At 39.8% G+C, this 288,358-nt stretch overlaps 2 protein-coding genes and 2 pseudogenes across 10 annotated transcripts; all 4 read right to left on the bottom strand.

Moving 5' to 3' along the window:
- Nucleotides 1-124,502: 124,502 nt before the first annotated feature.
- Nucleotides 124,503-235,791, bottom strand: Atp6v1h (ATPase H+ transporting V1 subunit H). 9 transcript variants are annotated; one of them, XR_013049014.1, is made up of 15 exons: nt 235,617-235,775; nt 234,515-234,658; nt 230,292-230,394; nt 229,476-229,565; nt 225,298-225,411; nt 222,902-223,006; nt 219,518-219,571; nt 209,299-209,396; nt 191,745-191,937; nt 184,416-184,594; nt 181,513-181,638; nt 159,086-159,187; nt 151,704-151,817; nt 147,452-147,539; nt 124,503-124,844 (listed from the first exon to the last, which is right to left on the bottom strand). XR_013049014.1 is itself a non-coding variant. In XM_076563985.1 (14 exons), the coding sequence occupies exons 2-14, from the start codon at nt 234,625-234,627 to the stop codon at nt 124,784-124,786; spliced, it is 1,452 nt and encodes a 483-aa protein (XP_076420100.1). In that variant the 5' UTR covers nt 234,628-234,658; nt 235,617-235,791; the 3' UTR covers nt 124,503-124,783. The 9 variants fall into 9 exon arrangements, 5 of the variants coding, with proteins under 5 accessions (XP_076420100.1, XP_076420101.1, XP_076420102.1 ...); XR_013049016.1 differs by lacking the exon at nt 235,617-235,775 and adding an exon at nt 235,183-235,465; XR_013049015.1 differs by lacking the exon at nt 235,617-235,775 and adding an exon at nt 235,285-235,459.
- On the bottom strand, nt 235,330-251,354 carry LOC143271732 (uncharacterized; the record flags this gene model as incomplete). The annotated part of the gene is made up of 2 exons (XM_076563595.1): nt 235,330-235,906; nt 250,630-251,354. Coding segments are annotated over 2 exons (1,302 nt in total), but the record flags the coding sequence as incomplete, so codon positions are not given.
- A 3-nt stretch (nt 251,355-251,357) lies between these two features.
- Nucleotides 251,358-252,239, bottom strand: LOC143266835 (heterogeneous nuclear ribonucleoprotein Q pseudogene; annotated as a pseudogene).
- Nucleotides 252,240-272,069: 19,830 nt separating this feature from the next.
- Nucleotides 272,070-272,881, bottom strand: LOC143271731 (60 kDa heat shock protein, mitochondrial pseudogene; annotated as a pseudogene).
- Nucleotides 272,882-288,358: the final 15,477 nt, after the last annotated feature.

Below are 288,358 nucleotides of genomic sequence, written 5' to 3'. Positions count from 1 at the left end.
TGAGGTCCAGCAAAAGTTCCAGGCTCTTAGAATATAAGACATATTTTCATAATATTGCATTGCCACAAGTTCTCAGTTTGGAAGAAAACCATATGAAACATCACATACACATGTATAATGAAAATAAATAGAGTAAAATATTTGTGACATTTTGCTTGGCCAACACAGGACATGGGGTTACTTTTTTTGTTCATGTTGCTCTTTTTGTAGCTGTTTTGTATTTTCTTTGCATCTGTGTAGAGTGGGATACCTTGAAAGAGAAAGCTGTCTAGTTACCTGCACAGAGTGACAGTTGTGCATTGTGTACGCTGTGGGGGAGGTGGGAAGACCCAGGGGCCACAGGCAGTGCTGTGCCAGCAGGGGAATTTGTGCTGTCTGCCTTGTGAGTCTTTTATTCTAGCTCTTTTCACTCAAGGGTGGAACTACATTGAAAGAACTTGAGAACTTATGAGAAGGCAAGGGTGCTTTTCTTGTGACACACATCGTCTACTTCAAGACTTCTGCTTTCACAAGCTGTTGTTTCAGGAAGGCTTTTCTCAGCTTCTGGATACAGGTGACTTTTCTTGCTGTGTGGGGACATCTTTCCATCACAATGCAGCTTCTTGGTCCCTGGCCTTGGCCACCATGCCTTCTATCCTCAAGTCTGCTTTAGAAAACTAAAGCTCTAGTTGGAAGGGCTTTTCAGGGGAAATTTTTCATATAATAGGTGTCTTGTGAAAATGCCAACAATTGATTTAGAAAAAAAATTAAACCTTGCCATCACAGGCACATCATTGCTCTCTGATGTGGGATGCTGGGAAAAAGTGGGTCTGTGGAGAAGGATTTTTCTCTCCCCATCTCCTCCAAGCCATTTGTTGATTAAACTAGCACCCAACTGAGGCTGCCACTAGGAGGACCTCAACCCCCATGGAGTCCTCAGAGAGCCACAGAACATGGGTGCTGCAGAAACAAGAACGAACAGATAATCTGAGCATTTTACGATGGGGAGGGATACAAACAGCATCCATTCAGATGTTACCTTCTGTTGGTAGGGAAGCAGTCTAGATGGGCAGAGATGTGTCCAAGATCACAGAGTCATTAGAAAATATCACCAGAACTCAACTCTACACACACACACACACACACTGACGAGGCAGTTCATTTAGTTTTAATTCAGCTCCAGTCCCCAGCAGCTTGCTAAAATCTGGGATAAAGAGTGAACTTGACAGAGATTCTGGCCACTCAATACCTGCCAAGGTCAGCCACACCCTCAGAAAGCCGGATCAGAACAGATCCCAGAAGACAGAAGACAGGGTCTGGTTTGTCTTTTTCATTCCTGAAAACACTGTCTTTTACACTACTGCCCTCTCAGCCCTTCACCACTGGGTAGGTGAGGGCATCAAGTACGTCATGGCATCTTTCCCTGAATACTCAGCATGCTTGGGGAACACAGCCAACAGTGGTTTTCTACTCCTACTCACCCAAGGTTAGTAATGCGCCCTGGCTGAGGAAATCAAAATTGGGCAAAATGAGAAGACTTAGAAAGTAGCCCCCAAGGAGGGACAAGTGTCTTGGAAAGAAGCAAGCAGAAGACTGGCTGCAGGCAACCCAGATGATTGGGGTACTCTACCCCATTAAAAGGCTGCAGCTGATGGAGACTGATGATATCCTTTTGTGGTCATAGGTGTTTCCCACCCAAGGAGAAGAGCGAGCTGGGCAGGATGACTCACACCTGCGATCCCGTCACTTGTGAGGACAGTAAGTTCAAGGCCAGACTGACAACATCACACACACACACACACACACACACACACACACACACACACACACACACACACAAATACACATAATAAAAATAGCAGAAAAAAATCTATTTTCCTTGGTTGTATCTTTAAAGTGTAGAAAAAAAGGTAATACACCAAATAAGTTATTTTATAAGAATCAAAATAAAAGTGAAGTCACTGGAAGAAAAAAAATCTGATTACATCAATGAATTATCAAAAGAAATCCTAATTATCAAGATGCTACCCTCGAATTCCAGGAGCCAAAATAATTGGTTTGGTAGCTCATTTGGGACATTCAGTTTCCAGGGTTGTATGATAGTGCACAGGGTCAAAGACTCCACCTCTTCCCTCCCAAGCTGGATAGTTTTTGGGAAGCTCATGGTGAAAAGGAAAGGGTAGAAAAATCTCAGCTTTAGAAACATAGGGTTGAGGGGCAGATGGCATTGCACACTGATGAATAACATGAGACAAACATCACAAATAGGATGGGCTGGTGGTATGCCTTTCCTTAGAGTTTATGTTTTCTTCACTTGCTACTCAATGGTTTATCAGAAAGTAGTAGTTAATTAATAAATATATGCCCTTTTGATTAAGGTCCCTTTTTTGATAAGACATCACTATTTAGCTTAGACTAGCCTTAAACTCACAACTTCAGTCTCCCAGGCTGCAGGTGTATACCATCACACCTGGCTACATGCATATCTTTCATGAAAATAATAAGTTACTGGGCCACAAGCTGAACCCCAGTGGGTCTTGGTTCCTTCCATAAGCCAAGCCCCATTTGAGCTTGTACACTACGCAAGAACCTGGGACCCTGCCCAGCAACTGGACCATTCTCCATACCTTGTTATGGGAAGTCCACCAAACTGTTATTTTTCTGGAACATTCTTCTTTCTTTTCTTGGCCAAATTATGCTCACCCTTCCAGTTCCAAAGAAAGTGCCACCTGACTTCCTGGCCTCTTCCAGGTGTATGTTCACTTCTTGTGGTGATATTTCCTTTACGCACCCCAATAAAGCTTATCTGAGGATCAGAGGAAAAAGCCAGTCACTATACTAAATATAAAAGTCAGGCAATGGTAGCATATGCCTTTAATTCTAGCATTCAGGAGGCAGAGGTCCATCTGAATCTCTGTGAATTCAAGGGCACACTGGGAACAGAGCCAGGTGTGGTGGCACCTGCCTTAAATTTCAACACCAGTAAACCATAGAGGTCTGTAGAGACAGACAGGAAGTGATGTAGCTGGGCAGAGAGAGAAAGTGAGATGCAGAACAGAAAGGCATATAGGTGTGGGAATACAGGAAGTATTCAAAGTAGGTCTCTTTGGAGACTGAGGACTGATAAGATGAGGTTGGCTGTGTCTTTTCCTATTCCTCTGATCTCTCAGGTTTTTACCCCAATATCTGGCTCTGTGTTTTTTTATTAATAAGACCATTTAGCAATTTGTCTAACAACTTCTACTCCCATTAAATCTCCTCTTCCTAAATCCCTGCAAACACACAGAACTCAGAAAGTCTGGTCACGTGTCACTGTTTAATAGCTTATCATTCCCTAAAAAGACAAGCTCTCTTAGGAGAGTATATCCAGCATGTGTTGGACCCACTCAATAAATACCAACTTGTTGTCAAGAAGGCAAAGGCAACCCAAAGAGGAAAGCTTAATGAGTGAGATGCAGAGGGCAAAGAAGCTGCTGTGACCAGGAACAGAACCCAGGATATATGGAGAAGAAGGAGGAGTGGAGACGTAAAAAGGGTTATGAAAGGAAAGCATGAGCCAGAAAGCACATGACCACACACAAGGGTCCAGATGTGGAACAACCAGCCTGTGCCCAGCTTACGCACAAAGCCTTCATTTGTTATTGCTCATTTAATCCCTACAAAAACTCAGTAAAGTACATGTGATGAGAATGCCCATTTTGTAGAGGAGTATATTGAGACCCAGAGAGTACTCAGACTGTAAGAGAAGGAATAGTAAAAAAATCTTGGAGCCACAATTCAACCCTAAGGATTCCAAGCCCTGGGTCTCTGTTCCTTACTAAAAAGAAAGAGAGAGTTAAGAAAGTTGTGAGAGGCCAGTTTTTGTGGCAAGCTCTGATTGTTGGTAGAATTTAAAACACATTTAAAATTTTTTCAGACTCAGCATATTTACAAGTACAGGGGATAAATATAGCTTGCTTTTACTTTTTGCCTCACAAGTAGAGAAGTTAGGGGAAACATGCATGTCTATGTTAAACATACCACACATAGCATATTACATACATGGAACACTGATATATTCAGATTCAATACATACCATATATATATATATCTCCAATGTATACACATACAATATTCCCTACACACAACAAACATATATATACACACTGCATAACATACTACAGAGTACACTATCAGGGTGGAGATGAGCTGTGAAACAAGCAGAAGGGGCAGGCAACTCAAGCCCTGCTTCTTGTATATGCAGTCTGAAACCCTGGCCTAGCCCTCAGTGTAAAACCTCGATTTACTTTTATCTTTCCTTTTATTATTTTTTTTATATTTTTTGGTGTTTTTCCTGCATGCACATCTGTGCACTGTGTGCCTGCCTGCTGCCCATTGAGTCCAGAAGAAAGCATCAGATTCCCCTGAAAAAGGAGTAACAGAAGATTTAGAACTCAAACCTGGCTTCTCTGGAAGAGCAGACAGTACTTCTTCATGGTGAAACATGCTGTGGCTACAGGCAGGTTGTTTCTCTCTATCAAAAACTAATACACTGGGGCCTTTCCCCATAGTTGTTCATAATGTTCTATATCCTCAACTTCATTATCAAATCATGAACATGGTGGCTTTCTTTACACCCCTGTGCTCTTTTTAAAAGACCATGGGAAGAATTACACTAAAGGGAGGTCTGGCCCACCATTATTTAAGAAAGGAAAAGAGTCACTTAATACAATGAATGTGCCACCTGCCTCATAAATTCTCTAAAAACTGTTTTAAAATCTACTACCCAGCACCCCCTGTGCCACTATCCCCTGATGAGACAGCCCACTCCAATTTCTCTTTGAAGTTCTTGCTTTGCTAAATAACCTTTGTTTAAACTGTGTCTCTCAACTGAATTCTTTCCTTGGAGAAGACAAGAAAAAAGATTGTATTTAACACACCCAAACTCAACACACACAGCATATACACAATGCACAGTATACTGCAAACACAGAACACTACATATTAAATATCACATATATACATGTACACCACACACACACACACACACACAATTATTTGCACACATGCACAGCAATTCATAATCCACAGTGGCCTCCATCCTCGGAAAACAGCATAAACAGAGCTTGCTGCCCAATACACAGGCAGATACACTCAGCACAGCTACCGAGAAACTACAGCTTCCCGGTATGGTGTGAGCTCCAGGCCTTGTATGAGGCCCCCGTCTATGCCACTGTACATTGAAACTCACTCTGAGATGTAGTTCTAGAACAAGGCCTCAAAGAGCCCACTCAAGTCAGGCAGATGCCTTAGCCCTGATCTCTGCTCCTACAACCTGGCTATTATTCAGATCCTACTTTATCCCTTAAGGCCTTGGGGTACAAATCTAAGCCCTCCAGTGCTCCAGACAGCCTTGTCCTAGGGTGACGAGTAGATATCCACCCCTCTGTGAACCTCAGAGCTGGATCAAAGGGCCCCCATCAGACACATTTATTCCTTCACTATCCTGCCCCAAGTTTGGTGGGATGGCCAGTTCCATCTCCCCTCAAAGTTCAGGTAGCCCACAGCAGAGAAGCTGGGGCAGTTAGCCCACAGCAGAGAAGCTGGGGCAGCCCCAATTTCCGGGGTTCTATTCATCTCTGCAGTGGCACCAGGCAAACAAGTAAACACATTGTTGTCTTTTCTTTTTATTCTTCTCTCATAGGCTACATCCTGTTCAAAGCTTTTCCTCCTCCTACCCCCTCACCAGTCTCTCCCCTCCACCTTCCCTTCCCACCCCCAACACCCCACCCTCCCCGACCCTCCATCTCTGCCTCCCTACCCTCACCTCCATTGCCCCTCAGAAAATAGCAGGCATCTTGGGGATGCCAACAAATCATAAACACAGCCTAACAAGCTACAATAAAACCAGGCACATACCATCACATCAAAGCTGGATGAGGCAATCCAGTAAGAGGAAAAGGCTCCCACAAGCAGGCAAAAGAGTCAGCAACAGCTCTTGCACTGTTAGGAATCCCACAGGAACACTAAACTACTTGACCATAACATATATGCAGAGAACCTAGGTCAGACCTAGGCTCCTCTGATCTCTGCGAGGCCCCGGGAATTCAGAGAATGTTGTGGGCCATGTTCTTGTGATGTCCCTGTTTTCCCTGGTTCCTCAGATCCTTCCTCCCCTTCCTCTGCAGGACTCCTCAAGCTCTTCCTAATGTTTGTCTGTGAGACTTTGCTTCTGCTCCCATCAGTTGCTGTATGAAGTCTCTCTGGTCTCTTTGATGACAAGTCTGCTAGGCTCTGGTCCCAGAACACTCTGCAGGCAGGACAAGCTGTAGGTTGAAAGTTTTGTGGCTGGATTGGTGTCCCATTCCCTCCATTTGAGGCCTTGTCTGGTCACAGAAGATGGCTGGTTCAGGTGTTATGTCCTCCATTAATTGGAGTCTTTGCTAGGGTTACTCTTGTAGATTCCATGGAGTTTCCATTGCACTAGGTTTCCACCTAGACCCCAAAATGCCCCCCAATTACAGTCTCTCCCAGTATTTTCTCACTCCCCGCAACATGATCTCTTGTGGTGGTATTCTAATTGTACTGAAATGTGATTTTGATTGTATGTTAATAAATAAAGTTGCCCTGGGGTCAGAGCTATTAGAGCCATAGCAAGAGTGTGGCGGTGGTGGCACACGCCTTTAATCCCATAGATCTCTGTGTGTTCAGGGATACAGCCAGCATTGGAGACATATGCCTTTAAGACCTAGGGGGCTGTACATTCAGACAGTGATGAGGCAATCACGTGTTTGGGTTTACAACCAATGAGAAGGCAGAATGACTGGAAAAGCGACTTACAGACAGGAAATAGCTCTCTTTCAGGAAGCTGGGACACCGCAGGCGGAAGGGTGAGATTTTAGCTCTGAGCTCTGACCTCTTGGCTTTCTCTTTTACATTGTTTCTGTGTTTCTTATTTAATAAGACTGTTGGATACATCTACAATCTCTCCTGTTCCTAAACTAACCCCACCTGTCTTTAGTCCACCCACAAAATCTATTCTATTTCCCCTACCCAGGGAGATCCTTGCATCCCCCCTTAAGCCCTCCATGTTAGTTAGCCTCTCTGGGTCTGTGGATTGTAGCATAATTTTCTTTTACTCTACAGCTAACATCCACTTATAAGTGAGTATATACCAAGTAAACACATTTTTTAATTGGGTATCTAATCAGTATTCTCTTTCCAACAAGGTGTTTAGCTACCATGGAGATATCTTAGCATGGACTGTTGCTATAAAACAGACCCAGGGTAGAACCAGGCAAAACTAGCTTCAGCTGTATAGGGGGGCATGTGGACCTACTATTTGACCCTAGACTCAAAGGCCACCAGCTTGCATCATTCTGAACATGATGGAGAGAACAGGAGCAAATCTTAGGAAGAAAGTCCAAATGCAGGCCTTGTTCAGCCTGGGGAAGGAAGGGCCTACCATATGTTCTATTCCCTGGGACTACTGATGCTTCCCTAAAGGGTGGTGCAGGAGCCAGAGGGGAAGGAATGCTCCTCGGAGTCAGTTGTTCCCAGCACATTCATCTCAGAATGCTGCCCAAGCTTTCTGCGTGCTCTCTGCATCAAGCCAAGGCTGCCAGCCCTGAGAATCCTAAACGGAACTCTCCTACAGTCCACTGGTCCTGAAGATCTTTTCTCTGGCTTGACCTATACTTGGCCCATCCTCAGTAGCTCTCAGAAAACCCCAAATAACAAGCTTCATGGTCTCTGGAACATACCACTTCCTTTTCCCATGAGCCACATGATTGCAGCAGTTCTTGCTATACAAAAACTGTGAGAGAAGATCTGTTAGGTTTGCAGTCAGACATTATAATCCCAGGAGAAATTAACAGTCAGTGCACTCAGACACTAGCAGATCCAAGACATTATTTAAAGAGGCTTTGCACCTGTTTCTGCAGTGGCTCAGACTAAAAGTCTGGCTCGAGGAAATGCAAGGGGAAGCAACACTGTCTGCAGGCCTCCAAGTTTAAAATTGGACTCCACTTCTTTAATGTGACATTTTCAGTCCTAATATGGTGTCTTAGTCTGCATTGTGTTGCTATTCAGTGAATTCTACAGTCTGAAAATTTCTTAGAGCCTGAGAGGTTAAACTGCCACATCTAGTAAAATCTTTCTTGCTAGTAGAGACTCTTTAGGGTCCAAGTGTTACAAGAGATTTTCTATGGTAGGAAGGGCACATCCAAGATGGAGCCGAACTAGTGTTCTTAACAGCTTACCCCTGAGAGAACATAGTGGCCTTTTAACCCATTAACCCGTGAGTCTGTGAACAGATTCATCCATGCACAAGAACAGGGCTTAATCCTACCTTTTAAAGGCCCATCTGGTCCCAATCTTTAATACCTCACAAGGGAAGGGGCTCAAATTTCAGCCTCAGCAGACTGGGAAATGTTTCTGGGTTCTGTGAAACTGAAGACCTAGATGCCTCCAGATGAGCTAAGGCTGCCCTTCCCCCTTGCTGAAGAGCCCAGAAACAGTCTGTTCTAGATCACACAAAGCAGCTGTAAAAGGTCTCTGATTCCCTAACTGCCTCCTAAATAATGAGTGGCAAGTCTCCGCACAGAAAATAGAAACTTCCCCAGAATGTGCTCAGTCTCATTAGACAAACTTGGGTGTGGTAGGGAGGAGATGAGACTGAATACATGGGTACATGCCCTGTGGGTTTAGAATTTCATATTACAGCACGGATGACTGTAGCTGCTCCCAGGGGGCTGACAGGATAACTCCTCCTTTCCTGGGCCTCACAATGGCCTAGAGTGATTAGGATGAAGAATCTAGGTCAGCAGAGCATTGAGGAAGGAATCACAAAACCAGAGAGCCTGCCTCTCCTCAGAGGGCTTAGAAGACACACCCTCCTTCACTTAGGAATACCTTATGACAGACTGATTGACCAGAGAGACTGTAAAGGGAGGACTGACCAGGGAGGCTGTAAGGGGAGGACTGACCAGGGAGGATCTAAGGGAGGACTGACCAGGGAGGCTGTAAGGGGAGGACTGACCAGGGAGGATCTAAGGGAAGACTGACCAGGGAGGCTGTAAGGGGAGGACTGACCAGGGAGGCTGTAAGGGGAGGACTGACCAGGGAGGATCTAAGGGAGGACTGACCAGGGAGGCTGTAAGGGGAGGACTGACCAGGGAGGATCAAAGGGAAGACTGACCAGGGAGGCTGTAAGGGGAGGACTGACCAGGGAGGCTGTAAGGGGAGGACTGACCCAAGTCAACAAGGCAGGGGAGAAATGGGTTGATCCTGGCCCAGCTCAGGCTAAAAAGTCAGTAAACATTTCCCCTGGTTGCTGTATCAGATTGTGAAAGTATGCAGTCAGATCCTAAGGAGTGCAGGATTTCAGTGCTTTAAATGCAAGTTCAAAGATATTCTGAAAACAGGCATGCAGGCCATTTGGGCTTGGGTCATGGAACTAACATATTGTTTCCTGCTGGTCAGCATGTCTAGGGATATAGCAATATTATATTGAATATTTAGATGTGCCTGTGTTTCAGCTTGTTCTTCATAAGCTGTATGCTAATTAAGAAAAATGGTGGGGTCCAATACTACTTTCATTAAATAGGGCCAATCATAATAGGTTTGTAAATGCATTGTCCACTGTCGCAGTACCTGTTCAAAATATGGTGAGTCAAAATGGCTAAGATGAAAAGCACTGCAGACAGTTGGAGCTTATGTTGGAGAGGATATGGAGCAAGGGAAACACTCCTCCACTATTGGTAGGAGTGCAAACTTATACAACCACTTTGGAAATCAGTATGTCAATTTCTGTGAAAATTGGGAATCAATCTTCCTCAAGACCCAGCTGTATCACTCTTGGGCATATCCCCAAGGCATGCTCAATCATACCACAGGGACACATGCTCAACTATATTTGTAGCAGCATTATTCACATTAGCCAGAACCTGGAAACAACCTAGATGCCCCTCAGCTGAAGAATGTATAAAGAAAATGTGGTACATATTCACAATGGAGTACTACTCAGCAGAGAAAAACAATATCACGAAATTTGCAGGCAAATGGATGGAACTAGAAAATATCATCCTGAGTGAGGTAACCCAGACTCAGAAAGACAAACATGTTATGTGCCCACTCATAAGTGGATACTAGACGTAAAACCAGGATAACCAGACAACAACCCACAACTCCAGAAAAGCTAGCTAACAAGGAAGACACTAAGAAGGATGCATGAACTGCCCTGGGATGGGGAAATAGATGAGATCTCCATGAGTAAACTGGGGATGAGGGGTGGGCAATGGAGGGTAGAGGATGAGGAATGAGAATATAAGGGAGTGGGATAGTTGAGCTGAAACAGGGATGGAGGGGGAAAGCAATGAAAGAGATACCATGATAGAGGGAGCTATCATGGGGATAGAGAGAAACCCGGTGCTAGGGAAGTTGCCAGGAATCCCCAAGAATGACCCCAGCCTGGGCTACTAGCAATAGTGGAGAGGGTGCCTGATTTGAACTGGCTTGCCCCAGAGATCAGACTGGTGAATACCCTAACTGTCATTACAGAGCTTTTCTCCAGTGAGTGATGGAAGCAGATGCAGAGATCCACAGCCAAACACCAGGCGGAGCTCCAGAGGTCCAGTCAAAGAAGGAGAAGAGGGATTCTATGAGCAAGTGCATCAGGACCATGATGGGAAAACCTGCAGAGGCACCAGACCAAACTAGTGGGAACTCATGAAAGTTAAATCAATGGCTGTGGAGCCTGCGTGGGACTGGACTAGGCCCTCTGCATAGCGAGACAACTGTATAGTTTGATCTGCTTGGGGGGTGCCCTGGCGGTAGAATCAGAATCTATCCCCGGTGCATGAGGGGGCTTTTTGCAGCTCACTACCTATGATGGGACACCTCGTGCAGCCTGGAGGCAGGGGGAAGGCCTTTGACTTGCCTCTACTGAATGTGCCCCCTCATAGGAGGCCTTGCCTTCTTGTGGTGGGGGAGTGAAGGGTGGGAGGGGAAGCTGGGGGTGGGAGGAGGGAATAGGGGGATCTTTGATTGGTATGTAAAATGAATGAAAAATTTTCTTAATAAAAAAAAAAAAACATGGCAAATCAGGACCTGATTCATTAGCGGCTTTATGAATCAAAGACAGATCCATTAAGAGGTGTGGGTACCCAGGGCTGGGTGGCCGCATTAGATCCTACATTAACTGGAAGGGCAAAAGGATTAATAGAGTGATACTTTATTGTTGGAGCTTGCATACGGGCTCTCAGGTACTGGGGTGGGCAGGCTTTAGTTACTGAGGTTGGTTTTGCCTTAAGGGAATCACAGTGATGCTCTTCAGGGCATGAGGGTGAGGGAAGTTCTGCCCAAGAATGGAGTTCCCTCTTTGGGAGGTGAGGTGTGAGGGGATTATATAGGAGGTTTCTTTGATGGGTTGACCTCATCCTCCAAATCTGGCTCTACATATGGAGGTGGGAAGTCAAGCCAGAGGGTATTCATTTTTTGTAATTTACAGTGTGCCTGATTTTATACAAGCTATAATGTCTAATAAAATAGGTATGAATGATGCATGTAGAGATTTCCCTTCCTGAACCTCTCTTTTTCTGACTAGGAATAAAATACGCATCCAACGGGAAGGATCCCTGATATTGTCAGGAGATGTCCAGTGGCTTCAGCCCAAAAACTAGCCAGGTTTGTATGCTTGACGTGGTCTGTAAAGGAGCTTTAAGTGCTAATATTGGAGGTTCTTTCGCAGTAGCAGAGAAATTACCCATTGTTAGTTAAAGGAAGGAGACAAGACACACTCTCCTGGGAGTACTTGAGGTAGCTGTCAGCGGGAGTTAAAAGCTGCAGCCCTCTCCTGATCACAACCGCAGCTGCTGAACGCTGAACGGCCCTTTGCTCTGAAGCACAGGAGCGAAAGGCTGCAGAAGTCCCGGTCCGAGAGCCCTGCCCTTTCCTGCAGCCACCGGGTGGGAGGGACCCACCTTCCCTCGTGCTCCGAGACCAGGCAGCATGAGAGAGTGCTCAGATTTCAGGCAGCCCACCTTCTCCTTTCCACACCTGTGACTGGACAGGCGGGAGAAAGTGCACAGGGTTTAGGCGACCCACTTTCTCTGGTACTGCCAGTGTAGCGGGGGCGGGAGGGGGGGTAGGTGGGCTTATGGGGGGGGAGGGCAGGACAGCATGCATTTGGTGCTGCCTGAGAGGCAGGCTTATCTCAAAATGGGCAAGAGCAGGACAGCACTCCTTAACTGCCACCTAATGGGTGGGGATAAGACACCACATCGACTGCCTTTGTTAGTTGGGGAGGTGCAGACTGAATGCTTGGCCCCTGGCACCCCCTGTACTACAGGCTGGGCTTAGGAGAGGTGGAAGGGAGCTGGATAGCATGCCTCAGCTATCATTCCTGTAGCTGGGAAATGACCTATGTTCAGGTGGATCAGGGTCAGTCCAAATGGGATAAGCAGGATGCCAAGACAAAGTATAACAATCCTTCAAAAATTCCTGCTTCACAAAAAAAGTCTGTCAGATATTCTAGACTTGTTGGCTGAAGATTAATGCCCTAACTTTACAAAGGAACTCTGTCCTTTCTTAGTTTTGGAAATTGATTGCTCTGCACTTCCTGTACTCTCAGGCAGTATTATATCTTTCTTGGGTCTTTGATGGGGTTGAAGACTAGATAGTTAGGTTTACAGTTTCCCTTAGTCATGATACAAAGTAAATTAGGTACAAAACTTGACTCATCAAGAGAGCATAGATCATGGAATATTTTCTCTGAACTTGCCAAATACAAATGGGCTGGACATTGTGAATGTAATTCTTACCTGATAATTGTTCTTTTTGTTTGTAGTTTTAAAATTATGATAGAGTTAAGAAATCTTTCCTTTTTATTTAAACATAAAGGGGAAAATGTTACAGCATATTCCTTTACACTCTGTGAAGATGTGTCACTGTGATTGGTTAAATAAAGAGATGAATAGCCAATAGCTAGGCAGGAAGAAATTAGGTGGGACTTCCTGAACAGAGAGATCTCATGGAAGAAGAAAGGCAGAGATACCAGCCAGATATGGAGGAAGCAGGATAGGCAATACAGAGAAAGGTAACCGAGCCATGTAAAAGAACATAGATTTTAAAATATGGGTTAATTTAAATTGTAAGAACTAGTTAGGAACAAGCTTAAGCTAAGGCCAAGCTTTCATAATTAATAAGTCTCTGCATCATTCTTTGTGAGTTGGCAGCCTAAAGAAAAAGCCTGATATACTGTAACACTTACACATGCTATCCTGCTAGATGTCTCCCAATTCTTCTGCTGTATCTATGCCGCAAGTCTCCATACTCTGTAATACTGTGATCAATAGTCCTTTTCCCATTTATTCTCTAACTCTTTAATATAAGATATAGAAAAACAATAAGTCTTCACCAGTTGCTCCATTTGCCCAAACCTTGAATATACTTAGTTTACTGATTACTGTCAGATAAATTTTTCTTTCATAAAAAAAGTGACTGTATATGTGGGATGTGCTAACTTTAGCTAATAAATGCTCTGATAATTTGATGATATGTCTGAGCTAGGTGCCACAATGGTAACTATTTTTTACAAACTTGTCCAATTACACACGCATATATAGATTAGAAAATGCAACTTTTATTTATAATGAATGTAGTCTATTAGTGAACGTGTGTGTGTGTGTGTGTGTGTGTGTGTGTGTGTGTGTGTGTGTGTATGTGTATTTTGAGTTAAGGTTTCTCTGTGCAGCAATGGCTGTCTTGGAACTTGCTCTGTAGACCAGGGTGGCCTTAAACACTAAGATTCATCTGTCTCTGCCTCCTGAGTACTGGAATGAAAGAAGTAGACCATCATGCCCAGATACTAATTAACTTTTCATAGTTTCATACTGTGTTTACATACATAGTTTACAATGTTCAAACGTGCCACTGGCCCTGTCATTCTAAGAAATGACGGAATGAGCATCAACTCAAGGCCTTCTATGGCTCTTGTGTCAAATGTTCCTTTTATTTAACTTTTCCATCACCTATATGAGGAAGAAAAATACACAATTACAGGTAAAGAAACTGAAGCAACACAACTAGAAGCTGAGCTCAGATTTCTATTCCTAACTGTTCTAACTGACCTCCAACCACAAGTCTCACAGAAAGGTTCTCCCATCTGCTCTCCAAAGCAGGGCCTAAAGCACCCATCTCCAGCTTGGCTCTGCACACACTTTGTCTTAAATGGTTCTCTAAGGGTGTGCTAGCTTTGAACTTCATCAATTTTGCTTTAGTTTTAAGTATATTAATGCATATAATATATATTAAGTTTATAAAGGTAGGTGTTGTTATTGTTCAGGTATAGTGAGACCAAAGGATCAGCAGACAGTTGCTATGGAAGAGCTAAATTGTTACTTAAAGATCAAGAGGAGAAACATGAGTGGCATAGCGGGGGAGGGGGGGGCTGGCTGCAGATCCCTCTGCTTGTACTGCAGAAAGATGGATTGATAACTTCTCTTGAGAAGGTTCATGACCTCAGTCATCTCAAGGAAGTGCTCTTATGGTCAGTGGACTCCCCTTATCGCTAAGAACCACAGTGCAGATCTGATGGCCAGATAGTAACACCTAGCCAAGCCATGACAATACATAAGAATCTGCTCAACAGCCTTTACTAATCAGAGCAGGCCTGACTTTCAAGACTGAAACAGCCGCTGTGGATGTCCATGCATATCGGTGCTTCCCTACATGATCCTGAGTCCAGCACTGAAAAAATGATGGGCAGCAGCATGGGAAAGGGTGGTTGCTGACCTGCATATTGACAGCCACACACTAGTGACCTAGAGTTTAAGAACTCAACAATTAAGTGATTAGGGTATGGGTGTGAGACTGATTGGCTGTATCTGAAAGGTGAACTTAGAGAAGAGTCCTTTCCTGTCTCTAGAAATTAGATAATCATAGAGAGACAGTTCCCTGAGGATCAGCAAGGCCCTAGATACCAAAGCTTCAGAAACATAATAATAATGATGCAGGCAGCCTGTGTGCTAGAAAGATTTAACAGCAAGAATCACTACTGACCAGGTCTTGATATAGGTTTGGCCTCGTTTAGTGCCTGACATTTGGATATCAGACCGTTCCAACCTTCTTAAATGCAAAGAGAGGAGAACTGCAGAGCGCCATTCAGGAAACCTGACTCACATGGAAGAACAGCTGCCCTGGAAGTCTGGGGTTATACTTCCACAACCAGTAAAACCCAGGCACTGAGCTGCTAAGGAATTTTGACAGCAGATAGTGCCACATGGTGCTGGGGCACAGTGTGTCCTGTGTGTTCCACAGGAAGAAGATTCTGAAGTTTGTCTCAGTTTGCCCCATGCATGTTTCTCCTTTGTTGAGTTTATTTGGTGTCTTTACCATAATAAATCACAACCATGAGCACCATGTATACTCCATGAAGCCTAAACCCTGGACTGACTGCTTCTTAGTCCCTACAGTTGGTGATCTGTATTACAGTTAGCCTTCTAAATGCCATCCTTTGCTATTTGAGCTTCTTTGAAGATTAGGAAGCATTCTGCTACCTGCAATGGTGAAACTCATATTCCCCTAGAAATGGTGTCATCCTGGAGATGCACAGAAATGAATGCCCAGTCTAACTCCTGCTCAGAAACCTGGACACTGCTACCTAGTGTGGGTACCTAAATCCTTTCTGAGAATTCATTCACAGGCAGAGATGCTGTTAATGCCTCCTAAAATGTACTGTGTCCATTCACCCAGCACCAATTCCAGAAGGTCCCAGACTCCTTGGAAGGTAAGATGCCACAAATTACTTGAAAAAATATCTAGAACATAACAAATGTTTTTACTACCATCATTAATTATTCAAAACAATGACTTTTATTGTGATGACAATGTGATATCCCAGAACTTTATGGTGGTCTGGTTGTGGGTTTAGACAGAGAGCATTTTCCTTGGTTTACTCCACAAGTGGAAACATAAAGTTGGCCACAGAAGTTGGCAATAAGAACAAGCAAAATGTGCTGCTGAGTTACATGCAAATATAAAAGTCACCAAGCTACCCAGAGCACAGAGGTCATTCTGTTGCTGTCCCCCTTGTCTTCTCGGTGACATCTGAAGAAAGGATTGACCTTAAGAATGCTGATAAACCCACAAAAGATGAGTAGGCTCATGGTTGGCAATCAAAGCTACATAGTTTGATAATAAGTAACTGAAATTACCAGAGTAATAAAAAGAACAAATATATCTACAGGAAGATGGCTTTATTTTGTGTACTTTATAGGCACTGGAAACATCAGTTATTATCTTTTAAGAGAGTTCTCTTTCTCTCTAGATATTTAGCCAGGGATTCCATCTCTTTGCCCAAGATCCAGAGTTGCATGCAGATCCTACACACTGATGATATGGATACAGATTCTGCACATAGGTGGTAGGTACCTCTGGAACCAAGCAGAGTGAAGGCATGTAGTTCTCACCAGTTTACAACTGGTCTCCTGTCTACATATTCCAATATTAAACTGTTTCCAGTGACCTGGTCTGTCTGCCCTGTGACATCATACACTCCAGTATGACTCATGGAGCACTTCCATTGACTCACAGTGCTGTTTCTGTAGAGATGAGTCATTCTCCACATGGAAAAACTTCCTTTGTGCAACATACCAGACACTCCTGGAAGCAAGTTTGGTATCTCATGCACATTTTCTCATTTACTCTCTTATGACCTCCTGAATTGCACTATAAGCTGCCCTATGGAGACCTCCCCAGGGCCACCGGCTTTCAGCTTCTGTCTCCATCCCTGGGCTCAGAATCCATTACTAGAAACTGTACCTATGAAAAGACTGTTCCTACTGCTGGTCTCATACTGTAAAGAAGAGGTTGAAGCCCCTGCAGACTCTTCTCAGGGACACCAACTGCAAAGGCTGCTCTGGGTGCTTCTGATAGAAGAAATTTAGGCAACTGTTATGGTTGATGTTATACATCAACATGATTAAGTTCTCAAGTCTCTGAGGCACTCAGATGTGATTAAGTCAGAAAATCCATAATGCGGTTAGGCCTCCAGTCAACTGAATAAACAAACTGTATAAACAAAAGATCTCCTGAATGAGTAGGAATTTTACCTACACAACACAATTCAGAAAATCTGCCTGACTCCCTTCTTTCACACTCAAGGTTGCAAACTCACCTCTTACCTGAATTTTCCACACCTGTTAACTCCCGATGACATCTAACCAGTTCCTCCACTTCTCTCCCTCCCCTCCCCTTCTCTCCCCTCCTCTTCTCACCTCTCCCTGTATATATAAGCAAGAACTAAGAAAAACACCAACCAGGATCATCAGATTATGTTTGGGATGGAGATCTGCTTGCCACAATCAAATGGTGCAAATACTCAATGGTATTTTAGAAACTGAAGGGAAGGTGATTCAGAAGGGTGTCAAAATTCAAGAGTCAACACTCAGGAATATATGAAGGACAAATTTCTAGAAGAAGAGCCAATGATGGCAATTATTAAAAGTTAATAACTGACTCTTGAAAGTAAAGTGATAAACCTAAGCATACTTCTAGATTTATGAGAGAGGAATGAGACTTCCAGAACTAAATTTCTCTAAAGCAATAATACCGTGCCCCAATCACTGCAGTAACAGAATTCCCCTAAGTTATTGCTTCATTAAGATACAATATAGATCCCTAGGGACCTCTGCAATGGGATTACAGCTAAAATCCCTATTTAGTCCTCATTTTCACTTAACATTAATGACAAAATCTATGAAATATATACTCTATAACTTAAAAGAATTATGTCACTCTCCATTGTTTTATTACCATGTCAAGACAGTGTGTGCAAATGAGAAAGTTACTGACATTTTATCTTAACTCAGAACACCCAAGACACAGGGCCTTTGACTTGAAGAGGAAGATTTAAATAATGGGTACTTCACCCAATGTCCTTTGAAAGCAAGAAGCAAAGCAGTTTCTAAAGCATGAAAGAAAATGGTAAACGATCAGGAGAAACTGCATTTTCAGAGGCAATATAGACACTAGAGTAAGTGGGCAAAAATCCACCACACTGTTGCTATGCAGTCAGCCATCTGGAAAGTTTATGTGGCTTTTTGAAATGGAGTGATCTTTGCTTTGTTGTGATACTTTGTTTGTGTTCTGACAAATAAACCTTGCCTGAAGGTCAGAGGGTGGAGTTAGCCTCCAGTTAACCACAGAGGTCTAGAAATCTGTACAGACAGGAGACAGGAAGTGATATGGCTGGGCGGAGAGAGGAAGTGATAAGGCAGGGCAGTGGTAAGAGCTTGGCCCTTTTTGGTCTGAGGAGTTGGAGAGGCAAGAAGTGACTGTGGCTGCTCCTTTGCTGCTCTGACTTGACTCCAGATTTTTATTATTAAAACTAATTAGGATTGGACTTCAAAGAATCTTTCAAATGAAGACATACAAAGCTATTAATTAGAAAGCTACCATTTTCTCTGTTCATTCCCTGCTGAAGCCTTCATCTCTCTGTCACTTGAGTTCCTGGTCCTTTTTAAGGTAACCATGGTCCTTTGTTCAATTCCTGGGTCAAACATGCCTCTGATTCAAATCTCTAAGGTCACCAAATCCTCTTCCCTAATATCCCACTTCCCCAGTATGGCAGTTAAAAATAGGGACAGGAGCAAGAGGTGACACCAGATAAAACCACTCCTCGGAGTGTCTAGTGGTTTTATAAGCCGCCGGTCACTGTTGCTGTATACAAACTGCTTCCATAGTAGAGTCAACATAGTTTTGGCATCATTCTTTTAACTCTTAGAAAAACCAAAAACCACAGAAGCTTGCCCTTTCTAACCAGGGCATCCTTGAGGATATGCTGCAACATTTTTAAACCTATGATCTCTTTAATGAACATAATAAGTATACTTCCTCTCACCTCCACTGATTAGAAATTATTGTATATTATTTAATAATGGCATCTGAAAAACAAAAGATAGACTGGAAACATCTAAAGAGCTGGCCTGCCACGGTCTGTGTCTTGGCTCCCTGCAATCCACCACCCACCCCTCCGAATGTAACCAGAGTCCAGAATCTGACATCTGTACATATGCTGCCACAAAAAGAAAACCCGGGGACAGGGGGTGTGAAGGAAAATAGCTTCATTTACAGTTTGACTCAGAACTTGGGAGGAAAAGTTCTTTCCTCCTTTCCTACATCAATGTTGCATCTTTATAGAACAAAAAAATGAAATAAATTCTGGAAACTATACATCTGTATTGTTGGCTATGTCATACTTTTTCAGAGCTCTGAATCTCTTTCTTGGAGAGAAGTCCTTTCCTACCCTATGGTTATAAGTTATTGTTCCCATCAGGGGATGTCCTGGGGAAATTTTAATTCTCTTGAGACAATTCTTTAACAACTCTTGTTAACACTCTTTGCAATGGTTTGAATAAAACATGTCCCTCCATAGGCTTGAATATTTGAACTCTAGGTTCCTTGTTGGCTGTACTTGGGCACATTGAGGAGAGGTTTAGAAGGTAAGGCTTTGCTGGAAGAAGTATGTCACCAGGAGAGGACTTTGAGATTAAAATCCTCATGCTACATCCAGTGCACTCTCTCTGCTTCATCCTAGAGGCTGGGGGTGTGAACTCTCAGCTTCCTGCTCAAGTCACGATTCCTACTGCCTGCTGCCATGCCTCCTCACCATGATGGACTCTTCTCCCTCTGGAACCATAATGCCAAATGAATTCTTCCTTATATATGTTCCCCTGGTCATGGTGTTTTAGCATAGCAACTGAAGTAAAACTAATACGGTTACCATCTCCCTTCCTGTGCATCCTCTGTCTGAAGAGATCTGTAGTTTTGTGTCACTGGTATCAGGTAACTATGGATAAGAAATAATTTTTTCTTCCTGGCTTCCTGGCTTTAATTACTTACCAAAGTGCAGGCATAAGTGGCTCCATTTTCTGTTCTTCTCTCTACGTAGTCCTATAACAGGGCCCCAAGACCTGAGCACAGCTGACCATGATGGAAAATCCATTCAGGCTGTAAAACTCAGCACTTAGCACCACCTGTCCAAACTAAAACAAAGGCCTGATCCATCAAAGTCTATAGTTCTGGGAAAGTATCTAAATGTACTAACCTTGCTTTTTAGCTTCTGTAGTTCCTCTTCTGGCTAATTGTTCTTATTGACTGAAGTATGTCAATCTAGGACATGGTTTTTGTGCTTAAAAGCTCAACGTGAAAAAAGACTCGGGGCTGCACTGTGATCCTAAACACCCAATGTAGTCCCCAGCTTGCGAATAAAGACTTTCCATTGGCTTAAACCCATGTCCAAACAGTCTGCTCTGGTGAATACTCCACAACAGTCCAGGTTGACCTTGAACTCATGATCCTCTGGAAATATGGATCCTGTGCCACCCTGTCCTTTGTGTCTTAGTTCTTACAGTCCCCTGCTTTGTCTCTGTATGACTCTTTGAAGACAACACTGACTAACTGCCCTATGGTTGGTTTCACTTCTCTTGATTTGTTAGGATAGTATTGTTTTCTTGGTTTGTCCAATCTAACAATCAGAAAGTCAAAGTTCCTCCTCCCCTCACCAAAAAAAAAAAACAAAACAAAACACCTTTTTGGCCAAATTTAAGCAATGGGAAGTTTTAAGAGGGGCATTTAGCGTGTATTGACCTAGAGCTCATTTTTAATTTCTTAGAATAGCATTAGAGTTATACTCTATACAATGTCAACCGACAAGTTACAAAGTTTTTAAAGGAAATTATAAAATAAAACCAAATAATGCTTTGTAATTTATAAAATCATAGCAGAATTCACTGTGACCATTTTAAAACCTCTTAACTATTACAGTAGCACTTCTTAGAATGCAAAATGTTTGGGAATGTTTAATTGTACTCAAAAATTATGATCATAAAATAATTAGGTACATACATAAAAGTGCAGATGCTCGCAACGTCCAGAAGAGGGCATCAGATCTCCTAGAGCTGAAGTTTCAGGGGGACACAAGCCACCCTGTGTGGATGCTGGGAACAGAACTCAGTTCCTCAGCAAGAGCAGTATGCACTCTTAAGTGCTGAGTCATCTCTCCAGCACCCATGATCAAGCGTTTTTTAAGCTTTGTTTTAAAAGACTTGTGCCCTGGGGGGTCATAAACATAAAGAGAAGTCAGAAATAACTAACATCACAGTTGTGCTTTGATGCTATCTTAGATTTTATTTTTGGAGTAAATTTGGAATCTTTAAAGCTTCTGTGCCTCTCACAAGGTTAGAAGACAGCGTCAGTAACCAGAAACAGACCTGCTGCCAGAGGCAAGTGAGTCTCACTTATCTAACAGCCCCTTTACCCAGAGATAGTGTGGTCATGGAAGACTCCAACTCAAGCAGATATGCAAACGAATACCAGTCCTGTAAAAAGTCCTACAATATTGAGAGAAAACACATGCAATTATTTTAATAAAACAAAATTTTAGTTCTTTAAAGTTAGTTATTTTTAAATTTTATTGAAAGTCAGCATTTTAAGAACTAAATGTTCCTGTCATAATTTTAGTTAATCTTGTATAAAGGTGAGAGTGTAAAAAGCATCATATTTAAAATATCAATCTCATTCATGCTGTGTTCTTCATCGGGTTTGGAACAGGCTTATACATTTTGCTGGCAATGTTCATTATGAATGTCCAAGAAAAGCAAAACCCTGATACCCAAGTTATGTTGACATATACCTTAGGAGCACGGTTGGAGCCCATCTGGGTTTCCTAGTGGCTTTACCCAGCAGCTCTGCATAAAGAGGATGACTGGACCATGGGCCTGAGTACCAGGTACTTGGAAGTGTCTACACTTGGCTGTATCTTGCAAGGGGGAGGTCTTTGCTCCTTCCCTTGGCATTGTCATAAAAAGCCCTTTGGAACAAAATTCTGGGCTGATGGATTAGAATCCAGGCCCTCCCACGGCTATCCTGTGTTTCTGTTTTTCCTCTTGTCATCTAGGTATCTTTTTTCTAGCTAATATTTCCCACTTCTCCCTACTTAAGAGTACCCTGGTCATAAAAGTGGCATCTGGTCTGCCACAGATGGTGCCACAGAACAGGGATGCAAGGGAACTGGCAGGGTAGAGGGCCCCAAGGGAAATTACAGCTTGTCTGATTATGTTGTGGAGACGGGGTTAATCTATTCTCTTCTCAGGAATGAAAGGGGCTGAAAGTATGCTCAAGTGCTACAGCAAATGTTTGTTTTTTGCCTGGTTCTCTATCCATGTTTCTCTCTTTTTTTAGTAAAGTAAGTCATAAGTTTGGTTTGAGATAGTAAGGTAGAATAAGCTTTAGGTCTAGGGATATGGTGAAGATTTAATGGAGGGAATATATGGTGAAGGTTTAATTTAAAAAAGTGGTAGATTGGGTTTCCCCAAACTGGGACACAGAAGGTAGTGTCCCTAGCAGACTACAAGTCTGAGCGGCTTCAGAAGCCAATAACAACAGACTCCAGAACCAACACAAGCTTTCAGCAGCAGCCAGGTGGTGGGCAGCCAAGACCTGTGGAGCATCATGGGTTCTCAAGCTTTCTGACAAAAGGAAGCCATGGTGAGGAGCGGAGTGGAGATGCCAAGAGCCAGTGAAAGCAGAGCCAGCACTAGCAGCGAGGATCTGCGTGCTAGAGCCATGGCAGAACGCAGTCAGCCAGTCAGAGATGACGGGCAGCGGCTTGGAGCGAAGCGAAGACTTCGGACCCCAGCTGCCAGTGCAGGGCTGTCTCTTGGAGCCCGCAGTCCCTGGCAGACGGAGCCGAGACACCACAGAAAATGGGGAGAGCAGAGCAGGTGATTTGGCAGAGGCTCCATGGGAGAGGCCAAGAGCAGAGCGGACAGCTGGAGAGCTGGAGCCCAAATAGCTGTGAAGGTGAGAACCAAGCTGCAGGCTGAACAGCCAGATAGAGCTCTGCAGGAACTGCTGAGTTGCAGCCACAGCTCCCATCAGTAAGGTGTGGCTGGAACCGTGGAGTTGGCCCTGGGGCTACAGCCATTCAACAGCAAAGCATCCAGAGGTTTCCAGAACCCAGAGTGCTGGAAGCAGGTAATGGAACCCAAGGAAGCCATAGTAGCAACTGAATTTCCTCTCAGAGCTAGGGATGCTGTAAGAAATCAATGGCTCATAGCCGCTGAAGGAGCCTTGAGCCTGTGTGGCTTTGAGGTGATTGAAAGTGTTGTGCCCAGATCGTGACCCCCAGAGAGACCACCAAAGACGAGCATGCCGGAATGCAAAAGCAAGGTTTAATCGTGGATATCCAAATGCAATACAAGCCTAGGCAGGGACTTCGTCCAATACATCCAACACAGTGGAGGCTGGAGGAAGCACCCACCTGTCTGCAAGCTCAGTTTTTAAAGGGAAAAGTCACAAGGTTACATCATTTAGGGGTGCTAGTACAGGTACAATTCTGATTGGCTCACTTCTAGGGACTTCTAGAAATTACTTCTAAGGGAGTGGTTGCCCGCCACCATTTCTCATTGGCTGCCCTCAGGTGGAGGCATTTCTGTGATCAGTTACCCTGGAAACCAGGGAGAGGACATTCCATAGTCTGGCAGGCATTACCTCGTGACTATCTTGTGGCTCTGTACTTTTACACTTCCTGGTTTCTGGAATCTGAACTGACTGGTCTCAGTAACTTCTGGCCTGTTCCAGTAACTTATGGCCTGTAGCTAAAAGGAGCCGTCTTAGGCCTTTAGTTTTGGGGTGAGAGCATTTTGGTCTTATTTTGGTTCCACAAAAGCTTTCTAGCCTCATGACACAAAGGTCCTGAGAACGGCCCAGTTAGAGGAGGCACAGACAAATCAGGACTGTAAAAGCTGTAGAACTGAGCTAGAAACCCCACCCACCCTCCGAGACTGCAACTGCTTCTTGAGATAGAACCTGCCAGCGCCGATTGGAATAAGAGGTGACTCTTTGCCCTCATAGCCGAACACCCCAGCCTCTAGTTGAGTCCAGGGCCTCAACCCTGTGCCCCTACACCAACACCCATTGGAGTCCCAGTTTCAGGTCAGTAGACAGGTCTCCTGCAAACAGGTTGGACTATCACCATCCCCCACCAGATCCTGTAACCTATAAGCCCCACCCCTCTCAAACTCATCCACCCTCTCAAACTCATCCACCCTCCCAGACTGCAGCTGCTCCCTGAGACACAGGAGTCCATCAGCACCTTTTGGACCAAGAGCCCCATTAGACCAAGAGCTCCCACTGGACCAGGAGTATCCATCAGATCAAGAGAGACTCCCTCAGACATAGGCACCATTTGCACTGAGTGGAGAAAGAGATGGGTAGACGCCAGTGCAAAAATATAGTCAACAACATAAAGACCAATATGGCTCCATCAGAACCTAGTGGTTCTACACTAGTAAGGCCTGAACATCCCATTGCAGAAGAAACAGAAGAAATCGACCTTAAAAAAACGCTTTAAGAAGATGATAGAAAACTTTAAGGAGGAAATGAAAAATTCCCTTAAAGAAATCAAGGAAAATACAAAAAATTGAAAGAAATCAATAAATCCCTTAAAGAAAGCCAAGAAAAATCAATTAAACAGGTGAAGGAAACAGTTCAAGATTTGAAAACTGAAATTGAGACAATAAAGAAGACACAAACTGAGGAAAGGCTGGAAATGGAAAATCTGAATAAATGAACAGGAACTACAGATGTAAGCATAAACAACAGAATGCAAGAGATGGAAGAGAATATCTCTGGCATTGAAGATATGATAGAGGAAATAGATTCGTCAGTCAAAGAAATCACTAAAGCCAATAAACTCATAACACAAAACATCCAGGAAATTTGGGACACCATGAAAGACCAAACCTAAGAATAATAGGGATAGAAGGAGAAGAATACCAACTCAAAGGCACAGAAAATATATTCAACAAAATCATAGAAGAAAATTTTCCCAATTTAAAGAAGGAAATGCCTATAAAGATACAAGAAGCTTACAGAACACCAAATAGACTGGATCAAAAAAAAAAAAAAAGTCCTCTTGCCACATAGTAATCAAACAACTAAACATACAGAATAAAGAAAAAATATTAAGAACAGCAAAGGAAAAAGGTCAAGTAACATATAAAGGCAAACCCATAAGAACAACACCTGACTTTTCAATGGAAACTCAAAAAGGCAGAAGGTCCTGGACAGATGTTAGGCAGACACTAAGAGACCATGGATGCCAACCCAAACTATTATACCCAGAAAAATTCTCAATTGCTATAGATGGAGTAAACAAATTTTTCCATGATAAAAACAAATTTAAACAATATCTATCCACAAATCTAGACCTATAGAAAGCACTAGAAGGAAAAATCCAACCCAAGGAGGTTAGATACAACCATGAAAACACAGGCAATAGATAATCCCACACCAGCAAATACCAAAGAATGGAAATACACAACATTACCACCAAAAAATAGCAGGAATTAACAATCACTGGTAATTAATATCCATTAATATATTTTAATGGTCTCAATTCGCCTATAAAAATACACAGGCTAAAAGAATGGATACAAAAACAGGATCCAACCTTCTGCTGCATACAAGAAACACACCTCAACTTCGAAGACAGACACTACCTCAGAGTAAAAGTCTGGGGAAAGACTTTCTAATCAAATGGACTTATAAGCAAGCTGGTGTAACTATCCTTGCTGTGGGATGTTCTGTATGGTGTGAATGTGTTGCTCTGGTTAGTTGATAAATAAAGTGCTGATTGGCCAGTAGCCAGGCAGGAAGTATAGTATAGGTGGGATAAGCAGAGAGGAGAATTCTGGGAACAGGAAGGCTGAGTCAGGAGTCTCCAGTCAGACACAGAAGAAGCAAGATGTGAAGGCAAAATTGAGAAAAGGTACCAAGCCACATGACTAAACATAAATAAGAATTATGTGTTAGTTTAAATGTAAGAGCTAGTCAGTAGTAGGCCTGTGCTAATGGCTGAGCAGTTTTAATTAATATAAGCTTCTGTGTGATTATTTTATAAGCAGGCCATGGGACTGCAGTGCTCAGGCAGGACTAGAAAAACTTTTAGCTACATATCCTAATATCTAATAGAATAGACTTCAAACTAAAATTAATCAAAAAAATCAGGAAGGACATTATGTATTTATCACATGGAAAATCCACCAAGATGAAGTCTCAATTCTGAACATTTATGCCTGAAATACAAGGGCACCCACATTTGTAAAAGAATCATTACTAAAGATTAAGTCACACATCAAACCCCTTACTCTAGTAGTAGAAGACTTCAACACCCCACTCTCACCAATGGACATGTCTGCCAAAAAGAAATTTAACAGAGAAATAAGGGAAATAACAGACATTATGACTCAAATGGACTTAATATCTACAGAATACTCCACCCTAAGACAAAAGAACCCTTTCAGCACCCCATGGAACCTTCTCTAAAATCAACCACATGCTTGGTCACAAATCAAATCTCAACAGATACAAAAAAAATTGAAATAACCTCCTGTATCTTATTAGGCCACTATAGCTTAAAGTTAGATTTCAACAACAACAAAACTTACAGAAAGCCTGAAATCTCATGGAAACTGAATTATGCCCAATTTAACATCAATGGGTCAAGGAAGAAATAAAGGAGGAAATTAAATATTTCCTAGAATTCAATGAAAACAAATGTACAACATACCCAAATTTATGGAACAATATGAAAGCAGTGCTAAGAGGAAAATTCATAGCAATAAATGCCCACATAAGAAAGTTGGAGAAATCTCACACTAGTGACTTAACAGCCAGCACAACTGAAAGCTCTAGAACAAGAAGAAGCAAACTCACCCAGGAGAAACAAATGCCATGAAATAATCAAATTGAGGGCTGAAATCAATAAAATAGAAACAAAGAGAACAATGCAAAGAATCAATGAAACGAAGAGTTGGTTCTTTGAGAACATCAATAAGACAGACAAGCCCTTATCCAAATTAACCAAAAGGTAGAGAAAGGGCATCCAAATTAACAAAATCAGAAATGAAAAGGGAAACATAACAATAGACAATGAGAAAATCATCAGGTCATACTTCAAAATCCTGTACTCTACAAAATTGGAAAATCTGAAAGAAAGGGACAATTTTCTAGATAGGTACCACATGCCTAAGTTAAATCAAGACCAGATAAACTATTTAATTAGACCAATAACCACTAAGGAAATAGAAACAGTCATTAAAAGTCTCCCAACTAAAAAAAAAGCCCAGGACCAGATGGTTTCAGCACAGAATTCTACCAGATTTTCAAAGAAGAGATATTACCAATACTCTTCAAATTTGTCCCACATGATAGAAGCAGAAGGAAAATTACCAAACTCTTTTTATGAGGCTACCATTACCCCATTACCCAAACCACACAAAGATGAGACATGAAAAAGAGAATTACAGACCAATCTCCTTCGTGAACACTGATGCAAAAATACTCAATAAAATATTGGCAAACTGAATCCAAGAACACATCAAAAAAATGATCCATGATGACCAACTAGGCTTCATCCTAGGGATATAATTCAACATATGAAAATCTGTGAATATAATACACTATATAAACAAACTGAAGGAAAAAAATACATGATCATTTCACTAGATGCTGAAAAAGCCTTTGACAAAATCCAACACCCCTTCATGATAAAGGTCTTAGAGAGATCAGTAATACAAGGAACATACCTAAACATAATAAAGAAAATTGACAGCAAGCCAATAGCCAAGATCAAATTAAATGAAGAGAAACTCAATGCAATTCCACTAAAATCAGGAACAAGACAAGGCTATCCACTCTCCCCATATTTATTCAATATAGAACTTGAAGTTCTAGCTAGAGCAATAAGACAACAAAAGGAGGTCAAGGGGATACAAATTGGAAAGTAAGAAGTCAACTTCCACTATTTGCAAACGATATGTTAGTGTACATAAGTGACCCAAACATTCTAACAGGGAACTCCTACAGCTGATAAACTCCTTCAGTAATGTGGCAGGATACAAGATCAACTCAAAAAAATCAGTAGCCCTCCTATATACAAATGATAAATGGGCTGAGAAAGAAATCACAGAAACATCACCCTTCACAATAGGCACAAATAACATACCTTCAGGTAACTTTAACTAAACAAGTGAAAGACCTGAATGTTAAGAAATTTAAGTCTCTGAAGAAAGAAATCAAAGAAGATATCAGAATATGGAAAGATCTCCCATGCTCATAGATAGGTGGGATTAACATAGTAAAAATGGCAATTTTACCAAAAGCAATCTACAGATTCAATGCAATCCCCATCAATATTCCAACACAACTTCATATAGAAAAACAAAAAAACCCAGGATAGCTAAAAGAATCCTGTATAATAAACAGCCTTCTGGAGGCATCATGATCCCTGACCTCAAGCTATACTATAGAGCTATAGTAATACAAACAGCCTGGTACTGGCATAAAAACCGACATGTGGACCAATGGAAATTAATTGAAGATCCTGACATTAATTCACACACCCATGAACATATGGTTTTTGACAAAGAAGCCAAAACTATACCATGGAAAAAAGAAAGCATCTTCAACAGATGGTGCTGGCATAGCTGGTTGTCAGCAGGTAGAACAATGCAAATAGATCCATATCTGTCACCATGCACAAACTCAGATCTAAGTGGATCAAAGACCTCAACATAAAGCCAGTTACACTGAACTTGGTAGAAGAGAAAGTAGGAAGTAGTCTGGAATGCACTGGCTCATGAGACCACTTCCTAAATATAACACCAGTAGCACAGACACTGAGAACAATTAATAAATGGGACCTCCTGAAACTGAGAAGCTTTTGTAAAACAAAGGACATGGTCAATAAGACAAAATGACAGCCCATAAAATGGGAAAATATCTTTACCAACCCCACATCTGACAGAGGGCTGATCTCCAGAATATATAGAACTCAAGAAACTAGACATCAAAATTACTAACTACAAACATCAAACTAAAAAATGGTCTACAGAGCTAAACAGAATTTTCAACAGAAGAATCTCAAATGGATGAAAGACATTTAAGGAATTGTTCACCATCTTTAGTCATCAGGGAAATGCAAATTAAAATGACTCTGAGATATCATCAGAATGGCCTTGATCAAAAACACTGAAGACAGCTTATGTTGGAGAGGATATGGATCAAGAGCAACACCCCTCCACTCGTGGTGGGAATGCAAACTTGTACAGCAGCTTTGGAAATCAGTATGCCAGTTTCTTAGAAAGTTGGAAATCAATCTACCTCAAGACCCAGTTATACCACTCTTGGGCATATACCCAAGGAATGCTCAATCACACCACAAGGACATATGCTCAACTGTGTTTATAGCAGCATTATTCATAATAGCCAGAACCTGGAAACAACCTAGATGTTCCTCAACCAAATAATGGATAAAGAAAATGTGGCACATATACACAATGGACTATTACTCAGCAGTAAAAAACAATGATATCATGAAATTTGCAGGCAAATGGATAGAACTAGAAAATATCCTGAGTGAGGTAACCCATACTCAGAAGGACAAACATGGTATATAGTCACTCATACATGGATACTAGATATAAAGCAAAGGATAACCACACTACAACCCAGAGCTCCAGAGAAAATAGCTAACAAGGAGGACCCTAAGAGAGACACATAGATAGCCCAGTGAAGGAGAAATAGATGAGATCTCCATGAGCAAACTGGCAGTGAGGGGTGATAATGGAGGGCTAGGAATGGGAGATTAGAACATAAGAAAATAGGAGGTTTGAGCTGGAACAGGGACAGAGTGGGACAGCAAGGAAAGAGATACCATGATACATAAAGACATCATGGGAATAGGGAGAAACAGGGTGCTAGGGAAATTCCCAGGAATCCACAAGGATGACCTCACCTTAGACTGCTAGCAATAGTTGAGAGGGTGCCTGAACTGGTCTACTCTAGTAACCAGATTAGTGAATGCCCCAACTGTCATCATAAAGCCTTCATCCAGTTACTGATGGAAGCAGATGCAGAGATCCATAGCCGGTGCCAGGGTGAGCTCCAGGAGTCCAATAGATGAGAGAGAGGAGGGGTTCTATAAGCAAGGGACATCAAGATCATGACGTGAAAATGTACAGAGACAGCCAAACTAGTGGAAACCCATGAACTGTGTATAAATAGCTGTGGAGCCCCCATAGAACTGGACTAGGCTCTTTGGGTATGTGAGACAGTTGTTTAGCTTGAACTGTTTGGGGGCCCCCCAGGCAGAGCGACCAGGATCCATCCCTGGTGCATGAGCAGGCTTTTTGGAGCCCAGTGCCTAAGGTGTGACCCCTTGTGCAGCCTTGGTGCAGGAGGAGGGGCTTAGAGCTGCCTCAACTCTACTAGGCTCTGCTGACTCTGCATGGAAGACCTTGACTTGGAGGAAGTGGGAATGGGGGGTGGATTGGTGGGGAAGGCTTGTGGGGCATGAAGAAAGAGGAGGCGGGGAATCTGTGGTTGATGTGTAAAATGAATAGAAAATTTCTTAATAATATAAAAAAAAAAAGAACTGAGCTAGTAGCAAAATTTTGCAGTTTCTGTTTTCTGTCTAAAAGAAAGTTTCTTTCAAGAGGACTTTGCACCAACCAGCTCTTGTGGAGCTAATAGCTTTCTTCCTGATGAAAAGACTACCATAAAATGCTGATTGTAGTTGAAAGTACCTCTCTCTGTCCGTGAAAATGAAAGTTGCAAAGATACTTGTTTGAACTAAAATTGTTAACTACAAAAAGGTTTTGGTTATGAAAAACATTTCTTCATATTTGGAAGTGGAAGTCTGGTACCAGAATTTATTTAAACTGTTTGGACTTAAAAAAAAAAATGAGATAAAACTACAAAAAGATTTCGGTTACAGATTTCTGCATATTTGGAAGGCTGGTATCAGAATTTATTGTATGAATTTTTGGACTTAAGAAATAAGTTGGACAGGAATGATTTCATTGCAATGGGATAATTTTGAATTTATTTATGCATATAGACTCTATCAACAGTGATGACTTAAGAACTGTTTTGCAGAATTGTTTTTGTTAAATATGGAACTATTTAAATGGAGAGGTTTGGGTTTTCTTCTAACTAGGCTTGAGATTTAGTTTAAAAAATTATAAAGAAAAAGGAGAGTTAATATTCCTCAGTTTATTTAATTAAAAAATATTGTCTTGTTATTTGAGTGAATTAATGTTATGTTTTGTTAGTAAGAAATGCAAATGGTTATATTAAGAGATTATTTTAAAGCGTAAAGAGTTTTATTAAGAAATTGCTTTTGGATGTTTTGCTAAAATTTTTTAAGTGTTAATGGTTATATTGAGAATATTGCTTTTAAATTTAGTTTTGTATGAATTAGAATTGTGTATAATAATATTTACATTAGTTATTATGTTATCCTAAATGGAGAAGTTTGGGTTTTCTTCTAACTAGACTTGAGATTTAGTTTAAAAAATTCTAAAGAAAGGGGAGAATTAGTATTCTTCAGTCTATTAAATTTTAAAAAAATTTTCATTTTTGAGTAGATTAATGTTATGTTTATATAGTTCTATTAAGAAATTGCTTTTTAATGAATGAATTGTAATTGTGTATGGTAATATTTATGATAGAGTTATTATGTTAACCTATTGATATTGATATACCATGATTTGGTGAAGTTAATGGAGTATTTAAGTTTGATGTGGATGCATCAGAAGTTTATCCTATGTTGTGTTAGTAAGAAATGCAAATGGTTATATTAATTGCTATAGAATGTAAAGAGCTTTGTTAAGTTGTTTTTGGATTTTTGCTAAAGTTTTTAAAATGTTATTGGTTATATTGAGAATATTGCTTTTAAATTTAGGTTTGTATGAATTATAATTATAATTAGTAAAACTCTTGACACTTTAAAATAATCTCTTAGTATAACCATTTGCATTTCTTACTAACAAAACATAACATTAATTCAATCAAATAACAATATATTGTTTTTGGATGTAAGTTTGAGAGAATTGTAATTATGAATAGCAATATTTATGTTAGAATTATGTTAATCTGTTAATATTAATGATGAAGCTAAGGGAGCCTTTAAATTTGATGCAGTTTCATCAGGAGTTTATTGATTTGTTTGATGTGGTTGCATCAGGACTTTTTTTTATTTAAGAAGGGCTTGATGCAGCTAAGACTGCTGTAGTCATCTTAGACCAATTCCAAAAGGGACATTCCATCCATATCATCTTCTACTCATTCATTGGGACAGCTATGGAGATTGCTGTGAACTCTTAATGAGGAGTTTTTTGTTTTTTTCTTTTTTTAATATTAAGAATGGGGGACCTGTTGGAGCCCATTTGAGTTTCTTAGTAGCTTTACCCAGTAGGTCTACATAAAGAGGATGATTGGACCATGGACTTGAGTACCTGTCCTTAGAGGGGTCTACACTTGGCTGTATCTTGCAGGAGGGGGAGGTCTTTGCTCCTCCCATTGGCATTGGCATAAAAAGCCCTTTGGAATAAAGTTCTGGGCTGGTGGATTAGGATCCAGGCCCTCCTAAAGCTATTCTGTATTTCTGGCTTGACTCTTGATGTCTGGGTATTTCTTTCTGGCTAATATTTCTCAGTTTTTCCTACTTAAGAGTAACCTGGATTGTAGGGTGGTGGGTGGTCCATTACAGTGCACCCTCTTGCTTTGGTTACAAATTTCCAAATTTACTCATCACTTGTTAGATTTTATTTTTCTCTTTGTCCTTCTCAATATAATTCCTATGAAGAACAAAAGGCAACTTCACACAATAGAAAAGAAGCTCTAGATTAGGCTAGAAATATAGATCAACAGTAAACCCTTGGCTAGTGTTTGCAAGATCCTGGATTTCACCCCCCCCCCAAAAAAATAAAACCAGCAGAAAAGCCTGATGTCCAAATATAAACATAGTTTGTATTTCTTCTCACTGTGATTAGAAACCTGACATGGAGAAACTTAAAAGAGAAGAAATTTATTTTCATCATTGTTCAGTTGAAATAGTCATGATTGAATAGGAGACATACTCATTTTATGTGATAGCTTGCAGGATGGCATGCCCCTCAAGAAGCAAAGAACTCTAGCCAGAACTGGATCAACTATAACCTTCTAGTCCCACACTTATAACTCTCCTTTTGCTCGGTAAACTTCATGTCTTCACAGTTTCCCAAACAACTCCACCAATTAGGAACCAACTCTTCTTCTAATACATGAACCTGCAGGCAACAGTTCACATTCAAGCTATAACTTTTTCTTTTCTAATTTTCTTTGTAAACATATGGAAGATAATCTAAGGGGGGGTGGGGATTAGTTCAGTCATATACGTAATTAACCACCACTAAAGGAGACTCTTACATATTACCTATACAGAATAAGTCTGCTTTGGCACAAATTAAACAGAAGAAGAACAACAAAAATGTGTGGATTTAGAACACATGAGGACATAGAGATTTCAACCTTACAAAGAGAACTCACTATCTGTGGTAACTTGAATGAGAAATGTCACCCAGAGGCTCAGCCGTTTGAACACTTGGTCCCCAGCTGGTGATTTTTGGAGAGAATGTGGAGAGGTGCAACCTTGATGGAGCAAGTACATCACTGCAGGCTTATTTGAATCTTTAAAACTTTGTCCCACTTCCAGTTCACTCTTTCTGTTTTGTGTTTGCATATGAAGATGTGATCTCTGGGCTTCCTTCTCAGGCCATCATGCTGCCTGCTGTCACACCTTTTAACCATGATGAACTATCCGTCCTTTAGCATGAGATCAAATAAGTTCTTCCTCCTATATGCTGCCTTAGTCTACAGAGAGGGTTCCGGGACAGCCATGGCTACATAAAGGAACTCTGTCTCAAAAAAACAAATGAAAAAAATATTTAGGGTAATTTTGTGGATTCTATAAATATTCAACTCTTAGCTGACCTAATGAGTATCTGGATTACAATGGTAAACTGCTTTTCAATAAAATAAACAGAAATAATGTTTTTTTTAAGTTGCCATTTTCCAAACTATAGAATACATTTGCTTAAGAAGTATTCAATTCAATCAGGTAAATAGTTTTTTAGTTTAAAATGTCCTGACAGGACATTTTGAAGCATTTTAAATAGATAAGGCAAAACTGTTATTGAAAATAAACAGAATTCATAACAACCAATAGAAGAACCTTTAAAATATATGAGTATTCATGAGGTACTTGTGTTCTAAACATTCAAACTATAAATATACAAGAGAGGGATTGGGAAGATTGTTCTGTGGTTAGGAGCACTTAATGACCTTGCAGAGTTCTAGTGCCCACATAGCAGCTCACAACTATCCATAATTCCAATTACAGAAAATCTGGCACCCTTTTCTGGCCTCTGCAGGTACCAGGCATGTATATGGTGCCTTTACATATACAAAAGCAAAACACTCATACAACACAAAATATAATAAATAAATAAATAAATAAATAAATAAATAAATAAATAAATAAATAAATAAATAAGAGATACCAAAGACATGGGATTTACAAATCATAAAGAAGTACTTGATATTCTTGAGGACTTCATTTAGTCACCCATTGGTGATGCCCATTTGGTCTCAGGTGGTGTGAACATGGAGTACCTAAGGATTGATAAATGGCTCTTCCATCCCATTCATCCTACCTATGTTGGTTTGCCTTTCTCTTCTCTGTTGATTCTCATTGTGATTTTAATTGACTAAATAAGCCACTTGCCTAGATTGTTTTAAATGGGTCTGTGATCTTCTAAACCACCCTGCCTAGTGATCACAACATGCTACCAATAATACCCAACAGCCAACACAAAACAGAACAAGTCCAATTCTAAGTTATACTACTATGTTACTAAGAACACAGTTAGAATCAATTTGAAATTGCCACTTATTTGAGAAGAAAAATCAGTCTTCATGAAGTATATCTAGGGAGAAAATACTGTTGGCCTTAACTATGTCAGAAGAATTATAATAATTTAAAAGCCTAGATACATATATACCAGCCCAGATTCCTTCAAAAACTGGTAATGAGTCTTTTGGGAAAAACAAATATGTCTTCTGATCCTCCTATCCCTTCTTCCTGAACCTCCATGGGGCAGATTGACTAAGTATAACTCATGGGGTGGTATGGAATGTTGCTTACTGTCACTACTGACCATATGACTCACTAACCTTCAAGGGTTAATTACCTCATGGAATTGCCAGAGATTAAACATGAAGTTCTACATATGAAGTTCTGATGTTTTGTGAGATCATTCCTATCTAACTGCAAAATTGGGCAATTAACATTATTTTTCCATTTATTGAGGACTTTTACCATAGATTTCAATAAAGTTTTAAATTTTTATCAATGAAATAGTGAATCTATTATGCAGAATATTCTTATGAACGTCAGAGATTTAAGAGATATGTGTACCTATTCCAAGCTTAAGGTAGATTTACAGAAACATAGTTGAATAGAAACATTAAATTAAGGTAAATGTGTGGTGATATTTTATTTGTGCTGTAATAAATAAAGCTTACATGGAGATCAGAGAAAAAAAGCCATCCACTATATTAAACATAGAAGTCAGGCATTGGTAGCACACACCTTTAATCCTAGCATTCGGGAGGCAGAGATTCATCCAGATCTCTGTGAGTTCAAGGCCACATGGGAACAGAGCCAGACATGGTGGCACACACCTTAAATCCCAGTGCTAGTTCACCATAGAGGTCTAGAGGTCTGTATAGACAGACAGGAAGTGGCAGAGCTGGGCAGAAAGAGGAAGTGATGTAGCTGGGAGGAGAGAGGAAGTAAGATGGCAGGGCACAGAAAGGATATAGGTGTGAGTGCTGTGGGATGTTAATGTATGTCCTGTGGGAGCCCTTCTTGGGTTCCTTGTGGCGTTACCCAGCAGGTTTGCATAGAGGATGATTAGGACCATGGGCCTGAGTGCAGGTGTCTGAGATGGTCTGCACTTGGCTGTACTGGGGGATGGTCTGTATGTCAAGTTCCTCTGATTGGTCAATAAATAAAACCTGATTGGTCGTGGCTAGGCAGGAAGTATAGGTGGGACTAACAGAGGAGAAATAAAAGAACAGGAAGGCAGAAGGAGACACTGCCAGCCACTGCCAGGACAAGCAGCATGTGAAGATGCTGGTAAGCCACGAGCCACGTGGCAAGGTATAGATTTGTAGAAATGCGTTACTTTAAGATATAAGAACAGTTAACAAGAAGCCTGCCACGGCCATACAGTTTGTAAGCAATATAAGTCTCTGTGTTTACTTGGTTGGGTCTGAGCGGCTGTGGGACTGGCGGGTGACAGAGATTTGTCCTGACTGTGGGCAAGGCAGGAAAACTCTAGCTACATGTGAGTATACAGGAAGTGCCTCTCTCTTGGGCTGAGGATTTCCTAAAGTAAGAACTTGTGGCTGTGGCTTGTTCTGCTCCTCTGATCTCATAGTTTTCACCCCAATATCTGGCTCTGGGTTTTTTATTAATAAGACCATTTAGTAATTTGCCTTACATAAAAGAGCTAATTGGATAAGTCTAAGCTAAGGCCGAGCATTCATAATTAATAATAAGTCTATGTGTTTTTATTTGGGAGCTGGTTGGTGGCCCCAAGAAAATCCCAACTAGAAATGGCACCCAACATGGGGCTCTAATTTCCACATAGGACCTGAAAAAGCTGTGGGGGAGGGGGGAATGGATAAGTCTCCTTGGCTCCTTTAAGAGGCATTGTTGTGGACCAGAGCATCGGAACAGTGTGCATGCAAAGAAGAAACAGCAAGCTCAGTAAAAGTGCCTTCCACAGGGCGTGCACCAACTTCCTATAGCTGGGACAGTTAAATGCAGCTCTCAGTAAATGCAGCTCTTGGCCAGGCCTGTGGGCTTAAGGCTCAGCTATTACAGACCTGAGGAGGGTGGATCCGACAGCCAGTGCTGTATCATGGAAGGCCTAGCTGTTGCTTAGTAGTTTAAGGCTTGGCTCACACAGTCAGAGAACACTATAGGTACACAGTAAAGCAGGTAAAGACTCACACAAAAAAAACTTTAAATAGGTTACTGTTTGTGTGGGTGCTTAAGAAATAAAAAAAAAATGTGTATAGACAATCATAGCAAAAAAATAGTTTAAAAATAATAAAGTCTTTAAAGAAAAAATAGCATAACATAAAAAAACGTCACATAAAGATGGGAATTATGCAGGGAGTCTGGGTCCTGTATGGTGTTTTGTTGACTGAATTTTTTGAATGCTGATAAGGGAATGAAAGCTGCTAAGAGACATGAGATTGTAAAAGAAACTGCTGAGTTAAACCACCCTAGATACTTTAGGAATGCCTTAACTTTAAAATGGAATTCATAAAATGTATTGTGTTGGGGGAGAGGTTATACTTTTTTCCCCCCACAGGAAATTAAAGGCTATGGATTTCTTCAAAACTGATAGAAACCAGATTTGATTGGTGGAGAACCCATGAAAATCTTGGCTATAGACATAAAGAAACCAAGAAAAACTACAAGTGGCTTACATGCTGATTCCTTGACATGGGAACAGCTCTAAAACTGGATGAGACAAGAAAAATCTTGTGGATCACAGTTTTCATGACTTATTATTACATGCCATCCTTTCATATGGCATGAGGTTTCGCTATGCACTCCAAACAAATTTATAACACTGTCAGATGTCTATTACTCACAAAAATCACCTTTGACTGGCCTGTGTATAATACATAGTCCATACTTGTGTTAATACAGATATGTGTGTTATTTTTGAAATTTTGTGTGTTTTCAGAGCAAGGGAACCAGACACCAATGAAAATGGGTGGTCCAGGTGATCCAGCCTCTCAGATGCCTCTGTTGCAGTTTCCTCAGAGTTCTGCATCCAGAACAGCTTCAAGGTTGTTGTGGCTGAGATGGTCCAACCTCACAGACTATTCTAGCCAGGACTTCAGATAAGCCTGGTACTTTCCCATTACAGGGAAAACAAAAGAGACTGGACAACAAATGTTATAGCCAGTTTTCTTAGAACTTGACCATTATTTCAATTTTCTCAGGATCCCCTGGGATGTGTGTGCCATCACCCACAGACAATAGGAAGTAGTCTAGAGAACACAATGCCCACATTCCCAAAGGGCAGGGTGGGTGGTTTTTAGTCATTTGTTGGACTATGGATGTTTGTCATCATTTAGTGGGGATATAGGAATATAGGATAAAAAGACAACTATTTACCACAAATATTTTACAATGGTATGGGTCTTTTTATATTGATACAAATTTAAGGTTATTTTTGTTATTATATATATATATATATATATATATATATATATATATATATATATATATATACTATTATTTAAAGTATTGTACCTATGCAGCTCATTTAAAAAAATGTAATGTATAATTAAGAAATACAGGTTGGTAGTTAGTCATCAATAATAATCAAACTTGTGGTCATGTTAGATATGTTTTCAAGGTTAAATGCATATATTTTAGATAGATAATCTTCAAATGCTCCAGAGACCTACAGAATATGGCAATTAAGATTTTTAATAACCTAAGACTTTTCATGACAGTGAGACACATCTACTCCTAGAACTACCAATCTACTTCATAAAAAGATGATGGGCATTGAAGAATCTCCGTATGGAGTTTACTTTTACTGTGTCAAAGCCAGCCATTTGGGAAAGAAACTGCCCTGACCTCCACTGCTGACAGCATACTGTACAAACTGGACAAGTAGAACACAAAGCAGAAAGACTGCTGGACTTTCAGAATTTCTGCTTTACAGAAAAGTCTGTCAGTTATTCTGGGCCTCTTGGCCAAAGATGGATGCCCCAACATTGCAGAGCAATCCTGGGTGACTATCCAGGCAGCCAGCTGCTTCTGTTATTACTATAATTTTGGAAGTTACTTGCTCTGCACTCACTTGCTGTTTACTCAGGTAATATTATATCTTTCTCAGATCTCTGATGGAGTTGAGGATGAGATAATTATAGTTATAGTTTTCCTTGTTATCAAATTCAGAAAAGAAATTTACATAAGAGATGTAAAGTCTATAAGACTGAGAAACATAAAAGCTTAAACTATTTATCTAAGAAAATGTTTTGAGGTCAAAAAAGATCATCTTGGGTCAGTAATATAACTTAGGATAGAAAGTAAATTAGGTACACAACTTTGTGCTCACCTTGATAGGATAGATAATGAAGTGTTTTCTCTGAATTTACCAAATGCAAAAGAACTGGATATTGTAAATGTAATTTTTATCTGATAATTGTTCTTATTGTATATAGTCTCACTATGTTAAAGCTAAAACCATTCTTTTTATTCAGACAAAAAGGAGGAAATGTTACAGAATATTCATTTAATTATGTAAAGATGTGTTGTACTTGTTGATGTTGCAGAATATTCATTTAACCATGTAAACATGCATTGCATTTGCTTAATTATGTAAAGAGGTGTTGCTGTTTTACCCTGCCTACCTAAGGCACCTAACTGGTATAATAAAAAGATGAATGGCCAATAGCAAGGGAGGAGGTATAGGTGAAATTTCCAGGCAGGGAGAATGAGTAAAAGAAGGAATTTAGGTTCAAAAAAGGAGAAAGAAAAGGAGACAACAGGAGATGCCAGGGGCCAGACAGGCAAACGTGGAGGAAGCAGGAAGGTAGGACATACAGAATAAAATAAAGGTAAAAAGCCCCGATGCAAAATGTAGATGAATAGAAACAGGTTAAATTAAGTTAAAAGAGCTAATGAAACAACTCCAAGCTAAGGCCAATCATTCATAATTAATAATAAGTCTCCATATCTTTATTTGGGAGATGGTTGCCCAAAGAAAATGCCAACTACACATGTAACTTAAAAAGAACTATCAATGTTTGCCATAAATTATAAAATTGTAGCTTTCAAATAAAAGTAGAGATGTAGAATTTTTTTCGTCTATTTCATAGCTCCTCAAAACTAATGAAATTCAAAGTAATATTATGTAATGTGATTTCTTGGTATTGTTAATGATAACACTAATACTTGAAAATGTATATTGCTTAGTGAGCTAATATTTTCAAAATGATCAATGCATGAAAATAATGCTTGAGAATATGCTCTATTCAAAATTATAATGGGTTTAATGTAACAATACAAAAAGTTCATTGAAATATTTGAGTTGTTAGATTGAGAATATAGCTCAAAGTGTCTGCCTAGTATACAAGAAGCCCTGGGTTCATCCCCAGCAATGAGAAAAACTAGGTATGGTAACAATATTCAAGTGCCAGCGCTTGGTAAGTGGAGGCAAGAAGGCCATTGGTTCAAGGTCTTCCTCAGCTACACAGCAAGTCTGAGGCCAACCTGGGATATGAGACCTTGTCTAAAAAAAGTCTGAGTTCTTGTTTTAACTTTTAAAATATTTATTTAGTATTCACATATTCAAATGATGTTTTTGAGCCAATACTTTATTTGGATTCAATCCAGTCCCCAATTTCCTCACTCCTTCCCCATTGATTCCTCCCCTGTCTCTTTACCACTCTTCTCCCAACATTATGTCTGTCCTCTGTGTCTCTGTGCCTCTTTGTCTCTCTCTCTCTCTTTCCCCCTCTCTCTCACTCTCTCTCATACGTACTGAGTCCATTTACAGCTGCCTGTGTGTGCATGGATGTAGGAACATCTACTGAACATTGGTAACATCTCAGGGCCAGAGCCCCTGAAAAAAAAACTGATGCAAACTCCCCCAACAACCATCAATTCAATTGCCATTAATCCTCAGATAAGGGTGAGAATTCATGAGTCCCTTTGCCATCCACACAGTTTTTATCTGGTTTAATCTTATGCAGATCTCATGCATGTAAATGTACCTACTATGAGTTCATGTGTACAACTTCTCTGTCATGTCTGGAAAATACTCATTTACTACCGATATATACTTTCTCTGGCTCTTGTAATCTTTTTGCCGATCCTTTGAGTGAAGGGATATGCTAGAGATTGTGAAGTTGAGAACTCCACAGTTGCTTTTTCTTTGCTTGTTGACTATGTGTCTCTATTAATCACCATCAAATGCAGAAGGAAGTTTCTCTGATGAGAGAGGTGAGAGACACATGAATATGTGTGAATAAAGATAAGAACTTAGGAATCAGTCTATTAATATGTCCATTTGGCAAAGTGGTAGTAGTAGGCTTTCCCCTACGGCTTCCAGATTGGTACCAGCTTAATTCGTTCATGTCCTATAATGTGATGTCTTCAGCAATAGAGTCTTACCATCAAGTTCTTGAGGGATAAACAAGAGCAATAACATAGACTATGATCTAAAGGACCTCATTACCAACAACACCTGGCACAGGGATTTTCAACTGATAGACTGTGGTGTCTATGGAAGGTATAATCCCTCCATTATAGGATAACCCCATTTAAGCCCCTTTTATATGTGTATATATTTTAGAAGGCTTCCACAGTACTAGTTTTCCATGTGATATTTTAAAAAGTCTTTAGTGTTGGTTTTTTTTCCTCATAGTCTGTCTTCTACCCTGCCTTCCCATGTTCCACCCAGTTTAACCATCTAGTTTTAATACAGTGTCACAGGAAATCCGGCTCTCTTAAAAAAAAAAAAAAAAAAAAAAAAAAAAAAAAAAAAAAAAAAAAAAAAAAAAAAACCTAAGATATTTCCCTTTTTCCAACTGTTTATTTATATGAAGCTAGATTTTCTTCATATCCCTCAGGCAAAATAACAAATGCAACAAATCACTGATGAGATTGGTGAGAGTACAGCTGCCTTCTATTAAGACAGACATGCAAAAGATTCATTAAAACATTAAACAATTCTTCTGATTATTTTTGTTTTAAAAAATTATTTTTGCCTACCTAGTATTCATGTTAATATATAAAAAATGTATTATTGTTTTTAAATAAATTAAGAAATACTTCAAAGTAATTTGAAGTACTTTTACAAAAGCCCTTAGCAATTATTTTAAGAACATCAAAGGAAAACTAGTTTGAGATTACGCCTTATACCTGTTAGAATGGCGAAGACCAATAATACAAGTGACAGCTCAGGCTAGTAAGGATATGGAGTTAGGGTAACACTCCTCTATCACTGATGGGAGTGCAAATTTGTACAGCCACTATGGAAATCAATATGGCAATTCCTCAGAAAATGTCGAAGACCCTCAAGACCCAGCTATACCACTCTTGAGCATATACCACAAGGACTCTTGTTCAACTATGGTCATTGTGGCTTTATTCACAATAGTCAGAACTGAACACAACCTAGATGTCCCTCAACAAAATAAAGGGTAAACAAAATGTGACATCATGAAATTTGCAGACAAATTTGCACGGTGGAACTAGAAAAAAAACATCCTGAGTGAAATAACGCAGACCCAGAAAGACAAACATGACATGTACTCACTTATAAATGGATATATTAGTAAAAGATAGTCAAGCTACAATCCCCAGATACAGAGAGGTTAGGTAAAGAGGAGGGCTCTAGGAGGAAAGCATGGATCTCCCTGGGAAGGAGAAATAGAGGAATTTTTTTGGGTGGATCATGTTACTTTTCCATGCTCCAGTAAACAGCTTCACATCCATGCCTATGTAAGTGGCCCCAGCTGAACTCAATGGATTACAAAATGAAAACAAAACCTAAACAAAACATGGTGTGGTAAGAAAAGAAGATATTGGTAGGAAGGGGGGATGGGAAGAGATTAGTGAGGATAGAGTGGTATGACCATGATATATTATATGCAGTATAAAATTGTCAAAGAGTGAAATTTTCAAAGAAGGCTCCTAAGATCAAAAGCTAAGAAAGCTGTGGCCATGTTAGCAGAAATCTCACCAGTCTTCTCGTGGCCATGCTGGCTGTAGGAGCACAACCCCAAACCACCAGCAGCAGAATAGACAAATTCTGGGATACAAAAATAATTCTGAGACACTCATCTTGTGGATTATAGACCAAGGTTGAAAAGGGCCGCAGGACAGATTTAGGGGAATGATAATTTGAAAAGCAAATTGCACATAATATTGTATGATACTACTTATATAAAAATCCAAGGTATGCTGAAATAATACATTGATTAGAGACATACTCAGTGTATAAAGAAAGATAAGGCATGTAAAATAAGAAGTCAGGATAGTGATCACCTGAAAGATAGGGTTACCTAGGAACAGACAGACCAGAAAGCCTCTAATGACTTAGTAATAATTTCCATAAACAAATAAGGGTGACAGATCAGTGTCTGGGTGTTCATTTGATGATGATTATATTTTTATATCCTTAAAAAAAAAAAAACTTGTTTGCTTCCATACATTGTTGGGAGGCCTTGCTGGCTGGTGAGATATTGCAATCTATCATGCAAGCTATTTCCAAAGCTCAGCAATGTGGGACCTTTCCCTCTACCCCTCCACAGCAAAAATTTCCTGCTCTCTGCCTGCCCTTATCTGGAGAGTATCCCTGGGCCCAGAGGAGTGACATTATCTGAAAGCTGCCCTATGTCAGATGCCTGATTGATCTTTAGCATGACCCTTGGCACAGATCACCACTAGAAGCCTCTCCTGCTGCACATATGGTAACTAAGATTTATGTTAGGAGCTCTGCTATAGGACCCTGCTGCCACATATGAAGCCTTGTGGTAGGAGCATACCACTTAATGCAAATTAGAGTTTGTCTCCAGGCTCCACAATCTTATATATTTCCTATACTCTGGAATAAAGTTTAATTGATTCACCAAAGTCTGTCTGCCAGAGGGCTGTCTCTGTCATGTTCACAGGCCATACAAGGATCTTTGTCATTCCTTCTGCCCCTTTGTCCTCATGGACTGATGGCCAACTGACTGTGAAGACAAAGGGGAATCCCTGTAGCTGGAAAGTTTTTCTCTGGGTCCGGCCAAGCACCTGCAGTCCCTCAGCCCACTTATAAAATAATCACTCAGAAGCTTATTAATTAAAATTGCTTGGCCATTAGCTCAGGCCTACCACTGACTAGCTCTTATATTTAAACTAACTCATAATTCTTATTTATGTTTAGCCACGTGGCTTGGTACCTTTACTCAGTTCTGCCTTCACATCTTGCTTCCTCCGGGTCTGGCTGGTGACTCCTGACTCAGCCTTCCTTTTCCCAGAATTCTCCTTGTCTGCTTATCCTACCTATACTTCCTGCCTGGCTACTGGCCAATCAGCACTTTATTTATTAACCAATCAGAGCAACACATTCACAGCATACTGAGGGATATCCACAGCAAACCCCCACAATATCTGGATGTTTCACACCCAGATTCAACTAGTCACAGATGGAAAACATTGAGGGAATATATTGACATTGAATATGTAGTTTATATCTATAACTGAACAAGTACTTTTTCTTGTCATTTCCCTAAGTAATACCCCATAATAATTATTTAGATGCTTTTTTACTGTTTGGGTATTACAAGTAATCCATATATTATTTAAAGTGCCTGGGAGGATACATGTGGGTTATGTGACTTGAGCATCTTGCATGAGGAATTAGGAATTCCTAGAACCAATCATCTATGAATATCAGGGAGGGCCATGTCTGAAAATATATGTTGTAAACATCCAATATTTGACCAAGCGTTTAAGGTATAAAATGAGGTAGGAGAGCCCTGGAAAATGGGTGTGTTAGTTCCCTGTGAGGTCCAGCAAGTTCACTATGTAACTCAAAGGCAAGAAAAGCTCTAGCCATCTGTCAGGACCCATTTCTTTGCTCCCTGGAAGCAAAAATTCTGGCTTCTTGTTTACAGTACAGCAAAATGGGCCATCTTAAGCCCTATCTGTAAGTTCAGCCTAGGAAGGGAGGGATAAGTACACCTTTGCACACTTACCATGTCAGCCTCTTCATGCTTTCGAGAAGGCAATTCGAACAATTGTGAACCCCATTGACCCAGTTCAACAGAGAAGAGAGCTCTGTGAGTGTCTCAGAAGGAGGCAGCATGAGGAACTGGCCTACAGACCTGGTACTGTGTGAGGTTGCACTGAGTCCACTACAGTCGAAAGTATTTGGCTCAGCTGGAAGAAAGTCTGCTCACAATAAGAGGGTTGCTTAGTGCTGTCAGTGCCAGAATATGCTATGCAAGTTGATAGAAGAGAAGAGAAAATATATCAACACTCATGCCCAGCTATAAGTAATGCATGCTGCAATAACAACTTACCAGGCAAGATCTGCCCACCAGTACAACAGAAGTGTGATTCTTCCAGGGATAACCAACTACTTCCTTATAGATTTGAATCCTGCTCTACAGGAAGTAAACATAGTTGGTACTATAAACCTCATCAAAAGCCTATGGATAAGGAATTTGTGTCTATACCCATAGACTAGTGTAGCTCTCAGCCTTGGTCAGAGAAGACTCTTTCAGCAATGGATCACAGTTAAAGTATGAAACTTATCAAAGTACTGAGAGTATGTGACCTTTGAATGATCAGCCCTAAATGAGATGTTTATATTACCCCCTCTGAAGCCAAAGGAGGATTACATAAGAGGAGAAGGAAAGAATTTAAGAGCCAAAAGATGGAGAGGAGTGCTATGAAACCCTGTCATCTGGTCCTGACATGGCTGTTGCAAGTATGCCCACATGACAGTTTTAACTACCTGCACACATCATGCAATGTGTGTGTGCATGTACACACATGGACACACACACACACAAGCATGCATGAATGCAGGTTGGACTGCACACATGCAAAAGACATGAAATAGCAGGGAACTAGTCAAGAAGAAACAGTTTTCAGAGGTGAGAGGGATATAAGAAAGTATAATGAAGGAGTGAGTGTGAACATAATGTATTATGTACACATTTGAAATTGTCAAAAAAAATATTTTAAAGAAATGGTTGCTTGGTGTGATCTATTGAATTGAAGCCACATGCTTCATGGACCAAAAATCCTTTTCAGAAACTCATCTAATAGTCATTAACCTCACATTTCACCAAGAAAATTCTTGGACCTCAAGGCCCAGAGGCACTAAAATCACCTACATCCATTTCCCTTATGTCCACCAAGGCATGGGAAAAGCAAGTACATACACAGAAAAGATAGAATAATAGGCTGCTATCACTGTTGGTCTCCAAAGTGACATCTCAGTCTACTGGGGGCTGAGAAACTAAACTGCCTCATCGTCCTCATCAGAGGCTGCTGGCAACCCTGACTCCTGGGGGCTCCCCAGTCTGGGAGCCTTCTGACTCCCTTCAACTCCTTTGTCATTTGCCTTTGTTGGCTGCTGTGCCTGCCTCAAAGGGAGCTTCTTTTGAGCTGTGTAGAGCAAAGGAAAAGGAACAAAAAAGGAAAACAGAAGTCAGTGTTGCTTAGCAGCATGATTCAAAACAAGCCAATGCAATTAGAATAAATTATCATGGGAGGAAGCAAAGATCACTCCCTCAAGACCAGCCAGACAAATTACTGATTTGAAATGGCTACAGGCAGATGGGATTGAAAATGGGGACAGAATAAGATGAAAAGCAATACTGAATTCTGGGGATGCACAAAAAAAAAAAGAACAGCCCTGATCACTAAGGGTTCCTCTATGCCACAACTGGTAGCCATGATTGATAATGATGGTGTGGCTCTACTTAGAGCAATTCAAACACTGGCAGGGCCATCAGGCACTAATGGATGGCATTTATTTAATACCTCTGTGGGTTATTATCATTATTCTAAGGGCATATTATTTCATATATTATGAACAATGACATAATGAGTTAAATGCTCTTGATACTACCATTGTATAGAAGTCCAAACCATGGCACAGAGAAGTTATTTGCCCATGGACACAGAGTAAATGACAGAGTTAGGGCTTGTGCCCAGCCTCTCGTTGTATAACTCCAGCAGAAGACACATAGTTGATGACAGACAAGAGCATGGCTTTCCCAGGCAACATTTATGGGGGATGCGCTAATAAAGAGATAGAGGCTGGCCACCTGCAAGGCCAGGAGTCACTGAGCAGTAAGATGTTTGAGAAATATGCTTGATCCCACAGCTCAACGAGAATGCATCAAGTGCTTACAAAGCAGAACATAGGACAAACATATTGAGCCCAACCTTAATGGACTGCTTTGATCATTTCCTGCAGTTGCTATAAGCTGAGAAGGGCCTCACCCCCATCCTAGCCTTTTGACCACAGCTACCCATTGTCTACCTCCCCACTTGGAGCCTATGGTAGCTACCTCAGCCAGTGCCCTGCTTCATGTATCCTGTATGCTTTTAATTTTATTATAAAGATCCATTTGGCTCTATTTCTTAGTTTTTGTGATCTCAAGTAAGCCTCTTCCTGCTCTTGAATCTGCCTCTCCACATACCTTTACCTAGTCTGTTTATTTCAGTGGGATAACTGGATGGGACACACCTTGTCCTGCCCTGCCTCTACTTATTCCTTTGGTTGGCTGGAACTATCTAGACCCACTAAAGAACAAATAAGAGAAGAGGACCCTACCAGAGATTTTCTACAGGTACCCACACAGTTCCACAGATGGTGGTGATAGGCTTAATTTTATTTTAACATTATAAATCTTTTAACAAAGTATAATGTAAGCTTAAACATTGCCTTCCTGACTAGTTTTCTTGCTTGTAAAATTGATGTCCCAGGAGTTATGAGAGCATTAGGAAAGAATTCCAGGCCAGAATGAACAATTCACTGGAGAGCCTTGTGCCTTTGTCCCCAACCCCTCCACTTCCACCTGAGGATCTGAACCGGAGCAAGGACATGAATCAGCCACACAGGCTTCTTTCATCTGTCCCAGTTTTGTGCTCATGTTTTTTTCTTCTTTTGCAGTGAAGACTCTTGAAATCTCAGATGATATTTCTCTTCAGTGCACCTTCAGAAACTGAGAAGTGTGGCCATCCACTTTGCTCTTCAGTTTGTGCAGATGTGCATCAGAAGCAAACAAGTGTCCATGTTTTCACTGTTACCTTCACAGAAAGAAGGGAAGACTCTATTTGTGGGTCAAGGTTCTACATGAGAAAACAAACCTGCTATTTTGAATGATATTTCACAATGTCCACGCACAAACTAGTGGCCAAAGCAAGGCCATGCTACTCAACTCAGAAACTCATTAACATTCATAAAAAATTTTAAAGGAATCCTTGTTTTGTTCACTTAAATTAATTCAGCAATGATAATTATCAAGTGGCATTCTCAAAGCACATATTGGCAGGTAACTAGGAAAGTAAACATTCTGTTTAGAAATTTAAATCATAAGAAAGTATAGACAGTTACAGACAAAGGAGTGCTTTGTGATTATGGCACCTAAACATGATTCTAATCTGAATCCAGAATACTTATACAGCCCCATCCAAACTTGGAAAGCCCCTCCTTGATAAGGAGATGATCCCATGCTTGCTCCTGGTCATTGGAGTAAGCAAGTACCAATGATAAATCAGAACCTATAATAAGCCCCAAAGTAAAGTACATGATCTCATTTCATCTTTATAATATACCAAATAGGCATTATTCCTGGAAAAACCTCCAAAGAGTATTCTGTCTCATAAGCCCCAGCCACACTGTAAAGTGCTACCATTTAGAAAGACACTCCATCCAAACCCATCTCATGGCCTCCCAGACCTTCTTACGTGCACTGCTGAAAACAAAACCAAACAAAAAAATAAAAATAAAACTCCTTCCTTAACTCTGTATTTTTTCAGAAAAGAGGCAGATTTAATTCCTTCTTTACTGTCTTACCATAGCTGAACATTGTTAATTTTCCAAGAGCCCAGGCCATTTCAGATTCCAAAGTGCCTCAGCATTCCTTCAAGGACCCACATCCATGCATGCCTTTCCCACATTCTGCAAGGTGTCCTCCTGGGTGGAAAGTCTTTTCTTCATAGGCCACACTTTTAAAGGATTTTCTCTGTATTCAAAATTAATTCATCCTCACTACAGAAGATGTGGGCATTGCAGAAATGTCTAAGTAGGAAATCTGAATCCGTTATGATGCTTCTCATCAGAGATAAACATGGCTGCTGTCTGGTTTTTGCTCTGCTATTCATCACTGTGTTCCTTATGTTAGCTATGTACAGTGTAAAGATTGGTTATAAGGTAGTGTAAGCAATTCCACTGCTTCCAAGGAATTCACCTCCCTAGGGTGGTAACCTGGCAGGCAAAAGGCCCTACATTAGTCGGGGGTCTCTAGAGTCACGTAACTTATAAAATGACTCTCTCCCCACCCCACCCCCTCTATCTCTCTCTCTCTCTCTCTCTCTCTCACACACACACACACACACACACACACACACACACACACACACACACACGGATATATTGGGATGACTTACATGTTGCAGTCCAGCTAATCCAACAATGGCTAACCTTGAATGGGAGGTCCAAGACTCTAGTAGTTGCTCAGTCCACAAGGCTGGATGTCTCAGCTAGTCTTCTGTATATGCTGGAATCACAAGGAGGCTCCAATGCCAGTGAAGGAATGAGTGTGATAGCAAGGTGAAAGCAAACAGGCAAAGAACAAAAACTCACTTCTTCTACATCCTTATATAGACTTCCAGCATAAGTTATGGCCCATATTAAAGGTATGTCTTCCTCCCTCAAGTTCCAAATTAAAGACCTGTGTCTTCTAGCCTCAAAGGTCTGCATTAAAGGTGTGTGTCTTCCTACTTCAAAGGTCCAGACTAGAAGTGGATTCACTCACTTCAAACCAAACAGAAAAATCTCCCACAGGTGTGCCTTCCATTTCTGAATTGTAGTTCATTCTAGATATAGTCAAGTTGACAACCAAGAATAGCCATTACAGGCCCATAATAAAAAACATCATAAATTGGTATCAAATTAGCAAAGGGAATGCAGAGGTTGCTTGGTGGTAAACAAGGAGAGAATACCATGGAAGGTAAGGCAAGCCTCTGGGAAGAAGGATGCAGGCTTTGAGGAGTCTAGTTATGAGTGTGGCATTGAAAGGTTCCAACTTCTCCCAAGAAGCTGTCTTTTCCTTGAAGATTTCAGATATTCCTACACAAATCCCTGGGGTTGATTCCCCCATATATTCTCCATGGTAGATGCAGAAAGTGTCATCAATTTTTGCAAATATATGCTTATCCCTTGGATTGTGGCTGATCCTGCAGCCTAGAGGGAGCCGTTCCTCCCTCTCATACCCAGTTGCCCCCAAATGGACAGTAAATACACCCTTAGCTGAGAAGGGTCTGGGTCTCCCAGAGATGAGGGTCAGGTCACATAACTAGATGGAGCCAGAAACTCAGAACGTCTCTGTTCCTCCAAACTGTTATGTAAAATGTTTTTCAGGATGCAGGTCTAAAATGACCTGGAGCGCCTGGCAAAACCAAAAACTATGAATAGAACCTAAAGAATGAGAATAAGGCCTCATGGAACCAGATTACAAGAAGTAGTGCCATCAAGCAGTAAGGGTAGATCTGAATTTTCCACGGGGTCTATCTGAACCAGTGTCCTGGTAGAACTAGTCACCAGAACGCCTTCTCATCAACTTCAAATAGGTCCTCAGATGGAAGCAGACGGAGGAAGCAGAGAGTGAGGCTACAAGACCAACAGCAGCAGCACAGCTGTCACATCCCTTCAGTTCCCTTTAGCAAGGCAGGCCCTTGAGAATCATAGATCCCACACATGTGAGAAAGTAGGTTTGAGTGGCATAGTTTAACTGCCCACAATGGATAGTGCAACCATGACAGCATAATCAACAGACTGCCTGTAGCCCACTCTCCTCGGGGCCTGGCAGAGTCATGAGTAATAACATGACCCTTCTCCAGGCAGACTAGGCAGGAGGAAATGTAAAATCCCAGCCATACTGGCAGCATTTGTCCCAGACTCCCTAGAGGCTCTTTGGGCCTTCTCCTTCTCCCTTACCCTAACTCTTGATCCACAATAAGAAGCTTTTGTTTCAGTGACTAGTTGCAGACAATCCAAGAGGCAACACTAGCAGAATATATCAAGACAGTGCCCAATACACTCTAACCACAGGCAAGGGAAAGAAGGAGAGTTCACTTACTCAACAAACAAATTTGAGCCATGTTTTGTGCCAAGCAATGAAGAGAAACATACGGCTCCCTCCCAAGAGGTAGACTGAGGTAGCCTTACTATGAGGGCTCAGAATGCCTCTGGGATGCTGAGTGAAGACAGAAAGGCTGATGGTTTCTCTTGGCAGATGCCAACACAGATAGAAAGGGATGAGCATGGGCCAACACCAACCCTATGATCTGAGCACAAGTCTGAGGAGAAAGAAAGAGTCTGAACTTACAAAGAAAGGTATAATATAATGATTGCCCTGAATTCAATGTTCTGTCACCAATAGATGGGGATATCAGAACAGGACTGAGTCAGGTTCTTTTAAAAGCATGGGCTTTGCATCCTGAATTTGTACCACAAGGATGGAACAGTTGCCAGTCCATGCCAAAATCAAAGTTTCCCACTTATTCAAGACAAAAATCAATACTGCAATGTCAGATGGTTTCCCGGTGTACATTTTCAAACTGTTTATTACATTTATTTACTTATTTATTGAGGGGGTCACACAGCACAGCATACCCAGAGAGGTCAGAAAACAACTCTGGAGTCAGTTCTCTCCTTCCAACAGGGGAGCCCTGGGGATCAAGCTCAGGTTGTCAGACTTTCCTGCTAAGCCATCTTGCCCACCTCAGGGTACATTAAATGATGCAGCTAAACTTGTACTAAACAGAATTATCTCCCCATTTATACTAACTACAGGACCTCACATGCACCACACCAGGTTGGTAGAAGGAGCATCAGGCTGGCTGTGGTTGTTAGTTAGCATTAATCAAAGTAAGAGATCTGCCCTCTCCACGTCTCACCCACACACACGCTCCTCCCCGTGGAGTCCAGGAAACACACATCTCAAAGAAATGCTGGGTCCTGAGACAAGCCCCAAGGCTGGAGGAGAGTCCTATTTACAATTGTAAGCCCTTTGAATAAAAGCCTGGCAGGAGGTTGTGGCTATTTAGCAATGACTGAGGTCAGGCTAAATGTAGAGAAAAAGGAACAGCTACAGACAAATAATTATCAAGTGAATGACTTAAAAAGAATTTACAACAAGGAATGTGGCAGAATGACAGTAGCATCCCAGGACTTTGTATCAGAGATTACAGTGTTACTATGCAGTCAGTGTACTTAAAGGTCAGGGACTGTGCCTGCATTGACTATGAGGAGTCTCTGTCTCTACTCAATCAGAAGGAGGTTCTCTGCTTTAACACAATTTAAACTTGTCTATGGAAGTCCACAACAAAAAGAGAAACTTCTGTTGTTGCTAGTAGGTACAGTACATACAAAACATTTGTTACTAATTTTTCCTTTGGGTTAGAATTAAGCTTTGTGTAAACATAAAAAAGAGTATGTTCTCTACTATGTGACTTCTTCAAAATGAGAATTGTTACCTCCAGAATGAGACAATGAAAACTAGATCAATAAGAGGGCTTTATCTCCTTCTTGGAGGTAAGAAATTCAGAGGACATGCTTTAGAGCAGAACAATGCTTGCCAAGATGTTTTGCACCAGTCTTTACTTTGGAGTTCCATGGATACTTCAAAAAAGCTTTAGCCACTATTGTGCCAGGTTGCGTGTCCCCCAAGCAAGACCACCACAGATGCAAGCACACAGAGGTTTTTTGGTTTCTTTTTTAATAATTTATTTTTATTTTATGTGCATTGGTGTTTTGCCTGTGTGTGTCTGTGCAAGGGTCCCTTGGAACTGGAGTTACAAACAGTTGTGAGCTGCCATGTGGGTACTGGGAATTGAACCTGGGTCCTCTGGAAGAGCAGTCAGTGCTCTTAACCCCTGAGCCATCTCTCCAGCCCACACACAGAGGTTTTTAACAACAAAACAAACAAGTTTGGTCCGCCATCGCCTTCCAACATGCTGAGACAGCGGGTGGAGGAGAAGGGCCCCAAGCACTCACTTCAAGGGGTTTATATAGGAAAGGTTTACATGCAGCTTGGAATTGGACCAGGGGGTGAGGGGTGAGGTAGTTCTTTGAAGTTCCTGGCTGAACTATGAGCATGAGGTTACTGATGGCTAACAGGATTCAGGGTATCTACAGAGACATAAATTTTTACTTCCTATTGTGAGACCAAAATGAGCCATCTTAGAAATAAGACCAAAATGCTTTCACCCAAAAACTAAGGCCTAAGATTTCTCCTTTTAGGAATAGGCCATTAGTTACTGAAACCAGTCAGTTCAGATTCCAGAAACCAGGAAGTGTAAAAGTATAGAGTCACAAGATAGTCACGAGGTAATGCCTACCAGACTATGGAATGTCCTCTCCCTGGTTTCCAGGGTAACTGATCACAGAAATGCCCCCACCTGAGGGCAGCCAATGAGAAATGGTGGCGGGCAACCACTCCCTTAGAAGTAATTTCTAGAAGTCCCTAGAAGCGAGCCAATCAGAATTGTACCTGTACTAGCACCCCTAAATGATGTAACCTTGTGACTTTTCCCTTTAAAAACTGAGCTTGCAGACAGGTGGGCGCTTCCTCCAGCCTCTACTGCGTTGGATGTATTGGACGAAGTCCCTGCATAGGCTTGTATTGCTTTTGGATATCCAGAATTAAACCTTGCTTTTGCATTCCGGCATGCTCGTCTTTGGTGGTCTCTCTGGGGGTCACGATCTGGGCACAACACTATGTCCTGCTTTTGTTGAAACCAGGATATAGACATTCAGATTTATTGTTCCAGTCCTACTCTCCTCTGAGGTCAGTTAAGTCCATTACTCCCCATATCTTGTTTTGCCAAGTCCAGGATACATAGATTTATTGTCCCAGCCTTATAAGTTCAATTTTTGGTCACTTCTAAAACTGCTGGTCAGCAAATACCTTTGGAGGAGGGAAGGGGGAAGCAACTTTCAAGATGGCTACTGATTTTTCCCTTTCAGCCACCAAGGGCAGACACGTGTATTAATGTGCTGTCATCATACCCTTTATTCTGAGATAAAACTTTGTTGTGCAAGCTGAGTGTGCCCAGATAAATATATATTTCTATCCATCACTTTAATCACCATGGCCTTAAACTAAAGAGGTCTAAGAACAGGCCAACCCCTGTATGAATATATACAAATGCCACAAATAAAGTCACTCAAGAAGGGCATTGTGAAGAAATGACTCCCACACTCTGTTTTATACCTTGGCTGTGCTTGTTTTGCATTCATCAAGATGCAACCTATTGTGTTGGTTCCAGAAGATGTGGAGTTCTGCCCTTCCCTGGGTGTCTATGTGGGTTGGTAAGTGCCTTCAATACTGCTGTTGTTACTCTCTGAGTACTTTGTGAGATACTTTTCCTAGGGATACAACACACACACACACACACACACACACACACACACACACACACACGTCTATTGACTCACAATAGGGAATTAACAACAGAACAAAGTAACAATTATACCAAGGCCCAACTTAGTGAGCCAGCAAGCTTTTATTGGGGTTGTTAACAAGAGTATAAGTGAGGTTACTTAAAGGAGCAGCTGCTTCAAGCTGTAGAGATGGCTCAGCGATTAAGGATGCTTGCTTCTCTTGCAGAGTACTCAGGTTGAGTTCCCATATCCATATTAGATGGCCCACAACCATGCACAATTCAAGCTCCAGGGGATCTGGCCTCTTCAGGCACGTATATGCAAGTGATGATATACATATATTCCAGCACAAACATAAACACATTGAATAAATAAATCTTTAAAATAACAGCTGCATTGTGATACCTCAGTAAAACCCCCCACTCTATCCCCTACAGACAAAGAGAAGCTTAAACCAGGATTTCTAAGTATAGATAAAAACTTAGACCCCTTTTCCCCAGGTGGCTGTATCTGCTACAGGGACTTTGGAAAACAGTCCAAAAGACTAAAAAGGGAGGCGGGTTAAAATAAATTATATGGTCTGTGCCTTTAAGAACTAGCCTCACAAAGAAAGGGGAGGCTCCTTCCAACCTCCCTGCTGTGAGTGAGAGGTTTGGAAGAGCCTCCCTGGAGACTTGTAAACTTAGAAAACACCTCACTTTTGCATTCTGTACCTAAAAGTCTCCAGTGGCGGCTTTGGGGACTGTGATCTAGGCCAGGCCAGTTTCAAGTCCCCAGAAATGATGGCGCCAGCCCCAGGAACAAAAGAACAGAGTCAGGATGTCTGATGGTAACCAATTAACCACGAGATGCCCCCCTTCAGAGATAACAAGACCTGACCCCAGGAGAGAAGTTGTAAAACTCCTGACAGGGCAAACAGATAAGATAAAGTCCAGGCCGGGGGGGGGGGGGGGGGGGGGGGGGGGGGGGGGGGGGGGGGAACTTGACCAATCAAGGATGGACCCGTACTAACCCCCTCCCCTCTAAGAAATTTTATGGGTTTTGCCTATAAAAACTAACTTCCCCAAGAAAGATGCACTCCTCCCTGCCTCACTGTATTGGGTGTAGGAATGAGTCCCTGTCTAGACTTGTATCTGCAGAATAAACCTTGCTGTTGCATTCTGGACATCCAAAGGTCTAAGGTGGACTCTTTGGGGGGTCACAATCTGGGCATAACAGCATCACCAGAAAGCCCACCTAATGCAAATGACAAACAGGAAAGCTGCAACACTGAAGGCCTCTGCACAACTTGCAGGCAGATGAGCAGGTCTCCTGATCAGCAGTTGCTGCGGTTTCCACAGCATTGGAAAGGAGACCTTGCTAATGCTGTTTCAGTGTTCCTACACATATGCAGTTTCTTAATCTCCTGGGTCTCTTAAGCTCCCTACCCACAACTGAAAGAAAGGTTTCAATTCGGAGGAAACTGCTATAGAACCCTAAGCCTACTACTCCTTAAAAGGATGCACTGCCTCACATGAACAGGACCTAAAAGAGGAGACCAGGTGACAATATCATCCTGCCTCACTCTGCAATGTCTCCAAATTCAGAACAGGCAGTGCTGACCACAATACTTACAACTGTCTTCTCCACTCTTGGTACAAACAGGTAAGACAATAAGAAATGGTAGTGTGAGTTTCTGCAGTCTAGATAATATGAGCTTTGCTGATTCTAGCACCTCAGACTCCTCCCTTGTATCAGAAAATGGGAAGAAAGCCATAAAAGGGGGAAAGAAAAGCAGCCATGACCTCCTGTAAAGTATGTCCCCATGTGCAGGGCAGTGTGATATGTGACACAGTTAGATGCTGGATTCTGGCTTCCATTTCTGCCTCCTCTCACCATTGGTCCTGGAACCCTTTCACTGGTTGTCCTATAGGCTAGCTCTGATGATTTCTGCAGAGTCTTGACACCACATAGTCTGTTCTCATCTAGGGAATGCACCTTTTTCTTTGAGTGTTTTCCAAGATGCCATTTTGAATACCTGCATATTTGTTTATGGATCCCAAGAACGACTGGATGAGGCTCCAACAGAGTAACTTTCACTGAGTAGCAATTTCTTTTCTGTCTGAGTGGGGGAAAGCTTCATTCTGAGGAAACCAGAGCCAAAACTGAAAAATGGATCACTCTCCAGAGAAAACAGTTTATAATGACAAAGGCTGGGAAGCCTAACAGGACAAGGCTGTTGAACTAAGCAATAAGACATCCTAGCACAGACAACAACTACAACCCAGGGACGGAGAAGACACCATTGCTGTCACACCAATCAGCTGTCAGCCCCATATATTCTGACTAGACACAGTCTGCTACAAAAAGTTCAGCATCTCCTAGTTTGTGTCAACTTAATGCAAACTAGAGTCACTTGGGAAGAGAAACCCTCAATTGAAAAACTGTTATCAGATTGGCCTGTGGGCATTTTCTTGATTGTTGACTGATATGGAATGGCCAAGCCCGCTGTGGGCAATGCCACACCGGGTCATGGTGCTTATCACAGCAACAGAAAGAAAACCAAGACAACTAACACTGGGGGATGGGGGCATGAGATTGGGTGCCTCACCTCTATCTTCCAGGTCTCATCTGAGGGCCAATGCTCATTCTCATGCAACATTTAGGCAGCAGGTGATTGAAGACATATCATATTAATAGAAAGATTGAGGTAGAGTTTGGCCAACAGATCAGAAAATGCTTGCCATTGAAAGAACAGTTTATTGACACAGTTGTGCCATGTAAGGGGCAGAAAACACTGAACACAGTCAGACATGGGATGAGTCCTCAGATAAGGCTTCTGTAAAGACAGAATAGGGCTTCTGCAAGACAGGTAAAGCTTAAAAGACTGATGCTTTAGGATAGTTTCAGCTGACAATGGAGGTGTAGAGGTTGTTCCTCATTGTCTGGGGCAACAAGGTCAAAAAACAGTTGCCCAGAGTACAAGGTCTTAATAAAGGAAGAAGTTGTCTGGTGGGCTATGGATTAACTAGCTGGAAAGTTTGCACATAGGCAAGCTGTTCACTCCTTCAGGGAATTGGCTAGCACCAGAAACAGCAGTGAAACCAGTCATAGATGCTACAGGCATTTTCTTTTTTTTATTATTAAGAAATTTTCCATACCAACCACAGATCCTCCTCTCCTCCTGCCCCCAGCCTTCCTCCCCAACCCACCCCCATTCCCACTTCCCCCGAGGCAAGGCCTCCCAAGGGAAGTCAGCAGAGCCTGGTACATTCAGCTGAGGCAGGTCCAAGCTTCTCCCCCTGCACCAAGGCTGTGTAAGGTGTCCCACCATAGGCACTGGGCTCCAAAATGCCTGCTTATACACCAGGGACAGATCCTGATCTCACTGCCAAGGGGCCCCTCAAACAGTTCAAGCTAAACAACTGTCTTGATTATGCAGAAGGCCTAGTCCAGTCCCATTCCGACTCCACAGCTATTGGACCACAGTTCATGAGCTCCCACTCGTTTGGTTTGGTTGTCTCTGTACATTTCCCCATCATGATCTTGATGCCCCTTGCTCATAGAATCCCTCTTCACTCTCATCAACTAGACACCACTCTAGGAATTTTTTTTAAATCAAAAAACAGAAAATAAAAAAAGCCTAGTCAGTATAGCAGGGAACCTGAAAAAGAGAATTTTAGCTTTCCAACCTCTGCCAAATGAAGAAGGCACACTGGCAGGCGGTCTTGGAGGATAAGAAAGGCTGGTGCACCTGCTCAATGCAAGCCTTCCTGCCGGGCTTCAGGAGCTCCAGGAAAACTCAGAATACTTGTGCTTGGGTCCTTAGGGCCAAAACTGGTTGGGAAAAAAGACCACAAATGCTGGCCCACAACAATGTGAAGTAAGAGACACAGACTCTTGAAGATTTTAAAGAAAGAGAGAAGGCCTGGTTGAGGAAGACGGCACATTATACTGAAGGAGGGTGAGACTCAAAAGAGCAACTGAAACTGAATAAAAAGATAAGTGTGGCCAGGTGGTGGTGGCGGCAGCAGCAGCAGCGGCGCACGCCTTTAACCCCAGCACTTTCGAGGCAGAGCCAGGGGGACCTCTGTGATTTTGAGGCCAGCCTGATCTACAGAGTGAGATCCAGGACAAGCACCAAAACTACAGAGAGAAACCCTGTCTTGAAAAACCAAAAAAAAAAAAAAAAAAAAAAAAAAAAAGACAAGTTGTGGTGGTTTTTTTTGTTTGTTTGTTTGTTTAAATAATAGATCTTGGTGGCTAGCCAATAAATCCTACAGAGGTATTTAGTCAGGGTTCTCTAGAGTAAAGGAACTTATAGAATGAACGTGTGTGTGTGTGTGTGTGTGTGTGTGTGTGTGTGTGTGTGTGTGTGTGTTGGATTTATTGGAATGATTTACAGGCAGCAGTCCAGATAACCCAACAATATCTGCTGTAAACAGAAAGTCCAAAAATCCAGTAGTTGCTCAGTCCACAAGGCTGGTTGTCTCAGCTTGTCTTCAGTATATGCTGGAATCCCAAAAAAGTAGGTTCTCATGCCAATGAAGAAATGAATGTTCTAGCAAGGCGAAGGCAAGCAGGCGAATAACAAAAGCTTCCTTCCTGTGTAGCTTTATATAGGCTTCCAGGAGAAAATATGGCCCAGATTAAAGCTGTGTCTTCCTACATCAAAGGTCTGGACTAGAAGCAGATTCACAAACTTCAAACCAAGCAAAAAAAATCTCTCAGAAGTGTAGTACCTTCTGGATGTAGTCAAGTTGACAACTGAGAATAGCCATCACAGGTACAGATTAAGTTTTATTTATCTTGGTAATTTCCATGATTTGTACAATGCCTGGAAGATGTGTTTCCTTTTTTAAATATGATCTATTTACCTAGGCAAATTGAAAAAAAATTGGCAGTATATTAATCTACCCTTATTATAATAAAATATCCAAAGCTGAAAATTTTATATAGAAAAGAAGTTTATTCATTCATAGTTTTGGAAGTTCAAATTGGGTTGCCACATCTCCTGACCTCTGGTGAGCCTCACCTCCCAGACTTAGGCAATCACTGGAATGCTTACTAGAAGAAACCACATGGTGATGCAGGAAGCAAAACAATTCTGAGGGAGCACCCTCAGTATCTAACAAGCTCCCACTAGACCACACTCCTTAAAGGTACCACCACTGCAAACCAGAGCCAGGTTTTCAACATATGAATCTTTGGAAGACATACATAAGTCATCCAAACCATAGTAGGGAACTACTCCAAAAACTTGGACCTTAATGACTGAGAAAGCCATGTGGCTAGCTATCCAGAGAAGCCAAAACTATGTTTGATAATCTGTATTGGGTCTGACCTGTCAGGATGATGTGACTGGTCAAGGTTTTGCAGTCCACAAGAGAAAGAAGCAACAGCAAAGGGAAGAACATGGGTATAGTCATGAGGAAATGGGGAGAAAGTTCTACATTAAATAGCATTCTAAAGGAAGAATTCCAGCGCCAAATGTGAACACTCTAAGCTGTACTGCAGCAGTCTGCAGAAAGCTATGGGATATGTAGTTGGTATTATGGTAGGAGGTCACTAGTGACAAGACAAGAACACTTGCATCGACCTCAAAGTGCACTCTATGATCTTGGGGGAGTTTGAGAATCTTAAATGGCTTAGGGCCACCCTAAATAGCCTGGTCTAACTGCCTGGTCGGGAGTCCTGAACACCAGGCTTTTTTAAAGCTTCTCATGAAATTCAAATAAACTGCCCACTAAGGCTGAGAATCATAGCCATAATATGGTGAGGGAAGGAACCAAACGATTAGGGTTAAAGACTTTGTTGACACCCATTGGAGTCTTGCCCCTTTCCACAGAGACAGAGGAGGAGTGAATGAGGGGTTGGAAGGGAGGGGGAATGAGAGGGGAGGAGGGAAGGGAAACTGTGGTTGGAATGGACAGTAAATGAAAACATTGAATTAATAAAATAAATAAATAAAAATAAAAAACAAAACAAAAACAGTGTGACATGGGGAGATGGATATACCATGTGAGCAAGTTTGAGGTGATCCTTATATGTGAAGGTGCATCAGGGTTGCCTGGGCAACTTACCCACTATGAACTGATGAAACCCATTACTACCCAAAGTAGGAAGCTTTGAATCAACTCTCTTAAACATGTTCAGAGAGTTGAGAGAACTATGGGTTAGTAACTAAAGGAGACCAGAATGATGTGTAAAGAAACAGATAGTAATAGAGGCAGGAGAGACGGCTCAGTGATTAAGCGGCCTTGCTGTTCTTGCAATGGTATGGAGTTCAGTTCCCAGAATCAATATGGCAGCTCACGGCCATCGGTAACTCCAGTTCTGAGGGATTCAATGCTGTCTTCTGACCTCCACAGGCACCAAGTATGCACATGGTGCATACACATACATGCAGACAAAACTTCCATACGTATAAAATAAATCTTAATTTTTAAAGAAACAAATATCAATAAAGAAACAAGAATAACAAAAAGGAACCAAATAAAAGCTGAAGTGACAGAAAGTAAAGTAACTAAAATGGGAAGTTCACAGAGGTGTGAAAGGTAGATTTGGGCAGGAAGGAGAAAGAGTTAGTGAACTTAAAGATACAGCAATTAAAATTTTCCAGGCTGAGAAGAAGGAAGAAAAGGGAATTATAAATTAGCAGAGCACATAAGACCTATGGGAAGCTGTAAAACAGACATGCATGCAGGTGCTAGTAGCCTGACAAAAGCAGAGAGCAGAGGATGAGAGGGGATGGAAAGGAGAGAATATATGAGTAAATACTGGGCGAAAAATAGTTTGAAAGTGGTGTGTGTGTGTTTATAAACACTACAAAATTGGAGGTTCATGTGAAACCTATATTATAACCAGAGACAGAAAGAGGGCCAGTGAGATAGCCCAGGCAGAGGCACCACGTCTCATAACATGCACTAGGTCCTTGAGACACTGTCTTAGTTACTTTTCTGTTGCTGTGGAGAGACACCGTGACCAAGCATTTAATTGGGGGCTTTCTTACAGTTTCAGAGGATAAGTCCATGAACATCATGGTAGGTCGCATGGCAGCAGCAGGCAAGCAGAGCACTGGAGCAGTAGCTAGGAGCTTATATATGACCCACAAACAGAAAGCAGAAAAAGAGAGAGCTAATTAGTAACACTGCGGTGTTTTGAAACCTCAAACCCCACCCCCAGTCACACACACACACACACACACACTTAAATGTATTTTTTTAATTTTAATAATAACAAAAAATATAACAAAAGCCTTAAAACCTGCGAGACAGAAGTGGCTCCTCTCATTCAAGGATGTGAAATGAGATTTTGGGCAATTTCTCTTCAGAAACCAGGAATACAGAGTCTATATGTTGATGTATTTAGAACGCTGGGGGGAAAACTGTCAACTAACAATTCTGAATCAGGTAAAGTTTGTGTTTAAAGCTGAAGGACAAGTTGGGTGTGGTGGAAAATTATGCAATATCTACATTGAAGAGGCTAAGGCAGAAGAATTGTGAGTTCAAGGCCAGCCAAGCTACATAGCAAATATAAAATAAGTTATCAAAAATAATGAACAATAAACTTAAATTCCCAATAAACAAATTTTGAGGGAGTTCTTTACTAAAAGTACCTACAAACAACACCCAAGTGTCTCTGTGGTGGTTTGAAGGGGAAATGCCCCTGAGAGGCTCATGCATTTGAACACCTGGTCCCATGTTGGTGATGCTGTTTCAGGAGGTATCGGGAACGTTAAGAGATGGAGCAGCCTTAAGAGGGTCACAAACCTTGACCCTCTCCCACTTTGCTTCTCTTTCTACTTCATGCATGTGTGCAGTTAAAGATGTGATCTCTCATTTTCCTACTTCGGCTGCTCACTGCCATGCCTCCCTCACCAGCACAGACTCCCCTCTGGAATCATAAGTCAAAAGAAACCCTTTATTCGATAAGACACTTTTGTTGGTGGTAGTTTATCACAGCAACAAAAAGAAATTAACACAGTCCCTTCAGAATGAAATGATATAACAATATACAGTTACCTGAATCCATAGGAAAAAATAAAAAATAGCAGTAAAGGCATTCCTACATAGGCAAAGATAAAACCACCAATACTGGCCAGGCATGGTAGTGAATGTCTTTAATCCCAGAACTAGGGGGACAGAGGCAGCTCAATCTTTGTGAGTGAAAGGTTAGCCTAATCTACATAGGAAGTTCCTGACCACCCAGGTATATTTAGTGAGACTCTGTCAAAAAAGAGAAAAAAAGAAAGCAAAGCAAAGACAATTTTGTTACATTTTTTATTTGAACATCTTTCATTTCCTATATTGTTAAAAACACAGATATATAAACAATAATTGTAAATATATGTTAGTTTGGTACAGTGCTTGCCTACAATGCCTAAGGCCCTATGTTCTATTCCCAGAACTGAAAACACATATGCATATATATGCATATGTAGCTTCAACACACAACATAAATAGTATAATTGTGGCAACAAAAACATAAAGAAGGGATGTGTGGAGCTATATAAGAGCAAAAAAATTAATATTACTGAAAATGAGTTAGTTTCAATTCAAACTAGAGGGCTATAAATTTCAGTTATTAACTGCTATTCCTAGGATAACTACTCAAAATAAAAGATAATGAGGAAAGAATGGAAATAGCATACTAGAAAGAAATCAAACACAAATAGAAGCCATAGGGAGAAACTGAGGAACAGAAAAGATATAAGGCAGAAGAAAAGGACAAACAGCAGAAGGGCCCCCAGTCATTCTAAGTATCCATGGTTTAGACTCTTCCATTTAAATACATATGCTGCCAGAATAGCCAAACACCTTATCCAACTCTATGAGGTCACATTCTCTCCATAAGTAAATTGAAAGACAAAGGAGAGAACAGTATTTCCTCAAGCAAATAGTATAATGGATAAGGTGGGTATGGCTTGCTAACATCAGACATGAGACTAAAAGTCACAAGTTGTTACAAGATATGAAGATGCATGGATAATTGCAAATACATGCACATCGAACAGCAGAGTCACAAGTACATGAAGTAAACATTAACAGCACTGAAGGAAGGTACCTTAGTTAAGGTTTTTAATTGCTGTGAAAAGACATCATGATCATGGCAACTTTTATAAAGGAAGCATTTAAGTGGGGCTGGTTTACAGTTCAGAGGTTTAGTCCATTGTCGTCATGATGGGGAGCATGGTGGCACACAGACAGACATGATGCTGGAAAAAGAGCTTAGAGTTCTACATCTGGATCCTCTGACACTCTGAGTATTTGAAACCTTAAAGCCCACCCTGAGTAACAAACGTCCTCCAATAAGGCCTACACCTACACAAACAAGGTCATCTCTCTTAATAGAGCCACTTTCTATAAGCCTATGGAGGTCATTTTTCTTCAAACCACCACAGGAATAAATTATTCTAACATAATAATTTCCGACTTAAGTGTTTCACTTTCAATAACTGGACAGAACATTTACACAGAAAGCGACTTATGAACAAGAGGATTTGAACAATGTAACAAACCAGCCAGGCATATCAGACCTCTCTCTATGCAGCACTCCACCTACCAAAAGCAGAATAAACATTCCTCTAAAACACACAGAGAGTGTGTCCAAGGAGAAGCCATTTCAAAAGGCCAAAATCATGCAAGCATTTTCTCTGGCCACAATTCATTAACGTAGAAAATAACAGAAGGAAACTAAAAATTTCACAGATATGTGGAAATTAAACAACACATTCATAAATCAATAGTCAAGGAAGATATCACACAGGGATTCAGAAAATATTTAGAGGCTGGTGAGGTGACTTAGGAGATAAGGGTGCTTGCCACTAAGCTTGTCGCCTAAGTTCAACCCTCAGAACCCACATAGTGGAAGGAAAATCCCTCAGATTGTCCTCTGACCTAAATATGAGCACACACACACACACACACACACACACACACACACACACACACACACACAGAGGGAGGGAGAGAGAGAGGGAGGGAGGACTCAAATAAATAATAAATAAATACACAAATAAATGTAAAAATATAAAAGATCTGGAGAAGACTAAAAATAACCATACAACCACTGGAGTAAATTCATGGCATGCCTGCCATGGACAGTGTTCACGGAGAAACTTCCAGCTGTAAAGACAGATACTAAAGAGCCTAGCTGACTAGATTAGCAAGATAACTTCCCACCATGGATGACTAGGCAGGGATGGAATAAAAAACAAACGAGATGTAGAGCCAACAGGCTGAAAAGCATAAAGATCAGAGCATTGATAAACCAACTTAGAGTATCCAAAAACAATACAGATCCACACAACCTAAGTTGGTTCATGGGGAAGAGAAGCAGGATCACCAGCTCCATACTGAGGCTCAGCATTCATGAGTTGCTTTGGAAACATTGTTAAAGGACAAGAGGAAATCACTAATAAAAGGACTTTGGGCCAAGACTATCAAAAGCCTTACACATGGCAGGCTTTTAGGCTGTCTTACCTTCCAATGTCTAAGATTTGGGAGGTCTAGGGTCTTTTTCTCCTATCTACTCACCACTTTCAAAGTCTCTAGAGGGAAAGTTAGTAGTTGATTTAGCAGCATGTCCTTTGGGGTAAACTGAGGCACTAAGAAGAAAGAAAGCACACATGGGTACAAGGAACCCTTGGTTCCTGCTAGCAGATAAACACCAGTTCCTGGGCCTCAGCACCAGAGATATTAATTCTGACTTTCAGAGAATGGTACCCAGAATGCCATATTTTAAAAAGTACAGAAAATCATTTAGAAACAAACATGATATGTACCAAGCCATAAAGATTTGAACTTACTGTTTTTCCCTCACATATTGTTTTAGGTAAGGTTTCTATTGCTGAGAAGAGACACCATGACCACAGCAACTCTTATAAAGGAAAACATTTAATTGAGGTTGGCTTACAGTTTCAGAGGTTTAGTCCATTATCATCATGGCAGTAAGCATGGTAACATGCAGGCAGACATGGTGCTGGAAAAGGAGCTAAGGATTCTACATCTTGAGCTGCAGGCAACAGGAAGTGAACTGTGTCCCACATTGAGCATATCTTGAGCATATAAGACCTCAGAGCCTGCCCCCATGGTGACACACTTCCTCCAACAAGGCCACACCTACTCCAACAAGACCATACCTCCTAATAGTTCATTCAAACACATGAATCTATGGTGGCCATACCTATTCAAATGACCACATGGCTCATGCCTATTATCCCAACACTCACAAAGCTGAGACAGGAGGATCATCAGTTCAAGGTCAGTCTGGGCTATATAGCAAATTCTAAGCTTGTGTGGCCCCTGTGCCACACAATACGACCAAGTCTCAAAAAAGATTTTTAAGCAAATTCATGTGTAAATTTTCATACTATTTTTATTTTTCCAAGATTTTATAAACTTGTAGTCATTTCAAAACAGAAATTAAGGAAAAACATTAATTACCTGTTGACTAAAGCAGCCTTTCTCTTAGTTAAGCCTTTCACACTAAGCACACTCACACTACTGTGACATTTTCTGCATTCTAAAGAGATTGACTGAATAGAACCACCACCAGCACCGGCAAATACCTCCAAAAACAGAACCATGGCAAGGTTACTAAGCAACGACAGCACCTTGCCCTGACCATATCAAAAACAAAGTCAGGTTTTCCTTTTTGAAAACTATTCAAATAGAACTACTTTCTGCATTTCTTTTTCTCATATTTTTTAATATTCAAATCCTCCAAAATCCTTCTCAAGGGTCAGTTTACATTTCATCCAAACCATTGTTTACTCAGAGACTACTGCAGATAGGAGCCTATATTAGGTACAGGGAACAGGAGGACTCTCCATCTGGGATGTACTTCCTGTGTGTGATCTGCTCAGACTGCCTGCTTCCTGACTGAAACATCAGACCTGCAGGAGTTGGGTGGGCATTTACCTGTAAGAACAAACACATACGTCCACACACAGACACAAAGACGCTATCAGAGAATAAGCTTTTGTAAGGATTGAAGGACAACCACTGTCCTTCATTAAGAATCTAGGAGGGACCTGAGCAGATCAGAAAGCAGTCTTGGGCCTCTTCGGGATGCTGCTGGAGCCATCGACTGGTAGGAAACCAGCAATCCCTGCACATGTACATGACTCAAGTGTTATGGCATATTTGATCACACTGGTGAAGAGGCATTTCTCTCCTTCCTTGCATGCCTAAGGCACCTTCTGATTGGTTTACTAAAGAGCTGAATGGCAAATAACTAGGCAGGAGAGGATAGGCAGGACTTCCTGGCAGAGATAGAAACATGGGGAAAGCATCCTGTGACGGGATTTCAGCAACCAGATGGGGAGGAAGTCAATACCAAGGAGAGGTAACAAGCCACAAAGCAGAATGTAGATTAATATAAACAGGTTAATTTAAGTTTTAAGAACTAGTTGGGAACAAGCCTAAGCTAAGGCCAAGCTTTCATAATTAATAATAAGTCTCTATGTCATTAATTGAGAGCTGGTGGTCTAAAGAAAGTCTGACAATACCCGGTCTCTGGGTCAACTCTATCTCTCTGCAGGTCTCATCCAGTCCTGCCAATAGCCTATGAAGTAGGAATCAGTGTGACAAAGGGATAAATGAAGTCATGGTCGACATAAGCAACCATCAGTGATTTCCCACAGAATGTTGCTCACTTCAATGGGAACTTGCATGTCATAGTTAACTATGGCTCCTCAAGGAGACTGAGGCAGCAGATGTTTTTAGGAACAGAAAATTTTTTTTTCTTTAATCTATTAGGGTACAAATTCACTGGTTTTAGGATCTTGAAATAGGAATTGTCATCACCTCATGGAAAACGGTGACCCTACTCATGCAAGAGTTTTGTCAGAGCATCCCCCCTGAAATGTGACTAAAGGATGTGAAAAATAAACTATAGAACCCTTGCATAGATGGGAGGCATAGAGTCTAGTTTTCACACGAAACAAGGAGAAATGTCCTTGAGCCTTTGAGAAGTCCTTGAGAAAGTATTTATCTCAGACAAGCAAACTTGAACCTGCCCCTTTTATTTCCCAGCTCCAGTTGTGTCTAATTTTGACAAGAACAATTTTGTTTTGCTAGTCATAAGCCTCCTGGAAACAAAGCTGGAAAGCACGGGTTTCAGCTTCTCTCACTTCCACAGCCATGGCTTAGATTTTTAATTTTCATTTTGAGAAGTATCTAAATATCTCGCCATGCACATTTAACTATGAAACTCGAACACTGGCCAGGAGTGATGAAGGTACACTCCCAAAACTGCAGCACTTGGGCAGCTGAAACAAGAGCATTGACAAAAATTTGAAGCCAATGTAAGCTACACAAGCACCAACCAGGCCTGCATAACAAGCCCCATCTCAAAAACAAACAAACAAACAAACAAAAACAATCAAAACAACAAAAACCCTCTAAAGTTAAGTGATACATTTTCCCTCCTTCTAAGAAAAGGAGGACCTAAGAATATCAACTCAAATTGTAGCCTCAGAAAATATACTCAAATTGCTGTCAGCTATTCTTGTTCTTTCTTGGTTTTATTTTATCCTCCAAATTAAGTGATGTCACCTGCTTCAGGAAGTTCAAATGAATACTTCTGGTAGAACAACCCGAGGTGTCCTGCTCAGGGCCATGCAGAGTTTTGTTCAGGGTCAGTCAATTCCGGACACTGGCTATAGGGGAAAAAAAAGGGATCAGAGTGGGTTGAAGTCTGCCTGTGTGCCGACTAAGCAGCAAGATAGGATGCTGTCAAGAGTCAAGCACAAGTCTTAAAAGAATGATACACCCAAGTGAGTGAATCTGATGCTACTTAATATGCAGTAGGCTCAAATATTAAGGAAAGTATGAGCTAGTTACTTAATTTTTTATTTTTTATCTAGACAGTTTTGTTCCCAAAGAGGAAGTTTTTAGGTATTTTTTAGCTTATAGATAGGGAAGAAAGTGATAATGGAAATGAAAACATTGATCAAAGGGTCCTCACCTATCAATACATCACAGTGAGGCTAGACTTGAGCAACACTCCTTAGCCATTTGAGCAGTCTTATTTGGGAAGCTGCAGGGAGTGTAGTCAGTTGTTGAAATTCCTGTCTGTCAAAGAGAAATATGAATCATAACTGGGAGAATGAGGTGCTTCCCTCCTTCCTTCTGTCCACTTGGTTCCTAGCCAGCTCTCCATCCTCAGTGGCATTCTCTAGGCTTACTCCATAAAGCTCAACTTCTGGCATCCTTTCTGAGTGCTGGCTTATGTGTGGACACCTAAGCCCTGCCTGTTCTGGCTTCTCTGCCTCAATCCAGGCTCTACTAGTCGTCCAACATAGTTCGCTCTTTCAATACTGCTTTGGTTCTTCTAGGTTTTGACATGTCCATTTTTAAACTGGCTTGTCAATTTCTTCCAAAAATCCAAATGGCCTTTCTGAAGGGATTGCAGTGAATCTATCATCTGATGGGAAGTCACAACCACACGTCCTCTGACCCATGGGCATGATGTAACTACCTCATTTCCTTCTTTGATGTGTTCTCCTAGGGCTTTGAGGTTTCACTGCACACCATGTATTTTATTCAACTTTGTCAAATACTTTATATTTTATAGTAAATTTTAATTTCTAGTTAGTGGTTGCTGCAGAAGAATGAATTTGCTTCTCTCTGTTGACTCATTTACTAGTCCTTAAAGTGTTTATGTATTTCAGATTTCTTACATCTGTGAGTAAATGAACTTTCACATTTTTCTTTCTGTTCTACAAGCTTCCTTTCTGAGTATCATGTGTAACCCAGGACTCATCCATGCTGCAATATTGAATATAATAAATACCACTGACTAATTTCCAGGACAAACAACTTTCCACCATTTAGTCAAATGTAATCTCTTAGTAGGTACTCCTTGTGACATTAAAAGATTACCTTGTGTCCATAGTTTGTAAGGAGTTTTTATGGTGAAAAGAAATTGAATTTTGAGCCCCCAATTCAAGCACAGACTAACTGATCTATCAGAGGCCACAATGACCACCAGAAGTCAAGGTAGGCCACCTGTCCTCGGAGCTCCCTCACTCTCTCAGTCCTGCTCCCGTAACTTATCCCCAATCCTCACCCCCTCTGAATCACCGTGTCCCAGCCCCTAACTCCAGCACAGCAACAAGAGGCCATGCAGGCCTCCAGAAACTCAAGTAGGCTGCCTGCTTACTGACATCCCCCTTCCTCAGTGCTCCCACACTTTTCCCAGTTCCCCCTTATAGCGGTGTCCAAGCCCCCAACTTGGGTGGAGACGTCATGTCCTACCAGAGGCCACACTGGCTTCCTGAAATTCAGGAAGGCTGTCTGCTTGCAGATCACCCCTACTCTCCACCCCATTCAGATACTATGTCTTAGCTCCAAGACTTCCTGCTCAAGCACAGGCCACACTTGTCTGAAAACTAGAGAGGAAAAGAAACCAAGGAAAAAACACCCATCCAACAAAAACAAACTCAGACATCAGCAACTAGAGCTATAAACACCACAAATACAGACAACTAGACACCAGCATAAAAAACATAATCAACAACAGCCAGGGCAATTAGTCCCCAGTGGAACCCAGCTATCCAAATGCAGTAAGCCCTTAATATACCAAAACAGCTAAAGCATAAAAAAAAGACTTTTAAAAAAAGCTTTATGAAGATGACTGAAGTCCTTAAAGAAGGAATAAAAAAAAAATTCTTAAAGAACTCAAGGAAAAGACAAACAAAAAATTGGAGGAAATGAATAAATCCCTTCACGAAAGCAAAGAAAAAACAAACAGTTAAAGAAACAAATAAAAGCGTGCAAGACCTGAAAATGTAAATATAATCAGTAAAGAAAGCACAAACTGAGGGAAACCTGGAAATGGAAAATCTAGGTAAGTGAATAGGAAGTATAGATGCAAAAATCAACAGCAGGATAAGAAAGAGAACAGAGAATCTCAGGCACTGAAAACACAAATGAAGAAATAGATACATTGGTCAAGGAAAGTATTATCTAAAAAAAAATTCCTGACACAAAACATCCAGGAAATATGGTTTATGGTTTTGAAAAAAATAAAAATCATAATAGAAGAGGAATTGTAGCTAAAAGATGCAGAAAATATTTTCAACAAGATCAAAGAAGAAATTTTTTCTAGCCTAAAGGACATACCTATAAAAGTACAAGAAGCTTACAGAGCTCCAAATAGATTGAATGAGAAAAGAAAGTCCCCTCTCCACATAATAATTAAAATACTAAACATGCAGAACTAAGAAAGCATATTAAAGCTGCAAGGGGAAAAGACCAAGTAACGTATAAAGGCAAAATTGTTAGAATTAGACCTGACTTCTCAATGGAGATTCTAAAATTCAGAAGGGCCTGGGCATGTGTCCTGCAGACTCTAAGATACCACAGATGCCAGCCCAGACTACTATACCCAGCAAAACTGTTAATCACCATCGATGGAGAAAACAAGGTGTTCCATGAAAAAGTCAAATATAAATGATATATATCTGCAAATCCAGTCCTACAAGATACTAGAAAGAAAACTCCAACCTAGGCATGTTAACTATATCCATGAAAATACAGAAAATAAATAATCTCAAAGCCAAAAGAAGGGAAATACACACACACACACACACACACACACACACACACACACACACACACACACCCCAACACCACCAGGAACAACAACAATATAACAGGAATTAACAGTCATTGGTCATTGCTGTCTCTCAATATCAATGGACTCAATTCCCCAATAAAAGACACAGATTAACATAATGGACCCAAAACAGGATCCATCCTTCTGCTGCATACCCCCCCTAAAAAAAAGACCTATACCTCAAGGTCAAAGATAGATATAACTTCAGAATAAAGGGTTGGAAAAAGGTTTTTTCCAAGCAAATGGACCTAAGAAGCAGGCTGGTATAGCCATTCTAATATCTGACAAAATAGACTTCAAATCAAAATTAATCAAAAGGGACAGGGAAGGACACTCCATGTTCATCAGCAGGAAAATCTGCCAAAATTACATTTCAATTATGAACATTGATGCCCCCAAAACAAGGGCACCCACATTTATAAAAGGAACATTACAAAAGCTTAAATCACACATCAACCTTCAGACATTAATAGTAGGAGATTTCAATACACGCTCACCAAAGCACAGGTCATCAGACAAACACTAAACAGAGAGATAATGGCACTAACAGGCATTATGACTCAAATGGACCTAACAGATATCTATAGAACATTTCACCCAAACAAAAAGAATACACCTTCTTCTCATAACCTAATGGAATTTTTTCCAAAATTGACCATATAGTCAGTCACAAAGCAAGTCTCAACAGATACAAGAAAGTTGAAATAACCCCCTATCGTCCAATCAAGCCACCACAGATCAATGCTGGATTTAAGAAACAACAGAAATTCATGGAAACCAAACACTTTACTGAATTATCACTGGGTCAAGGTAGAAATAAAGAAAGAAATTAAAGACTTCCTAGAATTCAATGAAAAGGAATGCACAACATACCCAAATTTATGGGACAAAATGAAAGTGGTGCTAAGAGAAAAGTTCATAGCACTAACTGCCTACATAAAGAGATTGCAGAGATCTCATATTAACAACCTAAATGCACATCTGAAAGCTCTAGAACAAAAAGAGGAGTAGACAGCAGGAAATAATCAAACTGAGAGCTGAAATCAATAAAATAGAAACAAAGAGAACAGTAAAACAATGAGATACACAAAACTTTATCCAAACTAACTAAAAGGCAAAGAAAGAATATCCAAAATAATAAAATCAGAAATCAAAGGTAGATATAACAGCAGACACCAATACCAAGGAAATCTAAGGAATCATTAGGTTATACTTTAAAAACATGCACTCCACAAAATTGGAATATCTGAAAGAAATAGACAGTTTTCTCAATAGATTCCCCTTACAAAAACTGAATCAAGATCAGGTGCTGTGGATACCACTCTGTATAAATAAAATGCTGATTGGCCAGTAGCCAGGCAGGAAGTATAGGTGGGACAAGCAGAGAAGAGAATTGTGGGAACAGGAAGGCTGAGGAGGAGACACTGGAAGTCATCACCACCATGAGAAGTAAGATGTAAAGTAAGCCACAAGCCACATGGCAACTTACAGATTAATAGAAATGGGTTAATTTAAGATATAAGAACTAGATAGCAAGAAGCCTGAGCCATTAGGCCAAACAGTTTAAATAATATAAGCGTCTGTGTGTTTATTTGGGTCTGAATGGCTTCTGGCCCTGGGCAGGACTGGAGATATCTCCAGCTACAATCAGACAAACAATTTAAATAGACCTATAACCCCTAAAAATATAGAAGCAGTCATTAAAATCTCCCAACCAAAAAGAGACCAGGGCCAGACAGTTTTAGCACAGAATTCTACCAGACTTTCAAAGAAGAGCTATCACCAATACTCCTCAAATTATTCCACAAAATAGAAAAAGAACATTGCCAAATTCATTTTCTGAGTTCAGATACCCAAACCACACAAAGATTGAATGGAGAAAGAAAATTTTAGACCAATTTCCTTCATAAACATTGATGAAAAAAATTTCAATAAAATACTTGCAAACTAAATTCAAGAACACATCAAAAAAAATCTACTATGATCAAGTAGATTGCATCCCTGAGAAGCAGGGATGGTTCAACATATGAAAATCTGTCAATGTAATACACCATATAAACAAACTGAAAGAAAAAGATCACATGATCACCCCATTAGATGCCAAAAAGCCCTTTGACAAAATCCAGCACCCCTTCATGACAAAAGTCTTGGAGCCAGGCAGTGGTGACATGCTCCATTAGTCCTGGGAGTTGGGAGGCAGAAGCTTGAGACCAGCCTAGTCTAAGAGTGAATTCCAGGATAGCTGAAGCTACACAGAGAAAGCCTGTCTTGAAACACTTCCACTCCCTGACAAAAAGGCCTAGAGAGAGTAAGGATACAAGGGACACACATAAACATAATAAAGGCAGTTTAGATCAAGCCAACAGCCAACATCAACTTAAGGGAGAAAAACTGAAAACAATAGCACTGAAGTCAGAACAAGATAAGGTTCCACTCTCTCCATACCTATTCAATATAGTACTTGACATTCTAGCTAAAGCTGTAAGACAACTGAAGAAGATCAAAGGGATGCATATTGGAAAGGAAATAATCTAGATGTCCCTCAACCAAATAATGGATGAATAAAACATGGTACATTTACACAATAAAGTATTACTCAGCAGTTAAAAAATGACTCAGAAAATTTATCAGCAAATAGAACTAGAAAACAAAAATCAGGAATCCTCAGTGAGGTAACTCAGACCCAGAAAGACAAACATGGTATGTACTCACTTAAAAGTGAACATTAGCTGTTAAATAAAAGATAATCATGCTACAATCCACAGACCCAGAGAGGCTAAGTAACAAGGATGGCTCAAGAGGGAGCACATGATCAAGAGGGTTAGGAACAAGAGGTATCATGCAGGGCGAGTCTAGGAAGAGAGTACTGAGAGAGACAACTGGAATTGGAGGACATTTAGGGGTGATATGGAAAACTAGCAAAGGAAACTTCCTGGAATTTACGAGGGACACCCTAGCAAAGACTCCCAGTATTGGGGGGTATGGAGCCTGAACTGGCCATTTTCTGCTGCCAGGCAAGTCTTCAGTGGTGGAACTGGAACATCAACCCAACCATAAAACTTTCGACCTACAATCTGTCCTGCCTGCAGTCTGTCCTGGGGTAGAGGTGGTGCAGAAGTTGTAGGAGTGGCTGTGTTGGTTTGAAAGAAAATGACTCCCAAAGGGAGTGACACTTGTTGGCACCAAATGAAAGGTGTGGCTTTGTTGGAGTAGGTGTGCTCTTGTTGGAGGGTGTACATCACTGTGGAGGCTGGCTTTGAGGTCTCATATATTCTCAAGTGCCTCAACCCACTTCAGTTGTCTTATGATCAAGCTGTAGCCAGCACCATGTCTGCCTGCATGCCAGCCACCACCCTGCCATGATGATAATGAACTGAACCTCTGAACTATAAGCTGCCACCTCAATTAAATGTTTTTCTTTATATGAGTTGCTGTGGTCATGGTGTCTCTTCACAGCAATAGAAACCCTAACTAAGACAGAATTTGGTACTAGGAACTAGGGTATTGGTGTGATAGGCCTGACCATGTTTTTGTTTGGAGGAATTTGGACTTTGGTGCTTTGGGTTAGGAAAGCAGTGGAATGCTTTAAGTACTGATTAATGGGCTATACTAGTAGAAGCATGGAAGACAGTGGTGCTAACAGTAATTTCAACTTTTGGGGGCTCACTCAAGAGGTTTCAGAGGAAAAGAATCTTGTGATATTTTGGTGAAGAAAATGGCTGCATTTTTTACCTTCTCTGAAGAGTCTGCCTGAAGCTAAAGTTAAGAGTGTTGGAGTAATTCCATTGGAAAGGAAATTTCAAAATAGCCTAGTATAGACTCTGTTGTATGGTTACTAGTGATAAGGCTAATGAAGATTTATAATGAAAAGGAGCAAGCTGAGCAAATAAAAATACAAAATGTACAGACTGAAAAAAGAGGTGCCAGGAAGTGGAATAGAGGTAAATCCTGTGTTCAAGGATTTAAACAGATTAAGAATGGAATGAAAGGAGTCATGACCTCAGGGCAAGACCGCACACAGCTGTTTCCAACTTGTAAAAAGGAATTAAAGAAAAACTTGGAGCTGGGTGTGGTGATACACAACTTTAATCTCAGCACTGGTAAGGCAGAGGCTGTCAGATCCCTGATTTTGAGGCCAGCCAGGTCTACAGAGCAAGTTCAAGGACAGTCAAGCATAGACAGTGAAGATAACAATCAAAACCACAAAGCTACTGAAGATGTCATTGAGTAAGGAGACCATGTCCCAGCCCTAGTGTGGTGGTTTAAAAGAAAATGCCCCCCAAAGGGAGTGGCACTATTAGGAGGTGTGGCCTTGTTGGAGGAAGTGTGTCACTGTGGGGATGGGCTTTGGGGTCTTTTGCTCAAGCTTCCCTCAGTGTGACTTTCAGACAACTTCTTGTTGTCTGCAAGATGTAGCACTCTCAGCTCCTGCACCATGTCTGCCTGCATGCTGCCATGCTCCCCATCATGATGATAATAGACTGAACCTCTGAAACTATAACCAAGCCACCCAAATTCAATGTTTTTTTTTTATGAGTTGCCATAATCACAGTGTCTCTTCACAGCAATATAAAAACCCTAACTAAGACATCCAGCAAGCAACAGAACTTGGGAGCTTCAGTCATATGGTTCTGGCTTTAGAGTCAAGGATAGAAAAAAAAAAAAGGGACTATGGAACCTTCCTCCACAACTAAGGAAAGCTACTGAGTCCAGGGCTGTGTCAGGAGTGTCCCTGAATGGAGGCTCAGAGAGGCCGTTGCATGAAGCTGTGAAGTTGTAGCCAGCACCATGTCTGCCTGTACATCACCATGCATACTCCCTGCCGTGATGATAATGCACTGAACCTCTGAACTCTAAGCTGCCACCTCAATTAAAAGTTTTTCTATGTAAGAGTTGCCATGGTCATGGTGTCTCTTCACAGCAATAGAAACCCTAACTAAGACAGTGGCCAACCAACGACTGGTCCAACTTGAGACCCACACTACAAGAGAGAACTCATGCCTGACACTGCCTTGATGGCCAGGAACCAGAGGCTGGATAGCCCAGAGACCTAGGATAGAACCAAACATGACAGGCCAACAACAACAACAAGTCAATGAAATAATTCCTAATGATATTCTGCTGTACTCATAGACCAGAGCCTAGCCCAATTGTCATCAGAGAGGCTTCATCCTGCAACTGATTGAGGCAAATACAGAGACCCACAGCCAAGCATCAGGTGGAGTTCAGGGAACCACATGGAACAGGGCAAAGAAGGATTATAGGAGCCAGAGATGTGAAGGACACCACAAGAATACAGGTCATAGACTCAACTAACCAGGGCTCATAAGGGCTCACAGAGACTGAACTGACAATTAGGGAGCCTATATAGGTCTGACCTATGTCTTTTGTAATGACTGAGTAGCTTGGTGTTCTTGTGGGGCCCCTAGTAGTGAGAGCAGGTGTGTCTCTGACTCTTGCCTGCTCTTGGGACACCATTCCTCCTACTGGATTGCTTTGTTCAGTCTTTACAAGAAGGGATGTGCCTACTCTTACTGTAATTTGTTACGGCGGGTTTGGTTGATATTCCTGGAAGGCCTGCTCTTTTCCGAAGAGAAACAGAGCAGTGGATCTGGGGAAGATGAGTGGTGAGGAGGGGAGTAGAGACTGGGAAAAGTGGAGGAAGGAGAAACTTCAGTTGGGATGTAATATATAAGAGAACAAATTTAAAAAAGAAAAGATTTATAGGCAAGATGATCCTGGTAGTACTGTATAGGACTGGAATGTTTTGCTATAATTGAGACTACATTACTCAGTACATAAAGTAGTGACTTCAAGCCTGCTGGGTTTTTCAGTATGTGCAAGAAAAGGACTATACCACTGCATGGGATCACACATTTTCTCTAGTGAATGTGGCAGAACCTAACTCCGGGGTCCTCTCAGCCCCACTTTAAGGGTTGGTTTCTCAGTCTGCTTTGTCCTTTCATGTTGATTTTTTTCTTTTGGGATTTTGTATTTTCCTATGTTCTTTTTTTCTATTTGTTCCTTGAAGTCATTGAATCTATAATTTTATAATTTTCATCAAATATAGAAAACTGGTAACCACTGTTCTGTGGTGGTATTTTATTTGTACTGAAATGTGATTTTGATTGTATGTTAATAAATAAAGTTGCCTGGGGGTCAGAGCTATTAGAGCCATAGCAAGAGTGTGGTGGTAGTGGCACATGCCTTTAATCCCAGCACTTGGTAGAAGAGCTAGGTAGATCTCTGTGTGTTCAGGGATACAGACAGCATTGGAGACATATGCCTTTAAGACCTGGGAGGGGGGGGGTTGTACATACAGACAGTGACGAGGCAGTCACATGTTTGGGTTTACAACCAATGAGAAGGCAGAACAAAAGACTCTGAAAAGATGGACAGACAGGAAATAGGTCTCTTTTGGGAAGCTAGGAGCTCGCAGGAGGAAGGGTAAGATTTTAGCTCTGAGCTCTGACCTCTCGGCTTTCTCTTTTACATTGATTCTGTGTTTCTTATTTAATAAGGTGGTTGGTTACATCTACACTGTTCCTTTGTTTTCCCAGCCCTCCCTGCTCTCTGCCTTTCTCATCCTTCACTGCCATGTGCCCACCTGGTGCTGTGTCCATCCTCTTCAGTCCTCCTTCTCTCACTGTGAACAGTTTCTACTGCGGTCTTCAATACTGTTCTCTTGGGCAATGTCTAATCTGCTCTTAAACCAGCCAGCCAAGTGCTCTGTTTCTGAGAACATCTCTTAAATGTCTGAAAGCCAGAGTTAGATATTTCTTTGTAAGACTAATTGCTAAATGTTCTTATTAATAAAAACCTCGGAGCCAGACATTGGGGTGAAAACTGGGAGATCAGAAATGCAGAAAGAATCCAGCTACATTCTTTCTGCTAGGAAATCCTCAGCCAAAGAGAGAGCTACTTCCTGTGTACTCATGCCTATAAACCTTTCTGTGCCCTACCATCTTACTTCCTCTCTCCACCCAGCTCTATCACTTCCTGAATGTCTGTATAGACCTCCAGACCTCTATGATTAACTAGTGCTAAGAATTAATGGTTTGTGCCACCATGCCTGGCTCTGTTCCCAGTGTGGCCTTGAACTCACAGAGATCTGGATCTCTGCCTCCTGAATGCTAGGATTAAAGGCATGTGCTACCATTGCCTGACTTCTATGTTTAATATAATTGCTGGGTTTTTCCTCTGATCTCCATGTAAGCTTCGTTTATTAGAGAACAAATAAAATATCACCACATTTCTTGATAATTTTGTTTCTTACTATCATACTCAACTTTTCTCTGCATTCTTAAGCATATGGAGCATATTTTAAGTTTTAAATCATGTTGTTTATAAATGCTATCATTCTGTTATTTCTAGGTTTGTTTATCTTGAGTCATTCTTCTCCCAAGAGTGGAAATTTTGGGAATTTTTTTATTCTGTATATGATTTGTGATGTTTTAAAATTGGATGCTGAGGGCCAGTGAGATGGATCAGGGGATAAAGGTGCTAGTTGCCAAACTTGATGAGCTGAGTGAAATCCCTGGGACGACATGGTGGTAGGAGAGAACCAACTATCACAACTATCTGACCTCTACATGCATATTATGGCATACACATGACCCTCTCACCACACACACACATACACACACACATGTGCGCACACGTGCGCAGTAAATAAAATAATTTTAAAATTCTAAACCAGATGTTAAGCATTGTGACTTTTATTCAAAATACAAACCAGTATAGAATGCAATTGAAATTTGTGGAGATTTATATATGCATAAACTAGTATCCAAGATGTGAAAAAAAATCTGAAGATCCCTATTTAGATGTCTAAGTTTGCTCTGTGCAGTTCCCTCCTCTCCAGTATTCTGCCCTGGAAATTCTAGCTGTTTTGGTCTCTACACATGCCCTAGCTTTGTGTCCCACTAAGTGGAATCACTACTGTTCTTTGTACTGTGGCCTGAACACCACTACCTTCTCTCAAAAGTTGTACTCCTACACTGCTTGGTAGTCAGTGTTGGAAAGTTTTAGAGTTTTGTTTTTCTTGACTTTCTAGTTAATTTTGGCGGGGGAGTATGACAGACAGATTTTGGGATAGCCCCACCCTTATTACCATGCCAATGTACATTTTGTCTCCTTGAATGTAGACCAGATCTTCCTTCTAAACAATATGTTAGTGTTTGTCAACAGAATGTAGAGTCACCTGAGAGATGGGCCTCTGGGCATGTCTGTGGAGGATTATTTGACTGCATTAATTGAACTGGGAAGAAAGAGCTGCTCACTATGAGTGGCACCATTCTCCACCAGGACCCTGGGCTAATAATATAAGTAGAAAAAAAGGAACTGATTAGCAGTGTGCATCCGTCCCTCTATGCTTTCTGACTGTGGATGTGATGTGATCAGCTGCTTCAAGCTCCTGCTCCCTTTACCTCCCATCTGCGATGAACTACACCTTGGAACACTGCATTTCTGATCAAAATCTGCAAGAAATAGAATCAGTCACTCAAGCCAGCAGCTGGCAATAGAGCAGACTCTTCTAATTATGTGAGAGTGAAACTGGATTCCACACCAAACCTCAGATGAGACTACTTCCTTGGGTAATATATTGATTGTGGCTCTCCTAATTCATGGACAATTTTAAATCAAACAAAGGCAGGCTGAGGTGTTCCAAGACACAAGGATATGAGAGACACAGCTTAAGTCACTTTTATCTCTGGCATGCTTTTGACCTGAGCAATCCACATTTTTTTCTCTATTCATTTGCTCCATTAGGTTCTAAGTTTCTCCTGTGTACATGTCCTTAACAAAGTTACTATCTAGTTTTCTACTTTTTTTTAATTATTTTTTTATTTAATTTTATTTTACAATTCCATTCAGTTCTACATATCAGCCACGGGTTCCCCTATTCTCCCCCCTTCCACCCCCTCCCCTTACCCCCAGCCCACCCCCCATTCCCACCTCCTCCAGGGCAAATCCTCCCCCGAGGACTGCGATCAACCTGGTAGACTCAGTCCAGGCAGGTCCAGTCCCTTCCTCCCAGACTGAGCCAGGTGTCCCTGCATAAGCTCCAGGTTTCAAACAGCCAACTCATGCAATGGGCATAGTACTTGGTCCCACTGCCTAGTTGCCTCCCAAACTGACCAAGCCAATCAACTGTCACACCTATTCAGAGAGACTGATCCAGCTGGGGGCCCCTCAGCCTTTGGTTCATAGTTCATGTGTTTCCATTCATTTGGCTATTTTTTTCAATAATTGAGTAAAACCGAAATTTATAATAAGCCACAGTCATCCTAGGGACCTCCATGCTATATATATAGCCTCCATGGTTCTATGGGTTGTGGTCTGATTGTTCTTTATTTTATATCTAGAATTCACTTATGAGTGAGTACATACCATGACTGTCTTTTTGGGTTTGGGTTACTTCACTCAGGATGATTTTTTCTAGTTCCATCCATTTGCCTGCAAATCTCATGCTTTCATTGTTTTTCCTCTGCTGAGTAGTACTCCATTGTGTATATGTACCACATTTTTTTCATCCATTCTTCCGTTGATGGGCATCTAGGTTGTTTCCAGGTTCTGGCTATTGCAAATAGTGCTGCTATGAACATAGCTGAGCATGTATCTTTATAGTATGAATCAGCATTCCTTGGGTATATGCCCAAGAGTGGGATGGCTGGGTCTTGAGGTAGTTCAATTCCTAATTTTCTGAGAAACCGCCATACTGATTTCCACAGTGGTTGTACAAGTTTACATTCCCACCAACAGTGGAGGAGTGTTCCCTTTGCTCCACATCCTCTCCAACATTGACTGTCATTGGTGTTTTTGATCATAGCCATTCTAACAAGTGTAAGGTGGTATCTCAGAGTCGTTTTGATTTGCATTTCTCTGATGATTAAGGATGTTGAGCATTTCTTTAAATGTCTTTCAGCCATTTGTGTTTCTTGTTTTGTGAATTCTCTGTTTAGCTCTTTAGCCCATTTTTTAATTGGACTGTTCAGTGCTTTGATGTCTAGTTTCTTGAGTTCTTTATATATTGTGGAGATCAATCCTCTGTCAGATGTGGGGTTGGTGAAGATCTTTTCCCAATCTGTTGGCTGTCTTTTTGTCTTATTGACTGTGTCTTTTGCCCTGCAAAAGCTTCTCAGTTTTGAGAGGTCCCATTTATTAATGGTTGTGCTCAGGGTCTGTGCTGTCGGTGTTTTATTTAGGAAATGGTCTCCAGTGCCAATGCGTTCAAGAGTGCTTCCTATCTTCTTTTCTATTAAGTTTAGTGTAACTGGATTTATGTTTAGGTCTTTGATCCACTTGGACTTGAGTTTTGTGCATGGTGACAGATATGGATCTATTTGTAATCTTTTACATACTGACATCCAGTTATGCCAGCACCATTTGTTGAAGATACTTTCTTTGTTCCATTGTATAGTTTTGGCTCCTTTGTCAAAAACCAGGTGTTCATATGTGCATGGATTATTGTCAGGGTCTTCAACTCGATTCCATTGGTCCGTATGTCGGATTGTTTTGATGTATTCTTGGATTCGGTTTGCCAATATTTTGTTGAGTATTTTTGCAACAATGTTCATGAGGGAGATTGGTCTGTAGTTCTCTTTCTTTGTTGCATCTTTGTGTGGTTTGGATATCAGGGTAATTGTAGCCTCATAAAAAGAGTTTGGTAGTGTTCCTTCTGTTTCTATTGTGTGGAACACTTTGAAGAGTATTGGTATTAGTTCTTCTTTGAAGGTCTGGTAGAATTCTGCACTGAAACCATCTGGTCCTGGGCTTTTTTTTGGCTGGGAGACTTTTGATGACTGTTTCTATTTCTTTAGGGGTTATTGGTCTATTTAAATAGTTTATCTGGTCTTGATTTAATTTTGGTGTGTGGTATTTATCCAGAAAATTGTCCACTTCTTCCTGGTTTTCCATTTTTGTGGAGTACAGGTTTTTGAAGTATGATCTGATGATTCTCTGGATTTCCTCATTGTCTGTTGTTATGTCTCCCTTTTCATTTCTGATTTTGTGAATTTGGGTGCTCTCTCTTTGCCTTTTGGTTAATTTGGCTAGGGGTTTGTCTATCTTGTTGATTTTTTCAAAGAACCAACTCTTTGTTTCATTGACTTTTTTGTATTGTTCTGTTTTCTATTTTGTTGATTTCAGCCCTCAATTTGATTATTTCCTGGCGTCTATTTCTCCTGGGTGAGTTTGTTTCTTTTTGTTCTAGAGCTTTCAGTTGTGCTGTTAATTCATTAGTATGGGATTGCTCCATCTTCTTTATGTGTGCATTTAGGGCTATGAATTTTCCTCTTAGCACTGCTTTCATAGTGTCCCATAAGTTTGGGTATTTTGTACTTTTATTTTCATTGAATTCTAGGAACTCTTTAATTTCTTTCTTTATTTCTTCCTTGACCCATTGATGTTTCAGGTGGGCATTATTCAGTTTCCATGAGTTTGTGGGTTTTCTATAATTTTTGTTGTTGTTGAGGTCTAACTTTAAGGCATGGTGGTCTGATAAGATACAGGAGGTTATTCCAATTTTTTTGTATCTGTTGAAATTTGTTTTGTGTCCAAGCATGTGGTCAATTTTTGAGAAGGTTCCATGGGGTGCTGAGAAGAAGGTATATTCTTTTGTGTTAGGATGGAATGTTCTGTAGATATCTATTAAGTCCATTTGAGTCATAACATCTGTTAGGTTCTTTATTTCTTTGTTAAGTTTCAGTCTGGTAGATCTGTCTTTTGGTGAGAGTGGTGTGTTAAAATCTCCCACTACTAATGTGTGGGTTTTGATGTCCATTTTAAACTTTAGTAGTGTTTCTTTCATGAATGTGGGTGCTTTTGTATTTGGAGCATAAATGTTTAGAATCGAGACTTCATCTTGGTGGATTTTTCCCGTGATAAATATGTAATGTCCATCCTGATCTCTTTTGATTGATTTTAGTTTGAAGTCTATTTTATTAGATATTAGGATAGCTACACCAGCTTGTTTCTTAGGTCCATTTGCTTGGAAAGTCTTTTCCCAGCCCTTTACTCGGAGGTAGTGTCTGTCTTTGAAGTTAAGGTGTGTTTCTTGTAGGCAGCAGATGGATGGGTCCTGTTTTCTTATCCATTCTGCTAGCCTGTGTCTTTTTATAGGTGAGTTGAGACCATTGATATTGATGGATATTAATGACCAGTGATTGTCAATTCCTGTTATTTTTTGTGGTTGTGTTGTGTTGTCCTTCTGTGGTGTATGTTGGTGTGGGATTATCTATTGCTTGATTTTTCATGGATGTGTTTAGCTTCTTTGGGTTGAATTTTCCCTTCTAGTGCTTTCTGTAGGGCTGGGTTTGTAGACAGTATTGATTAAATCTGGTTTTATCCTGGAATATTTTGTTTACTCCACCTATGGTGATTAAGAGTTTTGCTGGGTATAATAGTCTGGCTTGGCATCCATGGTCTCTTAGTGTCTGCATGAGATTTGTCCATGATCTTCTAGCTTTCATAGTCTCTGTTGAGAAGTCTGGTGTTATTCTGATGGGTTTGCCTTTATATGTTACTTGGTCTTTTCCTTTGCGGCTCTTAATATTTTTTCTTTTTTCTGTGTGTTTAGTGTTTTGATTATTATGTGGCGAGGAGATTTTTTTTTTTTTTTTTTTTTTTTTTTGGAACCAGCTTCACTGTTCTGTAAGCTTCTTGTATCTTCATAGGTATTTCTTTCTTTAGGTTAGGAAAGTTTTCTTCTATGATTTTGTTGAATATATTTTCTGTGCCTTTGAGTTGGTATTCTTCTCCTTCTTCTATCCCTATTATTCTTAGGTTTGGTCTTTTCATGGTGTCCCAAATTTCCTGGACGTTTTGTGTTGGGACTTTTTTGTCTTTAGTGTTTTCTTTGACTGACGAATCTATTTCCTCTATCGTGTCTTCAGTGTCAGAGATTCTCTGTTCCATCTCTTGCAATCAGTTGGTTATGCTTGTTTCTGTAGTTCCTGTTCGTTTAGTCAGGATTTCTATTTCCAGCATTCCCTCAGCATGTGTTTTCTTTATTGTCTCAAATTCATTTTTCAGATCTTGGAATGTTTCTTTCATCTGTTTAATTGCTTTTTCTTGGCTTTCTTTGATTTCTTCCCATTTTTTGTTCGTTTTTTCTTCCATTTCTTTAAGGGAGTTTTTTATTTCCTCTTTAATGGAGTTTCTCATTACCTCTTTAAGGGAATTTTTTATTTTGTCTTTGAGGGAATGTTTTATTTCTTCTTTAAGGGCCTCTATCATCTTCTTAAAGTCGTTTTTAGGGTTGATTTCTTCTGTTTCTTCTGTCTTGGTATGTTCAGGTCTTGCAGGTGTAGAATCACTAGGTTCTGATGTTGCCATATAGGTCTTTATGTTGTTGCCTGTATTTTTGCACTGGTGTCTACTCATCTCTTCCTCTGCTCAGTGTAGGTGGTGTCTGTGTCTGAGAGTGCCTCCCTTGTTGTAATTTTTAGTCTTGGTTCAGTAGGAGTTCTTGGTTAAATTGGTGCTATTGGGCTGTTTCTTCAGGGGCAGCTGATCTCAGCCGGTGAAGTATATACTTATGATTCTGGTGATCTGGTTTGGTGGCTGGGCAGTGCCTTCTTCTGTGTTCCCAGGTCACGTTTTGTTCATTCGTCAACTCCTCAGCTGATCTTGTTTCTTCAGACTTCAAACTGTAGGGATCTGAATCCTCTCCCGGATGGATTTCGGCTGAGCCGGGTAGTCTCACCAACACCTCCAAATTGTTGGGTTTTGCAGGATCAGCAGCTGGGCCCTGGGTTGTCCTCAGATGGAGTGTTCAGATTCATTCTGGTTCCATCCCACGGAGATAGCTTCTTCCTCGGGTGTTGGGGTTAGAGGCATCCCTGCCTCTGCTTGTCACTGCTGCTAGGCTCGTCTACCTCTGCAGGCCACCGCTGGGCCTGTATGTCCCTGTTGGCCACCGCTGCTGGGCCCATCAACCTCTGTGGGCCGATGCCGGGCCTGTATGTCCCTGTCGGCTGCCGTTGCCGGCCCCTCTACCCGAAACATAAATTCTTAATACACTTGAGAAAATCTGGTTCTGGTCCCTTAGCCTCGAAGTCCGCCACCGTTGCAGCTGGGTCTCCTTTCTAACAAATCCTACAGGGCAGCCATCTTGCTTCCTTCTCTACTTATGGTTTTTATTGCCTTTCTGTCAAGGGATCTCTCATGTCTCCACTTGTATCAGTCACATTGCCTACTGTTTTCAGCTAAGTCTCACATGCCAATGTCTTGGAAAAGAGGGCTAGTTAAGCTGTGACTGTTCAACTGCAAGGGCTCCTGACACAACGGCAGTTCTGTTTGTTGTCTGTGGGTCAGTCTCCAACTAGGGCCCATCAAGAGGTGCCAGTGCAGAAGGTCACATGACAGTAAGGGCAATGTTTCAACACAGAGTCTTGACAAGGCTACTCCTAGACAGAGCAGGGCTGGTCTTCACATCTCTTGTAGTTTTGTGGAACCCTACTTAAAACTGCACTTGTGAAATAATTTCAGGAAAGAGCTCTGAAAGAGGGTCACTACATGGTCTGCCTGACAGCATGTGACAAATAGTTTTGTCTCACCTTTGTATGTCCAAAAATGACCTAAATTTTTTGGTTCAGAAGTAGAAACATTTCAAATGAAAAAACATACTTCAGAATAAACATTCAAAAGGAAAGCAGGAGCTTTAGATAGAAACTTTTTCTGTTTTATTCCAAAGACAGACTTCAGTTTCCAAATTGAAAATCATAAGAAACTGATAAAAGCTCCAAGCAAAGAGCTTTCTAACCAGAATTGTTTATAATAGAATATGGTGCCTGCCACTGGTGTATGTCAACTAAATGTGTGCTCCACTGCCACACTGCAGGACAAATCACTGTATCCACATCTTGTATGGATTAAATCTACTTTCAGCCTTTTAACACATGCTAACTTTAATTCTCCCAACTCTAGAAGCTAAGCATTGCTTGAATGTGTAGACTTAACATGTTTCCATCTCGGCATCCATATACTCTGATACATCTGTCTCCTTGTTCCCAAATTTAAGCTAGGCTTATCCTCATCTAGATCTCACATGACAGCATTGATTAAAAACTCCACCTTTGATACATGAACTGAACACACATGCTTGTTTCTGCTCCTTGAAAACTTAACTTGAATAACTAAAAAGGGTTAAAAGAGTGCACACAAAATAATAAGCACAAGAACAAACACAACAGAAATGATAACACATGCTGAAAGCCTGAGAGCCCATAAACAAAAGTGACAGACAGTTTCCTGCTCTTCCACTCTGTTAGTAACATGCAAGGAACTAGGTGAGGGTTTAGTAACTCAGCACCCCAGAACAGCTACAATCCAGTTCTTGGGATCTGGAAGGGATGAGTTTGCTGCAGGTGGCCCCACTGTAGTCCTAGGTGTGGAAGGGAGGCCTGGACCCCATGTGCTGCTGCTGCCTTTGTTATTGTGGGAGTTAGGTCTACTTTGGGTTTTGGATTTTCTTTGTGTCACCTCTTTTCTGGTCTTTGCCTTAAGTAACTTTAGTATTCCTCTCTAAAGTGCAGCTCCACTCCCAGATCCAAACTCATTGTGCTAATGATGGATTCAGCAATTAAATATGCATCCTAAATTCACTGCACTCTACTTTATAGTAATGTTGTACCATTTCGGGTAGAACACAGGCCTGTCCCTTTAAGACAATGGTCACTTTTAAAAAGTTATACCCTATAGCCTGAAGAATCGGGATACACCTCCTGTAGCTCCCTTTATAGGACAAAGTTAAGAAGCTGTGCTGTAGCTAACAGCTCCTAAATACTGCCCATGCTCTTTGTTATATATACTATGCTGAATCAAGTCACAAGGAGTAAGATTTCTCTGCCTGATAAAGGGTCAGATGCTTCCATTGTTCGGGAGACTTATGGCAGCACTCCTTTGTGCTCCCCATCCCTCACTTCCTGCTCTTCCCTTAATCTTATTCTTACTCTTTTGATTTTTTATTTTATTTTATAATTTAATTTAATTTTACATATCAGCCACGGATTCCCTTGTTCTCGCCACTCCCGCCCCCACACCACCTTCCCCACAGCCCACCCCCCATTCCCATCTCCTCCAGGGCAAAGACTCCCCTGAGGATTGAGTTTAACCTGGTAGATTCAGTCCAGGAAGGTCCAGTCCCCTCCTCCCAGGCTGAGCCAAGTGTCCCTGCATAAGCCCCAGGTTCCAAACAGCCAGTTCATGCACTGAGGACAGGTCCTGGTCCCACTGCCTAGATGCCTCCCAAACAGATCAAGCCAATCAACTGTCTCACTGATCCAGAGGGCCTGAACCAGTTGAGGGCTCCTCAGCTATTGGTTCATAGTTCATGTGTTTCCACTTGTTTGGCTATTTGTCCCTGTGCTTTATCCAACCTTGGTCTCAACAATTCTTGCTCATACAAACCCCCCTCTTTCTCACCAATTGGACTCCTGGAGCTCCACCCGAGGCCTAGCCGTGGATCTCTGCATCCGGTTCCCTCAGTCATTGGATGGGGTTTCTAGCATGACAATTAGGGTGTTTGGCCATCCTATCACCAGAGTAGATCAGTTTGGGCTGTCTCTCGACCATTGCCAGTAGTCTATTGAGGGGGTATCTGTGGATTTCTGTGGACCTCTCTAGCATTTTGCTTCTTCCTATTCTCATGCGGTCTTCATTTATCATGGTCTCTTATTCCTTGTTCTCCCTCTCTGTTCTTGATCCAGCTGGGATCTCCCGCTCCCCTAAGCTTTCTTTCCCTCGACCCTTGCCCTTCATTACCCCCACTCACTTTCCATGTTGTTCATGTAGATCTCATCCATTTCTTTGTCATTGGGCAATCCCTGTGTCTTTCTTGTGGTCCTGTTTTTTAGGTAGCCTCCCTGGAGTTGTGAGTAGCAGTCTAGTCATCTTTGTTTTACATCTAGTATCCTCCTATGAATGAGTACATACCATGTTTGTCTTTCTGAGTCTGGGTTACCTCACTCAGGATGATTTTTTTCTAGATCCATCCATTTGCCTGCAAACCTCATGATGTCATTGTTTTTCTCTGCTGAGTAGTATTCCATTGTGTATATGTACCACATTTTATTTATCCATTCTTCAGTTGAAGGGCATCTAGGTTGTTTCCAAGTTCTTTTTACATACTTTTACATTCATATTACAAACCATGATATGAACATAGCTGAGCAAAAGCCCTTGTGGTATGATTGAGCATTCCTTGGGTATATGCCCAAGAGTGGTATAGCTGGATCTTGGGAGAGATTGATTCCCAATTTTCTAAGAAAGCGCCATATTGATTTCCAAAGTGGTTGTACAAGCTTGCATTCCCACCAGCAGTGGAGGAGAGTTCTATTGGAGAAATTATTTTGGCCACTCCACGTAGTTAAAAGGATATTTATTAAATGGCGTAACTCACAAATTAAGTAATGGGTAGGTCGCAGGGTCTGGGGAAGGTGTAATGCAGTCCAGCGGTGTTCTCCGGAGCTCTGCACAGTCAATCTGCACCGGTCAGCGTTCCAGCACCGAGAGAGCGCCCAGAGCGAGCGCTGGCCCATCCAGCTCTCGGGTCCCCAGGCGCCTCCCCTCGCCCCGCCTCGTAGGCGTGACAGTTGCCAGAGTCTCAATGGGGGTTGGAACTTCCAGAACCAAGCTGGAATGGCTACCCACTACAGAGTTCCCCTAGCTCCACATCATCTCCAGCATAAGCTGTCTTCAGTGTTTTTAATCTTAGCCATTCTGACAGGTGTCAAGTGGTATCTCAGAGTTGTTTTGATTTGCATTTCCCTGATGATTAGGGATGTTGAGCAATTCCTTAAATGTCTTTCAGCCATTTGAGTTTCCTTTGTTGAGAATCCTCTGTTTAGTTCTATAGCCCATTTCTTAATTAGACTGTTGGGCATTTTGATGTCTAATTTCTTGAGTTCTTTCTATATTCTGGATATCAGTCCTCTGTCAGATGTGGGATTGGTGAAGACGTTTTCCCATTCTGTAGGCTGTTGCTTTGCCTTGTTGACCGTATCCTTTGCTCTACAAAAGCTTCTCAGTTTCAAGAGTTCCCATTGATTGTTTCTCTCAGTGTCTGTGCTACTGGTGTTTTATTTAGGAAGTGATCTTTTATGCCAATGCGTTCAAGACTACTTCTTACTTTCTCTTCTAGCAGGTTCAGAGTAGTTGGATTTATGTTGAGGTGTTTGATCCACTTGGACCTAAATTTTGTGCACAGTGACAGATATGGATCTATTTGCAGCCTTCTACATGTTGATATCTAGTTATGCCAGCACCATTTGTTGAAGATGCTTTCTTTTTTCCATTGTACAGTTTTGGCTTCTTTGTCAAAAATTATATGTTCATAGGTGTTTGGATTAATGACAGGGTCTTCAATTCGATTCCATTGGTCCATATGTCGGTTTTTATGCCAGTACCAAGCTATTTTTATTACTATAGCTCTATAGTAGAGCTTGAGGTCAGGGATCATGATGCCTCCAGAGGTTGTTTTATTGTACAGGATTCTTTTGGTTATCCTGGGTTTTTTGTTTTTCCATATGAGGTTGAGTATTATTCTTTCCAGGTCTGTGAAGAATTGTTCTGGTATTTTGATGGGGATTGCATTGAATCTGTAGATTGCTTTTGGTAAGATTGCCATTTCTACTATGTTAATCCTGCCTATCCATGAGCATGGGAGATCTTTCCATTTTCTGACATCTTCTTCAATTTCTTTTTTTAGGGACTTAAAGTTCTTGTCATATAGGTCCTTCACTTGCTTGGTTAGTGTTATCCAAAGATAGTTTATATCATTTGTGGCTATTGTAAAGGGTGATGTATTCCTGATTTCCTTCTCAGCCTGTTTGTCAATTGTATATAGGAGGGCTACTGATTTTTTTTTAGTTGATCTTGTGTCCTTCTATGTTGCTGAAGGTTTTTGAAGTATGACCTGATGATTCTCTGGATTTCCTCAATGTCTTTTGTTATGTCCCCCTTTTCATTTCTGATTTTGTTAATTTGGATGTTCTCTCTCTCTGTCTTTTGGTTAGTTTAGATATGGGCTTGTCTATCTTGTTGATTTTCTCAAAGGACCAACTCTTTGTTTCATTAATTGTTCTCTTTGTTTCTATTTTATTGATTTCAGCTCTCACTTTGATAATTTCCTGGCATCTATTCTTCCTGGGAGACTTAGCTTCTTCTTGTTCTAGAGCTATCAGGTATGCTGTTAAGTCACTAGTATGAGATTTCTCCAACTTCTTATGTGGGCATCTAGTGCTATGAATTTCCCTCTTAACACTGCTTTCATAGTGTCCCATAAGTTTGGGTATGTGGTGTCATCATTTTCATTGATCTCTAGGAAGTCTTTCATTTCTTTCTTTATTTCTTCCTTAAACCATTGGTGATTCAGTTGAGCATTATTCAGTTTCCATGAGATTGTAGGTTTTCTGTAGTTTTTGTTGTTGTTAAAATCTAACTTTAAACCATGGTGGTCTGATAGAATGCAGGAGGTTATTCCAATTGTTTTGTATCTGTTGAGATTTGCTTTGTGGCCAAGTATGTGGTCAATTTTAGAGAAGGTTCCATGGGGTGCTGAGAAGTAAGTATATTCTTTTTATTAGGATGGAATGTTCTGTAGATATCAATTAAGTCCATTTGAGACATAACATCAGTTAAGTCCTTTATTTCTCTGTTAAGTTTCGATTTGGGAGATCTGTTCAGTGGTGAAAGTGGGGTGTTGAAGTCTCCCACTACTAATGTGTGGGATTTTATATGTGGTTTAAGCTTTACTAATGTTTCTTTTACATATGTGGGTGCCCTTGTGTTTGGGGCATAAATGTTCAGAATTGAAACTTCATCTTGGTGGATCTTTCCTGTGATGAGTATGTAATGCCCTTCTTGATCTCTTTTGATTGATTTTAGTTTGAAATCTATTTTGCTGGATATTAGGATGGCTACACCCACTTGTTTCTTAAGACCGTTTGATTGGAAAGTCCTTTCCCAGCCTTTTATTCTTAGGTAGTGTCTGTCTTTGAATTTGAGGTGTGTTTCTTGTATGCAGCAGAAAGATGGGTCCTGCTTTCATATCTATTCTGTAAGCCTGTGTCTTTTTATAGGTTAATTAAGTCCATTGATATTAAGGGATATTAATGACCAGTGATTGTTCATTCCTGTTATTTTTTGGTGGTAGTGTGTATGTACTTCTCTTCTTTGGGGTTTACTGCTGTGGCTTTATCTATTGCCTGTGTTTTTGAGGGTGTATCTGACTTCCTTAGGTTGGAATTTTCCTTCTAGTGCTTTCACAATACTTGTGAATAAGTATTGTTTAAATCTGGCTTTGTCTTGGAATGTCTTGTTCACTCTGTCTGTGATGATTGAAAGTTTTGCTGGATATATTAGTCTAGGGTGGCATCCGTGGTCTCTTAGTGTCTGCATTACATCTGTCCAGGTCCTTCTGCCTTTCAAAGTCTCCATTGAGAAATTGGGTGTTATTCTAATGGGTTTGCCTTTATAAGTCACTTGGCCTTTTTCCTTTGCTGCTCTTAATATTCTTTCTTTATTCTGTATGTTTAGTTGTTTAATTATTATGTGGTGAGGGGATTTTTTGGGGGGTCTAGTCTGTTTGGTGTTCTATAGGCTTCTTGTATCTTCGTAGTCACTTCCTTCTTTCAGTTGGAAAAATTTTCTTCTATGATCTTGTTGAATATATTTTCTGTGCCTTTGAGTTGGTATTCTTTTCCTTCCTCTATCCCTATTATTCATAGGTTTGGTCTTTTCATGGTGTCCCAAATTTCTTGGACATTTTTGGTCATGACTTTGTTGGCTTTAGTGTTTTCTTTGACTGATGAATCTATTTCTTCTACCGTATCTTCAACGCCAGAGATCCATGTCGTCCATCTCTTGCATTCTTTTAGTTATACTTGCATCTGAAGTTCCCGTTTGTTTACTCAGATTTTCTATTTCCAGCATTCCCTCTGTTTATGTCTTCTTCATTTTTTCTGTTTCCCTTTTCAGGTCTTGGACTGTTTCCTTCATCTGTTTCATTGCTTTTTCATGATTTTCTTTCAGGGCTTTATTGTTTTCTTCCAGGGCTTTATTGTTTGTAGATGTAACCAACCGTCTTATTAAATAAGAAACACAGAAACAATGTAAAAGAGAAAGCTGAGAGGTCAGAGCTCAGAGCTAAAATCTCACCCTTCCTCCTGCTGTCCCAGCTTCCCGAAAAGAGAGCTATTTCCTGTGTGTAAGTCGATTTTCCAGTCATTCTGCCTTCTCATTGGTTGTAAACCCAAACACGTGACTGCCTCATCACTGTCTGAATGTACAGCCCCCTAGGTCTTAAAGGTATATGTCTCCAATGCTGGCTGTATCCCTGAACACACAGAGATCTATGGGATTAAAGGCATGTGCCACCACCGCCACACTCTGTCTATGGCTCTAATAGCTCTGACCCCCGGGCAACTTTATTTATTAACATACAATCAAAATCACATTTTAGTACAATTAGAATACCACCACATTTCCCCTTTTCTATTTTAATAAAAAGAAAAAAAAGCAAAAGGTTATAACTAACAAAAGAAAAACTATATACAAAAGTACAATAACTATATACAATATATACAAGTAATAAATACCTAAACAGGTATTTGATAAATCAGAGAAAATAATTCCATTTTCTATCCTATTTTGGTAAATCCAAGATGTATCTAATGCACTTTCTATCCTAATTAATTTTCAACTATAACTAACTAATCTTCAACCATAACTAACTAATCTTCAACTCCCTCAGAGACCCAAGAAGGGAATAATATTAGCTAACAAAAATAAAAAACAGGAAGTACATGCAAGCAACTTCCAAAAAATTTGTGAGTTGACAGAAACAACCAGCTGCCTGGGCAGTCACCTGAGGTTTCTCCGCAGTGTTAGGGCATCATCTTCAGCCTATAGGCTTAGTGTATCTGACAGACTCATTTGTGAAGTAGGATGTACACAAGGTCAACAGTTCAACCTCACATTGGGTGAGAGCAGTCCATGTACCAGAAACACCTGAATTCCACTAGTGTCCTGTCATGATTCAGGATTTTAAATTCTGGAAATTGTTGACAGTTTTTTAATTCAGCTGTTCATTCTTCTTGGCTGTGTTTATATGGCTTCATCTCAGCATCCCCTTCTTCTCCACATCCCTCTATTAAATGCCAGTCTACTTTTGAGAGGCATGAGCTTTCAGCTGCTGTTCCATTGCACAACAGAAGCCATCGGCTCTCTGCCTGTTAAGCTGCCTTTGAAGAAAAGGGCACCGTACCTTTTCTGGATGCGAAGGCCACTTCAGGGATGGGGCCATATTGTCCTGGCCTCAGAAGATGCCTTTTGATAAAGCTATAACCACACTTGTTTTGGGGCCTCCAGTCTGAGGAGACAAGACCAGCTGAGGATCCGGTGAGGTGAGATAGCTGTGGCTTGTTCTGTCTCTCTGATCTACCAGCATGGACCCCAATAACTCGCCTCAGGTTTGATCTTATTAATAAGAACTTTTAAGAATCCTGCTACAATTGTTTTCTTCTGTTTTATTTGTCCTTTCCTCTAGTGTTTTATAGTGTTCTTCACATTTTTTTGTTTGTCTTTTCCTCAATTTCATTTGTGATTCCTTTTATATAAGCCTTGACCTTCTTTATGATGTTATTCATAAGGCTGTTTTCTTCTGCTTCTTCCATTTTTTTGATGTTCAGGTTTAGGTGTTGGAGGAGGGCTAGGTTCTAGTGATGCTGTATTGCTCTTCATTTTGTTGTATGTACTTCTGCCTTGATGTCTGCCTATCTCCTTGTGGTTTTGTTCTTGGTCTTATCAGCTCACTTGGTCCAAACAGAGCTGGTAGATTCAGGAAGTCTCTCTCTCTTGTCCAGATGGGAGTTCCAGGGTGGGATGGGAGCTCTTGTCCAGATGGGATGTCTGGGGCAGGATGGGAGCTGGGGGCCAGTTTCTACGCCTCAGGAAGTGACTGGGATCTCGGGGCGATGATGGGCATGGTGGAAGGGCATGGAGATTGCAGGGTCTGCTGGGGATCTTGGATAAGGGGAGCCTTCCGGGTGGGGATGGAAGGGATCCTGCCTGATGGCCAGAACCTGGGGCCAAGTTGGCAGGTCTTTCCTGGAATGGCTGGTGCCCAGGGATGGGATCTAGGCTGACCCCAGGCAATCATCTCTTGTCCAGATGGTAAGTCCGGGTCAGGATCCTTATTCTTACTCTTAATGAATCTCCTCTCCAAGTTTTTAAGAGAAGTCTCTCCACTTTAGGTACTATTACCTCAAGGCCCTTCTAATAAACATCATTCCTTGATGGGTCAAATTCCTTTCACAGAACAACCAACCCATGGCTCTTTTTCTCTTTTTTCTATATTTAATTACATCATATCTCTTTTAAGAACCTTGTGAGAAAATAAGGCCATGGAGTGGCCTCCTTTCCATCCTCCATGTTCTTAGCATGCTGTGAATATATTAATTCTACAAGTTATTTTGTACACTGTACACTGATTTACACAACCAAGCTATGTGATATTCCTTCTTCCTTGGAGGGACAAGAAATGATTGTAAAGTCAGCAGTTGGGCCAGTTATTGCTTCCATCTAAGAATGGACTTTCCCACTACTGTATGTGAGAGGGTACAGTAAAGAAACTGCCAGCACCACCACTCCATATTTAAAGAGTGGGGGGGGGGTTATTGTAAATAGGAGAGAAAAAACATCCATAGACATCTGGAAGAGTCATAATACAGAGAGAGAAAAGTATACTGGACATGGCCAGGGCTAGGAAAATAGGAGAGCTGGAGGAAATAATGGAGATAGCAAGAAAAAGAGAACAGCAAGAATAGCTGGGTAATAAGGAAGATGAGTAGGTGGGAGTTGGGTAGGCATGGACTTTGGACTTTGAAATGTACAAGTATTTGTAAATAGGGACTGAGGGAGCCTGGAGGCCATCACGGGCTTTGATATGCCAATAGGTACCACAGGTAGCCATATGTCCCTTCTGCCAGAGGAAAGGGAAATGATTTTTTGGCAGATGGGAATCATTTTTCACAAGTTCTTGAATAATGATAGCTTTTATCTAAAATGTGAAGGCAATACAGACTCTATCTTATGGAAGGGCTGCTGCAGGCCATAGGAATATATTAAGAACTCAGCTGGTTATGGCAAAGTCACTACCTGGAGGAATCAGGGAATTCCTCCAGAGGAAGCCAAATCCCAAGGAGTTTTTGGTGTTACTTGGCTTGTTATATATCAGCTGTATTCTGCTATGAAAATCATGTGTGCCTTCATACCTTTCCCAATTGACTTTTCCCTAAGAAGGGCTAACAGTGTGGACTGATCACTCTCTGAACATACACATTCCAGGTATTTTGAGAACAGCCTTAGGAAAGGCTTTCTCTGGAATCAGATATCTCCCTTGGCTACTTTCAAGGACTAGCAGTAATAACAGTCCACATGCAAGTCTCCTGATTTAAGATAAATTCCACAAGGAGACACCACCTAGGTCAGGTGGACATTAGTAATAGCTTTACACAATTCAGCTCGGACCCTCCTTTTGTTATAGCATTACCAACTTTATGGACCCCTAACTCCTTTATGGACTGATAACCTTCATCACTGACAGCTATGCTCAGCCAGAACTCCAGTTCAAGCCTCCCTATAATTATCATTAGCAGCATCCGGCCAGGTCCATCCCCAGACGGAGGAAAGTACTTTATCAGAGATACCTCTGTACTCTCTAAGAACAGACTTAAGCATCCAGGTTACCTGTTTGAGAAGGTCTGGCAGATGTGCCAGTTAAGCCTTATTTCCTCCTTGCCCAAACCTTACCTCCAGTTCCAGATCTCCCTTTAACTATCACCAGAGGCATCTAGCTGTACACAGGTTGCCTAACGACTGAGCACACCTTCCCCCACCCTGCAGAAAAACAGCAGATAGCTTGGACAGATAGGAGCCACAGGAAAAAGAGAAGACAGTTTTATTTTCCCCCATTGACCTAGCAACTTATAGATTCTTAACACTTTCTACCAATCACATTTAAGATTATAGTTGAGCACATAAGAGCCCTCTTCTTAGATATTACCTGAATTTAGCCTTTAGTTAATTCATTTCCCCATTGGTCACTTCCCTTTGGGGTTGCAAATGATAATTAAAGGTTATTGCCTCCCTATGTGATTCTTAATCACCCCTCCATTTGACTCTGGAAGCCTGGTTTTGCACTGCTAAGGGAATACTGCTTGTAAGTGTATATATACCCAGACTCCCAGGGCACGAGGAGACAGAGAAGAGAAAAGAGAATGGAAGAACTAGATGGGTAAGAATTTGAGAGGAACAAATGAAGATGGGGAAGAACTAGATTGAAGGGCTAAAAGAGAGGACTAGAGGAATGAAATGGAAGATGAGGAAGAGCCAGATGGGGAAGAACAAGATGAGGAAGAGCCAGATGAGAGAGAAGGAGACGGGAGAGGAGCTGATAGGGGAAGAACTAGATAGATAAGAACATAGAAGGGACAGAGCTAGATGAAGGAATTAAGATAGAACCTAGAAGGGACAGTAGACAAATATAGAGAAATCAGGCAAGGAAGGAGCTAGACTTGAGAACAGAACTGAAGCTGTGTATAAAGGATGTTATGCCAGATGAATTAAAGCAAATGGACTATAGAACTCAGTGTGCTGAGATTCTATTTCCTGAAAATAGTCCTCACCATTAGCAGTTCTCTCTCCTGAGCCCCTGGGATGTATACTATTAAGGCTGGTCCCTCTAATATTATACAAAAAAGGGCCACTATCTTAGATCATCTGCTGTACTCAGTTCCAGGACAGCCTTTGGGTCCCAGATAGGTGGGTGCAGCCAAGGCAGCCCAGAGGCTACTGTGGGAATCTGGTTGCTGCCAAGTGACCAGGAGATAGGGCAGGCTGTGAGCCCCTCAACCCAAGTTCAAGATAGGGCAGGTTCAAGGCTGGCCCCCACATGAGGAGCTGTGGGATAGAGGCTTTGCAGCAAGGTGTGGCTGGCAGCCAGGTGGGCCCAGAGGTTGCTGTGGGGACTAAGCATGGCCAAGACCTAGGGTGGGCCATGAGCACCGTGGGGCCTGAGTTACAGGAGCCTGGCTGAAACAGTGAGTCCCTTCCAGTCTGCCGCTCTTGTGCACTTGAGAATCTGGGGTTAGCACCAATCTTCTGTCCCCATGCTGCATGCCTTCTCTGTACCCTTCATTTCCCATGCTAATGGGTGTGGCTCCCAAGACCTGCCCTGGGGCTAAACCTGTTTAGCTCCAAGAACAGAATAGAATGTCACTGCCTGTAGTTGCTAAGCTACAGCAGCTAAGCTGTAGCCAGGGCTGCCTTGATCGTTCAGATCCAATAGAGTCTTCCTATTTGTACAGTGCTGATGCAAATTGAGTGTTATTCTTGTTATCATATATGCACGCATTTCTGTTCTTGTTTAAAATATTGTAGCTTTACAATATGTTCTAGACTACTGAGGGAATCACAGGAAGACTTTGATAAGAGTTTCTATTTTTAAATTTTTTTTTAAGGAAAGGAAAGGAAAAGCCAAATTTATCTGAAGTAAATGTCTGAGAAATCAAAAGTATGCACTGAGAGTACATAGAAGGTTATAGAAAGTCAGAGGGGATGTGGGGAGATATGAACTATGTTTGTTGTGGTTTCTTATACCTGTAAATACTAAAGTTTAAAGTTAATTCTGGTTGATTTTGATTTTAAAATTAGCTGATGATTCTACACTGCGAACTGTTTATGTTAAAAATGGAGATACATATATTATGTATGCATGTATGTATGTATGTATGTATGTAGACATGTATGTGACTTGGACTTAACTCTAAATGTAAGCTAGCTTTAACTGCATGTATGTGTATGTAACTTGGATCCAACTGTGTGTATATGTGCAAGTAATTATTATTTAGAAAAACATGTTTTAAACAGCAACCATGTCACTTTCCTCCATCTTGGCTGGTGACCTCATAGGCAGCCACATGGCTGGCAGCCATCTTTTACTAAAGGTTATAAAGATCCATTCAGGTTAATTAAAGCTAACTTAGAGATTTACACCTAGGTAATTATGTCTTTACCAAGTGTTCAAAAGCAAGCTTCTAGACAATTTAAATAGATGGTTACATGTGTTTGATAAATATTGATAAATAAATAAGGTATTTGATAAATATTAAAGCTGCATCTCAATGCTTTTATATACAAGAATATACCTTGCTCAAGTAGCTAAACTTTATAAGAGCCATCCAAGTGTTAGTCACCAGAAGCACCAGCCACAATGTATATGCTGCCAAGGGTAAGGCCAAAAAAATGATCCAAGCCTCTAAGTAAAAGAACCAAAAGGATTGTGAATGAATCTGAGATACTGAACTTTGAGATTGTTTGCACTTCTGAGCTTGGTTTTGCTTTATACAGATTATAATTATGCTATGTTTTCTCCCAGTTAAAGTAAAGAAATGTACTTTATTGTTGATATTGCAGAAAAACATTTGAGAGATCTTAACCTTTTTAAGAATAGTTTTTTTAAATATTTAAATTTATAAGGCTATGGGATATTTTAAGTTTATAAAATGCTCTATATTGTTAATATTTAGACTTAAAAGGCTAAAAATTATGGTCAGAGCCATAAGCACCAAATACTAACCAGAAAATGGGATGTTCATTTCTTGTGGTGCAGCAAGATAATGACCTAGGTAAAGGGCTTGGAACAGCTTCTGACTCCATGAGTCAGAGATAGCCTAGGATGACCTCTATGTCAGATGTTTGCATTGATATTCAACAATGGCAAAACAGTAGTTATGAAATAGCATTGAGAAAGCTGAGAACCAGTGAGGCTTAAGAATGTTTGCTTAGCCTCCTTGCCTTTCCTAAGTTTGTTAAACTTAAGATAAACTATTTAGATAAACTGGATCATATGTATGTTTTATATTGATGTTTTATTTTGGTTTCTTTACTCAACTTGTATTTGATACTAAAAGAGCTTCAATTTAAAATCATTGTTCTTAAGGCTAGACTCTTAGAGAACATAAGTAAATAGTCATATATAATCAAGTTTTTTTAATTGTAGTCATGCTAAGTGCTGATGTAACTAATTACAGGGATAAGCTTTACTCAGTCCCTTACATATGATTTCAGGGTTGAGCTTAAAACAAGAAACTAGAAACAAAGTTTGTCTATTCAGATATACCTGGACAGCCCTCATACTTCAGAGATCTGCAGAATATGGCATTTAAAATGTTGATCTAAAAGCTTTTTATATCAGATGGACTCCCAGATCCTAACAGTGATCCAAGGTCTCCAAAGAAGATTACACATGGGGCACCACAATGTCTCTGCCCGGACTATGGCAAAGCTGACCACAGGGAAAGATGACCCCAATGCAACACCTGCTGCCAGGACCTGGCCCAGACTGTGAACAAGCAGCAAGACATCAGGGAATTGATTGCACCCCTTTTTGCCTAGACAAAGTAAGATCAGTCTTCCCGTGTGTTTCCCTCTTCTACAGGAAAAACTCTGCCTTATGGGCCTGATGGCCAAAGAAGATGATGCTGTTCCAATACTTGTGCCTCTGATGCTATGGAGGCCTGGGTATGGACTGGTCCCTATCATTTATAGAATTGGAAGCTGCTTGGTCGTATAATTTATATAATTTATCCTTCTCAGTTCTCTGATAGTACTGATGGTTAGGCTAGCTATTACTTTGTCAGCTTGGCAGCATCAGACAAACAGATCCTTCCACAAGGCTATAGCCAGCTTGTTAGCCCATTTTTAAGAAAATGTTCTAAGATATAAAAGTTTAAATAAGTCAGAAAGGTTTAAATATGGGTCTAAAAAGGGGACTGGGGATATGAAAGCTTAAAAGCTTTAAGGATCTCAGAAAATGATTTAGATTATGAGAAACGTTTCAGATTGCTTTCCCATTCTATGATGTAACAGTTCTCAACTTAGCATTTAATAGAGTTCTGATAAGCTGGTAGAGCAACGACTACTTACTGTTCAGTTACAAGCTCAACATTTTAGATTTATTTTAGTTGTAATCTAAATATATCTAAATAAAAAACCTAGTCGTGCTTCTCATCAGATCAAAAAAAAATCTCTGTCCAATTTACACTTGGCTCCCTGGACAGAAGGAAAATGCATATGCTTTTAACCCAAATCTGTAGTTTTTGTTGGGACTCAAAGGTATGAGTCCATTTCTGCTGTTTTACAGATATCCATCACCTGCTTTTCTATGATATGGATTTCAGTACAGATTGGTAATACTAAGGTATCTAAAACTTTTATGTCATTTTGTAAGATAATTCATATAGGCTTCAGAGGGTTAAGAGTCATAAAACCTGGATTCACTTCACAGAAGTCAGAAGAACCCCAGATAAGTACATCTTATTCCTAAGGATGGTATTTTCTCTTCCCTGGTCTTGGGACTCCTGTTCTTCCCAATTACTAAGGATATGGGCCTAAGGGTTCCAAACAAGTTCATAAATTTTAACTTCTGTTCCTAGTTTAAATTTGTCTCACCAGATTTCCATTTGAGCTTCAGTTGCTGACTATACTGCTCTGGATAACTATGAGCTCTGGAATTGCTAAAAGCTGACATGGACCAGCCCAGCCAATGTGATTGTCCCCTGTCTTTGCAGCTGGGTCAAATAGCCACATAATTCTGATGAATGCCCCATTGCCCAACCTTTGACCAGCCTTTCAGCCTTTTTGGAGCCCTGACAACAACACCCCAAAGCCAGCTTGAAGCAGTTTCAGAAGAAAATACACCATTCCATGTTCCTGTCCAGAATAAGGATGAAATGCTAGGTCAAAAGGAAACTCCTTGGCATAGAGGCAAGATGGCCAACTATAATGCTTATTGACATACTAGGAAAATAGGTTCAAAATTGTCAATTGATAAATTTATTAACTGAAATGGTTCTGCAATTAGATAAGACACTTATCCTTCTTTGTGAAGAACCAAAGAGGTATTACTCAAATATCTGAACTACAGGGCCTTAAGAATGATGATAGATACAGATGTCACTGCCATAGAAAAATCTGTTAGCTAATGAATCTTAGGTCCCAATACTCTTGAACCTCTGGACAGGTAGCACTCATAATTGAGTCCTGACATTGGTACTTGTGAAGGGGGGAATGTGAAGGCAATACAGACAACATCTTAGGGAAAGGCCACCATCTTAGATCATCTGCTGTACTCAGTTCCAGGAAGGACCTCAGGAATGTGCCATTACAATTCAAACAGATACACGGCAGTATGCACCTATAGACATTCTGTCTATGGTTTATGGCCCTTGAAGATATCTAGATAATCCTGTTGAGCAGCCAAGATAATCCTGCTCAGCAAGTTGTGGTTCCCCACCAAAAAGTCCAATCCAATAGTTTCAAATACGGTTTCATGCTGAAAGTCTAGACCAATAGTTTCCAAAAATCACCTTGCCCCATATCCCTTCTACCCAATCCCAAATTGCCAAAGCATGTAATTTCCAGTTTATGGTGTTTCCCTATTTAGAAAAAAAACTCTCTACCCCTGAGCCCACTACCTCCATATTTCCCTCCATCTGCCATGTGGTGGCCCAGGTTCAAACCTGACAATAAAAGGACCCTTATGTGCTTGTATCAGAAACCAGCTCCTTGGTGGTCTCTGGGGGTTTTGTGAAATGGGTACAACAATCTCATTGCCAGAAATCCACCTATAGTCCATCTTGAGCTTATTTCTGGATGCAAACTGCCTGAGACCTAACACCCACTTTTATCCTGTTTTTGAAAGAATAATAAACACTCTTTGAAGAGCTAGAAGACAATGTGAACCTGTTGTCATGTTTTCATACAATGTTAAGGAACACAAAAGTATTCAGAGTTCTTTCATCTTTCCAACTGACTTTGCCACTGCTAGCTGGGTAGGAAAGTTAAAGAAGATCTCTTAATCAGAACAGAACATCTTATGCAGCAAAATGAGTGAAATTTCAAACTAAAAAGATTTCATCACACAGTTCAAGCAACTTTGCCACCTACTAACAGTGATTTCAAATTTTAAATTCAAACATTCTCTATTATGAAAGGCAAATGATGAGAACAGAGAATGTTTTAAGTAATTTTCACACAGATCAAACGCATTAATAATTGGCACTGTGCTTTCCAAGATGTGACAGCTGGAGGTTACAAAATTATTGAAATTTTAATTATATGATAGTTCACACCAATAACTCAGAAGTAGATAAATAGGAAGGAAAAGAGATGATTTTAAGTGGAGACCTTCTGAGATCTGATATTCATGACTGGTCAGTTACAATGTGTGGTGGAAAGGCCACTTCATGCATCTTTTAAAATAGGAAGGTCAACAAGCTCCAGCAGTGTCAAGGAAGCAAGACATGATTTTACTTTCCCTTCTATGTAAATGCCTCTCAAATTCTTAAATTCTAAAGTTTTCTTCCTAGAAAATGATCCCTGCTCAGTAAAATTTCATTATAAATGATGGATGACATTTTAGAAACTGTTTTGACTTGGATTTCTTGTCATATTTTAGAGAACCACCTTGGTGTCTGCTTTAGCTAGCCCCTTAATGATCTTGCTTCTTTTTACAGGGGTAGCCTAGGACTACCTGAATGTCAGGTGCTTATATTGAGATTCATAACAATGATAAAACTACAAAAATGTCTCTCCTCATCTAAGGTCTATTCAGGCTAACAAAGACCAATTTGTGCCTAACTGTCTCACTTTTACTTACATATTGGTAAGCTTTGAAGGAGATGAGGAGGGTCCCAAATTCCCATACAGGAATTGGTGAAAATGACTTTTTTTAACACCTGAAAACAGACAGCTGAGCCTTCCCAATGGGCCCAGCTGCAACAGAAGGCTATGCTCCAAGCCCACACCTTAACAGCTACCCTGAGGCCACCACCCCACACACATGGAGGACAAGGGAAGTCAACTGTGAGGCTCAATCCCACCAGAGCCAAGCCCAAGTCAATTCTTCCAGGAGCCTGCATCAAATGCAGCCTGGGGCTACTGGTCACAGCATTACCCTGACTCTCAGCTGCCCATGAGGCTATGCCCTGTCTGTTGACAGCCTGGACACTGGAGATCGGGATGCCCTGTGCAGGCTTGTCTTCTATGCCATAGAGATCCAGTCCAGCCTCACCAACACTGGCATCTGACTCTCTTGGCCTTTGAACTCCTAAGCCTGGTAGAGGACTGACAGCACCTAGACTTGGTGACTCCCATTCCCTCTCCAAGCCTGGAGTGGTGCTCCGGGTAGGAGGTAAGTCCATTGATCTTTTACTTGACTCAGGAGCTACCTACTCTGTTTCAACCTCTTCCTCAGGTCCCACAGTTTCCTCACCAATTCCTGTCACAGGGGTGGATGGAACACCCCCCCCCTTTTAAGAGAAACCTGGGACTACCTATGTAGCTGGAAAGCTGTCTCAGTCCTGTTCACTTACTCATCCTTCTCAGATCTGATGGTGTTTGATGATCAGGATTTGCCAATTTTATAGCTCTCTCCACCCCCACGGCTACAAGCACCTTGATAACTCATTAATAAGTTTCCTGTTAAAAGTACAGACAGGTGTGCCTCATTTGCAGACTTCATGGCACAGGATAAACCAGTTTCATATGTAAATTCAGAGGGTCAAAGTTTTAGTATTGATGAATGCAGTTTTGGTAAACTGATGGAGCACTGACTACAGACAGTCTTGGGTGTCTTTAAACTTCTGTGGGCTTTACTGGTCCCAGCTTTTAGAGACAGGTTAGCATTTGAGAGGGTAGGGAAGCCTCCCTTCTCTTCCTTAACTCACCCAACCCCTTCCATTCAGTAAATGTTCTCTGGTTATAGATTTAAGGATGTGTTTCATTGGGCTGAAACCAGGCCTAGAAAATGTTCATGCCTTTTAGCACAAAGCCATAGCTTTTACTATAACACCAAGGTGTAAATCTGTTCAAGTTGTTTTACAGACACAAGTTCCTGTACAGATCCACCCCTCCTGCCAGATGCATACCAAGGCCAGACCCTCAAAGGTCCAGATATACCACCAGCTGTTGCACCAACCAAGGACACCAACCAGGCGAATACCAGCAGCTTGGTTTCACCCACATATGCACTCATAAAAACACCATTATCTCCTAATTAATTTTGCAGGATGGATGGGGGCATTTCCCACCTCCAGAGAAACAGCAGATGTTATGGCTCCTGTACTCCTGATTTGGTGTGCTATTCCCCAAAGTTCCTGGAATATCACTGCTGGTACCACTCCAGACTCAAAGGCATATCTGCTCTTTTGTCTGGTGCATCCACCCTTGCCTCTTCTGTACAAGCAGGGCATTTCTCCATCCCATTCTTTCTGGCAGTTATCACTCTTCCCATGGCTAGCCCCATTCATGAGGCCAATAATAACAATCTATTTTTCCTAGCAACCTGCCTTCTCAAGTTCCTCAAGGAGTCTCCAGGATGACAGCTAACTGAATGCTTCTTCACTCACACCTCCTGCTGTGCATGACTCCCAACTTTCCCCTCCTCACTTTGCCCCAAAATCAACAGGAAGCAATCTCAAGAATTGGGCACCCTCATCTCCCCCACTTGCTATCCATTACTTATCTTTTTATAATAACCAAAAAGGGAGGAATGTTAGGACCCACCCAGCATCCTGACATCATCTTATTTAAAACCTCCCTTAAGAGAAAACCCCTCCCCATTCCTTTCTTTTTCCTCTCTTCCTCTCTCTCTTCATGAGGTTGCACACACTTCTGCTTTCCTTTTCTCTCTCTCTTTCCCTCTCTTTCTCTCTCTATCCCTTTTTTGCTCTCTTCCCTCTCCCCTCTCCTTTCATAATGAAACTTTCCACATGGATGCCATGTCTGCATTGTGTAACTTCCCACCATGCCACACTGCTACCCACTGAATCTACATGGTACCTTGGCTCAAACCCACCAAGGCCTCTTATGTGCCATTTCACAGGACCCTTGGTCTCCTTTTGTTGTCTTATTGCTCTAGCTAGAACTTCAAGTACTATATTGAATAGATATGGGGAGAGTGCACAGCCTTGTCTTGTTCCTGCTTTTAGTGAAATCGCTATGAGTTTCTGTCATTTAGTTTGATGTTGGCTGTCAGCTTGCTGTAAATTGCCTTTATTATGTTTACATATGTTCCTTGTATCCTTGTTCTCACCTTTATCATGAAAGGGTGTTGGATTTTGACAAAGGCGTTTTTAGCATCTAATGAGATGATCATGTGGTTTTTTTCTTTCAGTTTGTTTATATGGTGGATTTTATTCACAGATATTTATATGTTGAACTATCCCTACATCTCTGAGATGAAGCTCACTTGATCATGGTAGAGGATTTTTTTATGTGTTCTTGGATTCAGTTTGCCAGTGTTATACTGAGTATTTTTGCATCAATGTTCATGAGGGAGATTGGTTTGTAATTCTCTTTCTTTGTTGCATCTTTGTGTGGTTTGGGTATCAGTGTGACTGTAGCCTTATAAAAAGAGTTTGGCAATGTTCCTTCTGTTTCTGTTGTGTGGAACAATTTGAGGAGTATAGGTATTAGTTCTCTGAAATTCTGGTAGAATTCTGCACTGAAACCATCTGGCCCTGGGCTTTTTTTGGTTGGGAATATCTAATGACTGCTTATATTTCTTTGGGGGTTATGGGTCTATTTAAATTGTTTATTTGGTCTTGATTTAATTTTGATTAGTGCTACCTATCCAGATAATTGTCCATTTCTTTCAGATATTTCCATTTTGTGGAGTACAGGTTTTTGAAGTGTGACCTAATAATTTTCTGGATTTTCTCAGTGTCTGTTGTTATGTCCCCCATTTCTTTGTTTGCTTGCTTGCTTGTTTTTTGAAACAGGGTTTCTCTGTGTAGTTTTGGTGCCTGTCCTGGATCTCACTCTGTAGAGCAGGCTGGCCTCAAACACACAAAGATCTGCCTGTCTCTGCCTCCTGAGTGCTGGGATTAAAGGTGTGCACCACCACCACCCAGCTCCCCTTTTCATTTTGTATTTTGTTAATTAAAATATTTTCTCTCTGATTTTTGGTTAGTTTGGATGAGGGTTTGTCTATCTTGTTGATTTTCTCAAAAGAACCAACTCTTCGTTTCATTGATTTTTGTATTGTTCTCTTTGTTTCTATTTTATTGATTTTAGTCCTCAGATTATTTCCTGTCCTCTACTCCTGTTGGGTGAGTTTGCTTCTTTTTGTTCTAGAGCTTTCAGGTGTGCTGTTATGTTGCTAGTGGATCCTGTTTTTGTATCCATTCTGTTAGCCTGACTTTTTATTGGCAAATTGAGTCCATTGATATTAAGAAATATTAATGACCAGTAATTGTTAACCCCTGTTATTTTTTGCATTTGGTGGTGGTGCTGATAGTGTGTGTGTGTGTGTGTGTGTGTGTGTGTGTGTTTCCCTTCTTTGGGATTGGCTAGTGTGAGATTATCTATTGCCTGTGTTTTTGTGGGAATAGCTAACTTCCTTGGGTTGGAGTTTTCCTTCTAGTACTTTCTGTGGGGCTGGATTTATTGTTAGGTATTATTTAAATCTGGATTGTCATGAAATAGCTTGTTTTCTCTGTCTATGGTGATTGAAAGTTTTGCTGGGTATAGTAGCATTGGCTGGAATCCATGGTCTCTTAGTGTCTGCAAAATGTCTGTCTAGGACCTTCTGCATTTTAGAGTCTCCATTGAGAAGTTTGGTATTCTGACAGGTTTGCCTTATATGTTACTTGCCTTTTCCTTTTGCAGCTCTTAATATTCTTTTTCTATATGTTTAGTGTTTTGATTATGTGGTAAGGGAATTTTTTCGGTCCAGTCTATTTGATGTTCTGTAAGCTTCTTGTACCTTCATAGACATGTCCTTCTATAGGTTGGAAAAGTTTTCTTCTATGATTTTGTTGAATATATTTTCTGTGCCTTTGAGCTGAAATTCTTCTCCTTCTATCCCTAGTATTCTTAGGTTTGGTCTTTTCATGTGTCCCAGATTTCCTGGATGTTTTGTTAAGAATGTGTTGGATTTGACATTTTGTTTGTCCAATGAATCTATTTCTTCTATCGTATCTTCAGTGCTTGAGATTCTCTCATCTATCTCTTGTATTCTGTTGATTATGCTTGTATCTGTAGTTCCTGTTCATTTACTCAGATTTTTCCATTTCTAGAATTCCCTCAGTTTGTGTTTTCTTTATTGCCTCTATTTCAATTTTCAAGTCTTGTACTGTTTCCTTCACCTGTTTGATTGCTTTCTCTTGGCTTTCTTGAAGGGATTTACTGATTTCTTCCAATTTTTTGTTTGTCTTTTCCTCAATTTCTTTAAGGGAATTTTCCCTTTCCTCTTTAAGGGCCTCTATCATCTTCATAAAGTTATTTTTAAGGTTGTTTTCTTCTGCTTCATCTGCATTGGGATGTTCAGGTCTTGCTGTTGTAGAATCACTAGTTTCTGATGGTGCCATATTTTTCTTTATGTTGTTGAATGTATTCTTACACTGCCATCTACCCATCTGGGTTTGGGGTAATTGTAGGTACAGGTGTTGATTCTTCCTCCAATCTGTGCATCTTGTGGTTGTGCCTCCATGGCTGCTCTTCCTCCAATCAGTGCTGGTAGAGCCTGTGCCTCCAGGGGGCCTCTGATACTTTTGTGGATGGTGGTAGAGCAGCCTGGCCACAGGAATCTTCCCTACTGATCAGCTTCTGGGACTGCAATGCCTGGGGAAGGAGCATGGGTGCAGGTAGGGCTGTGACTCTTATGCCACTGGGGATGGTGGTGGAGCAGCCTGGCCACAGGAGACTTGCCTGCTGACTGGACGCTGGGTTTCCATGGGTGGGGAGGGACTGCTGATGCTGGGATGGGTGGTGAAATTTTTTCATTGAGCATGATAAGGAAATCTTTTGGATGTAAAATGCTAAAAACTTGTACTCCAAATTGGAAAATATAAAAGCAATGCATAATTGCATTATGCATCTCAATACATACCACTTATTATACTTAAATCAAGATCAGAAAGCAATTTAGACAAACGTAATGCCTAATGAAGCAGCAGTCATTAAGTCTCCCAACCAAAATCCAGGTTCAGGTGGATTTTCAAAGAACTCTGCCTGATTTTCAAAGAAGAGTTAATGCCAATACTCCTCAAATTATTCCATTAAAAAAATGCAGACAAAAAAAAAAAACATTGCCCAATTAGTTTTATTCATTTCCAGTTATCCTGGTACCTAAATGACATAAAGACCTGAAAAAAGAAAGAGAATTACAGACCAATTTCCCATATGGTATAGATGCAAAAATACTCAATAAACACATGCAAAACAAATCCAAGAACATATCAAAAAAGATCATCCACCATGATCAAGTAGCTTCATTCAAGAAATGCAGGAATGGTTCAAAGTATGAAAAGACAAAACCCACACAATCATCTCATTAGATGCAGAAAAGACCTTTGACAAATTAAACACTCCTTCATGATAAAAGTCAAGGACATACCTAAACATAATAAAGGCAGTTTATAGCAACCCCCATAGCCAACATCAACTTAAATGGAGGTAAACCAAAGCAATTCCACTAAAATCAGGAACAAGAAAAGGTTGTCCACTCTTTCCATACCTATTCAATATAATACTTAAAATCTTAGCTAAAGCTATAAGACAAGTGAGGAATACCAAGGAGATACAAATTAAAAAGGAAAAAGTCAAAGTATCTTTACTTGTAGATGGTATGTGGAATACATAAATGATCCTGAAAATTCCACCAGGGAACTCCTACAGCTGATGAACACCTTCAGCAAAGTGGCTAGTTACAAAATTAACTCCCAAAAATCAGTAGCCCTCCTACATGCAAAGGACAAATGGACTGAGGAAGAAATCATGAAAATAACACATTTCTCAATATCCTTAAATAATATAAAATATTATAGAGTAATTATAACCTAGAAAGTGAAAGACTTTAGTGATAAAAACTTCAAGTCCTTAAAGAAATAAATTGAAGAAAATATCAGATGAAAAATCTCCCACACTCATGGATAAGTAGGATTTATATAGTAAAATGCCCATCTTACCAAAAGAAATCTACAGATTCAACACAATCCCCATCAAATTTCCAACACAATTAGTTACAGACCTTGAAAGAACAACCAATACTCAATTTCCTATGGAAAACAACAACAACAAAAACAGAATGGCTAAAACAATCCTCTACAATAAAAGAACTTCCAGAGGTATCCCCATCCCTGGTTTCACATTGTTCTACAGAGCTATATTAATTTTTTAAAAACTGTATGGAATTGGCATTACAAACAAGGCTGTTTAATCAATGGAACCACCTCCAACACCCAGATGTAAATCTACACACCTATTGACACTAAATTTTTGATAAACAAATCAGAAATACACAATGGGGAAAAATCATCTTCAATAAATGGTGATGGTCTAACTGGATGTTGGCACATAGAAGCAAAAATAGATCCACACTTACCACCCTGCACAAAACTCAATTCCAAATGGATCAAAGACCTCAACACAAAATGAGTACACTAAACCTGATAGAAAAGAAAGTAGGGAATAGCCTTGAACTCATTGGCATGCACACATACATACATACACACACACACACACACACACACACACACACACACACACAAGACTTTCTGAACAGAGTATCATTAGCACAGACACTAAGAAGAACAGTTAATAAATAAGATCTCATGAAACTGAAAAGAAAGAACTGAAAGGCAAAGGACACTATCATTTGGACAGCAGCAGCCTACAGAATGGAAAATGATTTTTACCAACTCCACCTTGAATAGAGGACTAATATCCAAAATACATAAAGAATTAAAAAAAAAATCCAATTTAAAAATGGGGTATATATCTAAACAGAGACTTCTCTATAGAGGAAACTCAAATGGTTGGGAAACATTTAAAGAAATGTTCAACATCCTTAGCCATCAGGGAAATACTAATCAAAACTATTTTGAGATTTCATCTTACACCTTTCAGAATGGCTAAAATCAGTAACAAGTGACAGCTCATGCTAGTAAGACATAGAGTAAGGGAAATACTCATCCATTGCTGGTGGGAATGCAAACTTATATAGCCACTATAGAAATCAGTGTCATGGTTCCTCAGAAAGATGGTAATCAATCTACCTCAAGGTCCAGCTATACTAGTCTTGGGCATACACCCAAAGGATGCTTCCCCCTACCACAAGGACACTTGCTCAATCATGTTCATTGCTCTTTTATTCATAATAGCCAGAAATTGGAAACAACCATATGTCGCTCAACAGAAGAATAGATAAAGAAATTGTGGTACCTGCAAGTCTGACCATACTCCATGAGTATCTGGGCAAAGAAATTGTATTTGTTTTTTTTTTTTTCTTTTCTTTTTTTGGGGTGCATGGGTGGATTGGGTCACAGGGGTGGTATAATTGACCTGGGAAGACTAGGAAAGGAATGTAATCAGGGCATATTATGTGAAATTCCCAAATAATTGGTAAAAATACTATGTTAATGGAAAAAAGAAAAGAAAATGTGGTATATTTACACAATAAAATGTTATTCAGCTGTTAGAAAAAAATGACATCAAGAAATTTGCAGGCAAATAGGCGGAACTGGAAAAAAAAATATCCTGATTGAGTTAACCCAGACCCAGAAATACATGGTACATATTCACTTATATGTAGATATTATCCATTAAGCAAATGACAAATAAGCTATAACCTATAGACTCAAAGAGGTTAGGTACAGAGGAAGGGAGATTAGGAGGAAATTATAGATCTCCCTGGGAGGGATAAATAGAGCTTATGGGTAGACTGGGGGAAGGAAACATGAAAAATGGGAGGATCCCATGTGGAGGAGAAGGAAATATGGGGAGGCAGCTAGAATTGAGGAGCATTTGAGGGATGATATGAAAACCTAGGGCAGTACAAACTTCCTAAAATATATGAAGGCAATCCAAATGAACTCTTCAAATAATGGAGAGAGAGAATCCCAACTGGCCATCTATTTTTTCCAAAGAAAGCTCCCAGTAACAGGACTGGGTTACATTCCATTGAGTTGTTGGCCAAAAGGGTGACACAGAAATCCCCCAAACAACATAAGCTATTGCCAAGATAATAGGGTGCTCTCCACATACTGGCAAGGTCCCATTGCTGAAGACTACATCCACATAATTCACTGACCATGGAGCTGTCAAACTGGTGCCTTCACCCCTATGTTCTAGTGTCTTTGGTATGGGGAGGTACTCAGTAGGCTACCAAAAGAAAAACAAGCCAGCCAAAAATCCTTTGATCTACAATGCTGTTGTGACTGCAGAATATGCCAGCTTAATGGTGGCATAAAGCTTGTAGATAATCAATCAACATCTGATTTGGCTTAAGGCACACTCCATGAGATGGAACGCATAACTGACACTGCTTGGGTGACCAAGAACCAGTGAGTAGATAGCCCAGAGACCTAGGATAAAACCAAATACTACTGGTCTTAAAAAAAAAAAATAAAAAGTAACAGTAAAATGACTCCTAATGATATTCTATTCTGCAGTGGTAAGTTTCTCCAGTCTCACATGGCCCCATGGTCCCACAGCTGCTTATAAAATAATCACTCAGAGGCTTAATATTATTTATAAACTGTATGGCATATGGCAGGTTTCTTACTAGATAGCTCTTTCATCTTAAATTAACCCATTTCTATTAATCTATGTTTTGCAACATGACTATGGTGTTACCAGTCTGCTGGCATCTTGCTGCTCCTTGGGTGGCAGCTAGGCATCTCTCTCTACTCTCCTTTCTTTCCATATTTCTGCTTGGATTTCCTGCCTGCCTCTAAGCTGCCTTGCAATAGGCCAAAAGAGCTTTATTTATTAGCCAATGGGAATAACATATATTCACAGCATACAGAAAGACTTCCCACAACACTTCTTTTCTATCTAATCAAAATGGGAGGTTTTAACTTTATCATAGTAAAATTGCATATAATAGAACAGTTATCAAGCAGGAATTATAGTTATAATATCTAGTCTATTTGTATTTTGCAAAATTAAAGAAAATATTCTATCTATCCTATATTTGTGAGTCTAAGGTTTTATATCTAATTTATATTTTATCATAATCAAGAAAAATTATAACTATTTAGTCTCCAACTACATCAAAGACCCCAGAAGGATATAATATTACTTAAGTAAACAGGAAATGCATTGTAAGCAACTTCCAAAAATCTAGAATGACAGAGACAGCTGCCTGCCTGGACAGTCACCAAAAGTTCCTCTGCAGCATTGGGGCATCCATCTTCAGCCTACAAGCCTAGTTTTGTAGTTGCTTCTCCCTGTGTCCTGTAGAATGTCTGGTAGTCTCCTCTGTGAAGCAGGAACCTGAAGGACCATCTTGCCTTGTTTTGGCAAAATTTAGCAGTCATTTTTCCATGGGTCCTGAATGTCCAGTCTATATAACATACTGTCAAGCAATCCAGGCAAGAGCAGTTCTTTGCCTAGCAGGCCATTTCATGCCAAGAAGAAGATAACTCCATATGGAGTGTCTTAGATGCCTATCCTCTTTGAAGTAAATCCATGCTGCGAGGAGATGTGTCTCACTAGAAAGTATAAATTTTTAAAACATTTTAAATGCCATATTCTGTAAGTCTTTGAAGTGTTTGAAGATTACCTACCTAATTGAAATATATCTATGTATACTTAAAAAACTTAACTAACATGACTATAAATTTGATTATCCTAGATGACTATTAATCTGTATTTAATTATATATTACAATTTTAAATGATCTGCATAAACCTAGTACCTTAAACAAAAGTAGAAATATGCATACAGTATAAAAAATTAACTTTAAATTTGTAATAAACTAAAATCTATAGCAATGTAAAACATTTTAAAGTTGTTGCTCATTAAAAGTAGATTCAATAATCTATCCTTTCAGCCTATCATATCTATAATATTCCCTTTTCTTCTTTAGAAAGACATTGTATTTATAATCAATCCCCTTTAAGTAAAAATAAACATTTATAAACAACATTTTTGGAATTTAGGCATAGCTTCTCATACTACTTCCTGATGATTGGGAGTGATGGTAATCTTATGGGGATCCTGAGAAATGTAAGAATTATAATTATATCTTGTCTGTAGTAGTCTGTGAGGATGGATAGTCTCAGTTGCTTTAAAGTGGATTTTGGAAGTGGAATCATCTGGGTCATGGTGTCATTGGAGACATTTCAGGGGATCTTGAATGATCAAATCATATTAGCCTAGAAGCAATCCATTGGTTCTCATTTTTTGTGGAAACAAAAGCAGATCCTCTTTTCCAAAGCAACGTATCCTTAGACCCAAATTTTTAATTCAAGATACCTTTTAAAAAAATATATATATATATATTGGTTTAACTCAGCAGCCTTCACAATCAAATGTCTTTCTGCAGTTAAAAATCCCAAAGACAATATAATCCAGAGTCTGTGTGATTTCCATCTTTACATGGCTTATTATATTACTTTTACTGTCTGTTTAAGGACTTTATTTTTTTTAATATCTGTTTCCTTATATAATTGTCTATCCTCCTTTTCCTCTCTCTTTCAAGCCTACATACATTTTTATATACAGTGTAAACCATTTATAGGTTTACTCCATCTGAATCTATTTTTTGTGGATCTATAACCCTTTTCTGACCACTGCAAACAGCAGTATGGCTGAGATTGAAGCAGCAGCACTGGTTGCTGACTCTACCTACTTCAGTTTCCCAATGTGTCAGAGGTACCCAGGAGAGTCATGCTTACCCCACCAACTCTGGGGTCCACACTGCCACCATTTAGCATGCATCTGGTCCATAAACCCTTGTTGTCTGTATGAGTAAAAGCTAAATCCATTTAAAAGCATGCTGCACAGCTTAGAAATAGCTCTGTGTATTGATATGGGAATCCTCCATGCTATGCTCAAGCCCAAATGCTACAGCATCTCTGTACCATGGCCTACATGAGAGACATAAGTAGGAAGCTGTTTTTGACTCCATTATTGTATGTTTCGAAGCATTTTTAAAACTCTTTTATGCCTTATGGAAATTCAAGAGCCCCAAGCTAGGGCACAAATTTACAAAAAAGCTGTTTGCCTGTGGCTTTGCAGTCCCCAGCTCAAGACTAAGCTACACATGGCCAGAATCTCCACCCTGCCTGGGCCAGACTCCCTAACTTGCTGCCTAAGTTTTTGTTGCAGCCTCTCTGCAGCAAACTCTATAGGCTTTTGGACCCCAAAAACCACAGGAGTCATCAATTTTTACACACTTCCCCAGGGCAGATGGCTGTATCTTATGTTTCTTTCCTCTCCTGGTGGGTTTTGGCTTTATTTGAGTCCCCTCCTTGGGATGCTGCCACATGTCATCTGAATTGTCACTGTCAGCAGATTTAGTGAGTCAACTGGGATTTCTTAAAGGGGAGAATTAGTTAAAAGAAAGTTTATTCCCACATTAAAAAAAGGGAAACATTTTTACAATGGTGGGAGTTTGGTATCTGATAAATGATAATATTTGATTGTTTAAAAATAGTACAATTAAAAGAGGATAATTAATGTTTATGGGATAGATGTAATGTCAATTATAAATATTATTTGTTTGATCATTTCTGTTTTATCATTTAAAAAGTTGGTTAATACGAGTGCCAAAATAAAAGTTTTTTAAAAAACTTGTTAAAACAGATCATAGAGATATTCAGACCCAGAGAGAAGAATTTAAAGGAGAACAAATCTCAACATTGCAGTATAAGGTTACAGAGAAATAGCCTAAGGCCTTGAAACAGCCAACCTTAATTTATCCAGTAACCTTACAGGAATTACCCAGTGATAGATATCCTCAAGGCTGTGTAAGAGCTAACTGGATTTCTGTGCAAATGTTATATTTGAGGAGCTTCAAAGCAATAGACTTATATGGCATCCACTCATCTTTTGTGAAGCAGTTGTTAAACCCATGGTTAACTTGTAATAGAATTACCCCACAAGACTGGAGAGAATGAGTTACAGCTGTCTTAGAGGCTGGTCCCTAATTACAATGGCCGAGCCTGGTGTAAGGATGAGGCTAAGTCCATTGAACAATGAAGTAGTGATCAAAGTATTGCAATTTGCCAAGATCAACTTCTTGGAGAAGGTGATAATGCTGATACATAATGACAATATTTATATGATGACCAAACCCAGGCTTTATGCTGCATGGCAGCCTTGAATGCTTGGGATAGAATTGAAGAAGTAGGGAAGAAAATAGAATCATTTACAAAAGTTATACAGGACCCAAAAGAAACCTTCACTGATTTCTTACAAAGGTTAACTACAGCAGTAAATAGAATGAAAACAAATTCAGAAGCTAGACAGATAAGAATTGAATCTCTGGCTTTTGAAAATGCTAATGCTCAATGCAAAAGGGTAATTAAACCATTAAAGGCAAAATCAGTACTCTTGAAGGAATGGATCCAAGTTACAATTAATATTGAATCTCATGATCATGATGATGCTTGGATAGGAGAGGTGATTTTCAGAGATTTGAAGAAAAATCGTAATGTCAAATGTTTCAATTGTGGTAAACAAAGTCACCTAAAAAGGGACTGTAAACAGGATGTTCCTAGAAATAATGTGTAGTTGGAAGTTTTCCTGTGTCCCAGTCAGCTGTGGTCAGGACAAATCTCTCCCACTCATATCCCTCAAGGAAACACACAGAGGCTTATATTAATTATAACTGCTTGGGCATTAGCTCAGGCTTATTACTGACTAGCTCTTACACTTAAATTAACCTATAATTCTTATCTATGTTTAGCCACTTGGGTTGGTACATTTTCTCAGTTCTGCCTTGTCATCTTGCCTCCTCTGTGTCTGGCTGGTGACTCCTGACTCTGGCTGTTCTTCCCAGAGTTCCTTTAGTCACTCACCTCACCTATACTTTTTGCCTGGCTATTGGCCAATCAGCATTTTATTAAACCAGTGTGCAAAAGCATTATCTCACAGTGTCAATGTTTTTTCAAGGAAAAATCCCAATGGAATGCCCCTCTGTAGCGAGAGTTTTCCTGCCTTGCCCACAGTCAGGACAAATCTTTGTCACCTGCCAGTCCCACAGCCACTCAGACCCAACCAAGTAAACACAGAGACTTATATTGCTTACAAACTGTGTGGCTGTGGCAGGTTTCTTGTTTATAGCTTAAATTAATCCATTTCCATAAATCTATACCTTTCCACGTGGCTCGTGACTTACTGGCATCTTCACATGCTGCTTGTCCTGGCGGCAGCTGGCAGTGACTCCTTCTGCCTTCCTGTTCTTTCTTTTCTCCTCTCTGTTAGTCCCGCCTATACTTCCTGCCTAGCCACTGGCCAATCAGTATTTTATTTATTGACCAATCAGAACAACACATTTGCCATACAGAACATCCCACAGCACCCCTCCCTTCTGGATTATGCAGAAGATGCTGCAAAGGTAGACATTAGACTAATGAATGTACATCAACAAAGAACAGACAAGGTAATCCCTTGCCTTTGCTGTAGGAATATGCCCTGAGGGGCCTCTCATAGGCCCCAATGTCAAATTCTGTTCAGTCCTTTTCTGTCATCATAAAAGAAACTCCTTCCCAGAGCAATTAAAGATACTAAAGCCTAGTGTGTGTGTGTGTGTATATATATATATATATATATATATATATATATATATATATATATACTGCTCAGGGTGATAGAACAGCTACAAAAGAGAAAACAAAAAATTCAGGAGAAACCATAAAGTAAATTTTCTGGCAAACTACTATAAATGAACAAAGATCAAAATTAAAAATATGAATAAATGATATAGTCATCGACGGTCTTGAAGACACAGGTACAGATGTAACAATAATTGCACCAGAAGCTTGGCATCTAATTTGGTCTCTTTAGAAGGTAATATTCAGCTTTTAGGGATTGGAATATTATCCCAAGTGAAACAGTGCATGAGCTGGGACAAATGTATGGGTCCAGAAGGACAGAGAGGAAAATTAAAGCCATATGTGACTAATACAGCTATGAATTTATGGAGACATTATTTATTACAACAATGAAATATCCCAGTTAACATCCTCCAATCTCAGAAACAAACCATAAATTAGCACATGTTTCTGAGAAAAATATTAGAAGGTATTATAAAGAACAGTCACCAGCCATCCAGATTGTACAAGAACAGGGCACAACAGCTGCTGATCTTTTGAAGACACCAACAGCCCTACCTTTAAAATGGTAAACAGACAAGCCTGTAGGGGTTCAGCAATGGTCTTTAACAACAGAGAAACTACAGGCCTTGGAAGAGCTGGTACAAGAGCAGACAAATGCTCAGCATATTGAAGAATCAGCCAGCCCTTGGAATTCTCCTGTATTTGTTATTAAAAAATAAATCTGGTAAGTAGAGAACAGTAACAGATCTAAGAGCTGTTAACAAGGTAATTCAGCCAAAGGGCTCTCTATAATCTGGAATTCCTTTGCCTTCTCTCTTACCTAAAGGAGGGCATCTTATATTTATCAATTTAAAAGACTATTTATTTTCAATACCCTTAGAAGAAAAAGCGAAAAATTTGCCTTCATGGTGCCTACTTATAATAATTCTCAGCCAGTCAAGAGATATCAGAGATATCAATGGAAGCTTCTCCCACAGACAGTGTTAAGTAGACCAACCCTGTGCCGATATTTTGTATGACAGCCATTGGAAAAAATACATAAACAATTTCCTAAATCTATAATTTGTCATTACATGGACAATACTGGCTGATTCAAATGCAGATACATTAGAAAGGATGTTTGAGGAAGTAAAGAAAATTTTGCCTTGTTGGGGATTACAAATTGCTCCTGAAAAGCTAGAGAGGAGATTCTATTAATTATTTAGGATATAAAATAAGTCTACAAAAAATAGACCCCAAAAGGTGCAAATTAGGAGAAATCGATTACGGACTCTTAATGGCTTTCAAAGATTATTAGGAGATGTTTCCAATCTACTGACCACTATTGGGGTAAAAAATGATGAACTAAGTAATTTGTTCAAAACCTTAGAGGGTTACAAGGACTTAAATACTCCAAGAGAATTATTAGCTGAAATGGAGAGAACTGGCTTTGGTGGCATAGAAAACACAGGATACACAAGTGGATCATTTGGATCCAAAGCTTGATTGCATTTTGGTTATTTTACCCTCTAAGCATTCCCCTATAGGAATTTTAATGCAGAGGGAAGATACCATATTGGAATGAATATTTCTACCAAATAACCAGAGTAAAAAAAATTAAAACTTATGTGGAAAAGATCTCTGAGTTGATTTTAAAAGGAAAATTGAGACTTCATTCATTAGTTGGAATAGACCCAGCAGAAATTGTAGTACCTTTAACTAAGGATGAAACTGACAAATTATGGGCAGAAAGTGAACCTTGGCAAAGAGCTTGCAGTAATTTTTTGAGAGAGATTAACAACAAATATCCCAAAAGGAATATAATTAAACTTATAAAGAGAACTAACTGGATCCTGCCTCACATTGCAAGGGAAATATCTAAATCTGGAGCCCCTACATTTTATACCAATGCAAACCAATCAGAAAAGGCAGGTTACAAATCAGAAAATTTAAGTAAAGTGGTTTAAAGTCCTTATAATTCTGTCCAAAAATCAGAATTATATGCCATTCTGATGTTATTAATGGATTTTTTGGAAATTCTCAACACAGTTACTGACTCTCAGTATACAGAAAGAGTGGTCTTACATATTGAAACTGCTGAATTTATCTCTGATGAGTCAGAATTAAATTTGTTATTTATTCAATTACAAGATATAATCAGCAATAGGAATCATCCCTTATATATAACTCACATCTGATCCCATATGGGTCTCCCAGGCCCTCTAGCACAAGGTAATGATGAGATCGATAAACTATTGATAGAAAATGTGCTGGAGGCCTCAGAAATTCATAAAAAAACATGTCAATAGTAAGGATTTAAAAAAGGATTTTTCATTCATTTGGCTGTTTGTCCCTGTTCTTTTTCCAACCTTGGTCTCAACAATTCTCACTCATACAAAGCCCCCTCTTTCTCGCCAATTGGATTCCTGGAGCTCCACCTGGGGCCTGGCCATGAATCTCTGCATCCAGTTCCCTCAGTCATTGGATGAGGTTTCTAGCATGACAATTAGGGTATCTGGCCCTCCTATCACCAGAGTGGGTCAGTTCGGGCTGTCTCTCGACCATTGCCAGTAGTCTATTTTGGGGGTATCTTTGTAGATTTCTGTGGGCCTCTCTAGCACTTTGCTTCTTCCTATTCTCATGGGCTCTTCATTTATTATGGTCTCTTATTTCTTGTTCTCCCTCTTTGTTCTTGATCCAGCTGAGATCTCCCGCTCCCCTAAGCTTTCTTTCCCTCGACCCTTGCCCTTCATTACCCCCACTCACATCCAGGTTGTTCATGTAGATCTCATCCATTTCTCTGTCATTGGGTGATCCCTGTGAAACACATGAACTATGAACCAATAGCTGAGGAGCCCCCAACTGGATCAGGCCCTCTGGATAAGTGAGACAGCTGATTAGCTTGACCTGTTTGGGAGGCATCCAGGCAGTGGGACCAGGACCTGTCCTTAGTGCATGAGTTGGCTGTTTGGAACCTGGGGCTTACACAGGAACACTTGGCTCAGCTTGGGAGGAGGGGACTGGACCTGCCTGGACTGAATCTACCAAGTTGAACTCAATCCTCAGGGGAGTCTTTGCCATGGAGGAGATGGGAATGGGGGGCGAACTGGGGGGAAGGTGGGGGGGGCAGGAGGGGGAGAACGAGGGAATCAGTGGCTGATATGTAAAATTAAATTATAAAATAAAATTTTTTAAAAAAGGATTTTTTCCATAACCTGGCAACAAGCCAATGAAATTATAAGGAAATGTCCTACTTGTTCTTTATACAATCAAACTCCACTACCAGCAGGATGTAACCCAAAGGGTACTCAGAGGAATTAAATCTGGTAGATGGATGTGTTTCATTTTGTAGAATTTGGAAAACTGAAATATGTACACCATACCATTGATTCAGGATTTCAATGGGCAACTGTTCTAAGTTGCAAAAAGGCTGATTCTGTAATCATGCCTTTGCTAGAAGTTTTGGCCATCATGGGTATACCTGTACAAATTAAACTTAATCAGCATAAGTCTCTAGTAAAATGAAAGTTTGTTTTGTTTTGTTTTGGTTTTTTTTTGCTTATTAAATATAGAGCATATACCACACAATGCTACAGGCCAAGCAGTCATAGAAAGATCAAATCATACTCTAAAGGATATGCTAAATAAACAGAAAGGGATAACAAAAACCCACAGAAATAAATTACATAATGCTTTATTAACTTTGAATCTTCTCAATGATAGTGAGAAAGGAACAACAGCTGCAGAGAGACATTGGATAATAGGAAAAAAACTACAGAATTAAATCAGCCTATATACTTTAAAGATGTGCTGAGCTCAGAATGGAAGCCAGGAAATATTACATTGGGGACGAGGTTTTGCATTTGTTTCCACAGGAGAAGAAAAGCTATGGATACCATTAAAATTGATAAAGGTTCGATTTGAACAAGAGACACCTCTTAATTAGAAGAGGTGATAGTTCATCGACTAGCATGATGACCATTCAATTTAAACTAACTTATACCACTAACAATTTTTTTTTTTTTTGCATTTGATCAGATATAACTTGCCAAAAGGGAATTTCTCCAAATTTAGGGTTGGGGAATGGTTTTGTTTTTGTCTTTCAGGATAATGAAGGCTAAGGAATCTGAAGAACACTGGACAAATGAGATATCTAAAGAAAAAGGACAAACCATCCAGAAAAAAAAAATGTCCCAAGAAAAAGAGTAAATTGGTCTATTGATATATCACATATCTAACAGGGTAAAATTTCATAAGTCTTCTTAAATGTTTGTTTCTGCTGTTCTCTATAGACACATAACATAAATGGTCTTTAGGTAGTCCCAGTTCAATTAAAAATTAAAGCTGGCTTTGGAGTTGTAGTGTGGCTCTCTCCTTCTCTAAACCCAACGTTTGTTAAAAGAAAATGCAAAATCTCTATGTCAGAACAGCTACCTGATATGGAACAGAAGAAAAATGAAAATTAAGAGACTATTCTATTGCTATTAATCTCATGATCCTTTGGTTTTATTTTGACTCTTTAAAACTTTTCTTAAGGCATAAATTTTATATCAAAATTTGTAAGATTAACATACATATATATTTTAAACTTTTTTTCATATTAATGGTCATATAGAGTACTAACTCATTCTAGAGAAAAGGTTTCATCTAGCTTCCTGTATATGATTTCAGGTTTGAGTCTCTATCAGTTTTCTTCAGTCAACCATGACCATACCCAACAGTGACTTTGAAGTCTCCAAAAAGATGGGACCCCACAACTTCATCAGGCCTATGATAATGCCACAAAGCTGACAAACACAACCCAAAGACTGGCTTTGGACTACAAACTGCTCAGAACAATTTCAAGATGACTAGCTGAGATGATACAGCTTCATGGACTACTCTAGACAGGACTTCAGTCAAGCCCTATACTTTCACATTATGCAGAGACTGGACAACAAGGATACAGCTACCTTTCCCAGGACTTGACAATTAACCCCAAAATTTTCTTTTCAGGATACCCCAAAGATGCCTTCACCCCCAGAGAGCAAAAAGTAATTTTAAGAACATGAAGCTCACATTCCCAAGAGGTGGGGTGGATGGCTTTTGACCTTTCAATGAGTAATGGATACTTGTCATTATTTAGGATGGTTGGTTACAAGTTGTTAATTGATAATGGTCAGGAAAAAAGCTAAAGGAGATTAAATTCAGGGTTCTTGTTTGAAAAAAAAAAAAGAGGATATAAATAAGAGGTAGATTATTGAATCTGAAAAAAAGATATTGAAATGATAGGATGAAAGGGTAGATTATTGAATCTACTCTGAAAAGAAAATGAGTATGGATATGATAAGATAAAAAGGTAGATTACTGCCGGGCAATGGTGGTGCATACCTTTGATACCAGCACTTGGGAGGCAGAGCCAAGTGAATCTCTGTGAGTTCGAGGGCAGCCTGGGCTACCAAGTGAGTTCCAGGAAAGGTGCAAAGCTACAAAAAGAAACCCTGTCTCAAAAAACCAAAAAAAAAAAAAAAAAAAAAAAAAAAAAAAAAAGTAGATTACTGAATCTACTTTTAGAAAGCAACTACTAGTTTTAAACATTTTACATTGGAGTGGATTTTTGTATATTATATATAAATTATGTATATTGATACAAATTTGAGACTGATTTTGTTAGAAAATACTGTACATGTATTTCTAATCTTGTCCAAGGTATTGTACCTATACAGTTCATTTAACAATGTAATGCAAATCTGTAGTCCTTGAAAGTTATTATTACCAACTAATTAGGATATAAAGAAATGCAGGTTAGTAGTTAGTCACCTATTACAATCAGACTTGTAGTCAGGTTAGGTATGTTTTCAAGGTCAGAGATATATATTAGATAGGTCATCTTCACAGACTTCAGAGATCTACAGAACATGGCATTTAAGATGTTTTAATAACATATTCTCTTTTTTTATAAAATGAGACATGTCTGCTACTGGCAGCACCAATCTACTTGAAACTTGATGGGCACTGAGGAAACTCCTTATGGAGTTTTCTTTCTTTGTGGTAAAAGTTAGCCACTGGGGAAGAAAGTGTCCTTACCTTGACTGCTGACAGTATGCTGTCCAAAATGGACAAGCAGAGCACAAAAGAAAGGACTGCTGAATTTTGCCAAGACAAAAGTAGAACAGCCCTTCAGAAAATCCTGCTTCCTAAAAAAATCTGTCAGGTATACTAAGCCTGTAGGCCAAAGATGGATGCACCAACATTGCAGAGGAACTTCGGGTGACTGTCCAGGCAGCCTTATGTCCCTGTCATCAGGTAGCATTACATCCTTCTGGAGTCTTTGATGGAGTTGAAGACTAGAAAGTTAGTCTTCTCTAGGTATAATAAAAGATAAATTAGATACAATACTTTAGACTCACCAAGATAGATAATAAAGTATTTTCTCTAATTTTGTCAAATGAAAATGGATTGGATAGTTACTGTAATTTACTTAACTGGTTTTTTTTTTTTTGGTTTTTGTTTTGTTTTGTTTTTTTACTATATTAAGGTTAAAACCTTCCTTTTTAATTAACTAAAAAGGGGAAATGATGTGGGATAATACTCTTGTACATTGTAAAGATTTGTCAAATTGGTTTAATAAAATGCTGGTTGGCCAGTAGGCAGGCAGGAAGTAAAGGCGGGGTTATCAAACTAAGAATGCTAGGAAGGGGAAAGGTGGCTTCAGAAGTCTCCAGCCAACCACAGAGCAAGCAAGATGAGAATGCCAAACTGAGAAAAGGTAGCAAATCATGTGACTAAACATAGATAAGAATTATGGGTTAATTTAAATGTGAGAGCTAGTCAGTAATAAGCCTGAGCTAATGGCTGAGCAGTTATAATTAATATAAGCTTCTGTGTGGTAATTTGGAAGAAGTTGATGGGTTGTTAGTGGAACAGAAACTTCTGCCTACACTATTCTGCTATACTCATAGATCAGTGCCTTATTCAGCCATCATCAGAGAAGATGCCTCCTGCAGTAAGAACAAATACAGCTAGAGATTACACACACACACACACATACACACACAGACACATTGGAACACTCATCCCTAAATGGGGTGCCCATCAAATCTATCCCCTAAGAGTTCAGAGAACCCCAAGGGAGAGGAGGCAGAAAGAGTGTAAGAGCCAGAGGTGATAGAGGATACCAGAGCAAGGCTCTCTGAATCAACTAAGCACAAATCCCATGAACTCATGGAGACTGAAGCAGCAAACACAGGGCTTGTGTGACTGCACCACATCTTTTGTGTACATATTATACCTTTCAGTTTAGTGTGTTTATTGGGACTCCTGAGTATGTGAAGGAGTGGGTCTCTGAGTCTTGTGCTTTCTTTTAAGTTCTATTCTGTCTGTTGGTTTACGTTGTCCAACTTCAATGTGATGGCTTTTATTTTACTATATTTTAGCTTGTTAAAAGAAACAAACATCTTTTTATAGTCTAAAAGAAATAAAATATACAGTCTAACAAAAATTCAGGGTTTTAAAATGTTTCTAATTACTAGTCATTCACTGTGTAACAGACTGCAAATACATGATAATCCTTTAAAATCACAATGGAGCTAAAGTGTCCTACACAAAGTGATGTTATAGCTGTCTTGATACTATAGCACACAGCCTTGACCACTCACCTATGGTGTCTTAATAACAAGAGTGAAATGCTGACTCACAGTAGTGCAAAAATGCAACACAATTATGTACAGTACACAAAACTGATAGTGGTAACAAACAACCATGGTATCTATTTATTTGCTATTTTTGTCACTATATTAAAGTATACTCCTTTTACTTACCTTCACCTTTTACTATCTTCATTGCATCAAGAAGCCAAATCAAGGGACTGATTTTGATCATGCAAGCTTATATACCTATACTCTGTGATGTTTGCACAATGACTAACTTACCTATAGATGTACTTCTCAGGACATATATTTTATTGAGTGATATAATGCCATAAAGGTATAGAGAATGAGAGAGAGGGGGGAATAAGAGAGAGAGATCAGTGGTCATTTCAAAGCATTTACTTCCCATCATTACTTGGGAATAATTCTCCCAATATTTATTTGAAATTGTGTAATAAGACTTTTATTCAAAGTTCACATAATAACCAAAATGAAAGAACATGTTTGGAGTGAGAATCCTTTAATATTTATTTCCAGAGAACAATAAATACAGAAATTATAAGCAATGTAAGTAATAGTAATATTTCCCTACATACAGACAGCACCTACTTTTATACAATTTAACAAGCAAATACCTTTATTCACCCAGGAATTACCATTGAGAAAAGCTATACAACAGAAAAGAAATTACCATTAAATTAAAAACTATTCATTTTTGATCCTAAGGACTGAGGTTCTCACTCCAGTGGTCCATCAGAGGTGCAGAAAAGCTGAAGAGCTCAGCTCAGCTCCGGGCAGCAGCAGTCTGAGGCTGCTCCGACTGGAGCTGTTTGCCAAGATATTCCCTAGAAAACAAGAACATGGTAGTATGGCAAATTAGGACTTCAATACAGAGAATCACTATCAAGACTCAAAACTTATTAATAAAATAATCCATGGAACCTATACTTCTCCAACTTTCAAAAGCTTCTGCACTGCAGGAATGCTACCTATTTCCACATACAAACAAGTTATGGCCCACACAGATGGTAGTTCACAAAATGTCGGGGAGAGTTGACTTCTTTGCTTACATAAAGAGATTATTACTACATCTGCAATCTGAGTTTAGCAAGTAACCTGATTCCAAGGGAAAAACAAATTTCCTAGTGTTAAAAACATGCACATGTATAACCTAGAGTGAACACAAGGGCAATGGAAAAAAACCCTTGACAGTAACATCAAAAGTCAGAGCTCTAACAGGAGTACACTAAACTATGCATTGCTACAGCCTTAAGCCTACACAAAGACCACAGTATTGAATCCACAGCTATCACGGCAAAAGTGTGGGGGTCTGTTCTTTACCCTTTCCCCCCATAAGAATTACCCCCAACCTTTTTTTTTTTTTTTTTTTTTTTTTTTTTTACAATCAACTAATATGGAAAAGAAACTATTTTAAATGATCCTTAAAGTTTTATTTCCTCTAGTAAAAAAGAAAACAGCCTCAGTTTGGAATCACGAGATGGGTTTGTACTTGAGTTCTCTCCTACCACAAGTGTTGTGAGACCAGAGGGCACATCTTTCTGCAAGGACTAAGGCAGACACAGTAAGGGGCACATGGCCCAGCAAGGCATTCCAGGGTCAGGGTCAGAGACATCCTCCCCACCTTCTACTGCATCAACCGGTCACTCAATCACTTCTTTCATGAGCACCACCAGGAAACAATCTTTGGGTGCCATATAAAAGTGCTTTGTTGTAGTTTTTTGCCCTTAGTTGAGTGTTCTTAAAACTGACTCATTGATTTGGAGTGCTAAAGCATGTATTCATTCTTATGGTCAAAGAACTACTCTGACATAATGTTTACAATTGTGAAGGCCTAGACTTAACTTTACAGGCTCAGAAATATGCTATGATAACTGAACAGATAAGAGCAGTATCCTCCTGCAGATATCCTGTCTGCTGTTTATACATGAAAGGAAAGCTTAACAGGATGCTGTCTGTGGTTTACAGCCCTTGGGGATATCTAGATAATCCTGTTGAGCAGTCCAGATAATCCTGATCAGCAGGTTGTGGTTCCCCGCCAAAAGTCTAAACCAATAGTTTCAAAAAAATAACCTTGTCCCTTCTACCCAATCCCAAGTTGCCAATTCCCGGCTTGTGGTTTTTCCCTATAAAAACCTGGGCTCGTGGCCGTCACCACATTTCCTTCCATCTGTCATGCGGCAGCCCAGGTTGAACCTGAATAAAAGGACCCTTATGTGCTTGCATCAGAAACCGGCTCCTTGGTGGTCTCTGGGGGTTTTGCAAAATGGGTACAACACAATGAGATTATTATTTCCAACAAAAAGTAATGTCTAATGTACATGAAGGCAGAGTCACAGGCATGATTTTGAAAGAGCTGTGCCAAGGTCTTCACAATCACAAGTGTCATTGCAATCTAGATGACCCTATAATAATGTCCACCGAGGTCCGAGGGAAAGTACATCCTCTGACAGTCCAGTGGGGTCTATTGTAACTGGTACACACAAGTAATGTACACAATGTTATAACTGCTGCAAACCACAGGAAAATGGAATGAAATTCGCCACTATGACAAAAGCTATTACTTGAAAAGGTCAAGGACTTTTCTGAAGGTCCATGGCTTAAAAAGTCTTGGTGACATTTTAGTTTTTGTATACATATTAGCTGGTTCCTTCAATGATTTTCTTGTATGCTTCCAAGAACTCCTAACAGTGTATTTATCTGATATACTTCTCATGCATCCTAGGCCAAAACAGCAAACAGACCAAATTCTGTCTCCTGAATTAAGATAAATACTCTTAGAATTATGTCTCCTAGGCATAGCTTTATTTCTTATGCAAACGAAGGTCAGACCCTCCTTTCTCTCACAACCCAAATGTCTGTCATTCCAGAGCAACTGACTCAGAACAAAAGGGCTTTTTGCATACCAGGTCCAGGTGCAGTGAAGTACTGAGGCAGGTTTCCTAGCTCCTAGCAGTTACCCGCCCTGCCAGTGTGAGACCAAAATGAGCCATCTTAGAAATAAGACCAAAATGCTTTCACCCTAAAATTAAGGCCTAAGATTTCTCCTTTTGGGAATAGGCCATTAGTTACTGAAACCAGTCAGTTCAGATTCCAGAAACCAGGAAGTGTAAAAGTACAGAGTTACAAGATAGTCACGAGGTAATGCCTGCCAGACTATGGAATGTCCTCTCCCTGGTTTCCAGGGTAACTGATCACAGAAATGCCCCCACCTGAGGGCAGCCAATGAGAAATGGTGGTGGGCAACCACTCCCTTAGAAGTAATTTCTAGAAGTCCCTAGAAGCGAGCCAATCAGAATTGTACCTGTACTAGCACCCCTAAATGATGTAACCTTGTGAATTTTCCCTTTAAAAACTGAGCTTGCAGACAGGTGGGCACTTCCTCCAGCCTCCACTGCGTTGGATGTATTGGACGAAGTCCCTGCCTAGGCTTGTATTGCTTTTGGATATCCAGAATTAAACCTTGCTTTTGCATTCCGGCATGCTTGTCTTTGGTGGTCTCTCTGGGGGTCACGATTTGGGCACAACATTTGGGGGCTCGTCCGGGATCCCCAGAGACTCCCCGCCAGGACCCCTAAGAGCTCCGGAGGTCCATCTGCACCGATCGGTAAGAGCGCTCCATTTTCTTGTCTTTGTTTTCCTTTTACTTTCATTCTCTTATCCGAAGCCGGTGGTTGAATCTGACAGGCTCACCTTGGCGGACGCGCCTGTAAGGTGATCCTGGAGGAGTTGGAAGACGTTCCAACCCCTCATCAGGACGCGGGGGTCCTCACAGGTCCCCCCGTCATAGGACGCCCGAGAGGGGTCCGTCTGTTAGGATGCCCGTGAGGGGTCCATCTGTTTGGACACCTGTGAGGGATCCGTCTGGGGATCAGGAGACTCTGTTGAATTGTCCCTGTCCCATCTGTAGGTCTTTGGCATTATCGAGGCTCCCTCTCCGGACTCGCGTCTGCCTGGACCATCTGTAGGGCCCTTGTTCTTCCTTTTTGTCTGCCTATCTTGTTCATCAGTGTTGTTATACCTTCATAAATGTATAAATGTGTGAGAACTGTGGCCACATGTGTGAGTGTTTTATGCCTGAGCTTGTGTGTGCATTGGGACTTGTGGGCCGGATTGCCAGCCGAAGGGATGGAGACCCCTTCGGTGGTTGAACTGGCACAGACTAACCTAACATTGCTTCCTTGCTCTCTCTGACCAGAGCACAGGCAGCAGGCAGCAGAAAACTTGCAATGAGTCCGGCAGGCAGCGGTTGCACAGCTGCTACTTCGGGGACCCAGGGCGCCGCTGAGAGGGCTAGGCGGCCCGTGAGCATCACGGGGCCTAGATGCAGTGGGTTCGGGGCCCCAGCTCCCTCAAAAAGCTGTGGAGTAGAGGCTTGGCTGCATGGGAACTAGGCATGGCTTTGTGCTAGAGCGGGCTGTGAACACTGTGGGGCTCAGATATGGCCGGCAGGTTCTGGCTGGGTTCCTGTGTGGACATGGGGCAGAGCTGGCGGGAGCCAGCAGTAGCCTCAAGGAGCTCAGTGAGGGGGCTGGTGGAGAACTAACTGCCCCTCCAGGGTCACAGCTGAGGAGTGGCCTACAGGTCTATGGGCCCAGCCAGGGCATGGAGTCACTTTCAGTCTGTCATTCTCGTGTTCTTGAAAATCTGAGGTTAACAGCAATCTTTTGTCTCCATGGTGCATGCTTTCCGCGCTTTCCCCGTCCTCCTCTTCCACGCTGTTGGGTGGGGCTCCCAAGACCTGCCCTGGGGCTAAAACCTGATCAAGGTCTGGCTCCAAGAATGAAATGTCACCAACAGTTTCTTGTCTGCGGTACAGTGCTGATGCAAATTGAGAGTTATTTTTGATATCGTATAAGCATGTATTCCTGTTCTTGTTTAAAATATTGTAACTTTACAATATATTCTAGAGTACTGAGGGAAATCACAAGAAAGACTTTGGTAAGAGTTTCTGTTTTAAAGGAAAAGAAAAAGCGGAATTTGGAGTAAATGTCTGAGGGATCAAAGGAACGGACTGAGGGTACATGGAAGGTCGTAAAAGGTCAGAGGTGATGTGATGCAAACTGTTTGTTATGGTTTCTTATACCTGCAAATACTGAATTTGAAAGTTAATTCTTATTGGTTTTCATCTTAAAAATGGCTAATGATTCTGCAAACTGCTTATGTGTGTATGTATACAGGTATGTGACTTGAAAATGAAAGCAAGCTTTAACTGTATGTATGTATGTGTGTAACTTGGATCCAACTGTGTACAAGTAATTATTGTTTAGAAAAACGAGCTTTAAACAGCAACCACGTGGCTTCCTCCATCTTGGCTGGTGACCTCATGGGCAGCCATGTGGCTGGCAGCCATCTTTTACTAAGGTTATAAAGATCTACTCAGGTTAACACCTAATACTTATGTCTTTACCAAGTGTTCAACAGAAAGTTTCTAGAGAATTTAAATAGATGGCAACATATGTTTAATAAATAAGGTATTTGATTAATATTAAAGCTGCACATCAATGCTTTTATTCACAGGAATATACCTTGCTCTGACAGCCAAACTTTGCAACATAAAGGAATCATAGGAAACAGCTGAGGTTTGCAAATGTATGGCAGGACTAGAGTTCCAAAAAGAGTCTAGTTGCAGTGGTGGAAGACATTTGAGAGATCTCAGTCTTTTAAGAACAGTTTTTATAGTTAAAAACCAATGGCTTAAAAAATGTTTCTTCTTACCCAAGGTACGTTCAGGCTTAAGAATGTTGTATAATGATATTTTGTTTTGGTTTCTTTACTAAACCTGTATTTGATGCTAGAAGAGCTTCAACTTAAAAGCATTGTTTTTAGGCTACTTTTGTAGACTGTTAGAGAACATAAATAGTCAGTCATAAGTAATCAAGGTTTTTAATTGTAGTCAGGGTAAGTAAGTACTGATGTAAGTTTACTCATTTACTCAGTCTCTTGCATATGTTTTTAGGGTTGAGCTTGAAACAAGTACTTAGAAACAAAGTTTGTCTATTCAGATATACCTGGACAGCCCTCATACTTCAGAGATCTGCAGAATATGGCATTTAAATGTTGATCTAAAAGCTTACTGTATCAGACAGGCTTCCAGATCCTAGCAGTGACCCAAGGTCTCCAAAGAAGATTACGTACGAGGCACCACAACGTCTCTGCCTGAAATATGACAACGCTGACCACAGGGCAAGATGCCCCAGTGAAACGCCTGCCGCCAGGACCCAGCTCAGACTGTGGATGAGCAGTAGGACACTGGAATTGATTGCACCCTTTTGCCTGATCAAGGTCAGTCTTCCGTGTCCCTACTCCACAGGAAAAAACCTCTGCCTTATGGACCTGATGGCGGAAGAAGAATGATGCTGTTCTGACTGGTGCATCCAACGCTATGGAGACCTGGGTAGGGATTGGTCCTTGTAATTTATAGGATTGGAAGCTTCTTGGTCTGCACTCAGATATAGTTTATCCTTCTCAGATCTCTGACAGTACTGATGGCCAGGCTAGCTCTAACTTTGTCAGCATGGCAGCATCAACCAGATCCTTCTGCAAGGCTATAGCTAGCTTGTTAGCTCACTTTTAGGAAAATGTTCTAAGATATAAAAGCTTAAGTAAGTCATAAAGGTTCAGATATGAGTCTAAAATGAGATATATTTCAGATTACTCTCCTGTTCTATGGTTCAGAGCTTAACATTTAGGAGCCCTGATGAGCTGGTAGAGCAATGACTACTTACTGTTCAGTCACAAGCTCAATATTTTGGATTTGTTTTAGATGTCATATTTAAATGTAACTTGTTGGGACTCAAAGGTATGAGTCCACTTCTGCTGTTTTACAAGATACCCATTACCTGCTTTGTCTACAATATGGATTTCAGTACAGATTGGTAATACTAATGTATCTAAAACTTTTATGTCATTTTGTAAGTAGGCCTCAAAGGATCAAAAGAGTCAGAAAAACCTAGACCCACTTCACAGAGGTCAAAAGGACCCCAGATAAGTATTCCTAAAGATGGTATTTTTCCTCTCTCCTGGTCTTGGGACTACTGATTTTCCCATTACTAAGGGTATGGACCTAAGGGTTCCAAATAAGTTCATAAATTTTAACTTCTGTTCCTAGTTTAAATTTGTCTCAACAGATTTCTACTCAGCTGGCAGTCACCTCCAGGTTTCAGTCACTGACTCCACTGCTCCAGACGACTGTGTGCTCCAGATGACTGTGAGCTCCAGACTTGATAAAAGCTGATGTGGACCAGCCCAGCTAACATGGTTCTTCCCTGTCCCTATGGAGTCAGGCAGCTACATGCTTCTGACAAATGCCCCCTTGCCCAGTCTTTGACCAGCTTTTCAGCCTTTTGGGGCCCCTTGACAACGGTGCCCCAATGCCAGCTCGAAGCAGTTCCAGAAGAGAACGTCACCCATGTTCCCTGTTCAGAAAAGGCTGAAATGCTGGGTCAAAAGAAAACTCCCTGGCATAGAGACAAGATGGCTAACTATACATGGCTATTATTAGAGAGGGATACTTAGGAGCTAACTGTCCAAAACCCATGATTGGGTTCCATTAGGCACATGAGAAGGGGGAAATGTGAGACCAAAATGAGCCATCTTAGAAATAAGACCAAAATGCTTTCACCCTAAAATTAAGGCCTAAGATTTCTCCTTTTGGGAATAGGCCATTAGTTACTGAAACCAGTCAGTTCAGATTCCAGAAACCAGGAAGTGTAAAAGTACAGAGTTACAAGATAGTCACGAGGTAATGCCTGCCAGACTATGGAATGTCCTCTCCCTGGTTTCCAGGGTAACTGTCACAGAAATGCCCCCACCTGAGGGCAGCCAATGAGAAATGGTGGTGGGCAACCACTCCCTTAGAAGTAATTTCTAGAAGTCCCTAGAAGCGAGCCAATCAGAATTGTACCTGTACTAGCACCCCTAAATGATGTAACCTTGTGACTTTTCCCTTTAAAAACTGAGCTTGCAGACAGGTGGGCGCTTCCTCCAGCCTCCACTGCGTTGGATGTATTGGACGAAGTCCCTGCCTAGGCTTGTATTGCTTTTGGATATCCAGAATTAAACCTTGCTTTTGCATTCCGGCATGCTCGTCTTTGGTGGTCTCTCTGGGGGTCACGATCTGGGCACAACACCAGTATATGGCAGCATAGGAAAATAGAGGCAGTTTTATTTTAGTGACTTATAGACTCCTTTACCTAACCACCTGTAAGATTGTAATTTGAGCTCATTTATGATAGACTTGTTAACGTTTCACCGAACCACTTCTATGAATGTATTTTGAGCACATAAATTCCCTTTCTGATTTATTCTAGGCCTTATCTGACCCCACCTCCTCTAGCCACTCCCCTTTTGGGTTTCAAATGAAGCTGGCTATCATGGCTCTGGTAGGGAGCTTGGAAGCTTTGCTTTGTATTGTAAGGGTCAGGCTGGTGGTAGGAGGAGGAAGGGGAAGGAACCAGGATGGAGATTAACAAGGATGAAGAAGAGGACAGAGACGGAAAAGAGTTGGAGTTATGAGAAGACAAGAAGAGACAAAGAGGAGATAAATATGAGAACAGTGTTAAAGCTGTGTAGATAGAATTTAATCTCAGAGGAATAAAGGACATGGATGAAAGAACCCAGTGTACTTAAATTATTTTCCCACAGAATACCTCCACGGTTAGTAGTGTCTCTTCTGAGCCCATGGGAAGGAAATTAAAGAGGCTGGCCCTCAATAATTTCTGAAACATAACAGGTATAAACAGTCTTTCATTTATTTGCACAGAGGTTTTCTCTGGTTGATACAGAATACCCTTTTCTGGCTCTATATAGAGGCTGTTGGATCACTTCAGCAGCGGCACCTTTCTGAGCAACACTGGTGGTACAATAATTCTCAAATGACCTTCTGTCTGCTTTTGCTCCCCTTAGTGGTGTAAGCCCAGCTGCTGATATGATATGAAAGAAGTGAGCTGCAGCAGTAGAAGTAGTTGCAATATTCTGTAAAGTAGCCAGGTAGTAGCCCAGAAGTGGCAGAAACAACTAAGAAAAGCAGAAGTAAAAAAGGCAGCAAAAGAGAGTTGAGAATTGAAGCTAGAGAACAGAAGGCTGTTAGGAGTGAAGGATAAGAAACTAAAGGCCCTGGCTGTTGGCAGAGTTCTAGAGACTGCAAGGTCAAGGATACAGGACACTTGTGGCCCAGGAGCTATAACACTGGTTACTGTCAGGGGCTAGGGACTCCCACTTCCTTGGCTGCACAAGAGTTTAACACTACCATGGGGCTAAAGTTCCCACAGCCCAATTCAAAGCTGCAACATGAGGTATCGTGTGCTGCTGCTTACAGCTATCTGTGGTTGCCACCAACTGCTGCCAGAAACCAAGGGTGACAAATGCTTCTCCTCACCTGCCCCCAATTCCCATGAGGGGAGTAAAGGACCCCAGCCAGCTGACTGTAACAAAGTAAGAGTATACAAACTAAGAGTATGCAAAGTAAGAGTAACAAACTAAGGTATAGCAAAGGTGAATTGTTGCGACAAGCTCACACAAAGCTTCCTCTTAGCTCCTTTCCTGTGCCCATTTGTTATCAAGCACAGACCATAGATGAGAAAGCCATTCTGTTCCTATTTCTCTCATTTGTTCATACATATAAGCTGCCTAAGAATCACCTAGTACATGACTTGGGAGTCTGACACAGAGACAGATTCTCTGAGAAGTGTAGTGCATACATTTAATCCCAGTACGTGAGAAGCAGAGATGGGCAGATCTCTAAGAGTTTGAGGCAAACATTGTTTGCATAGAGAGTTCCATGCCACCAAAAGCTAGATAGTGAAACCTTTCTCAAAAGAAATCATCGATCAATGCTTCCTCTTCTATCTGCTGAAATTTTGTTCTTCAGGATTTGAGGAAAGATTAGAATGTGTACAAATCTAAAGGCCTTGAGAGGATCTTCTGAGTCTCCTGAGCCATATCCCCTTACCCCCACCCCGCACAAGGGAATGTTAATAAGCCTGATGTCATGAGAATCACTTGCAGGTGATTCATAGCTACTCTAATTCAAGAAATCAAGGGCCATGTCCAACCCAGAGGGAACAAACATAACACAACACAACAAATGCTCCATAAGACTTGACAACAGACTGGAAACTGGAAAGATATACTAGAAACTCTTCTTTTGTTCCTTCAAGGCTGTGATTAGACATGGTGAGATGAGCTACTGGGGTTCTACTTTTGGGACTTCAAGAGGCCCAGGTCATATGAACCCTCACAACAGAAATGCCTTGTTAGAATTCTGCCCTCACTCCTACATGACCGAACATGCGCAGTTCAGGAGTTAAGCAAAGGGTCTTGCATCTTACATCATCAGTGTGCGCTGGCAACTACATGCACGCAGCATTGGTCATGCAATCAGGGCATGTGTGGTGTACCTCCCTAAGCCCACTTCACCGAGAGCCCTTAAAAAGCTGGATGCAGACCCCATCCTCTCTCTCTCTTCCCCACCCCACCATCCTTCTCTCTGCTCTCTGCACATGCTTCTTTCCCAGCCTGGTTCTTCTCCCCCACCCCTCTTCCTCCTAATAAAGCTCTAAAACTGACACTGGGTTCTGTCATGACTGTGACCTTTCCACACAGTAATCAATGCTGCTTCACCTATACTATGTCATAATTAAATGTCATACCTTCACAGTATAATTAGTTGCTTAAAGGGGCATTGTTTCAAAAACAAAAACAAAACAAAACAAAACAACCTTGAAGACACTAAGACAGTTTTTTAAATGTATTCTAAATTTTCAAATATTTTTATTTTTTGAGAACTTCATCCAATGTATTTTGATCATATTCACCTCCACTCCTCTCTGACCCAACTCTATCTCCCCACTCCCCCAACTTCCTGTTCTCTTTTCTTCAATAACCCATTGAGTCCAAGATGCGCTGCCAATATACTTCCAGGTTGGGGGGCATCTGACCAGATAGAGTAGTTGACCTACTAGGGTCTATATCCTGAAAAGATACCAACACTCCAGAAGCCATCAACTGTCCATGGTTTTGTTGAGGCCCCCAAACAGCTTGACCACACAGCTGCCATAACAGGCTTGGGGGCCCAGACACAGCTTCTGTGACAGGCTTAGTGGCAGGCAACACCCAGAGATCCAGGAAAAGCCTTAAGCTACCACCACCCAGGGATCCACCCAGGGATGGGGAAGTACCTAATATCCCAAACATTCCAACCATCAGATAAGGTTACCAGATGTCCTTGAGTCTAACACACACCTATTTTGTTTTACAGATACCCCTAGACAATTGTCAGCCAATCAGGATCCTGAACCTTGGAAATCCCCTCATCCCAACCTATGCAATGATAAAAACTCTACCCTGCCTGGGCTCAGGGCTTTCTGTTTTCACTGTTGCACTGGACAGACAGAGACCAAGCCCAGAGCTTGAAGATAATAAAGGCTCTTTGCTTTTACATACGGGATTCTGTCTCCGTGGTGGTCTTTAGGGGGTCCCCACAATCTGGGTATAACAGTTTCTCAGCTGGAGTAGAGGTTCAAGGTTCAGGAAGAGTCCCCACCCCACCCCACCCTGCCCCGCCCTGCTGTTATATGCTACAATGTTGGCTAGCAAGAAACAATGTCTTCTGAAGATAACAGGACTTCTGTATTTATGCACTCACAGCAGCTGTAGCTGCCTACACAACAAAGCTTTTAAATATAATTTTTAATTATAAGCATGTATATCCAACATCGGTGCTGGAAACTAAACTTGAGTGCTTTTTGAGAGCAGCATATGTTCTTAACTGCTCAGCCATCTCTCTAGCCCTACTATGGCAGTTTTGGGCACACTGATTTCACTGCCATAATTTGAAACACACAGTAACCTCAACTATACAATTTAATGCCAGGGAAATCAAATTTTCCATATAACTGAACCATAATTATGTACTTTTCACCATTTACCTATCCTGTTTGGGGAATGAAGCTGAAATAAGTATGTTAATAAAATGTTCTTCTCTGGATGTATAAAAAGAAATTTATCTTAAATTTATCTTAAAGATGACAATCTTTATAGTTGGTTGTAATGTGGGTATTTCTGGCAAAAAAATTAATTTGAAATGTTTTATGTAGTCTTTTTTATTGCTAGATTGCTATAATTTAATCATAAATTGAGTGATTCTCATGTTTTTTATAATGATTTTTGCTTCTTTGTTTAGACAGAGCATCATAACCTTGGCTGTCCTCAAATTTGCTATGTAGACTCGGCTAACATCAAACACAGAGATCTGCCTATTTCTGCCCCCTGCTCCTACCCAGCATCCAGTGCTAGTATTAAAGAGATGTGCACTATAATGATTATTTTTTATGTGTATGGATGTTTTGCCTGCATAACACAAGTCCATATACGATATGTGTGCCTGGTGCCTGTGGAGGCCAGAAGAGGGTGCTGGATTCCCTGGAACCTAAGTTATAGATGTTTGTGAACCACCATGTGGGTGTGGGAATCAAACCCAGGTTCTCTAGAAGAAGGATACTGTGAAGCACAAAAGAGCAAACTGTAAGAGAAGTACAGAAACATTACCTCAAAGATACTGTCAGCGAGAAAAAGATGTTTCTTTAAAATGCATTATAATAAATAACACAAATGATTCAGGTACTTGGGGGAATTAAAAGCAGGTCTTGAAGTTGCCAACTTAAAAATCACTCCTTCTAGGCCTGAGGATGAAGCTTAGTGGTAAGGTGCTTGCCTGGCATGCTGGAGGTTTGAGAATCCATTCCCAGTGCGGCAAATAAATTGATTTACATAAAATTCACTATTGGTACAATTTTATGAAATAGATTTTTAGGATAGGTTTGGTTATCATTTTAAAAAGATACTTTACCTATGTTTAATAAAGCTGTGTAGTTTTTTAGAACTCGACAGTTAAATGACATAACAAAGTGATTTAATGAGCCAGAAATCACTCTTATGTTTGAAAAGGCCAAGATGCCCTCAAAGTAAAGATTATTAATTTAATCTGCAAACTTTGAAGACTAGGCTTACAGCTATATTTACCTAATTAATGTACTCACAATTCATATCCTGCTTTACTTCTAAAAAGATCCCTTAGCTGAAGGGAGTCCTCCAGAGTTCAGATTTCCCTAGAAGTCATTTGTTTACCACAGAAAAGGCCAAGTTATTTTCTCTTTCGGAGGTGACAGAATCATTATCCTAAAGCTAAAGTCACTCTAGGAAATAGAGATGGAGGAAAGTAACTCTGTTTATCAACAGAGAGCCAGGAGCAGCAGGCAATGATTAAAAGGAGGAAAAGAAGAGAAGGCAAGGCAATCAACCTACTGGGGCTGACCCCTGAGTCCACCTTAGTTCTCAGGCCTTGGGAAAGCAGTTCTAATTACTGAGTAAGACCTGCGCCTTCTGAACAAAAGCCAGGGTGGGGAGAACAAACTGAGGATGAACTGAGGAGAACAAACACAATGATGGTAAAGCCACTCAGAAACTGCAGTCACACCAGATGAAACCGAAATAAAAATGGCAAAGATCTGAGCAAGGGAATGGAGATCCAGGGAGTAAACAGTCACAGGTGATGACATGAGCGAGGAGGCAGAAGTGGCCAGCTCCATGGCCACACCACCGGCACAAAAATCACCTTATCCGGGAACACTTGGGTTAGGGTGGGTACAAGCAACCATACAGCCGCTGGTTCCAGGAATGCCTTACTAAAAAGTGACAGCAGCACATCCAGAATTTGGGACACACAGACCTACGTTCAAACCTACCAGACACAAGTCAGAGAATGCGGGTAACCCAGGCTTCCTGTCAATGAATGTGAGAAGGAAAGGGTGAGGATAAAGGATGTCCCAGGCAGATGTGTCTCGATAATGATAATCTCGCCCTTCATGCCTGGAATAGGACTGCCACTCCATCCTCACAGTGACATAGACTGTGGAATGCTCTGGACATCTATAAAGAGTTGTTGCTTACTACCCATTATTTGGTATCATTTCCAATCCCCAAATTGCAAGTTTGAACACAAAAAGTTAAAATATTTAGTTATGAAGAAAACAATATTCAGTATGAACTGGACAGACCATACAACCTACCCCAATTTACGAATACATTTTAATAAATATGTATTTTCTAAAAATTACTCCAGATAGCAGATGTTTTATCTATTAAAACTGTGGGAAAGAAACTGCTAATTTACTGGTAGAGAATCTGGTTGCCCTTCCTGTGTAAGAATCCCATCTAGACTTTGATGTTATGAATTACCTCCCTTGAACTCTTCCATTTCTCCCATTCTAAATCACTTCTGCAACACTTAACCTTCTATCTTAAGACAGATGATATAACACAAGTGTCCAGTATCTACCAGAAGAGCTCTCCTATACCTACCCCCCACCCCACCCCCACCCCAGCCCGCCACCACCGCTCCCATTCATGCCTCCTCAGCTTTGTCTTAACACTGCTCACTTAAAAGTCCTTCTTCAAATAAGATTTTTTTGTTTGTTTGTTTTTTTGGTTCCCTAATATCATGTTACTAGTTTTTCTCCAAATTTCCTGTCACTTCTCTTTAGAGTCTATCACTCTTCCAATGTAATACTGCTGGTTTGCCAACTTGGCACAAGCTAGAGGAACCTCAACTAACAAAGTGTCTCCATCAGACTGACCTCACACAAGTCAGCATTAATATCACAATACAAAACATAAATAACTTTAAAAGTCCCACAGTCTTTTAAAACATTGCAACACTTAAAATTTGGTCATGGTATTTCATCATAGCATTAGAAACCCTAAGGCAGCCCCCCAAAACCTGACTGGTTCAATGAGGTGGATGACCATTACTTGGTCTGTCACTGGTTCAATTTCTGGAGTAGAGCTGCCTTGCAGGAGAGACACTGGAATGTCGGCTGGACTTTGTCTCCCCTCTCTCCAACTTCATAGCTCTGCACTTGCTTCCTAGTCCCCATAAGGTAAGTAATTTTCTTTACCATGAACTATGTTCTGACTTACAGGTAAGAGCCAAATGGACTAAAGACCTCCAAAACTGTACATCAAAACAAGCCTTTCCTCCTTTAAGTTGTTTCAGGTGTTCTGTCACAGCAGGGAAAGCTGGCATACACAGATACCTTTTGATAGAACAATGTAGGTATTGGGCTAAATAAAATATATTAATTTCACTATTTATATTTGTTTAGATGTGGTTTCTCAGAAGCTGTGAATTCCTCTGGGGGTTTGTGCTGGTGGCCCAATTTCATTTCTTCTCTAACGCACTCAGTACAAGACATTTCTTCCTGTTTTGCTCCTCTCATATCTACACTACACCAGACTCGGACTGTGAGTTGGCAGAAGGCAGGAAAGCATGGAGATCCAGCTCAAGCAGCCTTTCCTTGTGGTTTCTCCACTTCATATTTTAGCTGCTGCTTAAGGCTTTGCATAGACATACCTCTTCAGGAATTCTGTCCTGTAAAGTGCAGTTCTCTTTTAACACCTAACACTGCAGAATAATTTCTATGCCTGTCTATTATCTCCCAAGTCTCTAAGGTCTCTCAGGGCAGAAATGTGTATCAACACTCTAGAAAACCCAGCTTCTTAAACTGTGAATGGAGTCACGTTGCAGAATTGTGGGGGGTCATGTTATGAAATGTGGAGGTCATGAAAAATTTGCTAATAGTAAGAGAATTCTGAATGCCCAAATACCAAAAGTGAACGCAAAACCAAAGGCATGATGTGCCAGTGTTTCCAGCAGTGTTGCACGGGGCACTTTACTGCACACAGAGCATCTCACTGTACTGCATCGGACTGTCGCCAAGGAAATGCAAGGAACACCACAGCTCAAACTTGAGACTGTTGTACATTATGAACTGTGGGGTTTCACTGTATATAGAAAGTTTTCTGTTCCTAAAGAAACATAACAGTTTAATTATGGAACACAAAGGCTTTAATATTTTCCTATCACCATTCCTCAGCACGTAACTATCAAATTAGTGAATCTTTGAATATTTTCTTGGGGCAAAAGACACTAATAAGTAGAAGTGTTTAAGAAGCCCTGGTCTAGAACAAAGCTTGATACAAAACAACCAGACCAACATGTCTCCAAAGTCAGAAAAGCTGCCTAGGGCAGTCTCAACTTTGTCTGTATAACTCCATCCACAGCTGAGGGAGACTAGGATACAGCCACATTGTTACAAGGTTTGATTTTTAAAATCTGCTATTTGGGTTGCTGACCTGAGTTTTACACAGAAATAAATAATAATTAAAATGAATTATAGCTTGTGATTAAAGCAGAATTTCCAACAGTCCTCGAAGTGCTGCTAAACAGATACGTCTGCCATTTTGTGTGTGCATTTATGGGATGTGGCAATCTCAGCACTGATGCTTATAAAATCAAAATATTGGTCAATTCTAAAAAATATTGAACATTTTCCATGTCCCACAGTACCAAATATTCAGCCAAGATTTAATCCTTTTTATGTAAAAATTTAAAAGCATATCCATCTCTTTAGTATACAAATGTTCCATCTTAAATGGTAAGACTGTATGCGTACCAAAGAATTGTTTTAAAACAACCTTCTTTATGGCTTATAATCAATAAACATTTGATTTTATATCTACTTTATAAGCTGCTTAAGCAAAACAGTGTCATCAGAAGGCAGTTTAAGAAGCTGTGGTCTACAGACAGAAGCTGACACAAGAGTGTTCAATGCACTGTTAACAATTCACAATTCTTTGTTAGTAGTTATAGTTCCACTTTCATTGTGAACAACTAGAAGACTAGAGGCTGAAAACCTTCTGGACAGAGCAGGTGCCCTCTTCAAACCCCTCCCCACACAGAGGCAGGCACAGACAATTTAAGTTTACAGTTTGTATGTATCTTTAACATGATTACAAGTAGAGAGGCACATGGATATTTCAGAAAACAGAAGAAGGAATTTGTGCCCAGTCCACTGAGCACTAGGAACCAACTTAGCTGACAGTAGAGGGAACTTCCACGTTCCCAGAATTACATGAAGCAGGTTTATTACTCACAGACAGGAAGAAGGAACAACAGAAGCCTAGAATTTGCAATGAACACCTCCAAGGCTCAGGAAGGCTGCCTCAGCAGTCTTAACTACATGTGTCTTATTTGTACCACAGCTGAAGGAGCCAGGATATAGCCTCCTTCTATCTGATACTGACAATGACTAGCCCAAGCTGGAAGCAAAGGTGTTTCTCCAGGAATTTTGAGAAGCACATGCAAATGGAGCCAACTCAATGTGAAAAGCTAAGCTAGAAAATAATGAAGATACTGAGGCCTGCTAGTTTGCTCTGTAGGAACTAAGCAGGTCTGCAGTAGAAATGCCAGTCTACATCTATGAGAGGGACAGGGAAGCAGATGTAGGGCCATGACAGGCTGCTGGTAGCCCCGCCAGGAACCAGACCTTAGTTTTGATTTACTGGAGCTGGCTGGAGCTGAGCAAGCAGTTCTCAGGAAAAGCACAACTCAGGGGCAAACAATCAGCAGGCTCCACAGCCTTCTGCTATCCCCACAGCCTTCTGTTAGCTAAAGACAGCTTTCCATACCCTGCAGCTGAAAAGACCCTAACCAATAGAGTCACCTACCGATCCTATAAATTTTTTGTTTAAACCCACCAATCAGCCCGCAGACTAATCTCTCCTCCCTGGAATTCCCCTAAATCTGTTTAAAAGGACCCTGCGAGCTTCCCTCAGGGTCGCCATGTGCCGCCTTGTCAGATGGTTAGACCCCAACGTATTGGTAATTATTAATAAATGCTCTTGTTGATTGCATATGTGACTGATAGGACTTTATGGGACTTCTCATGGACTCTAACAACCTACAGAAAGGAAGAAAGCTGATGGCTACAATGGGAGAAATCTGTGGCCCACAGGGAAGAGGAAGTAGAAGTTGTTGCTTTGCTTCATGCCAGCTTTCTGGTACCCTGTTAAGGGAGTGCCATGACTTCACCTAACATCTAAGAGATTCTATAAGCTTCCTGACACCCCTATAATGCATTTCCTTATATTTAAGCTATTTTTCTAAATGTTTTCCTAACATTACTATTGGTCATGAACATGAACCTTTCCAAATAATTTATCATTTGTTTGTGTTCAAAAGTTAAAGAAAGCAAAGACCTGTGGGGAAAGTTGAATGACAGTGTACTGGATTTCATCTTCAAAACTACTAAGCCAAACTAAGCCATCCACCCCAATGAACAACAACAAAAGGGGGGGGGGGTAAATGTATTCAGTAATCTAAGTGCCTTACAATTTACTTGATTAAACTGTATTCTCATGGGAAAATAATCTCTAATTTCTGTGGAGAAGGTTAATTAAGAGAACTTTTCTAATAGCTTTATAATGCCCAATACATGAACAGCCTGTAAAGATCAGTTTTCAGAAAAATCATAACTATAATAGAAAGTTGACATTAAGCCACATTTTTCTCAATGTAACTACCGGAAATGAACAAAACAAGAAATTTACCTTATTTTTATTCCTCCCTTCCTTCTAACATGGATACCCCATTTACTAGGCAGTAAGAAGGGAAGTAGGATAAAATTCTCCCTGGCTATGAATGTCAATTGTCTGGCCATTCTTGCTGCCTTCCCAGATGAGATTCTTTACTAAGCCATCACACTGTCTTGGTCTAGAATTCCGTTTCCTGTCTGCTGAATATAAACTGCTGACTCAAAAGGCACTGTATCAATAAAAACTAAAACCCCAATGGATATTTCCAACCTTAAAATAAAAAATTCATCAGGTAAAAATAAAAAAAAAAAAAACCAACAGATTCCAAAATAAATGAGCAAGAGCCCATTGCTGTCAATCTTAAAGCAGCTTCTAAAAGGTTACTTCCTCATTACAAGGGGAAAAATCTAACAGATACCACATGACTAAAGTAAACATCTCCAGCAACAGGGCAAAGCGAGGCAGGAGCTTCTTCCTTCAAACTCCTCCAATGGGGTTTTCATGTCAAAAGGAGATAACCAGAATCTAGTAGACAGAAAACATCAAAGAAGAATTCACATTGGGTGCCTTCAACAAAGTGGTTGCTCTCTAGTTTTTGCTTCAATGTAAAGAACACCTAAGAACTTTGGATACAGCTTAGTCAGTTGAGGACTAGCCTAACACACATGAAGTCCTGGTTTCAATGCCAAGGGTTCTATAAATTAGGCCAAAGGTAATACCAACATCTGGGTGTTAGAGAAAGGAGGGTCAGGAGTTCAAAGCCATCCTTGTAATACAGTAAGCTCAAGGCCAGCCTGGGATACATGAGACTATGTCTCAAAACACAAAGAAAAAAAAGGAACAAAGGAAACCAAGTAAAAAACATGCCAACAAAATGCAATGTATCATACTAGACTACATAAAAAATACTTTCCAGCACACAGCAGACAAGGGAATTTTTTAAAAAATAATCTGCACGTTACATCACCATGTCACAGTATGAAAGAGAAGATTCCAAACTTAAGTGATAGGGTTGGCTGATCATACTGAGGTGTGATCTTATTTGAGGTGTGCTACTTTCAAATACTTTTGGAAGAGAGAGGACACACAAATATAGTCAACTGCTGAATCTAGATGAAAGGTATTTTAGTTCACTGGACTATTCCTGATAAAATTATTTCCAATTAAGAAGACAAGGTGCTGGGGGATATCTTTCCATATGCTGTGAATATATGCTGTTTCCATTGGTTAATAAATAAGCTGCTTTGTCCTATGGCAAGGCAGCTTAGAGGCAGGCAAGACAGGAAAGAGAAAGGCAGAGTCTGGAGAGAAAGGCACCACCCCGCTGAAGGAACAGTAAGATGCCAGCAGACTGCTAAAGCCACGGAACATGTGGCGATACATAGATTAATAGTTATGGGTTGGGTTAAACTATAAGAGCTAGCCAGCAAAAAGCCTGCCACAGGCCATACAGTTTGTAAATAACATACGCCTCTGTGTGTTTACTTGGATCCGAGTGGCTGTGGGACAGTAGGTGAGAGATTTGTCTGGACTGCGGGGGCCAGGCAGGACCTGAGAAACTTCTGACTATAGCAAGGTCTCATAAGGAAACTTTTCTCTTTCATACTTTCCTTTCATTGCAATCAAGAGCATGGAAGCTCCACATGTAGCTGTGAGCAGGCATGCTGAAGAATCCTGGATCTTTCAAGAGCTCGATGAACTATAGGACCTCAAGATTTGACATACCAAGCTCATCATATCAAAAAGAGCAATCCCTCACTTATTTAAAAATGTCCTAAAAATAGACAGTAACATTCAGATAGCTGTAATTACATTTAATCTTTCTGACCTAAGACAATGTAAGTGATGTCCTATATGGCCCTTAGTTGGGAGTCAGCTGCTCCATCTCCGAGTCTTGCTGTTGTGACACTCCTATGACTCCTATGTACAGCAGACTCAGAGTGCCTCTGTCTGATATCTTCCCTATACTCACCCTCATCTCTCCCACTCATGCCCTAACCCACAGGACTTGGCCCAAGCACTGCCTCCTCCAGCAAGGTTCCAATGCTCCTGTGACACCTAGACATCTGTCACAGCAGTCATAGCACTGTCTTGTGTGCCTTTTTATGTTCTACTGTATATTTCTCTGCATTTGCTGCATTATCTAACAAACAATCCTGCCCATGTCTAAACTAAAGAACCAATTAGATGCAAAAGTAAATTATCCCTCAGTTCTTTAACTGAGAAAGGAATTGAATACAAGCAGACAGAATGGCTTGCAAACTAAACACTAAAATGTCGGTTCTTAAGACATGGGATATTTAGCAAAGCAGGGCATGGGGGGGGGGGAGAATCCTCATTCAATAGCTGGTATTTCTGATAGGTACCTTCTCTTTAAGCCTATAGAGAAAGTGAGTAAGACTAGTGTGATTTCCAATGGCCCAAGCAGGAAATGCAGGCAGCTGCCCTTTCCCTCCAAGTTTCTTTTCTTTTTCCAGTTCTGGGTATAGAACCCAGGACTCCGTTCATGCTCAACAAGTGCTCTGCTCTTGTACTACATCCCTAGCTCGGATATGGCTTATACAATCTCGGTAATAGAAACTTATCTTTCATGAAAATCTCTGGCCCTTTTCATAACACTTGGATAATTTTACTAAATTCATCTTTCCAAATAATAAGGGCAAATATTAAACTATTTCAAATAAATAAATAGGGAGATTTTTGAGATACTAAAACAGGATATTACATCACTGCACAATTTCTTTAAAATATAATTTTCAAAAATTAAATTAAATATTTACAACAAAAAGTACCTTCCTTGGCTCCTTTGTACCTATTTTTTAGCCAATTCAGATTTTAAATGGTTGCAAAAAAGATTAATTCATTTCTGTTATTTCATGTAATCTTTTAACCCCTGAAGATGTAGTATCTATGTGACATATGATAAGAAAATAATTATAAATCTAAGTTTGCTATTTAGCTAATTTTAGTATATTCTTCAACTGGACATTATTTAAAGCATGCAAGTATATACACATACAAAATTCATGAATGAACTATGCCAAGTGACCACAGATACACTACTATACCCATGAAGGAGCAAACAGCACTGAAAAGCAAAACAAGTTTTTTCTCTCTCCTTCTTCATACTAGGCTTTTCTTTTGTCTAAGTTTTAATGATTCTTCCAAACACAGATCCAAAATCTACTGGCTAAGAAGCTGATCTTAATCAAAATATGAGCCAGACCTTACTCCTTCGTTGCAAGGACCCATATGTATTCAAATTTGTGTTTAATTATAAAATGCAGGGGCTCCTATCCTTCAGGACTTTGTGTCTGTCACAATACTCACTATTTATTTTTTTCATTATACGAGCTAGTATTTTGCAAAAACAAAACTAAGATATGTTATATTGGCATTGTTAATCAATAGTTATTTGTCATTAACAATGCTATAGAAACTAAAGAGTACAGCTTCAAGAAAATTTCTGACTAGCAAAGAAGAAATAATTTAACAAGATTTGATTGTAATAGAAACAACAAAGAATTCCTGGTTACTTGCAAATGGTTAATTATTCACATAGCAGCGCTGGGAATCAAACTCAGGACCTTGTGCATGCTAGAAAAACACTCTACTCTTGAGCTACCTCCCCAGTCCTAACTTATTTTATTTCACTTTATTTTTTATTTGTGTTTGTATACGAGAGTGTGTGGTCTATTGTCATAATAAAGTCTTAAGAATGGAGTCATGTGAGAATTCTGAGTGCTTGTGAGGAAACCATGAAAACAAGACAAGAAACCTCAATTTCTTCAAAACACAGAATTGTTCTTGGAATGTGTTTTCATGCTCCTCCCAGGTATAGTAGGTAGGAGTGAGTTTATTTCAGCTGTAGTTATTCATATACCTCTATGGGGGGGGCATGTTTTTGTCACATATGGCTTGTCCTTGTGACTGAGCACCTTATTCATATGATTCTTCTTAACTTACAAGAGTATAAATTATTGAATGCTCAGAATAAAGTTGGCTATTGTATGAAACTTCAGACCGAGTCATTTTTAGAACCTGCTCTCCCAGGTTCATGCCACGAGCTAGAGCAGTAAACAGGCTATGTGTCTGTGTGTCTACACATGCATGCAGGTACACATGCAAGTGGAGGTGGAAGTTTAATGGCTGTCTTCCTCAATCACTTCTCCATCTCAGTGTTTGAGGCAGGATCTTTCACTGAACCTGAGAGTCACCAATGTGGTTAGGCTGAATGGCCAGTGAAACCTAGGATCTACCACCTCAGCCCTGGAATTACAGGCTGTCATTCCCAGCTTTCACATGAGTTCTGGGAATCCAGACTTAGGTGCTTATGTTTAAGTAACAAGCTCTATCAAGTAAGCCATCTCTCTAGTCCTATATTTACCTCATATATAAGTATGTATTTTTAAAATCACAAAATATATGATACTGGAGACATTTCAAAGGTTCCACCACTGAAAATGTCATAAAGATAACATAGAAAGCTCTAGGTACCCAAAAAGAAAACATAGCTTCTAAGTTAATTCTAAAAAATAAGTGTTTGAATAAGTCATATGGATGTGCTGAGAAAAAGAAAGGTTTCAGAAGTGGGGGGGGGGAGATAAGAAAGGAGAATGCAAGGATGAATATGGTCAAAATATATTATATACATATATTAAATTGTCAGAGAATAAAAATTTATTCCTAAAAATATCCTATGGAATCCTTTGGTAATGTGATTACTAATGTTCAAATATCTAAGGGCTTTCCCCTTTTCAGTTCATAACCATTTTAATCACTGTCATTATGGTTATCCACTTACATAATAACTAAAATGTTCTAGGCCAACATAATCATAGGAGAACAAAGTCCTTGGCTTGGTAAATTTGTTCTGTTAATTTTCCTACATATATAAAAGATCTAAAGAGAAAAACACTCAGAATTTACTCTGCTTGAGAAAAGGCTAGAAGATAATCTAGAAACAAACAGAAAATTCTACAGGAGATCCTCTACCTACAAAATTCAGTGTTTCTTTCCTGAAGTCCTGAGCTGTCCATATGCACACACTGTTGCTTCTGAATTAGAGGATTATATTTAAAATCATTCTGTAGGAGAAAAATGATGACATTTTATGAAGTTAAACTGGAAGTATAAACAACAGTACATACTAAAGTTCTCTAGAATCAATGTTCATTGTTTACACATTTTTGCCAAGTCTATGTAACTCACCACTACTGAAAAGAACACAGTGGCATCAAAAGCGCGACTGTGGAGGAGGATTCTAAGGTACTGGTGTCAGCTGTAAGGACGGCCTGCACCAAACCTCCTGAGCTGAGGGGCTCCTGTTGTGTATCAACCATCTTCTTGCCCTTAGCCAAGAACACATTCCTCCTCACTTCCCATGTACACTTGGGGATCTTGTAATCCATCACTCCACTCCATATAGATGTCAAATAGAAGGGGGGGAAATTAGCTTTTCTAAGACTTTCAAAGAAGTAATTTCAAAATCTATCAAAACACTGAAAAAAATTTAAGTTTTTTCACATAATGCATAATTCTATATTCTATGTTATATAAACTCAAATCTAAACCTACATTGTTAACAAACTTAAAATTCAACTTCTTAAAATGGACTCTAAATCAAGATTCATGGCTGGTCTATCCCATGATTTTATAAATATCTAATTTACACTTTAAATGCAAGTTTGAAATTATACTTAAAATTTTTTAATTTATTCTAGAAACAAAGTTTTTACTTGGTGTACAATTTCCAAAAAATTTCATAATATGTAAAACATAGAACCTATTTTAGTTAAAAGAAGAAGGAGAAGGAGAAGGAGAAAAAGAAGAAGAAAGGAAGAAAGACAGACAAACAAAACACACCCCACCAAAAAAACCTACCAGGCTAGAGGGCTCATATCTGCAATCCCAGCACTTTCGAGTGGAACCATACTAGCACTAAGTTCATGGCCAGCTAGTCTCAGCTACACACAAGTTCCACACTACCCTAGTTTATAGAGTGAAATCCTGTCTCAAAAAAACAAAACAAAGCAACCTCCCCCACATCTTAGGTAAAAAGAAAGGTAGCCTGCACCAGCAGTTATAACCATGATGCATATGGACACTAAAACAAGACATGCATCCAGACTGCTCTTCCACTGTAGAAATCCTTTGCAGAAGGCTTACTTTCCATATGACCCTCTAGTCTACCTTAATCTGACATAGAAATAAATTTCCATTACTTGAGTAATTTTTATTCTCTGGTATAGACATCCATGAAAATGTAAAAGCTTCGCCAGGAGTGGTGGCGCTTGCCTTTGATCCCAACACTTGGAGAGGCAGAGGCAAGTGGATCTCTTTGACTTCAAGGACAGCCTGGTCTACATAGTGAGTTTCAGGACAGCTAGGATAGTTACAAAGAAAATCCCTGTCTCAAAAAAAAAAAAAAAAAAAAAAAAAAAAAAAAAAAGTAAAAGCTGCATAAAAATGTTAAGGTCCCAACTGAATTCTGATCTTCCTATAAAAATCTTTTTATAAAGAAAGTACAGAAAATATTAACACTAAGCTCCAAGTCACCAGAGTAAAAACAGACTGTCACAGGCTGGGGAAGGAGAAAAAAGGGATATTCTCATCAGCTAGTCGATGAGACACAAACCAGTGTCTATCTGTAGAGTCACAAACATAAATCAGGTATGAACAACATACCATACACAAGGGGGAAAAAATCTTCAATTTCTTCACTTAACAAAAATCCTCAACCAAAAATTTTTTCTATTGGCAAAGCATAAAGTCAGCATTTTGTTGCATATACTTTTTTTTCATGCCAGAAATGAACATTTGGAAAAACAGCACCCTTCCCCCAAAGAAAAACAAGAAAAGAAAAACACTATGCCTAAGGACATTTAATAGGAGAACAATTAAAAGTAAATTTTTTTAAATTACTAAAACAAGAATTCCACTATGGCATCTATAGTTTTTTATTATTATTTTTATTTTTAAAGGGTAAAATTAAACTTATTTTAACAGAAACTTTAGAAAAACATCTAGGAAATAAATGTAAGTTCATAGTCACAATAGCCTTCAAGTGTATTAAATGTGAACATTCGTCAAACTAATTCCTTAAGACATAAACCAGATACAAAATATGAAATTCCCAAACTACTGGTCTACGTTGAAACCTAACTCACTATCAATGACACAAGAGGAGGAACCCAGGGAAACGCAGCCATGCTTTAGTGACACTCACCGTTCACCCACCCATGGAGCTGACCCAAAGCTACTCTCGAGAGCCCCCTACTTTGCCTATGTACTTCTTGCACAAAAGGCAGGAAAAAGTAGAAACACTTCAGTCCACCCTATACTGCTAGCACCAGCTCTAGTAATGAAACTAACCCAAACAATCGCCTCGTTTTCAAACTTAATCCAGTGATCCATTCTCCACAAAGGAGCCAATAAGATTTTTTTTTTTTGAAATATAAACCCAATCTTGTCATTCTCCAATTAAAAACAAAAACAAGAAAACTTTCAATGAGATCAAGTATGGTAGTACATGCCTTCAAACCCAGCACTTGTGAGGCAGAGACAGGTAGATCTCTCTAAATTCAAAGCCAGCCTGATTTACAAAATGAGTATCAGGCCAGCCTGATGAGACCTATCTCAAAAACACAAATAGGCTGAAGAGATGGCTCCCCAGTGGAGGAGCACTGGCTCCTCTTTCAGAGGACCCAGGCTGGATTCCCAGGACCCACATAGTAGCTCACAACCCATGGTCACTCCAGTTTGTAGGATCTGACACCCTCTTCTGGCCTCTGTGGGCACTGCATGCACATACAAGCAGGTAAAACTCATATACATAAAAAAACGAATAAATCTTTAAAGAAAAGAAAACTTTTCAATTCTTCTAAGCCTGAAACATCAGCATACAATACAAGACACCCTGCAACTGTACCCTAAATAGATCTTCTCACTGGTGCTTACTCTGTACCTTCAGGTTATGTCCTTAGTCTTAGAAAAAACAAAAAGCACCACAGTTTTCTACTGGGGGGGGGGGGTGCCTGTGCCCTGAAGAGAATTTCCAGCACCCAGTCTCTCCCTGCAATACCTCAGTACTACCCAGGTACTGAAACCTTTCTCCCTGCGTTGCTTTAAAAAAGCCATGCTCGGTGTTGCTTCCTGCATCTCCTGTCTCAATCCTTACACCTGAAATGCTAATTAACCCCAATAATCAGGCTGCACAACTGGCTCCTTACCACTGTCACCTCAGCTTACCTTGGCCTATCCAGAGAAGCTTATCTAACTGCCCTATGTAAAGTTGCACCCACTTCTAGTCTCTTCAACCCAGCACTTGCAGGGACAATGCAAACACTCAAAAAGACACTGTTGTAAGTGTGTACAGATGCCAGTGTTTATGGAAAAGATGCCTAATGGCAGGACTGTCAAATTTAATACACAAGGCCGCAGCAGCACAACTAGATATTCTGTACTCTATGTGACTGACCTGTTCTAATGTACCATTAATTCTTTCCTTTGGAAATACTGATCACATTTCTATCAGTTATAGGAGATTTATATTTATAATCTGTACTTTTAACAAAAATAATCTCAATCTAGAATATACTCTTCAGTATGATTCAACCACCTGATCTATTCCAAGTATTGAACAGGCAACAAACAGCTAAAACTAGCTATTCCAAAAGGGATTCATCACTTGCTCTACCTAGTACACCAAGGGCTCACCATCATGTTCAGTCTTTAGAGAGAATACAAAAAGGTCAATAATCTGTTTTAAAAATAAAAGGACAAGAAAAAAATATAAGTCTGGCTACTTCAAAAGCAAAACGCTGTAATGAACAAACTATGACCATTGAATCTGAGTCAATCAATAAGCTTCCAGTGTCTTCCTGTGAACTGGTACAATGAAATCTGGCTAACCTTACAGTTCAGACACCTTGCAGCACTGGAGAGGAATCTGCAGTACAGTTGTGTCCACTCAACTCTAAGGCACCTACATTTGTTTTAGTCACAAGAGCCTTTCAGTTACAGCTGAAGCAATTTTTGCTATCAGTAGTTTCATCCCTTCTTAAGACCACAAACACAGCTCAATCTCTTTAAAATTACTGAGTCTTTGCTCTGTATTAGCAATATGTGCACAAACTTTTATCTAAAATCACCAATAATTGACTGGAGTATTTGCACAAAAGCTCTTAGGATAAACAGGAGAGAGCTAGCAGAGCAGTGCCCAGGTGAGACAGATGTCAAGACACACTTACCAGTTGTGCACCATGAGCTTCTGCACAGCCAGCAGAGCATTGTAGCGGACCTGCTGGTCTTCATGGTGCATGTGGTTCATCACAAGCTGCTTTCCACCGAGCTGCTCAATAACCCTGCAGAACAGAAAAGACTTTGTGAAGATGTCATTTCTTTCAAATTGATGCAGGTCACAAGTGAAAAGTCCAAATACCAAAAGCTCAAAGGATTTCTAAAACCAAAGTTACAACTAACTGAAGTAAGATAGCATTACATCTCACATCCCTCTCAATGAATTACAGACTGTGGTGGTTGAATGAGAACAGTCTATACAGGTTCATAAATTTGCAGCTGATGAAACTATTTGGGAAAGATTAAGAAGTGTGTCACTGGGGCAGGATTGAGGTTTCAAAAGACTTGTGCCATTCCCAATATACTGTCTCTCTGCCTCCAGCTTGTGGTTTGGGGATATGAGGTCTCACCTGTTCCTGCTGTCATGCCTTCACTACACGATCATGGACTCTAATCCTCTGAAACAGTGAGCTCAATTAAATGCTTTCTTTTATAAGGTCATGGTGTTTTATCACAACAATAGACAAATACACATACACAATCTAAAAGAGTTGAATATGTTTTCTTTCAATTCCTAGTGTTCAATCTGAATGATAACTCATTTCTGAATCTATCATCTACCTTGGTACATCACTCAATTCTAGGTAGCTGAGTATTAACTTACAACCAGTACTTCTGGCATGCAATCAGTACTGAATTCCAATTAATTTTCACAAGATCAATATCAAGTCCACTAGTGATTACATTATCTCATAGACATGGGTTTAGATTCAGATAGCAAAGGACAGAGGATAAAGAGCACTCATGTTAATTTCCTGGAAGACCTAATTTTAAGAAAGCTGTTCTTTGTCTCATAATGACAGAATATGTCACATGCTATAACAGGAAAAGAGAAAGTCAAACTTGAAGAGCATAAAGACAGCTGACAATCACACTGCTTTCTCTTCCAACACCATATCCCCAACAACCTACAGTCCACTTAGTACAGACACAAACAGTACATTAAAATGGCCATTTACATCAGGAATCTGCTCTCTACAATATCATTACAAATAGAGCTTTGCAGTCTCTTAACTACAGCCCAGGAGTATGGATTTGCCTGGCCATTCTTTATCTACCAGTGATGTTCAGTGGGTTATGTTTGCTATTTATCTATGTCATATGGCATCCTAATGCCATAGGACATTTGATGCTCTAAGACAACCTCACAAGCTTCTTGGACCAGTCAGGAATGGAAGGGTGGAAGTACAACAAAACATTAAACATCAAGTGCCTATAGAATGCAGGCATGGTACTCTAAAATGTAATCTGTTATGTCACCTCAGCTCCACTATTAGCCAGACATACCACATTCAGCTCGTCATTTATAGTAATTGCCAAATATGGAAAACAAGCATAATCCATTACAGAGTCACTGTGATGATCCAAAGTGTGACAAAGTCCATGTCCTTTAAGTGCAGTAAGCCCTGCTGCTTGGCCAATAATAGTAAGAGCTGTTCCTGCTCAATCCACACTCTCTCTGTCATCAAAGCAATCTTTGCAAAACCCTGAATATTGTTGTCCCCACTTAGACAAGTTCAGTGACTCCACTCTTTAAGAAAGGTACTCTGGGCTCTGAGCTCATGATTAACAGTAAGTATAATTAGTCTAGCCTGAAAGCAGCTTACCTGACACATGCATTTTCTTCAAGTGTCACAGTCCCTTAAACTTGGAACCCTACACAGCACTTCAGCACCATACTGGTGAGCTATCTTAAACAGCAAAATTCAAAAACAAAAAAGGAGACACAAGATGCAAGGATGGCACCAAACAGACCATGTAAACACTTCTTTGTAGTAGAAGAGTGAGCACAGGAAGGCAGAACTCAGCCACATTCTACTTCAGCTTTGAATGTATCTATCAAGAATTCAATGTTTTCCTTGACTCTATACATGTTCATGAATGACTGAAGCAGTACCACAATTATTTATATGAGCTCTAAATGATGCAATTTTAGCAAGTAAGCAAATTCACTATTTTGAAATCCATGAACAATGAAAATCAGCATATACTTCAGAAAGCTGCCATATTACATGTAGAATATAACTGACAAGCATAATCCTAACACAAGAACTTCTTTTATATAGGCCACTGCACTAATTGCCGATTTTATCTCCTGTATTCCTCACAAAAACACTTTTGAGGATTAATCTGTTTCACTTATAATTAGGAAAAGCATCATTACATTTAAAAAAGTAATTTAAAGATTTTAACAAGTTTCTAACCAAAAAGCTTTTTTCTGAGAACAAAAGCAGTAGAAGAAAGCACCTTGTGTAGGTTTCAGGAAAGGCCTCCATGGAACAATGCTCAGAGCGCTGCCCAGGACAAAGCCAACACTCAAGAGAATACCCATGACTTAACAGCTTTCACTATTACTGACTAATGGACGATAAAAAGTATAGAGTAATTTAACATAAGTATATTTTAATATAATTGTAATGTTTGACATAATGTAAATAGCAAGCTTTAATGATGTTTATTTTCAATGCAACAGCAGACATTCCTAATTATGTTAAATAACTAAAATATAAGTTCAAGTCAACAGATGCTATGTTTGCCTTCCTACATGGATTAAAAAGAAACAGTGACACTTGCTGCTACTGAAGGAAGGGGGTCATGATAATTATATTCTCACATACTACTGGTTGGGAGTCTGAATTAGTCTGTAATGTAATAATGTTTTTAAAACCTCATAAATACTCTTACATTTTATCTCCTTGTGTCTATTTCAGGGGATGGCAGAAAGTAATCAAAATGCATAGTGGTTCATTCTGTTTTCACAACAATTCTGTTTTCACAACCCAAACACAAGTTAGTTAGAAAAAAAAAAAAAAGTAAAAGAAAGTGCTATAGCATGAGCTATGACATGCCCAGTTTCCAAAGGACGTGGAGATATGAGGAAGTAGCTGTCTGTGTCTAAGGTGTTAAAGGTGCTGTTGCTTCTCAACTCTGCAGTTTTCATGTTTTCTACAATGAGCATCTATAATGGCCATAACTATAATTTATGAGATAAATTAATTAGATTTGCTGTATAAAAATTGTACCATTATAAGCATAATTTATTTGCATGTGCTATGCTAAGCTTTGTGCAAAGAGCCATTTACCTGATGTAAAAAATCTGTATCTTAAGAAAGCAAACATGAGTTCAATGGATAACACTCTCAGGTTGATTATGCCCTGCTGACTAGTGAACATTCTTCCTCATCAGATACTCATTTTTAGAAGTTTACAGTCTAACTTCAATAAGGAATAGAACCAGGTAATCACTGTTATATAATGAAGATTATATACCAAAGACTTGGACATCAGTGTTTCAGTTTCCAGGCAGTGTATAGTGATTTATCAAATTTTTTAAAATAATCTCATATATCCACAAGTATTTCTAGTTGCTCTGGCTCTGAGCAATGGTAGGATGTCTGAGATGGAAAATGGTTCATTTTCTGGATTGGGCCTCCTCAAAAATGTTCATGGTCCCTGCTGCCACCAGAGGCCATGTCACTGTTGGGGCCCATTTAGGTTTCCTCGTGGCTTTACCCAGCAGGTCTGCATGGAGAGGATGATTGGACCTCAGGCCTGAGTACCAGGTGTCTGAGACGGTCTGCACTGGCTGTGCTGGGGGGAGGTCTTTTGTTCCACCTGTTAGCATTCCTTTAAAAACCCTAGGGCAGAAACAGCCGGGGGCCCAAGGGATTAGGATCCAGGCACTCTCAAGGCTATCCTGTATTTTCTGTTTCTCTCCCCTCTTTAGTTTCCTGCTGCTCCTGCTCAAGAGTACCCTGGGGAAAAGTGGGAGTGGGATGCCCCTCCCCCATGGTCACTGTACATGGTCCATGCTACAACCAGGGTCATGCTAGTGTCCATGGTCCGCTGCAGGCTGTATTGATGCCCATGGACCATGTTGCTACCAGAGGCCCATGGTTGGTGCTGCATGATGGAGGCAATGTGGGAGTCTATGATCCATGCTGCCAACAGAGGCCATGTCCATGTCCATGGTCTCCATTTTACCACCAGGGACCATGTTAATATTCATGGTTCATGTTCCCACCAGAGGCCATGTTGATGTCTGTGGACTGTGCTGCCACCAGGGGCCAGGCTGATGTCCGTGGTTTGTGTTTCTGCCGGAGGCCATGTTAATGTCTGAGGCCATATTGGTGTCCCTGGTCTGGGGGCCATGCGAATGTCTATGGTTCTTGTTGCTGGAGTCCATGTGGATATCCATGGTCTGTGCTGCCACCTGAGGCCACATCGATACCTGTGCACCTGTGAGGGAGCCAGAGGCCGTGTTAATGTCCAAGATCAGGGCTGCCACAGGGGACCATGTTGATGTCTGTGTTTGAGGTCGCTGCTGCCACCAGAGGCCATGTTGTTGTCTATGGTCTATGCTGAGGCCAGGGGGCCATGGTAATGGCTGAGGTCTGTGCTGCCACTAGAGGCCTTGATGAGGTCTGTGGTCTATGATGCCACCAAGAACCATGCTAAGATTCATCTTCCAAAGTAGAGCCAGAGGCCATGGGGATGTCCGTTGTGCATGGTGCCGCTGGAGGCCATGATAAGGTCTGTGGTCCATGCTGCCAACTTACTATTATGGGCAAGGAAGCTTCTACTGCAGTGGTACTGAAGGCTTCTGCAACATCATCTCCCTCCACCCCCAAGCCAGTCCAGACCAGAAGCCATTGAAGAAAGTCCTTAAAATTTGTGACAAAAGGCTGAAGTGTAGCTCTTCACAGTTGATGTCTTCTGGTAGGGGAATGGGAAAAGACTGAGCTATCTATAAGGGGCTGGTCACTGGGAGTTTGACCATGCTCCAATGAGTATATGGGCAACACAAATTGTACTTGGTATTTTTTGCTTAATTTTCTTTTTTGGGGGGAAGGGGGATAGAAGGGCTACCTGGGAGGAACAGGAAGCCATTATGACTGTGGTGCATTGTGTTTGAAATTCTCAAATAATCAATAAAAAATGTTATGTTGGAAAAAAAAGAATTCTGGAAAGGGAGTTGCTGCCATTTTGACCAACTCCAGTGTGGGGACAGAACATTATGCTTTCTTAAGTGATTTCTTCACCTTGAAGAAGGTGATTTTTGATACTGAGTTGTTTTAAGAAAAATAAAATTAAAAGACGCTTGTCAGCATTCCAGGTTTTGAAGCTATACTAACCCATTTTTTTTTTTTTTTTGGTTTTTGCTTTGTTTTGTTTTTGTTTTTGTTTTTTTTAGGGGGGGCAGGGTGTTTCAAGACAGAGTTTCTCTGTGCAACAGTCCTGGTTGTCTTGGAACTTGCTTTGTAGACCAGGCTGGCCTTGAACTCACTGAGATCCACCTACCTCTGCCTCCCAAGTGCTAAGTTTAAAGGTATGTGCCACCACTGCCCAGCTTACACTAACCCCTTGTAAAGAGCATGAAAGGGAGCTCAAATTACTGGCACACTGTTCTAGGGAATGAACAATACTCATTATGCCACTATGAGTGAAGGACTAGTTATGTGCAGCAGTGATTGCTGTGTGGATGAAGGGGTTCCTGGCATTGAAACTGTTACAACTGTAAATATGACCAATCTACTATTTGAATTTCTTGAGGACATTTTGTAGGGGATGGGAGCTAGAGATGGAAACCAGAGGGCTCTGCTAGGCACATGCCCTGTCACTTAACCCCACAGCCAATGACAATTATTAAATTTATAATTTGGAAGCAATAACTGCCTGCTATGCTTTCTATGTAAATCCAAAAAACAGGCTACAGATTTAAAAGTGTACCCTCTAACCACAAAAGCAGTATGAAAATAAGAAAAATCTAATATACCGAGGACACTAAGAAAACAAGGCCCTCTAAATCAACATGATCAAAGCTCCAATGAACTCAGAGACCAAGGCAGCATGCCCAAGGCCTGCATGGGTCTGCACCAGGTCCTTTGTGTATCTATGATGGCTTCCAGTTTAGTGTTTTTATGGGATTCCTGAGTGTGTCAACAAGTGAGTCTTTGTTTCTGTGCCTTCTCTTGGGCTCCCTTCCTTCTGTTTGCCTGTGCTGTCCAACTCTAATAAGTTAGTTTCTATTTTACCATATTATGTTTTATTATTATCCTTTAGAAGCCTGTCAGCTTTCTAATGAGAGAAAAGGGGTGGATCCAGATGGGAGGAAAAGTGAGGAAGAACTGGTAGGAATAGAGGGACAGGAAACTGTCATCAGGATTTTTTTTTTTTTCAATAAAAGGGAAAAATTCTTTAAGAAAATCTCAAATATATAAAACAGGAGTAAACAGCACTCCATTTTGGTACCTGTTAGACTGAAGGATTGGGAAGTATGAAACCGGACCTTTCCAATCAGACATATGACTGATTCCCTCTCTCCTTTTTGTTTTTCCTGAATTGGGACTCTCAAAATTTCAAGGTCTTTTCTGGGACTCTTTTCACTGAACCAACAGAAAATGTCTACTGCTTGTTTTTTATGGGTATCTAATACATAAGACAGTATTATTTTTGGTAATGACTCCTATCATTTTATGATGACATATCTTAGCAGTTGTGATTACCTTAATAAGTTAAGCCTACCATCCAAAGACCATCATCACATGTGAGATACCAAAGCAATTTTCTAAGATTGCAGTGAAATGGATATAATATGAAAGATTACTCAACATCTTAAAACATTATTTGTGAGGAAAAGAATGAGGACAAGAGAAAAAAGATACAGAAGCTGCATCTAACATAAGGAAGTGCTCTGAGTTGCTGAATGCAAATAGAAAGCTAGAGAACTTTCTGCTGATGTTCTACACCAGGGGACATCACATGTTTTTGCTTTTGTTCAGGGAACATGCTAGATACTGAAGGCCTTTAGACTCTACTTTGACAAATAAACATATCCATTGTTTTGTTGTCAATGTATCTAAGTACATTCAATTGTATAACCACACCTCAATATTTTGAAATGCAAATTATATTATAATATATCTACTATAACTTTTCCTTACAGACTGTATTTACTTCTATGCTTTATAACTAGTCAGTAACAACCTCTAATTCATTTCCATAATTATGAGTAGTAGGGAAAAACAATGTTCACAAAATGGCTATAGAATTAAAGTTTGCAAACAAAGAAAACTTTTAATGAGAAATTTCTAATACTCTCTAGTGACAATTACACAAAAGTATAAATGCAAATATATTTATATTTTTTGTAAGTACTCATTTTTGAGTTCATTTACTTCATTAGTTTCTCTACCAAACTACTCATTTGGAAAACAACTTTGGATTGTTTCAAGAAAACAAAATGAAACATAGGTTTGTCCTTTTCTTTTACCGTTTGCCCCGAGGATAATGCCGAACATATTCTCCAACATCATGAGCAGCAACAGCTAAGACTTGTGGATCATCTGATACCTCCAGAAGTTTCGTCAAGATTCTGAAATAAATTTAATCCAGAAATATCAGGCTTTGTATTTTTCTATGGAGTACAAATAACACAGGTATAATAAAGATATCTCACTCAAAGTAGATTCTAGAGATTTCACCATTATGTCTACATTAGTGCTTTTCAGACCTCTGTACATATATATAGGTTACCCACAGTTCTATAAGCAATATCAATTACATACAAGTCCCCAAACATAACCTGAGACTAGATAGGTCATAGGCCTAGGGGAAAACCTACTACTATTACTCTACTAAGGGAACATGGCAAAATCACTAATATCATACTGCTATACTCATAAATCAGTGCCTTGCTCAACCCACATAAGAGAAGCTTCTTTCAGCAGTAGTTGGAAATTAATAGAGACCCATAACTGGACAATGTACAGAAACTGAGAGACTTTGGAACACTCAGCCCTAAGTGATGTCTTCATCAAACCCCCCTCCTCAAGGCTCAGTAATCTATGAGGAAGAGGAGGTAGAAATACTGAAAGAAACAGAGGTGATGTGACGCCAAGGAAAACGGTGTCTTCCAGACATAGCAGGACTGATGTACATATGAACTTACAGAGACTGCAGCATCTTAAAACCTGCACAGGTACAAGCAAGATAGGGAACTAGCAATGAGAGGTGGAGTAGACAAAGAGTCCTACCCCTAACCAAAAAGCTATCTGTTACCTCCTAACAAAGGACAAAATCAGTTTTCTCCCCAGTATGTTCTAGGTCATGATCTTTATCACAGCTAAGAACCTAAGACAGACAGACAGACAGACACACACACACACACACACACACACACACACACACACACACACACACACACATACACTTTTTAAGTCTTCTAATTTCTTTAAGCTACTCGAGTACTATTATCCCTAAAAATCATCATTTAATGGAGGGCTCAAGAGATGACTCTATGGGAGAGAAAATCCTCCCCAGGGAAGAACAAACCAAATGGTTGTCCAATGCCAAACAGTCAGCCCTGAAAACAACATCCAAGTAACATTATTAAAGACTGAGCAGGTTATATTTAGGAATATATGTAGATAGAAATTTCTCTCTCACCTGCCAGTTCCCAAATACCTGGCAGCCACTTCCTAAATAATTGACTCAGAGGCTCAATATTACTTATAAATGCTCAGCCAGTAACTCAGACTTATTACTAACTAGCTCTTACACTTAAATTAACCCGTAATTCTTATCTATGCTTAGCCACGTGGCATGGTACCTTTTCTCAGTGCAGCATTCTGATCTTGCTTCCTCTGCGTCTAGCTGGTGACTCCTGATTCTGCCCTTCCTCGTCCTAGAATTCTCCTAGTCTGATCTCCCTGCCTGTATTTCCTGCCTGGCTGGCTACTGGCCAATCAGCATTTTATTCCAATTCGAATGATAAAACTTTACAGTGCACAAGAGCATTATCACACAGCATTTCCTCCTTTTTGTCTAATTAAAAAGGAGAGTTTTTAATCTTAATATAGTAAAACAAAAAGTTATTAAGAATTACAGTAATGACAGATGGTGGTGGCACACACCTTTAATCCCAGCACTTGGGAGGCAAAGCCAGGAGGATCTCTATGAGTTCAAAGCCAGCCTGGTCTACAGAGCAAGATGCAGGACAGGCATCAAAACTACACAGAGAAAACCTGTCTCGAAGAAAAAAAAAAAAAAAAAAAAAAGAATTACAGTAAGACTATCTAATCCATTTGCATTTGGCAAAATTAGAGAAAATAGTAATTATCTATCTTATCTTGGTGAGTCTAAAGCTCTATCTTTTATTGTAACTAAATTTATCTTTTATTGTAACTAAAGAAAACTATAACTATCTAGTCTTCAACTCCATCAAAGACTCCAGAAGGTTATAATATTACCTAAAGACAGGAGCATGAGGCTTCCTGAACAGTCACCCAAAGTTCCTCTGCAACGTTGGGGCTTCCATCTTTGCAGGTCTAGCATATCTGACAGACTTATTTGTGAAGCAGGATTTTTGAAGGACTGTCCCACCTTGTCTTGGCAAAGTTCTGTAGTCACTTTCTTTTGTGTCCTGCTGGTCCAATTTATAGTTTTCAGCAGACTGCTTTTAGCAGTCAAGGCAAGAACACTTTCTTTGCTCACACAGCTAGCTTTTGCCATAAAGAAAACAAAACCCACCGGGCAGTGGTGGTGCGCGCCTTTTCCAGCACTCGGGAGGCAGAGCCAGGAGGATCTCTATGAGTTCAAGGCCAGCCTGGGCTACAGAGTGAGTTCCAGGACAGGCTCCAAAGCTACACAGAGAAATCCTGTGTCAAAAAAAAAAAAAAAGAAAAGAAGAAAAGAAAAGAGAGAGAAAGAAAGGAAAGAAAAAGAAAGGAAGAAAGAAAAAAAAGAAAAAAAACCCATATAGAGCTTCTTTGATGCCCATCCTCTTTGAAGTAACTGATGCTGCCAGAAACAGATGTGTCTCACTGTCTAGAAAAGTCTAATTTCTTAAAACATTTTAAATGCTATATTCTGTAGGTCTTTGAAGTATTTGAAGTTTGCCTATCTATCTGAAATATATCTCTGTATGACCTTGAAAACATACCTAACATGACTATAAGTTTGCTATTATAGATGACTATTAATCTGGACTTCTTAATTATATATTAATTTTTAAATAAGCTGCATAAACATAATATGCTAAACAAGAGTAGAAATATACATAGGGTCTAGCAAAATTAACTTTATATTTGAATCAATAAACTAAAATCCATACTGATGAAAAATATGTAAGATTAACAGTTGTTTTTTGAATTAAAGTAGATTTAATAATCGATCCTTTTTTTCCCCATCATTTCATATATCATATCCTCCTTTCTTTAGATAGAGATCGACTATTATAAGAGGAACACAGCCAGCTAGACAGATAAAACCATAGCTGCCCTGTTCTGGGTAGTATGCATAGACACCTATGCTAGCTACTTCCCACTGAGCTAATTTGGAGTCTGCCACTGCACCTAGTGATTGGGGATGCACAACAATCAGAATGCTAGGGGCCAATGAGAAACAGACATCACAGCTAACAGAGTCTCTGGTTGCCAATGGGAAATTGGGAGGGGGTATATAGGTTCACCCCATATCCACAATAAACGAGTTTGCTGCTTGCTTTTCACCTGACTCCCAGTATCTGTGTCATTGACTCCAAGCCTTCTCTCCCTCTCCCCCAAGTGGTGTCTAGATAGAGCAACCCATAACAGACTATGACCAATAACAGTTTGTAACCAAACCCCCTAAACAAAAAACATCCATAAACCATTTTTGGGGGGAATGTGGGTGTAGTTTTCTAGGCTACTTCCTGCTAATTGGGGGTACTATTAATCTTATAGGGACCCTGAGCAAACATAGGATTATGGTCAAGTCCTGATTAGAATAGTCTATGAGGCTGGATCATCTCAGCCAACAGCATTGAAGCCTTTCTGGATGCAGAACTCAAGAGAAACTGCAACAGAGGTTCTCTGAAACACTGGATCATCTGGGTCATCTGTTCCCATTAGAGATTTTGCAGGAGGCCTTCCTCTATCAAATCTGATTTTTCTTAACACAGAATGAATCCACAGCCTCTCATTTCCCGTGGAAATAAAAGCATAACATCTTCTCCAAATTGACATGTCTTTTGACTTAAATTTTGAAGTCAAAAGCATTTTCAAAATATATAGGTTGGATTAATCTACCAACATTTATAAACAAATGTTTCTTAGCTGTAGTTACTCCTTCTTCAGCTGTCACACAATTCAAAGACAACACAATAACATAAAGTATCCAGACTCAATGTGTATTTTCCATCTTTATGTGGCTTTTTAAAAATTACTTATTCCTTTTTTAAGGACTTCATTATTTTAAAACTATGTATTTCTTTTTTATATACTGTCTATACCTTCTCTTTACTCTCCCAAGCCTATATATATTTTTAAACACACTGTAAACCATTTAGAGGGTTTTGCTTTTGTCTGAATCTTTCTTTATTGCCTATATCTCTTTTTCTGGCCACATGAGCTTTTAAACTGCTAAGCAGGTGTGGCTAGGACTAAAGCTCCCCGCCTTTCCTTCGTTCCTTGAGAAGCTGGTCTCATAGCACAGGCATATTTACCAGCAGCTCTGAGAGCCATGTTTACCACTCCAACTCTGAGAAGGTTTTGGTCCACACTGCCCCTGAGTAGTGTTCCACCCACTGCTCATAAACTCATTTGAAGTGTTTGACAGCAGGGCCTCTTAAAAGAGCCACATTTTTGCTGCTAACGCTGGGTCAGGAAGCCATACTCTTTTTTTTTTTTTTTTGGTTTTTCGAGACAAGGTTTCTCTGTGTAGCTTTGCACCTTTCCTGGAACTCACAGAGATCTGCCTGCCTCTGCCTCCGGAGTGCTGGAATTAAAGGCGTGAGCCACCACTGCCCAGCAGGAAGCCATATCTTAAAAGAGCAGCACCTCTGCTTGCTGCCAGAAACAGAATCAAGTTACTAAGAAGCTGCTTTTGACTCCATTTTTGTGTGTTCAGAATCCTTTAAGCTTTCTCAGATTTTATGTGGAAATTTTTGCCAAATGTATGAGCATCACATGTAGGCAGAAACTTTTAACCTGCCCGCCAGTTCCCAAAACCTGGCAGCTACTTCCCAAATAATTGACTCAGAGGCTTAAATATTACTTATAAATGCTCAGCCGGTAACCCAGGCTTATTACTAACTAGCTATTACACTTAAATTAACCCATTATTCTTATCTATGTTTAGCCACATGGCTTGGTACCTTTTCTCAGTGTGGCATTCTCCTCTTGCTCTGTGTCTGGCTGGTGACTCCTGACTACACCCTTCCTCATTCCAGAATTCTCATCTGCTCCCCTTGCCTATATTTCCTGCCTGGCTACTGGCCAATCAGCATTTTATTAAATCAATTCAAGTGTCAAATTTTTACAGTGTAAAGGAGTATTATCCCACAGCAAATATATATCTATATACTTATATGCACGCATAACAATTAGTTTAAAAAGAGGCCATGAATTTGAAGGAGAGTGGGAGGAGCATACAGGAGCATTTGGACGGAGGAGTAGAGGGATGTAATTATATCATAATCTAAAAAAATAAAACAAAATAAAAACTTAAAAAAAAAAAGATGGCTTAGTGGTTAGGAGCACTTACTGCTGTTGAAGAGGACTGGGGTTTGGTTCCCAGTACCACCCACATAGTGGCTCACAAGTGTCTGTAATTCTAGTTTCAGGGGATCTGACACCTAACCTCCACAGGTTCCTTACATGCACAGGGTGACACAAGCATACACTCAGGCACACAAATATACAAATAAAATGAATAAATATTTTTTAAAGTAGAATATTTAATAGAAAACAATTAACACCCCATTCATCTTTGCCCAGGTGCCGGCCAGCAGGGAAGACTCCTGCGGGCAGGCTCACCCAACAAAACCCCCATTGGACCTTGCAGTCTACAAGAACCACGCCCACCCTAAACATAACCATTCCCCTGTGACCCCAATGGCTTCTTGAGACACGGAAACTGCCAGCTCTCGCTGGAACAAGAGCTCTGATTGGACCAAGAGAGGTTTCCTGAGACACAGAAACTGCCAGCTTCAATTAGACCAAGAGCTAAAATTGGACCCAGAGTGGCTCCCTGAGACACAGGCACAGCAAGCACGGATTGGACCAAGAGCAGCTTGCTCAGACACAAGCACCTCTTGTACCTATTGGAGGAAGAGATGGAAAGACACCAGTGCAAAAATACATACAACAGGATAAAGAGCAATATAGCATCAATACAACATAGCAGTTCTACAACAGCAAGACCTGAACATCACAACACAGAAGCAGAAGAAAGTGACCTTAAAAATAATTTTATGAAGATGATGGAGGCCTTTAAATAGGAAATGAAAAATTCCCTTAAAGAAATTGAGGAAACGACAAACAAAAAAATTGGAAGAAATCAATAAATCCCTTAAAGAAAGCCAAAAAAAAAAAAAAAGAAAAAAAAACTCATGAAAAAGCAATTAAACATGTGAAACAAACAGTTGAAGACCTGAAAATTGATATAGAAACAATGAAGAAGACACAAACCAAGGGAATGCTGGAAACAGAAAATCTGAGTAAACGAACAAGAACTACAGATGCATGCATAACCAACAGAATACAAGAGATGGAAGAGAGAATCTCTGGCATAAAAGATACAATAAAGGAAATAGATTTGTCAGTCAAAGAAAACACCAAAGCCAAAAAAGTCACAACACAAAATGTGCAGGAAATCTGGGACATCATGAAAAGGTCAAACCTACAAATAATAGGGATAGAAGAAGGAAAAGAATACCAACTCAAAGGCACAGAAAATATATTCAACAAAATCATGGAAGAAAAATTTCCCCACTTAAAGAAGGAAATACCTATGAAGATACAAGAAGCTTATAGAACAACACCAAATAGACTAGACCCCCAAAAAAAGTCCTCTCGCCACATAATAATTAAACAACTAAACTTACAGAATAAAGAAAGAATATTAAAAGCAGCAAAGGAAAAAGGCCAAGTGAATTATAAAGGTAGACCCATCAGAATAACACCCGAATTCTCAATGGAGACTCTGAAAGCCAGAAGGTCCTGGACAGATGTAATGAAGACACAAAGAGACCACTGATGCCAGCCTAGACTAATATACCCAGCAAAACTTTCAATCATCATAGACAGAGTGAAAAAGACATTTAAGACAAAACCAGATTTAAATAATACCTATCCACAAATCCAGCCCTATAGGAAGCACTAGAAGGAAAACTCCAACCTAAGGAAGACAGATGCACCCACAAAAACACAGGCAATAGATAACACCACAGCAGTAAACCCCAAAACACACATACTACCAACAAAAGATAACAAAAATTAACAATCATTAGGTCATTAATATCCCTTAATATCAATGGACTCAATTCACCTATTAAAAAAACACAGGCTATCAGAATGGATATGAAATTAGGATCCATCCTTCTGCTGCATACAAGAAACATACCTTAACTTCAAAGAGAGACACTACCGCAGAGGAACAGGCTGGAAAAAGACTTTCCAAGCAAAGGAACTTAAGAAGCAAGCTGGTGTAGCTATCCTAATATCTAACAAAATAGACTTCAAATTAAAATCAATCATAAGAGATCAGGGAGGATATTACATATTCATCAGAGGAAAAATCCACCAAGATGAAGTCTCAATTCTGAACATTTATGCCCCAAATAGAAGGGCACCCACATATGTAAAAGAAACATTACTAAAGCTTAAATCAAGCATTGAACCCCACACATTAATAGTGGGAGCCTTTACCCCACTCTCACCAATGGACAGGTCTTCCAGCCAGAAACTTAACAGAGAAATGAGGGACCTAAAAGATATTATAACTCAAATGGACTTAATAGATATCTACAGAACATACCACCCTAACAAAAAATAATATACCTTCTACTCAGTACCCCGTGGAACCGTCTCTAAAATCAACCACAAACTCAGTCACAAAGCAAATCTCAACAGATACAGAACTTCCTGTATTTTATCAGACTACCACGGCTTAGTTAGATTTAAAAAAAAAAAATTACAGAAAGCCTACAATCTCATGGAAACTGAGTAATGTTCATAAAGAAATTAAAGACTTACTTGCTGCAAGCCACAAGAAAACATAATGGAGTTCAACTACTATCACAAAAGCTACTACTTGGAAAAGTCAAGGACTTTTCCAAAGGTCAAGCCATGGCTTAAGAAGTCTTGGTGCTATTTGAACTTTATATATATATATATAAATTAGCTGGTTCCTAAAATGATTTTTTTTCCCCGTGCTTCCAAGAACTCCTAACAGTGTATTTATCCAAAATGCCTATCAAGCATCCAAGGCAATATGAAACACTTGCCTCCTTGGTCAGGTAGATAGCTTTATTTCTTATGCAATTTAAGGTGAGACCCTCCTTTTTTTTTTTTTTTTTCCTTTTTGGTTTTTCAAGACAGGGTTTCTCTGTGTAGCTTTGCGCCTTTTCCTGGAACTCACTTGGTAGTCCAGGCTGGCCTCGAACTCACAGAGATCCACCTGGCTCTGCCTCCCGAATGCTGGGATTAAAGGTGTATGCCACTACCGCCCAGCTCAATCCTCCTTTCTTAATACAACCTTACTAATAGACCCCTAACTTCTTACCTAACCACTTCTAAGAATGTAGACTGAGCACACAGATCCCTTTTGATATACTAACCAGTCATTAGCACTTAGCGGACCTCCTCTTTTACCACTCCCCTTTTGGGTTGGGTTATAAAAGAAGGCCTGACAGTCACTATCTGGGAAAATTCTTACCTACCTTTATGACCTCGTAGAATTCAAGCCTGGTGACTTTGCTAGGCCAGAGGATTGCTATTGCTTGGGTTTATAACTGGATTCCAGAGAGACTTAGAGAGAACTGAGAGAATAAGGAGACGGAGAAGAGAAAAGGCTAATGGAAGAAGTAGATGGGTAAAAACTTGAGAGGAACAAACTGAGACAGGGAAGAACTAGATTGAAGAGCAAGAAGAGAGTACTAGAGGAATGAGATGGAAGATGAGGAAGACGAGATGGGGAAGAACAAGATGAGGAACAAGATAGAAAAAAGGAGATGACAGAGGAGCTAAGATGGGAAAGAACTAGATGGGGCAGAATTAAGATGAGAGAATTAAGATAGAACTTAGAGGGGACAGCAGATTAATGTAGGGAGAAATCAAGCAAGAGAAGAGCTACACATGAGAGCAGAATAGAAGCTGTGTAGAGAGAGAGAACTGACATAGAATAATAAAGTATATGGACTAAGGAGTTTCGTGTACATAGATTCATTTCTTTTCCTCAAAGATTATCGGCTGGTTGTAGAATCTTCCCAGACCCTGGGAGGGGACTATTGAGGGGCTGGCCGCCCATAGTCCCTGATACTTCCTAGAATTCAATGAAAATGAATGTATTATTTACCCAAACTTATGAGACACTATGAAAGCAGTACAAAGAGGAAAATTCACAGCACTAGATGCCCACATAAGAAGTTGGAGAAATCTCACACTACCGACTTAACAGCACACCTAAAAGCTCTAGAAAAAAAAAAAAAAGAAGCAAACTCACCCAGAAGGACTAGACACTGGGAAATAATCAAATTGAGAGCTGAAATCAATAAAATAGAAATAAAGAGAACAATACAAAGAATTAATGAAACAAAGAGTTGGTTCTTTGAGAAAATCAACAAGACAGACAAACCCTTATCCAAAATAACCAAAAGGGAGAGAGAGATAGCATCCACATTAACAAAATCAGAAGTGAAAGGGGAGACATAACAACAGACAATGAGAAAATCCAGAGAATCATCAGGTCATACTTCAAAAACCTGTACTCAAGAAAATTGGAAAATCTAAAAGAAATGGACAATTTTCTGGATAGGTACCACATACCGAAGTTAAATCAAGACCAGATAAACAGTTTAAATATACCAATAACCCCTAAGGAAATAGAAACAGTCATTATAAGTCTCCCAAACAAAAAAAGCCCAGGACCCGATGACTTCAGTGCAGAATTCTACCAGATTTTCAAAGAGCTAATACCAATATTCTTCAAATTGTCCCACAAAATAGGAACAGAAGGAACATTACCAAACTTCTTTTATGAGGCTACAGTTACTCTGATACCCAAACCACACAAAGATGCAACAAAGAAAGAGAATTACAGACAAATCTCCCTCATGAACATTGATGCAAAAATACTCAATAAAATATTGGCAAACCAAGTCAAAAAACACATCAAAAAATTATCTATCATAACCAAGTATGCTTCATCACAGAGATGAAAGGATGATTCAACATACAAAAGTCTGTCAATATAATACAACATATAAAGAAACTGAAAGAAAAAAAAAAGCACATGATCATCTCATTAGATGCTGAAAAAGCCTTTGACAAAATCCAACACCCTTTCATGATAAAGGTCTTAGAGAGATCAGGAATACAAGGAACATACCTAAACATAATAAAGACAACTGACAGCAAGCCAACAGCCAACATCAAAATAAATGGAGAGAAACTCAAAGCGATTCTAACTAAAATCAGGAACAAGACAAGGCTGTCTACTCTCCCCATATCTATTCAATATATAGTACTCAAAATTCTAATGAGCAATAAGACAACAAAAGGAGATCAAAGGGATACAAATTGGAAAAGAAGTCAAACCTTCACTATCTGCAGATGATATGTTAGTATACATAAGTGACCCCAAAAATTCTAACAGGGAACTCCCACACCTGACAAACACCTTCAGTAATGTAGCAGGACACAAGATTAACTCAAAAAAATCAGTAGCCTTCCTATATATAAATGATAAATGGGCTGAGAAAAGACATCAGAGAAACATCACCCTTTACAATAGCCACAAATAATATAAAATACCTTGGGGGTAACTCTAACTAAGCAAATGAAAGACCTGTATGACAAGAACTATAAGTCTCTGAAGAAAGAAATTGAAGAAGATATCAGAAAATGGAAAGATCTCTCATGCTCATGGATAGATGGGATTAGCATAGTAAAAATGGCAATCTTACCAAAAGCAATCTACAGATTCAATGCAATCCCCAACAAAATCCCACAATTCTTCACAGACCTGGAAAGAACAATACTCAACTTCATATGGAAAAACAAAAACCCCAAGACAGCTAAAACAATCCTGTACAATAAAGCAACCTCTAGAGGCATCACCATCCCTGACCTTGTCAAGCTCTACTACAGAGCTTTACTAAAAAAAACAGCTTGGTATTGGCATAAAAACTGACATGTGGCCCAATGGAATCGAAATGAAGATCCTGACATTAACCCACATACTTATGAACACCTGATTTTTGACAAAGAAGCCAAAACTACAATGGGGGAGAAAAAAGCATCTTCAACAAATGGCTGGCATAACTGGATGTCAACATGCAGAAGACTGCAGACAGATCCATATCTATCGCCATGCACAAAACAGTCCAAGGGTATCAAAGATCTCAATATAAAACCAGTTACACTTAACCTGACAGAAGAGAAAGTAGCAAATAGTCTTGAATGCATTGGCACAGGAGACCACTTCCTAAATATAACACCAGTAGCACAGACACTGAGAGCAAGAATTAATAAATGGGACCTCCTGAAACTGAGAAGCTTCTGTAAGGCAAAGGACATGGTCAATAAGACAAAACGACAGCCTACAGAATGGGAAAAGATCTTTACTAGCCCCACATTAGACAGAGGACTGATCTCCAAAATATATAAAGATCAAGAACCTAGACGTCAAAATAACAAGCAATCCAATTAAAAAATGAGCTATAGAGCTAAACAGAGAATTTTCAACAGAAGAATTTCAAATGGCTGAAAAACATTTAAGGAACTGCTTAACTACCTTAGCCATGAGGAAAATGCAAATCAAAACGATTCTTAGATACCATCTTAACACCTGTCAGAATGGCTAAGATCAAAAACACTGAAGATAGCCTATGTTGGAAAGGATGTGGACCAAGGGAAACACTCCTCCACTGTTGATGTGAATGCAAGCTTGTACAGCCACTTTGGAAATCACTATGGTGGTTTCTCAAAAAATTGGGAATCAATCTTCCTCAAGACCCAGCTACACCACTCTTGGGCATATACCGAAGGAATGCTCAAACATGCTCAACTATGTTCACAGCAGCATTATTCGTAATAACCAGAACCTGGAAACAACCTAGATGCCCCACAACCGAAGAAAATGTGGTACATTTACACAATGGATTACTACTCAGCAGTGAAAAAAATTGATAGCATGGAATTTGCAGGCAAATGGATGGAACTAGAAAGTATCATCCTGGTGAGATAACCCAGAGTAAGAAAAACAAACATAGTATTTTTTTACATCTAGTATCCATCATAAGTGGATACTAGATGTAAAGCAAAGGATAACAAGACTACAACCCACAGCTCCAGAGAAGCTAGCTAGCAAAGAAGAACACATGGATCACCCTGGAAAGGGGAAACAGATGTGATCTCCATGAGTAAACTGGAGATGAGGGGTGGGCAATAGACGGTAAGAAATGGGAAATGAGAACAAAAGGGAATGGGATGGTCGAGCTGGAACAGGGATGGAATGGGAGAGCAATAAAAGAGATACCATGATAGAGGGAGACATCATGGAGATAGGGAGAAACTGGGTGCTAAGGAAGTTCCCAGGAATCCACAAGGATGACCCCACCTTAGACTACTAGCAATAGTGGAGAGGGTGCCTGAACTGGCTTATCCCAGTACTCAGATTGGTGAATACCCTGTCATCATAGAGCCTTTCTCCAGTAACAAATGGAAGCAGATACAGAAATCCATAGCCAAACACCAGGCCAAGCTCTAGGAGTCCAGTCGAAGAGAGGGAAGAGGGATTCTATGAGCAAGGGGCATCAAGATCATGATGGGGAAACCTACAGAGACAATCAAACCAAACTAGTGGGAACTCATGAAATTTAGATCAACAGCTGTGGAGCCTCCATGGGACTGGACTAGGATATCTGCATAAGTGAGACAGTTGTGTAGCTTGATCTGCTTAAGGAGCCCCCTGGCAGTAGGATCAGAATCCATCCCTGGTACATGAGCAGGCTTTTTGGAGCCCACTACTTATGATGGGACACCTTGCACAGCCTTGAGGCAGGGGGAGGGACTTGGAACTGCCTCTACTAAATGTACCTCCCCATGGGAGGCCTTACCTTCTTGTAGGAGGGAATGGGGGGCGGGTTGGGAGGGGGAGCCTGGAGGGGCAGGAGGAGGGAAGAGGGGGATCTTTGATTGGTATGTAAAAATGTATAAAATTTTTTTTCTAAAAAGAAAAAACAAGTGTCTGTAACTCTAGTTTCAGGGGATCTGACACCTAGCCTTCAATAGGTTCCTGCATGCACAGGGTTACACAAGCATACACTCAGGCATGCAAACATACAAATAAAATGAATAAATATTTTTAAAAATAGAATATTTAATAGAAAACAATTAAAAACCATTTAGTTTTTGGATCACATATAAACCACTTGTTCACAAAATATAAGCCTTCTAAAAATGTTTACTAGGAAATCACACTATCTTTGCTTATATTATTTGCACTAAAGTAAATGCTTACTTGTAATAAAACTCTTAAGTTTGCTAAAATATTTTATGACTCTAAACTGGGTGTGGTGCCCCAGCCCTATAATCCTATCACTCGGAGAGAGAAGCTAAGATTAGGAATCCAAGAGTTCTATGCCAGCCTGTTTAAAAATAAATAACCCCAAACACATCCAAATCTACAAACACTGCTTAGTTTGTAGATGACATTTGTCTGACATTTCCTAATACTGAAACTTCAAGTCTAACCACAGCCTGTCACCTCCCTGAAATCTCCACACAGAAAGTAGAAATGAAGACACTGTCAATCAGAGGATCATTTTGTTATGCAGTGATTACACAGCTTCTACCTTCTGGATTAACTGAGAAATCACCAAGGAAGAAAGAATGAGGATTTGTAATACATACTCATTTTCAAACTGATGTAAATACATTCTTCACAACTCATTTATGATGAAATGAGACTCAGAAGTAATGTGTCTCAGGACACAACAAATGTTGAAAATGAATCAAATTATTACCTGCTGTCTGCCTATCCATATACTACATAACAGCACCTTGACAATAACTCCTTCAATATAAGCACATGAGAATCTAGAAGATAACAAAATACACCTTCAGTTTTCCAAATATTTATTTATATTTTGAATATTCCAAATTGTCCCTATTCTTTTTTTAAATTCTTTTATTTTCATTTCATGTGTTTTACCTCCATGTATAAAGTACCTAGTGCATGCAGTACCTATGGAGGCTGGGAAGAGGGCCTCAGAATCCCTGGAACTGGAGTTATAGACAGTTGTTAGCTGCTAACCAAAACAAAGACTTCATGTTGCAGTTTCCACGAAGTCATCATCAATGATGATTCATAGTGATGTAGCTGTTTCAGAGTTACCTACACTCTTAGAAGCAACCTCTAACCCATGCTCTATAAGCCACCTGAATAAACCCATCAGTTCACTAAGCTAGAATTTGGTAGAATTGTACTGTGCTCTGTCATTGGAGCCCTATTTGAGGTGAACAGATGTTTGTGTCTCACCAGGAAAAGTTAGCACAACAACACAGGTGAGTTTGGGAGGAGCAATTGCATGGCCCTCACTTTGGAGAGCAATCTGAGGGTAGACCATCCATGAGGGTAGTTTCAGCATGGGTAGTAGTCTATCCCTGTGTGGTATGTGGTATACTCTTGTTATAGTAGAATTACACAGGCCTTGCTATGGGGAGTAGGACATATAACTAATACTGAGCCATCTGAAGTTAGAGTGTCTATTTGTGGGAGCCTTAGATGGTTATCTTTTATATAATATGGAGTAGTGTGCCTGTTTGATGAGTAGGGTCTGTTCCATGAGTACAAAGACATGTTAAGAGGTGTTCAAGGTCTAGAGCATATGCTACATTCTTTGAAAATAGCACATATGGGACAAAACTTCCAGCAAGCAGTTAACCATGGCAGTTGCACAGCTGCTGCTATGTCTAATAAAAATGTAACTGAGGCTAGAATAACTACCCAGCAGAAACTCACTTGAGTAAGGAAGGAATTACAATGGAGGAAAGACATATGCTATCATCCTCTACTTTAACCTCTGATTTCCTGGGTAAATTGGATAAAAGAGAGGATGAGACAGAGGTACTTGCTTGCCATTGCTGTGGATATCATTCTATATAAATAAAACACTGATGGCCAGTGACCAGGCAGGAAGTAGGTTGCCAGGCAGGAAGTAGGTGGGACAAGGAGAGAGGAGAATTCTGGGAAGTGGAAGGCTGAGGGGAGAGACACTGCAGCCACCGCCAGGACAAGCAGCATGTGAAGACGCCGGTAAGCCACCAGCCATGTGGCAAGGTATAGATTTATAGAGATGGGTTAATTTAAGATTAAAAAAAAACAGTTAGCAAGAAGCCTGCCACGGCCATACAGTTTATAAGTGATATAAGCGTCTGAGTGATTATTTTATAAGTGGATTGTGGAACTGCGGGGCTTAGGGAACCTGGAGAGAAGCCCTCCAACAACATGCCATTTCCTATAGCTGAAGATAAAAAGGAAAGGGTACTCATTAGATCTGTGTTCAAGAACTCCCAGGCTAGGAACCAAAAAACATGGGACCCACTGGAAGAATTGAATAGAGAAGGGAAGAAAACAAGTAGAAGTGATAGAAGATAGCCTTCAGGTATAACCTTTAATACGGAAAAAGGGAAGATCCATGATTCTCTGTGCAGGTAAAGGCCTTAACAATGGCCCAGTGCAGGAAACGATGATAGAGAAGATTTTTGCCTCTGAAGTGCTTCGGCAAAGTCTGTGAAGCAAAAATGGACAGAACCTGAGCCTAGTTAGTGAGACTGTGGGACATGGAAACAAATGATAGCTTTCTTCTGTGTACTGTGAAAGCAGGGAAAATAAGCATTGTAACTACTACTGAGACAAAAGTTCACTGACGATAATAAACATACACTAATGTAAAATAGAAAATTAGCTGGATGAGGTGGCATATGCCTGTATCCTAGCATTTGTAAGGCTAAAAGAGTCTCTCAAGTTCAAGGATAGTCAGAAGTACACAACAAGACCCTATATTAAAAATATAAAACATGCTCTCAGAAGATGTGTACTGAGGGTGAAAAGAGTATATGAGGACACTCTCTCATAAAATCAGGTTACAAGCTGGGCGGTGGTGGCTCATTCCTTTAATCCCAGCACTCGGGAGGCAGAGGCAGGTGGATCTCTGTGAGTGAGTTAGAGGCCAGCCTGGTCTCCAAAGCGAGTTCCAGGAAAGGCAAAAAGCTACACAGAGAAACCCTGTCTCGAAAAACAAAAACAAAGAAATAACAACAAGAAAAAAAATTTAAAAAAAAATAAAATCAAGTTACAAAAAATTCAGCACAAAGAGTGTGTACATATGTGTGTGTGTGTGTGTGTGTGTGTGTGTGTGTGTGTGTGTGTGTGTGTGTATACATATCCGACAGAGATAGAAAGAGAGAAGGGGAAGGGAGAAGTAGAAGGAAAGAGAGGGAAATTCTTGGGTACATCTTCATGACCTGAGTTTGACAATAAATTCTTTGTTATGATACCAAAAGTAGAAGGAATCAAAGAAAAGTTATAAGTGGACTTCATTTTAAAACTTTAAAAGGACACTATCAAGACAGTAAAAAGGCAGCACACAAAATTAGACAAGTATTTCCAATCCAATATGATACAGATTTGCATCCACAGAATAGAGGTGCCCCCAGCTCACAAGGGCCAACTCATGATTTGAACTTTGAATTACAGCCTTAATCAGGCTATCAGCTTGCACTATGGTGTACTTCTGAGAGATGGGACAGACAGGGGCCACCGGTTTTAGATGGTCACAAGGGTAAACAATTCACAGTCAAGAGTGCACTGTGTTACTCAGCTATGATGCCTGGTAGGTTAAATGTACTAAATGAACTTTCACCATACAATGTGTTTATCAATAATGTAACTCCAGTGTAAATGAAGGAGGACCTATATAAAGAACCCTTAAAACAAAATACCAAAAAGGCAACCTAAACAAACAAAAACAAAAAACAAAACAAATAAAAAAACAGGAACCAAGATCTAAATAGGTGCTTTTCCTTTATAGACAAAAGATCAGTAAGAATAAGAAAAGATACTTGAGATAATTAACCATCAGGAAATACAACAATAAAACCCAGTGTGTGTGTGGAGGGAGGGGGGAGTGGCAGTAGAATATCATTACATACCCTAAGACAATTAAAGTCAAAAGGCCCAAATCCAAATAATTATAAGTCTTGGGCTAGTGCACAGTACTATAGAGTTGCCTACTATGGATAAAGCCCTGGTTCAATCCCCAATCGTGATTAAAAGGCACAGAAATCAGAATCATACAAACTCTACGGCCACTTTGAAAACGAGTCTGGCAGTTCCCACAAAGAGTTAAACATAGTTACCATATGACTCAGGATTCCAATACTAGGCTGGGATTAGGCAGACTGCATAAAAAAGGAGAAAGTGGACTGAATACAGCATTCATACCACTCTACTTCTTTGCATGTTTTGTCTACATGCATGCCTGATGCCTGCAGAGGCCAGAAGAGGGCAGTCAATCCTCCTGAACAGGAGTTACAGATGGTGCTATGTGGGTGCTGGAAATCAAATCTGGGTCCTCTGGAAGAGCAGCAAGTGCTCTTAACCACTGAGCCATCTCCAACTTCCCAGTCCCTCTCCTACTTCTTGACTGCAGATGCAGTATGACTAGCTGCCTCAAGCAAAAGATATGAAAATACATGCTCCCACATCAACTTGTACAGTAAGCATTATTGGTGGGATCACTCTTCATAAACAAGGCAGAAAGAAGTCCATGAACTTTTGGGTTATAACAGCAAGTGGTCTTATATGTACGCTGGAGTACTATCCATCTATATGAAGAAATATAGCATGGATGAACTATGAATACACAGTAAGTGAAAGACATCAGTGTCAAAAGAACAAAACCAAGATGAATGAGGGCAAGAGTCTTGTACAAAGGAGGTGGATGAGTTAGATATAGAGAAAAGAAAGGGTGAGGTCTGACAGCAATCACAATGTACTGTATATGCACAAAATTTATCATAAATTAATAAAAGATTTTTTGTTTGGTTTTTCAAGACAGAGTTCTCTATGTAGCCCTGACTATCTTGGAACTTCCTTCACAAACTAGGCTGGCCTAAAATTCAGAGATTCACCCGCCTCTGCCTCCCAAGTGCTGGGATTAAAGGTGTACATCACTACCACCCAACTAATAAAACATTTTTAAGACAAATAAATTATTACATTTATATATAAAATTTCTGTAATGGACAATTTCATAGAAACATAAAGCAGATGAAAGGTTGCTTAAGGTTAAACAAATAAGTTGTGTAAGAAGGTAACAGCTAAGGGACACTGGGATTTCTTTTTGAAGTAATGAAAATGTTCCAAAATTAACAGTACTGGTGATTACACACAACTGTAAATATACTAAAAATGACTGAAGTGTATGTTTTAAATAGATTAAGTATGTGGTATATAAATATCTCACTACAAAAGGAAGATGCACAGATTTAGTCATCTTATCATGACAAGGACAGAGCTACAGAACCCAAAAGGAAAAGCTCTTTTTGTTTTTTCATTTTGTGTGCATACATGCAGAGGCCAGAAGGCCATCTGGTGTCTTTCTCTGCCTTAGTCCCTTGAGACACAGCCTCTCACTTCTCAAATATTATTAAAGACCATCTTTAATAATCTTATTCCCAGGGGCTCAGAAGAGAGGCTGTACAAATGGCGAGAATTATTTTCAGGAAAAGAATCTAAGTACACCAAGCTCTTAGTCCATCTACCTTATTCCTCTGGGATAAGATTCTATCTACACAGCTACAGTTCTGTACTCAAGCCTAGCTCCTATCTTGCCTGATTTCTCTCTACCTTTATCTGTTGTCCCCTGTAAGTTCTATCTTAATTCTCTCATCTTAGTTCTGCCCCATCTTGGTCTTTCTCATCTCATTCTTACCCATCTCGTTCTTTCCTATCTGGCTCTTCCTCATCTTCCATCTCATTCTTCTAGTTCTCCATCTAGCTCCCCAGTCAAAACCCTCTCCAGTCAAAATCCTCCTTAAGTCTCTGAGGTTTACAGTTATATGCCCATGCAATAGCAGTGCTCTAGCCAAAGCAAGGTCATCAGGCTTGAATTCCTACAGGGTCATAAATGCAGACAAGACTTTTCCTCAGGCAGTGACAGTCAGGCTTTCTTTTTACAACCCAAAAGGGGAGGGGTAAAGGAGGAGGTCAATAGAGAGCTAATGATCGGTTAGTATATCAAAAAAGGTAAAATGTTAGGAGTCTATAATAATCATATAAATACCACTAAGGCTGTATAAGAAAGGAGGGTCTCAGCTTAATTGCACAAGAAATAAAGCTATCCACCCCGCCTGACTGAGGAGACAGGTACTATTTCCATAAGGGTATTTATTACCTTAGTTTGGCCTCAGATGCTTTAGGTATTTTAGATAAATACATTGTTAGGAGTTCTTGGAAGCACACATAGTATACAAGAAAATCATTGTAGGAATCAGCTAACATATAAAAAAGCTAAAATATCATCAACACTTCTTAAGCCATGGCTTGGCCTTTGGAGAAGTCCTTGACCTTTCCAAGTAGTAGCTTTTGTGATAGCAGCTGAATTCCTTTACATTTCCCTATAGCTTGCAGCACTCACTGAACATAGAACTTGCCAATTTTTTGGTTAGGTTAGCTGGTGGTAAGCACTGGGAATCCTCCTATCTCTGTCCACCCTCCCACATCACACCTAGCTTTTTATGTAAGTGCTAGGGATCCTAATGAATGTAGAGCAAGCATCACTCTTACCCATTGAGCCATATCCCCAACCTAGGAAGTACTATTTTCAATTAGATATCATGTAAAGAGGGGAAGAATGAATTCTGATTCCTACTTCACAACCACAATTCAACTCCAGATAGACTGGAGATCTAAATATAAGGTTAAACAACAAAGTTTCTATACATAGAATAGAATAAAAAGATAACTGCTTAGTGTATATACCATTTAATATGTTGTTTCAATGGAGAAACTATTACATACTTAAGATTTATTAATTGCCATAGCAGACTTGGTAATACTATTTAGTAAGGCTCTTCCAAAAAAGAAAGGGAAGGGCGGGCAGGCAGGCAGAGAACAATAACACACACCTGTAATCCCAGCATGGAGGCTCAGTCAAGAGGACTGCCAGGAATCCGAGGTCAAGCCTGGGCTACAAAGTGAGTCTTCACATTAAAACAAAGGGGGGGGGGTGAGGAAAGGGGTAAGAGAAAAAAGAAAAGAAAATCTTAAAAAAAAAAAAAGAAAGAAAGAAAATATGGAAAATAGCCTACTTGACTGGTATGTTCAATCCCAGTACCACAGGAAAAGATCAAAATAAAAAATACAAGGATATCCTTGTGCCCTTCAGAGGCAAAATCTTAATCAAGACATAGAAAAGCACTAGCCATATATAGAAATATTAGTAGATTTAGTCTCTTAAAGTTAAAAGCTTGTGTTTATCAAGGACACATATGCTGTGGGATGGTCTGTATGTCAAATTGCTCTGATTGGTCAATAAATAAAACACTGATTGGCCAGTGGCCAGGCAGGAAGTATAGGCGGGACTAACAGAGAGGAGAATTGAGAGAATTCTGGGAAGTGGAAGGATGAGGAGGGAGACACTGCCAGCTGCCACCATGAGAAGTAGCATGTGAAGATGCCGGTAAGCCACGAGCCACGTGGCAAGGTATAGATTTATAGAAATGGATTAATTTAAGATGTAAGAACTAGATAGCTAGAAGCCTGAGCCATTAGGCCAAACAGTTTAAATAATATAAGCATCTGTGTGTTTATTTTATGAGTGGAATGTCGGACTGCCAGGGCTTGGCAGGACCTGGAGAGAAAATTCTCCAGCTACACACATATAAAGAGTAAAATGGCATGAAACAAAATGAGAAAAGTCTCAATTAACACATGTAGCTGAAGTTTTTTCCAGTCCTGCCTGGCCCACAGTCAGAACAAATTTCTCTCACCCGTCAGTCTCACAGCCCCAACAGAGTAAACACACAGAGACTTATATTGTTTACAAACTGTATGGCCGTGGCAGGCTTCTTGTTATCTAGTGTTTTTTTTTTTTAATCTTAAATTAACCCATTTTTATAAATCTATACCTTGTCACATGGCTCGCGGCTTACCAGTATCTTACTCATGGCGGCGGCTCTTAGCATCTCCTGACTCAGCCTTCCTTTTCCCAGAATTCACTTTTCTCCTTGTCCCACCTATACTTCCTGCCTGGCTACTGGCCAATCAGTATTTTATTTATTAACCAATCAGAGCAACACATTTAACATACAGAACATCCCACAGCATTTTAGATATGATAGGATGAAAGGGTAGATTATTGAATCTACTTGTTTAAAATGTTTTCCATTGTTATGGATTTTAGTTTATTGATACAAATTTAAACTTAATTTTGTTATACTGTATATATATTTTTTTGTTTAAGGTATTATGTTTATGTAACTCATTTAGATTGTAATAGATAATTAAGAAATATAGATTAATAATTAGTCTTTTATGATAGTCAAACTTATAACATGTTAGTTAAGTTTTTTAGGTATATATAGATATATTTTAGATAGACAGGTAATCTTTAAACATTTTAAAGACCTACAAAATATGGCATTTAAAATATTTTTAAAAATTTAGACTTTCTGGACAGTGAGACATGTCTGTTCCTGACAGCACCAGATTTACTTCACAGAGGAGGATGGGCATCAAAAACACTCTATATGGAGTTTATCTTCTTTTTGGCAAAAATAGCCATTTGGACAAGAAACTGTTCTTGTCTGGACTGCTTAAAAAAATGTATCAACTGGACACGTAGGACCTATAAGAAGATGACCACTGAACTTTGTTTGAAAAAAATGGTCCTTCAGGTTCCTGCTTTGCAAAGAAAACTGCCAGACACTCTACAGGACACAGAAAAAAGTGACTGAGAGATTCTAGACCTATGGGCTAAAGACAGATGCCCCAACATTATAAAAAAAAAAAAAAAAAACTTTTGGATGACTGTCCAGGCTGCCAGCTGTCTCTGTTCACTCTTACAAGACTCCCAGAAGTTGCTTGCATCCTTCTCCCGTTTCTCGGGTAATATTATATCTTTGATGTAGTTAAAAACTAAATAGTTATAATTTCTTAGTTATAATAAAAGATAAATTAGATATAAAACTCACAAATATAAAATATATAGGATATCTTCTTTAATTTTGCCAAATACAAATAGACTAGATAATGTAATTCTTGCTTAATAATTGTTTTGTTATATGTAATTTTACTATGTAAAAGTTAAAACTTTTTGAAAACCAGACTAGCGGGTGAGAGAGATTTGTCCTGACCATGGGCCAGACAAGACTGGAAAAAACTTCAGCTACAAATACATAACAAAAAAATCATGTTCAAAATATCAAATTCCCATAAAAATAAAAGAAAAAAACTCATCAAGTTGAGCATGCACTTCTCCAAGAGAAAATGACATCTAATTGATCAAAAGCATAAAAGGCATTTAACACATTAATTCAGCAAGAAAACAAACTAAAACCACAGAAAACCTCATTCTTAGGGACAACAAAGCCAAATGTTAATGAGGATCTGAATAATTAAAAAGCATAGCATGTGACCCAAACTTACTTCAAGAGTTCATAGTTCTTCTCATTTAACCTCACAGCATTCTCTCTCCAAAATTTCTCAGACTTGTGTACAGGACTCCACTCCAGCCTTCCAGATTTAAGCTCTGAACTGTATTCATCAAATGAGCTATAAAATTTTAAGAATAAATTCCAGTTATAAAAATTTGAGTTACTCTAAAATTAAGCAAATTAACATATCACTAAATTTCATAGACTGAAGCGAGTCTTGATGACACACACCTCTAATCCCAGTACTCAGGAAGCAGAGGCAGACAGATCTCTGTTAGTTCAAGGCCAACCTGATCTACAAATCTGGTTCTAGACCAACCAAGACTACACAATGAGACTCTGTCTCAAAAAATAATGAAAATAACAACTATAAAGAATGATTGCCGCCGGGCGGTGGTGGCGCACGCCTTTAATCCCAGCACTCGGGAGGCAGAGGCAGGCGGATCTCTGTGAGTTCGAGGCCAGCCTGGGCTACCAAGTGAGTCCCAGGAAAGGCGCAAAGCTACACAAGAGAAACCCTGTCTCGAAAAAAAAAACAAAAACAAAAACAAAAACAAGAATGATTGCCCTCTATATATAAACCACTACTGTAAGTTTAAACAGTTTAATCTCCAACAAATCATAGGAACTAAGGTTCAACAATGCCAAAATTTATTGTTGTGAAATATTAAAATCATTGTTTGTTCCCAAAATCTTTACTCCCAATAAATAGATGACTATGTATTAATGGGAAAAAATGATAATTTCTACCATGACGTCAAAGCAGTGTAATTTGCCAGGTCAGTAGATATATTATTGTGAACGTATGTACAAAGCAGAGACTCTTAAAATAGCATATCCTACTATATCACAAAAACAAAAATCATGTGTATCTGTATAAATTTTAAGTATTATGACTACCAATCATATAGAAATGATTTGTTGAAATAATCTCTTTCAAAATTAAGAGCAAACAATCTGCATATATTAACACACTCAATACATTATAATTCAAAAATCAATAGCTATATGTACTTACAGTAACTCGGTTGTTTTAAATGTGGTTTAGTTACTATGAGTTGATCTGTTAACTTGATAAGATCTAGAATAAACTGAGACATGCCTCTGGCCACCACTGCAGGGCTTTGAGATGACAGTGGAATGTTCCAGAGGTGAGTCTTACTGGAAGTGGGTTACTAAGGATGGACCTTGAGGCTTTTCAGACAGATTCAATTTCCTGTTCACTCTGCTTTCTGAGTGCAGATGCAATGTGACCAGCCAGACTCCTGCTGCTGCTACTATACCTTCTCTATCTGTTACCATGTCCTTCTCATTATAGACTACATCCCTGACAGCTGTAAACTAACAAATACTTTCTCCCTTAAAAGAGTTGCTTTTGTCAGGGTATTTTATTATTTTATCACAGTAACAAGAAAGCAATGAAGACAAGGCACAAAGACTTGCCCATTTTAAACTGTACTATTCCCTAGGTTGGGATCCTGGACTGGGTAAGAAGGTGACCTGAGCACAAGCAGTCATCCCTCCCTATTTCCTGACTGTAGATGCAATATGACAGCTGCCACAGCTCCTGCCACCATGGCATCCTCCACCCCACCCCAGATTAGAGGGCACACACTTTGGAATTGAATCAACATAAACTTTTCTCCCCAAGTTTCCTGTCAGGGGATTGGATCACAGGAACTGAAGCACCAGCCTGACTCCATCTTAAGCATGGAAGCTTTTTTTTTTTTTAAAAATAAGGTCAGAATAAGTCCATTTCTATTTGCTGCAAAATTCAAGTTGACCATGCTTTACCCTCCTCTTTCTAGATTTGACATGCTCCCCACCCTAAAAAGTTTGATGAACATCTTGAATATACCCTGATAAGATATTCTGTCAAACAATTTTGAAATGTTCAGATAAACTCCTATGTAACCAAAATTCCTCTGGAAATCCCCCAGTCCTTGAAAACTCCCTGACCTTGCAGGTGTGCTTGTTCTGTTTGTTACTGTGGAGTTTGTTTTGTTTTGTTTTGTTTGCTATATAAGCCACACTTTTTCCTATGTTCAGAGCTATTTTTAAAACCATGTTTTAGGGAGATAGCCCTGTATGACAGAAAATAAAGCCAGCTTCATTTGACCAAAGAATGTAGGTTATGGTCTTTACTCTCATTTTGTGGGATTAATACATTATTTTCATTCAATGTGATAACAAAATGAGAAAAATAACTAATAGAGCCACTAAACAAACAGTATCAATACATGCTTGGACTTACTTTCAAGTACAGTTTTAAAAGATATAACCATTAATGCTGACTGACAATTCAGCATAATCAGGATATAGAGGGTAGGTTGACCAGAATGCCTGTTTGAATAGTTATTTAATATAAACAAGTAAGTATAAGGAAATTAGCATTTTTCATATTCATCCTAAACCTAATAATAAAAACAGATGTAAGTCAATATTCACCACCCAACTAGTGTTATATAAAGAAAATGATGGGAATCTCTCCAAATAAGGACAGTCAAATGCTCTAACCTATGGTTAACAATGTAGGATGCTTCAGCAGAAAACATAGTATATTGTAGGGAAATAAGATTTCCATACTTTGCAATCAATTCAAATCTACTTTAAAAGTTATATAACCCACTGTGCGCATCTATAAATCTAGCCACTCAGAAAACTAAGGCAGGATCCCTTCTGTCCAAGGTCAAACAAATCTCAACAGATTTAGTATGTAGCAATTTTTTAAAAGAATATTAATGACAGGTGTGGTGGTATATGCCTTTAATCCCAGCAGAGGTGGGAAGCTCTCTGTTGAGACCAGTCTGGTATACACAGTGAGTTCCAGGGCAGCCAGGGCTACATAATGAGACCCTATCTCAAATAATAATGATAATGATGATGATAACACACCTAAGGTCCTGGACACTCTCACCAAGTTTTTCCAAAAGAAATTTGATGTCTTCACTGATATCTTCATCATCATACTTCTGCTGCTCCAAGTTCTCCAACTGTTTAAGGACTTTGCACTGAATCATAGCCAGAGCATATTCTTGGCGAGTTTCTCTTTCAGTTGATTTTTCTAAGAAATTCTGGGTTGGACAGAGACATAGAGAAAGTATATGATATTTGCAGACATCCATCTTCCTTCTAGTTTCCCATTTAACCAATACTTTTAAGAGGTGACTCTATCTAGAATCCTTCTTTCCTGAGTTCTAAACAGAAGTCTATCTCTGAGTATGAAATACCTCTAGTTTAAATCTGAAATGTCCTCCAAAGGTCAATATTATAAAAAGTTTAACTGCTAGCCTACAGCATTTTTGTGAAGTAGTAGAACTTTTAAGAAATGCAATTTCCCTGAAGAAGTCAGATCAGTCACTGTCTGTACTACCTCAGAATTCCCAAGTCCTCTTCCAGGTCTACCTTGGTGAGTCTCCTTTACCTCCCCATACATGCCTTTTCTTCAACCAGTTAGATCTACCCAAGTCTAACAACCTGTGTACCAGGCTAGTCTAATGTCTCCAGCCTATACCATAACCAAACAGTAGGCTTCCACCAAGATGCACCCTACCTGAACCCACTCATAGATCCCTTCTGCACTGCCTCCAACCACCACACTCAGTAGCCAGATTTCTCATGTCTTCCTCCCTTGCTTTCACAGCAAAGGAGCTCTAGGCTTCAGCCAGGATCCTCCCTGCCTATCCCTCAAGCAACAAGACTTTCCCATACTACATCCAACATTTTTATCCAGCAAGATCTACCTTTCCACATTCCAAGCTTGGAACACGAAGCACATCCTGTATACCAGCCCCGTATCCTCTGTCACCTGACTTCATTCTACCTAATTCATTTCTAACCTACAGACACAACCCACCAGAATATTCTCTCTTCTGCCCCAACTTGCTCTGTACATAAAAGATTCAGAACTAAGAAAAGAGGTCCACATGCACAGAGTCAATTCTAAAACTATCAATAATATGAAAGAGTAATAAGCAAACATCTTCTCTCCAAAATCTACCAGTCCTGTAGAAATGCTTGCCAATGATAATTATCTAGATGAACTCCAAGATGCAGAATTAAAAGAACAATCTTAAATATCCTCAAAGAATTCAGAGTTTAGAGAAGACACAAAGGAACAGTTAAATGAAATCAAGGAGAAAGAACTTAAGGAGATTAAATGCCTGAGCGATGCACAAGAAAACATAAACGTAAGTCTAACAAAAATAACAGACTAACCAAAGACTTGAGAATGGAATTCAATCAGGAGATAGAAACACTCAAGATGACTCAAGCTGAAATGAAGATGAAACTGAAAAATCCAATAGTTCAACTAGAAAACTCAAAGGAAAGTCTTATAAGAAGAATAAACCAAGAGAAAATAGAATATCAGGACTAGAAGATAAAGTAGAAGATCTAGAACAAATAGGCAAGAAATATAAAAAAAAATTGTCTAAAAACACAGAAAAGGACAGACAGGAAATATGGAACACCATGAAAAAAAGCAAACCTTTGAATTATAGACATAGATGAAGGAGAAACATCTCAAATCAGTGGCATAAATCTTCAACAAGATCATAGAAGAAAACTTTCCAAAACTAAGGAAAAACTCACACATACAAATGCAAGAAGCACAGAGAATACCAAATAGACAAAGCCAGAAAAGAAAATCCCCAGAGTATATCACAGTTAAAACACTAAATATACTTAACAAAGAATGTACATTGGAAGCTACAAGAAAAAAAAAAAAACCCACAAGTCATATATAAAGGAAAACCCATCAGAATTAACAGCTGATTTTTTTAATGGAAACTTTGAAATCCAGAAGATCCTGAAACAATGCATTCCAAGTCCCCAAAGACTCTGATGGCTAACCTAGACTAATACAGCCAGAAAAACTATCTACCATGATTGAAGAAGAAAACTTCCCACAACATAAACAGCCTTTAAAAAATTGTATCTAACAAATCAAACCGAAAGAAAATACAGCAAACATTATTTCAGGCTGTAGAGAGGAATGAGTACAGCAGAGACACTGTAGAAAGAAATACATTAAAAATAATTAAAACACAAAATACCAATGAGAACACAAACAACACCAAAAAATCCACAACACAATGATGACAATTAATACACACATGTCATTAATAACTTGAAATATCAATGTACTCAATTCTTCAATCAAAAGTGCAAATCCAAACAGGGGGAGGGGACAACATACAGAGAAACTCTAGACAACAAAGCTGATAGTCAGCATCTGCTTTAGTCACGACATTCAAACATGCCAATTAACTTTAGGAACTGAAATTGAAAATGTAATTATAAGTCCAGCACTTACTACAAATAAGTGGAACTGACATTTTCAAAAATAAAATTCATTCAGTTTAACAGAAGAAAGAAATGATGACTGGCAATGGGTACACATGTTCAGTTTATAACAGTTCGGCAAGCTTCCTTAGGCATTCAGCACAAAAGTTTTCTTCTGAGTTTAAAGACATGGGAGAAAACATGACTAGATCATGATCAGACTACCTCTTCAGTTAAATGTTTTTTAAGGAAATTTGAGGATGATTTTTACAATTCCCCAACTATTTGATGATATAAATCAGATGGCTTTACCATATCCTTATATAAGGACCCACCAGAGAACTGTAGGCAGAATTTCTGAAAATGAGACAGATCTGAGAACATATATGTCTAAAGACATTGCTTTGAGGTTTGGCCCTCAGTTTATAGCAGAAATTATTACTGGATGTCTCAGCTGGTCTTCAATATATGCCAGAATCCTGAAGAAGTGGGCTCAATGTCAGTGAAGGAATGAAAGTGTCAGTAAGGGCAAACAGGCAAAGAACAAAAGCTTCCTTCTTCTATGTCCTATATACAGGCTAGTACCAGAAGGTATGGTCCAGGTGATTAAAGGTTGATCTTCCCACTTTAAATGATTTAATCAAGAAAATTCCCCACAAGTATACCCAGCCAGGGATTTTCATTAATTCCAAATGCAATCGAGTTGACAACTAAGAATAGCCATCACATCAGGCTAGCCACAAATTTACTACAGAGTCAAAAATGACCTTACACATCTGCTGGTCCTGTCTCTGCTTCTGACATCCAGGGATTACACATCTGAGCCAAAATGCCCAGGTTAAATAACATGTTTACATCTTAGATATTAGTAAAATAGTAGTGCTGCTCACTACAAATCACATCTGTTCTTACTCCATGTTGATTTAGTAAGAGCACAGCATTAAGAGAAGAGAGTTTTCTGGAATAGGCAAATTTCTATGATTTGATGAGGAAAATGCCAGGAAAAAATACAGCTAGGTATTTACAACTGGTAGGGTGTGGTGGTATTCTAATTGTACTGAAATGTGATTTTAATTGTATGTTAATAAATAAAGTTGCCCGGGGGTCAGAGCTATTAGAGCCATAGACAGAGCGTGGTGGTGGTGGTGGTGGTGGTGGCGGTGGCGGCGGCGGCGGCGGCGGCGGCGGCGGCGGCGGCGGCGACACACGCCTTTAATCCCATAGATCTCTGTGTGTTCAGGGATACAGCCAGCATTGGAGACATATGCCTTTAAGACCTAGAGGGCTGTACATACAGACAGTGACGAGGCAGTCACATGTTTGGGTTTACAACCAATGAGAAGGCAGAACAAAATACTATGAAAAGACAGACACACAGGAAATAGCTCTCTTTCGGGAAGCTAGGACCACCACAGGAGGAAGGGTGAGATTTTAGCTCTGAGCTCTGACCTCTCAGCTTTCTCTTTTACATTGGTTCTGTGTTTCTTATTTAATAAGACGGTTGGTTACATCTACAGTAGGGCACTTCATCTGTTATCTCATTGAACCACCAACCAATCATGAAGTAAGTTAAGTATTACTAATTACCCTCTTCTGAGGAAAGAAGCTTCTCAAGTTCTACAGCTAGGGTGGCTCTCAACATGAGTCATTGAGTGCTAGAATGCACATCTACGTCTACTCCATTTGGAACTCTCTTCAGGGCCAAACCAAGAAGAAAATTAGAAAAGAGCTATGTTGCCCTACTTCTCAATCGTCAATGCCAATTGATACTTGACCCAGAGAGCTCTCAAAAGAATCTGTCTCATTTTAGAGTTCTGTGACACTCTGAGATTTGTGTACTATAAACATGGTGACTTCCTCAAGTTACCCCATCACCCAAAAGATTTAAGTGAAATGCAAAGGCCCTGAGAAAAGGTTATATTTTTCTCAGTCATCTTTGCACATCCTTGGTAACACACTGCTTTCCAGTATCTGGCCTTCAATAAGTAGTATATACATGGACTGACCATCAACAAAATGATACATGAGACAAAGGGGAGGGGATAAAAACAAAACTGAAAGGAGGTATATAACATGGACAAGCACTTCTTTCTTGCATGATATTACAATGTCAAGGGATACTGTCTTCTAACAGTCACCAAGTGCACAATAATGATCCAAAATGGAAAAAAGGAGGACCTAATCGAGAACAAAAAATTGAAGAAGGTCTGAGGACGGTCAGGTGAAACAGATACCAAACAAAGCTTAAAGCAGCTCCGGTCAGACTTTAAATCTTGGCCCAGTACTACAAAAGATCAGTATCTTGAGTTCCACCACCCCTGCCAAATCAACCCTCAAAATGTTATACAAATAGAGCCAGTGAGATTGCTCAGTGGGTGCCTATCATCAAACCTGACAACCTGAGCCTGATCCCAGAACCCATACAGTAGGAGAGAGGCCAAGGAAATGAAAAGCATGGACGTCACCCCCAGAATCCAGGAACTTCCTTCTCTGTCCACAAAGCTGCACTCAGAGCCAACCTGAGTGCACTCTGCTGTCATCAATACTAATTACATCCTAAGTGCTGATAACATAGACTCTGTCAGCTATGGAATCCCCTACTTTCCAATGTCCACTGTGATGTATCCAGAGTCAATGCCATCAATCTTACCCAAGTATGAACCCTAGGAGCTACAATAACAATCAGCCTGCCAAGGCAAGCTCACAGGTATAATAGCGGCATAAATGTCATCACAATAACTAATAGCTTTCTGTTTGGATTTAAGACCCACCCCACAAGATGAAACCCATACTTGGCACTAAGCCAATAACCTCTGGCTAGACAGAACATAGGTCTTAGGGGAGAACATACTACTATTATTCTGCTAAATGGACATCAAACAAATCGTAATGGCCTACCATAGCACAGATTATAGCATCTCTTAACCCTCTGCTTATACAGAGACTCACAACTAGCCGAGGTATAGAGAATAAGACTTCAGAATGCTCAAGCCTAAGTAGAACATATGTACTATACTCCCTCTTCCAAAGGGAATGGAAGATAGCATTGGGGAAGAGAGAGTAAATCCCACTAGCTGAGGAGCTATTAACAACTGTGAGCTTCTGGGGAGAGAAAGGATCAGTTTTCTCAGCAGCCCCTGATGTTGACCATGCTCCAGTGGAAAGCTACACATCTAAGAATATTTGGTCAACACAAATTGACCTTGATGGGAAAAGAAAATCCAAAAAAGGATACAAAACTGTTTGGGAAGGGAAGAGAAGGTAGACTTGGAAGAGTTGAAAGAAGGTAAACATGATCAAAACACTTGTATGTATGAAATTCTCAAAGAACTAATAAAAGAAAATAAACAAAAAAAGATGTTTCACTTTATTATTAACAGAAGGAAAATTTAACACAATGGTTTCATTCTTCACAGAAGATTCTATAAAAACTAAGAGGGATAATGTTAAGTATTAGTAAGACAAAAGAACAACAAACTCAATACACAGCAGATGGAAATGTAAGCTGCCACATTTTTGAAAGCTATTTGGTATTAACTATAAAAAAAAATGTTTTTAAAAGAAAGTGTATTCCTTTGGTTCAGCAATTAGATACCCAGAACCATATATAAAATTATTCAGGGAAGTATAAAATAAACTTTAAATACCTCATGCCCCCACCCGATAGGGCAACAGTTAATACTTACAGTAACAAAGTCGAATACAACACAACTAAAGGAATACTGAAGATCTATACAGAAAGAAATTAAAGCATATATATTACATATTGTAGAAGCTACAGAGAGGGCTCACCAAGGACACTTCCTGCTCTTCTAGAGGACCCAGGTTCAGTTCCAAGAAATGACACTGGACAGCTGACAGCCTGTAACTCTAGCCCTACGGGATCCAATGCCTGCTCCTGGCCTCTCGGGGCACCCAGACATGTACATCCCTCTCATATATGCACATAATCATAATTTTTTATTTTTAAAAGAATAAAGTTGTAGAGCCCTATGTTATCTTTATTTGTAAATATAAATCAAAATCATACACCTATTTATATATTTACATCTACAGGATTAGAAATGTCTAGCAGATATTAGTGACTATTATTTGACAAATCTGATAATACCACTTACATTTGCAAAACACAACTATACTTCTTTTTGTCTTTGACTTCTTGCTGTTTATTTTAAGTAAACACAAAAACAAACGGTTCAAAGCAGATTCTGAAGCAAACCACCTGTATTTGCAAATCAGATGCTTACTGGGAATGCCACCTCTGTCTTCAGCATTCCCATTTGCAAAGCAAAGATCAATCCAAATACCAAGATCCTCATATATTAACAACAACAATAGTCATTATAATAAGGCTCTGGAATTCCTGAGAAGGATACCTGTCAGAGTAATAAGCAGCACATGAAACATGTTCAGTAATATCACTTGGGTAGACAACTTCCAGAAACACATCTGAATCCTAAGGCAACCAACAAAATGACCAAGCAGACAACTGATTCACGAAAGACAATGGCTTTAAGGAAACATTTAACAATACTTTATGTGATATAACAAAGCTACTTTCTTATACTCATGCTTCCTCATCTTCAAGATCATTTTTATAACTGACAAAATTCTAATATCCTGACAACATAATTGTAATGTTTATGTATTTGAAGTCTTACAGTTGACTCAGAAGCATGCTGCTACTCAGGAGACCTACGATCTGAAACATAACTCCAGACTAAAATACAGGTCCTGAGAGGACTCCTTTAATACTCCTGCAGTAGTCACCTTCACAAAAAGGGACTTTCTCCATCTGAATACAGCCAAAGTACATTTCTTCCACAAGACACACATTCCATTCAGTTACATGGCTTATTTCTCACCTTTCAAAGATGTATCACAGCAAAAAAAGCTACACAAATACACACAACAACAACAATCTCTCTGAGTACTTACACGGAATGCTGCAAGAATGATTCTTGTTACTTTCTCTTTGACAGACTCTTGAAGGATGTCTGACAGAACAGGAATGATATTGTAGCGACGAAGGTGTTCACACATTTGAGGACTGAATGCCAGGAGCCATATGGAAAAAATCATTTGATACTGGAGTTGAAAGCCACACTTGTTACTCAAAACGCCCATTATACTGAAAAAGAGCAGAGGGGGAACAAAACATTTCATACAACAGCACACCAAAAACAAAGGAGCAAGTCACTGGACTGTCCTCAGCTCCCTTCCTCACAGCTATGGCACTCGCACAGGACTCAGCTAACTCCCAGGTGGACGACAACTCCCTCGGACGACCTTCATCCTCCCTTGGGAAGCAGAACTGCTGCAGGAAACAGTGAGAATGAAGAGTGAATGCCACAAGGACTGTAGCAGACAGAGCCGACAGGGAGTGGAGACAAAACGAATGCACATCTCTCAAGTAACTTTTATATCAAGGTTTTGAGTGCAGACAACCAAAGGAAGAATTTTAAATAGGTTAAGAAACCCAGAAAAAATGAGGCAATGACTTTTGGAAAGAAATACAGCCTGTCACAGAATTTGGGGACCAGAAAAATGTCAGAAGCTTCTAGAAAACTAGGGAACTACTTTCATTTGAAGTGAAAGGGCTTTTCTCCTTGTCCTGAAGGAGAGAATATATAAAAGAAAAAAAATCTAAGGATATACCCCTGAGGAATATCTAGATTCAACAAAGAGGAGAAATTACCAAATAAGACAAATAAAATGACAAATAGAACTAAGGAAGCACAAAATCCACAAAATGTCCAACAAAGTGTCCCCCAAATATAAGCTATAGCTTTGAGCAAATATATCAATTCATCAATTTAAAAAAGTGCATCATACTAACCCAAAATGTAAAGATCAAAAAACTGTAAGGAGGGGAAGACATCTGCACTTTGAATTTTCTGTTAATCTAAAGTTATTCTAATAAAACTCTCAAATTTTTAAAAATCTAACAGCTATGAATTCAGGAGGAGATATATATCTGTATCAATTCTATATTTTTGTGATTTGTATATATTTCTGAGTTTATTGGACTATTCCTAATTTTCTCATACATTGTTTTTTCTGCCTGGAGGAGTTCTTTTCAGATTAGGCTGTTATATAAACTTGTTTTATTAAATACTATCAGCATCTCAACTGCTCCAAAATTATGCATTTTTATAGAATCAACACCTTAATACTTGATTCCTTTGCTCTCTTCTCGTAACTAAGTCAAGCCTTCTATACTTTGCTTTGCTGATGCCCTAGATACCATCTGGGTTAGATGCTAGGTCCCCGTATGGAAAGCTAGAGGTTAACTATAAGGGCAGACAAAAGGTACTTGCTGTGAGCATCACCCAGGCAAATACTTCCTCACAGGGTCGCACATCTTTCCCATGGCAGTAGCCAATTCAGTTACAGTTGTTCCAGGTCTAACAGAAAAAGGCTCACTTCACAGCCTCAGAGACACCATCACCAGCCATCAGTGCACCTAGCGAAGAGGCCTTGGTCCCTGAATAAGGTTCTTTCTCAGAAATCACAGACATCAACATCAGAGGATGGCCTCCTTCTCAAAGGTCTAAATTTCATCTTTACTCAGTCCTCCAAGAATGTGAATTTCTGTGATCCTAACTCCAGCCCTAGAGATTATGGTGATATTTTATTTGTGCTGAAATGTGATTTTATTTGTATTTTAATAAATAAAAGTGTCTGGGGGTCAGAGCTAATAACAAACCATTTAGCAGAAGTCTGGCAGTGGTAGTACATGCCCTTAATCCCAATCACATGACAGGCAGATGTGGTGGTAATCTAATTGTACTGAAATATTATTTTGATTGTATGTTAATAAATAAAGTTGTCCGGGGGTTAGAGCTATTAGAGCCATAGCAAGAGTGTGGCGGTGGTGGCACACGCCTTTAATCCCATAAATCTCTGCGTGTTCAGGGATACAGCCAGCATTGGAGACATATGCCTTTAAGACCTAGGGGGCTGTACATTCAGACAGTGACGAGGCAGTCATGTGTTTGGGTTTACAACCAATGAGAAGGCAGAACAACATACTATAAAAAAAACGAACAGACAGGAAGTAGGTCTCTTTCGGGAAGCTGGGACACCGCAGGCGGAAGGGTGAGATTTTAGCTCTGAGCTCTGACCTCTCGGCTTTCTCTTTTACATTGTTTCTGTGTTTCTTATTTAATAAGACGGTTGGTTACATCAACAGGCAGATCTCAGTGTGTTCATGGATACAGCCAGCATGGAGACACATGCCTTTAATCTCAATACCAACCATAGAGACCTGGAGGTCTGTATAGACAGGCAGTGACGAGGAGGTCATGTGGTTGAGTTTACAACCAATGAGAAAGCAGAACAGAAAGTCAATAAAAAGACAGACACACAGGAAGTAGGTCTCTTTCTCAGGGGAAGGACAGCAGGGGCAGTAGGTGGTAAGAAGATGGTCTTGGTCTCAGCTCTTAGCTACTGCTCTCAGACCTCTGGGGTTTTTAACTTTGCATTTGGCTGTGTGCTTCTTATTTAATAAAACTGTTCAGAATTATATCTACAAGAGATGGTATCATGCTTTGCTTTAGTTTCAGAAGGAAAAAAGTTAGTAAATATATATCTGGTTAATTCTTCATATCCAATTAGCCTCTAAAAAAATTTTTAATTGTCACTGTTAGCATTCTGAACCACCTCTTGGGGCCGCCCAGGGTCCTGACATCATTTTACTCTCCTGTTAAAAAAAAATAAAATAAAAAACCCTCCCCCTCCTTCTTCTGCTTTTCATCTCTCTGTTCATGAGGCTGCGCACCTCTCCCTTTCTCTTTCTCTCTCCCTTCAAAAATAAAAACTTTCCATGTGGCTGCTGTGTAACTTTCCACAGCGCCACGCTGCCGTCCGCTGAGCCCACATGGCATGTCTCACCCTCTGTGGAACACCTTTGGTCCAAACCCAACAAGGCCTCTCAAGCACCAGTTCACAACATTAGCATTGGTGCCCTGACACAGATAGGCCCTCCTGGCAGCCCCTCGAATGCCAGGATCCTGAACCCAGACTACCCACAACAGGCTCCAGCTCATCCGATTGCTCACCACTCCATTCACAAACGGCAATCACGTAAGTTTCAATTGGGTTGTTCCACCCTCTCCAGAGCTGCTCACAGCTCCTTTAGGCCCTTCTGGCTTTTGCAACACAATTCCTGACCTTTTCCTATGGATGAGATCCCTCTCGGAGCTCGGTTCTCATCTCCTCGAAAACCCTAGTTCTAGGTGCTGAGACTCCCCTGGCTAAGCCTGACCCCCATTGAGTATAGCAATGGCCCTCTTTGATGGCATGGTCCTCCTTCTGTCCTCCCCCTATCCCTGGGGACGCCCACAGCTACAGGCTGTAGTGACTCCTTTCCCCCTCTCATCCATGGGAACAGTGCTGTATTTTTACATTTACGGCTAAGGTGAGGGATCAGGGCCTGCCCCTCCCAAAACCTCACTCTGAAGTGGACTTTCACTCTTGTTTTCCTCCTCCCTCAAACCTCTTCCACTAACTCTGCTGCATGTGGTGTGTTTGCTTGGTGGTATACCTTGACAGGGCCACCAAAGGTACCCACTTACTTTCCTCCACCAGTGGTAGATCTGCTCCCTCCCACCTGTAACAAGTCTGCTTTTCCATTCAGGGTGGCTTTGCCTTCCATTCAGAGACCACCACTCTGTCTCTGGCAGCGCTACCCGCCTCTGACCATCACCCTGGATGTGAGACTGGCCTCAGTATTTCTTGGGCTAGACAATCAGGGAACTGAGAAAAAATTCTCCACTTTCTTTCTTTTCCCTTCCTTACTCAACTCCTGTTTAATATCTCCCTCCCTCTCCCTCTCTCTCTCAAATATGCATTTTACTTTGATTTACTTATTTAAAAAAAACACGTTTTGAGCAGCAACCACATGGCTCTCCTCCATCTTGACTGGTGACCTCATCATGATGCAGATGGCCATGTGGCTGGCAACCATCTTTTACTAAGGCTTACTAAAATTAAAAATACATTTTGTCTTGATGACCTCTCTGTTCATTTTATCTCCTTCTAGAGCAAGGAAGCAACAAGCCTCAAATATTTGAATTGGCATGGACTTTTTGTATGATGACAGAGATGTAAAGCTATATGTGATTCAACACTGGTTTATACTATACTCTGTATGATAATATAAATTTAAACTTATAAAGATCTATTCAGATTAACAAAAGCTAACTTAGAGATTTACACCTATTTCTTCTAGAAAACTTAAATAAATGATGTCATATGTTTGATAAATGGGGTAACTAATAAACAAGATATATATTCTATGATGGAGTTTCTGATCCCCTGAGAGGGTCCTTTTCTCAAAGGATCATTTTCTCAGAGTTGGGCCACACCCCAACTCACAAGCCATTTTTCTCTTGTTCCCATTTGGCCCTGAGATCTTTACCCTGTCACTCTTCTTTGCCTTCTCAGGAGCCAGTTAAGTCCTAGTCTTATGAAAGCTGCTAATGTTGGCTTTAAATACGTGGTGCTGATTATCATTCAAGAAAGGTCATGAGGCAAAACAAAACCCATTATCAGAGCTTTACTGGGGGGGGGGGAGACACACAGAAGAGAGTGACCAGGCCTGGGAAGAGGCATGTACAAGGGGGGAGGGGAGAGCAGACAAGAAGGGGGAGGAGTCTGTGTCCGGCTTTTAAGGATTCCCCTGCACATGCGCAGGTGGGCTTATGGAACTATACTACTCATGCACTGATTGCATGCCTGTGCTGCTCGCATATTATATTAATATTAATTAATATTAATATTTAATTCATTACAACTAATTTCCATTGTAATAAAAGCTACAGTCATATGAAATTCCTTAGGAAGATATAATGAAATCATTATTCTTTCTGATTACACTGCCCCCAATACTGCAGCATCTTTTAGGACGGTGCAAGTTGGAATGAGATCTCTTTGGGTTTCTGCACAGAAAAGAGTGTCAGACCCATGAAACTGCTAGTCTTAGACACAGGTAGCTCATAGTACCTATCCAGTTTGCACAAACCATATAGTTTATGGCAGGCAGCTACAGCTATGGTTTGAAAGTCTGTGCCCTCCAAAATTCATAAGTTAAAATCATAAACCCCAAATTGACAGTGTGGTGACACAGAGCTTTGGGCAAATTAGGTCACACAGGGAGAGCCTTCATAAGTATCAAATAAAAGAGCCTAAGAGAGACCCTCTGCCCTCCCGTTATCCGAGGTTACAGCTCACCATACATCTATTCTCCTAGTGCCTTGGTCTTGGACTTCCCAGGCCCAGAACTGTGAGAAACAAATTCCCATTGTTTATAAGCCACTCAACCCTCAGCACTTCAGTTTAGGTAACGACTTTCTTGTCAGATGTCTGGGATGTTTCCTATGCTGTGGTCATTTGGATGAACTCTCCTCAGTAGGTCTCCTGCATTTGAATGCTTGGTTCTCAGTGACTATTTGTGAAGCATTATGAGGGGTGACCCTTTTGGAGGAGGTCTATCATTTGGGGCAGGTTTTAAGGTTTTAAAAGTCTCTTGACATCCCCAGTACATTCTCTGCTTCCTGCTTGAAGTTCCAGGCGTGTGTTCTCAACTATTGCTACAGCACCATGCCTGCTGTCATGCTCCCTACCTTGATGGTGATGCACTCATCCCTCTGGAATTATAGCCCCAACCTTCCTTGGTCATGGTGTTTTATCATAGCAATAAAAGTAACTAAGAAGAAGGTGGTGGTGGCATATGCCTTTAATCCCAGAACTTGGGAGGCAAAGGCAGGCAGATCTGAGTTTGAGGCCAGCCTAGCCTACAGAGTGAGTTCCAGGACAGCCAAGGCCCTGTCTCAAAAAACAAAACAAAAAAGAAAGAATTAACTAAGAAATATGCTGTCAGCACAGAGTGCCTATGTAGCTAACCTCTAGTGAACTCCTTAGAGGCTGGTCTGTAATAGTCTTCCTGAACAGAAACACAAATGTTCACTGCTGAGAAGGTCTCATGGAAGACTACACGTGGATTCCTCAAAACTCAGCCATGACCTTGTGCTTCATGGTCCAGCTGTGTATCTTCAGCAATCCCTGTAATAAACCTCAGCTATAAGTAACAATATCATTCTAATGAATCCCCAATATAGTGTGACCATATCTGAGAACTCTTTTACTTTCCATCCACAATAGCAACTAACAGGAGAAGGCATCAGTGAACAGAAGAAAGCAAAGAGAGTAATAATACTATTTTATTTTCTAACAATGATAGAACTGGCTTTATAAGCCCACTCTTAAAACTATGAGAATGTAGATATTTTCATCATAAATGAATCCTTCCAAACTCAAGAATATAAAAGAGTTTAAATGGAGCTACCCTATAATAGGGCAACAAATAAAAACCCAGAGTAGAAATGAGTTTTTTGTTTGTTTACTTATTTGTTTGGAGTTGTTAGCCAGTGAGGTCCTATGGACCCTCAGACACTAGAGGATATTTTCAATATTCTTGGTAATTCTCCATAACTTGATAGTAAGGGCCTATTGCTAAAGACACCACATAACTGAATCATAGAACATAGTAACATCAAGCTGGTACAAACCTGGAAGCTTCACCCATATTGGCTGGTTTTTATAGTGCTGAAAGGTGCAGGCTACCAGAGAATCATCAACCATACCTAGCTGTGAACACTGAAAGCTACAATGACCAGCCTTGCAAGATGCCCCCACTGGTGCAATAGTGGCGTGAATGTGACGTGTGGTGATATTTTATTTGTACTGAAATGTTATTTTAATTTTATGTTAATAAATAAAGTTGCCCTGGGGTCAGAGCTATTAGAGCCATAGTGAGAGCGTGGTGGTTAGAAGAGCTAGGTAGATTTCTGTGTGTTCAGGGATACAGCCAGTATTGGAGACATACGCCTTTAAGACCTGGAGGGCGGTACTTACAGGCAGTGATGAGGCAGTCATGTGGTTGGGTTTACAACCAATGAGAAGGCAGAACAGAAAGATTATTTAAACAGGGACACAGGAAGTACCTCCCTCTCTCGGGGAAGCTAGGAGCACTGCAGGAGGTAAGATTTTATCTCTGAGCTCTGACCTCTCGGCTTTTCTCTTTTACCTTGGCTCTGTGTTTCTTATTTTAATAATACGATTGGTTACATCTACATCTGGCGCCCAACGTGACAAGAATCCATTAAAAACTGCTTGGGGCCGGCTCCCTAGCCCCGGCCCAGGTCTGGGCTCAGGCTGGACTGTGAGCTGCTTGCTTAAAGCCAGTGCTACAAACAGCTCAGGCTTGCCCTGCTAAACAGGGCCCCTGGCTGTAAAGCCAAGCCTTGACTCGGCTCAGAGGGAACAAGTGGCTGGCTTTAAGCTTTAGCCGGCTACCCCTTCGCTTTCACTTTCACTTTCGCTTTCACTTTCGCTTTCACTTTCGCTTTCTCTCTTGCTTTCTCTCTGTCTCTCTGTTTCTGTCTCTCTCTCTCTCTCTCTCTCTCTCTCTCTCTCTCTCTCTGGATTTACACCTAGGACTCTAGGTGGCTGTTTTGAAATTCGCTCGGATTTCTACTGTTCTACGCAGATTTGGTAAGTCATAAAGGAAACTATTTAAAAGACAAATTTTTTCCACATTTAAAAAAAAAATGGGTTTCCTGTGTACATTGGAAGAAAATTGGGTTTTGTTTGAAATTTTAGGCAGTCTGACAATGGAACAACTATATGAAAAGATTAGTATTATGGGAATTATGCAGTTAATCACCATGCTTATTCTCATTTTACTATTTAAAAAGATAGTCGAGCCGGGCGGTGGTGGCGCACGCCTTTAATCCCAGCACTCGGGAGGCAGAGCCAGGCGGATCGCTGTGAGTTCGAGGCCAGCCTGGGCTACCAAGTGAGCTCCAGGAAAGGCGCAAAACTACGCAGAGAAACCCTGTCTCGAAAAACCAAAAAAAAAAAAAAAAAAAAAAAAAAAAAAAAAAAAGATAGTCGATTTAAGTGCCAGGATAACAGCTTTAGAAAAACCTGTTAATTTTAACAGTGAAGTTGGTTCAAGTTTGGATCATAAGGTTACAGAAAGAAAGCCTGTTTTCACACAGTCATCCTTAATTTATCCTGTAACCGTACAGCAGATGCCTGATCAAATGGCTACACAAAATATCTGGGCTCCAATTGAACTGATGGATTTTAAAAGGTTTAAGGAGGCAATAGTATCTTATGGCATGCATTCCCCATATGTAAAGCAAATGTTAAACTCTTGGTCAACATATAATAGGATTATACCACAGGACTGGCGGGACCTTGCACAAGCTGTTCTGGAACCCAGCCAGAGAATTCAATTTCTGACTTGGTTTAAGGAGGAAGCTAGAAACGTAGAAACACAATGGAGGGATAAAGGAATACAAGTTTGTCAGGATCAGCTTATTGGAGAAGGCCAATATGCTTCAATACAAACACAATGTTTATATGATGTTCAAACCGTAATTTTATGTCGAATGGCAGCCTTGAATGCATGGGACAGAGTTGATGAACCAGAAAAAAAACATGAGTCATTCACAAAGGTTATGCAAGGCCCTAAAGAATCTTTCACAGATTTTTTAGAAAGACTGGCTTCAGCAGTAAACAGAATGGTCTCAGGATCAGAGGCTAGTAAGGCAATAATTGAAGCTTTGGCATTTGAGAATGCGAATGCAGCATGCAAAAGAATAATCAGGCCGTTAAGGGCAAGATCTGCACCTTTGGAAGATTGGATTAGAGAAACAATTAATGTTGAGGTTGATGAGCATGATACGTGGGTAGGAGAAGTAATTTCAAAAGGTTTGAGGAGTGTTAGATGTTTTGGGTGTGGAAAGCAAGGACATTTTAAAAGGGACTGTAAACAAGTCAATCCTAGAAGCAATGTCTCTTCAAGGAACAATGGCAACAGAATGCCCCTTCCTTCTGGAGTATGCAGAAGGTGTGGTAAGGGAAAACACTGGACCAACGAATGTAGATCAACAAAGGACAGACAGGGTAATCCTTTGCCTCAGTTTTCGGGAAACTCCCGGAGGGGCCTCATGCAGGCCCCCATAGCAAAACCAGTTCAGACCTTTCCTGCACCTGTAGAGGAAATCCCTGCTCTGAGCGATTAAATAACCAAATGACTATTGGAATAAATCAGGCTGGTCAGGATGATGAAAAAGAGAGAATAGAAAATTCAGGAGAAAACATAAAGAAAATTTTTTGGCAAACTTCTATTAATGAACAGAGACCAAAATTAACGATAAAAATAAATGGTCTGGTCTGGTAGACACAGGTGCGGACATTACCATAATTGCACCAGAATTTTGGCATCCAGCTTGGCCTCTTCAGGAGGTAAACGTTCAACTGTTAGGAATTGGGACATTATCTGGAGTGAAACAGAGTGCAAGATGGCTGGAATGTATAGGTCCAGAAGGACAGAGAGGAAAATTAAAACCATATGTCGCTAACATAGCTATGAACCTGTGGGGTCGAGACTTGTTGCAACAATGGAATACTCAGATTAAAATCCCTCCAATCTCAGAAACAAATCATAAACTAGCACATGTTTCTGAGAGAAATATTAGAAGGCATTATTTTGAGTGGTCACCAGCCATCCATATTATACAGGAACAGGGCACAACAACTGATAATCTTCCAAAAATACCAACAGCTCTACCTTTAAAATGGTTAACAGACAAGCCTGTATGGGTTCAGCAATGGCCTTTAACAACAGAGAAACTCCAGGCTTTAGAAGAGCTGGTAGAAGAACAGTTAAATGCTCAGCATATTGAACAGTCAACCAGCCCTTGGAATTCTCCTGTATTTGTTATTAAAAAGAAATCTGGTAAATGGAGAATGGTAACAGACCTTAGAGCAATTAACAAAGTAATTCAGCCGATGGGCTCTCTACAATCTGGAATTCCTTTGCCTACTCTGTTACCAAAAGGATGGCCTCTCATAGTTATTGATTTAAAAGACTGTTTCTTTTCAATACCCTTACAAGAAAAGGACAAAGAAAGATTTGCTTTCACAGTGCCTACTTATAATAATTCTCAACCGGTTAAAAGATTTCAATGGAGGGTCCTCCCACAGGGAATGTTAAATAGCCCAACTCTGTGCCAATATTTTGTACAACAGCCATTGGAAGTGATACGTAAAAAATTTCCTAAATCTATAATTTATCATTATATGGATGATATTTTACTAGCTGACTCAAATGCAGATACTTTAGAAAGAATGTTTGAAGAAGTAAAGAAAATTTTGCCTTGCTGGGGATTACAAATTGCTCCTGAAAAAATACAAAGAGGAGATTCTATTAATTATTTAGGATATAAAATAGAGCTACAAAAAATTAGACCCCAAAAGGTGCAAATTAGGAGAGATAGACTACAGACTCTTAATGACTTTCAAAGATTATTTGGAGATATTTCTCATCTACGAACTATTGTTGGGGTAAAAAATGATGAACTGACTAATTTGTTCAAAACCTTAGAAGGTGACAAGGACTTAAATAGTCCAAGAGAATTATCACCTGAAGCTGAGAAAGAATTGGCCTTGGTAGAAAAGAAAGTACATGAAGGGCACGTGGATCGTATTGATCCAAAGCTGGATTGCATTTTGGTTATTTTACCCTCTAGGCATTCCCCTACTGGAATATTAATGCAGAGGGAAGATATTATATTGGAATGGATATTTTTACCAAATAAACCAAATAAAAAATTAAAAACTTATGGGGAAAAAATCTCTGACTTGATTTGGAAAGGAAAATTGAGACTTCGTCAATTAGCAGGAATAGACCCAGCAGAAATTGTCGTACCTTTAACTAAGGAGGACATTGAAAAATTATGGACAGAAAGTGAACCTTGGCAAAGAGCTTGCAGTAATTTTTTGGGAGAAATTAACAGCAAATATCCCAAAAGCAACAGAATTGATTTTATAAAGAGAGCTGATTGGATCTTGCCTCGAATTGTACGGCAAAAACCCATATCTGGAGTTCGTACATTTTATACAGATGCCAACAAACAAGGAAAGGCAGGTTACAAATCAGAAAATTTAAGTAAAGTGGTACAAAGTCCTTATAATTCAGTGCAAAAATCAGAATTGTATGCTATTCTGTTGGTATTAATGGATTTTTCAGAACCTCTCAACATAGTGACTGACTCTCAGTATGCTGAAAGAGTGGTATTACATATTGAGACTGCAGAATTTATCCCTGATGCTTCAGAATTAACTTCACTATTTATTCAATTACAAGATACAATCAGGAAAAGGAGTCATCCTTTATATATAACTCACATCCGATCTCATACTGGTCTGCCAGGCCCTCTAGCACAAGGCAATGATGAGATTGATAAATTATTGATAGGAAATGTGCTGGAGGCCTCAGAATTTCATAAAAAACATCATGTCAATAGTAAAGGTTTAAAAAAGGATTTTCCCATAACCTGGCAACAAGCCAAAGAAATAGTAAAGAAATGTCCTACTTGTTCCTTCTATAATCAAACACCATTACCAGCAGGATGTAACCCAAAGGGTACTCAGAGGAATGAAATCTGGCAGATGGACGTGTTTCACTTTGCAGAATTTGGAAAACTGAAATATGTACACCACACTATCGATACTTATTCAGGATTTCAATGGGCAACTGCTTTGAGTTCTGAAAAAGCTGATTCTGTAATCACTCATTTGCTAGAAGTTATGGCCATTATGGGTATACCTGCACAAATCAAAACTGACAATGCTCCATCATATGTCTCTGTTAAAATGAAACAGTTTTTTGCTTATTACAATATAAAGCATATTACAGGTATACCACATAATCCTACAGGTCAAGCAGTTATAGAAAGGTCAAACAGAACTCTAAAGGATATGCTAAATAAACAGAAAGGAGTAACAAAAACCCCCAGAAATAGACTGCATAATGCTCTATTAACTTTGAATTTTCTGAATGCCAATGAGAAAGGAACAACAGCTGCAGAGAGACATTGGGTAATAGAAAAAACTACAGAATTAAATCAGCCTATATACTTTAAGGATGTGCTGACCTCAGAATGGAAGCCAGGGTATGTATTACGTTGGGGACGAGGTTTTGCTTTTGTTTCTACAGGAGAAGATAAGCTGTGGATACCATCAAAATTGATAAAGGTTCGATTTGAACAAGAAAAACCTCTTAATTAGAGGAGGTGATAGTTCATCAACCAGCATGAACATCCAATTTAAACTAACTTGTACCTGTAACACATGTCTTTTCATTTAATCAGATAATAACTTGCCAAAAAGGAACATCCCCAAAATTAGTCTTGGGGGAAGGTTTTTGTTTTTGTCTTTTAGGAGAATGAAGGTTAAGGAATCTGAAGGACACAAGACAAATGAGACAACTGAAGAAAAGGGACAAATCATCTATCCCAGGAAACAGAGTATATTGGAGTATATGGCATATGGGTATATATTATCTAAAAAAATTTATGTCTTCTTAAATGTTTGTTTCTGCTTTTCTCTAAAGATTTAACACTATTGGTTTTCTAATAGTCCCAGTTCAATTAAAATTTAAAGCTGACTTTGGAGTTGGAGAATGGCTCTCTCCTTCTTTAAACTCAAGCATGTTGTTAAAATGAAAATACAAACTCCCTGTATCATGACAGAATAAAAGAGCCATTTTCTGCTATGGGACAGGACAAAAGCCAAATTAATTAAGGGACTATTCTATTACTAATCTCAACTCTTTGATTCTATTCTGATTCTTTAAACTTTTCTTAAAGTATAAATTTTATATCAAAATTGACAAGATTAATATATATATACATTTTAAACTTTGTTAAGATATGAATGGTCATATAGAGTACTAACTAATTCTAGAAAAAAGGCTTCAGTTAGCTGCATATATATGTCTTTGTGTTCGAGTCTCTTATCAGTTTTCTGCAGGAAATCACGGCCAGGCCTAACATCAACTGAAGTCTCCGGAAAGAAGATGGGGCCCCACAACAACAACAACAACAACAATTCCACGTGGACAATAATAATATCACTAAGCTGACAAACATCATCTACAGATCAGCTTTGAACTACAAGGTGCTCAGAGCAATTTTGAGATGACTAGCTGAGATGATCCAGTCTCAAAGACTACTTGAATAAGGACTTGAGATAAACCCTGAACTTTGGCTTTATACACAGACTGGATAATAATGAAGGATATAGTTACCTTTCCTAGAATTTGACAATTAACCTAAATTTTTCTTTCAGGATAAAGATAACTTCGCCCATACCCAGCAGGAAGCAATTTTAAGAATATGACACCCACATTGCCAAAGAAGTGGTGTGGGGCGGGTGGTTTTTTGGTTCTTTTAATGGGTTTTGGGTCTGGGATAATTTTCAATTGTTTAGGGGGGTTGGTTACAAGTTGTTGTCAAGGGTTAAGAAAAAGGCTAAGCAAAGGAGATTAGATTTAAGGTTCTTGTTTAAAAAAAAAAAAAAAAAAAAAAAAGAAAGAAAAGAAAAAGACAATTACTAGTTTTAAATACTTTACATTATTACCAACTATTAGGATATAAAGAAATGAAAGTTAGTAGTTAGACATTACAATAGAAATTGTAGTCATATTAGATATGTTTTAAAAATTGAGCAGATATATTTTAGACAGGTCATCTTCAAACCCTTCAGAGATCTAACGAATATGGCATTTAAAATATTTTAATAACTTAGAAATTTTTCTTTTTTGAGACATGTCAGCTCCTGGCAGTACCAATCTACTTCAGAGAAAATATGGGCATTGAAGAAACTGCATATGGAGTTAATTTTCATTGTGGCAAAAGTTAGCCACTGGACAACAAAGTATCCTCAAATCAACAGGACAAAATGGACAGACAGAACACGAAACAAAGGACTACCGATTCCTGCCAAAACAAGTATGGTTATGGCTTTATCAGAAGGCATCTTCTGAGGCCAGGACAATATGGCACCATCCCTGAAGTGGCCTTCACAATCTGGAAAAGGTACAGTGCCCTTTTCTTTGAAGGCAGCTGAACAGGCAGTGGGCCGATGGCTTCTGTTGTGCAATGGAACAGCAACTGAAAGCTCACGCCTCTCAATAGTAGACTGGCATTTAATAGAGGGATGTGGAGAAGGGCATGCTTAGATGAAGCCATATATACACAGCCAAGAAGAATGGACAGCTGAATTCAAAAACCATCAACAATTTCCAGAATTTAAAATCCTGAATCATGACATGACACTAGTGGAATTCAGGTGTTTCTGGTACATGGACTGCTCTCACCCAGTGTGAGGTTGAACTGTTGACCTTGTGTACAACCTACTTCACAAATGAGTCTGTCAGATACGCTAAGCCTATAGGCTGAAGATGATGCCCCAACACTGTGGAGAAACCTCAGGTGACTGTCCAGGCAGCTGGCTGTTTCTGTCAACTCACAAAATTTTTGGAAGTTGCTTTTGTGCACTTCCTGTTTTTATTTTTGTTAGCTAATATTATTTCCTTCTTGGGTCTCTGAGGGAGTTGAAGATTAGTTAGTTATAGTTGAAGATTAATTAGGATAGAAAGTGAATTAGATACATTTTGGACTTACTAAAATAGGATAGATAAGGGAATTATTTTCTCTGATTTGTCAAATACAAATGGACTAGACATCGTTTAGGTATTTGTTACTTGTATATATTGTATATAGTTATTGTACTTTTGTATATAGTTTTTCTTTTGTTAGTTATAACCTTTTGCCTTTTTTCTTTTTATTAAAATAGAAAAGGGGAAATGTGGTGATATTTTATTTGTACTGAAATGTTATTTTAATTTTATGTTAATAAATAAAGTTGCCCTGGGGTCAGAGCTATTAGAGCCATAGTGAGAGCGTGGTGGTTAGAAGAGCTAGGTAGATTTCTGTGTGTTCAGGGATACAGCCAGTATTGGAGACATACGCCTTTAAGACCTGGAGGGCGGTACTTACAGGCAGTGATGAGGCAGTCATGTGGTTGGGTTTACAACCAATGAGAAGGCAGAACAGAAAGATTATTTAAACAGGGACACAGGAAGTACCTCCCTCTCTCGGGGAAGCTAGGAGCACTGCAGGAGGTAAGATTTTATCTCTGAGCTCTGACCTCTCGGCTTTTCTCTTTTACCTTGGCTCTGTGTTTCTTATTTTAATAATACGATTGGTTACATCTACAGTGACGGAAATAAACAGTTTCTGATTGGACTTATTTAAATCCCACTCTATAAAATGAAATCCATACCTAGCACCAACATGAGACTAGACAAGACACAAGTCCTAGGGGAGAACTTACTTCTATCATTCTGAAAAATGACATAATATTATTATTAAACTACTCCTAATGATTTGTTATAGCCACAGATTAATGCATCTCTCAACCCTCATCTGAGAAGCTTCTATTTACAATATATAGTGATTAACACACAGACCCACAATTGGCCAAAGCGAAGGTAGTAAGAGGCTACAGAATGCTCAGCCCTAAAGGGGAACACACAGAGAAACAGAGAGAGACAGAGAGACAGAGACTCAGATAAATATAACTGATCTAAGGAAAAAAAGGAAACACCGTATTTTCACCTAGTTACCAGTCAGCATGAAAGACTTCTAGGAAATATTATTCAGTAAGAACCTAGGGCTAGCAAGATAGGGTTCAGCAGGTAAAACACTGGTTCCCAAGCCCAATACCCTCAGTTCAATCCCCAGAAGTAAAGAATAAACTCCCACAAGTTATCCTCTGACCTCTGTACATGTTCTGTGATGCACATGAACATACACACACACACACACACACACACACACACACACACACACACAAATAAATGAAGTTTAAAATGTGATAAAATTATAAATAATATTTTATTAATTCTTTGAGAAACCCATACAATGGGACTTTGATCATATCCACAATCCCAACTCCTACCAGATCTACTCTCAGCTCCCTACCAACCTAACCTCTTCTTTTAAAAAAACTCATCAAGTCCAATTTGCTTTGCCCAATTATTCTTGGGTGTAGAGCCTGCTCTAGAGGGTGGTCAATCTACCAGGGGCCATCTATCTCGCCCACTAGCTTTCAAATCACACCTACCTTCCCAATCCATGCTGAGACTGTATCGGTCTTGAGCTGGTACCCATCTTTGTGCATGCTGTCACAATTACTGTGAGTTAATAGTACAACTACCCTACTGTGTCTAGAAAACAGCTTCCTTGAAGTTATTCACCACTTCTGATGAAAACAAAGAGCTAAATAAAAATAAATAGTGAGAAAAAAATTGAAAATAGGGTCTTACTATATCTGTGGCTGGCCTTGAATTCACAGAGATCTGCCTGCCTCTGCCTACTGAGTGCTGAGAACAGTGTATGCCACCATGCCAGCTCAACAGACTACAATTTTGTGAATTGATACAGGAATAACTATTCTAGCTTACTCAGTCAATCAATGACAATTAAATAATTTGAAACTGCAGGCACCTGTCTTGCTGAGGGGCTTCAGAGTAAGAGTCTGAACACACTATTCAATCAATTCTCTCTAAATCCTCACTGATCAAACTCTATTGTTGCTTCTGAGCACCCCATATAAATTTTACAGGAGAAACAATGCTCTTCTCCTAGTTGAAGAATAACTGTTTGAAATGCACTTAGGCCCTCATTAAGTATGAAATTTACTGGCTTTCTAACGGTGACAGAATCTCCATTCTTTGGAGATTTTATTTTCCTTATTGATTTCTGCCTGCATTTGCCCCAAAATACTTTGATAATAATCTTATACTCTTAGTGTCAGAGTTTGTTTTGTCCAGCATTAGGGGTTTTGTTGTTTTTTACTTTATATACTGGCCTCAGTTTCCCCTTCCTCCTCTCCTCTCAGTCCCTCCCAACCCTCCTCTGTCTCCACCCCCCAAATCCACTCCTCCTCCATTTCTGTTCAGGAAAGGGCAGGCCTCCCATAGATATCAACAAAATATGGCATATCAAGTTGTAGTAAGACTAAGCATCTTGCCTTGTATCAAGGCTAGGCAAGGCAACCCAGTATGAGGAGTCAAGTCCCAAAGCTAGCAAAAGAGTTAAAGATAGCCCCTGCTCCCACTGTTAGGAGTCCTACAGGAAGACCAGTATTAGGTTCTTAAGAGGCCATAACCTCTTATAAAACATGAGCCAATAGCCGGGCGTTGGTGGCGCACGCCTTTAATCCCAGCACTCGGGAGGCAGAGCCAGGCGGATCTCTGTGAGTTCGAGGCCAGCCTGGGCTACCAAGTGAGCTCCAGGAAAGGCGCAAAGCTACACAGAGAAACCCTGTCTCAAAAAAACCAAAAAAAAAAAAAAAAAAACATGAGCCAAGCAAGAGAAGGGGAGAGGTGTTTAGTTCGATAGATACTGATTCCTAAGAAGGTTATTATATCCATTGTTAAGCAAACATGAAAATAATAAAAAGCTTCTCTTAAATGATGAAATGTATTAATTTATTTTAAAATGTCAAGGAGAAATGTTTTTTAAATGTCATTCTACAATAAAAGTAAAGGACACTCACTCACCAGTTCACCCCATCTGCTTCCACCCAGGCAAAACGGTACTCATTGACCCGGAGCATCAGCTGCAGACAACCAGCAACACACTGCACATACTGAGAACTCTAGACAGGAAAAATGTACAGTGTTAGCCTGCAAAGCATTCTAAGTCATGAGACCAAGCACATACATTTCTATAGGAAAAGTCTACCTTTTTACTACAGCTTGTTAGCTTTAGAATACCCAAAGTCTCCTAATATCTTTTCAAAAGTCTATCCTCCTGTCTGATTTTAACTTTGCCCCTTAAAAATTAAGGTGATTGTTGTCTCCCAAATTAAATCTACAAAATTCAGGATGACATAATACATTTAGAGAAATTAATTTACAAAGTAACTGTACCTTTGTTACAGTTTGATAAATAAGTAGTTCACCTTGCCATTTATGTATCTTGGAGAGAGGCTCTACAAACAAAAAAAATGTTGCTCTACATAATAACACGAATATGAAAAAAAAAAGACAGGCCTATACTGGAGTACTTTTTGGACCGTTATAAACCTTTACTGTAGTCCTTGGTTTCTTCACTCCTGGTGAGGACAATGCTATCAAGAAAACATCTGCAGGGGCACTGCCATGGTTGAAGGCAGTAATCCACTCAGCACACAACTACAACTATGCAGAAACTCAGCCTCAGGTGGTCTTATAAAATATCTAATTAAAGCTGGGCATGGTGGTGCATGCCTATGCCTTTAATCCCAGTACTCAAGAAGCAGAGGCTAGCCTGGTCTACAGAGCAAGATCTAGGACAGCCAGGGCTACACAGAAAAACCCCATCTTGAAAAAAGGATCTAATTAACATTTGTTAAAGACAAGCCAGATTTTTAAAACTTAGTTCAACAGCTGCATGTTATAGAACTGTGTTTAAATCTGTATCTCTTCGAAGTCATAAACCCTTCCATCTTACCACAGCTAGTAAAAAACTTCTGCTCTAAGCTCTTGTCTAGATATTTATCATGAGAGGTATGTCTTTAAAAAGTGGAGAAACAACCCCACCCATCACAACCCCACTAGCTGGTCAGCAGGCAAGGCTCCTGCAGGCAGGCCACTTCACCACCACTCACTGGACCCTGTAATCTACAAGCCCCACTCTGCCCCTCAAATGCAGTCATCCACCTCAGCATCAGCAGCCCCGGGAGACACATACACCGCCTGCACCAATTGCATGAAGAGTGACCCCCACCTTTCATGGAGGCATGGACACTGCCTGCACCAACTGGATGAAGAGCGGCCCCAGAGGCACAGGCCCTACTACACCAATTGGAGGAAGAAATGGGTAGATGCCAGTGCAAGAATACAATCAACAACATAAAGAAAAATATGGCACCACCAGAACCTAGTGATTCTACAACACCAAGACATCCTAATGAAAAGAAGCAGAAGAAAAAGACCTTAAAAATAATTTTATGAAGATGATAGAGGCCCTTAAAGAGGAAATGAAAAATTCCCTTAAAGAAATTGAGGAAAAGATAAATAAAAAAATTGCAAGAAATCTCTTAAAGTCAAAAAACCAAGAAAAAGCAATCAAAAAGGTGAAGCAAACAGTTCAAAACTTGAACACTGAAACAGAGGCAATTAAGGAAACACAAACAGAGGGAATTCTGGAAATGGAAAATCTGGGTAAACAAACAGGAACTACAGATGCAAGCATAACCAACAGAATACAAGAGATGGAAGAGAGAATCTCTGGCATTGAAGATAAGATAGAGGAAATAAATTTATCAGTCAAAGGTAACATTAAAACCAACAAATTCTTAACACAAAACATCCAGAAAATCTGGGACACCATGAAAAAACCAAACCTAAGAATGTGCTCAAAGTCACAGAAAATATATTCAACAAAATCACAGAAGAGAAGTTTCTTAACCTAAAGAAGGACATGCCTATGAAGGTGTAAGAAGCTTACAGAATACCAAACAGATTGAACTAAAAAGAAAAGAAAAAAAAATCCCCTCACCACCTAATAATCAAAACACTAAATATACAGAAATAAAGAATATTAAGAGCTGCAAAGGAAAAAGCCCAAGTAACATGAAGGCAGACCCATCAGAATAATATCCGACTTCTCAATGAAGACTCTGAAAACCAGAAGGTCCTGAAGACATTATGCAGATACTAAGAGTCCACAGATGCCAGGCCTCACTACTATACCCAGCAAAACTTTCAATCACCACAGAAAACAGGATATTCCATGAAAAAAAAAAAAACAAACAGATTTACACAATACCTATCCACAAATTCAGCCTTACAGAAAGCACTAGAAGGAAAGCTCCAACCCAAGAAAGTTAGCTGCACCAATGAAAACACAGGCAATAGATAATTCCACACTAGTAAATCCCAAAGAAGGGAAACACACACACACACACACACACACACACACACACACACACACACACACACTACCACCACCACCACCAAAACCAAAAAATAACAGGAATTAACAATCACTGGTCATTATTATCCCTTAATATCAATGGACTCAATTCACCTATAAAAAGACACAGGCTAAAAGAATGGATACAAAAACAGGACCCATCCATCTGCTGCATAGAAGAAACACACCTCAACTTCAAAGACCAACATTACCTCAGAGTAAAGGGTTGGGAAAAGATTTTCCAATCAAATGGACCTAATGATAGAATTCCTGGCTACTCTCCCAGCTACGTGACTGTACGTGCGCTGTCCAGCAGCCAAGCAAGAGGCTTAGTCTTTCCAGGGCCTTATGTTCTATGTAATCCGTGCGCTGTGTGATCATGTAATCTATGTGCATGTGTAGCATAGTTTTGGTGAAGATTCTTTCACCAGCAAGGAGCAGAGTCTCTGCTAGGAAGTTCCCTTGGGAGCACAGCAGAGCAGAACAGGTTACTTCTGCTGGGAAGCTCCCTTAAGAAGGTGTGGAGTAGAAGTAACAACTTTTCGCCAAAGGCAGAGCAGATTGCTACACTTCTACAAGGATTTTCCCTTTAGAAAAGTAAAGTAGAGAGTTTCAGAAGTTGAGAAGAAACAGATACCTCTTGCTGGGATATTCTCTTAGGGTAGCAGAGCAGAAAAAGAAAACCATATGTCTGCTGGGAAGCTCCCTTAAGAGGGGGAAGGGGCAGAGCAGAGCTCAGCTGTAATGGCTCTCTCTCAGAGAGGAACAGGATCGCTACATCCTGTGGGGAGGCCATCCCCCACAGCACCCCAGTTTTAGGTATAGCCTGACTTCCCAACAAGTCAGGATACCTTTTTCCTCACAGCTGTAGGTATCCAGGACACTTCCCTTCACAGCTGTAGATAAAGCCTGACTTCTTGAGGAGTCAGGATATATTTCCCTCCAGAGCTGTAACACTTACAATAGGTGCTATGGATATAATATACATATTATATATAACAAAAGAAATGTACAGAATGTTCAAATCTAAATTATTCACAATGATCAAAAACTTCAAGTAACCAAATATTCATCAATAATACGAATATTGCTAGATGCAACATAAATGAATGTCATGATGCAATGCTGAGCAAATGAATTCAGATCCCTTTACATACAGCTCAAGATCAGACCAGACTATACCAAACCTATACTAACAGATCTCACAGTAACAATAACCTCTGAAGGAGGCCTAGTGAAAAGGCTTTAGTAGGAAAAACCAGGTTGTATAAACTCATCCCAAGGGAGTAATGGTAGCAATGTAGTTACAGACTACTTGCTTAGCATACATGAGACTCTGGTTTCATCCCCAACACCAAAGGGGGGAGGGGGATAAATACAGGAACAGGAATGAAAAGCTTTATCTCAGTATCTTGAGAAATCACTTAATTTCTTTAAAATTGTTTTATTACCAATAAAAAAATAGTGCCAGCTGTACCAAAACTAAAAATTAAAAATCTATCAACTGTAGTCAGTTTCTATAAAACACTAGATAATTTTAAGGTACACTATTATTGTCATTAGATATTCACAAACTAAAATGCATACAGCCAAGAATTTCTTAAAATAGAATTATAAAAAGAAATTCCTTTGCCAATGTCCAAAAACATATCAGGTAAGATATAGACTTCCAGACTGGTACAAAGAGAAACGCTGTCTTGAAAAGAGAGAGAGAGAGAGAGAGAGAGAGAGAGAGAGAGAGAGAGAGAGAGAGAGAGAGAGAGAGAGAGAAAGAAAGAGAAAGTTAGATACAGACTTCCAAAAAGTAATTTCACTATTACTCACCATTTAAGGTCTGCAAAAAATGCTTTCAATATAATTTGCTTAATCATACAATGTACTTATATGGGTATTAGGGATCTGTATTACAAGGAAAAAGTATTGTTGCTGCAACTAAGAAAGCATGATTTGCTTTATAAATTAATGCTTTACATACAATTCCAAAAGCATATTTGGCACATAGTAATAGGTTATCTTATTATTGTTACTGGTGCTACACTTTCAATGACACATGAGAGGAAGTCTTGTACTACTCAAATACCTTATTTCATTTTATTTTATACTGCCACAATATTTTGGAAGGCAACCCTTCCAAAAACTTGATCAGAAAAACAAAAGTTGAATACTATATCTGTATTCAATATACATACACACACACACACACACACACACACACACACACACACACACACACACATTTCAATAATCCCAATGCTTAAAAGTGTTAGCTTTGTGATAAGAACTTAAAAGAATGAAAAGCCATTTATAATTGCTCTGGATAAGAATAGTGCTCTTTCAGCCTACACAGTAAAGCAAGTATAGTGGTTCCTATTCCACCACATTCCCAGACCCATGACAGATCCTAAAACTACACAGCACTGGACCCTATGGATATGAGTTTTATTTCTTCCTATATACAGGTGCCTATAATAATTTCATTTATAATTCAGGCATAGTAAGCAATTAACACAAATGAATAGAACAATTATGACAACAGAATGAATAGAAGTTATTTAAAACATATGAGTTATTTATTTTTGTATATTCTACTTAATATGTTTAGACTATAGTCATCTAATAACTATTGGCTGTAAGTTGCTCTGGATTTCAGAGTGCCACCAGCCAGGGCAGCCTACAATTTCAGTGCTGGGTGAATAAATGAGGCAGCCCACTCATCTGCCACATGAGCAGAACTTCTGATAAAGAACTACAGCAAAGACACCCTCCACCTCTCTGTAAGACTGCAGGGACCACAGCATTCAATCAAAAACAAAGCCAAAGCAGCAAAATTGGTCACCAGGAGCAAGGACATCAGAACTGCCATAGAAATCAATGAAGAGATGTGGCCAAAAAACAAGGAAACTCAACTTGCTTGGGTTTTCTGTTTCTCATTCTAAAATGCTGCATGCTCAAACATGGGTGAACCTTAAACATACTATGCTAGATGAGGGGGGTCTGACATACTACAGGCTACAGGAAAATGTAATGGAATTCAGCTACTATCACAAAAGCTACTACTTGGAAAAGTCAAGAACTTCTCCAAAGGTCAAGCCACGGCTTAAGAAGTCTTGGTGATAATTTAGCTTTTGTATATATATTATCTGACTGCTACAGTGATGTAATGCTAGGAGTGCTTCCAAGAATTCCTAATAGTGTATTTATCTAAAATACCTATCAATCATCGAAGGCCAAAAGAAGCAACACCTGTCTCCTAGGTCAGGAGGATAGCTCATTTCTTGTTCAATTTAGGGTGAGACCCTCCTTCCTTACAGCCTTACTAATAGACTCCTAATTTCTTACCTAACCACTTCTAGGAAAGTAGACTGAGCACATAGATCCCCTTCTTGATATACTAACTGATCATTAGCTCTCAATTGACCTCCTCCTTTACCACTCTTCTTTTGGGTTGTAAAAGAAAGCCTGGTGGTCACTGCCTGAGGAAAATTCTTATCTGCCTCTATGACCCAATAAGAATTCAAGCCTGGTGACCTTGCTCTGGAGAGGATTGTTATTGCATGGGTTTATAACTGGATTCCTGAGAGACTTAGAGAGAAGTGAGAGAATAAGGAGACTGAGAGGAGGAGAGAGGGAGGAAAAAGGAGAACAATAGAACTAGATGGGTAAAAACTGCAGAGGAATGGAGTAGATGGGAAGAACTAGATTGAAGGGCTAAAAGAGAGTACTAGATCCTCCAGGCAGATCTCTGTGAGTTCAAGGCCAGCCTGGGCTACCAAGTGAACGGAAAGGCGCAAAGCTACGCAGAAAAACCCTGTCTTGAAAAAAAAAAAAAAAAAGAGTACTAGAGGAACAAGATGGAAGATAAGGAAGAGCCAGATGGGGAAGAACAAGATGAGAAAGAAGGAGATGGGAGAGGAGCTAAGATGGGAAGGAACTAGATGGATGAGAATCTAGATGGGGCAGAACTAAGATGAGAGAATTAAGATAGAACATAGAGGCGACAGCAGATAAATATAGAGAATTAAACAGAAAGGAACTAGGCTTGAGTACAGAACTGAAGCTGTGTAGATAGGATCATATCCCAGAGGAATAAAGTAGACAGACAAAGAGCATGGTGTGCTTAGATTCATTTCCCAAAAATAGTTCTCAGCATTTGTAGTTTCTCTTCAACTACAACTATATTGTTAAGGCTGGTCCTTTAATAATATATAAGACTGACACACAAAAACCAAGTCATAGTTTTATTCATATTACAATCCAGAAGAGGTGAATGAAGAACCAGAAAATAGATTAGTAGCTGCCAGGGGTTGAATGATGACAGAGTGGGGATGGAGAAAACAGCTCATATGTACAGGATAGTTCTTTGTTTCTGGAGTGCTGAGAATATTATAAACTTAGATTGTAGTAATGCCTGCACAATTCATAAATATAAACCACTGAACTGAAAATGCATGATTTATACAGTACATGGAGTATATTTCAGGAAGGTTCCCTTCACATTACATTCACACTAGTCACATGTGGCTAGTGGCTACCTCCACAGGCAGGCCAGATACACAGAAGGCCTGCATCACAAGAAGTCCTGTTAGAACTGCTCCAGAGTACCAAGAATCAAGTCAGAACAAGCAGGAAGAAAAACCTAGCAACTCTACCAAAGAAACAACATCCACCTGGGAACTAATGCTGGATTGGGTCCACAACAAACAAGGATGTGAGAAGCCATCTTCTCCTACACTCAGGTAACTGTGAACAGGCATGAAAAGGAAAAGGAGAAGCAAGCAAACAGAAATTCCCACTTTTTTTTCCAGTCTTCCAAAGCCTGGAAAGATCACAACACTCCTTGTCAGGGCTTCAGCCCAGGAGTCCATTTCCAAGGCAATGTTGCTCCTCAGAAAAGATGATCTACTGTTTGTATTAAAACCAGCAAAGAACTTAACAGACAAGGTAAAGAAACATAATCAGATGCTTCTGGTTATTTTCATAACTGTGTGAAAACGATATAACAAATTTTAAGTGAACTTCACTTACGCATTGCTAAGTGAAAATGTAACAATCAACCCCTTACTTATTGAAGATGATGGTTCTGTGAAGCCTCTGAAAGTAAGACTTGAATCATGGCTCTTATTTTACAGTGTCAACTGCTGCTTTATACTGCCCTCAAATGGCAACATTACATACTGCAGCTTACCAAACTACTTTTTCCACTGATAATTTAAAAGCTATTCAAGGGCATAATACAGACATAACAAAAGTCATTGTATGGAATGGGCTGGAGGAAAGCCTAAATATTCAATTCCAGTTCAGGTGCCTCTAGAAAAATTCCCTCAATAAACAACAATTTATTACATTAGTGTTTCTGACATCATCAACAATATGACCTTCGGCAAGATAGTGTACTTTCTTGTTCAGTCTCATAACTTTTGCATAAGATGTGACTAACACTATAACCTACACCAAATACACAAATACATACACACACACACACACACACACACACACACACACACACACACACGGCGAAGTAAATGGAAAACTAGTAACATTGGCAGTTACAGTAAGTGCTCAATAAGTACTAGCTAAGATTTGCCCATTAAAATAGGATTGAAGAAAAGGATGGCAATATTCTCAACCTGAGGTGAGGTCTGCTTTTGAAGTCAGTATCTACCTGAAAAAGAAAAGCCCTCAGGAAAAGTCATGAAAGTATGCCCAACGCTGAGGGGCACTAAAAACAAGGTGTGAAATCTTACAATTACTATTTAGAGTATGTGTGTATGAATCTACCAGATAAACCATTTATACTAATCAAATACCAGCTCAACCAATTCTGCCTTTCTAATACAATGGACAGAAAAAGAGCAAACTGGAATCTCACAAAGCTGAGCATACCTCTCCTTATGTATATGTTTAAAGAATTTCAAACGCTAAAATAAGTTTATAAATTATTCTAAAAATACCTAGAATACAACACAGTGAACTTTTCCAAACGTCATACTAGTAGAAACTCCACAAGAAATAAAGATGCCATATCAAAGGTACTTGCCAACTCTTTCATTCTAGAAACCACTTTTGACAACAGATATTTTCTTCTTTTCATAGTGATTAGCAGCCAGGTATAGAAGTCAGAACAAGCTACAAGATGTGATTCTGTATGAAGTCTTTTAATCTTTCTCTCACTTGTGAAATGGTGGATAATAGTATTTTATTGTGGGGATGACAAAAAGAATTAAAACATTAGTGGACTTAAGCTACTCACACAGTGTGTTGAGTGTAGTGGAACACTAAACAAATGGTTGCAATACATTGTCATCATCATCATCATCATCGTTGTTATTGTAGTTACTATAAAGAAACTATCATGTTCTTCCAAACATGCATAATAAAGTTATCTCATTGCTTAACTGGGAAAAGAAAGAAAGGAAGGAAGATGCCAGGGGTGGTGGTGGTAAATGACTCAGTAGCTAAGAATTCCCAGCACCCACATGGTGGCTAAGGGTCTGTAACTCCAATCCCAGAGGATCTAATGCCCTCTTCTATCCTCCCCGGCATAGATAGGGTATAGAGCCACATATGCAGGCAAAACTGCCATACACATAATAAAATAAAATAAAATTTTTAAGAAGAAATAAAGATGCCAATTTATATATTTTTTTTAACTTAACAACTAAACCCACCTGTCCACTGCTTTCTCTCCTCACTCTGGCCCCAAGAGTACTCATCTAACTCTATACCTTGTTCTGATTACACTTTGGACTCCCTTTTCTGGCTTCACACAATATTCATCACATTTTTCAACCCATGCCCCAAAGGGAAGCTTATCTGAAGCTTTTCTTTCTTTCTTTCTTTTTTTTTTTTTTTTTTTTTTTTTGCTTTGTGGAGACAGGATTTCTTTGTGTAGGCCTGGTTGACTTGGAACTTGCTCTGTAGACCAGGCTGGCCTTGAAAGATCCACCTGCCTCTGCCTCCCAAGTGCTTGGATTAAAGGTGTGCGCCACCACTGCCCAGCTGTCTACTTTCACTCTTAGACAAGCATATGGGTATATTCCATTCAGACTGTGGAAGTTACAATGATCAGTACAACTGTTATATGGTTTAAACGAAGCTTCATTTGCATCTACTTTTGTCAGCCTTTTAGTATCCCATAGACATTTCCATCACATGAAGCTGCATACACCTCCAGCTTCTCTCCTTTGTCTTGATGTTTCTGTCCTATGGCACCAACCATACCCATCCTTATTTGTCCAAATGTATGGCCAGTCCCTGAGCTACTCAAACACAGCAAAGTTAAACCATTCCCAAAAAGGAAAAATGTTAGCTAAGAACCTAAGGCCCATAGTTAATATTGACCTTTAACCACTTAAAAGTGGGAAGAGACTGGTTGAAGAAGGAGTAAAGAGGTCCATGTTGGGCCACTACATAGTCCACAGAGGCTTGAGCAGCACAGCACAACAGTGTTTTTGCGCCATCAGTCAATTGATGTATTGTTTACACCTAGGTTAGACAGATACCAGACAGTTCACAAACTAATGAATTGTGACACAAAGACATGATCAGTCTCTTGTGCCGGGTACTGAAATTCCAACTCTTGCATTGATTTGGAGCTCTCAAGTAGGATGTCCTGCAAGACAGCAACAAAGAAGGGCAGGATTTGTGTCTCCCATAAAAAGGGCAATAGAATTAGCCTCACTGTGGGTGGGTGACGCATCAGATCCAAGGATTTACATTTGGGGAACTAGCAAATACCTTCACATTTTTAAATGCCTGAGAGTCAAAACAATTTATTTTCAGAGTGTTAAGAAGCCAATTAAGAAGGAACATACTTACATCACTTGAAGAAATTGTTCCTGTTTCAACAGCAACACCGCTACCACGAAGTTTCTATTATAAAATAAATACTTATTACTTAGTTTTGTTTTTTATTTTATCCTAACTTATCAGCTTACAAAAGGAACTGGATGAATTTTATCATCATTTTCCCTAATCCTACTTTATAAAGAACATGAAGATGATATAGAAGTTATTATTTTCCTCCAGATAATCAACAGACTACTAAGAGCTGAACAGTAATCTTATAGGACAAGGTAAATTTCATAGGCGAAGCTAGCAAAAATTTCTGCTTCAATATTTACTAACAGAATGGTGTTTTCAATCAGATGACAGCCTGCACTACCATTCCAAATATTTTTGGCACAGCTTTTTAAAATGGGTGTCTAATAAATAGGAAGATAGCAACACCATCAAGTGATCTCAATATTCAACATCACAAATATTACATAAAAATTATGAAACAAAATTCAAGAGAAAACTGATAACAAATATGGGGGGGCTATTTTTTTTTTATCTATACCTATTAAGTATGAGGCAAAATTGCCACTGTAAAGTCAAAAAAATATGCAAACTAGCAACTGACTTGAGCATTTGAAAGTTTATTTTCAGTAGAAGCATGAAATTATGAACCTTTTGTGAAGGAGAAAATACTTTGGGTGGGGAAAAGGCTTTTTATATATTGGTACTATTTAAAAAAGACATTTGAGTGATCTAAGATAGCAAATAAAATTTCAAATAATCCTACCTTTCTTTAAACAAGAAATTTACAATTTAATCCTGATAAAAGGCTATAGAAGAATTTTCTGTCTGTAGCAAGAAAGCCAAAAGTGATCAGAACCAAGCAGAGGCAATGCCCAGATTCTGAGAAGCAAAGCCAGGCTGTGCTTGGGACCTTCAATAGGTGCCCTATAGCAGAAGGACTAGCAGAGGGCAGGTATCCAGCCACATCAGAAAGCCAAAGATGATGGCAGAGACGGCACACTGGAAAGAAGCAGAAAGGTCTTGAAGAACATTCTCTCAATACTAAGAAGTACAACTCCAATGAAAACTGTTCTAGTCTCTGAAATACTTCACCTACTAGTGATGAGAGACTATCTTTCCCCAACTGCAGGACACAGTTACAAGTGTGTAAACATGAAATGGATGTTAATCATTTCAGGAGTAGCAATTCATCTCTGAGGCGCATTATAAATGGTACTGCTGTGAACAAATGTCAATGGTAAACTGCCCAAGGAGTTAAGAAACTGCAGTAGTATGCAGCTTTTCCACATCAGGTTCCACTTTTTGAATTCAACTACAACTGCACCTTACAAGAAAGCTAGCATTACAAGAAAGAGACCTACAGCCAAACATGAGATGGAGCTTGGGAATCCTGTGAAAGAGGAGAAGGAAGGACTGTAGGAGCCAGAGGGGTCAAGGACACTACAAGAACACAGCCCCACAGAAGCAACTAACCAGGGCTCATAGGGTCTCAGAGAAACTGAACCAACAACCAGGGAGCCTGTATGGGTCTGACCTAGGTCCTCCACATATACTTATGTTTGTGTAGCTTGGTATTCTTATGGGACTCCTAACCATGGGAGCAGGGGCTGTCTCTTAACTCTTGCCTGCTTTTGGAGCCTTTTCTTCCTACTGGGTTGCCTTTTCCAGCCTTGATATGATGGGATGTGCCTAGTCTTATTGTAATTTGTTATGCCATTTTTGGTGATATCCCTGAGAGGCTTACTCTCTTCTGAAAGGAAACAGAGGAGGGGTGGATCTGGGGGAGAAGGAGGAGGGATAAGGAGGTAGCGGGTAGGAGTGGAGGAAGGGGAAAACTACAGTCAGGATATAATAATACATGAGAGAAGAATAAATAGAAAAAGAAAAAAAGCTAGCATTAAAGCAGAATAGATTCATTTAAAAGGATGCTTGATTTAAAATGTAAAAAAAAAAAGGGGGGGGAATGTTTCCTATCTACAAAATGAAGTATTCTGATTCCAAATGATCTACATCTAAAAACCTAAAATTTCATCTCCATACACCCATTTTCATGTTTGAAATACTTTTTAAGTATCTTACAAACTCAGTAAAACCTACAGCTTATGCTGACGTAAAGAATAATTTCAATCAAAACATTCTCTATAGAACTATAAAGGGCAATTAGCCCCCAAAAGGCAGGCAGTAAGACAAAAAAGTAAATCTAAGCAAAATTTCAGGTGTCTCTCACACCTTAAGTTAAAATCTATTAAATTAATATATATTTGTAACCTAACATTGACAATACAGTAACTGTCAATGTTACTTTGGCTGGTTTAGTTCCTCCGTGTCACCCACGCTCTGTTCTGCCTTTTCTTCTTCAGAATACTCTTCCCCAGCCAACCTCTATTTCCTTCCTTTTATGAGCATTAGTCCCACCAAACTTCCAACTGAACATCTAACAATCACTGAAAGAAACATTTCATCTTAAATGTCCTATTTTTGCCCCCTTCTAAAGAGGCACAAAGATAACTGTAATTTTCCCAGATATTACATAAGCACGCTCTTTTCTCCATAAAGACACAGAGCTAGAGAAACCTGAAAGCAACCCAGATGACCAGTCTCAATTTGTACCCAAATGCTTAATCCCACGGTTTCGTATGATGCTGTCGGAATGAGACACTTCGTAAGACAGGACTGTATGACAGTTGGATTGGGCAATCCCAGACTTGCCCAAGGACAATTGGAAGCCTGGTCCAAACTCTTGGCCAAGACAAGGACAAGCACATTGACTTATGGTCTATAATGCATTGCTTGCAGTTTGAAACTTCCTGGGTAGCACGCAAGACCAGTTTGTTTATTGTATAACCAGTTAAACAAGGTAGCCTAGTTAGGCGATCAAAAGGGCATAAGAGACCTCACTAGAAAACCTCCAGAGATCTCTCCCCAAAACCAGCATTTCTCATACAAATGTTGATGGTTCAAATACACAGGCGAAGGCAGAAGCTACACCTGGAAGTCTCTGACCCCAGAGCCTGTTAACATGTGTCTCCCAGTGTACCATTTGTTTCCTATACAGAAACTTTCAGTGAGCACTCACGGAGCTGCCTCCTGCAGGTACCTTCAGTTCTCTGATTGTGTGATCCTGTAGCTGCCTAGAAGGAAGGTAAGTCCCTGACTGCTCAAAAACAAGGGCAGAAAACCACAAGTGGCAGAGAAGACAGAAGGTTTGAGTTGTAGCCAGTTAAAGAACAGTGAAGCATGCCATCACATCAGCAGTAGCTAGGCTTACTTAGCAAGTACAAAGCGGAGTTACTTTAATAAAATACCTTTTGTAATTTAACGTATTTACCATAAATAACATAGGAGAACATGGATACTAATATTACATTTCTTTTGGATACTAAAAGAAATTTCTGTTACCTGTGAACTCAGCTGAGTTTTTATCCAGTTGAAATAGTAATTTAAGTCACTGCCTTCCATCAATTCTTTCCCCCAAGCTGCTAACTTGGCAATAATTCTTGCTGCCTGAAAATGAATAAGAAACACATCTGAATACCAGTCTCATCCTATACCTTAAGAGCAACCCCCCATCTCTTTGCTGAGTTGTTTTCCTAACACTCAATTCTGGGGGGTGGGGTGACAGTGGGGTTGATTCATTTCTTAAAACTTACTTTAAAACAAAAACATCAACACTCTATTTTAAAATATTTCCTTTAAAATGAACAAAACTTTGCTTCTGTGCTTTAAGAAACTACATAGCATTCCTTAGATTATTTTGCATTTCAAAATAAGATTTGGAGCCAAGGAAGTGACATGCCTATATAATCCCAGCACTTCAGTATTGGAGAGTCTGAGACAGGAGAATCAAACATTTGAGACTAGCATTGGCTACATAGTTAAGAACTTGTCATTTAAAAGAAAAAAATAATAATAAGATTGGGGATTCATTTTAATTCTAGCACAGCTTTCCTAAAACACAGTTGAAGGCTGGTAAAATATCTTAGAAGGTAATGGTGCTTACTAACAATCCTTACAATTGAATCCAATCCTCAAAACTCATGTGGCAAGAGAGAACCAACTGTCAGAAGTTCTCCTCTGACCTTCATTTGCACTGTGGCACATGAGCCATACAATAAATAAATAAAGTCAACTGACTTAAAAGGATTTCTATTTGGAACCCAGGGGCTGAAAATATATTAGCAGCACATGCACAAGCAAATAGGAAATGACCAGGAATGCCACCTGACATTTATACCCCAGCATAAGTTGGGCGTAACCACAACAGTGAATAATCCAACAACAGCTTGACCTTCCATTTGAAAACTTAACTAAAAGCAATTTAAGTTAAGAAGATCATTTAGGGGCTCCAGAAATACAATTCAATTGGTAAAGTACTTGCCTAGCATTCAGGAAGCCCTACATCTCGTATCATAAAATGGGTGTGGGAGCAGACCCCTGGTCTGGGGAGATGGGGGCAGGAAGATTAGTTGTTCAAGATAATTTGCAGCTACTTAGATAGGTGGAGGCCAGCCTGGGCTCCATGAGACTCAAGTCTTTAAAATTAAACAAAACAAAACAGAAAAAAAAAAATTATCTGGGGTCTGGGAACATAGCTCAACGGTAGAACACTTGCCTAGTATGTGCCAGGCCCCAGAAAGACAACATCAAAAAAGCTGATCTGGCTATGTCTTTATTATTAATAATGATACTCTAACTAGACCTATATCAACTTATAACACTAAGAAACACTAGAAAACGAGGCACTGGAAACAAGCCTCTACAAGTGGAAAGAGGAAAATAAATTAATTGGTTTTTTAAACATTATTTCTAGAAGTTGTAGCTTTCTTGTGACTCTGCTTCTTGGAACTTTTTTTTAAACAAATGTCTGTAACATATAAGTTATGAGTAGACAAACATGCAAATCTAATTGCATGTGGAAAAAATGGGTAGGAAAAGAATACACTTGTATGGAAATGGAAGACATTTACTAAGGCTCTGGCAGCCCACTCTACGATGGAAACAGGTGGTTTGCTTGTGCAAAGACCCATTCCCTCAGCCTCTTTCTCATCTTTACACTGACACTATGAAAGATTCTTCAGTGTTGGGGTTCCAACAATAGCTCTTAAATCAAGTTTCAAGATATTAAAAATAACCAATTAAAATAAAACAGTAGTTATTTCAAAACAAAATTTCATTTCTACATAGTAAAATGTGATTTTCTTGTCGTAGGCAATCGAGCTGTTTGCACATGTAAACTCACCACTTACACTGAAGCTAATGAATGCATTCATCTATAAAATTTTACAACTGCATCAGACCAACACTAACTAGCTCCTTTACTTCAACAGCCTTCTTTATTCAGCACTGTTAAGGAAAGTAGCCATTCCTCTAGGAACAGGCAAGTTATCATGTCACAATCAACCTGGGTTTGTCTCTTCTGTACACCAGTTTAAAAAATAAACTCCCTTCTTATATGGTGCATGTGTATTGTGGTTTGAATATGAAATGTTTCCCACAGGCTCATGTGTTGAGCACCTGGTCCCAGCTGGTTGTACCATTTAGGAAGTTCTAAAACCTTTACGTGTCTCACTGGGAGGGGGAGAAGTCACTGAGGGTAGGCTTCAAGTTTTATAACATGGCCCACCTTCCTACCACAGAGCCACTTGCCTTGACCACCATGATGGGTAACAATTCCTTAGAACTCTGAGCTGAAAAAAACCTCTTCTCTCTGATGCTGCTTCTTGTCAGTTATTTTGTCACAGTGATCAAAAAAGAACAAAATATACTTAAAGCAATGTGATCAACTCAAAATTTACCATATGAACAGTAAAGGGATCCTGGCGATTCAACATTGGCAGAAAGTATGGCCAGGCAGTGCTCTTGCTTCGTTTTGCATATTCAAAGAAAATGCTGACACGCTGGTGGTTTTCCTAAAAGAAAAACAAGAACATAATAATTGTATACTGCTTCTCACCCACTTATTGCATATCCCATTAAGATATATGTTCAGCCAAATTTCTACATAACCAAAATTCCTCTGGAAATCCTCCAACCCTTGAAAACCCCCTAGTCTTGCAGTTTGGGGGTGGGGGGTGTATATAAACACCACCATCTTCTATGTTCCATGCTATTTTCTCAAACCCCAATTTAGTGAGATAGCTCTGTCTGACAGAAAATAAAGCTTGCATAATTTGGCCAAAGTTTGGGTAATGTTCTTTACTCTCGTTCAGTGGGATTAATAGGATCACAAGGACTATAATTTATATTTTTTTCTCAGCTCTCAACACTGTCCTGACATTTCTAACTCCATCAAAGTATGAACAATCTGGCTGTTAAACAAAAGAAATAGAAAGTGGGAAGAGAATAAAACACCCAAAGTTAAGTACAGACTCAGAAATTCAAGACCAGCTTGGGCAACACAGTGTAAGATGCAATCTAAAAAAAGAGGCCACACTTGATGGTACACACCTATAATCCCCTGGGGATAAAGCTTCGAGAGCTTAGGTTTGAGCCAAGCTGGGCCACAAAGGTTTGAGGACAGCTTGGCCTCCATAGCAAGGCCCCAATGGAATGGAGGAAGGGAAGGCAAAAGAAAGAAGAAGAGGTAGGAAGGGAGAGGAGGAAGAAATAAAGGAAACAAGGAAGATGAAGAAGGGAGAACGAGAGGGAAAAGAAAAGAAAAAAAACAAGGCTTGAGAGCATAGATCCATCGTAGAACCCTTGCTTAGCATGTATGAAGCCCTGGGTTCAATCTCCAGCCACATAAAAAAATAAAAATAAGTTGTAGGGTGCTTATCAGAGTCTAGATGAAACTTATTAGTAATAGTCATAAATGAAGACTGCTTAATAGATCTACTAAAAGAAACAGATAGAGTAGTTAGTTAATGTTATTTGTTAAATGGCGCAGTGTTATTCATTAAGTGATTGCTGTTTACTGTGTGAGAAAAGCCATTATAAGAGTTTAAGGAAAGGGAACAGAAGTGTTGTGCATAGGCCTATGGAATGACCATGCAAGACGAAGGGGGAGGAATAGGTGAAACCCGCTTCTATAGGTACACGCCCCCATGCACATGTGCATATGGGCTTATGTAGCTACACCACGCATGTGCATAGATTGCGTGACCATGCTGCTCACAGATTACAAGATCACAAAGCACACAGATTATGTAAGACATAAGGCCCTAGGATGACAAAGCATCTTGCCTGGCTACTGGACAGGGAACACATCGTCATGTAGCTGGGTGAGTGGCTAGGAATTCTAACAGTTAACATATATGAGACCTGAAGAAGGAAGGGAAAAGTAAAACATGTTCAACTTGCAAAAGCAAGACCCAAGTCCATAATGCACATAAGAGATGAACCTAAAATAAAATTGTTCACCTGAAGCAGTGAGAAGCAAAGTGTAGGAAAAGCTATGAAGCCAAATCTTGTGACTCAGGCATGTAATCCAGCTAACTATTCATGAGGCTAAGACTGAAGGGTCACAAGTTCAAGGCCTGCCTAAGCATACAATGAGTTCAAGGTCAGTCTAAGCAACTTAATAAGATTCTGTCTCAAAACAAAAAGTATAACCTAAAGGGTGTGTGTGTGTGTGTGTGTGTGTGTGTGTGTGTGTGTGTGTGTGTTTGTGTGTGTGTGTGTGTAAATACACCTCATGATAAATTGCTTGCCTAGCCCTAGGTTCAATTCTCAGTACCACAAAAAAATATGCAAAGAAGAAAGAGAGGGGAGTTGGGAGCGAGTAAGGGATAGAAAAGTAGAAAGGGGGAAGGAAAAAAGGAGTGGGAAAGGAAGAGGGGAAATAGGGAGGGGGAAGAGAGATAGGGACAGGGAGATAGGGAGGGGGAAAGAGAGAGGGACAGGGAAAGGAAGAGGGAGATAGGGAGGGAGGAAGAGGGACAGAGACAGACTGACTGACTTTAGGGTGGCCAAGATGACAGACACACAGTTATAATCCCAGCATTCAGAAGACTAAGAAGAACTAGAGTTTAAAGTCATCCTGGGTTATGGAAGCAAGATCTTGTCTCAAGAAAACAAAACAAGAAAGTAATCAAACTAGACCATCTAAGATCCAGAGATGTCTGGTTCACTCCTGTAATCTCAGTATTTGGAATGCTGAGCAGAGGACTGCCATGAGTTCAAGGCAACACAGTGAATTGCAGACCAGAGACACAAAAAGAAATCCTGTCTTAAAAAGCCCAACAATTAACAAGAAAATTAGAGTACAAAATAAATTTTTACCATGCAAAACAATAGCATAAGCATAGACAAAATACAAACTGGGAAAAACTGTACTATATATACAGGTATACCTTTCAAGGGTTTATAATGAACTCTTCAAGTTTAAGAAGAAAAAAAAGACTTAAGGCTGCAGAGATAAGTGTGAATGGAAGGCAAAGGTGATAAACCAAGGTTACAGACAATTCTAAGTGCAAGCTGTCTATATAGGGCTAACTTTCTGGAAACATGCTAAGTTTCATACTCTCAAAATTCATGAAATACACAAGGATTAGAGGAAAGTGAGGTAGGATGTAAATAGAATCAAATAACTCTATTCAGAAAAATAATAATACACCTAGTCTAAAAGAAACTTTACCACAACACTCTGACAACACACTTCATGTTAAACACAAAGACCTGCAAATACTGAACTCTAGGTAATAAGCTTGAGCTTCAATGTATATAGGGATCAGTAACTCTAAAATTACTTTCTGAGTATTATGGGCATAACAAGTAAATCCATAAACTGAGAAGAGAAGCACAATGTTGCTGCCTCACTAGAGTTACAAATAGGAGCAAAACTCTAGTGTTGATGTGAAAATAAAGGAGGCATCTATAAATGATAAACTATGAGTTCACACTGGTATTTGTCTAACAACAAAGGACACAGGTGTTTCATATGTATACATGTACCTAACAGTACAGTCTACACACCAACTCAAATGCTTCCTGTGCCACATCCAGTCCCACACAATAACCAAGGGAGATCATAACATCCCTGCCTTCCTTAACCTTCCTGTCTTAAAGACTAAGTGTGCAGAGAGATGAGACCGTTATGAGACAGGACTGCATCAACCCAGGATTGTTATTATAAAATAATTATCTCCCTAAAAACCTGGTGGCCCCCAGCAACTGAGCCATTCTTCCTAATTTATATATCCCTAATAATGGCCACTATACATGTCAGAAACTAGGCCATGAGTGTGCAGGATTTTTCCTTATAAACTGGCAAGAGTAGTCTTTAAGGGCCCAGACTATCACTTTTCTCCCAGTGTCTCTTCTCCTCCCCCAGTTCTAGGAGGGGAAAGTTGAACCTAGGTCCTTCCACAGGCTAAAGAAGCCCTTTACAAGTGGGCTAAATCCCCAAGCCTCTTCACATCTCTTGAGACACAGACAGGCACTAGCTTCAACAGCTGAAGGACCCATCTCACAAACCCTGCTCTACAAATTAAGCCAATATTAAAAATTATTATTAGGCCCTTCTGAACTCACAGGCAATTAAAGCAGTAATCAGAATGTTATGCAGCTGACAGTTTCCGATTATACGCAAAACTGTCCCAAAGGAACTGAAGCCCTCTTCCTGTTCCTGGCCTGGAACAAACAGCATCAAAAGCTGGTGGTGACGGAAAGAGAAGGAGCCTCAGGGTTTCAGTAGATTGTGTTGGTGTTCAATCAAGAGGTAGGCCTGGGCTATATGTACATCAGCGGAGGACTTGCCTTGCATGCATGAGGCTCTAGGTTCAATCCCCAGTTCAACCAAAAAGAAAGGGAAAAAAAAACTTTTAGCTAATTTCAGGAAAATACAAGTGGAATTCCTTGGTATTGTGAAAATGGAAATCAACTTTGTGTAAGTACTTCCACCATTAACACTACTAGTAAAGTAAGAAAATGTGCCATGCTCTAGAAGAGAATCACTAAGTGAAACCTTCCAAAACTGCTGTTACTGTAAAGTATGAAACAGCAAAGTCCTCAAAGGTATTAGGAATATACGTACCTGCAGCATATCATCAACCATGGTTAGTATGTACTGCACTGTCTGTTCTTTGGAGATGTGTGTCATCAGATTTATAAATGTTTTAGCACACTGCAAAACACAAAATTAATGTTATTGTTCTCTTCTTTTTTTTAAATTTTGAAGCAGGGTTTCAGCATGTAGCCTTCACTGTCCTGTCCTCACTGTGTAGGACAGACTGGTCACAAGCTCACAAGAGATTCCCCTGCCTCTGCCTCCCAAGTATTGGGGTTAAAGACATATACTACCACACCAGCACATTATTTTCATTTGTCATAATTTTAATGGAAACATTAAACATCATTATGATGAGACCTGAGAACTTTAGCATGACTTATATCAGATTTTTGACTGTTTTCTAGTGGTAAGCTTTAAAATAGTTACTGTTTTTAAATACACTCACCTAGCAATTATTACTCTTGATTACTCAGGACAGTATAACACTTTATAGACAATTAAAAACTAAAAATGATTTTTAAATATTACTTACTCATTTTTTTAGACTAACATGGATATAGCTCACTGATAGAGCACTTGCTTAGCAAGCCAAAAACCCATGGATTTTATCCCTACCATGGAAGAAGTACTGTTATTACTAATATTAGTGTGAGTAACATATGTACAGTATAATACTAAAGGTTTCCTAGCATTTTAATTTTTATGTTGCAGTTTGAGGCTAGAGGTTGAATCCATGGTCTTCTTCTACATACTCTACCACTTCAGCTACACCTCAGCCCTTTCCAGACTTTGTAATGACAGGGAAACAAGTGCTTATTATAAAATAAATGTAAGGATCACCTGGCTGCCTTCACTCTGAAGCATCTCTTGCTTCTCCTCAGAACTTCTTTTCATTTCATACCTTTGAATAAATTCACAATCTTCAGCAGAAATCATCTGCCCCCTAGGAAACAAGAACAATTAATCTATTCAGTAAGTACCAAGCAGCCATTGTGAGTGACACAGAAATTCCTAATACTTTTCCTTTCTCCTTGTAAGCTCAAGAAAATTATATGCCATTGTTTTGTACTAGGTTCCTGCATGTGGACCCTGAAGAACTAAAGAGTCTAACACAACCAGAAAAGATAGCAGACTAATTTCCCCAACGGTGTAGTTTCAATGAACATAATAAGGAGCATCCTATGCTTAAATGCTAATCAAAAAATCACACCTGACTAACCTAACCATAACCAATTCTGCTATTCTGGCTTTCCATCCCCATCTTACAACAGTAACTCAGAATGAGGACTGAACTTTCTGACCTTCATTTCTGCTTTTCTTGCCTTTCTATTAAACTCCTCTGGTTGGCCCATCAGAAAACACTGCATTTTGTGGAATAGTATTGTCTGACTGTAGAAATGCAAAGAAAACGAAGTAACATCTTATAATTTGTTGAAAATTGTCTTTTGATAGTTATAAACAATAATGCTAAGAGCCTTGTCATCATTCAAAAGTTTAGCTCTAACACTATTTTATCTAAGCAAAATAGGAACAATAACCACATGACTTTCGAAGGACTGTATAAAGGGCAAAAGTACATAATCCAAGACACAGTTAATACAGCACCTTACCCACTGTAAGGATTCAATAAAATGTCACCTCTTGCTTTTATTCAAAGTCTCCTTAATTCCTCTCTACCCCAAGCCCAACATATTTACTTGGCCTTCAAATTCATTATACCCAAAAACGTCATAGTGACATTCTACAGTCATTTCCTGACATATTTTGTCTTCCAATCGAGAATATGGTTATCCTCCCTCTCTTTGAAAAGAAACCTCTCCTTAGCCAGGCATAGTGACACACGCCTTTAATGCCAGTCCTGGTAGGCAGAGGCAGTATGGTCTATATAATGAGTTTCAGGACAGCCAGAACTGCACAGTAAGACCCTGTCTTGAAAAAGAAGCAAAAAAAAAAGGGGGGGGGAGGGAGAAAAGAAAAATAACCTCTCCACTCTGACCTCTGTCCTTCACGGAGTCATCCCACTTCCTGTTCTCCTCCCAGTGGAGGTTCTTCACCACTGGCTTTTTGTTCTTCACAGTTTGCATCCAATGATTAATCCTTGAAATTCTGCTTTTCTTCCTCAACTCCTTTCTTCCAGAGATTCAAGACAAGAGAGTCCAATCTTTCTCTCTCCACTAAATCATCTCCAGCTATCTCTTATTTCCAAGTAGAAAAAAGTTCAACATCATCACCACTGAACCTGTCATCTGCTATTCCAAGTTGGCTTAACCTTCCAGCTGCTCCATTCATCAAGGACTCAGGTATGTCACAATAACCACCACCACCCTCAAATCCTAAGGTCTAAATCCAGACCCTCCTTGATAAGACATAACAGCAGAACAGCCCTTCAAGTGTCCATATGACTCACTTCAGAACACATACATCCCCTAAAAGAAACTGAACCACAAGCTACTTGAAGCCTCCATATGCACCCACATTCAAGCCTGAGCTCTCTAAGCAGGGCTCCCTGCACTGCAGTCTCTATTCCTTCCCCTTAGATAACTACTGTGAGACTTTTCATGTGCTTTGTCAAGACTTCCCCAATGCTCCTAGACTGCTGTTTCTTCCTTCTTAGTTATATACCTCCATTTGCTTTATATCTATGTATGCGTGCATATATGTGTCACATGTCTTCATTTAATACTTACATAGTTTATTATTTAATTCATCAAAGATCTGTTTCTTCATTAGGCATTAGGAATTTAAAAGCAAGGTTAGAGTATTATGATTCTTGTATCCTCAACACATACTTTTGCTGATTTCTGTCTGACTAGGCCAAACTCATTCCCACTGTTTTTGTTTGGTTTTTGTACTGCCTAGTTTAGTAAAAGCTTAATCAAACACAAATACATTTTTGAATATTGTATTTTCATGGCATGTTGAAGGGCAAACACATACTGAATGACCTTTTGGTACCAGGTAACTCTCCCACAGGTTTATATGTCCTCTGTAGATGTCTAATCCACTGGTCAGATCCACTGATGATGTATGTCATGGTCAGCCTGTAACTGCTCTTTCAGGAAAGAATACCCACTAGTGTCCCACATCAGAAGGCTCAAGAACAGACATTTGGTTATATATGGTGAATATTTGCACATAAACATGCAGAGCAAAGGGGGTTTATAAAAGGAATCTATAACACAGATAATAAAATGAAGTTCAGAACTAGGAAAAAGGAAAATAAGATGTATGTAGCACCAAGGCCTCAGGACTGGAAAAGTACACAACTGAAAAATCCCCATGTAACTCAAAGCACTCCACAGCCAAGCCAGAGAAAGTTCTGCTGCACTGCCAGTGCTTTATGATCAACACTCTTCTGTTTGCACTACAAACAGAGCCAGGCTCTGCAACCACGAAACTCCTTGTCCTCTAATCTAAGACTTTCTGGACTAAAGAAATCAGGAGCTCAGAGGATTTAAATAATTTCACATTGATGAGCGTGGAAAACATCACTAAGTCTTTTCTCCAACCATCCTCTGGCGACTGGCCTCACAACAGCCCACGTCCTCAAAATAGGAATTTAGAAGTCATCCTAGACATCTTTTGCCCATACACATTAAACTGAGCACTAACTTTCTCAAATGTGCCCAGTTCTGACCACTCCAACAACCTTAACACTACCACTATGTAGATTCTATATAAGATTCTCCCTGTGTCTAAGCTACTTCCCTTCCCCACCAAGCAGTGAACTAGGTCATCTACTGCAGGCCAAGAACCTCAGCAGCCTTAGCAGTGCTTTTCAGGAGAACGGGCATTTGGGTTCTCCTGGTGGTACTGTGTATCCCACATTCACACCCACTGTACAAGTACTCTACCACTGAGCTCCTCCAGCTCCAAGAGTAAATAGATATTAAACTCTGTTCCTTGTACTCCATGAGGATAGGGACTGTTTTGAAAAAGGAAACACTAGAACACAAACTGCCATCTACAATCAACTATCACTTTCATGAGTTGCACATATTGACCCTCTTAGACTTCAAATATATTGTGGGTTTCATGGCTTAAGAATCATCTTGAAAAGCACCAAGTGGCAGGAACAGGCCCAACTCCTCCCAAGGGCACAGAGGTACCCCTGTCTTGCTGTGAGCTTCAGCTCTCACCACTGCTTGCCTCCAAACTATAAATAACTTCCAGCACAATCATTGCCTTTAAGACAGTGTCTGTTGTATCTGGACAAGTCCTCTTCTTTGCCATATGGTCAAATAGCATTCCTCCTTGAATTAACTAAGTTGAAGGATCACCGCTTCAGGTAACTTCAGATGGTAGAATTAGCTACCCTTTCCTGTACACTCACAAGCCCTTGAACGGCTTCCTACCATCGCCACTAACAATGAAGTAAAGGTCTGTTCTGATACTATGAGTTCCTTTTGAGACACTACTTTATGTAACCTTTGTGTAGACAAGAAAAATAAATTAGCAACAGACTGCTCAATTGATTTTTCAATGTGCATATCCAAATCTGATCCTCAGAAATTCAGTTATAAATATGCCAAAATAAACCCACATGAAATAAAAGACAATAATAAAATATCATCAAGAATAATTGAGGACCAGTGAGATGTCTCAGAGGGTAAAGGCACCTGCCACTCAAGCCTGGCAACCTGGGTTTGATCCCTAGTACCTGACAGGAGAGAACCAGTTCTCATACAGTTATCCTCTGACCTGCAAAGGTCAGCACACAGATGGTGTTTTAAACCATCTGTAACTCCAGTTCCAGGGTATCTGAGACCTACCTTCCTCTAATCTCTGAAGGCACCAGCATGCATGTGGTACACATACATACATGCAGGCAAAACAGTCATGCACACAAAATAAAATAAAATAACCACCATAATAATAGTAACTGCTCTACTTCCCCCAAGCTGCTCCTACCACACCAGGAGGCTCCAGCTATCTGTCGAGAGGAGGAAATGTTTCTTCCACAATTAGTATTTTTCCAGTATTTCTCTCATAGAAGCATGACCATGAAAAAGGCTGATGTAAAAGCACATGACATTCATGATTCACAGCAAACCGGTACTTACTGAAGATAAGACTGCCAGTTCACTTTGTTGGCACGAACTTCGGCAGCCTTAGCTGCAATGATGTTAGTTGGGACAGCAGCATCCACAGCACCTCGAATGTCCATTTTGGTCATCTAATATGATAGTGAATGTTTCTCCACAGATCTTCAGTTTACGGTCAAGATAAAAACAGAAGAGCAGGCATTACATTTTAACTACTAGTATTAATATAATCATATTAATTTCATTTAATTTAAATATTAAAGATCCTAAGACTGTACAACATTAACATATCTCAAATCTTGTTCACAGTCCCATAAAAGGGCTTTCTATTGGCTTTTTCTTTTCTAGGGAAGAGCTTTTAATTATTAGCCTTAATGTACAGTGAGACTTTTTAAATGACTAAGAGACTGACAGCAAATTTGGAATTAAATGGAATATTAAATAAGACTCTTTGACCACCTTTGGTGAAATCAAACCCAGTGCTTTGAATATGCTAATAGCGACCAAAAAATCCACTACTTGAAATCTATTAAATCACGTTCCATTCTCTTCTACAGAAAATACTATTAAATATAGATAAAGGCCCAATTATGGTATTTTATTGGCATCTATTATGCTTCATGTCTAGTCTAACAAGAAAAATGTACAATAATGAGCTTTTAAAAAATCCTCAGTCATCAACTTACAGATAAAAACTTACACCTCTTTTTACCACGATAGAAAAGCCTGGCATCCCATTCCCAAAATTTATGTTCTTGCCCACAACCATAAGGAAGTAAAAATCACACCCAAATTCTACTCCGCGTTCCCACTCTGCTTAGTCAGGGTGGAACTTAAATTTCTCTATGTGGGAACGTGCTGCCTAAACAAGCAGGGTCGGCGCAGGCTGCGGGTCCCGGGCAAAACCGGCTGGGTCCGGAGGGGCTGGCGCCCGGGGGCACCGAGGGCCCCGCGCCCGCCCCCGCGCCCGCTCGCTCGCCCCCGCCCGCCCCCGCGCTCGCCCCCGCCCCCGCGCCCACCCCAGTTTTCCCTCCGGGATGGCCGTGCGGTTCTGCGGACCCCGGCCCGCAGGGAAAGCAGCCGGCCCTCCGGAGCCGGGGAGGGGCCCAGGCGGCCTCACCTGGACCGCGGCGGGACGCGAGGGCCGGCCGGGCGGGCGGGCGGGCGCCGGTCGAGCTCCGAGGCGGGGCGGCCGCGGCAGGCAGACCGCAGGAGACGTTGTTCCTCACCGAGGAAGCCGGAACAGCTGCGAAGTGACAGCAGCGTCGGGCACGTGAGCGCAGGCACGTGACCGCAGCGGAGGGCGGAAGCCGACAGGGCCCAAAACAGCTGGGAGCGCGCTCAGGCAGCCCTGTGCAGCCCACTTTGCTGGGTGTTCCAGACGCCCTGAGCCCTCGGCCCCCAAAAATCCTAACATCAGTCTTCAGAGAAGTTTAATTTACGACCTCTGAGCTTGGAGTTTGTTGAATTGACCATCTCAGTGAACCTGGCACTCATACTCAGGGTTTAAGTAAAAAACTGACTCTGAAAAATGAGTCATACCCAGGGTTCCAGAAGTCTATCTAACTTCAGTTTCTCTCGGCTTGTGGTGTTGTATCTCACAATTTGTCCTCAGCCCAAGTTTTCTCCCAGGAAGGCCTGAACTGCCCTCTGTCTTCAGGTTACACGAAGTATATATAATAGCGTTTGGAGAGGGGTAAAAGCACGCAAAGGAATGTAAAAAATTACCAGTATATTTCTACTTTAAAAAAAAGTTAAAGTCAAGTTTTAAAAATCCATCACAAGCCAAAATCATACATGGCTATAAAGAATAATAGTGTAGAAGATTATATTGATTTTCTATCAATACTGAAACAAATTACCACAATTTGGGTGGCTTAAAGCAAGCATAAATTCATCATCTTATAGTGTGTGGGTCAGAAGTCCAGAAGAATAGGTCTCTCCCTGCAGAACAGCTTTAGGCTGGAATGAGTTTATACTACAGGCTCAGGAAAGTCTGCTCTCCTACCCTCTCCAGTTCCCAAAGGCTCATGAGTCCTTTTCTCAGTGTTCGAAGTCACGGTCACCATGTCTGCCCTTCTCTGACCACAGCTCAAAGAGGTATCCAAGTTTCACCTGAGTAATCCAAGCAACTCTCCTGATCCTTAACCGATTCACTTCTTCATCCTGTGATTCCATTTGCCAAGTAAGTTGATATTTTCACAGGTTCACTAGGTTAGAACACGGGCCCATTATTCTGTCAGAAATTAGATGGAAGGATACACCCTAATTTAATGTAAATTGCTGAATAACGATGCAAAAGGGCCCATATCTTATACCTTACATAATATGCCTTATTTTTCTGAAGGAAAAATTTTATCTTTGTTTTTAGCCATATTGGGAGTTGAACACAGGACTTCCTTGTGTGAGGCAAGCACTCTACAAGCTACTGTATCCCCTACCAGAAGTAGAACAATGTTACCTTTTAAAATGGGGGATATAGGACCATGCAAAGGGCTCAGCTGGTAAACAATGGGTTTTACCACCAAACCCAACCATTGAGTTCAACTCCCAGACCCACAAAATGAAAGGTGATAGCAGGCTCTCTGAGAGTTGTCCTCTGAGCTCCATTCACTCAATACTCAGCTAGCATGCCCACACCCACTCACAAGAAGTACATAAATAAAACTTTAATGCAATTTTTTAACTGAGTAGTGAAGGCTTCATGCCTGTAATCCTGACACCTGGGCAAAAAGAGAAAAATTGGCAGGTGGAAGCCAGCCTGGGCTTCACAACATGAACCCTCTCAAAGAAACAAACAAATAGCAAGTGCTTATAAGATAATCCTTATACTGCTTACTTGAAACTTGACTGATATTGTGAATTAAGTCCCTTTTTCAAGAAGGATGTCTAGAGATTGAAACAATGGCAAACACTCATTCTACCACTGAGCTACACCCCTAGCCCAAAGGAAATACAAAAACTATAGCCTGCACTGAAGATTTGCTTACCAAGAAAATACTAGAATTGACCCAATAACCACTTAGTAAAATAACTCACTGATAGCAAGCCTACAGGTTTCAAAGCGGTTTGCATTAACTGTCTTGAAAATCCAGGACATGTTTTAGAGGTTCTCAGAGTGGGGGACCTAGCCCTCAAGGTTGAAACTGGGACTTTGGGAGTTGCTACTACAGTAGTGACAGAGCGCTACCGATACTTGATACCCAGAGACCACTGATGGTAAGTGGAAAGCATGTCACAGCACACCACGTAGAAGATTATTCCCGGCCTCCAATGTCAGCATTAAGCCTGGGAGAAAAGCAAGTCAGTAACTCTTTTCATCTATCATTACAAATAAGAAAGCAAATTATAAACTGTGCAGGGAACATGGCCTTGCTATTACAAAATCACATCATTATGAAGTTCAGCCTAGAACTTCCAAACGTATCTACCCAAATTTTCAGTGTACGCACTCCATAACCCAACAGTCAGACCCTCAGTTTTCCCTTCTATGGAATCATTAGCATCAGTGTGTGAATATGAATATATAGGAATTCCAGTGCAATTTTTTGTTTTGTTTTATTGAAATAAAATAAATTTTTTTATAAAATATGTTCCGATTCAGTTTCCCCTCTCCCACATCGTCCCTGATCCTCCCCACTCATACAAATTCACATCCTTTCTTGCTCTATCTCATTAGGAAACAAAAGGAATTTAATAATAATAATAATATACTAATGATAAAATACAAACAAACCACCAGGCAGTGGTAGTGCATGCCTTTAATCCCAGCACTCGGGAGGCAGAGGCAGGTGGATCTCTGTGAGTTCGAGGCCAGCCTGGGCTACACAGTGAGTTCCAGGAAAGGCACAAAGCTACACAGAGAAACCCTATCTCAAAAAACTAAAAAAAAAAAAAAAAAAAAAAAAAAAAAAAAAAAACCTGATAGGATAAAAACAAATAAACCAACAGAGAAAAAAGAAAGGAAACAAAGAAAAATCACAAGAAACAAGAGATACAGAGAACACCCAGAAATCCAATAAGGACAAAGAAAAAAAAAGAGAGACCATAACATATAAGCAAAAGACCTGTAGGGGAAAAAATACACAGACAACGCATTATGAGAAAAATAGAGTCAAAAAATACCATTGAGTTCATTTTGTGTTGACCATCTGCTGCTGGGCATGGGGCCTGACCTGAAGTGTGATTTGTATACCCTGTAGGACTCCATTGAAGAAAATTATTTTTTCCTTTGTGAGTAGTAATGAATTGGAGAAAGTTTCTGGGTTAGGGATGGAACCTTATATCTGCTCCCCCTCTTATCACTGGAACCCCATCTGGCTTAGGCCTGTGCATGCTGCCACAGTCTCTGTGAGTTCATATGTACATCAGTCCTCTTGAGACTAGAAGGCCTTGTTTCTTTGGCGTCTTCTACCCACACTGGGTCTTGCAATATTTCTGCCTCCTTTTCTGCAGTTCCCCGAGCCCTGAGTCCTGAAGGGAAAGAAGTGATGTAGGAACTGAATGTTCCAAGGTCTCCTACTCTCTACTTTGTCCAGTTGTGGGTCTCTGTCTTAGCTAGGGTTTCTCTTGCTGTGACAAAACACCATGACCAGAAAGATAGTTGGGGAGGAAAGAGTTTACTCCTACAACTTTTGTACCACTGTAGTAGCAGCATATTTTGCAGACAGCTGTTGTGTGACAACACTTTTGGGGAGAAGATATTACACACATGTCTACTCATCCCAGATATGGAGCCCATGACGGATGAAAGCATGGATACCACCAAAGTTCGACTTAGTGAATCGATGGGTGTTACTGGGGTTACTGAAGGAATATGGGTGAGGGATTACTTATAGGAGCAGAAATGACTCACAAACAGCTGCATCACCAAAGCCCATCTGTAATGAGATCTGGTACCCTCTTCTGACCTGCAGTCATACATGCTATATACATAATAAATAAATAAATCTTTTAAAAAAAGACATCAAAGTCCACCTCCACAGTGACACACTTCCTCCAACAAGGCCACACCTCCTCATAGTGCCACTCCCTGTGGCCAAGCATTCAAACACATGAGTCTACGGGGGGCCATTTCTATTCAAACCACCACACTTCCCTCCCCCTCCAACCTCAATTGGTCTTCCCATTCCAATCTCCCCCAACCCCACCCATCCATATATTTTATTTCACCTTCCGAGGGAGAGTCTTCCCTCCCTTCTAGTCCCTTATAGTAAGTATACCTAACCTATGTGGCTATATGAATTGTAGCCTGCTTATTGAAAACTTAACAGCTAGCATCCACATATAATTGCATACATACCATATTTATCTTTTGGGTCTGGGTTACCTTACACAGGATGATTTTTTTTCTAGCACCATCCATTCACATGCAAACTTCATGAATTATTTTTTAAATAGCTGAGTAATATCCATTGTGTAAATATACCACATTTTCTTTTTCATCTGTTAAGGTGCATCTATGTTGTTTGAAATTTCTGTCTATTATGAATAATGCAACAATAAATATGGTTGAGCAAGTTTCTCTATAGTAGACTTTACGGCCCTTTGAGTATATGTGCAAGGGTGGCATAGTTGGATCTTGATGTAGATTCATTCCTGGCTCCCAGGGGACAGACACACTGATTTCCTTGGTGGCCGATGTGCGCTTCTGCGAGGACTGGATAAGTATTCCCTAACCCACATCTTTGTCAATGTAAGTTGTCATTTGTTTTATTGATAGTGACCATTCTGATGAGTGTAAGATGAAATTTTAAAGTAGTTTTGATTTGCAGTTCCCTGGTGATGAAAGATGTTGACCATTTCTTTGTTTCTCAGCCATCTGAATTTCCTTTCTTGAGAATTCTGTTTAGATCTGTACCGCATTTTTTAATTTGTAAATATTTTTATTTATTTATTTGCTTATTTTACATCCCTACCAAAGTTTCCTCTCCCTCCTTTCCTCCCAGTCCCTCCCTGCCAGCCTTCCTTTTGCCTCCCCACCCCCATCTACTCCTGCTTCTATTCAGAAAAGGACAGGTTTCCCATGTATATCAACAAAACATGACATATCAAGTTGTTATAAGACTAAGCACCTTGCATTGTGTCAAGGCTGGGTTAGGCAACCCAGTGTACCACATTTTTAATTGGGTTATTTGTTTTCTTAATGTCTAGGTTTTTTGGTTTTTTGTTTTGTTTTTAGTTCTTTATAAATTTGAAATATTAGTCCTCTATTGGATGTATAGTTAGTGAAAATATTTTCCCATTCTGTAGCCTGCTGCTTTGTCTAAATGATTTTGTCCTTTGCCTTACAGAAGCTTTTCAGTTTCATGAGGTCCCTTTTATTAATTGTTGATCTTAGTGCCTGCACTATTGGCGTTCTGTTCAGCAAGTCTTCTCCTAGGCCAATGAGTTTAAGGCTATTCCCCACTTTCTCTTCTATCAGGTTCAGTGTACCAAGTTTTATGTTGAGATCTTTGACCCATTTGGAGTTTGAGTTTAATGCAGGATGATAAGTATGGGTCTATTTGCATTCTTCTACATGCAGACATCCAGTTTGACCAGCACCATTTGTTGAAGATGCTGTCTTTTTTTTTTTTTTTTCAGTGTTTATTTCTGGCTTCTTTATCAAAAATTAGCTGTCCATAGGTGTTTGGATTTATGTCTGGGTCTTCAATTTAATTCTATTGATCAACATGTTTGTTTTTATGACAATGCCATGTATTTTTTATTACTATGGCTCTGTAGTACAATTTCAAATTGGAGATGGTGATAACTTCAGCAACTCTTTTATTATTCTCTATTTTTTTCCTCTCCTGGGTTTTTTTTGTTTCCATATTAAGCTAAAAATTTTCCTTTCAATTTCTGTGAATAGCTGTGTTAGACTTTTGATGGAGATTGTATTGAATCTGTAGATTGCTTTTAGGAGATTGGCCATTTTCACTATAATTATGTTTTTTATAATAGCAAAGCAAAAATATGAAACAATCTGCAATGGTAAACTTTAGTTGTCATGATAAAATACCGTGAACTAGGCAGCATCACCAACAAGCAAAAATATGTTTCTCAAGCAATCCCATTACTGCAACCCCATTACTTGGGAGGCTGAGGCAGGAGGATCTCCAATCCCAGACTATCCTGATCTACACAGTGAGATCCTGAGGTGTGTTTTGCATTTTTTGCTTTGTTTTGTTTGTTGTTTTGTTTCTGTTTTTAAAAGGAGGGAGGAAATATGTTAATTTCTCAAAAATCTGGAAGCTCTGAAGTCCAAAATTAAATTGAATTCCTGGTTCTGACTTCCCTTTGCAACCTACAAGGTGAGGAGGGAACAGCAGCTCCCTCTGTCTTTTATGATGAGAATTGGTTATTCTGCTGGATCAAGTCTTCCCCTTTTTCAAAACATCATTTAAGTTTAAATACATGCACAGAGGCCCAAATGCACTCACATTAGGGGTTGGAAATTCAACACATGGGCTGAGGAAGAGAGAAAGCAGTACAGTATCATGCACTGACAACCAACAGCAGGAACTCAAACAAATTTAGATTAATGCTGAAGCTGGACACGAAAGGGCAGGAATGCTGTGTTAAATGAACCAAGCAGGCTCATACACTACATCTACAATCACATAGCTTTTTGCTTAACTCAGCATTTAATGTGGGTATTTATGTGTACACACTACTATAAAATATAGAATGATATCCATCAGAATTTTTACTTCTTTTTACAGTGCTAGACTTTAAAAAGTAGAGCTCCATCTCTGTGGTGATATTGTGTTCCCCAATATATTGTGTACCCTAATAAACTTATCTGGGGTCAGAAAACAGAACAGCCACTAGATATAGAGGCCAGAAAATGGTCACACACACACACACACACACACACACACACACACACACACACACACACACACACACCTTTAATCCTAACATTACAAAGACAGAGATCCGTCTGGATCTCTGAGTTCAAAGCCACACTGGAAACAGCCAGGCATGGTGACACATGCCTTTAATCCCAGGAAGTGATGGCAGAAAGCAGAAAAGTATATCAGGTGTGAGAACCAGGAACTAGGGCCTGGTTAAGCTTTTAGGTTTTTAGTAGCAGTTCAGCTGAGATCCATCTGGATGAGGACACAGAGGTTTCCAGTCTGAGGAAACAAGATCAGCTGAGGAACTGGCAAGGTGAGGTGACTGTGGCTTGTTCTGCTTCCCTGATCTTCCAGCATTCACCCCAATATCTGGCTTCAGGTTTGATTTTATTAATAAGACCTTTTAAGATTCCTGCTATGCAACTCCAGCCTTTTAGAATGTGTCTTTACATGGATTAACTTGGGGGAATAAAATGTAATCTCCTTATATTCACTTCTACTTTAAATACTTTATATAATTCCATGCATTTTCATCAGCAAGGATTACTTTCATTTTCTGTGGTTTTTATTTATTCTTTGATGTATATATATTTTGATCATATCCATCCTCCATTCCCTCTTCTATCCCCCTTTCACAACCTTCGGAAGGCTTTTTTACCACATGTCCATCCTACTTTTGTAGATGTAACCAATCGTATTATTAAAATAAGAAACACAGAGCCAAGGTAAAAGAGAAAAGCCGAGAGGTCAGAGCTCAGAGATAAAATCTTACCTCCTGCAGTACTCCTAGCTTCCCCGAGAGAGGGAGGTACTTCCTGTGTCCCTGTTTAAATAATCTTTCTGTTCTGCCTTCTCATTGGTTGTAAACCCAACCACATGACTGCCTCATCACTGCCTGTAAGTACCGCCCTCCAGGTCTTAAAGGCATATGTCTCCAATACTGGCTGTATCCCTGAACACACAGAAATCTACCTAGCTCTTCTAACCACCATGCTCTTACTATGGCTCTAATAGCTCTGACCCCAGGGCAACTTTATTTATTAACATAAAATTAAAATAACATTTCAGTACAAATAAAATATCACCACATTTCCCCTTTTCTATTTTAATAAAAAGAAAAAAGGCAAAAGGTTATAACTAACAAAAGAAAAACTATATACAAAAGTACAATAACTATATACAATATATACAAGTAACAAATACCTAAACGATGTCTAGTCCATTTGTATTTGACAAATCAGAGAAAATAATTCCCTTATCTATCCTATTTTAGTAAGTCCAAAATGTATCTAATTCACTTTCTATCCTAATTAATCTTCAACTATAACTAACTAATCTTCAACTCCCTCAGAAACCCAAGAAGGAAATAATATTAGCTAACAAAAATAAAAACAGGAAGTGCACAAAAGCAACTTCCAAAAATTTTGTGAGTCGACAGAAACAGCCAGCTGCCTGGACAGTCACCTGAGGTTTCTCTGCAGTGTTGGGGCATCATCTTCAGCCTATAGGCTTAGCGTATCTGACAGACTCATTTGTGAAGTAGGTTGTACACAAGGTCAACAGTTCAACCTCACACTGGGTGAGAGCAGTCCATGTACCAGAAACACCTGAATTCTACTAGTGTCATGTCATGATTCAGGATTTTAAATTCTGGAAATTGTTGATGGTTTTTGAATCCAGCTGTCCATTCTTCTTGGCTGTGTATATATGGCTTCATCTAAGCATGCCCTTCTCCACATCCCTCTATTAAATGCCAGTCTACTATTGAGAGGCGTGAGCTTTCAGTTGCTGTTCCATTGCACAACAGAAGCCATCGGCCCACTGCCTGTTCAGCTGCCTTCAAAGAAAAGGGCACCGTACCTTTTCCAGATTGTGAAGGCCACTTCAGGGATGGTGCCATATTGTCCTGGCCTCAGAAGATGCCGTCTGATAAAGCCATAACCACACTTGTTTTGGCAGGAATCGGTAGTCCTTTGTTTCGTGTTCTGTCTGTCCATTTTGTCCTGTTGATACGAGGATACTTTGTTGTCCAGTGGCTAACTTTTGCCACAATGAAAATTAACTCCATATGCAGTTTCTTCAATGCCCATATTTTCTCTGAAGTAGATTGGTACTGCCAGGAGCTGACATGTCTCAAAAAAGAAAAATTTCTAAGTTATTAAAACATTTTAAATGCCATATTCTGTAGATCTCTGAAGGGTTTGAAGATGACCTGTCTAAAATACATCTGCTCAATTTTTAAAACATATCTAATATGACTACAATTTCTATTGTAATGTCTAACTACTAACTTTCATTTCTTTATATCCTAATAGTTGGTAATAATGTAAAGTATTTAAAACTAGTAATTGTCTTTTTCTTTTCTTTTTCTTTTTTTTTTTTTAAACAAGAACCTTAAATCTAATCTCCTTTGCTTAGCCTTTTTCCTAACCCTTGACAACTTGTAACCTACCCCCCTAAATAATGAAAATTATCCCAGACCCAAAACCCATTAAAAGAACCAAAAAACCACCCGCCCCACACCACTTCTTTGGCAATGTGGGTGTCATATTCTTAAAATTGCTTCCTGCTGGGTATGGGCGAAGTTATCTTTATCCTGAAAGAAAAATTTAGGTTAATTGTCAAATTCTAGGAAAGGTAACTATATCCTTCATTATTACCCAGTCTATGTATAAAGCCAAAGTTCAGGGTTTATCTCAAGTCCTTATTCAAGTAGTCTTTGAGACTGGATCATCTCAGCTAGTCATCTCAAAATTGCTCTGAGCACCTTGTAGTTCAAAGCTGATCTGTAGATGATGTTTGTCAGTTTAGTGATATTATTATTGTCCACGTGGAATTGTTGTTGTTGTTGTTGTTGTGGGGCCCTATCTTCTTTCCGGAGACTTCAGTTGATGTTAGGCCTGGCCGTGATTTCCTGCAGAAAACTGATAAGAGACTCGAACACAAAGACATATATATGCAGCTAATTGAAGCCTTTTTTCTAGAATTAGTTAGTACTCTATATAACCATTCATATCTTAACAAAGTTTAAAATGTATATATATATATATATCAATCTTGTCAATTTTGATATAAAATTTATACTTTAAGAAAAGTTTAAAGAATCAGAATAGAATCAAAGAGTTGAGATTAGTAATAGAATAGTCCCTTAATTAATTTGGCTTTTGTCCTGTCCCATAGCAGAAAATGGCTCTTTCTGGCATGATACAGGGAGTTTGCATTTTCCTTTTAACAACATGCTTGAGTTTAAAGAAGGAGAGAGCCATTCTCCAACTCCAAAGTCAGCTTTAAATTTTAATTGAACTGGGACTATTAGAAAACCAATAGTGTTAAATCTTTAGAGAAAAGCAGAAACAAACATTTAAGAAGACATAAAAATTTTCAGATAATATATACCCATATGCCATATACTCCCATATACTCTGTTTCCTGGGATAGATGATTTGTCCCTTTTCTTCAGTTGTCTCATTTGTCTTGTTTCCTTCAGATTCCTTAACCTTCATTCTCCTAAAAGACAAAAACAAAAACCTTCCCCCAAGACTAATTTTGGGGATGTTCCTTTTTGGCAAGTTATTATCTGATTAAATGAAAAGGCATGTGTTACTGTACAAGTTAGTTTAAATTGGATGTTCATGCTGGTTGATGAACTATCACCTCCTCTAATTAAGAGGTTTCTCTTGTTCAAATCGAACCTTTATCAATTTTGATGGTACCCACAGCTTATCTTCTCCTGTAGAAACAAAAGCAAAACCTCGTCCCCAACGTAATATATACCCTGGTTTCCATTCTGAGGTCAGCACATCCTTAAAGTATATAGGCTGATTTAATTCTGTAGTTTTTTCTATTACCCAATGTCTCTCTGCAGCTGTTGTTCCTTTCTCATTGGCATTCAGAAAATTCAAAGTTAATAGAGCACTATGCAGTCTATTTCTGGGGGTTTTTGTTACTCCTTTCTGTTTATTTAGCATATCCTTTAGAGTTCTGTTTGACCTTTCTATAACTGCTTGACCTGTAGGATTATGTGGTATACCTGTAATATGCTTTATATTGTAATAAGCAAAAAACTGTTTCATTTTAACAGAGACATATGATGGAGCATTGTCAGTTTTGATTTGTGCAGGTATACCCATAATGGCCATAACTTCTAGCAAATGAGTGATTACAGAATCAGCTTTTTCAGAACTCAGAGCAGTTGCCCATTGAAATCCTGAATAAGTATCGATAGTGTGGTGTACATATTTCATTTTTCCAAATTCTGCAAAGTGAAACACATCCATCTGCCAGATTTCATTTCTCTGAGTACCATTTGGGTTACATCCTGCTGGTAATGGCGTTTGATTATAGAAGGAACAAGTAGGACATTTCTTTACTATTTCTTTGGCTTGTTGCCAGGTTATGGAAAAATCCTTTTTTAAACCTTTACTATTGACATGATGTTTTTTATGAAATTCTGAGGCCTCCAGCACATTTCCTATCAATAATTTATCAATCTCATCATTGCCTTGTGCTAGAGGGCCTGGCAGACCAGTATGAGATCGGATGTGAGTTATATATAAAGGATGACTCCTTTTCCTGATTGTATCTTGTAATTGAATAAATAGTGAAGTTAATTCTGAAGCATCAGGGATAAATTCTGCAGTCTCAATATGTAATACCACTCTTTCAGCATACTGAGAGTCAGTCACTATGTTGAGAGGTTCTGAAAAATCCATTAATACCAACAGAATAGCATACAATTCTGATTTTTGCACTGAATTATAAGGACTTTGTACCACTTTACTTAAATTTTCTGATTTGTAACCTGCCTTTCCTTGTTTGTTGGCATCTGTATAAAATGTACGAACTCCAGATATGGGTTTTTGCCGTACAATTCGAGGCAAGATCCAATCAGCTCTCTTTATAAAATCAATTCTGTTGCTTTTGGGATATTTGCTGTTAATTTCTCCCAAAAAATTACTGCAAGCTCTTTGCCAAGGTTCACTTTCTGTCCATAATTTTTCAATGTCCTCCTTAGTTAAAGGTACGACAATTTCTGCTGGGTCTATTCCTGCTAATTGACGAAGTCTCAATTTTCCTTTCCAAATCAAGTCAGAGATTTTTTCCCCATAAGTTTTTAATTTTTTATTTGGTTTATTTGGTAAAATATCCATTCCAATATAATATCTTCCCTCTGCATTAATATTCCAGTAGGGGAATGCCTAGAAGGTAAAATAACCAAAATGCAATCCAGCTTTGAATCAATACGATCCACGTGCCCTTCATGTACTTTCTTTTCTACCAAGGCCAATTCTTTCTCAGCTTCAGGTGATAATTCTCTTGGACTATTTAAGTCCTTGTCACCTTCTAAGGTTTTGAACAAATTAGTCAGTTCATCATTTTTTACCCCAATAATAGTTCGTAGATGAGAAATATCTCCAAATAATCTTTGAAAGTCATTAAGAGTCTGTAGTCTATCTCTCCTAATTTGCACCTTTTGGGGTCTAATTTTTTGTAGCTCTATTTTATATCCTAAATAATTAATAGAATCTCCTCTTTGTATTTTTTCAGGAGCAATTTGTAATCCCCAGCAAGGCAAAATTTTCTTTACTTCTTCAAACATTCTTTCTAAAGTATCTGCATTTGAGTCAGCTAGTAAAATATCATCCATATAATGATAAATTATAGATTTAGGAAATTTTTTACGTATCACTTCCAATGGCTGTTGTACAAAATATTGGCACAGAGTTGGGCTATTTAACATTCCCTGTGGGAGGACCCTCCATTGAAATCTTTTAACCGGTTGAGAATTATTATAAGTAGGCACTGTGAAAGCAAATCTTTCTTTGTCTTTTTCTTGTAAGGGTATTGAAAAGAAACAGTCTTTTAAATCAATAACTATGAGAGGCCATCCTTTTGGTAACAGAGTAGGCAAAGGAATTCCAGATTGTAGAGAGCCCATCGGCTGAATTACTTTGTTAATTGCTCTAAGGTCTGTTACCATTCTCCATTTACCAGATTTCTTTTTAATAACAAATACAGGAGAATTCCAAGGGCTGGTTGACTGTTCAATATGCTGAGCATTTAACTGTTCTTCTACCAGCTCTTCTAAAGCCTGGAGTTTCTCTGTTGTTAAAGGCCATTGCTGAACCCATACAGGCTTGTCTGTTAACCATTTTAAAGGTAGAGCTGTTGGTATTTTTGGAAGATTATCAGTTGTTGTGCCCTGTTCTTGTATAATATGGATGGCTGGTGACCACTCAAAATAATGCCTTCTAATATTTCTCTCAGAAACATGTGCTAGTTTATGATTTGTTTCTGAGATTGGAGGGATTTTAATCTGAGTATTCCATTGTTGCAACAAGTCTCGACCCCACAGGTTCATAGCTATGTTAGCGACATATGGTTTTAATTTTCCTCTCTGTCCTTCTGGACCTATACATTCCAGCCATCTTGCACTCTGTTTCACTCCAGATAATGTCCCAATTCCTAACAGTTGAACGTTTACCTCTTGAAGAGGCCAAGCTGGATGCCAAAATTCTGGTGCAATTATGGTAATGTCCGCACCTGTGTCTACCAGACCAGACAACAAAACACCATTTATTTTTATCGTTAATTTTGGTCTCTGTTCATTAATAGAAGTTTGCCAAAAAATTTTCTTTATGTTTTCTCCTGAATTTTCTATTCTCTCTTTTTCATCATCCTGACCAGCATGATTTATTCCAATAGTCATTTGGTTATTTAATCGCTCAGAGCAGGGATTTCCTCTACAGCTGCAGGAAAGGTCTGAACTGGTTTTGCTATGGGGGCCTGCATGAGGCCCCTCCGGGAGTTTCCCGAAAACTGAGGCAAAGGATTACCCTGTCTGTCCTTTGTTGATCTACATTCGTTGGTCCAGTGTTTTCCCTTACCACACCTTCTGCATACTCCAGAAGGAAGGGGCATTCTGTTGCCATTGTTCCTTGAAGAAACATTGCTTCTAGGAATGACCTGTTTACAGTCCCTTTTAAAATGTCCTTGCTTTCCACACCCAAAACATCTAACACTCCTCAAACCTTTTGAAATTACTTCTCCTACCCACGTATCATGCTCATCAACCTCAACATTAATTGTTTCTCTAATCCAATCTTCCAAAGGTGCAGATCTTGCCCTTAACGGCCTGATTATTCTTTTGCATGCTGCATTCGCATTCTCAAATGCCAAAGCTTCAATTATTGCCTTACTAGCTTCTGATCCTGAGACCATTCTGTTTACTGCTGAAGCCAGTCTTTCTAAAAAATCTGTGAAAGATTCTTTTGGGCCTTGCATAACCTTTGTGAATGACTCAGGTTTTTTTCCTGGTTCATCAACTCTGTCCCATGCATTCAAGGCTGCCATTCGACATAAAATTACGGTTTGAACATCATATAAACATTGTGTTTGTATTGAAGCATATTGGCCTTCTCCAATAAGCTGATCCTGACAAACTTGTATTCCTTTATCCCTCCATTGTGTTTCTACGTTTCTAGCTTCCTCCTTAAACCACGTTAGAAATTGAATTCTCTGGCTGGGTTCCAGAACAGCTTGTGCAAGGTCCCGCCAGTCCTGTGGTATAATCCTATTATATGTTGACCAAGAGTTTAACATTTGCTTTACATATGGGGAATGCATGCCATAAGATACTATTGCCTCCTTAAACCTTTTAAAATCCATCAGTTCAATTGGAGCCCAGATATTTTGTGTAGCCATTTGATCAGGCATCTGCTGTACGGTTACAGGATAAATTAAGGATGACTGTGTGAAAACAGGCTTTCTTTCTGTAACCTTATGATCCAAACTTGAACCAACTTCACTGTTAAAATTAACAGGTTTTTCTAAAGCTGTTATCCTGGCACTTAAATCGACTATCTTTTTAAATAGTAAAATGAGAATAAGCATGGTGATTAACTGCATAATTCCCATAATACTAATCTTTTCATATAGTTGTTCCATTGTCAGACTGCCTAAAATTTCAAACAAAACCCAATTTTCTTCCAATGTACACAGGAAACCCATTTTTTTTAAATGTGGAAAAAATTTGTCTTTTAAATAGTTTCCTTTATGACTTACCAAATCTGCGTAGAACAGTAGAAATCCGAGCGAATTTCAAAACAGCCACCTAGAGTCCTAGGTGTAAATCCAGAGAGAGAGAGAGAGAGAGAGAGAGAGAGAGAGAGAGAGAGAGACAGAAACAGAGAGACAGAGAGAAAGCAAGAGAGAAAGCAAAAGCGAAAGTGAAAGTGAAAGTGAAAGTGAAAGCGAAGGGGTAGCTGGCTAAAGCTTAAATCCAGCCACTTGTTCCCTCTGTTGAGACTAGTGAGTGGGTCCATCATTAAACGAAGATCCCATATAGGTCCAGCTTTCTCAAATAATGGAACAAGCTCATCCTCAAATAGATCTCTGGGGATCTTCCCCACAAATATCTCAGTGCCAACAGAAGGCTGCTGACCTGAATAAACAGAATCTGGAGGTGGTCCCCCATACTTCCTCTGTCCGGTTGTCACATCAAGTGTGTAGCCTGTTCTTTCCAAGAGTGCCTTAATCTTTGCCTCATCTGGTCCTTTACTAGAGTCCGCTACTTTGGTCCCTTGTTTCTCTCTCTGCCTGTAAGTCTTCATGACTCCACATAAAAAGGCACTTTTGTTCTGAACATGAGAGAGATCACTGTCTTTAAACTGTTGAAGTACTGCCAATGCGCCGTCTTCATTGAACTCTTTTAAAGCTTCGATAGCTCTTTCATCTAAATCACTATGTGCAACTAGCCCTGCAACGTAAATTTCATCTAGTTTTTCAGCAACTTTCTGTGGTAAACCAGCATCAAGCAATGTCTGAAAATTTTCTGAATGGATAACTGCAGAAGTAGTATCCATGGGCTCTTCAGTACCATTTCCATTAACATGTTCTGTAGCCATGTTTCCAGAGATCTCCCCGCGGGGCTGCGGCCGAGGAATCCTGTCCGACCGGGTCGGGTGGCGGGGAACGCGTGCTCGCTGCTCCCTGTGTCCGGCGCGAGTGGAGCATTACTCCACTGCAAGCTTCTGGTGTAATCCCACATAGCAAGTCAGTCTTCATTGTAACAGGTCAGGACCGGCCTCGACCCCTTTTCCCTGCCCGCGGCCTCTTTGTTGTTGGGCACCTCCTCTCGCACCACGAACGCCTCTTGCTGATCCAGGGCCTCCTCTCTGTGAATAACCGGCTCTACCACGGGGAGGAGCAGCCCCACGACCTCTGGATGGAGCAGCACCCCTTGCTCCTCTACCACCCCTTCCTCTAGCTCCAACTTGAAAATCTTCATAACCATAGTATGGATCTTCATATCCACCACGATAGTTATGGTAATCATAGCCATAATAATCATAATAATCTTCATATCCATAATAATCTGGAGGATATCCATAGCCACCTCTACCTCCACGCCCTCGACCTCTTGTTGGGGGGGGCATATGAGGTGGACCATAATAGTAGTAATCATCATACATTTGATTCTTTGCTGCTTGCCTCTGAGCTTTTCTTTCTTTCCTTTTCTGATCTGGTGGCTTAGCAAAAACAATTTCAATATTTTCTCCCTCCAAGTCTTTACCATTCATTTCTTCCATAGCCTTGACAGCACCATCTCGTTCATCAAAATGAATGAAAGCATAATCTTTTAGCTTCTTCACTCGTTCCAGTTTCCCAAACTGACTAAATGACTTTTCTAAAATTTCTTCCGTTACAGTATTGGCAAGGTTGCGTACAAACAGCACTTTTACCTTTGCCATAACTTCAGGATCAGGATCTTCTATGGGATCAGCCCATTCAACAGTTCCAACATTTCCCCAGACTTTGACTTTACCACTCATTAACCTACGCCTTGCCTGGGCAGCTGTTTTGTGATCTTCATATTCAAGAAAGCAAAAGCCTTCTTTTTTGTTTTGTTTTTTGAGACAGGGTTTCTCTGTGTAGTTTTGGTGTCTGTCCTAGATCTCACTCTGTAGACCAGGCTGGCCTTGAACTCACAGAAGTCTGCCTGGCTCTGCCTCCTGAATGCTGGGATTAAAGGCATGCGCCACTGCTGCCCGGCTTAGTTTCATGTCTTTTTTATTTTTTATAACCCACTGGACTTTTATTCTTTCTTAAATTTAATGTATTTTTAACTAAAATATGACTGCATCATCTCTATTCTTTTTTCCCATGCTCCTCAGCTTCTTCTTAAATTTGTCTTCTTTTTCTTTAATTTTTAGTAACATATATTTATGTTAACAAATTCATGTATGTGATAATTATGTAAATAGAACCTGTTGGATTCACATAGTCTAGTTTCTATGTATATGTTTTATGGTTGACCTCTTGGTATTGAATTATCAATTAGGGATCTCATCCTTGGTAAATTCCCCCCATCTGCAGTTTTTAATTGCTTGTAGCTCTTCACATTGGCATGTCAACTTTTGCCATCACTCTTCAGGTCTTGTTTAAACAGCTACTTTGTTTAAAAGTTCATGGGTCTAGCTTCCCTACCATATCTAGAAGGCACAATCTTGTAGCAAACTTTCTAGTCCTCTGGCTCTTACAATCTTTCTGCTGAGATGTTCCCTGAGCCTTGGGATCAGCTGGATCTGGGCTCCCCAAATTGCCTGTTCTCTCCATTGTGACCAATTATGGCATTCTGTAATAGTTTCTGTATGCTGCAAAAAGAAGCTTCTTTGATGAAAGCAATACTTATCTGTGGGTATGAGGAGAAGTGTTTATAACACAGCTAAGAATTATACTGGTTTAGGAAGCTGGCAGTAGTGGGCTCTTCACTAAGAACTATGACCTCACTAGCCACAGAACCCAGAGTTTAATTAGAGTTGCTTGCATGTACATGTGTGCTGGTAGCCATGTCAAAGGAGCAGCAGGTGGCAATTGACTTCAGGGTGTCAGCCCACCAGGAGGAAAATCTCTGATGGATGGATCTTGGATAGGCAATGCCCCGAGACTACAGACCCCAGAATGTCTTTTGCTTCTGCTGTGCCTTTACATGTTTGCCAGTGCCATCTTTCTCTGGTATCTGGCATGCTGTGAATGGGTGTGGGGAGATCCGCACTGCCTGTAATGTAGTGTGTTTATCTCATGGATACATCCCGTTCTACTGAGCATTTTTACCTGTGGATTATTATGAAGATGATTTCTTCCTAAACTGTACTGTCTAAATGATAATAATAATGTTAGTTTAAGAGAGTTTTGATGATTAAAATATAAACAAGGAAGTGTCACACTACTATAACACATGAGTTTCTATTGAGAAGCCATACAGATTGTGGCTTAGATTAATGATTAAGAAAAACAATTGAGTCCCAGTAGCCCAGCTATCTTAAATTTGTTTAACTTTAATGTTGGGAGATGTGTTCACAGGTTTTGGAGCTCATCATAGCTGAAACCAAGCCTTAAAATAACTTCAGGTTAGATCAGATGCTTTGATAATAGTTTTAAGATGAAAAACCCCAGAAAACAATCTTAAGTTCACAAGGACACATAACTGAGTTATACATTCATTAGGTTAGAGTCAAGAATACAAGCAACCCAATTATCATTAGCCTAGGTGCCTTTCTTGCTAGGATTGGTTGATGATCAAAAGTGATGATTAATTCCTTATACCCATTTCTGCCCTCAATCTCCTGATGTAAGAAACTATTGATGAGTGGGTATGCACCCCAAAGATTTAAAGTAGAGCTGACTGATTCTTTTTCATATATAAAAGTTAAGGTTTGTGATTCCTTTAAGATTCCTTATAAGATTACCTTTCAAGATACGTAATAAAGTAATTGGCCCATTCTTTGTAATGGCAAAATGCAGTCTGCCAGTAAAAGACATGACTAAGAAAACTATCTGGCTTGCCTATGTGGTTAATCTATAACAAGTTGCTTGGATATGAATGTATGTGGGTTCTTGGGATAATTTGTTTTTCACCTGTAATATGTAAAATGTTTAAACATGTAAAGGATATGAAAAACATGCTAGTTTTTACTTGTATTCATTGTAATCATTCACTTGAAAAACATAATGTAATCACATTGTAATTCTTATATTGCCTGAAAAGCTTTGTTGGGGTATATAAGCTGCAAGAGAAAGAATAGAGATAGAGAAAAAGAGAGTTAAAATGGACTAGAAGGAAAACATCAAGAATGAGAGTTTAAATGAGTTAGAAGGAAAACATCAAGAATGAAAGAAGGAAATCACCAGGAAAATAAAGAATAGAGAATGCCAAAGAAGAATAAAGAAAAGGTCTGAAGGAAACCATCAAGAGAGTGTGTGATTGTCTTTTCTCCTAACTCTCTCAGATAAAAAAAAAGAGTTGCAGTATATGCTGATGCTGTGGATTTCCTTTTGAGCCCTGGACTGTATGGAGGCTGGTCCCCCAGGCAGCGATGCATGTGTATGTGTATGGGGTTATTTAGTGAATCATAGGCATCTTACCAGTGGCTATACCCCTGAAAGAATCACCCCCCAGCCCCCAGCAGCCATTAACTGTCAATAGCTTCCAAGCTGGGGGGGGGGCGCATGCATCCATCTCCATCCGTGCTAGAATGTTGAAAGGCTTCATCTCATGTAGGTCTTACGCAGTTAAGCACAGCTGCTATGATTTCATGAATCCAACAGCCATGTCCTGTGCAGAAACTAGAATTTCACAACACTCCACTTTATCCTGTCTCTTGCATTCTTTGTACCCTCCCTCTTCCGTAATATCCTCTAAGCCTTGGATGAGAAAGGACTGTTGATATAAGTCCCATTTAGTACTGAGCACACAACCATCACTTGTTCTCAGTACTTTGACCTGTCATGGGTCTCTGCAGTAACCACTGCCCACTTCTACAAAAGCTTCTCTGACCAAGGTTGAGAGTAGCACTGATCTATGTGTGTAAACATACGTATTTAGAATATGGTTTGACAACATGCCCATTTAACAAAACCATATGACCTCCTTAGCCATTGGCTTTTGGCCAGTCAGATATAAATTTGCTCTGATAGGTTGAGCCTCAGATCCAATCAGAAAGTACTTACCTGTATAACATTCATGCCATTACTTTAATAGTGAATGTGGAGCATGTGTGTGTGTGTGTGTATGTTTACATACCAGTGTGTGCATATGTGTGCTTGGGTGCATGTACAGGTGGGGGCCAGACGTCAGCCTTGGGTGTCATTCCTCAGAGACATACCTCTCGGGTGTTTCATGTTTTTCACTATGACCTGGGGCTTCCTGATTATGCTAGACTACCTTTAGCAGTGAGCCCCAAGTCCTCCTGTCTCTGCCTCCCCAGTATTAGAATTACAGGCATGTGCTGCTACATCTAGCTTTTTACTTGGGTGCTGGAATCAAACTCAGTTCCTTATGCTTCTGTAAGCACGCTACAGACTTAGCTATTTTCCCAGCCCCATGTGTTGCTCTTAACTGTCAAAACTAAAGTTGGGACTCAGCAATAAAGACATCTGGACCTGGAATCTGCCTTGTAAGAAAATTTTTACAATTTCCATTTTCTATATAGATATAAAGTTATTCAGGTAATTTATTTCCCCTTAACTTAACATTGATAGTTTGCATCTTTAGAGAAATTTATCCATTTCACCTAATTACTTAACTTACTAGTATGAAGTCGTTCATAATATTTACCTGTTATTAATCTGATATCTATAAAATTAGTACTGAGATTGTCTTTTTCATTCCAGATATTAATAATTAGTACTATGTTTCCCTCTCTCTCTCTCTCTCTCTCTCTCTCTCTCTCTCTCTCTCTCTCTCTCTCTTCTCTCTCTCTCTCTCTCTCTCTCTCTCTCTCTCTCTCTCTCTCTCTCTCTGTGTGTGTGTGTGTGTGTGTGTGTGTGTGTGTGTATCTGTTACTATCTTTGTCTCTTTAAAGCTAAGGACCAAACCCACAACCTAGATACTGACCAGAGGTTTTATTGAATTTTTTTTCTATTTCAGACAGACTTTTTTCTTCATTGATTGCTGTTTGTTATTGTTGTTTTTTATCTTATTTCATTGATTGCCCCTAAGTTCTCCCCTAAGAGCTGAGTCCTGAGCCTCACACATGGTGGGCTCACATCCTACTCCTGAGCCATCCCCAGCTCACTGTTAGTACCTTCCTTGAAATTACCTGTAACATGAATTGCTAAAGGGTCTTATTAATAATTTAAAAAATACCCTGAGCCAGATATTGGGGTGAAAGTTGAAATATCAGAGAAGCAGAACAAGCCAGTCACAAGCTCTTAAATCTAGGAAATCTTTAGTCTCAAGACAGTGAGTTCCTGTTTCCTCATGCCTTATATACCCTTTTCTTCCCTGCCATCTTATTTTCTGGGATTAAAGGCGTGTGTGCTTCCCATGAGATCTCAAGTGTTGGGATTAAAGGTGTGTGCCATTACACCTGGCTCTGTTCCCAGCGTGGCCTTGAACTCACCAGATCCAGGTGTATATCTGTCTCCCAAATGATAGGATTAAGGGTATGTGCCTTCACTGTCTGGCCTCTATATCTAATCTAGTGGCTGGCCCTGTCCTCTGATCTCCAGATAAATTTTATTGGGGTGCACAATATATCACCACAGCAACATTTAAGGAGAATTAATCTAATTTTAGCGTCTTTGTATCTAGCCTCAACAGTTATGATTTTGAGTGTTCTTTCTTCATATACATCCAGATTTGGGGTTTTGATTATCATTTTCCTTTTGCATTAAAAGTTTCATGTAGTAATTCTCATAATTAAGGTCTAATGCTGATTAATTCTTGCAGTCTTTGAATGTCTAAAAACATCTGTATTTTGCCTTCATCTTTTAATAATTTTCATGAGGATAAAATTTTTCTTTCAGTACTGTTGATGTTGGTTTTTAAGTTCCCTACTGTCTTCCTGTTAGCCTTGTTCTGTGTGCAGTCTCTCACACTGTTCCTGTGTGCAGTCTCTCACACTGTTCCTGTGTGCAACCTCTCACACTGTTCCTGTGTGCAATCCTCTTGTCTCCTTAGCTAAGTTCATTTCTCACTAATCTTCTTATTTTCTCTGATTGCTTTTAAGATTTCTCTTTTTCACCGGTTTCATTAGTTTTAGGATAGTGTGTCTTTTTATAGATTTTTTTAATGTTTCTTAAATTTTAGATTTATTGAGATTGTCTAATATAGAAACATTTGGGCCTTAATTTCTTCAAGTTTTTTATTCCTTCTTTAATGTGTTTATTTATTCCTGTGTGTCATGGCACACATGTGATGGTTAGAAAACAATTTGTGGAAACTGGTTCTCTCCTTCCAACACGTGTGTCCAGAGACCAAGCTCATCCTCAGGCCTGGCAGCAAGCAACTTTCTCTGCTGAATCATCTTGCTGACCCTTTCTTCACATATTGTATTTACTATACCCTCCTCTCCACTGAATACATTTATATTAGATGGTTTGAAAGTCTCCCATAGTTCACCAGTGCTCTTTTGATTTTCCCTTGCTTTTTATTTCAATATTTTGCCTTGGATAGTCTTCAAATTCACTGTGTATCCTGTGTATCAAGTGAATTTTTCATCCCCAGAATTTTAATTTGAGTCACATTTGTATCTCCCTTGTTACTACTTCATGTGTTACTTTTCCCCCTCCAGCTTTTTGAGCTTGTGGAATACATTGTAAAACATTGTTTTCATTTCCTGTCTACTAGTTCTATTATCTATGCCATTTGGGCATAAATTTCAACTCTGGGTGAAGTCAGAGTGGCTCATCTCTGACTATGGGTCATATATAGTCCTAATTTGTGGCATGCCTGGAACTTCTTAGATACCAAATCTGGTGAATTTTATTTCACTGGGTATTGGGATTGCTGTTTTCTCTCTACATAATATTGAGCTTTGATTCAGGACATACTTAATCACCAAGAGTATGATCTTTTGCATCTTACTGTAAGCTTTGTTAGGAAAGACCAGGGTGATGTGTGGTCAATGTTTGATTTCCCCAATGATGAGGCAAAACTCTTCTGAGTTCTGAGTACCCAGTGATATATGGAGTATAATGTCTTTGAGAACTGTTGTACACTATTTCCAGCCCTTCCTGAGCTCTAAGGATGACTTCCTCTATTTTTGGGTGGTTCCATCCCTGACCTCAGCTCGTCTTCTCTTACCAGTACACTAATAGCAATCAACTGAACCTCTCAGAGCAACCGCTGATGGTTTCAAAGTATCCACTCTGTGTAGCTCTTCTTTCTAGCACTCAGCCTTCGGATTACCTGATGCCCAAGCATCAGCCAGGACCACTGCTCGACTCTTCACCTTCCACTGTAAGTCTCTTCCTTGAATTCAAGGCTAAGACCTTTCTCCCAGCTTGAAACTAGGGGCCTCAGTTTATTTGTTTTCTGTCACTTGGGAATCACTGCCCTTCCGTACTGATGCCCAATATCCCAGTACTGTGGGATTTTTTGTTTGTTTTTATAGGTATCATCAAGTTTTTTGTTTGCTTCCTTGGGGAGAGTAAATTGGCCCACTGTCATTCTGTCTTGACCAGAAGTAGAAATCTGAGTATGCTTTTGACAATCAATCTAAGGAGAAATGATTTGTATAGGAAAAGCAGAAAGGGATTGTGTACTAGTAATGAACTCCCAAAAAACTAAAACAGAGATAACCTTAATGCTTTAAAAGTCAAGAAAAGAAGCCTGTTGTAGGGTACATGTTTATAATCTCAGTGCTCTGGCAGCAGAGGCAGGGGGAGCTACAGTCCAAAGTTAGCCTTGGTTACATAATAAATTCAAGACCACCCTGGGCATGAGACCCTGTCAAAAAAACAAATAAATAAATAAGTCCAGCAAAAAAAAATGGCTGCTTTATTTCCAGTCCAAGAAACAACTGACAAACTAGATATTCATCTAAATATATTCCCTATCTTTTTGTTCTCAGAACAACTCCCTTCGGTCTTCAACCAGCATCCTACATTTTCCACCATCATTTGTACCCACATTTAACAAGCGAATTGAGATTTTAATACTCTGGCTATTTCTACTGTTGGAGTCCATGTCATAGTGGGTACCTTGGCAACAAAGAATAGATGCAGATGGCCAAAATGTGTGGAACCTAATAAAAACCATGAGATGCCAAGATTATCTGAGAGGGTGGGGATTTGAAGCAAATACCTGAGAAACCAAATATGGAAATCCTTTCTTCCTACAATTTCCATTAATAACTTAGCAACTATGGCCTGTGGGTTGACTGTGAGTGAAACTGAAATAGGATGAGATTAGAAGGGATGTTCTGTCTTTCCAAATGTTCCTTTGTACCACCCACATGACTTCTTTCATAAGTCAGTTTGAATTCAGGCCTTAGCCTATTATATACCTATCACATAAAAGCATTTTATATATAATATTGTATATTTGGGCAAAAACTGAATTACTGTTCACTGAGCTTATTTTAATCTACGGTGAAAGAAAATAAGAAGCAGAGCAGAAGGACATGAAAAACATGAAGTTTTGTGAAGAACCTGAGTGACTTTTGCGTTGTGGGCAAGAAAAGTTCAAAAGCAGTCATATGATGGTGAAGACTGTCAGTTTGACATAATCTAGAATCACATAGAAGATGAAACTTGGTGGCTGAAGAGATGGCTCAGTGGTTAAGACTGACTGTTCTTCCAGAAGACTCGTGTTCAATTCCCAGCACCCACAAGGCAGCTCACAACTGTCTGTAACTCTATTTCCAGGAGAGCCCATGCCCATGGCAAAACACCAATGTACATAACATAAAAATAAATGATTTTTTTAAAAAAAGAAGATGAACCTCTTGGCATGTCTGAGAGGGAGTTTCTAAATTGGGGTAATTGAGATGAGGAGACTCAGCCTAAGTGTGGGTGATACTATACCATGACCTGGGGGCCTGAATTACTAATAAGTCAGAATCACTCAGGTTCTTTGGATACAGGCAAAATACAGTCAGTTCTTTGCTTGCTGTTCTCTTGGAACATCCTCAGGCAGCAATTCAGGCCTAGTTGATTCCTAATCTAAACCTTCAATGTTTATACCTTCATGTTGCTACTGACGCTTATACACTATTTGAGGATTTGTCTATGTGTCTCATGCCATAAGTCAAGATATAACTTCTGCAGCCAAAGGGAAGGAAATGGGCCAAGAAAGAGAGACAGGATAGGCAGTGATCTGTATGCCACAGAACGCTCCTTGGAGCACATACTGGAACACTGCTGTAGCACTGTGTTTCACGTGAGGACAAGCTAACAAAAGGCAAGCAAATGTGTTGTGAATGCCACAGCTCAGGAAAGCCACAGCTCTTCTGTGCACCTCAGATTATAGGCTCAATGTTACTGCCTTGCCCGGGGCTGGCTGATGTGCCCCCTGCTGCAGAGCACAATGGCACCATTCCTCAGCATCTGCAGACAGAGGCTGAAACCCAAGATCACAAATCATGTTCTCCGGTCAGTTCTCAGAGCAAGGTTTTCCTGTTTCAAGGAAATTTTTATTTTATGTGTGTGTTATACATAAAAACATCAAAAGACTTTTCATTAATTGCATGTTGTCTATAAAATCCATTAATAAAAACAAAATGATGCCACCTACTCAAATTAACCTATAGTGAACAGGGAAAAAGAAAGTACCTGATTACCAATGAGCTAACTGCTTGTATGCATTTCACTATCCATAAAAAACTAAAAGACACTACATCTGTGGTCCCAAAAGGCATGTGTCATGAGCAAAACACAGTGCATATATATTTGTACTTCATATTGATGGGCTCTGCAGCCATGGTTTCAGACTGAAAATGTTCTTGAGAAATGTATGCCTTGTGGCTAAAGAGATGGCTCAATGGTTAAGAGTTTGCTGCTCTTCGAAAGGATGCAAGTTCAATTTCCAGCACCCACATCTAGTGCCTCACAGCCACCAATAACTCCAACTCCAAGAGGTCAGATTTGTATGGCCACAATGGGCACATACACGGGTGCACACCCACATAAAAAACAATATACACACTCACAACTTAAAATAATAAATGGTTTTTAAAAAAACAACTTTTCCTTCTTTCTATACTTGAGCCACTTGCAGATGCATCCAAGTTTCACTTTATGACATTTCTCTGTGATGAGGCTCCTCCCTGTACCGACACAGCCACTGAGCAGCTGCAGCAGCAGCAGCAGCACTGGTTTCGTGGAGGTCTGAAGGGCATTGCTTTCAGAAAGGCAAAAGGCATGAGGAAAACCAGAAAGGTACTGTGAGCGGCATGAGATGCCCTGGAAGAGCATTTACAACAGGTTTGCTTGCCTTTTGTTCAGCTTGTTCTCACTTGAAACACAATGCTATCACCCAGTGTTTAACGAAAAAAAAAAAATTTACTTTCCCACCTACAGAGGGCAGTCATGACATGCACACTCAATGAGCAGTTCCACCTGGGAAAAAAAAGATAAGTGGATAAGCCACTACTGATCCACAGAACGGATCAGCCTTTTGCTTTGTTTAGTGTAACTTTTCGGGAAGGTGCCCAGCATACGCAGACACAGCCCAACATTAACCAACCGAAGAACAAAGAGGATCCACTGGTGTGGTAAAACCAGATGACAAGCTCCTCGTGAGGTACTTGTTGGAAAAGCATGCCCAGCCTTTCCCATGAAAACCAAGAGTACCTCGAGGAGCATCTTCCCAGGCAGGCTGCCAGGGCACAATTGCTGCCCCTGTTCAGAGCAGAGAGAGATTATAACCCCAGTGTTCACCAAGACACAGAAAATAAAGACTCTCAGGCTGGGACCAGTGTCAAGGTAAGACGATCTTCACAATCCCCACTGACTTTGCCGGGGGAAAAGCTTAATCTGTAAAGAATGTGAAGTCAGCAGCCAGTTTTAGTGTCATTATTCACAGTGCATTAGTGAGGATTTGTCAAGAATACTTTTGAAACAAACTACAGGTAATGTAAAAACTTGAAACTTACCTGATGTCCAGGTCTCTCCATCCTAAACAGCTTCCCTTTGCCACTGCTTTTTTGTCTGAGTTCTTGTTTTGTTTAATGGTTTGTGGTTGTTTGTTTACTTGCTATGCTTTTGTGCTTGAGACTGAAGCCTTGGCCTCAGGCATGCTAAGCAGGTGCTCAGCCACTGAGCCACATCCCCACAGCTTTGGCTGTTTGTTTCTTTTTATGAGCTGTCTTTAAAAGCAGAAATCCTGTACTTAGTTTCTTTAGCTATTGCTATTAACACTTGAATATTTTCTCTGATATAAATACTATATGCCAAATAATTGTGAAATAAAAAATAGACTTCTTTCTAAAACATTACTACAGAATCACAATAAATTTCTAAAGGAACATAAATATGAAAGAACTAAGAAATGCTATTTTTAAAATGTATAGCTCCCTAAAGTGAGTTTCCTAAGTGTGAGTTTCTGCCATTAGATCATCCTATTCCAGAGTGACATTCTTCCTATTCAGTGTTGTATGTTTCTTTGCAGAATGTACAGTTTAAGACTGCAAATCCTCTTAACTATTTATAGAAGTATCTCTTAACAGTTACTGGTATGGAAAGGAATGGGTTTGTGTCAATGTTAAAGAAATAGTTGGCAGAGCTCAGGAATAAACATTGCAAACCCACAGAAAACCTGTCCAAATATGTCAGTCAGCAGTGAAAAATTCAGCTGTCCCTCAGTCATGGCTTATATCCTGATCATTATATGACAGACTTTGTACTTCCTTCTCTAGATCTTTCCCCTAATGTTATTTTAACTAGTTGACACAAGCAGAAGAAAGGTTAAAGGAAAATAAGTTTTTTGTGAATCTTTTTCTGTAGAAATAATTTTAATTTTCTGATGTGTGTGAGTAGACTATGAATTTCTGCCACTCCTACCATGGTCATCAACTAAAACAAGGGTTTATTTGATCAGCTGGTCATTTTGAGTGTTTCAGGTAGGGTTTCAATAGGTAGCTAAAACTGGCCTCAAACTCCAAAGCCTTAGTATCCTGTCATTAACAATGCGTACCCCACAACTGGCTGAGCATTGTCACTAAGATGAAACTGAACTGAAACTAAAATGAAAGGGTATCATGGGTAGGAGTCCTTTATTTTAATGAACATTTTTATCAATTCTTTGAGAATTCTATACAATGTATTTTGATCATATTTACCACCAACTCCTCCACTTAACTCCACCTAGATCTACGCCCAGCCCCATTTTTTGTCTTTTATGTCTGTCTTCTTTTCCTTTGTTTATAACCCACCAACTAGGAGTTCTTCATTAGCAAGTATCTAAAAGTAAGCAATATTCAAAAGAGATTTCTCCAAGCCATAAATTAGATGATACTCAGAAAAAATAGACAACAAATGTGTGTGTGTGTGTGTGTGTGTGTGTGTGTGTGTGTGTGTGTGTGTATCTCCATCTGTATTTGGGGAGACTAGTTATAGAACTCACCTGATATGAAAACCATCAGATGTTCAAAGTTCCCTATATAAATGATATAGTATTTGTATAATGTATGCATATAGTCCAGGATATTTTAACTCATATCTAGATTACTTATAATACTTAAAATAACAAAAATATTATTCAAAGAATTATTATTCTGAATTATTTAGAAATAACAAGAAAAAAATCTGCATATACTCAGTGTAGAAGCAATTTAAAATATGTTATTTATATAATACATGTGTATACAATTCTTAGACTGTGGTTGGTCGAATCCAAATATGCAGATGTATAGGATATGGAACCCTTAGGTAAAGAAAGCCAACTGTTGGCTGGGCGGTGGTGGCGCACGCCTTTAATCCCAGCACTCGGGAGGCAGAGGCAGGCGGATCTCTGTGAGTTCGAGGCCAGCCTGGGCTACCAAGTGAGTTCCAGGAAAGGCGCAAAGCTACACAGAGAAACCCTGTCTCGAAAAACCAAAAAAAAAAAAAAGAAAGCCAACTGTGTATGCAATTGGATACTTACACAACTTTATATAACTATTTAATACAGATACATATTATATATATATATGCATATATATGTGTGTGCTATTAAAGTTTCAGATCTGTAATGGATGTGTTTTACGTGGAATCACATGAAAACAGAATGTCAAGGAATGTAAGAATCACCAGGACATCTTCAGACAACATTCTAAAACCCCCTGCACACTGTTGGTCCTGGGCAATCCAATCTGTCTTCTTGACCTTGTTACTCTGAATAATCAATCAGGTTCCAGCCTTTATAGCAACCAGTGACAAGAGCAGTCAGTGGTCCCATTGTTATGTTACTGTCCCTTTAGCCCCACTTTGTCTTTAAAGAAAACTTTCCATATTTTATTTGAATGTACAGATGCTACATGTCTCTCCCTAGAAAATGAAAGTTTGGTACACTCAATTATTTGGATTCTACAAATCAATGAACTGTTGTTACCTGCAAAACCTTGGACTAGGTACTGTGGAGAATTTTTAAAAGATAGGGAAAAACATATCACCTCTTCTCTATTAATTTATAATATATTGGAAAAACAAGTATACTGTCATATTATCAGCATTGTGCAAGACTAACATAGGATACGTATTTGATTGCATTCTTTCAAATCAGTTTGGTAGTAAAACAATAAGAGATAGTATATCATCCGTCAGGGTAAAAATTACTGCAAAGGCTCTGAAGAAAAAGGAAGGAGCAAAATTTAAAGTAGACATGAAATAATCTCTAAGAATTGAAAAAAATAGTAACTCATACAAATAGAAAAGGGGAACACAGGCAAAATGGAGCTTAATGCTGAGGGGTTAGCAAGAAAACCCTTCAAAATTCCTCAAGCTCAGCCTCACACCTCAGAAAAACTCATCAAAAATGGGCCACAAGCAACTGTACAGAAGACTGTAACACACTTAGAAGAAAAATGAGAGAGAATATAACACTAGGCAAAAATGTAGACCTCAAAAACATAGTTAGTAAAAGAAAAAGAGTCAATAAATTGTGCCTTATCAGAATTATTTTAAATTGGTCTGCAAAAACCTCAGAGTATGAAAGATGGCCAAGTGGTAGCACATGCCTTTAACCCTACCAGAGGCAGATGAATCTCTGTGAGTTTGAGGCCAGCCTGGTCTACAGAGTGAGTTCCAGGATGACATAAAGAAACCCTGTCTGCATGGGCAGGCTTTTGGGAGCCCAGTGCCTGCGGTGTGGCACCTTGCGCAGCCTTGATGTGGCCAGGAGGGACTTGGACCTGCCTAGGCTCAGTGTGCCAGGCTCTGCTGACTCCCCATGGGAGACCTTGATTTGGGGGATGTGGGGATATGGAGTGGCTAGGGAGGGAGGGCTGGGAGATAGGAGGAGGTGGGATCTGTGGGTGATATGCAGGGTAAGTAGAAAATTTCTTAATAAAAAAAAAGAAAAAAAAACACTTCCTTTTTACTTTAAACACACACACACACACACACACACACACACACACACACACACACACACACAAAGAAACCCTGTCTTGGAAAAAAAAAGTATGGAAAGATGAGCTTTAAATGGCAAGGAATAATCTGTAAACCTCCTGAATTAGTTACTTTTCTTTTTTTTTTTTTTTTTTTTTTTTTTTTTTTTTTTTTTTTTTTTTGAGACAGGGTTTCTCTGTGTAGCTTTGCGCCTTTCCTGGAATTCACTTGGTAGCCTAGGCTGGCCTCGAACTCACAGAGATCCGCCTGGCTCTGCCTCCCGAGTGCTGGGATTAAAGGCGTGCGCCACCACCGCCCGGCTAGTTACTTTTCTTATTGTGGTAACAAAAACCTAGCAAACGCCAATAAGGGTCTGTTTTGTCTTACAGTTTGAGGGGATATAGTCTACCATGGTAGGGAAGGCATGATGGTGGCAGATGTCTCCAAGGTGGCAGGATTGTGTAACCTGGACTCTTGACATCCTCACATCTTGGCAGAACATGGACAGGAAGTAAAGTCAGGCTATAAATTCTCAGATCCATCCCTAGTTACCCACTTCTAGTAATCCTGCATCTCCTAAATGTTCGACAACCTTCCAAAGCAGTGCTAACACATGGGGTCCAAGTTTTCAGACACATGAGCTTATGAGGGATATTACACCAACAACTAGCCTGAATCTACTAAAGTCCTGGTATCAAGTAGAGTTTAAAAAACTCAGAAAAAGAAAACAATCTAACTAGAATATAGAGAAAAGTTATAAAGTGATAGTTTATCAAATAGCATCTAAAGAAGACAGATACATGGAAAGATGTCCATTATTATCAGCCACAGACAACAGCAAATTAAAACCATAGTGAGAAAAAATACTACATATCTAGCAGAATGGCTAAAATGGAAAAAAAAACATAAGTATAAAAATATTAGTACACAAGCCGGGCGGTGGTGGCGCACGCCTTTAATCCCAGCACTCGGGAGGCAGAGGCAGGCGGATCTCTGTGAGTTCGAGGCCAGCCTGGGCTACCAAGTGAGTCCCAGGAAAAGGCGCAAAACTACACAGAGAAACCCTGTCTCGAAAAATCCAAAAAAAAAAAAAAAAAAATATTAGTACACAAAAAAGAATGCCTGAAAAAGCCATAAGGAATTCAACTATTAAGTATTTACAAAAAACAAACAGAAACAAAACAAAACAAAACAAAAAACCCACCAAAACCTGTAATGCACAGAATTTAGTGTATATATACATATTTAGTTAGAATGAATTTTTCTTATCTGGGATGATGGTACTCCCTCTTAATAGCCAAAGACCAACTAACAAAAACCCCAATATTAAACATGAGAAGTCCTCTTTTGAGTTGTTGGCCAGAGATGTCTAAGAGACTCCCAAAACATACAGCCTATTGCTTTTGCCCATGGCTACTGCCACCCCTCCCCCCAGTGGAGGAAGGTAAGTCTGTAGCCATAAGTTTCTCAGGTCCCACCCAGCTGCACAGGCCCACATTTCTCTATATGGTCATGGTGTTACCAGTATGCTGGCATCTTGCTGCTCCTTGGGTAGCAGGCTGGTGTCTCCTTTCCTCTCCTTTCTCCTTTCACTCTTGGATTTTCCCACCTGGCTCCATCCTGCCCTGCCAATGCAGCTTTATTTATCAACCAATCAGAGCAACACATACTCACAGAGTACAGAAAGACATCCTGTGCATTTCTCCTTTTCTGTCTAATCAAAAAGAAAAGTTTTAGCTGGGCGGTGGTGGTACATGCCTTTAATCCCAGCACTCGGGAGGCAGAGGAAGGCAGATCTCTGTGAGTTCGAGGCCAGCCTGGGCTACCAAGTGAGTTCCAGGAAAGGCGCAAAGCTACACAAAGAAACCCTGTCTCGAAAAACCAAAAAAAAAAAAAAAAAAAAGAAAAGTTTTAACATGAATGTAGTAAAATTACATATAACAAAACAGCTATAAAGCAAGAATTATAGTTACAATATCTAGTCCATTTCTATTTGGCAAAATTAAAGAAAATATTTTATCCTATTTTTGTGAGTTTAAAGTTTTATATCTAATTTATCTTTTATCATAATTAAGGGAAGTTATAATTATAACTATCTAGTCTTCAATTCCACCAAAGACCCCAGAAGGATATAATATTATCTAAGTAAACAGGAAGTACATTGTAAGCAACTTCCAAAAATCTAGGATGACAGAGACAGCTGGCTGTCTGGACAGTCATCCAAAGTTCTTCTACAACATTGGGGCATCCAGCTTTAGCCTGCAGGTCTAGAGTCTCTGGCAGACATTTTCGTGAAGCAGGAAATTTGAAGGATTGTCTCACCTATTGGCAAAGCTCATCAGTCATTTCCCTCTGTGTCCTGCAGAATGTCTGGCAGTATCTTCTGTGAAGCAGGAACCAGAAGGACCATCTCGCCCTGTTTAGGCAAAAATTAGTGGTCATTTTCTCATGGGTCCTGCATGTCTAGTTTATACAACATATTGTCAAGCAGTCCAGGCAAGAGCAGTTTCTTGCCCAAATGGCTACCTTTAACCATAAATAAAGCAAACTCTATATGGAGTTTCTTCAATGCCCATCATCTTTTTGAAGTAGATTGGTGCTGCCAGAAGCAGACATGTCTCAGTGTCCAGAAAAGTCTAAGTTCTTAAAACATTTTAAATGCCATATTCTGTAGATCTTTGAAGTGTTTGAAGATTACCTATTTGAAATATATCTTTATATACCTAAAAAGTTTAACAACTATAAGTTTGATTATCATAGATTAATTAATCTGTATTTCTTAATTACATATTATAATTTTAAGTGAGTCGCATAAACAGAATACCTTAAACAAGAGTAGAAATATACATACACTATAACAAAATTAACTTTAAATTTATACCAATAAACTAAAATCCATAGCAATGTAAAACATTTTTAAAAAGTTGTTGCTCTTTAAAAGTAGATTCAATAATCTACCCTTTTATCCTATCATATCTACATCCCTTTTTCTTCTTTAGAAAGAGATTGCATTTACAATTAACCTGCCTTTAAATAAAAATAAACCTTTATAAATAGTATTTTTGGGAAATTGGGTGTAGCTTCTCATATTACTTCCTGCTGGCTGGGGTGCTGGCAATCTTATGGGGATACTGAGAAAATTCAAAATAATGGTCAAATCTTGGGAAGACTTATTTGTTGATAGATACCATCTGTTAAGGTTTAGGAGGTCTCTCTTGATCAAATCTGATCCATCTTAACCTGGAACAAATTCATAGCCTCTTGCTTCCTGTGGAAACAAAAGGAGAGCCTCCTTTCTAAAGCAACATATCCTTAGACTCAAAATTTGAAGTCAAGACACCTTTAAAATATACATATTGGTTTAACTGAGTAGCCTTTACAATCAAATGTCTTTCTGCAGTTAAAAATCCCAAAGACAATATAATCCAGGCTTTCTGTGTAATTTCCCTCTTTATGTGGCTTATTTTTTATATTACTTTATTCTTTTTAAAGGCCTATTTCATTGTTTTAAGACTATGTATTTCTTCTTCATGGTTGTCTCTACCTTCTGACCATAGTTTTAAACCGCAGCATGGCTAGGACTAAAGTGACAGCCTTGACTGCTGACCTTGCCCACCTCAGTTTCCGAACATGGCAGAGGTAAGCCTACCACCAACTCTGGGAGGCAGTGGGTCTGTGCTTCCAATAAGTAGCATGTAGCCCAGAAACCTTTTTTTTTTTTTTTTTTGTCTGTACTAGTAAAAGCTAAATCTGCCATACAGCATGTTCCTAGCTTGAGACACCTGTATGTACCAGGGCAGGAATCCACCATGGTGAAAGTCAAGCCTGCACACTGTGATGTCTCTATATCACAGCTTGCCTGAGAGACACAACTAGGAAGCTGTTTTTAGCTCCATTTTAGAATCTTTTTTTAAAGCTTTCTCGGGTTTGGGGTAGAAATTCTTGCTACCATGTCTGGGTGTCAAAATGTAGCTTTTCTCAGGTCTCATCTGGCCCCAAAGTCCCAAAGTCTGCTGGCATGTTGCTTCTTAGACATCAGGCTGGCATCTCCTCTCCTTTCTCCTTTTCACTCTTTCTCTTGGATTTTCCCACCTGGCTCCATCCTGCCCTGCCATAGACCAATCAGAGCAATACATATTCACAGCATACAGAAAGATACCCCACAGCCTAAGTCCCTATTTCTGAAGATACCATGCAGTTCAGAAACAAGAACCAGAGATCCCTGTTCTGGAAGTGATCTGAATGTCCCCTTCATGAGGACTAGCTCTCATGGTACCAGAGTTTGGCATGAATGCTTCCAAAGGAGGGAAACAGCCAACAGTCCTACCTAGCTATGACATCTGTAAGCCACATCAATAACTTAGCATATCACAATAACCCTATGGATGAAGTAGTGGCACACATACCTTGGCAGTAACCAACAACTCTTTAATTGCACTTAACCCACTCAACAAGAGGATACCATGCCTAGTACTGGAAATTTAGACATACATACAAGTAACATTATACAAACTCAAGGGGTTGCATTTAGGAATATATATGTGTGTATATATGTAGGGTTTGGGGCCAGACTGTACTCTACTCCATAGGCTCATATGTTTGAATGTTTGGTCCTAAGTTAGTAGAACTGTTTGAGAAGGATTGGGAGGTGTGGCCTTGTTGGAGAAGGTGTATTACTGGGGGGGGGGAAGGTTTTGAAGTTTTACAAGCCAACACTTGATCCAGTGTCTCTTTCTGCCTGTGGATCAGAACCTAAAGCTTTCAGCTACTGCTTCATCACAATGCCTGTCTGCTCCACACCATGATGACATGAACTAACCCTCTGTCGTAGCTAGGGTTTTTATTACTGTGAAAAGACACCATGACCTTAGCAACTCTTATAAATAAAACATTTAATTGGAGTGACTTATAGTTTCAGAGGTTTAGTCCATTATTATCAAGACAGGGAGCATGATGGCATGCAGGCAGACATGGTGCTGTGGTAGCTGAGAGACCTATATCTTGCAGGCAACAGGAAGTCACTTGACTGTGACACTGACCAAAACCTAAGCAAAAGATCTCAAAACCCAGTCCCCACAGTGACATATTTCATACAACAAGGCCATACCCACTCCAACAAAGCCACAAATATAATAGTGCCACTCCCTATGAGATTATGGGAGCCAATACATTCAAACTACTATACCCTCAAAAACTATAAGAAAGCTTCCAACTAAATGCTGTAAGAGTTGACTTGGTCATGGTGCCTCTTCACAGCAATAGAACAGTAACTAAGACAAATACATAGATGCATGCAATAACAATTAGTGGAAATGATGCCACGAATTTGAAGGAGATCAGGGAGGGGTATTTGGGAGGGCTTGGAGGAAGGAAAGGGAAGGGATAAATGTTATAATCATAATCTTAACAAAATATTACTAACTAGAATAACTAAAAAGTGATACTACCTAATGCTGGCAACAATGCAGAGAAACGCCACCTTTCACACATTGCTGTGAGGACTTAAAATGGTACAGCCAACCTAGGACACCGAATGTGCCTCTTCCTGTACTTTCACTATTGGGCATGTATTCCAGAGAGCTGGAAAAATCACATTCAGACACATCTTGTACAATTCTACAGCAGCTTTATTTGCAATATTCCCAAAAATCCTTTAAGAATTAATGAGGGAACAGACTATGATACATCAGTACATCACATCTTGGAATACTGTGAAGCAGCCAGAAGGAAACAACTTTTTTTAACTTTAAACAAAATGTTTATTACACAAAGGTTTTTGTGTAATTGGAGAGTTTTCTACTTTAAACACAAATATTCTCACTCTCCACAGAAAGGCTGATTCTGAACTTCTCATCTGGTGACACAAGAATAGTAGCAATGCCTCAGAGATTTAAGCTGAAAGCAGGACACTGGTATATGGCTCTTGCACCTAGTATCAGGAATGTACAAGCATCTTTATTTAAAAATACAAAATAAAAAATCTGTAGGTGTGGACAATGACAGCAGTAAACCATTATATATTGCCAATAGAAATCAATAACTGATGGTTACTATGATCAGTCAACCTTCTCTTCAGTCACTTTCTTCATGTGACTTCTCTGAAGTTATCAATGAGGAACCTCCCTTGTGCTTCCCATCACAGTTCATTGATAAGGGCAAAACACTATTCTAGGCATTAGAACATACCACCTCCCATACCCCCTCCCATTCCACCCATTCCAGGGCCCTTCTCTTCTGTAGGAATTTCTGTCTCTACAACTTCTGCTGTAGTTAACAAGGAGTCCATCCCAGCAGCAGCCAGTAAAGCAGTTCTTACAAACTTTGTTGGATCAATGATCCCCTTTTCCACTGTGTTCACAAAAACTCCAAGCATAGCATCATAACCAACTTCTGAGGAACTTTGCAGAATTTTCTCAATTATCAAAGGGCTTCAGATGAGCACTGGCAATTTCAAGAGCAGGTGCAACAGACTGGACACCAGAAAATTTCTTTTCCTTCAACAGAACATGGGCATCTTGGAATTCACATTTTTACCTTTTGAAGTATTAATAAAATACTGAGAAATATATCCTCTATCAAACTTCACTCCTTCAATAATTTCTAATTCATCATTCAGGATTTTTTCATACTTTACTGTGATGACACTTTTTCTTCCAAACATTTTCATTGCATCAGAAATGATGTTTCCAATGTCTTTGTCTCCATTTGCAGAAACTGCAACCTGAGCAATTTCTTCAGGGGTTGTCACAGATTCAGATTATTTTTTAAGTTCAGCAATTACAGCATCAACAGCCAACATCACACCTCTCCTGATCTGCACTGGACTAGCTAGCACCTTTGCTGACCTTCTCAAAGTCCTCCTGGGCAATAGAAGAGGCCAAAACAGTAGCAACGGTGGTGCCATGCCCAGCCTCTTCACTTGTGTTATTGGCAACATCTTGAGCAGGTTTAGCTCCAGTGTTTTTGTATCTAGTCTTTAAATCAATTGACTTTGCAGCAGTGACCCCCTCTTTATAACTTTGGTACTTCCCCAATTCTGTTCAATAAGCAATGTTCTTCCCTATGGGTAACAACTACAACATTGGCTGAAAGGTCTACATCTTGAAGCATGAAGGCTCAGGCATCTGTAACAAATTTTATATCTTTTGGCATAGGGCCAAGTGAGATGATGAGTCAGTGCCCAGGACACCTGTCTCATTGGGAAGATGATTGGTAGTGGAAGCATTTTTTTGCGGGGCTGCAGTGGGAGTGCAGGAGGCTGTCAGTGGCAGTGAGGGCAGGAAACAACATTTAATGCAATACAACTCTTACAGAGCTCAAAGCAATGCTGAATGACAAGAAGCTAATTCCCAAAGATCATACTGTATGATTCCATTTATATACCATTCTTGAAATAAAATCATGAAGATGGAGAAGAGATTAGTTGTTGCCCAAGATTAGAGATGAAGGGAAAGCGGTGGGTATAGCTAGAAAAAGGTGGGGAATGGCTTAGTGGGAGCCTTGCAGTGACACACATTGATTGTCGTGGCTGGTCCACAAGTCTAGGATGTGATAAAACTTCACATAGCAACATACGCATATTCACAAACACAAAAGTGCATGTAATGCATGGGAAATCTGCATAGCCAATATGAACTGTGCCAATGTTGATCTCCTTGTAAATTTATACCAATTGCAGAATAAAAGTTTAAAAAATCTGACAGGCAGGTTAGATTGATGTTGCCAACATGCTAGTTGCTTACATTTATTACTGTAGCTTTTCTGGTTGTTCCTTTCATTTGAATCCTTGCCCAACTTCATTAAGTCAGTAGATTGAGGCTGTCAGACCAGGTTCAGAAGTTAAAAAACAAGTTTGGAAATACAGTTGGTTACACATGGGAGATCATATAGATGATGACATGAATCTGGGTTTTCTGACTGATTTCAGTGCTAACCTGATAGTTGCCAAAAGCAATTTAGAAAGTAGACTAGACTGGGAAGATGGATCAGTCAGTAAAAGTGCTCGATGTGCAAGTGTGAGGCCTTGCATTTGAATTCCTACCCTACACATCCAAGATGAACATGGTTCCATGTGCCTGTAACCTCATCCTTAGATGGCAGAGATGGGTAGATTCCAGGAGCTCACTGGCCAGCCAGCCTATCTGAAATAGACGAGCTTCTTGTTTTGTGATAGGCCCTGTCGCTAGAGAATGAGGTAGAGCAGTTGATGTCCTTCTCTGGCCTCCACATCACATGTGGAGGGGCTCCATACCAGAGCAGGAACAACTCAAACACAGTAGCATCACCGGAAGCTCACACCAGCATGAGTGACAGTCTGTGACATCTGGAGCCCCTCCCGCTGCAGGACTTGCAGCAGCTGAACAGACTGGAAGGCGTCTCCTTCAGGCTGGTCTGAGCATCTCCTCTGCAGCTCTTGCTCTTTACATACCCTTAAGGGGGAGAGCCTTCATTTCAGGTATTTCCTAAGACTTCTGAGTTTTTTCTTCCAAAATCTTAATGAGGCCACCGTTAGAATGTCCAGAATCCTATCCTTTCCTATTCTTTCCTTTCCTTTCCTTTCCTTTCTTTTCCTTCCCTTCCCTTCCCTTCCCTTCCCTTCCCTTCCCTTCCCTTCCCTTCCCTTCCCTTCCCTTTTATCCTCCTCCTCCTCCTTTTAAAACAGGGTCTTACTGTGTAGTCCTGGCTGCCCTGAAACTCACTGTGTAGACCAGGCTGTCCTTGAATTCATAGAAATTTGTCTGCCTCTGTCTCTTGAGTATTATAATTAAAAGTGTCAGGTACCATGCCTGGCCAACTGCCAAGAGCCTCAAAAGAAAATGCTAAACAACTGTGAAACCAGCACTTGGTAGTGATGGAGACAGGAGTTCAAGACCACCCTTAGCTACATAACAAATTCAAGACCCTGTTTCAAAAGAAGAAAGGTAAACTGAGATCTTATACTTTTGAATACAGCATTCTCAATGACTCTACCTACATGAATTAATTACAGGTTTTCTAACAAGGCACTGTTTTACTATAAAATGAATACTCCCACAATCAGTGTATCGACATACACCCACATATTTCTATCTTCATCAGATTGTTTTACTTTCTTTTATGACAAAGAGTACAAATGCGAGGCCAGATATATCCTGGGTCAGTAGTCTTCCAAGGTAGGAGACATGAGAAAGAAAGACAACATTACAGCCAGTCTGGCGAGACCTTAATATCTGAATGCAGATTTATATGTGTGTGTGTATCTATTGTGTGTGCATTCTTTCCCAGTAATAAATATAACCAGGGATAAGACAAGAGAGCTGTTTCCTCAACATCATTTCCACTTCATTCCAGTGCCTTTCCAGAACTGTGGTCCTAAATACTTCCAGCCTTGTGTGATTCCTTGAGCTAAATTTTGATATTTTAAGTGGTGAATGGAGAAAAATAAATTTCGAGGACTCCAAGTGCAACTACTAAAACGATAGTACTTCGTGTAAGGAAAACATTGAAGAAAGAAGACAGGAAAATTACCTTAGTGAGAAAGCAATTATCCTTGTAGCATCCAAGAACTCACCATCAATGTGTTCTGAAGGCAATAATACTCCATTCTACTTCTTCTTGAGAAATGATGAGTTAACTGAACGCAAAGTTGTGTCTTTTCTTTCTAAAAGTCCTCTGAAAATAACTTCATAGCAGTTAACTTAATTCTTCTGGCATTCTTGGACCTGTTGAGTGAGTTTTCTTGAGGTTCAGTCTGCCCTATTTGTCCTGCATAAGTTCAGGCAGTACAGGACTTACTGGAAGGTCTTTCCAAATGAGCCAGAAATGGATGTGCTCAATTGGCTGCAGACCCAGGGCCTTGGGCTGTCCATAACCATGCTTACATTGTTTTCCTCAAATGGGCAGCATAAACAAAGGCTTGAGAACAGAAAAAAAGATGGTCTTCAGTTATTCAGTTTCTAGCTCACAGTACCCAGGACAAGCCATGTGACATTGGGAAGAAGAGAAGCTGGGGAAGGGGGCACTAAGCTTCACTTTGACAAAGGAAAAGAGTTTTAGTTTTGTTACATAGTATGGTGACTATAGTTAATAATCATAAATTGCTTATTTAAAAGACACTAAAGAATTTTAAACATCCTCCATCCCCCATAACCACAAATAGGTGAGATGAAGCATGCTAATAAGCTTGAAGATTTAATCATTTAACATGTGTTTATGCATAAAAACATACTGCACCTCATAATTACACAAAATTGATATAGTTTAAGTGAAAACAAAATAGAAAACAGAGTTTTAAGGATAAACAAATTAAAAATAAAGTCAAATAATACCTCAATTTGTCATAAGAAATTCTCATTGTATCTCTGAGACTATTATTCCACAGCTATCTAGACAATTCTTTAAGTTGATGAGGTATCTAATATATCAGTCAATGCCTTTGCAGTAATAAATGAAAATGGTGATCAATTTAAAAGTGAATGGCAAAAGACAACCTTCTCAATGTCTCAAAAAATTCATAAAATTTAGTGAATGATTTTGTAATGAATCACAAAAAGATTTCATCGTTACTGACAAACAGCAGGTGCCAGGTGTTAAATCTTCAAATTAGCTTGCTGCTATGGTTTGGGTGTGTTCCCCACATGTTGGAGGCTTGATCCCTAAGGTGACACTGTTAGGACATGGGGCTTAACAGGAAGTGATTGGTCATGAAGGTGTAGTCATCAAAAGTAATGTTCTTGTCACAGAAGTGTGTCAATTATCACAGCAGAGGTTTGTTACAATAGTACCTTTGGCTGTCCTCCACCCTCTCTTGCTATCTTGGTCACACCTTTCTATGTTTTACCATAATACAGCATACCCAGCAGATGCCAGGGCCATGTTATTAAATTTACTGGTCTCTGAGATTGTGAGCCAAATAAACTTCCTTTGTTCTTAAATTATCTAGTTCACAGTACTCTGTGTTAGCAGCAGAAATGTAGTAAGGGGTAGCCCAACTCAGACAACCTGTCTGTCTGCAAGGGAGACTATATTGCTCTACAGTAACAAACAAGACCTAAGATATCTCAGGGAGGTAGGTCCCATGGCTTCACTCGCAGGTATTCCATGACCAAACTAGGCCCTTAGCCAATCTAATTGCAGAATTGGCTGGAAATGTAGAGAAGCCCAAGGTACCAGGAAACACTAACACACAAACATGCACCACACCCTCCAATGAAACCACAATCTGAGCATCTATAAATCCCATTTGAAATTCTGATTGGGACACTGTGATGGTTAATCTTCACCATCAGTTTGACTGGACTTAGGATCACCAAAGAGGCACACCTTTGTGTTTGTCTGAGGGGATTTCCAGGAAGGATTAACTGATTGTGACTGATGCCATCCCGTGGGCTGAGTTGCCAAACACAGGAAAAAAAGAAAAAGGAAAAAGCCAGCTAAATGCCAACACACTCTTTTCTCTGTGTCCTGATCCACTCAGGTATAAGCAAATCCTCAAGTTCTTGCTGTCCTAGCCAGGGGAAGGGAACACCATGCCTTTCCCACTGTAACAGATAGCATCATAAAGTCATGAACCCAAACAAAAAGCCTGGGAATATAGTTCAGTGGTAGAGTACTTGTCTAGGGACCTTTAGGTTCAATCTTACAATAAGATCAGTACAAACACCTTAGAAAACTGCACGGCATGATATAAATGAATTTTTACTGGGAACTTCATGAATAACTTTATATAGGTTACAGAGAAGTCATTTTCTTTCATCCTGTGAATAAACATAATTCAGATCAAAATTAAGTCACTCAGAAGTTTATTTTCAAAACTTCCACAGAATAGTTCATTTTGAGGGAGTAGTAAATCAGGTTCTCTTGTAGCCCAGGCTGGTCTCAAATTCTCTATGTTACTGAAAATAACCCTGAACTCCTGATCCTCCTGCCTCCATTCCTCAAATGCTGGGATGCCAGATATATGCCATATTCTAGCTACAGGATGATTTTTATAGCAACTTTATTAAAATGACTGGAAAAGGAATTTTTAAAGTTAATCAAATACATTGTCAAATCAAATACAATATGGAGCTCAAATCATAGACAATAACTTTGATTTAATTTGACATTGCTTATATAGCAAACCATGCTTTTCCATTAAAATATATTTTGCTTATAATTTTGAATTTGCAACAATAAACATTTCCAGGATTCATTTTCAAGTGACAGATCAATCTAAGGATATCTATTCAAAATAAAACTGCAAATGAACTAAAATCATAGATATATAATCTAGAAATATTTTTTAAATTACCTGTTTAAAATGCATATGAATGGCAAGGCATGGTGATGCTCACTTTCAGTCCTGCCACTTGGGAGGCAGAGGCAGGTAGAGGCAGGAGGATTTTATGGCCACGCTGGTCTACACAGTCTCAGGCAAATGAGGGATACACAATGAAACCTTGTCTCAAAAAAAAAAAAAAAGTTCAGCCGGGCAGTGGTGGTGCACACCTTTAATCCCAGCACTCGGGAGGCAGAGGCAGGCGGATCTCTGTAAGTTCGAGGCCAGCCTGGGCTACCAAGTGAGTTCCAGAAAAAGGCGCAAAGCTACACAGAGAAACCCTGTCTTGAAAAAAAAAATTCATATAACTAGGAGATAAAAATAATCAACCAGGATACAAGAGGCTAATGATGCCAGGTTTGAATTCATGAGTATGTGGAAGGTGCTTAAAAGACAACACCAAAAAAGTTCCAGCTGCTCCACCCCCATGTTCTCACCTGAGATCCCCAGGAAAGAAAAGCTGGTCCAGAGGGGGTGGTTTTAGTCCTGGGTCAATTATTCTTGCTTATTCCTTAAATTTTGAAAACCTTAAAATTATCTTGCTCATATCACACCAAGTCCTGGCTTAGATGTTTCATTTCTTATATTTTGATTCTATTGTTCATAGGTTTTATAATCACAACTAAAAGAAATATCCACACACCTTCCTTATCTACCCTATATTTGGCAAAGAATGTGTGGATAGGTCCTCCTAACTAGGGTCTAGAGTGATAGACTACCCACCCCTTATAGGACTTGGATGGCTTATGGGGTTTCTGTGAAGCTTTTCTGTTCTCTTATGGCAGGTCAGGGAGATCCAGAAGGATACCTGAACACAGGAACATAGAGCTACATGGAGAGCAACTAGGAGTTTGAAGCTACTTTCAGCCCTTCCTCAGAACCACACTCTATCCTAGTCCAAATCGGCTGCACCTTCAGAACTGAGGGAAGTTGGTATCAAACACTGATCCTTTCTTTCAAGCAGTGCCTTCTTTCCGTGGTCATATTTTACTTAACTATTTGATACATTGTTACAGTCTTCACACTTTATTGATAACATCTGTCACTGGCTTCTGTTGATTACAGAGAAATTCTGTTGGTGATGGTGTGACCCCTCTCTACTTTGCTAGGTTCTTATTTTCTAAGCAGTCTTTGCCAAAAGCCAAGTCACGACTCTGCCTGGCTCCTCCATCAGAAATGAAATTACAAGGGAAAATAAAAAGTGAATGCTTTTGGATGTTAGGAAATTGGGGGTGGGGCAGAGACCTCACTACATTTTTAAGTTCCTTCTCCCCAAGTTAAGATCCAGCCTCAGTTGCTGCTTCGTGGCAGCCAGCTCTGTACATCATGGCAATGCAACAATGGCTCCCGGGAGCCAGAGCCACCTGGGCTCCTTTCTAATACAAGGGAACAAAGAACAGCAAATGGTGACACCCCATGGAAGTTCAGGCATTGTGTGATTCCCATCTAGTAAAATCCAAAACTTAATTGTCACTCACTGAAGTTTGATTACTTGAGAATACCTTTTTATTAAGTACCTAAAAAGTCATGTAATAAGCATCCCTTTAATACAAACTGCAAAAAAGAAGTAAGACTTTATAGAGAATAATGTCTTTGGAAGTGCAAGAACTGGGTTTTTTTTCCTTTTTATTTAATTTTACAATACCATTCAGTTCTACATATCAGCCACGGGTTCCCCTATTCTCCCCCCTCCCACCCCCTCCCCTTACCCCCATTCCCACATCCTCCAGGGCAAAGCCCCCCCCCCCCCCCGCCCCCGAGGACTGCGATCAACCTGGTAGACTCAGTCCAGGCAGGTCCAGTCCCCTCCTCCCAGACTGAGCCAAGCATCCCTGCATAAGCTCCAGGTTTCAAACAGCCAACTCATGCAATGAGCACAGGACTCGGTCCCACTGCCTAGTTGTCTCCCAAACAGATCAAGCCAGTCAACTGTCTCACCTATTCAGAGGGCCTGATCCAGCTGGGGGCCCCTCAGCCTTTGAAGAACTGGGTTTTTTATTCAGGTCTAGGTTGGGTTTCATTCTCTGAGTCTTGGTTTTATCATCTATAAAATTAAGGCAATGATAACACCCACATATAAATTTTAATATGTTGTTTTGAAAAAGAATCAAATGAGATAAGTATGTCAAAACGTTGGAGTTAGGGAGTGGCTCCGTTGCATAATGCTTGCCTAGAACACCCGCAGCCCTGGATTAAATCCCCAGCATTGGAGGAAAAACAATACTGTAACCCTTAAAGATGCAGGCTCTTCCAATGTTCTTAGAGAACCTGCATCTCTGTGTCCAGGGTCCTATGAGGTCCTGGGAACCCCTTGAAGCCAATACACTTGGTTTGTAGCCAGTTTCTTTCAAGAAGCTACTGACTTTGTTATCTCCATCTACAAGTGGCACTCATGCTTACTGGGCACATAGTAGGAAGCAAATCAATGCTTATTGATCAATATATTTGTAGACAAAAAAAATGTTTCCCTGCTTCATGCCCACCATAATGTGCAGTTTTGTTATTTCTTGACTTCTTCTAATTAAAATTGTTTTAAAAAAATCTTCTTTCAGACACTCATGTGCCCTAAAAGAAGTTGATGTTAGTTATGAATCCTGAATAACTCCTAAAATGTGTCATTTCAAAATAGTGTCAACCTCCAACTTCACCAAGAAAAACAATCCTTTAAAATGCTAAGCAAATCAGCCTAATTCAGTCACATCCAACTCAAAGAAATCAATGACTGCTTACAAATTTTTCAGCAACCAGGCCAGAAAAGAAAGAAAACCAGAGAATAACAGGCCTCTGCATGGCCAAGTAAGGCTTCACAAAGCTCACTTCATTAGAAACTACTGGAAAAGCTACAAAGCCTAGACAGCCTTTCTGAGCCCTGCCGCAAATTGCCCACTTTGAACACAACAATATCTTCCCTTGTTCTTGCCATCTTGTGTGTTGATTTTCTGGATCTACCAGCATGAAATTGGGAGATCCAGCCAGGAACCACGGGAACAAACAGGTGTTCCCTTTGGCATCAGGCCTTTTCTGAATGCCCATTATGATAAACTTCTTACCTGTGAGGCTTGCTCATGCAACTGTGACAGCTTCTATCCCAGCCTCTGATATGCTGCAATTGAAAAAAAAAAAAAAAGATGAAATATAATGCTTTAAAACATACCTACTAAAGGATTATAGGCATGGTGGGTCATGGCTATAATCCAAGTCCTCTTGATGCTGAGGCAGAAGACAGTGAATGTGAGGCCAGTCTGGGTCACATGGTGAAATGGTTCAAATGTTCTGATCCTTAATAAAAAGCCTCACTTTTGACCTCTCTCTGTCTCTCTCTGTCTCTGTCTCTGTCTCTGTCTCTCTCTCTCTGTGTGTGTGTGTGTGTATTGTTCAAACAAGGCTGATAAAACAGCTTAATTTGTGAAGCACTTAATATATAAACATGAGGCCTTGAACTTTCATCCTCAATTCCTATGCAAAGGAAAAACAAACTTAGGCCCTCTTGGACCACTCCCGTAATCCCATCATTGAGGAAGTGGAGACAGAGGATTTCTAGGACTCACTGGCCAGTCGATCCAGTCAAATGATTAGCTCCAGATTCAGTGAGAGAGACTGTCTCAAAAATAAGGTAGAGTAGCAACTGAGGAGGACACTCAGTGCATGCACATAAACAGAAGAAATGTCAAACATTTCTTAGCACAATGGAGCTTTATCTATTCAGTATCCTAGCCAACAATTATCAACTCCATATCATAACATTTCTAAGTTCAGTCAATTAACAAATATTCAATACATACATAGTTCATTTTATTATTATTATTTAAGTTTTTAAAAATGAGGCTAAATTAGCACAATCCTGGCACTGTTAGAACTGAGATCTAACAGCAGTAAATGCTGTGGTAAGAGAAAGAGCAGCAGACAGCTAAACAATTCAGGAGAACTTCTCTAAAGGAAATGAACTAAGATGAGCCTTGAGGAACAAATAGGAGCTAGCCCAGAGAAAGGGGAAGAGGGGTAAACTGAGAAAGGTCCAACAACTGAAGGAGATGAGGGTGATACAAAAAAGAAAGAAGTCAAAGTATCTTTATTTGCAGATGATATAGTTTTATACACGAAAGACCCTAAAATTATGCCAAGAAACATGCATACTTGATAAGCACACGTATAGCTGATCAGCAAAGTAGCAAGATACAATATTAGTATGCAAAAATCAGTAGCTTTCCTGAACAAATGACAAGCATATTGAGAAAAAAATTGGACAAATAGTACCTTTCACATTAGCCTCAAAAACAAACAAACAAACAAAAAAAGCAAAACAAAACCTTAGGATAACTCTAACTAATCAAATGAAAAACTTGGATAATTAAAAACTCTAAGATGTTGAAAAAGAAATTAAAGAAGGCATCAGAAGATAGAAATATTTGAATGCTCATGGATTGGTACAATTAATACAGTGAAAATGGCCATCCTACCAAAAGCAATCTATGGATTCAATGCAATCCTGATAAAAAATTCCAACACAATTCTTTGCAAAAATTGAAAAAAAAAAAATCTTCAAGTTCATATGAAAACACAAAACACCCAGGATAGCTTTAAAAAAAATCCTGAATAATAAAAGAATTGTTGGAGGCATCACCACCCCAGATTTCAACTTCTATTACAGAGTCATAGTAATAAAAACACCATAGTATTGGCATAAAAACAGACCCCTTGTTCAATGGATTTAAATTAAAGACCCAGACATAATTCACACACCATGATCACCTAATTTTTGACAAAGAAACCAAGACACTGAAGAAAAGGCAGCATCTTCAACAAATGGTACAGGTCAAACGGGACAGCTTGTAGAAGAATGCAAATAGAACCATATTTATCACCTTGAACAAAACTCAAATGAATCAAGGACCTCAGCTTGAGACCGGAAATCCTGGATCTGAAAAAAGAGAAGGTGGGGAGTAGGCTCAAACTCAATGGCACGGGAAAGAACTTTCTGAATTAAGACACTGATATAGCACAGACATTAAGACCAACAATCAATAAAGCTGAAAAGCTTCTGTGTGGTAAAGGACACCATCATTGCTGGTGGGAGAGCAAACGGGTACGGCCACTATGGAAACCAGTGTGGAAGTTCTTAAGGAAGCTGAGAGTCATTCTACCTCAAGAACCAGTTATACTACTCTTTGGCATATACCCAAAGGATTCTACATTTTACTATAGAAATACTTGCTCATCCATGTTCATTGCTGCCCTATTCATGATAGCCAGAAAATGGAAATAGCCTAGATGTTCATCAACTGGTGAACGGGTAATGAAAATGTGGTGCATTTACACAATGGGATATTATTCAGCTTTTAAAAAAAAAGTGAAATTTGCAGGTAAATGGATTGAGCTAGAAAAAAAATCATCCTGTGAGGTAACCTAGATCCCCAAACACAAATAGTGCATGTTTTCTTTTGTGTTAGATTTTAAGTTTTTGGTTTATGGCTACAATCCAGATAACCACAGCAGTTAGATAGGTACCTAGTAAGGGATCAGGGGCAGGAAAGGCTCTCCCAAGGAAGGGGAAATACAATTTAGTATTACAGAAAGACAAAGGGGTAACTAAGAGGATTAAATGGGAGAGGAGGGTAAAGGAGGGAATAGGTGGAAGGACAACTAACTAAAGGCCATTTGAAAACCTATTAGTTCTTGACTACACATCAGATATCAGATGATAGGTTAGTGTGAGACTGTTGTCACCACAGATAGGCAAGTTTTCCCCAGGTGAGGGATTTATACCCTTTCCTTGGTCTATAGTGTTTGATAAATTTTTGGGCCTGGTTTTTCTGATATGAATATGTATCATTGAATATATATATATATATATATATATATATATATATATATATATATATATATATGTGTGTGTGTGTGTGTGTGTGTGTGTGTGTGTGTGTGTGTGAGTGAATATGTATTCAATGTGCTTGTACCTACATTTTCACTCAATCCTCCCCTCTCCCTACTCTCCTGGGGCCCAGTGACTTTCAATACTGCATATATATACATATATATATATATATATATATATATATATATATATATATACTAAATATATAAATATGACCTGTTCAGTCCATATAATATTACTTGTATATATGTGACTAAACATGCCCTGAACAAGGATGATACCAACAGACATGCAAACATGAAGAGGTAAAGCTCAAGAGGCCTCAACCCCAGAAAGAGCTACAGGCAACTAAGGAAAGCTGAGAGTGGGAGAAATAATCTGCCCCAGGGTTTGTCAGCCCACTCTTGAAACCTCTTGAGCTCTGCTCTTGCTGTAGCCTCTTGTATTCATTCTGTAAAGGAGAGAGAGAGAGAGAGAGAGAGAGAGAGAGAGAGAGATTAGACTAAAAAATCCTGCATCCACCTTGTCCACGTTACTAAGGTAGGTGGAATTATCTAGCGAATTGTTGCCATTATTATTACTGTGCCTTGTGGATTTATTGTTATTCAATAAAATCTAATGTTGTGGAAAGACCCAAACTCATTCACCCACATTTCCTACATAATGTACCCACAACACCTCTTTGTTTCCATCTCTTTTAACACTTTTGGATCACATCATTATCATATGTCAAAAATTATTGTGACAGCAACAGCCTGGTTTCCTCTTTCCCAAGCATGCCTGTTTTTAAGTAACACCAGAGGGAAATACAGTTTTATGAAATACAGTCATGATCATATTACCTTCCTGACTAAATTTTATCAAGGGCTCATTTATAGCTGGACATCTTTCAAGTGCCATAAGGTGATTCGGTATGCTTGTGCATTCCCCACCCCATTCCCCCATCCTCATCAACACTACTTTGTATTAATGATATATTTATATCTCCTTCCTACTAGAATTCTACTTTGAGCTCAAATCTCTCTTGGGGCAAACTTCTTGACATTTCCATTGGAGTGACTCATAGGCATCTCAAAAAAAAAACATCTTTTGCAATTTCTCCATTTTAGCAAGCCACCCAGCTGTTTAAGGTGGGGGGGGACCTCTAGAAATTAACTTTAGTTCTTTTACCAGCCTGTTCATTTGATTCACCTAAAGTTCTGCAAATTACACCTCTAAAAATTGCACCAAATTTATTTTCCACATTTTTACTCACCTTACCTGCCTAGTTCATCATCATCTCTCACCTAGATCAGTGTTAAGCCTCCTTTTTCTCTCTAGCCACCTTTGCTTCACCCCTGCAGTGCAGTCTGGTGTACAGAGTCTCAGCTGCATCCTTTGCTTCACCCCTGCAGTGCAGTCTGGTGTGCAGAGTCTCAGCTGCATCCTTTGCTTCACCCCTGCAGTGCAGTCTGGTGCACAGAGTCTCAGCTGCATCCTTTGCTTCACCCCTGCAGTGCAGTCTGGTGCACAGAGTCTCAGCTGCAGCCTTTGCTTCACCCCTGCAGTGCAGTCTGGTGCACAGTCTCTGCTGCATCCTTTGCTTCACCCCTGCAGTGCAGTCTGGTGCACAGAGTCTCAGCTGCATCATGTCATTTGTTTTCTTTTAGCTTTTTAGCAACTTACTATTGCTTTTTAAATAAATATAAAATGCAGATGAATTTTAAAAGGTCTTATTAAATAAAAACACAGAGCCAGATATAGGGGTGAAAACCTGAGAGAGTAAGGAAATAGGAAAAGCAACAAGCTAACCTCACCTCACTGGCACCTCAGTCTCCAAAGAGACCTACTTCCTGTATACCCATGCCTATATGCCTTTCTATTCTATTCTCTTATTGACTCTCTCAGCCCAGCTACATCACTTCCTCTTCCTGCCCAGCTCTGTCACTTCTTGACTGTCTATACAGACCTCAAGACCTCTATGGTTAGTGCTGGGATTAAAGGTGTGTGTCACCATGCTTGGCTCTGTTCCCCAATGTGGCCTTGAACTCACAGAGATCCAGACAGATCCCTGCCTCCCAAGTGATAGGATTAAAGGCATGTGCTATCATTGCCTGACTTCTATGTTTACTTATAGTGGTTTGCTTTTTCCTCTGATCCTCAGATAAATTTTATTGGGGGACACAGTATATTGGGGGACTCAATACATCACCACACTAAAATCTCCAAATGGTTCACTTACCTGGTTTATTCTACAGAGTTTTTCCTGTCCTCTAATTCACCACACAGTCATGAAAGATGCCCATTTCCTTTCTCACTCACTTTGAATTCCAACCCTTTAAGGAAAAGATATAGAAGACATATAATAAATAGTATTGAAAGAATGACTAAAATAAGGTATGGTGGTATACGTCTATAATACTAGCATTTGGTAGGCCAAGTCAGCAGGGTTCTAAGTATGAGGCTAGCCTAGGCTATGTATGGAGACTTTGTGTTTTAGTCAGTGCTCTATTGATATGAAGAGACACCATGACCATGGCAACTCTTATAAAGGAAAGCATTTAGTTGGAGATTGTTTACAGTTTTAGAGGTTAGGTCATTATCATCATGGTGGGAAGTATAAAGGCACACAGGCAGACATGGTGCTGGAGAAAGAGCTGAGAGCTCTCCATCTGGATACACAGGCAGCAGGAAGAGAGAGTGAACTACTGGGACTGACTTGGACTTTCAAAACCTCAAAGCCCACCCCCAGTGACATACTTCCTCCAACAGGGCCCTACCTCTTAATCTTTTTAAACAGTACCACTCCCTAACCATTGAAATATACGAACCTATGGAGGCTATTCTTATTCAAACTACCACATCTTGCCATTAAAAAAAAGTAGTGAAAGTGTAGCATGAAACACCTCTCTAACCTTCTTATCCAGTCCCTGCTTCTGTGTCTGTTTCAGATATTTCTTTCTACTTCCCTGTGCTATAGTCTGCCTTTCAGCAAATACTGAGAGGAGAATTATACTAGGCAGTGTGTATCTTACAAACGCTTTGTATAATGACAGCATACATCAAAGTGAGAGAACCCAAGAGAGTAAAACCTCAGTGACAGAATGAGCATCAACCTGCTGTGCCCTCCCTTTGTCCTGGTGGACTGCAAGCTCAGGCCTGGAAGAGTTTGTTTGCTCCCCTGCTTGTTCAGATTTCCGAATCTAGGAGTGGACTCAGGCTTTGCACATCCTAGCAAATGCTCTGTCGTTGAGCTTTATCTCCACCCCCTTGCAGTTTAGAGGTGATTTTGTTCATTGCATTATTCATTGAAATAGAAGCGAAGCAACACACAGTTCACAGTCTTAGCCATTTTAATTATATGATTCAGTGGCATTAGATTCATTTATCATGTTTTATACCCATCACCACTATCTACTTCTAGAACTTTTTTCTTTCCAAACAAACAATAACTTCATTCTCCCTTCTCTTCAGCCCCTAGAAACCTCTGTTTTACTCTCTGTCTCTAAATATACCTGTTCTTGGTATCTCATATGAATGGATTCTTGCAATATATGTCTTCTGTGTCTGGTTTCTTTCACTTAGTAGAAAATGTTCAAGATTCATTTACGTTGCAGCATACCTAAGAATCCTATGCCCTCTCTAGCTAAAAGAATTTTACTTATTCGTAGTTCATTTGTTCACTGACTATTTATTGAGTCCTTTATTAAGGGGCACACACTGTTTTGGGTACTATCAAGACAGCAATAAATACAAGAAAGAAGATTCTTACTAATTTCTTTCACAAGTACTTACATATATACATGTAAATATATGTGAGATGTGTGCGTGTGTGTGCATGTATGTGATGGAAAGACTTATGCTGAACCAGAACTCTGGCTGGGGGAAGGAGGGTGTGTCACTTAGATGCTGCATGAAGATTCTCCTGGAGCCCTAGTCTTGTTGCTAAACCTCCAATAAGCCCCAGGAAGTTGAGAACATTGACAAGTCTAAAGTCTGAAACAAGACAACAGCTTGCAAATTCAAATAATAATAACTGATGCTGCAGTCTTGATTCTGAAATTGGCAGGACAGGACAAGCAGGCTGGAAACTCAGTCAGGGTTTCTGTGTTGCAATCTAGAAGCCAAATTCCTTCTGAGGGAGAATCTGTCCTAGGCCTCTTCTGAGCTCTAGTGTTTTGCTAAGAATCTTTTGCATTGCTCAGATTGTAGACACATCACCCTGATCTCTGTCCCCATGCCTATATAGCATTCTCCTTATGTGCAAGAGTAGGTCCACATTTCCACTTTTTATGGAGACCACTCAGCAGGATACTGCCATCCTATTCTGGCATGACCTCACCTTGATTAATAATATTTGCAATAACTCTGCTTCCAAGTAAGGTCTTATCCTAAGGTGCTTGGGGTTCAAATTTCAAGATAAAAACTGGGAAAGGTCAAGTCAGTTGATAACACAAAGTGATCTGTGAATATGAAGAGTTATTGGACAGTGAGTTTAAAACAGTGACAACCAAGGGGCTGGAGGTAGGGTTCAGTGGCAGGGCTCTTGTGTA

The sequence above is a fragment of the Peromyscus maniculatus genome, chromosome 2 (assembly GCF_049852395.1).
Source record: "Peromyscus maniculatus bairdii isolate BWxNUB_F1_BW_parent chromosome 2, HU_Pman_BW_mat_3.1, whole genome shotgun sequence".
In the NCBI taxonomy this organism is placed as follows: Eukaryota; Metazoa; Chordata; class Mammalia; order Rodentia; family Cricetidae; genus Peromyscus; species Peromyscus maniculatus.
Note: the sequence above shows the minus strand (reverse complement) of the source record. Positions and strands in the feature narration are given on the sequence as shown.

Excerpts from the sequence above, each read along its gene's own strand:
- Atp6v1h (XM_076563985.1), bottom strand. The coding sequence starts at position 234,627 with ATGACCAAAATGGACATTCGAGGTGCTGTGGATGCTGCTGTCCCAACT. Across the intron at positions 223,007-225,297 it reads ATCCCTTTACTGTTCATATG|GCAGCAAGAATTATTGCCAA; the intron begins GTAAATTTTGAG and ends ATTCATTTTCAG. Across the intron at positions 159,188-181,512 it reads AAGAACTATGAACTCTTGAA|AATCTTGACGAAACTTCTGG; the intron begins GTAAGTTTGGGT and ends AATTTATTTCAG.